Here is a 242456-nt window from a genome sequence, read left to right as displayed (position 1 = left end):
AACTTCATAATTACAATAAACTCACGAGGATTGTGGAAACATCTACACAACTCTAGAGATAAGACAGCAGGCCAGTCAAGATAAGAAACAAAATTCACGTCTGTAGATTCAGTATGCCCAAAAGCTGTGTATTTTGGTCTTTAAAACCATTTTTTTAAAACTAGCAACAGTTTTCTAGAAAGAGCTAGCATGCTCTGGGGGGAGATTTTGTATGGCACAGAAGAGATTTAAGAGCACAAATCACACTAACCTATCAAATGATGCTCCTAAATCCTTAGGTGCTTTTAGGACTCTCTCCTCCTCTAGCCGTACACAAATATCCATGTATAGATTTAGAAAGCAGAGGATAAGCTGAAGGGAGCATAAAAACTATTTGATTCTTAGCAAATGAACTGATAGACTCAACTTGACAATTTACAGCTTCATGACTATAAAGTAGTAGAATATGCAAATTATTGTTGGTATGGTAACTGCCCAAAAATACAACGTATAAGTACCGAGAAAGAATAACTTTGGCTAAAAGTGATCTCTGTCATTACAGATCACAATGCGGATCACCAAGAGACTGGACTTTAAATTAAAAAAAAAAAAAAAAAAAAAAACAACCAACCCACACACCTGGTCTACGCTATGCAACTTGGGACATCTTATACCGTACTACTTGCAATGAAGATGGAAATCTAGAAAAAAGTGACCAAAAACTAAAATAATGTAACCAGGACATATGATAAAGATAAAAGCACAGAACAGTAGTCTTATAAACCTATTAAACAAAATTGGGGGACTGGTTGAAACATTGTTATTTAGGCAAGAAGCTTTGATCTCAAATTAAAATGCATGTATGAAAATATTAGCAACTGTTGGAAATGGGCCACATCCACCCTAATTGAATTGGCCTCATTAGCACTGACCCCCACTTGGTAAGGCAACTCACATCTTTTCACATGCTGTATATTTATACCTGCCTACTTTTTTTTTTACTCCATGCATCCGATGAAAGTGGGTTATAACCCACAAAAGCTTATGCCCAAATAAATTTGTTAGTCTCTAAGATGCCACAAGGACTTCTTTGTTTTAGCTACAGTATTATCCTAAAGAGTGAAGGAATGATTTACCTGGATGAGATCAGCAATGGCTTTGCTAATGATTTTCATCTAGGAGAGCCATAGATAAACTAGATACCTTTTTCTCCCTATAATTATTTCAATAACCCACGCAAACTCCATCATAAATTATTTCTTTGTGCACCATTCCCAATCCTAAAATAGTCATAATAGACAAACTATGAATAGAGAGACAAGGTGGGTGAGATAATATGTTATTAGGCCAACTCCTGTTGGGAAGAGAGACAAACTTTCAAGCCACACAGAGTTCTTCTTCAGGTCTGAGAAAGGTACTCTAAGCATCACAGCTAACTGCAAGTTGGAACACATTGTTTTGCATAAGAAGTTAGCCCATATTCTAAGGGACCACTCAAGGTAGGGTGGCCCACTAACACCTCTGCAGTCATAGGACAAAAAGAGGTGGTTAGTGGCTTGCAGACTATTGTAATAAGCCATAAATCCAGTGGATTTGTTTGGTTCATGATTTTTAGTGTCTAGCAGAGTTATGAATTCAAGTTATGAAGTGAACTCACAGGAAGATAATAAAAGACCAAAAACAAAAAAACAAACAAACCAACAAAAAAAAAAACCCTACCCTGTCACTTGCACAAAATGATCACTCTATATGTGAGATATCAGCCCTCATCCTCAAAGGAAACGTGCACAATGCTTTCAAAAGATGAGCCTAGGAGCTAAAATTCATAACTCTGCTGGGCACTAAAAATCATGGACTAAACAGAGACACTGGATTTATGGTTTATTACAATAGTCTGCAAGCCACTAACCACCTCTTTTTGTCCTATGATTGCAGAGGTGTTAATGAGCCACTCTATCTTGAATGGTCTGTGACAGGGTCCACTCAGCTCACGTGAGCACCTCCTATTGGGTGTTTGTGTACCTGCTCTCTCTCAGCTTTTACTGTGCTCTCTACCAGTAGTGTCCTCTTTTTCAGGTGGGTTTTTGGTGAACCGCCCTCTGGCCAAGTCACACACAATTCACGGGTGAAACAAAACAGACTCCTTCCAGGGTAATCAGTCCAACAGGGCCTATCCCAGTACCCTCGCTGGTCTTCTGCAGCACTCCCTGGGCTAATTCTCAAATAGTTCCTGCTCTGGCATGGAGCAGTGCCCCCAGGACTTCCTCCCTGGAAACTCGTCGCTCTGTAGCGAGCCTCGACTGACCCCAGCTCTTCAGCTGAGTCAATCTTTCTGTTCAGTTCATCCCCATTTTGGGGTCTTCAGCTCCTTAAAGTTCAATATATATTGACCCCTTTGGGGTCTTCAGCCCCTTCCCTGGACCTATGTAAACTCCCTTCTCAGGGCACTTAGCCACTTCGCCTACAGCTAGTGTGGGGCTCACCCACTACAAAGGGTCCCAATCCGGGGACCCTAGAAACACCAGCCACTTGCTGCATCCCTTTAACTAACTTGTTGCTGCTACTGTTCTCTGGGTCACTTCCCTGGGGCCCCAGCACATTCAGCTTCACTCTTACCTCAAACTGAAGTTGTGCTTGAGTCCCAGCAGCCAGCCAGGAGAACCTTCCTTGCTCTCTGGGTCTGTGCCAGCAACTGCTCTGTCCAGACACTGTAACTGCTGCAACCAGCCAAGGGCACTGCCCTTCCTTCTCTGGCTCCAGCCAGCAACTGAATCTGTTCAGGCCCAGCAGCTCCTTTTATATGAGCCTGCTGGGCTCTGATTGGCAGCTTCCCTGAAGCCTCTCTACTCTAATTGGCTGCTTCCCACATAGCCTCTCTCAACAGCTTGGAGAACTCACCTCTTCTGCTCTTTCCTTGGGGTGTGGCGTGGTAGAACTGTGAGGCCTCCAGCAGGGGGCCTGTGGGCCTAGTACACTCTGTCACAGGCCCCTTATATTATGTATTAAATACTTATGCTAAACAATCTGTTCCACCTTGTATGTAGCTGTGATGCTCAGAGTACCTTTCCCAGATCTGAAGAAAAGCTCTGTGTGGCTCGAAAGCTTGTTTCTCTCACCAACAGTAATTGATCCAATAAAAGATATTACCTCACCCACTTTGTCTCTCTAATATCCTAGGAACAACACAGCTACAACTACACTGCATATGAACTATGAATAGTCAGTTAAAAGGGGAAGAAGATTCAGTACTTAAACTTATTAATTTTGCTAACCAGATACCTAGGAGTTCACATTTCATTTTTACTGAACATATTAACCACAAGCACTTAATAGAAAGAAATTTTCCAATATAGACTTAATTAATCTTTATTTAATTTCTCTTAGGTCCACATTTATTATTAATAATTATTTATATTACAGAAGGACTCAGGAGTCCCAATCAAATACAAATTTTTTAAAAAGAAACTTTTTGGTACTTATCCATTATAGACAAAAAAATAAGCACAAGCTTAATTTAAATTAAAACAAAAACCAAAAAAAATTACAGGTAGTTTCTAAATCTGGATTGGTCAAGTTAAATGATTCTCAGCATGTGTCAACATAAAGTTCCACTGCCCCCAGTTACTGCTGAAGTAAGCTGTTGTCTTTGGGCCTTTCCACACCTCAAACAGATATACTGTGTATCACAAACATCCTAAACAACAAATTACTTTTTGTCTATGAGAAAAAAACTCTATAGTACAGTGATCATATAATTCATAATAGCTTGGGATAGCAATGAAGACCATTACTAAAAATGTATTATAGGCCAAACTGCAGAAGTCATTTCTGATTGCCATTAAAAACTTCCTAGTAAAAATCCTAAACAGAATTATAAGGGAAAATGAAATTCAGAACCAATATACAAGTCCTAAAAACACTATCTTAATTTCACCCTAGTGACCAATTGGCCATAAAAAAGAAACTTTATCTATGACATAATACATTGCTTGATCATAGAGACTAATTCTTACTGATTTCAATTGAATCACTAAGGCCTGGTCTACACTAGGACTTTAATTCGAATTTATCAGCGGTGTGGATGCTAATCGAACACACTGCACCACTCTGTTGGCGCTCTGGACAGCAGTCCGAGCTTGGATTCTCTGGCCAGCCACACAGGAAATGAAAATTTGAATTCATTTTCCTGTCTGGCGGTTTGAATCTGACGTTCTGGTTGCACATCTGCAGAGCTCTCCAGCAGAGGAGTCCGGGCAATCCCAGAATAGAAGAGGTCCCCAGCATGGACTGACAGGAAGTCATGGATCTGATCGCTGTGTAAGCCATGAAAGAGAAAGGATACAGCCGGGATGCGATGCAGTGCGCGTGAAAGTGAAGGACCTAAGACAAGGGTATCAAAAAGTCAGAGCAGCAACCCAGACATGGGCACTGCATGCCATTCTAGGTGGGTCTGCCACAACTGCCCCACCAGTGGAATAGTGTGACAGTTCCTCCTCGATGTTCACCGATGGGGAAGATGAGGAAGGGTCTTTTGAGGAGGCGACAGCGAACCCACTCGCTTCCCTGACAGCCAGGATCTCTTCATCACCCTCACAGAGATCCCCTAGAATCAGGGGAAGGATCAAGTGCTACAAACAGGGCAACATTTATTTTTAAGAAACAGGTATATAAAAAATAGAAATACTATATAAAAATTTTAAATATCAAACTATACAAAAAGTAGGTCAACACATATAGGAATCGAGCAATAATCCTCTGGGGACAGTTCAAAAGCTCTCAGAGAGCAGCTGGAAAAGCCTCAGCAGGAGGTTCCTAGGCCATCCTAATGTAAACATGGCAGCATATGGTCCTGGTCTGTGCAGGGCTTCTCTTAGCATCCGCTCTCTCTGAGTCCGAGTGACACGCCTCAGGGTAATGTCGTTCTGGAAGTGCTGCATCTAATTAGGGAATTAGTGTACTGTTACTATTGTGAATGGTAGACTTTTACTTTGCATAAGAATGAACAGCCACGTGTTGGAGGCCACAGAGGAAAAGCATACAGTGATCTTTCCGTGCACTGGCGGCTGCAAAAGGCTCATCCTTTCTGCTTTGCACATTGCCTTTAGCAGGAGAGCACAGCTAACCACTAACTGATAAGCAGTATGTACTGTAAGGCTTACCAGGACTTTGTGCAAGAGGATGCAGCTGTCTTTCCTCGCCTAGCTATCCAGTGCAATGAATCTCGGACTAGTTCTGAGATCTCCTGAGACTTGGTTCCCTCTTTGGTCTTGTTAACTGAAACTGACTAGACTGTGTTTACTGTTGGCAAACATGTATGTGTTCAAATCACCTACTTTTCGCATCACACAGCAAAAGACTAGGGATGACATGTTCCAGGAACTGATGGCCTGCTCCAGGCAGAGCAGAGACAGTGGAGGAGACCCTGTGTCAGCGAGGATAGGTGGCGGCAGGAAGACCAGCAGGTGACTCAAACGCTGCTTGGTCTAATGATGTAGATGTTCTGCAAGACCGCAGACAGGAGGAGAGCCCCCTGCAGTGCATCTGCCCCCTCACCCAAAGTTACAAGAAGGAGAGAACTGTCACTGCAGCGCTAATGTACAAGACACCTCTCGTGCTCTAAATTTGTACAAGCTCTTTCCTTACAGCATCAACCAGTCCCAACTCCAAGTTTAAACCCCCCACTGTGTACTACATTATTAAAAGCGGTTTGGTGTTACTCACTGTTTCTGTCAGAAGACTTTCTGTGGGTGTGTGTGGGGGTAATTGTAATTGCAGTGCATAGCCCACAGTGCCATGGTACAGACTTGGGTGCAGGGTCAACTGCAGGGCACACACAGACTGCAGTCACTAGGCACCAGGGACAGTCTGTGTGGTGTATGCTGCCCGGTCTTTCCTTGATGTGCATGCTTGTCCAGGGTCCTGGTGCCTGCCATCCCGAATGTAAAGGCAGGCTTATCCTCCCGGTGCCCTGAGCCCCAAAAGAGCCCTCATCCACCTGCAAACCCACCCATTCCTGCAACAGGAGGCTGTTGGACAAGCGGTCTGTACATCAGTGCACACCTTACCCAGCACAGAATGCTTCCATGTTTCACAGAAATGCAAAGTCAACGAAAGATTTATTATTAATTACTGAAACATGTCCTTAGCTTTAAAATGTCCTTTGGAAGTGGGGAAACTTGGTTTGTGATCAGGCTCTCTTAAAATCAAGTGGACAGTCACAGGTTACCCTGCTCTCGCTGGGATATTCTCTCGTGTCTGGCTGATCGTAAACAGCAGCCAGGCGATTTGCCTCAACCTCCTGCTCTCACAGAGATTGTGGAGCACACAGCAAGCAGCAATAACTACGGGGATATTCTTTTCGCTGATGTCCGGCGAGTCAGTAAGCTCCGCCATCTGCACACTCCACCACCATTCTGCACTTGCTCAGCCGGTAGTTGAAGAGTTCCTTCTCACTGTCCAAGGCGCCTGTATAGGGCTTCATGAGCCAGGGCATTAGCGGTAGGCCGGGTCCCGAGGATCACTGTAGGCATCTGCACATCCCCAACCGTTATTTTGTGGTCCGGGAAGAAAGTACCTGCCTGGGCGTCTAAACAGACCAGAGTTCCTGAACACCATGAACCTTGCCCGCCCGCCCACCCGGCGTTGATGTTGGTCCTATGGTCCACCACAGCATGCAGCACCATTGAAAAGTAGCCCTTTCGGTTAATGTACTCGCTGGCCTGGTGGGCTGGTGCCAGGATAGGGATGTGAGTCCCATCTATAGCCCCACCGCAGTTTGGGAATCCCATCGCGAAGCCATCTATGATGACCTGGACATTTCAGTCACTACCTTTGAGAGCAGTTGCTCAACGATTGCGTGGGCTACTTGAATGACAGCAATCTGCACACTCAGGGCTGCTCGCATCCTTGTGTCCTGGCGCTTCAGGGCAGAGGACAGCAAGTCACACAGTTCAAGGAAAGTGCCCTTACACATCCTGAAGTTTCGCAGCCACTCTGTGTCATCCCAGACCTGCAGCACTATGCGGTCCCACCAGTCTGTGCTTGTTTCCAGAATCGGACCCATTGCCACCATGATCTCCACTGCCCGGCGTACCCTGGTTTCTGAGAGGTCTGTGCCACTCTCCTCATTCTCAGCAGCTGACTGTGGAAGAGGTGGGGCTCCATGCTCGCAGTGCTGTGGCGTTTTTCCCCAGCAGGCATTGCGAGCTCTACCCAGCATTCCAATGGGCAGCGGAACTGTGGGATAGCTTCCCACAGTGCAAATAGTCCTGTAGTGTAGACAAGGCCTAAGAGGAAGAGACAATGTTCAGGTTTACTGATACTGAGCAATTATTGTACTAGTGATATGTCATAATACCAAACAGATGTTAACAATGTTTTTTATTGCAAGACAGTGTTTTTCCCTTCTCTGCTACAAAGCTTCATAATAGGTAGGATAGAGGTAGAACTTATTATCTAAACATTCCATATCTATGGCCTCTTTCTAGTCCAACAACTATGCAACCCACAAAATCAAGATAATTCAGAGATAAGACTGCCATACATGGCTATATTGTGCCTATGCACTCGCATATGAATGTGGCTCTGTGTCAGAGAAATCCAGAGCACTTAAGCATTACAATTATTTTTAATAAAACAAACTGCAACCAAAATGAAAATCTGTCAGTCAGATTTTTGCCATGTTTTTGTAAGGCGAGCTTAAACCCTAGAAATCTGGATTCATGAAATAGTGGCCATGCTAACTATAGCTCTACAGTCCTTTAAAGAGGATTTTTAATTTCTCAAATATCCAAAAATATTACCCAGATTCCTCTTAAAACAAAGATTATTCTGCTTTAAAATCCCTGACTTAAACCAAATTCTGAGACTTTCCAGGATTGAGATTTCATACTAAAAGCACTTTTCCCACATCTCTACCAGATCACCTGAAGAGTTATAATGCCTACAATAGCCATATTTGTACATCTAGACAAGAAATTGACATTTTAATTTATTGGATGCTTTTGTATTATCTATCTGGCATAACCTCCAACTTCAAAACCAACACAAGCTTTTTTCTTTTAGCACTGGTTCCTAAAAGGAAACAATGTTTAAGTGCAAGAACAAAGGACTGAGGAAGCACCGGGTGGCGGGTTGTTAGGAGTGGGCTGCTGGAAGTTTGAGATTCTCCTGAACTCGAACAAAGGAGTCATAGGGCTCTGAGTTGGCCAAGATGGACCATGTTGTATTTTTCTGGTCTCTATGCTAACCAAGGACTTTCTACACAGTGTTCCAGACATCTAATAAACCTTACTGCTTTTAGAACTCTGGCTGAGAGTCACTGCAGATGCTGAAGGTGAGAGTGTATTGCTCCCTTTGGGTGTACAAGTCTCTCTCAAGCTGACTCACTGAAAGGAGCTCACGACGTGAAGTAGGGGTGCTGAAAGCTACAAGGTTCAGTCTGAGGAGGTGGTGAAGCCAACTGACTTATTCTGGTGAAAGAGCAAGATTCTGAGGGGGGGGAGTGTCTGGCACACTGAAGTGGTCCTCCCAGGTACTGTTCCAGAGTACTTGACCTGGGGATCCATGACAACCTATAATGGAAAAGCCCTTCTCCCAGTGCAAAAATATTGTTTTCTTAAGATAAGCATGTCTATTTAGAGAGTGATAACGGGGAGGAATCTTGGGTGACACATATGACAATTTCCTAAAATATCTTGGACAAACCTTACTGAATTAAGTTAAACTTTATTGAATTAAGATTAAGTATTTTAGGAGTTCATTGTATTAAAAATGCAAATGTTTATTATTATTGAATAGTATGTAAATATCTCTAAGGAGAGAGACCCAACTAATGTAAACCTTGGGAAATGTTATGGGCTTTGAAGCACTCTTTGAAACAATGTGCTACACAAAGTTAAATGGGATTCCTAGGAAATACTTGGGTGGAGGGGAAGACAACTTCTCACCTCCAGAGCCATTCTTTTGAAGCTGCATCCTGAGGAGAAAGCCTTTGACTGTTGATCACCTGTTACATAAAGATCAGACCAGAGGCTCAAATCAGATTCATGGAGGTACTTGTTCTGAGTTAACACTGTTATGAACACTTGCAACCACAGAAAAAACCCTCGATGGCTTTGAAGAACTGCTCATGAGATAGAGCCCTTGCTGGGGGTTAACTCTGGTAAGTTTATTAGCATGCACATAGGTTCTTTTATTATTTTAATATGTTTTCTCTGTAGCACTTCTATCTTAAGAATAAATGTGCTTGCTTAGAAAGAGCTGTGTGGTAACTTAACTGTGGGTAATTATATTGTTTATAGCCTCTGAGGAGAAAAGCAAAGTACAGAAACAAATCTGTTTAAGAAGTCTGCCTTGTTGGGGACAAGGAAATGTGCAACCTGGAAAAACCCTGGTTAGGAGGTGACAGCTGGGGAGCCGGAAGCCTGAGAATGGGTGCCCTCGCTGGACCATGGAAGGGGAATACAGGCAGAGTTGTCCTTAACTGTGACACTTTGCTGTTTTCTGTTATCCTTAGGACCAAATGCACCTGCTCAACCAATCACCTTGTGTGTTAAGAGACTATAGCTAGACTCATAGATATGGCTGGAGACCACCTGCTTTGATGTGGCAGCACATGGTGATCCCTTTCATTAATGAGCACTCTTAGAGCTATTGTATTTGAGACTACAGAAAGTCTGATTTACCTCTTAGCCCCCGGAATGGAAGCATCTATTAAAAAACATTTAAATCTGATGTAATAACAGAAAAAAAGAGTGTGCCTTACCCGAGTCCTTAAAAATTTTGTCCCCAGGGCAGAAGTGTTTTGCTTTCTCATTCTGAGGGCATAGGTGATTTACTAGGAACTGAAGTACTCTTTGATTTGTGCCCAGGAACTTGTTTAGAAGACTTGGTCTTCAAATACTGCCTAGTACCAGAAACTCCTGGAGATGTCATCTGCATCCCAGGCCACCACCTGAAATGTCTCCTACTATACTAGTAGAGTGGAGAAAAGGTTCTGAGCATCTGACTATATGACAGGCTGAATAGTAGACATGGAAGGGCTACATGAAAACATTTGAACTCTGTAAATATGCATTGGCTGGTTAACCTGATTCTGCAATTGAAGAATAAAATTGAAGCCTAAAAATCAGAGTGAATCTCCAGGCAGAAATGCAGAAGCATGAATGAGCTATCAGAAGAAGAAGATCCCATCAATTAAACACAATGCATCCATTCTTAGGGACGGAAAGAAGTAACTATAAGCTGATGAGGCATAGGAAGCAGTACAACATCTTAGAAGCTTATTCCGTTTCAAGGAGAATCTTTTAAGTGTAAGTGCTCCTGGAAAATTAAGGAAATTAATACTCTGCTGAAATAAAAGATAAGTAAGCAAAGAGATTAAATCAAGGGATGAGAAGCTGGAAAGATTAGGTCTCACATGAAAACGTATGGTTTTGCTCCTGACTATAATGATGAACTCGCCTTCGTGTCCTTGAATATGGAGAGCTTACTTCGGTTGGCAGACTATCAAGGACTTCGCAACTTCACTTCCACAGATTTCAAAGGTATGTGGGTCAAAAGTAATCCTAAAAATAGAGGAAGCAGGGAGACTGTCACATAAAAACCTAAGGGCTAGAGGTCAAAAATTCCCCTCTGTAAGATGGCTGCCTGTAGTGATCACAGAACCAGCAAATTGGGGCTGTGACACAGTATCTTAGGGAAGGAGCCTGGAGCATGCCACATCTCTATTAATGGCTGTTTTGGTGGTGACTGTGGTCATGATTACCCAACAGTTGTTTCCCTAGACCAGATGATTCATTGTGAGATCAGCACTAACACGCCTCATCTACACTAGACGTTGACAAAAGTCAGGTTTCATCGACAAAACAGTGCAGGTATATACACAACTATGCTCCTCCCGTCAATTTAACTCTCCTGCTATGATGACGACATAAAACCACCTCAATGAGCAGTGCAGAGCTTTTTGCGACAAAATTAGAGCGATGCCATGTCAGTGTAGACACTGCACTAAGTGGCCTCCAGGAGGTGTCCCAAAATGCCCATCATGACCGCTCTGGTAAGCAATTTCTATTCCGCTGCCCTGCAGCTAGTTACACAGGCATGCATCCTTCCCACATTAAAGCCCCAGGAATTTTTGAAATTCCATTTCCTGTTTGCTCGGTGTGGACAGCTCACATCAGATCTTCCCAGCTGACCATGCAAATGGGCTGCCATATGGAGTAAAATGGAGTGGCTGGATCTGTTGGGTCTCTGGGGAGAGGAGGCTGTGCAGTCACAGCTTTAATCTACCCATAGGAACTTTGACACCTACAAGCAGATTGCTTGTGGCATGGATGAGAAGGGCTATGAAAGGGACATGCAGCAATGCAGTGCTAAGATAAAGGAGCTGAGAAAGGTGTACCAGAAGGCAAAGGAGGCCAACTGTTGCTATGATATTGCATCAAAATCATGCCGTTTCTACAAGGAGCTGCACGCCATCCTTGGTGGCAACCCCACCTCCACGAGCCCCATGGATACTTCGGGAGGGCTGGAGGCAGCAGCCAGGAGAGTCAACTCTGAGGACAAAGTGGTGGATGAGGAGGTCGAGTTGGAAGAGGATGTGGGACAGATGACAGGCTCGTCCAGTGGTGTGGGGAGCCAGGACCTCTTTTTGATTCTGATGGGGTCTAGCCAGTCCCAGCACTCCAGGTCTGGCATGCCTGAAGCAGGAAAGGGGAACTCCGGTAAGTACTTTTTCTTTGATAGTGCATGGTTACATGAGGTAGAGGTGTCACATGGCACATGTGGCAGAAGGGATAGAAATTAACAACACTAGGTACTGTTAGCCTCTGCTTTGCATTCCCAGTGCAGCTATGCAGTGGAGCCATGCAGAAAAGTTTGTTAATGCAAACTGAGATCTCCTGGGAATCCTCCATAGAGATCCCTAGGAAACTTTCCTGCAGATACTCTGCAATCCTCTGCCGAAGGTTCCTTGGCAGAGCTGCTTTGTTTCTTGCCCCATTGTAGAAAACTTTGCCACACCAATCAGCAATTACTTCTGTAGGAACCTAAGCAGCACAGAGGCACGCAGCATACGGACCGTCTGAAGCTGCATGCATGAAGGAAATGTACCCTTGCATCTTCAGTAACCTTCAGTAGTGTGATTTCAGGTTCAATCGCCCCCTGCCTGTGGAAAATGTGCCAGTATTCAGAATACTGTCCTCATGTGCTGTACTGATCCCCTTCTGAAATCACCTAGACCCTGTCGTGTCTTGCACCCCCTGCCCCAACCCAGGCAGAACTCACCATATTTAGCACTCAGGCCGTGCTGCATGCTTGCCAAATGAAAGTGAGAAAGAGGTGTATGTAACTTTTATGATTTAAGACTGTGAGTGCGCACACAATACTGACTCTGTGTATAGTTTCTTTTGCTTTTGCAGATTGTGCTCTTGAAGGCCAGCTTCTACATGCTGGCGGAGTGCCTCCATCACATACGGAGGAAAATGAAGAGGAGTAAGGAGGACACGTTTCAGGAATTGCTGCAATTGTCAGATCAGGCCGATAGTGAGCACAGAGTGTGGACAGAGACAATAAACGAGAAACTACAAATGGACAGCCAATAGAGGAGACAGGGTCAGAAGCAGATAATAAAGTTAATGGAAGATCAAATAGAGATGCTAAGGTCCCTGATTGAGCTGTAGGCAGAACATATGCATGCCTGACTCCCACTAAAGCCCATACAGAACTGCATTCCTAGCCCTCCCCAAACTCCCCACACACATTCCTCTCACGTTCCCGGCCCGTGGCAGTACCCCTTGCACTCCACTCCTAAGGATATTTTCCATAATGATAGCTGGACTTACATGAAGCTGTGAGATCCTCACTTCAGCGAGTGCTGTTCAGTGTCACGTCCTTTGTAAGAAATCATAGAATCACAGGACTGGAAGGGACCTTGAGAAGTCATCTAGTCCAGTCCCTGTACCCATGGCAGGACTAATTATTATCTAGACCAGTGGTCCCCAACGCGGTGCCCACGGGCACCATGGCACCTACCGGGGCATTTATGTGCACCCACCTACTGACAAGGGAGCACCCTGCTGCCGAGCGCGGCTGCCAGACAAGCGACAACGTCAAGAAGCGTCACTGCCTAAACACCGCTGCTCCTCAGCATTTCGGTGGTGATGCTTCTTGGCGTTGCCGCTTCTCGGCGGCATTTTGGCAGCTGTTTGTCCGGCGGCCACGCTCCTTGGCGGTACTTCGGCAGCTGGTCGTACGGCGCCCGCCACACTGAAAAGTTGGGGACCACTGATCTAGACCAGTGGTTCTTAACCTTTAATGCAGCCTGCTCCCCTTTGGTTCTCAAAATATGTTCTTGCACCCCTTATCAAAAATCAAAATATGTTCTTGCACCCCTTAAACCTAAAAAATGTTCTCACACTCCTTAAACCTAGATATATTTTTGTTTGTATATTACAGTAATCATTAAAAAAATTATGTTAATAAATACATAGGTTCGATGAAACAAAGTAGTTGTACTTACATGCCTGTGCTTAATTTGGGTTTTTGATGATTTATCTTATAAAAAAAAATCTAGTATGTCTCACACCCCCAGGGGTGTGTGCACCCCCGGTTAAGAACCACTGACCTAGACCATTCCTAACAGGTGTTTGTCTAACCCGCTCTTAAAAATCTCCAATGGTATTTATCCATAAAGCATATCATGTGAGGTCTCTACTGAAAGTTTGTAACTTATCAATACTCAATCACTGTCAGATGTGTGTAGAGTTGATATTTAAGGAATAATGTAACTATATTGACAATTATGCCCTTGTGGTCTTGGAATGAGTGAGAGTCACCAGGGAATAATATGTCTCGGTGATGGTCCATTCAAGCTGAAGGGAGTTGTCACTCCTCTGCAGCTAGCTGATTATGTAATATATTGCTCAATTGTCTACCTTTGCACCAACCCAGAAAAGTCAATGGAAAACCATCAAAGACAAACTATAAACATTGAAACCACTTGGAAGTGAAATGGAATATATGACTGAGAGGTAATTGCCCTGTGCATGAAAAGACTGATTCACATATGACAGGGTAGAGAAAGACACACTGGATCCATTCACTGAGGAGGTACCTTGATGAATGGGTATGCTTCATGAAAGTCTGAGTCATAGCTCTCTGGGACTAGCAAGTGCTGTGAAAGACTGAACTTTAGGATCAGAATCCACATTATTAGATAGGAAAAGTAATTGTCAATAAGTGTAGGCCCTTGTTCATGTTTTATGATTTCGTTTTATATGTAACCATTGGTATCTATCAGTCACATTTGCTTCTATTTAATCTCTATTCTTTCTTAAATAAATTTCCTTTTGTTTTTCTATAACTGAACTCAAGTGCTGTGTGTGATACAAGAGTGGTGGTAAAGTAAAATTGGTAAACTTTGGAAACAGTGGATCTGGAATTTCTGTGGGTATCCAATGGTCAGGGGCTGGATACCACAGGGAGATCGTTTCCAGGGATTTAAAGGGGGGCGGTATAACCAGGCCAAAACAGGGCTGGTACAGAGCTAACACCTAACTGGCACATGCACAACTTCCTCATGCTGGAGGCAGGTGGCAACAAGATGACTCACAGCCCTGGGTGCCCTGAGAAATGTGACAAACATCTAAAGTAATACTCAAATACAAAGAAGTGTCTGCTGAACAAAATCACTGTTTAGCCTCCTTGCTGGGCTGGACTTGCTTTTATTGCCTCCAAATCGTCATCTCCTGCTCTCTAACCTGCCTCCTCCCTGGAGGTACCACATGTTTTTCAAGCAGCATGGTAGGCCGCTTGCGAGGAAGCTGGGTAGCAGCAGATGCTGCCATGCACATGGCAGAATAGGCGGGTGGACCAACAGTTCCTGCCGCATCCCTTCCCAAGGCAGTCAGCTTGGGGGTGGAGACTGGGAGGCGAGACCCCTACTCTGCAGCATGGTATTTCCCATAACTCTTTGTGCATTGCATTCGATTGGCTTATTGGTGGCATCTGCATGTTCAAACAACTTTATTGGTATGCACAGTGTTAACATATGGTGAAGCACAAGCAACATCTGTTTAAAAAAATGTTATACAAAATTTGATCAATTTTTTCAAGTTTGTTTGTGACTCTTTCATACATTCTTGCAACCCACTTCTGAGTCGTGACCCAAGGGTTGAGAAACACTGCTTTAAATCATCACATACTATTTTTTCCACAAGACCTCTAACTCCCGCTACCGGCTCCACTGGTGACATTGTGACACAAACCATTAGTGCCAATTGGCAAAGGGTTCACTGTTCTTTACAAGCAACTCCTGTCAAACTCATTATACTGGCACTACAAGGTATTTACATCCCAGTTATGCTAAACATTCGTACGCCACTCAATGCTTCAGCCACCATTCCAGAGGACACGCTTCCATACAGATGATCATTAAAAAAATGTGTCAATTAAATTTGTGACTGTACTCCTTGCGGGGAGAATTATATGTCTCCTGCTCTGTTTTACCCACATTCTACATATATTTCATGTTATAGCAGTCTCAGATGATGACCCAGCACATTCGTTTTAAGAACGCCTTCACAACAGATTTGACAAAATGCAAAGAAGGTACTGATGTGAGATTTCTAAAAATAGCTACAGGACTTGACCCAAGGTTAAGAATCTGAAGTGCTGTCCAAAATCAGAGAGGGACAAGGTGTGGAGCATGCTTTCAGAAGTCTTAAAAGAGCAACACTCTGATGCGGAAACTACAGAACCCAAACCACCAGAAATCAACCTTCTGCTCGTGGCATCTGACTCAGATGATGAAAATGAACGTGTCAGTCCACATTGCACTGGATCATTATCAAGCAGAACCCATCATCAACATGGATGCATGTCCTCTGAAATGGTGTTTGAAGCATGAGGGGACATATGAATCTTTAGTGCATCTGGCACATAAATATCTTGCAACACCAGCTATGACTGTGCAATGCGAATGCCTGTTCTCACTTTCAGGTGATGTAAACAAGAAGCAGGCAGCATTATCTCCTGCAAATTGTAACTAACCTTGTTTGTCTGAGTGACTGGCTGACCAAGAAGTAGGACTGAGCGGGTCTGTAGGCTCTAAAGTTTTATATTGTTTTATTTTTGAATGTAGGGTTTGGGTTTTTTTACATAATTCTACATTTGTAAGTTCAACTTTCATGATAAAGAGATTGCACTACAGTACTTGTAGGAGGTGAATTGAAATTTTTTTGTTTTTGTTTTTTACAGTGTAAGTATTTGTAATCAAAAATAAATATAAAGTGAGCACTGTACACTTTGCATTCTGTGTTGTAATTCAAATTAATATATTTGAAAATGTAGTAAACATCCAAAAATATTTAAAATAAATGGTATTCTCTTGTTGTTTAACAATGCGGTTAATCGCAATTAATTTTTTTAATTGTGCGATTAATCACAATTTTAATCACTTGACAGCCCTAGTAAATAGGTTTCTGATGTTAGGGGTGAAGCCATCTTATTTACAAACAAAGTTCCTGCAGGCTCACTACATTTCTTTTGGGTGCCTCACCAGCCAGGAAGAAGGGATGTGGAAAGGGCACTTAGTGCTGTTCATTTTAAGTAGCCCCCCATCATCTGATACACACTAAGGATCATTTGTGATATGTTTAGGTCTTGTCTTGGATACAAGACTTCCAGAAGGGGATTCTTTAACCAGGAAGAGACAGCTAAAACTGATTGCATCCCCTTCCTGACTTGTCTGCAAACTGATAAGATCTGTACTTCTAATTCTATATTGCAAAATTGAGAGGTTCAGGCAATTTGATAGAAAAAATAGGTTTGTGAATCTTATTGCAGGAGCAAAATTTTGATCACTTCACCTGTATGTCTGGTGCAGAGATAAATAGCCTCGAATTCTTGAGGGCATAGTCCAACATACCATCCAAACGTCTGGATACCATAAAGGGAAGAACCATTATTCTTAATTTAAATGAAAAATACTACTAACATCATCCTACTGCAAATGTATCAGTGGTCAGAACCACAAAGCCAAGCAGACTGGGTCAGAACTTCTCTAAAATAGTCACTAAGATTGAGGTATTCCTGATCCCTATTATTTAAATTACTAAAGGGTGGGGAGAATTATATTTATAGTTTACTTTAGATGTAGGTATTTTCTTCACAAATTTCTATCTCTTTGAATGTGTGTCATACATTAGATGACAGCAAAAGACACATATGAACAAGAGTTAATATATATATGAGATGTCAAAATATGTTGTACTGAGAAAACTCTCAATTTTTCCAGTTGATTATTTCTATCTAAAATATCACAAAACAAAGTCTAATGTAGTCTGAACTTTAAATACACTCTTAATATTGGGTCTGTGTAAGGAGAGAAGAAAAAAGTCTCAGAATTGAGTGTGAAATCTTGCACACCAATTCCATTATATTTTTGTACAATTAAATAGAGAGAGAGAACACTTTTGTTCTATTTCCTAAAGGAAAAGGGAAACTATCCTTCCTTTATGCCTCTTTGGGGCTGGACTGGAGAGATTATGGTAATTTGGGGAGATGAAAAAGGTTGTAGAGAAACTCACTAGATTAACTTTTGAGATTCTGATTCTAAAACAATCTTTACTTTCTGCAATGTAACTGCCTAAGAGATTAAATAGTCTGCCAAATCAAACTTTTTCCCATTATTAAAGGGAGTGGTAAGGATGCAAAAAAAAAAAAGAAAAGAAAAAAAGGTTCTGGAGACAAATTGTAACAGATGCTCTAGCACTGGAGGAAGACTAGATGGATTTTTCCTTAGAATTTGTTTTTGACAACATGATTTCTTTTGGGGGAATGCATTGAGCAGTGCACTCAAAGCCATGTGATCACTTTTCACTGTTCAGAAATTCCTCTAGCCTCTTTCCTTTTTTACTTCACCTTAAGAGATATCTTTGTTCTTACTCTCCATTTCTGTGTCTTGTAGAGGCCTGATAAATAAGGAACCAACTGCAGAAGTTTAAACCCATCTCACTTAGGTTCAAGATATGGACAATCAACTGTCTATATGACTGATATAACTGCCAATTCCTCCTTTCCTCACTCGAGCAGTGGGAAGAGCAGGAAGAGTGGTTATTCAGAAAAGGATCAGGCATTGAAAAAGATTAAAGTAATGTATTGTACTGTCAGCTTCCTTCTCTGTTTTTCTGCCCCACTGCAGTATAAGTATAATATAAAGCAGCAACAAGTATATATCCATGCAATATAAAAGTCACATACAAGAAACTTTCATGCCATGTGGTCTCTTGAATGCAAGCAGTAAGAAAACTAGTGCAATGATGAAAAAAGGGAAGGTTCTAACAAAATGGCACCCAAAAAGTCATTAGCTTTCTTTTCTAAAATAAGGTTTCAGAGTGGTAGCCGTGTTAGTCTGAATCCGCAAAAAGAATGAGGAGTACTTTTGGCACCTTAGAGACTAACAAATTTATTTTGGCATAAGCTTTCTTGGGCTAAAACCCACTTCATCGTATGCATGCAGTGGAAAATACAGTAGGAAGATATATATACACACGGAGAACATGAAAAAATGAGTGTTGCCATACCAACTCTAACGAGAGGAATCAATTAAGGTGGGCTATTATCAGCAGGAGAAAAAAAAACTTTTGTAGTGATAATCAGGACGGCCCATTTCCAACAGTTGACAAGAAGGTGTGAGTAACAGTAGGGAAAAATACCATGGGGAAATAGTTTTACTTTGTGTAATGACCCATCCACTCCCAGTCTTTATTCAAGCCTAATTTAATGGTGTCCTTCGCAAATTAATTCCAATTCAGCAGTTTCTCACTGGAGTCTGGTTTTGAAGTTTTTTTTGTTGTGACTTTTAGGTCTGTAATTGAATGACCAGGGAGGTTGAAGTGTTCTCCGAGTGGGTTTTAGCCCACGAAAGCTTATGCCCAAATAAATTTGTTAGTCTCTAAGGTGCCACAGGTACTCGCCATTTTTTTTTAAATAACTTATTTATTTTGCCACCTTTTGACAATACCAGAAAGGAGGAACACACTTCAGCCTGCAATAGCAACAGTCAAATCACAACATAGTAATTTATTATGACTCCATTACTTCAGCGAAGAATAAAATGGAGATGGGTTTCTTGTCTGACAAGAGGGCACTAGAAAGGGCCATCTTAGAAAGGCAAACAAATGCATTAAGAATGCAGCAGAAGTTGCAAGGATTCTCTGCTTGCAAGAAAATTAAGATAAAGGTTATTGTCAAGTAATTTAGGCTCTGAGTTTTAACACATGTAATAAATGTTATAATTTACTAGGTCCAAAGTGTGATCTGGATTCTAATTTTTAAAGCTAAAAGAACTCCATCATTTTCTTACTCAGAAATCTAAACAGCAGCCACTATTTATATCGGACAAATAATGCTTTTCCTATTGCTACTGAACTCAGATTTCAGGAGTTGTGCAGACATTGCTAATATCGTTGTACAAACAAATTTACAAAGTTTAGCCATGGTGGCTTGCTCACCATAAGGAAAAGAAGCCTGTCAAATGGAAAATTAGTGGGAGAAAATTATTTTCAAACTTCTAAAGGTTTTTATAAACAAGTTTTTATATATATAAATAAAATAAACAAGTCAGAGTCTCCATTTAAATTATTTCCAGTTGTTGCAAACTAACAGTGTTGCAATGATAGCAGTTTCGACCAGGGACCAAAGACTGATTCTACCCACAAAGATCAAGATAGTTTTGACAGATATTTGAAGCAGAGTGACACAAAAGGAAGGAAACTATGGAATCTTCTTAAAATGTAGGGAGTCTTTCAAACCATGATTTCCTAACATTTTACCATTTAGTTCTGATGTTCAACTGCTTCAATCTGGCAAGGGGGCATATTGATTAAACTGATCAGTCCTAAGCAAGTCATAAACAATTAATACTGTTGTAAACTACGGCAAGTGACCATATATTAGATTAAAACTGTACAGGCTGAGAAATCAGTCTAATGCTTTTTAATTTTTTTCCTGCATACTTTTTCAAAATAAAATTATCCTGTATACTTTTATATCCAGTCTAAGATCAATTTACACAGGACTCTATGATGTACAAATAAATGTGGATGAGCACTATTCCTCCTCCTTTCCTCATTGTCTTAGATCATATATTTAAAGTGCACCTACCTTAAGGGACAGCTTATAACACTTCAGAATGTCAGTTCAGTTTGACTGCCATATCCGTTCTATATGATCAAGTTACAGTAGAAGATACTACAGACTTGCAAAACTTAATCATGTTCTTACTATAAGCATTTGAGCAGACACATTGACTTCAAAGTGTTGACTATTTAAGATTAAGTACATGCATAACTTGATTTGCAAAATCAAGACCAAAAAGATTCAGTAATCCAGTATGGTCAGAGAGCAGAAACTGAGAAGGTCAGAAGTTGTGGTGCAGTGGAGGAAGGGGGACAAGTGAATGAGGGGGTTGGATTTTTTGTTGTTATTGTTCTTTTTTAAACATCCTTTAGCCTACAACAAATTTATAGTTAAATTTACTTTTCTAGCAAAGAGTCTCAGCCAGCCAACCTGAACAAGTCAACTAAAAAATACACAAGTTTTAAATTTTAAAACACAATAAGGCTTTGTTATTGCAGAGCTATTTGAGATTGAGGAAATACACCATTTGTGCGTATTACTTCATTTTAAAAGTACTTATTGGATTTTTAGAGATAACCCTCCCCAATTTCCAAATCCCACTCTCACAATTTCTCCCTTAAATCAAAGTGTCTAAATTAGGATTAAAAATCCTAATTGCACACACACCATCATTTTACCTGGGCTGTTTGCTAGCGTATCATCAAACCACCAGTGACTGGAAATTTTAAATTTTGGATGCCAGCCCAGTTGCAAATAAAAAAACCTTCAGATGAACCACCACCAAGAAGTCACATGACCTCCATGGGCGGCAAGTATAATAGGCATGGGGAGGTTAAACCTCATCTAACCTAACCTGTGGCCCCACCCATGCTCCACCCCAAGACCCCACCCTCGCTCCCACTGTCTAAGCCAGTGGGGGCTGAGCTTGGGCTGGTGGCCTGGAGTTTGGGGCTTGGGTGGCAGCCTGGGCTGGTGCTCAGGCTGGCCTGTGGCCCAGGGTGGCTCGGGTTGACCCAGGGCTCAGGCCGAGGCTTGGGCTGGTGCTCAGACTTGACCGGGGTTTGGGACAGTTTGGCTCGGTTCCTCCTGCCACGGGGGTGGAGGGTCTCGGGGCTCTGGCAGGCGGGACATCGGGTGGAAGAGGCATGGCCAGGGGGACTAGCCTCCCCAAAGGGATGGCGGTTCACGCATTGCCAATGATAAGTGCATACTAATGAGAAGCCACCAGAGCTTCCCATCCCATGTTGTCAATAAATAATACCTAGCTCTTATATTGCATTTTTCATCAGTAGATTTCAAATACACCTTACAAAGTATCATTATCCCCATTTTACAGAAACCAAAACTGATGTACAGATAAGTGACAAGATTTGCCCAAGTCACTCAACAAGCTAATGACAGAGCCAGGAAAAGAATTCTTGTCTCCTGAATCCCAGTCTATTGCTCTGTTTACTAGGCCATACTGCATCCCATTCGTGACATATGTCAAATATATATACAGTGTTGTTTAAAAATAAAAGATAGTGTAAACTCTGAACAAAACAACATAATGAAATGTGAATTGAAGGTACAAGTGATTATGTATGTCAATTCATTTGAGTACATGATGTATTTGAAATTAATTTTTTACTCCTGAAAGAAATAATCAACTTCTACATAAAACTAGCAACTTTTCTATAAAATAAAAATATGTCAAAATAAATAAATAGGATGCTAAACTAAAAATAACTGATCATTACTATTGCACTATATCACCTGAGGTTTTTTTGGTTTTTTTTACTCCCACTCCTCAAATAAAGAAAAAAACAAAAAAACCCATGTACACACCCACACCATGCAGCGCATAACACAACTAATGGTATTTCTTAAATGCTTTCGTGGAACTGCAATAATTGTGTTAAATATTATTTTTGTATTGTAATACAGTTTCAGCAATGTGACTCACACTAATTTGTAAATATGTTTTAATAATTCTGAGCACTACTCTGAACAACCTTCCAATCTAAGCAGTTCAATTTCATGTGTTTTCACTGAATGCTGTTTCATCGAGATAATTCAGGACTTTCTAATCACAGGTATCATAACAGATACCAGGAGTTGGGAGGAGAAAAAGTGGGATTATGTCTTGACACAGGAGGCTGAGAAAGAGTCCCAATAAAACATTTAAGATGCTTATAAGGTTTGCTACTGATAAAGTCCAGGAGGGACTATGCTGATCTATTAGTTCTACTGTGTACTTTAAAAAGTCAAATCTTCCACCAGTACATTAAAAGTGTGTATCTTTTTATTTTTACAAAAAATATTTTTATTTGTAATAATAACAATGTTTTCCCCAAACTTTATCACAATAGATTAACCATTAAAAGAAAAATGTCCATATTCTTTCCATATTCCACACAGCTAATCAGTAACTAGTATCTCCACTTAGCGTCTCTTCTTTGTCCCATTCCTTCAAGAGTCAGTATGATCAGCAACTTTTCTCCAAACAAATAAGCATAACATTCCTGTCCATATTACCCTATGAAATGATCTGCTTCATCAGCTGAAACACTTTTGCAAAAAGTGTAACATAGCACCTTCACTACTTCTCAGCTGAAGCAGGAGTAGGAACATCGTCAAAGTCTGTTAGGCTGTATTCTTAATTCCCACAATAAAGACTGGCCATAAATCAAATTTCTGGTTTTATTTAAACTTCTTTCACCTCATAGGCCATTTTCCATTAGATACTGTCAACATTTTAGAAAGAATAAAAAATATTTATACAGGAATCATATTAATGTTTTAAAATACAGAAGCCATTCAAAGCTTTATTTTCAGACAATAAACAAAAATGCTTTATTTTAGAAAAACTAAAAAAAAGTGAATACAATGCATAGAATAACAGGCTTTACCCATATTGTTACTTAGTGACAAAAATCTATGCAAAGTTTTTTGTTTTGCTTTTGTTGGGGCAGGAAGGTTCTTTATCGTTATTAAACATATAAAAGACTGATTCGAGTCTCTTATGTGAACACTTATAAAATTGGCTGGTGACCATTCAGAACCAACAAGAAAGATCCATTTCTAGAATTATTACGACTACACACTACAACTAAAATGTTTACCTCAGTCCTGCCCCTCCTTAAAAGCCTCTTCAATGTTAATTCCCAGGGCAAGGCTACAGGTCTTCTGCTAAAAAAATTCTCTACATTCTGTAATCCTTTTCTCTTTAATCTCCAATCTATGAAGAGAAATGATGAGAGCCACATATGCATAGCGGGGGAGGATTTAAGTAACTTTCCATCTCACCATAGGTAACACATTTGATGTAAACAGTAGCGCTGGACATTGAATCATTTTATCCTTTAAAATTTAAAGGTTTTATATTTGTATGTCTTGATATGTTCAACAAGCATGCAATTTTATAAGCAAATTGTTTGTATGTGGTTAATAGACAAATTACCTTTCAATATATCAATATATGTGACATTAAGATTCATCATTCATCTCTGCAGGTTATTTCTGGGGGGAGGGGGCAGAGAGCGAGCGTTTTCCAGGTTCCTCAGTGGCTAAAAGGTTTAAATGTGTTACTACTAATTCTGTTTAAACGATTTTCCCCACTACTACCATTCTATTAATATTTCTAAAGCAATTCCTTGTTAACGTTTTCATTTGTCTGTTTAAACTATTCTATTATACTTTTTTGTTTCTCATGGTAACCAATTTTATTTGACTTAACAGAAGCTGTTCAAATATTTAAAGGCACTCCGAGATGGCAGGAGTTTATCTAGGAGCATACATGTTGTGTCACATATATTCCTTTCCTCGCTCTTATTTTGTATCTTTCCCCCCAGAAATAGTAACAACCAAAAAGGATACTAACTGGACATATTGTATCAGGAACGTGTTCACTTCATCTGCTTATGTTAAAATTCAAGTTACAATGGGCACATTTAGAAATTACAAGCTCGGTAGTTAAAACCGATGCTTCTGACGTTCCTTCATATGTACTGTATCCCTCTGCCAATACCGTCAAGCGCAACGCAAGAACTAAAGTATAAACATCTGCAACACCTCTCTGTTTTGTTAACATTCTTTCACACATTTTACTGCTAACTCCAAAAAAGGAGGCTCGACGGTGTAAAAACAGTGAAATTGGAAACATCTGTGAGATAGCTACGGAAAACGGAATGAAACATGAATAAACAAAAACATGGCGAAAGTGGCCTGGGGTTGTTACACTGTCAGATCATTTTTCCAAGCCCAACATCAAGGCTTTTGTTACAACCAAAGCGGTCATTTGCATGGAGAACCAACAGGGTTTCTTCTTCTTCAGCGTTTCCCAGATCGTAACACACTCGCTCTCTTCCATACACACACAGGCAAATCTTCCCCGTTGCAAACGAACAATACAGCTAAACACCCACATTTTCGCAACTGCGGAATCTACAGATTACAAACAACACTCCGCATACTTAATAGTTTGGTGCTGAGACGTAATTTAGCCATAAAATAACAGACAAACCTTTGGAGCGCTGCCCCAGCCGGAGTTCCTCTCCCTCTCCCTCTGCTCTGCTGTTACTGACAAGATCAGGCTGAGATTAACAAGTCCATGCTGCCGAACAATTTTACTCCTCAGGTTATTCCACGCACTTTGTGTGCTCTAAATAATATCAAACTTCTCAAAAAGTTTAAAAAATAGTGAATTAGAGAGAAACAAAGCACAGTAATAGGAAAGCAGAAAACGCTGTCCGGGCAATTATTACAGCAGCACGAAGGACACTGCTCTATAGTTTAGGCTGTGTCAGCACTTCCATTCTAAACCCCTATTTTCAGGGGGTTATAACTCAAGCCAGCAAAAAATTGCTCTTAGCTAAAAAGAGTGATATTTTTCTTTTATATATTTTTAAAACATCCATTTAGACTATTCAAAAAGTTTTAGGGGCACAAAAGTACACCCATTTTATCAACTCTGGAAGCCTTATTTGCACTTTTCCAACATTCATTTTTAAAAATAAAATTTCACAGACCTTTGATCTACAATGTGAATCTGGTGCTTTACTTTTTATAAAAAACAGAATAATAAATATTAATATTTGAAAACTGGGTAGTCTGAATACACCAGGGGTCGGCAACCTTTCAGAAGTGGTGTGCTGCGTCTTCATTTATTCACTCTAATTTAAGGTTTCGCGTGCCAGTAATATAATTTAACATTTTTAGAAGGTCTCTTTCTATAAGTCTATAATATATAACTAAACTATTGCTGTATGTAAAGTAAATAAGGTTTTTAAACTGTTTAAGAAGCTTAATTTAAAATTAAATTAAAATGCAGAGTCACCTGGACTGGTGGCCAGGACCTGGGCAGTGTGAGTGCCACTGAAAATCAGCTTGAGTGCTGCTGCCTTCGGCACACGTGCCATAGGCCTACCCCTGGAATACACAATAACTTTTAAAGAACTTTTAAGTGAATGTATCGGCTAGTCCTGGAGATATTAAGTTGTCTATTCAAAGAGCTGGTCAGCACAGACAGTGGCCCTTGACAACGTGTGTCATCACTAATCCTCTAAGGCAGCTTTGTAAAATTCTACTCACACCACTTTTGGAAGCAAATACTTTTTCTGACAGACAAGTAAAATGTCATCATCATCATGGTAAGGTGGCTGAACATAATTTTTGTTTACTCTGCAATGGCTCCTTTACAATGCTGCTCTAAGGGGTGACAAGGCAAGCCAATCTGTACTCTTATTCAATCTTTGACCAATTGGAGTCAACGACTGAACTGGTGATCGTTTTATGGCGTGGATAATTGACCCATGAAAACTTGACTAAGATGGACAACTTATTTCATATAGATGACTAAATAGCCAGGACACAGTTGCAACTTCATAGCTTTTGCTTTTAATGCACATCTTTATTAGGATTGTTCATCCTATATACCCATAACCAAGGAACAACAGTCCTTTCATAATTACAAGTCAATTGTCACAACTGCAAAACAAGCACTGAATTCTATTCAAATACTAGTACTTTTTTTTTTTGTAAAATGTAAACATACATGGATTGACAGGGCAAAGTAAAACACCACCTCAGATACAGAAACCAAAGTGTACATTCCGTCATTCCTCAGTTCAATGGAATGGGTGTAAGCCAATATAACCCTCACCTCACTAATGCAGAAACTCAGAATATCACTATTAAGTCATTCAAATTCTGTCATTTTGCTTTCTACCAGTCCCTTATTCTGAAGCATTACTTTTCATTTTAAAATCCCCTTCAAATCAAAAGATACATTACAAAAATAAACATGGCCAAAGGCCACGACAATCCATTTCTTGGGGCTATATTCTCCTATCAATAGGCAGTGTTAGTGGATTCATATCTACTCAAACGCTCCCTGTTAGCAGTCCAAGGAGGAGTGTGGGTCATTATTTCTCCAAAACACTATTCCTCCCAACTTCCCAAAAACATAATGGTTGCTTGAACATCCACCAAGAAGTATTTGAGATCCATATAGTCCATTCTGCTTCTTCTCTGCCACATATAAACACTCTGTCACTACCAAATCATTGTACACTTCTACCCCGATATAATGCTGTCCTCAGGAGCCAAAAAATCTTACTGCATTATAGGTGAAACCGTGTTATATCAAACTTACTTTGATCCGCCGGAGTGTGCAGCCCTGCCCCCCCGGAGCGCTGCTTTACCGTGTTATATCCAAATTCGTGTTATATCAGGTCGCGTTATATCAGGGTAGAGGTGTATATGGCAAGTCACTCTAGTACGCACCATGTCTCCACGTTATGTATAACATTGTGCACGCTGTTAATATTATTATTTGTTCACAATTTCCACCCTAGAAAAAGTTAGATCTCCCATCCTCCCATGTAGCTGAGATTAAGCCAACTGGATGGTCATAATATACACATTAAATATATAATTAACAATATAGTTATTGCCAACAGAGTAAAAGGGAGGCTTCTGTTTTAGTCTACTAGGTAGTATGTAGAGTATTTAACATTTTTAATAGGACTGTCAATTAATCACAGGTTTAATCACACCGTTAAACAGAATACCAAGTGAAATGTATTAAATATTTGTGGATGTTTTTCTACATTTTTAAATATAATTGACTTCAATTACAACACAGTATACAAAGTTGACAGTGGTCACTTTATATTATTAATTTTTATTACAAATATTTGCACTGTAAAATGGCAAACAAAAGAAATAGTATTTTTCAATTCAACTCAAACAAGTACTGTAGTGCAATCTCTTTATCATGTAAGGGCAACTTACAAGTGTAGATTTTTTTTGTTACATAACTGCACTCAAAAACAAAACAATATAAAGCTTTAGAGCCTACAAGTCCACTCAGTCCTACTTTTTCAGCCAATCAATAAGACAAACAAGTTTGTTTACATTTACGAGAGATAATGCTGCCTGCTTCTTATTTACGTCACATGAAAGTGAGAACAGGCATTCACATGGCATTTTTGTAGCCGGCACTGCAAAGTATTTACTTGCCAGTTATGCTAATCATCCGTATGCCCCTTCATGCTTCGACCACCATTCCAGAGGACATGCTTCCAAGCTGATGATGTTCGTTAAAAAAATAATGCATTAATTAAATTTGTGACTGAACTCCTTGGGGGAGAATTGTATGTCTCCTACTCTGTTTTACCTGCATCCTGCCATATATTTCATGTTATAGCAGTCTTAGATGATGACCCAGCACATGTTGTTCATTTTAAGAACACTTTCACTGCAGATTTGACAAAACAAAGAAGGTACTAATGTGAGATTTCTAAAGACAGCTAAATCACTCGACTCAAGGTTTCAGAATCTGAAGTGCCTTCCAAAATCTGAGAAGGATGAGGTGTAGAGCATGCTTTCAGAAGTCTTAAAAGAGCAACACTCTGATGTGGAAACTACAAAACCCAAACCACATGCTGGTGGCATCTGACTCAGGTGATGAAAATGAACATGTGTCAGTCCGCACTGCTTTGGATTGTTATCGAGCAGAACCTGTTATTAGCATGGACGCATGTCCTCTGGAGTGCTGGTTGAAGCATGAGGGGACATATGAATCCTTAGTGCATCTGTCACATAAATATCTTGCAACACCAGCTACGACTGTGCAATGTGAATGCCTGTTCTCACTTTCAGGTGATATTGTAAACAAGAAGCAGGCAGCATTATCTCTTGCAAATGTAAACAAACTTGTTTATCTGAGCAACTGGCTGAACAAGAAGTAGGACTGAGTGGACTTGTAGGCTCTAAAGTTTTACATTGTTTTATTTTTGAATGCAGTATTTTTTGTACATAATTCTACACTTGTAAGTTCAACTTTCATTATAAAAAGAGATTGCACTACAGTACTTATTACAATTAACTGTTCATTCCTATTAATAAACTATTTGAAAAGGATGATCATCAAAACCTGGAAATACAAATTCAAAATAAAATAATGAATCTAATAGTTCTTTTTTTATATCATCTAGCTATAGGACAGAGAGAAACAAACAAGTTATGGACATACACATCCTTCTTAATATACTCCAAATTTACACTCCCTGGCTTTTGTAAGAATTACACAATGATACTATTTAAGAGCTAACCATTGTATACACAGACTTGTTCTGCATTAATCACAACTCTATTAAAATTAAACTTGGGCTCCATAATTTTGGAACGGGGGTAATCAGAGGAAACTTGAAAACAAAGTTTATTATTTTATCATTAAAATCAAAGATCCATTTCTGTATATGAACAACATAATTCATTAATTTTAATTACAGCAGGAACTTACTGACCACTCCATTTTCTTTAACATAAGTTTAAATATTTGAGACATTAATTTAGTTCTAGTCCACACACCCTCTATGCCACTATGTGCATGATGAACTAATAGCTGCAACAACCTTAAATTGAAAACATGCCAACAATGCACATATAGGCTGTATAAATATTTAACCATGCCACCTAGAACATAAATTAGTTGACATTCAACAATTAAAGCTCTCTCTGTGAAGTTGCAATATTTAAAGGTTAAAGATTAGACATGCTCCCTCTTGTGTTAAACTAAGAATTCATGCTGTTTTCTGTGACATGATGGTGGCGCAGCCATCTGTTTCCATTGAGCAAACCTCTTCAATTTTGACTACTAATTTCGACAAACATTCACCAATAGTTCTACAGGACAAAGGTTGTCTCACTTTGCACACATATGCATATAATCACTTTATATTTGTGAAATACTGTCATTTTGCATATTGTTGAAGATCACCATTAAGCATAAAATCACATATCAAAAATATGGTACAATTAAGATTTGTAGACATAACTAAATATACACAGCAAAATAAATTACATGAAAAAAAAAATATATATATATAAAAATGTTCAGTAGCTACATATTTCACACATTAGCCTAATTTACAACAAAATATCCACCGTTTGCTAATTTTTCTTTCCATGTCCTTAGTGATAATTAACTACTGAACTCACATAGTCTAGCATAAAAATTTCTCTTAAAGAATCTTTAAAAAATGTGTATATATTTCATACCTACATGAAGAAGATAGGAAGAACATGATAGTGTGTACACACACCTTTACATAGCACTATCTACCTGCCTAAGACTCCAATCTTTCAGCTTGACCCACTGAAACCCCTGTACCTGCATGGAGCCTCATTAAAGTCAATTGAGGTCCAGCCATGCAGATCCAGATGCAGGATCAGGCCTGTAGGGCAGCGTTTCTCAAATGTGGCCACCAAGGGGTTTCCTGTGGCCAGGATAGCCTCCTGGACAGAGATGGGGGAGAGGGCAAAGCACTGGCCCCTCCCAACAGTGCTGAGGGGCTCCAGGAGAGGGCTTCAGCCAACCCCCCCCCTGTCAGCCATGGGACTCTAAGGGTGGGCTTCAGCCTCCCTTTCCCCACCAATTCAGCCAAGGGGCTTTGGGGGAAGGCTTCAACCCAGGGTGGCAGGGTTTCAGCAGGGCCGGCCTTACCAGGCGCTGTGGTCAAGAGGCAAGAAGTGGGGTGAGCCTGGGGTGGGAGGCTGTGGAAGGAAGCTCAGGGTAATGGGGTGGGGGGGAGGGAAGAGCAGGGTCCTGAGGTCAATGGAGAGTCCCAAGGGGGGCAGTGAGGAGCCAGGGGAGGCATCAGTGGCTAAAGGTGATGGGGGCGGGGGAAAGCAGAGGAGGCAGCAGGGGCCAGAGGGATCAAAATACAACTGTACATTTTTTTTTAAATTAACATAATTATAAACAGGACTTTGCACCTAATGGAGGGAGATAGGGCAAATCATGTTTAAAATCCTGTTGGTTGTGGTCAGTGCTAAGCACCATGGTAAGTTTAACTACAACCAGTCACACATTTTTAATCATCACTTGCCTTGTCTACACAAGGTAAAAAGTCCTGTTTAAAATCATGTTTGTTATAATTTATTAGGTAACATGTTTTAGAACATGCTGTATTTTCTAGCCTTCATTGAAGTATATTTTGAAATTTTAACACTATGAAAGTAAACTGCTCTTTTTCTTGGCAGTATTTGTGGTTTTCATTAAATACAATCCTCTAAAGGTTAACAGAAATAATGCAGCTAAACTTTAACCAGGAAGGGCAGCAAAGTCACTGTCACTATTCATGGACGTTGCATATACATGCACTTTTAAACCTTGGACCATGATGTTAATCAATAAGGTGCACTTCTCCAAAACGTAAGGGTCATACAAGACAGCTTCCTGCACCACTGAAGTCAATAGGAGTTTTGCCATAGACTTCAATGGAGTAAAAACAGCTTATAACAACCTTTCCCGTCACATCCAACTTTTCGATCAGTGGTTCTCCATCTTTTTTTCATTCTGCAGGCTAATTCCTCAGAGCAAGATTTTCCCAGGGTCTCAAGGGGCATTTCTAATCCCAACCCACCAAAGTGCTCAGAAACCACTTATGAGTGTTATGTAAAATCCTAAAAAGGTAGCCTCAAAATGTTTCATTCTGCAGACCATAAAGTCTGCTAGTCCTCAGATCACTACCAGAGAGCCGCTGGTTCAGGTCCTGATTCTGCTAAAACTCTCATGTGACTAGCTACTCCCACAGGAAATCAAGGGGAGTAAAACTGCAGGTTCCAGCCCTTCTTACATGGTAACACACTAGGGTTGCTAAATCTCCAGGATTATTCTGGAGTCTCCAGGAATTAAAGACTAATCTTTAATTAAAGATTACGTCATGTGATGAAACCTACAGGAATATGTCCGATCTAAATTGGCAACCCACTGACAGCCAGGAGCCGAGTGAAGCGGGACAGGGAACTATTTACTGTCTAAGCCTGGAACAAGCACCATTTCCCGTCACAGCTGGGGCAAGAGGCGGGGAGGGTGGCAGACTCTCCCGCTCTCAGGGGTTAGTGCTCCAGGCAGCTCGGAAGGGGGCGTCTCTCCCTGCCAGGCGGCCGGGGGACCCTGCCGGCAGCGCACCGGACTCAGCCAGGCTGTCGACGGAAAGTGAGCGGCGCCGGGCCAGGTCTGCGGCCAGGTGGCTCAGGGATGGGTAGGGGGCACCTTCCGCTAGCCCCGGCAGCGCACGGCCTGACGGAGGCGAGCGGTTCCCCCGGCGCTGGCGCAGCAGCGGGAGGAGCCCTGCCCGCCCCTTCCAGCAGCGGGGCAGGGTGGGGGCGAAGGCGGCCTCCCGAGGGGGCCCCGCTCTCCCCTCCCGGCGCTCCGGCAAGGAAACTGACGCAGCTCGGGGGCAGAGGGCACCACGCCACCAGCGGCCCAGCCGGACTGGAACCTGCAGGGGGGGGGGGGCGAGAACCGCCTCCCTCCCGGCGCCTGGGCACCCACACGCCCCGGACACACGCCCGCCAGCGGCTACCCCGCCGAAGGGACCGGGTCGCGGTAGGGGAGAGGAGAGGGGAGGAGGGAGTCCCCGCTCCGGGATGAGCTGAGGGGAAGAGGACTCACGCTGTCTCCGCTATTTAAACCTCTTCCCGCCGCCTTCGCCTCACTCCGCTCCTCCCTACGCGACTTACTAGGGATCACCCCCTCCCGGCCTCCCCACGCACAAACTCCGGCAACAATCGAGGCGGCTCACAACGACCCGCCCTTCCTAGCCACCCTCGCTTCCCATTCGCTCATCGCTGTGTCCGTCCTCGTGTCTGCTGCGTGCATTGGCCCCTCTGCCTGCCAATCGAAGTGGACACAGCTGGAGAACCCTTCCAGGCTTCGCTGGCGGTGCATCCCGCCCCTCTGGACACTTTGGGGGTAGTTAAAACCTCCTCTTTAACTCACCATAAAAATGTACTTTTACGTCCCGCCCACCCAAACAGAAAGGAGATACTGATTGGGCCGAATGAAAGTCTGGATAGCTTGATTGGAAAATAATACTGTCAATCGTAGATGTAATCCCCGCCTACGAGAATGCGTAGCTCTCCCTGATTTGTCTCTGTGGCTAGTCGCCCAGTCCCATGTATCATCCAATCAAACACGCTTTCACAAGTTAGAGGCGGGACAAAGCTTATGAAGTGATAGATGCGAAAGGGATGCAACGATTGGATGAATACTCTCTCCCTTTCTCTTCCACCGCCACTGTCCAGTGGTTCATACCACCCGGCTTTGAGAGGGGGAGAGGTAATCTGTTGGTTCAGCCCGTCTCCATCAGGGACGAGAGGGGCGGGGGAAAGGAAGGAGGAGGAAGTCCTTTATTGCCCACCATGCAACGCGCGCTGTAGGTAGCTCTTTTGGGCTCTGCGCGGGGAGGGGGCGGGAGGAGGTTGGTGCCCAATCCAAGATGGCGGTGCAGGAATCAGCTGCTCAGCTCTCAATGACTTTGAAGGTGCAGGAGTATCCCACTCTCAAGGTGGGTGCTAGGCATCCTGGGTGCCTGTGAGCAGGGGAGGGGCAGGCAGGGGTTGGGCGAGGTGGTTAATGGCCCAGCTGGGCAGGGCTAAAGGGATCTGGGGGCTTGGCAAGCTGTGGTCCCCCACCCCCTGTGTTATAAACCCTCCGTCCCCCAAGGTGTGTAACGTGGGGACGCCCCAGTTCACCGGACCCCTTTCAGACACCCCCCCGTCTGCCTTGCCCTATACTAATAAGGGCTATTTTCTTTCTTTTGATGTTGAGGAACGTGCCTGGAATACGATGCCCTCCCTGGGCAGTTCCATGCCCTGAAGATGTAGGTGGGGTGGAGTCCCCAGAGCAACAACAAAAATGAAAACGATTGAAGGACTGAAGGGGCTGACTTGGGAGAAGGAAAGAACTGAATATGTCATGGCTAAGATGTGGCAGAAGGGTGCTGTGTGGGGAGGGGTGTGACTGGGACAGACTGGAGGATGCAGAGCAGTGAAAATGATTTAAGAGATCTGGGAGCATTGATTATTTAGGAGGAATGTTTAAAGGAGTTAGAGCTATGTATCATTGTTAAGAGGCGGACGTGTGTTTGTGTTAATATGGTTCCTTGGCATCTTGATTTCCCAAATATGGAGATGAACTGTGGGTATCAGGAGATAAAAATGATTAAAGGGACTGGAGAGCTTATAAGGAAGAAAGAGTTAAATATCTATAACTTGGCTGGATACTAATAAAGGGTTGGGGTGGCTGATGTAGTAACTGAGGGTATCTGAAGGGTGTTAACTCCCCAGGTGGGAGGTGAATTGCATAGGCTGGCCAGACATCATAAAATGAGCAAAGGAAAATCTCTAAACTGACCATTAAGGGTAAATATTGCTGACAATAAGATCTGTTGAACTGGGGAATAGTCTCCCAGAGGAAGTGGTGGATTGATCGTTTAGAATATTTTTTATATATATTAGATCAACCAATTCAACTGCAGTTGAATTTACTGTAGGGAACTAATCCTGCGCTGGCTAAATGGAAGTGAGGAGAGACGAGCTGTTTTGCTTAATAGGCCTTTTCCATCCCTTATATCTGATTTAACTAGAATATATTTTTTCATATAATGTGTATCAAAAATGTTATACAAAGTAAACTTTTGGGCTTAAGTCATGTTTTACTTTCATATAGTGTTTTGTGGTTGGTTTTTTTGTTTTTGTTTTGTTTTTGTGTTGCAGGTTTCTGCCCTTGTTCTTCCCATTTGTCTCTTGCTCTTCCCTTCTTCCTCCTCTTTTACCTCCTCATTTCCCTTTCATCTTTGGGACTATCTTGATTCCCATTTTATATCTGAAGATTTATTTTCCCTGTCATCCTGAAGTACTTAAGGCTTGATAGTATGTGGGTTAAATTTTAAGTCCCCTTAAAAAGGCACTGTTGGCACTTTCCACAGCCAGCAACAATGTTAAGAAATTCATAGACAAAGAAGCCTGTTTCAATGGTTTATTTATTGATATGTTCATATTGTGTTTAGACAATCTTTCATATTCCTCAATATTTACATATACACCTCTACCCCATTATAACGCCACCCTATATAACACTAATTCGGATATAATGCGGTAAAGCAGTGCTCTGGGAGGGGTGGGGCTGCGCACTCTGGTGGATCAAATCAAGTTCGATATAACACGGTTTCACCTATAACGTGGTAAGATTTTTGGCTCCCGAGTCCAGCGTTATATCGAGGTAGAAGTGTAGTGAGAGTCAATGGTTAGCCTTAAATGTTACAAAGGGAGGGGAAAAAAAGCAATCTACTAAGTGTCACCCATTTGAAGAAGAAGGCAGTCATTTTAAATTAGGTTTAAGGCATTTTTTCAAGTCTACTGTTTACTCTTGATGAGGGATTTTTGCAGCATTTTAATGAGAATGAATATTTCATGACAATACAAGAAATATTTCAAACTAAACAGCTTGAGTAAATAGCCTTGAATTAACAGTGTTAAATGTCATAAGAGTGATGTTTAGATGGCACTTAATTCTTTTTGTGTTTTGTGTTCTCCCCCACCCCTCAGTGTTCCAGAAGCTTCCTTTCTCTTTAATATTGGTTCTTATTACCAAAACAAAACAAAAGAACCCTCTTGAAGCAGTCACTATTTAGTTACCACTTGCATTTATCCCCTTACGTTTCCTTGACTGTGGAGATTTCAAACCATTATCCATGCTAGAGAAAACAATTTTTTGGTAGAGATGAAAAGGACAGAGTGAATTTTCATCTCTAGTTGGTTCTTAAGAATTTAAAACAGTCTATAAAACACATGCATATGAACTTATTATGGTAACTGTGGTGGCAGCTATAATATTTTGTTACCCATCTGTGGACACTGGCAATTTTCTCTAATTGCTGCAAGTAAACTATAAAGGAGGTCAGAACTACATTTATATCCTTCCTGTTTCCTCCCTTTAACTTGCTCATGCCCAAATCACTAGATAATAGTAGTTGTGTAATAGCTCTACATTACAGTGTGTTCCATAAGAGTGCCTTTCATGAGAAGGGGAGCTTACGACTCTCTATATAGGGAAAATCCCTCTTATTGCTAAATTGTGGTCATTTCTGGAGTGGAAGTTCATCAACATTCTGCTTCAGCAATTCTGCACAATATTATTTTTCAAGGAAAAGTAAAGTGACTTACTCAGCTGAATCCACAGGAGTAATTTAAGTGTACAGAATTTAACTACTTATGCTGTCTTCCTCCTCAGGACATGAGGGTTACTTGCTATCTTTCCCAAAAAAAGTTCCATTGATCTCTAATAAACCCCACTTTAGGGAATTTTGCTTTACATCTCATCTGAAAGCATAATACAGGAAGCCTCCAATATGCACTGATAAAAGGAAATTAAAGAGTGTCAGCACTCTGAGCATGGTTCAGAGCTGATGTACAAATAAACAAGTGACATCAGAAAATAATGTAGTTCATTTGTATCTTTGGAAACATAAATAAATATTAAAAAGCTGAATTATCAAGATGGATGGAATGAGAAGTGAACCAGAAACTGGTAGAGAGAAGTGTGATGAAGTCAAAATATTTTTACCTGGGCTGCTCAGTGATGGCAGGTTGGGACTCTGGGCTGCAGCTGCTAGCCAGGTATCAATGAAAGTAGCTTTGTTTAGTCTGAAGGGGAGGTTTTAGCCCCTTTTGAAGGCCATTGGTCAACTTCGGCATAAGCAGCTATTGAAAAGCTATTGAGGGGGTCAGCAAGCATGTGGACAAGAGGGATCCAGTGGATATTGTGTACCTAGATTTTCAGAAGGCCTTTGACAAGGTCCCTCACCAAAGTAATCTGTCATAGGATAAGAGGGAAGGTCTGCTCATGGATGAGTAACTGGTTAAAAGATAGGAAACAGGGTAGGAATAAATGGTCAATTTTCAGAATGGAGAGAGGTAAATAGTGGTGTCCCCCAGGGGTCTGTACTGGGACTGGTCTTGTTCAACATATTCATAAATGATCTGGAAAAAGTGATAAACAGTGAGGTGGCAAAATTTGCAGATGATACAAAACTACTTAAGATATTTAAGTTCAAAGCAGACTGTGAAGTATTACAAAGGAATCTCACAAAACTGGGTGACTGGGCAACAAAATGGCAGATGAAATTCAATATTGATAAATGCAAAGTAATCTATATTGGAAAACATAATCCCAACTGTATATATACAGTGATGGGGTCTAAATTAGCTGTTACCATTCAAGAAAGAGATCTTGGCATCATTGTGGATAATTCTCTGAAATCATCCACTCAATGTGCAGTGGCAGTCAAAAAAGCAAACAGATTGTTGGGAATTTTTAGGAAAGGGGTAGACGATAATACAGAAAATATATTGCCTCTATATAAATTCATGGTACGCCCACATCTTGAATATACTGTATACAGATCTGGTCGCCCCATCTCCAAAAAGATATTTTGGAATTGGAAAAGGTACAGAGAAGGGCAACAAAAATGATTAAGTGTATGGAACAGCTTCCATATGAGGAGAAATTAATAAGACTGGGCTTTGGATGAGTATATACGGTAGATATGTTCATAGAGGATAGATCCATCAATGGCTATTAGCTAGGGTGGGCAGAGAGGTAAAATCTGCTCTGAAGTGTTCCTAGGCTCTGTTTGCTGGAAGCTGGGAATGGGCAATAGGATGGATCACTTGATTACCTGTTCTTTTCATTCCCTCTGAAGCACCTGGCATCATCCAATGTTGGAAGACAGCATACTGGGCTAGATGGACCATTTGTCTCACCCAATATGGCCATTCTTCTGTTCCTAAAGTAGTGGAGCTGGACTCAGTGTAGCATTCTCTGCTGGAAGGTACCGAGTTCTTCTGAGCTGTGCAGAGTAGTTTACCAGTACACCTTAAGTGGGACAATGGGAACAACATACAGTATATCTATTCATTTTCTCCCATCTTGCACTTAGGTTAATTTTGACTGTCAAACAAAATTCTGTAAATAAATTAAGGTTCTAATTAGGTCTTGGATTTGCTGAAATGTCCAAGAGCAATATTGAGGTGACTTACAATATCATCAGAAACTTTTGGGGGAATAGCTGCATTATTATTTCAGTGGGTGGGATTTGGAGAGAAGAGGAGAACAGAAGAAAAAAGACTTCATACTCTGTAATATGTACTTGATACCAGGGCTTTGGAGCAGAGCCTGGAGCTGGAGCGCGGAGCAGCTCTGGAGCAGTGGAGGTGCAGGTTTTTGCCTGGAGCTGAAGTGGAGCCAGAGCACAGCTCCAAAGCCCTGCTTTATACAGCATAGATGGTACCACCCCAAAAAAAGAGGATTTGCAGAATAGGAGTATGATTTTGAGGTTACCTGCAAGCAACCTCATCCATTTTACTAAATAAAATATTTACAGAGAAGTGGGTAGTCTGACATACTATTGCTGTTTCTCTGAAGTTGGGCTCTGTGCAAGCATTCTCTAAATTTTCCTATAGCAACCTTTTGAAGTAACTTTGATGTTGAGGAACCATCAGGCTTTGGATCTAATGGGACCCACTCCTTTGCTCTGGCAATAAAGTATATTTGTTTAGTACAACCAAAGTAAGAAAATATACTTATGAGCAGAGACATGCATAATTTTATAAACAAGTATTAGAGTGGTATGGACTGTAGATTTCATTTTCTGACTTCCGGTAAGCTATTGCAGCTGCAGAAAATCATTTTAAGTATGGAATTTCCTTAGTACTTTGTGGAGGAGGGATCTTATTAGCGTTTGCTTGAAAACAGGACATGAATAATTAAGTTACACTTGTAGTATATTTGCTTGTAGTCCTCTTCCCTCCTCAACAACACTTTGTATCACTTTTGTTTCCAGATTATTAACTCTCTGGCATTGGCTTCCTATGTTTGTACAGCACCTAACATATTTGGCATCTCCGGGCACTACTGTAATACTATTATATAATTGTAAAATTATCCGAATGAGTGAAAGCTGCTAGAAAACAGAAGTAAAGGAAACTTATCAAATTCTCTTCATTCTTGCTAAATCATGAATGAAGAGCATTTCAGAGCTTAAGCGTCATGAAATTTAGTATAAAAATACATTCAAGCTTTCTTTGTCCTGCATTCTCTAATCAGTTCTTGCTTCCTCAGTGTATCTCACTTTCTTTTTAAACCCCTCCCTGTGATCCTTTGCTATAGTTATCTATGTATTAATCAGTATGACCCCTTATCTCTAGGCCTATACATTTGGCAAACAACTGTTTTGGCAGACACATATTTGCTGGCAGGGCATGATAGCAAAATCATTCGGTGCCTGTAAACATAAGATGTCGCCTTCATGATATACTTGGCCTTTCTTAGCCCAGGGCCTGAAAATATACTATGTAGAAATACTGTATGCTCATATGCAAGGATTTACATATAAATTAGTGTAGCGTATTTCACAAATTGTGAAATTGTCATGCCTTTATGCGTAAACAAAGCAAGATGCAGGCAGATGCTAGGACACCTAAGTGCCACTCTGAGGCCAGATGGCTTTAACTGGCCCAAACAGCATGAGTTAACTGCTGCATAACATTTCTACTTTAATTATCTTCTTAACTTTCATAAACATACACTGTACAAATGAGCTAACTTTGGTTTTTCACATATCTCCATACAAATTTCCTTCACAAACCAGTATAAACAACTTGTGTGAAGTGCTGTCACTTGAACTACGATAGAGTTGAAGGATATTGTATGATCCATTAGGAGTTGTGGCATTATTTATTTGTATTACAGTAATACCTATGAGGCCCTAACCAAGACTGACTCTATTGTGTTAGGCACTGTCCAAACACATATTGAAGACTGTCTCTTTCCTTGAGGAGTTTGTAATCAAACTATACAAGACAGGCAAAAGATTGGAGAGGGAACAGAGAAACAGATGAAGCAACTTTGGCTTTCTCAACCATGGGATGCAGCTCCGGGAAGGAGGACTGCTGGGAATAGATGTGGTCCATGTGACCAAGAAGGAAAAGACCATCTTTAGATACACTCACCAACCTAATGAGGAGGGCTTTAAACTAGGTAAAAAGGGGGCAAGTGACAAAAGCCCATAGGTAGTTGTTTTTTTTAAAGGCAATTTTAAAATTAGATGTTGTGGGAGGGTAGGAAATGGAAAATTACAATTGGGTCATAGGATTAATTAGGGAGAACAGTGATGGAATTTATACAACACCTTAAGTGTTTGTACACAAACATAAGGGGCATGGCAAATAAAGAGGAAGAACTGGAAATATTAGTACTAGGGTTGTCAAGCAATTAAAAAAAATTAATCCTGATTAATTGTGCTGTTAAACAATAGAATACCATTAATTTAAATATTTTTGGATGTTTTCTACATTTGAAAATGTATTGATTTCAATTACAACACAGAATACAAAGTGTACAGTGCTCACTTTATATTTATTTTTTATTACAAATATTTGCACCGTAAAAAACAAAAGAAATAGTATTTTTCAATTCACCTAGTACAAGTACTGTAGTGCAGTTTCTTTATCATGAAAGTTGAACTTACAAATGTACATTTATGTACAAAAAACCCCTGCCTTCAAAAATAAAACAACGTAAAACTTTGAGCCTACAAGTACTTCTTCAGTCAATCAGTAAGAGAAACAAGTATGTTTACATTTGCAGAAGATAATGTTGCCTGCTTCTTGTTTACAATGTCACCTGAAATTGAGAAGATGCATTTGCATGGCACTGTTGTAGCCGGCATCACAAGATATTTACATGCCAGATGCGCTAAAGATTCATATGTCCCTTCATGCTTCAACCACCATTCCAGAGAATGTGCGTCCACGCTGATGATGGGTTCTGCTCGATAATGATCCAAAGAAGAGTGGACTGATGGATGTTCATTTTCATTATCTGAGTCAGATGCCACCAGCAGAAGGTTGATTTTCTGTTTTGGTGGTTTGGGGTCTGTAGTTTCCGCATCAGAGAGTTGCTCTTTTAAGACTTCTGAAAACATGCTCTACACCTCATCCCTCTCAGATTTTGAAAGTCACTTCAGATTCTTAAATCTTGGGTCAAGTGCTTTAGCTATCTTTAGAAATTTCACATTGGTATCATCTTTGCATTTTGCCAAATTTGCAGTGAAAATATTCTTAAAAAGAACAACATGTGCTGGGTTATCATCCGAGACTTTTATACATGAAATATATGGCAGAGTGCAGGTAAAACAGAGCAGGAGACATAGAATTCTCCCCCAAAGAGTTCAGTCACAAATTTAATTAACATATTTTTTTAACTAGCGTCATCAGCATGGAAGCATGTCCTCTGGAACGAAGGCCGAAGCATAAAGAGACATATGAATCTTTAGCACATCTGGCTCGTAAATAACTTGTGATGCCAGCTACAACAGTACCATGCGAATGCCTGTTCTCACTTTGAGGTGATATTGTAATTAAGAAGCGGGCAGCATTATCTCCTGTAAAAGTAAACAAGCTTGTTTGTCTTAGTGATTAGTTTTACTTTGTTTTTTGAGTGCAGTTATGCAATTAAAAAAACTCTACATTTGTAAGTTGCACTTTCATGATAAAGAGATTGCACTACAGTACTTGTATGAGGTGAATTGAAAAATACTATTATCATTTTTACAGAACAAACACTTGTAATAGAAATAATATAAAGTATGCACTGTACATTTTGTATTCTTTCTAATTGAAATCGATATATTTGAAAATGAAGAAAAACATCCAAAATATTTAGGCTTCAGAGTAGCAGCCGTGTTAGTCTGTATCTGCAAAAAGAACAGGAGTACTTGTAGCACCTTAGAGACTAACAAATTTATTTGAGTATAAGCTTTCGTGTACATTTCAATTGGTATTCCGTTTAAAACTGTGATTAAAAAAACTGCTATTCAAATTGCGATTAATTTTTTTGAGGTAATCACATGAGTTAACTCTTGTGATTAATTGACAGTCCTAATTAGTACATAAGCTAAATTATGACTTGATGTGACAAAGTGGGAACTTTCTGTAATATTTTTATGAATTATGTGCATGGAGTGACTTACTTGACTTGAGGTTGTTAACTAGTGGGTGCAGAAGCGTTATAATGCCCTTGTGGCATTGAAGATGTTCGTATCAAGTAAGTGTCTGGGGTGCTCTCAATGGGTCATTAGGGATTGGCTGAAACTGGTCAATATCAATGGAGGATTTGGAAAGACAATAGGAACCCCAAGGACTGAGCATTGATACTTATCTGTGAGAAACTCAGGCAAGCAGAACATGTGAACTCAGCCTGGGTGTGCAGGAGGAACATAATGGACCACAAGGTGATCAGAGACTGGGACAAGAGCTGGCCTTTGAGAGACATAGCAGCTGTCACCTGGGACTGACAAAGAGTGAGAGGGGGAGAGAGAGAAGGAGACAGAGACAAAATGGATGCTGCAGTAGCGTGATGGGTAAAGCGCTGACTTTTGTCAGCCGGAACTTTCTTCACCTTCGCTTCTCCTTGCTAACCTAAAGACTTCCCGGTTCTGTATTCCAGTTCACTAATAAACCTTACTCTGTTTTGAAAAGGCTACCTGGTATCACTAAAAATAGATTTGGAGGTCTGTTGATACCTCAAGAGGGCAAAAAGTCTCTGAGTGGGAGTCTATCTCAGTTGGACTTACTGGGCAGAGCTCACTTTGTGAAACTGAAGTGCTGGAGGCTAGAGGCTCAATCTAGGAGATGTTGAGGCCGTGTGACCCACTTTTAGGAGAGTGGGACCCTTGGAGGTCTGGTATACTGAAGAGGTCCCTCCAAGGAATTATTTAAAAGATGGAGCATAGTACAGATCCTGTGGAATTGGCATCACTGAGAACTGATGGGATAGATATCATGACTGGAATATTGGTATGGAGGGGTAAAGCTTTTTCAGGAAAAAGGGAAGCTGTTGTGCATTATACATCAAGAATATATACACTTTTTCTTAGGTGAGAGATCAGTTGAAAGTCTCTGGGTGAAGGAAAAAGCGGGGGAAACAGGGTATCATGGTAAATGTACTGTAGTCCACCAAATCAGGAGGCAGTCGATGAAGCATTTCTGGAACAAATAACAGAAATATCCAAAACTCAAGACCTGGTAATAATGGGGGTGGTGGGAGGACTTTAAATACTCAGACATCTGCTGGAAAAATTATAGCGCAAAACACAAAATCTCCAGTATGGTCTTGGACTATCCTGGGGATGACTTTTTTTCCCCCAGAAAGTAGAGGAAGTAACAGAGTGACAGCCATTTTAGCCTTGATTCTGACCAATAGGGAGGAATTTTTTGCGAATCTGAAGACTGAAGGTAATTTGGGAGAAAGTGATCATGAAATAACAGATTTTGTGATTCTACGGAAAATAAGTGAAAGTAGCAGAACAAGGACAATGGACCTCAAAAAAGCAGACTTTAACAAACACAGAAACTGGTAGGTAAGGTCCCTTGGGAAGAAAATCTAAGGAAAAAAAAGTTATGGAGAGCTGGCAATTTTGCATAGACAACATTAAAGGCATAACAGCAAGCTATTTCTGGTTGAAGGAAGAATAATAAGAGGCCAATATCTCTGTATTAGGAGCTGCTTAAGGACCCCCTACCCACAACAAATCATAAAAAGTGGACTCATGGACAAATTGCTAAGGATGAGTATAAATAATCCGTTCAAGCATGTAGGGACAAAATCAGAATGGTTAATGCACCAAATGAGTTACATATGGCAAGGGAATTAAAGGTAAGTAGAAGAGGTCCTATAAATATATTGAGATCAAGAGAGAGACAAAAGTCTAGGTCTACTTACCTAGCAGGGAAAGAGAGCTAATAATGGATAACACCAAGAAGTCTGAGGTGTTTGCCTGTTTTGTTTGTCTTCACTAAAAAGGTTAATTATGTTCAGATGATTAGCATAATAAATATTAAAAAGGGGGAAGGAGCATAAGCCAGAATACAGAAAAAACAGGTTAAAATATTTAGATAACTTATGTGTATTCAAGTTGGTGTAGGGCCTGACAAAATTCATCCAAGAGTATTTAAGGACACACTCTCTGAACAGTTAGCAATTATCTTTGAGAACTCATGGAGGATTGGTGAGGTCCCTGAGGACTGGAGAAGGGCAAACATAGTACCTATCTTTAAAAAGGGGAACAAAGAGGACCCTGGGAATTAGACCAATCCGTCCTGTCTTGACACCTGGAAAGATACTGGATCAAATTATTAAATAATTTGTAAGCACCTAGGTTAGTAGGGTGATATGTTATAGCCAACATGGATTTGTCAAGAATAAATCATACCAAACCAACCTACTATCCTCCTTTGACAGGGGCATTTGTCTAGTGGCTAGGAGGAAAGTAGTAGTTGTGATATATTTTAATTTTTTGAGTAAGGTTTTTGACAATCCCAAACTAGGGAAATATGGTCTAGATCAGGGGTGGCCAACGTGAGCCTGAGAAGGAGCCAGAATTTACCAATGTACATTGCCAAGGAGCCAGAATAATACATCAGCAGTCCCCAAATCAGCTCCACTCCATGCTCCCAGTGCCTCCCACTCACTGGCAGCCCTGCCGATCAGCACCTCCCCGCATCTCCCGATCAGCTGTTTCGTAGCATGCAGCAGGCTCTGGGGGGAGGGGGAGAAGCGAAGGCATGGCAGGTTCAGCGGAGGGGGGGGCAGGAAGGGGTGTAGTGGGGGTAGAGCCTGTGGCAGAGCCAAGGGTTGAGCAGTGAGCACCCCCCAGCACACTGGAAAGTTGGTGCCTGTAGCTCGAGCCCCAGAGTTGGTGCCTACACAAGGAGCCGCATATTAACTTCTAAAAAGCTGCATGTGGCTCTGGAGCTACAGCTTGGCCACCCCTGGTCTAGATGAAACTACAATAAGGTGTCAGGTATCAGAGGGGTAGCCGTGTTAGTCTGGATCTGTAAAAGCAGCAAAGAGTCGTCGGATGCATGCGAAGTGGGTATTCACCCACGAAAGCTCATGCTCCAAAACGTCTGTTAGTCTGTAAGGTGCCACAAGACTCTTTGCTGCCTTTACTATAAGGTGGGTGCACAGAACTGGATGAAAGACCGTACGCAGAGTAGTTCTCAATGATTTGCTGTCAAATTAGGAGGGCCTAACTAGTAAGATCCTGCAAGGGTCAGTTCTAGGCCCAATACTATTCAATATTTTAATTAATAACTTGGATAATGGAGTTGAGAGAGATGCTTATAAAAATTATGGATAACATCAAGGTAAGAGTGGTTGTGAGCACTTTGAAAGAGCGGATTAGAATTTTAAACAAGTTTGGCAAGTTGGAGAATTGGTCTGAAATCAGCAAGATGAAATTCAATAAAAGATGAGTGCAAAATACTACACTTAGGAAGGAGAAATCCAATGCACAGCTACAAAATGGGAATAACTGGCTAGGCAGTAGTACTGCAGAAAAGAATCTGGAGCTTATAGTGGTTCACAAATTCAATGAGAGTTAACAATGTGAAGCAGTTGCTAAAAAGGCTGTTATTCCAGGGTGTAAGACCCGAGAGGTAATTGTCCTCTTCTGTTCAGCACTATTGAGGCCTCACTTGGAATATTGTGTCCAATTCTGGGCACCATGCTTTAGGAAAGATGTGGACAAATCAGAGAGAGTCTAGAGGAGAGCAACACAATTGATAAAAAGTTTAGAAAACTTTATCCATCAGGAAAGGTCTTTTTTTTTTTTTATTTTATTTTATTTTTAAAAAAAGGGCACGTTATCAGGTCCCCCATCAGTCTTCAAATGTGTTAAGGGCTGATCAGTTGTTTTCCATGTCCACTGAAGATAGGACAAGAAGTGATCAGCTTAACCTGCCGCAAGGGAGATTTTAGGTTAAATATTAGGAAAACCTTTCCTACTATAAGGATAGTTAAGGACTGGAATGGGCTTCCAGGGCAGGTTGTGGAATCGTCTTCATTTCAGGTTTTTAAGAACAGTTTAGACAAACACCTGTCAAGGATGATGTAGAGATACTTGGTCTTGCTTCAGTGCAAGGGACTGGATTTGATGACCTCTTGAGGTTCCTTCCAGCCCTACATTTCTATGATTCTGTGACTTGCTTAAGGCCATACAGGAGAACTGTGTTAGAGCCAGGCGTTCTAGGTGACTCTTGACAGCGAGATATCTTTAACATTACTTTTGTGTTCAAATACTTCTCTTAAAAGAAGAACAAAGCTTTAAAAAGTGTCTAGTGGAACTTTGATTTTGGAAGGAGAGTCAAAGATGGCAGCTACAAAAAAGTGTGGTGGGAGTGACAGTTTCCACTACATTTCTAACGTATGCCCCCACACAAACCCCAAGATGGATCACAGTTGGCTTTCAAAAGGATGCAAGAGATCATTGTACAACAGAAAAATGATATAGCAGGATGTTGGCTGAATTTTGTAAATGAGAAACTTGCATGAAACGACATAGGTGACTAAAGGAGATTAATTAAATTTTCTTGTATAATTGTTCCTATGGAAAAGTTTAATCCTCAAAAACATCTATATTTGATTTGCTTCTTTTGTACAAGTTTGTATATTAGTTGAACTATGTCAATTTGTTATCCTAGACACTATCAGTTCATTCTCTTGAAGTGTTGAAATAGGAGACAAAATTCTGAGCTGTATTGAGTGGTGATGTTTTATTTTTTTTATATAGAGATATCTTTCAGTGTCAAGTTTAGAGCAGCTAAAACCCTTGACTAAAAATGGTATTAAAGGGAAATAGTATTATCTTTCTGATGTTATAAAACTGACATGTTTGTAACTGAGGGAGGTTCATGTTTTGCACAACATTTTTTTTTTCCCCACTGAAAAATGCAAATCCTAAATTTTGCTAAGGGTCATAATTTTTGGAAAATCTCACACCCAACACACAGACTTAGAAAATTAACATTACTGTACAGGAAAACTTAGTCCACCTTTGAACGTTGGCTCTTAATTCTTGATATGAACATTTGTGAGAAATAAAAATTTAAACCCAACCACTCATCCTAGGTCTCTTATCCATCTATCATCTAATCAGCCTTTGGTTAAAGGTAGGCCAGCAACTCCAAGAAAAATTATTACTGCTGCAGAGGAAAACAGTGCGTCATGATTATTGGGCTGATAACAGGGCTTGGAATCAGAAGAATTGGGTTCTGTTAATGGTTCTGCAAATTAGTGGCAGTATAAATTACTTTTCTAACCCATATGTAAAATAGAGATAATGCCAGATCAACTCTGTGAAATAATCTGAGATTGACAGATGAAGAGCTATAGTATACAAGTGATAAGTTTATTGTATTATTCTTACACAAAAATGCTTTACCTATTGTTGGTCCACAAAGGAATCTAGTCTCATGTGCAAAGTAAGTTACTCTATCCGAAGAATGATAGATGAGGAGTTGCAGTACAATTTTACATATCCTGTCCAAGTGTGTGGACCTTATTTGGTATAAAAAAAGAGAGCTTGCTGCTCAAAGGTTTGTCCTGGATGGGTTGACCTCTATTTTGATTTAGGGATTTTTTTTTCTTGTTTACAATTAAAGTATTTAGGAGGCATTGCATTCTGCCTCTGCTTCCCTGCTACTGTACCTTTCCTCTTGCACACAACAGTCCTAGCTGACTCTTTCACATTTCTGCTTTTGGGGACTGTCTCATTACTGGCACTGTTTGACTTTGTTTTTCTTTCTTAGTTGCCCAGGAAAATTTAACCTCTGTCTTAATAGACCAAAAAGGGTGTGGTTGTGTGCGTGGCTCTATTTATTTATTTTATTTTATTTTATTTTATTTTATTTGGTTGAATTTCTTACCTTGAATGAAAAGCCTGTAAAGATAGCAGGCTAACACAGAAGCATAGGCCAAAACATGGCCAGCTAACACAGCTCCAGGCACGTTAGCCTGTGTGTTACAGTGCCTTTAATGTGTGTTAAGATAACATAATTGAAAAAAAAAAACTTTGTTTTTTCCTGTCAAAACAGGGTCTTAGATGCAGTGTTCTTTCCTTTTCTTATCCCCTTTGTGTTCACCACCTGACTGGTTTGTGATCATGTGACTGCAGTGGTCGCAGTTTGTAGAATCTCTTAACTTTAATATTACTTCTAATAAAAATAGTATTTGTACTGCACTAGCACCCAAAGGCCTAAATTGGGTTCAAGAACTTTTTTGTTAGGACGCACAAGAAGGCATGATGCCTGGCTCAAAGAAATTAAAATGTATCCAGGATCCGTTTTATGCTAATTCTTTAATCACTGGATAAAATGACCAGGCAAATCTGCTCTGACCCACATTTAGTAAGGGAGCATGTGAAACTGCAACCTACCAGTCAAATTTTTGTTTCTCTCTGCATTTTGTCCAACAGTCATAGAATCATAGACAAGTAGGGCTGGAAGGGACCACAAGAGGTCATCTAGTTCATCCTCCCTGTGCAGAGGCAGGAATAAGTATACCTAGAGTCCTAGACCATCCCTGACAGGTGTTTGTGTAACCTGTTCTTAAAGATCTCCAAGATGGGGATTCCACAACCTTCTTAGGCAACCTGTTCAAGTGCTTAACTATTCTTGTTAGGAAAAAACTAATTTCTAACCTGAATCTCCCTTGCTACAAACTAAGCTGATTACTTCTTTAACTGCCCGTGGTGGATTTGCAGAACAGTTGATTGTTAGCCTCTTTGTAACAACCTTTTACATATTTGATGACTGTTATGTCCTCAGACAGTCTTCTATTCTCTATACTAAACATGCCCAATTCTTTCATTTTTTTTCTTTATAGGTTATATTTTCTAGAAGTCTTATAGTTTTTGTAGCTCTCCTCTGGACTCTCTCCAATTTGTTCACGTATTTTATTGAAGTGTGGCCCCCAAAACGGGGTGCAATATTCCAGCCACTGTCTCGCCAGTACTAAATTGAACAGGAAATTACCTCCCATGTCTTAAGACACTCCTATTAATACATCCCAGAATTACACTTGCCTTTTTTTCTCTCACTATCACACTGCTAGCTCATATTCAATTTGGCATTATAATCTCCCCAGATCGTCCTCTGCAATACTGCTGCCTAGCCAGTTATTCCTGGTTTTGTGTTTGTGCATTTGATTTTTTTCCCCCTTTCTAATTGTAGCACTGTGCACTTCATCTTGTTGATTTCACACCAGTTCTCCAAATTATCAAGATCACTTTTGAATTCTAATCTTGTCCATCGAAGCGCTTGCAACCCCACCCAGATTGGTGTCATGTGCAAGTTTTTACAAACGTACTCTCCTCTTCTTTATTCAGGTTATTAATGAAAATATTGGATAGTACTGAGCCAAGAGAGACTCTTGTGGACCCCACTACATATGCACCCCCCCCAGTTTGACAGCAAATCATTGATAATTACACTTTGAGTATGATCTTTAAATCAGTTTTGCATCCATCTAATATTTCATCTAGATCCTATTTCTGTAGTTCACTTATGAGAATGTCATGTAGTACAGTGTCAGAAGCCTTAGTTACATCCAGATACATCATGTCTACAAATTATCCCCTTTCCATTAAGCCAGTAACCCTGTCAAAGAAGGACGTTGGTTTGGTTTGGCATGACTTGTTCTTGACAAATCCATGTTGGCTGTAACGTATAGCCCTATTATCTGCTAGGTGCATACAAATTGAATGTTTAATAATTTGTTCCAGTATTTTTGAGTACTGAAGTTAAGATGACTGGTTTTATTCTCAATGTCCCCCCCCTCCCTTTTTTTTTTGGAAGATGGATACTATTTTTACTCTTCTCCAGTCTTCTAAAATCCCACCCATCCTCCATGAGTTCTCAAAGATAATCACTGCTGGTTCAGAGATTGCCTTGGCTAGTTCCTTAAGTATGCTAGGATGTTTCTTCAAACGCTGCTGGCTTCAGTAAATCTAACTTATCTAAGTATTTTAACCTATTTTTCCCTATTCTCTCCCCAGATTCTTCTCCCTTGCTAATATTGTGTTAAGCAACTGCCCCATAAACTTACCCATGTGTGTATGTCTCACTTACATGCACTTGTCTGTACACATGTACTTTTATATTAATTAGCATTTGGACCTCTTCCATACCTAGAATCTTGTTCTGGTTTTTATTAGTAACCCTATTAATGTTAAAGAGAGAGCACACATGGAGACATCAGCAAAAGTCATGCTCACCATGATTAAAGGTATTGTGTTCACATCACGCTTGCCCTAGATACAAAAAAATAAGGCAAGAAGCTGGATATTGTACATGTATGAACTCATTCTGGTACTTTTTTGTTTAAAGAAGGGGGAAAAAAAATCTCCTGAGACTTTGTTGTGGTTTTGACATTGCCACGCTGGAAGTTGCAGAATCAGTAACTCATGCCAAGCAGCTTTACTAACAAGGGTGGGAAAGTTCAGATCTCTCTTACAAAACTACAAATGTAAGTGAAGAGTGGTTGCTTCAACTACATGTCCTGATGTTAGGCCAAAACTAGAGATTAGTTAAAACATGCACATGTCTGCGCGCGCGCACACACACACACACACACACACACTTGATAGAGTTGAAAAGGTTCTGTTAAAAAGGACTAACCATAACAGAGAGATTTGTTCCATGTCCTCTGATTTGTGATTGCATGGAGCACGCTCCCTCCCTTTATAACTGCAAAACAGTCCTGTGATTACTTCTTTTATGTATGTGGAAGAGTAAACATTCAAAATGTTTAGCTATCTGATACAGTAACTCCTCACATAAAGTGGTCCCGATTAACGTTGTTTTGTTGTTACATTGCTGATCAATTAGAGAACATGCTTGTTTAAAGTTGCGCAATGCTCCCTTACAATGTTGTTTGGCAGCTGCCTGCTTTGTCCACTGCTTGCAGAAAGAGCAGCCCATTGGAGCTAGCTGGTGGGGGCTTGGAACCAGGGTGGACCAGCAGCCCCCTTATAAGCTCCCTGCTCCCCTAAGTTCCCTGTGCGGCAGCCACCCAGCAGGCAATCAGTTTACATTAATTCTTATGGGAAATTGGATTAGCTTAACATCGTTTCGCTTCAAGTAGCATTTTTCAGGAACATAACTACAATGTTAAGCGAGGAGTTACTGTATTTAATTGCCATGTCTTGTCCTCCCCCGTTTATTGTTTATCTTCTCCACCCCTCAAAAAAAAAATGCTGCTTTGCCTTCTGGTCCCGTTTTATTCCTCTCCTCCTTCATGTGTTTCCCTGGACATTCTTCCCCTCTGCAGCTCCTGTCCCATTGACTCTTACTTCCTCTTCTCTTACCGAGTAGAGTAAGTTAGGCTGACTCTTTATTTCCAGTTGTAGTTACAATTCTCCAGCCTCTCTTCTACAATGGGATTCTACAGACGTAGAAGTGGTAGGAAAAGAGACAGCACCATCTTACATGACTAGCCTGCTTATCCCAGACAATTTGTACTCCACAGGATCAGTTTGGGAACTGCTGTACTGGAGGACTAGTATAAATGTATAATAGCATAAATACTTTCATATCTGTTTCGTGTGTTGTAAGAGGGTGGGGGCATGTCTCTACTGCAGCTCCTAGCTTTCTCTAAGGGTTGTTTTGAGATAAATGGGCACAATTACATGTCATTTTTGTTACATGCTGTCTGGGAAAGCTATGAGCAACAACAGAGACGCTGAACTGTTTTAACTGCTGTTTCAGACAGATAACGATGCATCAATTAACATTTGTAATGCTGCCTTCAACAGTAAAGGGCTAGAAATATAGCACTTATTAAACCTAAATAAAATAAGTTTAAATGCTGCAGACACAACTCCCCTCTACATCCAGCCCACCAACACCAGAAAACTTTCTCCTTGCTACTTGTGAGTGGATTTTTTTTAAGCCCTTCTTAAGTGCTCCAGGAGAGCTTCACAAATGGGGGGAGGAGGGTGGTGCTTTATTGATTTTTTTTTATTTATTTATTTTTTTCCCTTTAAGGCTGGGTTTTTTTTTTTTTAATTAAAGAGCCCTCTAAGACGTGTTTCTATGGTGTGTTAATTTCCCTGATGGATTGGGTGGAGAAAGTTTTCTCACTGTGACTCAATCCAGACATGAGGACTGGGGGAAGAAACTGGAAAAGTTGGCTGAACAGTATATCTGGATGCCTGCCAGAGTGTAAAAGCACCATTTGTAAAACAGAGACACAGCTTGAGGGTAGTGGTAGGTCCTAGGCTGCTACTAGGTGCTCGGGTAGCAGCTGAGGCCAAGCACTTTTTTCCATTTAGGCCTGGCAAGATGGTTGTGACCTTTCTCTCTATGGCAAGGTTCACCTCAATTATCCATGCCTTTCTCTTCTTCAGAATAGACTGTTGTAATGTGCTGTCCATAGCATATTGCCAGAGTTGAGATCAGTAGAAGCATCTGAGCTAGATTTCCCCTCATTATAAATAAGGAAGCAGCTGGCATGGTGTTCCCTTTGAGTGTGTACTGTATTGTGGAACTTGGTTTCCTTACTGGGTGTGGCAGGGTGACATCCCATTCCTGTCCTCTGCTCTCTCTGTGCAGCCTTGGAGACCTTCAGTTGTCAAACACTTCCATGCAATTTATTTACATTTGTTCTTCCCACCACCTGACAGATCCATACACCATAATTATTTAGGCTTTCAATTTCACATCAGTTCTCTGCTGAGGAGAGGGAAGAGATCTCTACCTAGAGATCCTTCCTGGTTCTTGCTCTGCTAGCCTGCCTCTCTCTTCCCTGCACTTCCTTCCTGTGCTGCCTTATACCTCCTTAGACCTGGGCCAATTTGCTTGTTAGTCCTTCTCCAGACCATTCGAATCTAATCCTATCCAGTCCACCCTGGGGGAAATTAATTGGTGTTTAAGTGACCTGAGTGGTGGCTCAGCTCTTGGTTCACAGCACTCTGTCATATTCCCCTAGAGCAGTGTTTCCCAAACTTGGGACACTGCTTGTGTAGGAAAAGCTCCTGGCGGGCCGGGACGGTTTGTACCTGCCGCGTCCACAGGTCCGGCCGATCACGGCTCCCACTGGCCATGGTTCGCTGCTCCAGGCGAATGGGGGCAACAGGAAGCAGCGCGGGCCGAGAGACGTACTGGCCGTCGCTTCCAGCAGCTCCCATTGGCCTGGAGCAGCGAACCGCGGCCAATGGGAGCTGCAATCGGCCGGACCTGCAGATGTGGCAGGTAAACAAACCATCCTGGCCCGCCAGGGGCTTTTGTCCCAAGTTTGGGAAACGCTGCCCTAGAGCTCTGATTTTTTTTTATCTCCTAAGGCATGCTGTAAAGCCCATCCCTTTTCCTCCTCCAAGGCTTCTGGGGAGAGCATGGGCTGAGATGGATATATTTATTGGCAGTCTCTGTTTGTTAATTTTGTGTGTGTTTTAATTTATGGGATATATGCTAGAGCAGTGAATTGGGTGCCTATAGATGTATTTTAAAAAGTCAGAAAAGAGAGAAAAATGGGCTTAGGCCTTGGACTCCTACAAATGGCTGTGAAGGGTGGCTATAGAAATTAAGACTGTCAAATACACTCAAAACAACTTAACTTTCAGTTGTAAATATATTATTTCTCAACTAGACTGAATATCTAAAAAGTGGAGGTGCTGATCTCAACATGATAGAGAAGTAGAATTTCTCCTTATTGTTACTGGTGGTAGGGTGTTTGCACAATTAATAACAATAAAACCTTGCATGCCCCATTAACAGGTTCTGCAACATTTTTCTTCTGAACTTCGTACCCTTCTATATATTCTTGAAATGAAAAAGAAATAAGATGCAGATTTGTAAAAGTCAGCCAGCAGGACAAATTGCTACTAAAGAAGTGTGGGTGGTTTTTTTTTTTCTTAATTCAGATTCACTATTTTATCTCAAAATTCATATTTGATGTCTTCTTGAAGCATTATTCCTGGAGTCAAGTGAGAATCTCAGCTTTTTTAATACGAAAGTTCCAGCCCTCATATTTACAGAGAAAAGTTTGAAAATGTGACTGACGTTCTCCATAGCTCAGAAACCAGAAAGGAACTAACGAGCTTACATTTTATTGTTTTAGAAAGATTTTTTTTTTCTTTTGATGTCACTCATGATTTTTGAATGGTTAGGTTTGGCAACAGTACTTGCTTCTAAAAGATTGTGCTGCAAAAAAGCTCCCAAACAGCATTTTGTACAGACAGGGTGCAAGTAAATCAAAAACAGTTCTGCAGAATTGTTTTGGACTTTTAAAAATAACATGAGTTTTTGATGTGGTATGTATAGATCAGCTGCAGCTGAGTGCACAGCATGACTTAGAGTAGAATTGGGGGAGGGATACTTGCAAAGGATGCTTAGTGCACTCTCCCAATCCAGATCCAGCTCTGAACCCTGAGGTCTGCTTTAATTTGCACAGGCTGCCAGCAGCCCTAAGGGGCTGAAACCATAATCAGTGGGCTGGGAAGCCCTGGGACCTGGCTTCCTTGCCCCCAGCACAGAGCAAGTAGCTGCTTTTTTCAACCACACCTCCACTGTCCCCTAAGTCAGTGGTTCTCAACCGGGGGTCTGTGAGCCATTTGGGGGTGTGGGGGGGGGCATGGGCATGCCTGAAACCTGGTGCCCCAAGCCTGAAGCTGCCCCCCCCATCTGAAGCCTGGTGCGGGGCTGGGAGCCCGCATGGGACTGGAGCCCCCCAGCGTTCTGCGGGCAGAAGCCCTGAGCCTATGGGCAGAGTTGGGGGGTGCAAGTGTTCCCTCCCCGTTCCCCCCAAGTGCAGTGCCTTACCCAGAGTGTGGCAGTCTGGGGGCAGCTCCTCCTTTCCTCCAGTCCCCCTGATGCTCAGCCCTCTGGCCAGGTTGTAGATGGGAAGCCAGAGCCAGTCAGTGTGGGGCAGCTGCTTCTCTGGCTGGTGATGCCATGGAGCAGGCAGCCGTAGCATTCCCCTGTCTCCTGCTGGTGCCTGCTCCTCAGCTCCTGGCCGCCTTTGACTACTCACGCAGCTGGTAAGAGTCACCCGGGTGAGAGGACCTGGCTCTGAGGCCGGCAGAGCTCTCTGGGAGCAGCCACGGCAGGGGGAGCCCTCCTGGCATACAGCGCCTAGCTATCCTCCCTGCAACTTAAGCTACCCCCCGTCCCTGCACACAGCCCCTAGCTACCCCCTGCCTGCACCCCGCGCTACACGCCTCGCTGTACGCAGCCCCTAGCTACCTCCTGCCTGCACCCCGCGCTACACGCCTCGCTGTACGCAGCCCCTAGCTACCCCCTGCCTGCACCCCGCGCTACACGCCTCGCTGTACGCAGCCCCTAGCTACCTCCTGCCTGCACCCCGTGCCACACGCCTCGCTGTACGCAACCCCTAGCTACCTCCTGCCTGCACCCGCGCTACGCCTCGCTGCACGCAGCCCTAGCTACCCCTGCCTGCACCCCCCGCTACACGCCTCGGTGTACGCAGCCCCTAGCTACCTCCTGCCTGCACCTCGCTGTACGCAGCCCCTAGCTACCTCCTGCCTGCACCCCGTGCTACACGCCTCGCTGTACGCAGCCCCTAGCTACCTCCTGCCTGCACCCCGTGCTACACGCCTCGCTGTACGCAGCCCCTAGCTACCTCCTGCCTGCACCCAATTTTTTGAGCTGAGTCTCTCCCCCTCCCCCCTTTTGAGTTACATTTTTGGTTGCGTCCTCCCACAGCCCAGACAGGCTGGGTGGCCTGCTGAGTTGAGTCAGGTGGCGGAGGTGGTGCTCCCTTCCTGGACCCCGCTGTGCAGAGCTGGCCCTTGCCCCTCCGGCCCTTACCCCCTCCTCCCCAGAAGTCAAACTACGCCTATGCCCAAGGGGTCGTCCTCCCACCCCCACCCCCGGCCCCGAGTCTGCCCCACCAGGCCCTGGAGTTTTTATAGCATGTGAGGGGGGCCTCAGCAAGAAAAAAGTGGAGAACCCCTGCCCTAAGTTATACTGTGCTCTTCTTAGCTGCAGCTGGACTATATGGTATATTTAAAAAAAAAAAAGAAAAAGAAAAAACTAATTTTAATGCACATCTTCTCAAGTACAAAAAAGTTCTACAGAATCTAGTGATTTGTTCTAGATTACCTGTGCCATTTGTGCTGGAGTGGTATAGGGAAACTGCCTCACGGGCCCTTCATTACCTATATTGGAGTGATCCACTCACTATATGGGCTTGAAGCCTGCTTTGTGTTGCAAAATATGTCCCCTACTTTTACAGTGATAATTCTCTTGTCAACAAGCTGCTTTGTGTAAGTATTTTATGTTTCTGTTTAAAGGATAAACACATACTCAGTCCTATTCCATTGACGCTTTATTTCGTAACTCATCTCCACTCCGAAGAATCTAACAACCCCTCTGTTCACTTATGCGACTCCCTTTAACAGGAGCTACTTAACTGCAGCTATTTCATCTTTAAGTCTGTTTACAGCTCAGTGTGACACCATCTTAGACTGTAATGATTCTCTAATTTTCCCTAGATTTCAGGGCACTCATCAAATCTTCTAAATCCTTATTACAGCATCTGCCTTCTCAGTAGTGCTGTGTTGTCCAATATGCTGCTGTTGCTTTGTTTTCTCATTCCAGCAGTTCCTCAGTGACTTTTCTGTGATATTAAGAGTCAGACTTACTACCATAACTGTAGTTAACTCCTTCGCTGCCTAATTATTAGTTGGACTTTATTTTGACTTTCTATTTAATTATTAAAATACTTTCTGTAAAGTAAAACTAGTGCCAGGAACCTGATTTCTTCTGGATGCTATCTAAAGAATGCCAGACACAAGATCTGGCACACTTTCCACCTGGTCCAAACTCACTCACCCTTGAATCCAAACTAGATGTGCTCCACATGTGAAACTTCCATTGGAGGAGTTGAGATTTGTGCACATAGGCATTTACAGGATCAGAGCCTTATTTACAAAGTCCATATAAGGCTCTGCATGGATGAAGTTTATAAATATGCATTAAAATTGTAATTTCTTCTAAAACGGATTGAGAACTGTGACCCAAGAACCTCTTGATGCCTAGTGGCAGGGGTACAGGGATTCCCTGGGTTTACACAAAAGGGTTATGTAAGGTCTCTAGGGAAGCTCTGTACCACACTCGTTATCATAATCATTGCAAAATGTATGTATGGAAAATATGTAAAGAGTTGTGTGTGTATATATGCTAAAAAATATGTTCTCTAGGCTTGTAGTTTAAAGGCAGGTAACTCAAAAGGTAACATGCCTTGCGACAAACTTCTCCAGACCAGAGGTGGGAGACATTTATCTCCCTGGTGGACCGTTGTGTATTGTGTGTCTCACAGTAGAAGTTTAGTAGTGTATTCAGTCAAATGCTAATGAAGAGCATGTGAGACTTCAGAAGGAAATTAACAGGAACAGGTAAACAGCAGGTGGAGGGGGAATCCTGTTTTCAAGTGAAGCTCAAAAGGTCTGGTCTGATATATCTGGGGGTGCAGAGAGATCCACTGGTATCCTTTAGCGGGTGAGGAAAAGCTGCCACTGGATGTGATCTCATGAAAAACTGATCTTAGTCATCCTGACTGAAAATGCCGGGGGGGGGGGGGGGGAACATGGGGTAAGCTGTTCTGTAGGATGTCTTATGAGTTAAATTTAGACTCTAGAAAACCTATTTTGTTTATATATTTATTATTACATAATTTTGTTTTATATGTAGCCATTTGTTTCTGATAGTCTTACTTTCTATCACTTGATTCTCTGTTCTTTGATAATAAACATATTTTTGTTTTCACTATAAATATATCTAAATGCTGTGTGTTAAGCAGAGTGGTAATCCTCAGTTGAAACTATGCACTGTTCCTTAGGGAATAAAGCAGTGGTTCTCAAATTTAATTGCATCATGATCCCCTTTTTACTACACGAGGGGATCGAAGACTGAACCTGCCTGAGCCCTGCTGCCCCGGGTGGGGGGAGGCCAAAGCTGAAGCCCAAAGAGGAGCATGTAACCTTAGCCTTGGGCGGTGGGTCTTGGGCTTGGGGTTCAGACTTGCTGGGCCCGGGGCCAACGCAAGCCTTGGCGATCCCATTAAAATGGGGTCACGACCCACTTTGGAGTCATGATCCACATTTTGAGAACCCCTGGAATAGAGGATCTGAGAGTTCTGTGGGCCCTCCAGATGAATGCTGAGGGGACTTGGATTGATGTGTGCCAATTACTAACTTGTACAGAGACAGCGAGGTCTAAGAGGCCTGTGTTGCCAAAGGCTGGTGGAGTCCAGAAGCTGATCCACAGCAGGCACAGACAAGACTCTCTCATGCTAAGGGCAGGTAGTAGAGAGGTGCCTCGCAACTCTGGGTGTCCCCCAGTAAGTGTCATACCAACCCTACAACAAGAACTCAATGTGCACAGAAAATTGTAGAGAAACTTTGGGAAGGAAACAAGCTTGTTTTAGATTATCAGTAGTTTCCTTTTTTTTGTTTTGTTAAGGAAATAGGGAAAGCAACCTAACAATTACATTTAATCTAATCATTTGCTCATTATATGTGCTAATTTCTATACTGAGTGAAATAATAACTTTTAGTTGGCATCTAGCTTCTTTTCTGCTTAGATAATTCACGAACAGATCTCTCCTCACTCTTATCCATTAGTTGAAAAAGATCCAATAGACTTTCATTATATTTTGTATAGTGGCTACACCAGTTGAAACTGGGGGGAGTGGCATTGTGCTAAGTGCTCAATGTACACAATCGTTCCTCCAAAAAGCTTACATGCTATACCGAAAAAAGAGAGAGTGAGTGGGGGAAAGGAACTGTAACTACCATTATGTGGATAGGAACTAAACAGAGATTAAGACCAAAATTTTCAAACTCACTAGTGAATTTGGGTGTGCAGCTTGAGACAGCTAGAAGGGGAATCTGGTTTTCAGAGGGTGGATGCTCAGCGCTTCCTGAAAACATAGGCCCTCAAAGGTGTCTCAAGTTGGGCACAAAAAGGGAGGCACACCACATCAATTGTTTGTGTGTGTTTGTTTTTTGTTTTTTTAACAATTTTGACTCAGCTTGTCCACTGTTGCACAGAAATTCTCTAGCAGAGATGTCTATTTAAGTACATTAATTCTAAAGACTTAACAATTTTTATTTTAGGTACCTTATGAAACACTGAACAAACGGTTTCGAGCTGCACAGAAAAATATTGATCGAGAGACGAGCCACGTTACTATGGTTGTTGCAGAGCTGGAGAAGACCTTGAGTAGCTGTCCTGCTGTGGATTCAGTTGTTAGTCTCCTTGATGGAGTAGTTGAAAAGCTCAGTGTTCTGAAAAGAAAGGTAACTGGTATTTCTACTGTTTATTATATCTTCATTTCTCATTTCAGAAGATTACCTCGGTCACTGTGTTAAGTTACTCCACACTTTTATTCTTGTGGTCCAGAAATAAATATTAATGGCCACTAGAGAGGCTATAGCACTTTAAGGCTATATTGTAAAGCGAATACCAGAAAGTGATTGTATCTTGCTTCACTATGCCTATGAAATTTGACTGTCTCTCATAATTTAGTACACCTCTACCCTGATATAACACAGTCATGGGGGGCCAAAAATCCCTACCATGTTATAGGTGAAACACCGTTATATCGGGGTAGCGGTGGCAGGGCTGCAGCGGTGATTTAAAGAGGCCGGGGCTCCGGCTGCGGGGAGCCCCAGGCCCTTTAAATTGCCAGCAGAGCCCTGCTGCCGCAGCCCCAGAGTAGCAGCGGCAGGGTTCCAGCGGTGATTTAAAGGGCCCGGGTCTTCCTGCAGCAGCCGGAGCCCCACTGCTACTGCGCTATATGCAAACCCATGTTATATCAGGTCACATTATAGTGGGGTAGAGGTGTATCACTAAATCTCTTATAGTAGAAATATGTATATTAAAAATAATCTTTTTTTTTTAATAGCCAATACAAAAGTATTACATAACATCAGAGCCATCGTGATGACTGGATTTTCTCTTGTTTTATCTATCTAAACCAGTAGCTGAGGCTTCTCTATCTGACAGTCCTGGAGACTGAAGTTTTTTAGCCACAGAAGAGGTAGCAGCAGTTAAGTGAGTTGGTTGCATCACTTCACTTCCCAGCAGAGAGGTATCTGCATCACATCACCACTAAAATTGCGGCATTCTGGCGACATGTCCAAAAAGCGTAAGAGGCCAGCTGCGGACAATAGCCCTATTAGTCTAAACTAGAGCAACCATAAATGTCTGCATTATGAATGTCCAGTATATAACATTGGTATTTTGTGTGGAAAGCCTCCATCTTTGCCTAATCTGAGCAACATAGTGTCCATGTTTTGCAACTGTACAGCAGTACAGAGAGGATACAGCTCGAATAGATCCTGAACTTGGCAGTTGTGCTGAGATGATGTTGAGTCTCTCTTTCTCGTAAATGACCCATGGTAGACACTTCAATCTGATGGAGAACCTTTGTGTGAGAGTTGAAGGAACTGGTGAGTATAGAACCCAAATAGCAAAAGCTGAAAAATGCTTTGTCTGTTTCCTTATTCAAAGAGATTGGAGTAGAAAGTGGACCTGATCCTAGCTTTTGAAGCTTTGTCTCTGACTATGAAATATGGAGGTTAACCTTGGCCAACTCCCCTATTTGCTGGAGTGCTATGTGAAACCTGTTTGGGCTCTGTACTAGAAGAACAACATCATCCACGTAGTCAAGGTCTGAGAGCAAGAGATCACTGAACTTAACGCCTGTGGATCTGACAGAATGTTGCATTATGAAATCCATTGCCCAACAAAAGAGTGCAGGGGCCAAGACTCAGCCCTGCCTCACACCAGATACTGATTTTAAATGTGCTGACATCCGATTACCCAGATGTACACAGGCAGTGGTTCCATTATGCAGCTCACTAATCAAGTCCATCAGAGTGGTTGAGACACCCTTTAAGGCCTTCCATAGCATGACTCGGTCAACTGAATCCAATGCAGCCTTAAGATCAATATACGCGACATATTTCTTGAACTCACGATGCATCTGTGACAACAAGCAGAGGGCCAAAATGGCATCTAATATGAACCTGCTCTTTGTAAAGCCTGACTGTTGGAGGTGACGCTTCCAATGTAGCAGGGGCTTTAAATGCGCCAGCAGAACTTGCACAAACAGCTTTCCTAGCATGGACAACAAAATGATTGTTCTTTATCTCTAATGTTCACTGCACAGTCTCTTGCCCTTATAAAGTGAGATTACAATACTGTCCTTCCAGGCGGTTGGAAAGGTTCCAGTTCTCTACATCAGGTGGAAGATGGCCACAAGTGATTCCGCTGCAGGGCCAAAAGTGCATTTTAGCAGCTCCAGCAGGATACCATCAGCGCCAGCTGCACATCCGTTTTTCAGTTTGCAAATGGTGCTCTGGCAATTTTAAAATCAAGACTGGATATTTTTATAACTGACCTGCTCTAGGAATTAGTTTGGGGAAGCCCTATGGCCTGTGTTACGCAGGAAGTCAGACTAGATCAGCGGTTCTCAAACTGTGGCTCAGGACCCCCAAGAGTGTAGCATGGGGTCGCCAGGGCTGCTATTAGACTTGCTTGAGACCAAAGCCCAAGCCCCAGTGCCCAGGGCTGAAGAGCAAGGACTATGCTGCCTCCGCACTCCCCCCTCCCCACATCCCTTGGGGCGGCAGAGTTTGGGTGGGCTCAGGCTTCGGTCTCCTCTCCTAGGGTCATGTAGTCTTTTATTTATTTGTTTGTTTATTTATTTTTTCCAGAAGAGGGGTTATGGTGTGATGAAGTTTGAGAACCCCTGAACTAGATGAATCACAATGGTCCTTTCTGGTCTTGGAATCTATGTATCTATTGATGAAGCTGTAGTAGAGGCTGCAAAAAGAACACACTTTATCCTTGACTAAAGCACTAGGAAAAGATGTGTACTATGGCCTTTTCTGTCTGTAAATTTATTCTGATAACTTTACAGCACATTCTTCCCAAAAAATCTAATTACAAAATAGACACAAGAATCTGGAATGTAATTTGAATAAGTAGCAAGGCTAGACAAGAGCCCAATATCTCATTCTACAAAGAATCACAGCATGACCACTGTTCTCTTTTATATGATAGACAGTAGCCAGGCTGGAGTTTCACTGAGGAATAGCAACATGTATCTTGGGATCTGCCTTCCTGAGACATCACCTTTCTCGTCTGGTCATTCTGTCACAGTTGCAACCAACAGAGATGCTGCAGTTTCCTCATAAAAGAAAAGGGGGTCCTGCCAGGCATCCGCAGCAGCCCCTTGAGTAAAGACTAGCTCAAATTTGACCTTCTTGCGGAGGTGGATTAACTACACTCTAACGGGAGTCGCTTCCCCATTGGCGTAGTAACATCTTCACTGACGCGCCACAGCGGTGCAGCTGCACCGGTGCAGCGTTTTAAGTATAGATCTGCCCTCAAACCTGTGCTTGATACTGAAGATCTTCTTTCCTGGCCTTGTTTATTTCAATAGCAGGAACTGTCAGAACCAGGAGGGTCATTTTGTGCTGATGGTGAAATGAAAACCACCTCAAACTTCAGACCTTGACTCAAGGTCTGACAGGATTTAGTCTCTCACTTTATCCTGAACAAAAATATCCAACGAACTGTGGCATAATGTGGACATAAAGGGCCAGATTCTCAGCTGGTGTAAACCAGTGTAACTCCATCAGCTCTAATAGAGCTATGTAAATTTAAGGCAGCTGAGGCTCTGGCCCAAAGACTGTGTAAGCATTGACGATCTTCAGTAACAATAGCACTGCTGGCTTCAGCTCTTACTGAGGTGGGCTAAAAGCTGCTATAAATCAGTGGACAGGACAGTCTGAATAACACCAAAGAGCTCTAGTCACATTGCACATCCTCAGGGCAGGTTTATTAACCAAGAGAATACACGAAAGGTTCAAAATAATACAGAACACTTAACAGGGCCTTTTCGCACTTTACACATCTAGGAATGGGGAGAACACTGCACTTTCTGACTACTGTCAAGAGCCCCTTCCTGGGTCCTTCCCTGGTGGTCTAACTGCTAAGGGTCTGCAGCTGCTATTTGTCAGGCGCTCCTTGCAACCTGTAGTAACATGAACCACATCATGTGCTCCCTGAACTCTCTCCCCCCAGTTTTAAGGGCTGAGCCTTGGTACAAGGTGGAGGGATGTGTGCATGACAGGTAAACTCTTCTTTCTTCATTGAAGAAAGGTTCTCAGATCCTAAAATGGATCTACAGCTAGTTTGCAGCTTTCACTTGACCTCCCTGTGGCTCTGTTTATCTGTTTGTAAAATGGGATAATGATAGTTACTTTCTTCATAATGTGCTTTGACATCTATGGATGAGAGCTCAGTATTTATTTTGCAGGCAGAACTCAGATATCAATCAGGTCAAGGATACATCCTGTTTGCTTAAGAGCCTGCCAGTTTGGTTCTGCCTCTTCAGATACCTTAGAGCTGCAGATCCTTGGATATAAAACTCTTCAGAACTAAAACCATGAAAGTTAACTTTCTGGTATGATTGGACGTTAAGCTTGATCTGTGTCCAACTTTTGAGCAGGTTTTTGGGCTAATCCACTTAATTCCTGGCTACCTGCACTACTGCCAGATACGTCTCTTGCATCCCTGGCTTGATCCCAGTGTGACAGACAAAGCATATGGGGGAAAACCTGCACTGCTTCCTGGACAGTGTGTCTGTTATATTTTTGTGGTGGGGGGAGAGCCCTCTCACTCTTCAGACCAGCTTGGAGAAGGGCTAGCTAGACTTCCTTTGCTCTGGTTAGCAGAAACCCGTGTAGAGCTGTGATGGTGTACCCCATAAGGCTTCATGGGAATATTCGGGTGGGGGTGTGTGTGTGTGTGTGTGTGTATATGAATTATATGTGGCATAAAACATATTCCAGTTATGTTACATGGCATATCTATGTAAAGGTTATAATCTACTGAATACATTCCTCCTATTTGTATGCATGTATCAGTTTTGTACTTGAAGTTAGGAATATTGGCTGTATACTTGCTTGATTTCTAAGCAGCCTTTGTAAAGCATTTGGTCAGCTTCTTGAGAAAGGAATGTGCAAATTAAGTGCCCAATCAAGAAGCACTTAAGGGACAATGGCTCTTGGGAGGCTCCAATCCACATAAGAAGTCTACATGAGGACATTCAAGGTAGCAGGGAAACAGTGGCTGCTGCCTGTAAAAACTGAGTCTTGCATGGACATCTGGAGTCACATGGGCAAGTCACAACTCCATCTTGGAGCTGGACTTTGCATAGGAGAGAGGAGGAGGTCTCCACCCATAAGAGAGAGTCTACTTATACCCCTGGGAGACCTCTCCATTTTGTCTTCAGCTGACTCAAGAGATAGTCTCTCCACCCCCAAGGATACCTGAAAAAAACTGGAACTAAGGACAGTAACTACAGGGGGTGTGAGTGATTGCTGTACCCAGACTAGAAGGAGACTAGTCTGTAAAAGGAAGCTTATTGGGTGAGGTTTTTATCTGTATTCAGTTTTCTTAGACATAGACTTGCGTGTTCTATTTTATTTTGCTTGGTAATTAACTTTTGTTCTGTGTGTTATTACTTGGAACCACTTAAATCCTACTTTCTGTACAAAGTTTTCTGTATAAAGTTTATACAGGGTAAAACGGATTTATTTGGGGTTTCGACCCCATTGGGAGTTGGGCATCTGAGTGTTAAAGACAGGAACACTTCTGTAAGTTGCTTTCTGTTAAGTCTGCAGCTTTGGGGCACGTGGTTCAGACCCTGGGTCTGTGATGGAGCAGACGGGCGTATCAGGCTCAGCAAGACCAGGTGCTGGAGTCCCAGGCTGGCAGGGAAAGCAGGGGCAGAAGTAGTCTTGGCACATCAGTTGGGAGCCCCAAGGGGGTTTCTGTGATCCAACCCATCACAAGAGCTAGGGAGCACTAGCAAAGAATTGACAAATGGTACCATCCAGCTTTTCGTTTCCCTACACTTACTCATGGTGAAGGTCAAGGCAAGCAGTAGCCTATCACTTGTTGCTACTTGCATTTCCAACAATGGTACCTTTTGGTCTTTCAGTGCAAGGCCATGGACGAAGAACATGTTCAGGCAAAGACCCAGTAAACTACTGAGATGGTGGTAAGGGACCCTCTAGCCCGATTTCCTTAGCTCTCAACAGTCCACATTTTCGATGTCTCTATGGGGATATCTCTGGTGTTCATGTCACTGGTTCTGTTGGGGAAGCCCCAGTCCTGCATTTCTCCCCTGCCTACCCCTTTAACCAGCTGACCACGCTTCCCATCAGTGACTCCCTAAACTCACCTCATCAACAAAATTGCAGCAGAGGGGCCCAGGAAGTATGTGTGTCCTCTTCTAACAATCCTGACAAGGGGATCAAAGTGGCAGCAGCTCTAGTTCCAAAGTGATGCATATATCTTTTCAGGGGAGTTGTATAGAGTTCAGCCTTCATGTTGTTTGCCTCGAAATAATCTTGTTTTTTTCAGATCCATTTCCTCTTCGGAAATTTAATGTCAAGCCAAAACTTTTTTTTCCAGTTTTTGTTTTGTTTTTAATGACAAACATTCTCCTTTGCTAAATAGGAAATGCTCACAACTTATTTACCAAGAGTCTGTTTGGGCTTTTTGTTTTCTAAACTGTCTTGGACCCTAAGCTGAAAAATTCTGTAGTAAAAATGAAACACCCTAGTGAGTTGGAGTTACCTCAGTTACAGTGAACCATTTTCTCTTAAGGAGTAATGAGGATTATTAAAGTTTGGATTGATGTAACAGGTTGAACTAGAACCAGGCTTAGTGTGGACAAGAACTAGGTAAATTGTTTTAGTGGCTCTGTTAATGCACTGCAATTGGGGCCCAAGGCCAGGCTTTCAAAAACTAACCTTCTCATGAATAGTCTGTGAATTCTAGTGGATTTCCATTTGAGAGCATGAAACTCCTCTCTTTAACTTGGGGCCTTTAGGAGAGAGAGACTGGAGAGTTTAAACCAGTGCATCTGCTGCTTTCCCATTCTTATTAATGAGATATGTAATTATAACATATAATAGTAAATAAAACTGATGTTGACTGCTTTCAGTAGGTTGTGCACATTGACTTATTTTGTGGAATCTAAATTGGCTACTGGTGTAATGTGCAGCAGTCATAAGTACCTAGCCTCAAGTTGCAAATGTGGCTATAATTGCTAAGTGAAACATGCAGCATGATTAATCAGCCATCTAATTTGATGGGGGGGGGGAGGAGAAAAGAGTGTGATTGTGTGATAAAAATAGTATTGTTGTGGAAAGAGGCTTTCATTGTGCTGACTCTCTGAGCTAGACGTTCTGTAAGAGTGGCTGGGAAAAACTGCAGAACGTCTGTTAGTCTATAAGGTGCCACAGGATTCTTTATTGCTTTTACAGATCCAGACTAACACAGCTACCCCTCTGATACTGGGAAAAACTTGTCACTCTGGTTTGTTTAAGGTAAAACTAGTAAGTAAAGGTTCCAGCATTAGACCTATATTGCCAGGAGCACTGGAGGCAGGACACAATCTGCAGAAATCCTTCACAAGTGTTGTAGACTAAAAATAATTTCTACTGATTTAACAAAGATGCTGAGACTTGACCATAAACTGATTTGAGATCCTTGATTGAAAGATGCTGTGAGGGCCAAATCCTCTCTAAGTCCATTAGTGCAGGTCCCAATACATAGCTCCACTGCTGTAAGAGGACAAAAAAAAGCAAAAATGGAGAGGATGTACAGGTTGCTCTGCAGTAGCCCCCTGAAGAGTAGCATAGCTCCATGGGGAGGGGGAAATGAGGGCAGATTATAGGTGCAAGACCAGTGGGTTTCAACTGTTGGGATCCATTGGCAACAAACTTGTATGGGACTTGTGGGGTGGGGTGGTATGCATAGTAAGACATGGTGGCAACTGCTGCTAAAGTGGTCACATTTATGTTTCTTGCATTTTGTAGCCCATGGGGCTAGCTTGCTATCTGTTTTTCTTTATTGGTTTGATTTATATTATTTTCTTGGTTTATGTTTTGTATTGAATAATTCCAGTACACATTACTTCATTATACTTGGCTGTAATGCAAGGAACCTACAGGCCTGTATCCGGTATGATTAGCTAGAGCAAAGTAGCATAAGTGTTTGTAACCTTTGGCATAGATAAATGGCCTACCGCAGGGGTTCTCAAACTTCATTGCACCACGATCCCCTTCTGACAACAAAAATTACTACACAACACCAAGAGGGGGGACTGAAGCCTGAGCCCACCCAAGTGCCACTGCCCTGGGTGAGGGAGCCAAAGCCCGAGTTCCACTGCCCCAGGCGGGGAAGGGATCAAGCTGAAGTTCAAAGGCTTCAGCCCCAGCCAGGGGGGGCCTGTAATCTGAGCCCCGCCACCCCGGGCTGACTCCCCCAGGCTTGGTCTTCAGCCCCGAGCCCCTGCAAGTCTAAGCCAGCCCTGGCAACCCCATTAAAATGGGGTTGTGACCCACTTTGGGATCTTGACCCACAGTTTGAGAACCGCTGGCCTACCGTTTATCCCTTTTGACTTTTGGAAACTGAATGTGTTTAGCAAAATTCTGGAACATAGACCGCAGAAAATGAAAGTAATGATGTAGGCCAAAGGTTACAGTTTTGAGGATGAGATAATCAATATGAATATGATATTAACATGTCAGAATATGCTAGCCTATAGCGTAAGTGTACCTGAAGATTTATGTGGGTGGGGATATAAGATTTGGGCATGGAGGGTTGGGCATTAATATGAATATTCAGGACAGTGCCAGGACTACATAAGAGGGCAAACCACTATGCAGAGGGGTTGCTCCTTCTTTGTTATCTTCTGTTAAGCTATCTGCTCAGCTTCTGCAATATAGTTCAGCTACTCAACACTCAAACCTGATCTCTACCAGATTGAGGAGCCTGGACCATTGAACTCATTAGGCATGCCAGAGACGAGGCTCATTCTCTGTCTCTCACTATCAGGTTTCCAAGGAAGGGTCTGAGTATGCTAGTTTAAGTAGCCTTTTAGAAAAGGGATGTTAGCACCAGGGACTATAGAACTGTATTACTTCTTTGGGGCTTTGTGGTTTATAGCTTTGATTACTCTCTCACTTATTTTAATAAAGACCTTGTATCAAGGTTCCTCCCCCACTCTGAACTTTAGAGTACAGATGTGGGGACCTGCATAAATACCTCTAAGCTTAACTACCAGCTTAGATCTGGTTTTGCTGCCACCATCCAGATTTCTGAGTGTCTGGAACACCCTCTTTCCCCCAAAAACCTTCCCCTCCCTGGGTAGCCTTGAGAGACTTCCTCACCAAGTCCCTGGTGAACACCGATCCAATCTCTTGGATCTTAACACAAGGAGAATTTAACCATCCCTCCTCATTTCCCCCACCAATTCCTGGTGAGTCCAGATCCAATCCCCTTGGATCTTAAAATAAGGAAAAATTAATCAGGTTCTTAAAAAGAAGGCTTTTAATTAAAGAAAGAAAGGTAAAAATCATCTCTGTAAAATTAGGATGGAAAATAACTTTACAGGGTAATCAGATTCACAGAGCCCAGAGGAACCCCCTCTAGCCTTAGGTTCACAGTTACAGCAAACAGAGGTAAAATCCTCTCAGCAAAAAGGAACATTTACAAGTTGAGAAAACAAAAATAAATAAAACTAACATGCTGTTAGTTGTCTGGCTGTTACTTACAAGTTTGAAATATGAGAGACTGGCTCAGAAAGATTTGGAGATCCTGGATTGATGTCTGGTACCTCTTAGTCCCAAGAGCGAACAACCCCCCAAAACAAAGAGCACAAACAAAAGACCCCCCCCACACACACAAAGATTAGAAAGTATTTTGTCCCCTTATTGGTCCTTTGGGTCAGGTGTCAGCCAGGTTTCCTGAGCTTCTTAACCCTTTACAGGTAAAAGGATTTTGGTGTCTCTGGCCATGAGGGATTTTATAGTATTGTACACAGGAGGGCTGTTCCCTTCCCTTTATGGTTATGACACCTTGAAAATTTGGTTTTGTTCTCAGTGTGAGTGTCCTTGCCACACGTCCCAAAGGTCCGTACAGGACATTGAACTCCCCATGTTCTCTAATTCTGTAGTCTGAATTTGGGACAAGAACCTAAGTATCTTCTGGTCAGATCATTGGCAAGCCATAATAAAGCAACAAAGAATCCTGTTGCACCTTATAGACGACACACGTTCTTCTGCATGATGCTTCGTGGTGGAATACCCACTTCTTTCTTCAGAGGCACCTGAAGGCCACTTCTGCATCTGAAGAAAAGGTATTCACCACCAGCTCATGCTGCATGCTGCTGTTCTGTCTATTAAGCTATGCCACAGGATTTTTGTTGCTTTTAGAGAGACTACTAACACGCCTCTGATACTTGAAGCCATAATAAAGTAGCCCTATAAATTCAGGTCAACAATTTAGAAAGATTTATATGGCAGTAGCACTTAAAGTCTCAGTGAGGCTGGGCCATACTTTGAAATTTTCTCTACATAAGTAGAAAAATACAACTGAACTGGGAAAATCTGCTTGCATCCGAAGAAGTGGGTATTCACCCACGAAAGCTCATGCTGCAAAACGTCTGTTAGTCTATAAGGTGCCACAGGATTCTTTGCTGCTTCTACAGAACCAGACTAACACGGCTACCCCTCTGATACTATCTTAGTAAAATAACTTTTTGTAACTCAGAGGCTGCTATATGGATTTTTTGTTCTGGGCAATGTGTAATCTTGTTTGTTGGATTCGTACACATTCTACATATTGTACAGTAAAGGTTATATATTGCTTTAAAAGTCACTATTCGCTGCAGCTGAAATTGCTTTAATTTTTAATTGGATAATTCTTTCTTAAATTTAGGCAGTTGAATCGATCCAGGCTGAAGATGAGAGCGCAAAACTTTGTAAACGCAGGATTGAGCACCTTAAAGAACATAGTAGTGACCAGCCAGCTGCTGCAAACATGTGGAAGAAAAAACGTATGGATCGCATGATGGTGGAACATCTCTTGCGCTGTGGCTACTACAATACAGCTGTAAAACTAGCCAGGCAGAGTGGTATTGAGGTTGGTACCAACTTCTGTTCTATATAGATTCTTATACTGTGCTAACCACTATGGTATCTGAGTGTCAGTTTGTATTAAAGAGAGATTAGGGGAAACACAGCAGTTGATCAGTGATATGCTAGTTATTTTGTGCACTAGAGTATGCCTGAATTCTTACGATTTCAGTTAAATTATTCTCTAAGCCAATTCTCTAGAGTCTGTTCTCTCAGTATATGTTTGCATGTTTGTGTGTTAAATGGGAATTAGAATTGAAGTCATAGTGTTGAAGTTATAAAATTAAATTAATTCCTAGACCAAGGCTTCCCCCCCACCTCCATGTCCTCAGATGTACTGTTACATTTTTATTAAAGAATGTCAGATTGCTGACTAATCAGTTAGTGGAGCTTCCCATCTGTCCAGCCATACTTTCATGATTTGTGATGTGATCAGGATGATCACAATAACATACGCTATCTAGAGTTCTATTGTACTATACTATGATTAAACATCTTTTGGGGCATTTTGGATTATAAAATACTTCGGAATTCATTTAATAATTGTCTCAAGGTTTTGTAGTCAGTGTCTTCCTTCCCCTCCCATTTATGGTTTTGCTCCAAAGCAGCAATTTTGTGCATTTTATTTATATTTTCTGGTCATCTTCCACGTTATTTTGTTACCTTCCTCCTACTTACAAGTTTCCATAAAGTTGCTGAATCATGTTGTTGCCTAACAACACTTCGGGGCTTCTATGCTTCGTGTTCCTTTGCATGGCTTATGTATGCAAGGTGCTGAGCTATACTGGATCCTGGAAGGCTTTTGTGCTCCACCAGCAACTGCAATTCAGAGGAAAATGAAATTAATGTTTTGGGAAGAAGCTGGTTGCTATGAGAATTTGGAGTCTTTCTCCTTAGAAACTGACCTATTTTTGTCTTGCTGAGCTGTTGGGGGTAAGTGCCATTGGGACTCAAAAGGGCTCCGGCTCAATACTGTAAGCTATATTGGCACTTCTGACACTAGAAGGACAGTGACTGTTGTAGTAAGATGAGTCCCTGAAACATAAACTCTTGTATCAGAGGCCCAGTCTGAGGCCTGAAACCTGAACCAAAGTACTTCCAGGCATTGCTAAGCAAAAGCTGGGCTGTGAGCCAGAGGCAGGCCCCACTCACAGAAGTTGGCGAGAAGAGGGCCGTGAGAAGCAGGTGCATCCACACATAAGTGCTAATAAGAGGAACTTGTGCCAAGATGGCATCGGAACACTCCACAGAGATAACAAGGAACAGGCAGGTGCATCTTAAAGACAGGGTCAAAAGGACAGCATGATGGATAGAGCTGTTTGAAACAACATAATCAAAGGAGGAGATAGCACCCTAATGAGTCAAGGGGCTGTACTTCAATACGTCAGTAGGGATGAGTAATCTGTCCTGTAACTGTATAAAAGTACGTCCCGGAGTGCACATCTTTGTCTGGCCTAGGGGGCAGTGGAAAGGCCCACCACTGGCTGAGCCGGTCCATTGCCAGGGGGCACAAATTCGTAGTATCTCTTGTAGAGTCTACGGGAAACTATTACTGTGCTTCGTTTGACAATCAACCTGGCTCGGGTTCCTTCATACCTTACTAGAGTCTGTTGTCTTGGGGGTTCTCTCGGGGTCTGCTGTGTCAGCTATCTGTGCAGAACTGGGGCAGCACACAGAGGGAACACGTCCGCAGCCGACTGTTATCATCGAACAAGAGCAGAGCACCACACCGGTAGCTACTGACAACAACTGTTACTGTTAAAAACATATTTCTGAGGAAGGTGGTGGTGGTGGTAGTTTTAGCAGCGTGTGTGGTTTTTCTGGTTTTGTTTTATTTTTGAGGGGAGGGAATATCTTTTTAAACTGGACACAGTTCAAAAAGGGGGAACTTAGTTGCTAGCTATACCAAAAGCTACAGCATTAATGTAATTGTTTGTTTGCTTCCAACTTATTTCTTAGTTCCATGGCTGTTTCAACCAATCTGATCTTGTTTGGCCAGCAATGTCTTCAATAAATATGAAAATGAAATGGGGGGAGGAGGAGAAATAAGGAAGTGAAAAATGAGTAGAAGAATCTTATCTAATAGGAGAACATCAAATCATGTTCATAGGCATCTCTTCGCTCATGAGGTCATTGTCCTTGGTTAAGAAGGGCGATGTAACAAGAAGAAGCCTCAAAAATAAAGTACTATTATTCTTGTATCATGTAGCTGCAACTGCATGATCTGCAATTCCATTGGTCCTCTGCTGACAGAAAGAAGGTTTTCCTCCATTGGAACAGGAACTGTAAGTCTTCTGCTGCATGATCAGGCCTCTATATGTACCAGATATATCTACACAGCAATGAAGAGGTTAAGGAGATTACTTCCCCTCTGTAGCAGCTCCTGTTGAGCATTAATTAAACTGAAAAGGCACAACGCTGGTTTTGAAGTGAGGATGGCTAGAGTGGGACTGTTCTCTAATGCATTGCAGGACTGAGCAGAATACTTTTTTGTGATGCCTCATGACTTTCCACTTCCATCTGCTGCATAGATAACTATTAGCAAATGTGAAAACTATTTTTGGATTAAAATATTTGAGTTCATCAGCACCTGACTGCTGCTTTCAGGTCTCAACACTTTTAATTGCCTAATGTCTGAATTGTTTAACTATTGAAGAAAAACTTAGTAGTTTGAGTAGAGTGAACAAAGAAAGTCTGTGATCCTAAGACCTGCTCCATGCCAGCTGGCAAAGGGTTCATTGCCTTCATCAGCAACTCCTATCAGACCTAACATATTGCTGTTGTAGTATTTGTCTGTAAAGAAGGTTGTATGAGGTGTCAAATGATAGCGTATATTTCACTGGTTATTGTAAATGTTCTGTGATGTGTGTATGGGTGATTAAGAAGTTGTATGCATGTACTACAGATATGTTTTAAATCCTATAATAAGGCAGGGTTGATCAACAAGTTTGTCCTAGACAAAGGAATGTTGATTTTCCTGTCTGTCTAGGTCTCTGATGAGAATCAAGCTTTTGAAAAATCCAAAACACAACGTGAGCTACATTTTCATGTAAGTCAACAGGAAAAGCCAGGTTGACAGAGGGATGTGAGATCAGTGTGGGAAGACACTGGAGACTAAAACCACAGGGCGAGTTGTCTTTTGTGTCTAGGATCAAAACAATGAGTTTGGAGAAAATATAAGTAAAAGCAAAAGGACTTTTTGTTATCTACTTCACTGAGGAACACTCTTGGCAGATGGGGATGATTCATGGAGAAATCTGGATCACGCTTTGACTGAAAATCAGCAAGCTTTGCAGAAAGTCTTTGAGGATGAGAAACCATTTTAGACAAAGGAGTGCCGGCTGCTCAAGTAGTTGCAGCCACGTATTCCATTTATGGTTGTGCATGTCCAGCAGACCAGAGCCAGGGAAATTTGCTTAGTGGTACCCGTAGAGGGGCGGTGCTCGCACATGATGGCTATAGCCCCCTCCCTCCCCTCCGCTTCTGCAGCTCTTCCCTGACTACATGAGAGCACACCCTGACTCTCCCTCAGTTCCTTCTCACCACCCATAACTGGAGTGGGAGCTCTGTGTGTTCTCAACTAGTTTAGTTTTTCTTTTGTTGTGTATAGTTGCTAGTAACCTTGGTGTTAGAGTAGTGTCAGTTGTAGTAATGTTTTTCCCTCGGTGGTGCCCTCACTGGGGTTTAAACACTGTTCTTTGTGTGGGGGAGTGAGATCCCCAACAGCAATCCCCACTCACAGTGCTTGTGAGTGGGGGGGAAAGGGACAAGATGCTAGAATCTCGAACAGGGGACACATCAGAGCCAGTAGGGCTGTATTTAGGTCCCACCAGGGAACTGGCTCTCGGACCAAAGGATGTAGATGAAGAAGTACTTGTTACCATGGCATAGGGGAGACTGATCTTCTGTGAAGAGAGGGAATGAAATGCGAATAGTGCTGCAATTAACTAAGTGCAAGCCCTAACAATTGAAGAAGGTGTAGCAGGTATTCCAAGATGTCCTGGATAGAAGCCAGCATCGGTTGGATTCTGAAGGCTAATGACAAAACCACTTCCATTTTACTGAATAGGCGATTCTGGTACAGGACTTTCTAATGTTGAGCAGGACTTGTTGAGAAGGACTTGATGGACAGCTGCTGAACACTGCTCTTCCTCCTCATTCAACCATATGGCAGCCACGCTGTAAGATGCAGGGAACTGAGCCTAGGATGCAAGGTGCGGCCATGATTCTGAGTGAGTAGGTAGAAATGGAGCGGAAGCAGTATGGGAACCTGAACAGACAGCGCAAGAAGGTTGGAAAACCAACACTGTCTCAGCCATGAGAATGAAGTTGTCCTGATCTGCCTTGATCTTCAGAATGACCTGAGGAATGACTGGGACCACAGGAAAGGCATACAGGAAGCTGACTGCCAGCTGAGGTAGAAAGCATCAGACAAGGAGCCTGTATTGAGGCCCCATTGAGAACAGAACACACAACATTTCTTGTTGGTCACTGTAATGGGGATGCCCCAAGAAGTGAATATGACCCAGTGGACACTTGTCTTCAGGAACCATTTGTGACTTAGGGAAAATAACTGCTGAGATGGTCAGCAAGATGATTCTGAACCTCAGGCAAGTGAATGGCTATTGGAGCAATGTTTTCCTCAATGCAGAACTACGACACCCTAATCTCCTCAAAACAGAGCAACCTAGGCTTCCCCTTGTTTGTTCACATAATACATTGCAGTGGTATTGTCGGTAAGTATGTGAATCACTGAGTCACTGATATGGTGCTGATTAATAATTGGAGATTTATAATTAATAATTGGAGATATACCAATCTCCTAGAACTGGAAGGGACCTTGAAAGGTCATCTAGTCCAGCCCCCTGCCTTCACTAGCAGGACCAATTTTTGCCCCAGATCCGTAAGTGGCCTCCTCAAGGATTGAACTCACAACCCTGGGTTTAGCAGGCCAATGCTCAAACCACTGAGCTATCCCTCCCCCCAAAAAGCATGACATGCATTGTAGATAGCGTGAAGCTCCAGCAAGTCAATATGGTATGAGTCCTCCCACTGCAAGCGCAGTCCCAGTACTTTCAGCAACCCCAGGCATGACCCCCAACCCATCTGTGAGGCATTGGTAACAACTGCCTTGGTTGGTGAGGGCTGGACAAAAGGGAATGTGTTGGCAAATGTTCTCTGGATGTATCCACCACTGCAAGGAGTCCAGGACCAGTGGAGGGAGATGAACAAGTCTGTCTAGAGAATGACAAGCAGGACAGTAGACCATCCTGAGCCACATCTAAAGTGAGCGAAGGCACAACTTTGAAAATTGGACTACTTGCATGCAAGTGGACATGTGGCCCAAGGGCCTCAGATGCCTGAACAGTCGTGGAATGCTGAGACTGCAGACCGAGGCAAAAGTGGCTAATTGTCTAAAAACAGTCATCAGCAGAAACACTCTCAATATTGTGGAATCTAACAGAGCACCAATTAACTTGATTTTTTTGAGTAGGAGCCAAGGTTGACTTTGCGGTGTTTAGGATAAGACCCAGATGGTCAAGCAAGCGCTGACGTGAGCAAGAGCTTCCTTTCTGGATCTGCCCCTCAGTACCAGTCATCCAAATATGGGAAAATATGAATTCCCTCCTTTCTGAGATACACCATAACAATGACTATGCATTTGATAAAAACCTAGAGGGCAGAGGAGGGGCTGAATGGAAGCACTGCATATTGAAAGTGGCGTTCTGCCATGATGAACCGAAGGAACTTTCATGTGGCGATTTTGCCAAGCCACAGAAAGTAAGCATCCTGAATGTCCAAAGCAGCAAACCAGTCATTCTGAGACAATGTGGGGAGGATAGTAAATAGAGTGACCATTCAGAACCTCATGTTCCTGATATATTTGTAGAGTCTGCTAAGGTTAAGAATGGGTCGCAGAGTCATAGATTTTAAGGTCAGAAGGGACCGTTACCATCGTCTAGTCTGACCTCCTGCACAATTCAGACCACATAATCTCACCCACCCACTCCCGCAACAAACCTCTAACATATGTCTGAGCCACTGAAGTCCTCAAATCATGGTTTAAAGACCTCAAGGTGCAGAGAAACCTCCAGCAAATGACCCCTGCTCCATGATGCAGAAGGCGAAAACCCCCCAGGACCTCTGCCAATCTGCCCTGGAGGAAAATTCCTTCCCGACCCCAGACATGGCCATCAGCTAAACTCTGAGCATGTGGGCAAGACTCACCAGCCAGACACCCAGGAAAGAATTCTCTGTAGTAACTCAGATCCCACCCTACCTAACATCCCATCACAGGCCATTGGGCATATTTACTGCTAATAGTCCAAGATCAATTAATTGCCAAAACTGCTTGTCAGAAAACTGCTTTCCTGGTAGTGATAACATCTGCAAGGAGAGTGTTAGTGCAGGTTCTGATGGGAGAGCATCCTTATACACAGGTCTCCAGAGACAAGGTGACTCTGTGACCCACCCAAAATTTTTGTCTAAAGTGGTCTCTGTTTCATTTGTACTAGATGGTATATTTACCTGTGCTTTTTCTAAGCCGCATTCTTCTCTGAAGGATCCGCCTCTCCGTACCTTAGAAGTCAGAGGATGTCTAGCCTTTTATCTGGACAGGACTAAACCATTTTGTGCATTGCCATGTTTGGTTGTGTCACATGCAGACTACATGAAGGGTCATGCGGTCTCTTTGCAGACAATCTCCAAATGGGTAACATTCTGCATAAAGACTGTATATGAAATAGCCTTGGCTAGGCCCCGTCAGTGTATGCAAGCTCATTCTGTGCGAGCACAAGCAATGTCCATAGCATTTCTCATTCCAGTTTCCGTTTTGAACATTTGCAGGTCTGCTTATGTGGTCGTCAATACATACGTTCACAAACCATTACGCCATAACAGCATCTTCCAGAGCGGATGCCAGCTTTGGTAGAGCAGTCCTGCGGTCCTCGTTTAGGTGGATTCCAAGCCCTGCCTCCTTGGTGCGGGGAGGTACTGCTTATGACTCACCTAAGTGGAATACATGGCTGAAGAAGAAATTGTTACTTACTATAATGGTGGTTCTTTGAGATGTGGTGCAGGCCTGTGTTCCATGACCCACCCTCCATCCTCTCTGCATTGGAGTCTCATTTCCAGGCATTCAGTGTAAAGGAATTGGGGGAGGGTTGGGGCAGCGCCGCCTCATATAGCCAGGGGAGGGGCTACAGGCACGAGCACTGCCCCTCAAAGAGTCCTGCTAGACAAATTTATCCAGCTCCAGTGCTCTGGGTGCACACACACCAAAGTGAATACATATCTGCGTCACATCTCAAAGAACGAAAGTTACAGTAGGTAACTGTTTCTGATGTTTAGTCTTAGCATGTTATACTTTTGTTTTATTTGTAACCAATTCTCTTTCCACTATCCTTTCTCAGTATCACTTAAATCTGTTCTTTATTAATACACTTATTCTTGGTTTTATTATAAATTCATCTCAGTGTGGTAATATTAAATGTGAATCCTCAGCTGCACCAAACAGGTTGGTGTGTACACTGTCCCTTTTGGAGATAGTGAACGTGTTAATGTCTGTGAGTGTCCTATGATGGGCTGGATATTACAGGGGAATGCTCTTCAAGGAGGCTCAGGGATTGGGTGCACCAAGCCCCAGCAAAGGCCGGCAGAGCTTCTGAGCAGATTGTTTGGGTGGCTAACAGACTGGTGTGACAGGGAGCTGACGTTCAGTTTAGCACCGTCAAGTCTCTCTCTGTGAGTCAGGTGAGTAACATGGAGACTCAGTCCTGAGTGCCCTCAGGAAGCATCACATAGTCTTTTTTCTTTTTGGCTTTTGTCTGGCCAAACTCTATATGTTAAAAGTTAAGACTGAATTGCATGGAAGCTAAATTTTGACAAAATGGGGCCAGGTTTCCCATGTAGGCAACCTCTCGTTAGAGAAAAGTGAAAACACTAACACAGAGTGTCTATCACATCTGATTCTTTTGAAGAAGATCTACTGCTGTTTATAATTTTAAGAGTTTTGAACAAACTGAATTCTAACTGAAACATAAGACCAGTGCATTCTTAAGTGAACCAGAATTTAATTATAATCAAAGCAAACTGTTGCTCAGCAGAAATACTCTGAAACCTTTTATTGAGGTCTTTCATGTTGTGGTGCAGACTAAGGGAATGTTAATATTCAGTTGTTGCTCAGAATTTCCTGATTTACCAAGCAGATATGGTGGTCTCTAGATAGTTTTATTTTCTGTAGCAGAACAGAGGCTACTGGCTCACAGAACAAAGTAGTGCATGGTTCTCTAGAAGTGATCCTAATGGGATTCTAGCTGAAGATTTGCAGGGAGGGGGAAATAGTACAAAGGCAAGAGAAAACTGAGCTAATTTGAACCAAATAGGTTAACTACTTTCAGTAAAATTTCCCTGAACTGCAAATTTAAATTAGTATTCACCTGCCAAAGAGTAGGCAGATGGACTTCCTTGACCCTACAGAGATGTACGGATCTCCCTCTCTTCTCTCCCCCACCCTTCCCCAATCATACACTTTTCTATACCAAAAATCAGTGGAGTAAATTTTAATGGAAAGATTATGAAGCCCTTCACAAATGAAATGTATTAGAATAACTCCAGTGATCACTAGACCATAGTAGTGAACTTGTAAAGAATAAAATTTCAAAGCTTGATTCCACAGTAGTAGGGTTTTCAATAAAGCCCTAATTAACGGGAGACCCTACCACATATTCTTTTCTCTGGAAGTTTTCCCTTTGCCTTTTTAAATAAGTTGAAAGGCAAGATAAACTCGTACATTAACTTTCCAAGCTTCCCACACATGGATTATTTTTGATATCTTGCTCACACCCTTCCTTAAAATCTTGGGGAAATCCTGATGACCTACCTAAAGCATTGGGGGGAAATTAATACTTTCTTTGGAATTTTGTTGATACAATAGATTTAGTAACCCCCTTTCTCAGACACAATACATAAGCATGTCTTAATTGTAAGGCATGAATATAATGTATTGGACTTGTGCTGCCTCCTGCTTTGGCCTATTTTCCCTGACAAACCTTTGGAAGCTAAAAATGTGTGTTCCCCCTTCATGGTGTTTTCCTTTCTGCTAGAGAGCCCACTAATGTGGACATGTCCCCCATTGTCTAGTTACAGTAACAGGTAGAAAATAGTTGCTAGATTTTGTGTATTTCTTCTTTTCAGTAACCCCCTCTTTTTTTGTCCTATGACTGCAGACTCTACCTCCAATGGTCCCTTACAATATGTGCTAAATACTTGTGCTAAATAATCTGTTCCACCTTGCATTTAGCTGTGATGCTGGGAGTACCTTTCCCAGACCTGAAGAAGAGCTCTGAGGCTTGAAAGCTTGTCTCTCTCACCAACAGAAGTTGGTCCAATAAAAGATATTACCTCACCCACCTTGTCTCTCTTATCTCCAAAGCAGCCCTATTCTGTCTCTAGCCTCTAACTTGTGGCTACGTAAGTGTCTTTGCCACTACCACATTGCTGTAATCTTCAAGAAGCAGCTGCTGTGGGATAGGCATGGTTAATTCTGTAGTAGGCTGTGTCATAGGTCTCACCCCCACTTAGAGCTGTTGGGTTCCAATGTGGGGACCTGCCTTGGTTTCCCTCTAAACTAAAATCCTAGTTTAGATCTAATAAAAGCTGCCACCACCCAATCAGGAAACGTGGATTGGGACATAGTCCTTCCCCAAAATCCTTGGGGATCCCAAGAGCCCCAAATCCATGGATTTCTTACACCCAGGAGAAATAAACCATTCCCCCCTGTTTCCTCCCCCCTCCCTTTTTTCTAGGAGAGACACCGGGATTTAACTACAGAGGGATACCTCCCCCTCCCCTTTCCCTGAGAATCCACCCAAAGAAAGATCAACCAAGTCCTTAATGGAAAAGAATTTATTAAAGAATAAAAAAAGAAAAGTCACTGTCTCTATAATCAAGATGGAACAATACAGGGTCTAAACTTATCAATCTCTGGAGAGAATCCCCCCTCCCCCTTTCTTTCTCAGTAAAAGCAAAGTAACAGCAAACAGGAATAAAGAATCTCCTTTAGCAAACACACAATTGCAAATATAGAAAGCAACTCAAAAGACTAATCCGCCTTTCTAATTAATACTCACTATTAAATAGTAGGAACTACTCCAGGAGAACTTGGAGACATGACTGGCCTCTCTTAGATCCAAAGAGAGCTCTAACAAAGAACACAGACAAAGGCTTCCCTCCACAGAGATTTGAAATTATGTTGTCTCTGATTGGTTCTCTGGTCAGGTGGTCATCAGGTACTGCATGTTAACCCTTTACAGGTAAAAGAGACCTTAACCCTTAACTATCTGTTTGTTTATGACAGGCTGCCACTACCTTGCCTCTCACCAGGATTATTCCCAGGCTATGTCTACACTAGCCCTTGTAGGTATAACATATGCCACTCGGGGGGGTGAGTTATTCACACCCCTGAGTGACATAAGCTACACCGACATAAGCACTCATGTGCATAGTGCTATGCTGGTGGGAGAACTTCTCCAGCTGACATAGTTTCTGCCATTTGCAGAGGTGGTTTTATTATGCTGATGGGAGTGTAATGATCCAACCACTCCCAGTCTTTATTCAGGCCTAATATAATGGTGTCCAGTTTGCAAATTAATTCCAGTTCTGCAGTTTCTCCTGTCAGAACGGTGAGAGTCCCATATCCCTTTCGCCTATTCCCTATCTCTCTTAATTTCTCTGGATGCCTGACTCTGTATCATGTTTACCCATCTTTTAGAAGCAGTTAGACGAGTCCTGGGCAAACAGTTCCTGTGGGGCTAAGGCAGACTCCCTGCCTGCCCTGGCTCTGCACGGCTCCTGGGTGGGCGGGGGCAGGGCCTCAGGAGGGGCAGGGCAAGGGTGTTTGGTTTTCTGCAATCAGAAATTTGGCAACCATAACTGTTGTGGAGAAGGGTGCTGGATGTAAAGAACCTAGAAAACCTTAAAGGCTTCAGAGCTATGCAGAAGCTCAATTTAAGGGGAAAAAATTAAAATATTCTTCTGGCATGCAAAATGTTTAAATACAGATTATCTTGAAAATGGGAAATAAAATAACACTGAACATTTAATGTGTAGCACTAGATTCCTTTCTCTTTTTAAAAAAAATAAATTTAAAAAAACCCCATAATTTTTAGTTGACTTTCCCAAGTGATATCAAAATACAGTCAAGGACAGAAAATGTCTGTGTCACCAAATAATGTTGGTGGAAAAATATGGGCTGCTCACATTTGTTCATTTTATAGAGATCATTGGGGTTTTTTTTTTTTTTTGGTTCTTTTTCTGGCTCCCTAATGAGCTGATAAATAGTTCAGGTGGAGGAATAAAAGCTAGATTGTTAAGAATTTTTTTATATAATGGCATATAAATGAAGTTCATCAGTATTAGTTTGTTAGACTGAGTAATAATCTTATTGTGATTCTGTTATGACCTTGGACTGCAAAGCCAGCATCAGAAATGCATAGTTTTATTTGCAAATTCATATACAGATTGAACTTGCTGGCAGAGGTGTCTGTTAATTTAGGCGTTGTATTTCCATGTTCTGCAACATTACATATTATAATTACACTTTTGTCATTCATCAACAGTCAAATCCAATTTTAGTGAAACTGTCTTCTAGTAAGTAATCTGTAGAACAATCAGTAGCAGTCACTTTCAGAGAAATGTGATCCTTTGTCTTTTGTTTTAAATAAAATATTTGTATAATATGTCAAGAATTTTTTAAATGATGAAATGGTCCCTTATTTTTGGATTCACCATAGTTGTGAGTACAAATGTGCAATATGTAACATAGGGTGCTATTCAGCAGTGAGCTTTCTGTGGGTGTTGACCATATGACTTGGTGTTTCATCTTTCATTATGTGTTAAGATTAATGCTGCTGATTCTAGAGGCACTCAAATTTTTTATCCTATTCTGATCATTCTTTTCATTTTGGTTTAATCTCTTGAGAAGGGTGAATAAATGTTTTTCCCCTAATGCCCTTACTATGTAAAATGTACAACAGGTGGGATTTGTTTGCCAAAAATAGAATCTAAAGTTAGGCTCAAATCCAGAGCCCTGCAAATCAGCGGATATCCACTTTATATCCATGGACCATTTTTGTGGATCAGATGTGGATGCAAATTTTGTATCTGCACAGGGATCTACTCAAATCCATTTCGGTGCACCTTACTGATTCTACACCCCCTGGCCTTCCCTTCCCCCATCTCAAACCTTTGCACAAGATTGTCTCTCCTGTTGAAATACTTTCAGAATGGATACCTTTCAAAGCACCATGGGAACTATTATGAGAAGCTGCTGTAGCAAGAGCCTGAAAATGGGAGTCGCTGTATGAAAAGGTCTGAAGTCTCCCGTCTAGTTCATCTTATCTCCCTTCCCTGTTGCATCATGACAGTGTTGATTCCCTTATTCAGAAACCATTCCTAATGGAAAAGTATACAGTGGCCTGACCTTGAATATCTCAAAAGATACTTTCTGCAAACACTGGTGATAGTCTATTCCACTGTCTAATTTTAATTAAATTGTCATTCAACTATTTTAACTCTTTACTTGCTCCTGGTTTTTGAATGCTGTTGATTTGTCTTAACTTAATTTTACCTACCTTTGGTCAATTGCCAGGTCTTCCCTAGGCCACTTTCTTTCTTTAGAGGGAACATTCTTGTGGTCAACTTTTCATATATCTCTTATTTTTTCCATATATTACCCTATTTGTTTCCTTGTTCTAAGCTCCTTTATTCTTTCTTATTAAATATGGTTCCCCAAAACTGAAGGCTGTTTTGTCAATTGAAGACAAAATGGAGAAGAACTAAATAGTCACTTTGCATGAATCACATGCAAGACCCTTTTTGTGTTCACCACTTTTGAAAGTTAGCCTTTGCCTGGGTTGCCTTGCTCCAATCTTATTGTGGTTTTCCTCCCAAATGGGAGACTTGAGACAGGTTTTGAAGTTGACTTAAAGCCACACTTGAGTGCCCAGCTGATTTCTTGAGTTAATTAAGAGTGAACAGTATTTATCCTGTCCTTCAAAGTATGATATTGATGAAACCTCCCCAGTTTGTAACATTCATGAATTTTATCTCTCTGGTTTCTTTTAAGAACAGCTCAGCATTTAATGAAGCTAATGGGTTCTCTGGGTTTCCCCACTGGCTGAGCTGAAGGTACATTTTCCCTGTAAAAGCATAATTCACACTATTGAGGCACATATTCAGGATAAAGGCATTCGCTGATGGCTTAATGCTTACAATTGCCAATGATGTGATCCCTTGTAATGAACCTTGTGACCTTAATTTGCCATTGTTTGCCAGCAGGAGGATCTGGCAGATAAGTTGTCACTTCTATTTTCTAAAGGCTGTCATCTTCTTCTTTGGCATCTTTCCCTGCTAAATATGGTGTACCATGTTATAGTGGCACTCTGCTCATCCACAACAGATCGGCAGCAGTACCAGCATGTCCAGAAACATGTATGTGCCCCAAGTTTGAGCACTATTAGGTCTACTAAATCTCCTCGCACAAAGGGTGAACTGGCAATTCATGCTTACGCTGCATGCCTAAGGTGAAGCAGGCATTTTAATCGTTTTAGTTGAATGAATTTTAAAATCTGCAGCCACACAACAGAATTTATGGGGGGGAGGGGAGGGCTCTCTGGTGAATCAGGAATAGTATTCTGTGAAGAAGGAAGGTATTGTAATAAATGACTAGATGTAAAATTAATATTAAATGATTGCTTCAGTAGGCTATAAGTACAGAATAATTAGGAAAACTTACCTAAGTAAAAACCCAGAAAAATACCTCACATTTCAATGGTGGTGGTGGGGTGCGGGGAGTGTTACTTCTGAATGTTACAGGTTTGTATATATCTGTAAATATTTTGTGTATTGTGACGGACTCAGGTCAGAAAGGCATAAGAGGGTAGTGGAAGGCAGGTACATCAGCCTCAGAATGAGCAGGTCCCTGTTCCCTGGATAGCCAAACAAGGGCTTCTCCAGGCCAGTCAAGACACCTGACACCAATTTAACCAGTTACGGTCGTTAGGCTAATGCTGACATCTGACCTCAACTGGCAAAGGGTCAGTTAAGGCTGTTAGGCTAATGGAGACAGCTGGAACCAATTAAGGTCCCACTTATACTGCTTTAAAAGCTCTCCTTTCCAGTTCTCTTGAGAGGAGCTCAGGTGAAAGGAGCTGGAGGAGAGGAAGCATTACTGAGCTCTGAGGTAAGGGTGAAGCTTGGAAAAGGGGACCATGGGGAAGTGGCCCAGGGAATCAAAGCAGCATCAGTGGAGGAGGGAAGCCACCAACAGCTGCTATCATTAGGGTCTCTGGGCTGGAACCCGGAGTAGAGGGCGGCCCGGGTTCCCTGCTTTCCCCCTCCCATGATCTACAGAGATCCCTTTGAGAGGGGAAACAGACTTTGGTCCAGGCAGGAGACCAAACTGTGCCTATTGAGCTCTAAGGAGCAACAAACCGTGGGTATTCCACTTCCCATACTGGCCTGTGATGAAAGTAGCTCAATAAGTTGTAACCTTTGCCGCCATACTGGGAAAGGGAGGTCATATTGAGGGCCTTAGTGAGCTTCTGAGGCCACTGAATCCGCCAGGAAGCGCAGAACCCACCAGTACAGGCTCGGCGCTTTGTCACTGTGTGTGTGTGTGTGTGACACACACACACACACACACACACACACAAAAATTTAGATATGAAGATGTACCAACTCTTAACATCTCATTCACACAGAATAACTTGTAAACACACAGGTATATTTTATTAAACAAAAAGGTAATGTGTTAAATGTACATGAAGACAGTAGGTGAGAAGTTCATATTCAGTGCTGAAACTTTTCTTGAAGCCTATTTAATATATATATATTATGCAGAATAGACAAGTGCAGAGCTGTCTTGCATTCTTTCCAATAACATGCAGAAATGAAGACTTTAGCATTGCCTTTGTGAGGTTTTTTGTCTTTAGAACCCCTTCATGAAATTACTGTATTATGTGTATTATTCTTAACTTAATGAAGACTCCACCCACAATTCTGTTCTCTGTAGGAAACCTCCACTGATCTCTTATTGCTGAATAGCTCTGTGGGAAGTGAATCAATAATGTATACTGAATATAGAAGATAATTTAAGTGTCACAAGACTCAAAAGTCCACTTTTGCCAACATATTAAATAGAAACCAAGAGAGAGGATAAGCGGGAACCTTGAAATGGGATGTCCTTGCACAAAGGCTGATGTGCAAGAGAGGACCAGTCTGGCATCAGTAGTAGTTACATGTAGTCTACTGATTCAGTATTTTTATTTTTTATGAACGTCCCATTTTAATTAGTAAGCTTCTTCCCTCATCTAGTGATTGGGGGTGGGCCGGCTGATTTTGTCTGTCTTCAGATAAATTGTCATGAGAGATGGCTACCTAGTGTGAGGGAATCATTCTTTTAATTTTTGTAAAAAGGGGAAAAGTTCCAAGAGGAAAAATGTGGAAATAGGCTAGGACGCTGCACGAGCTATGTGGTATCAGTTTATCGAGATTCATTTTCTTTATTTTGCTCTCTTTCTGTGTCTGACATTACAATAACAGCTTCTCTGAAAAATGTCTTCTGTGGGGGCAAGAAAGCAGGACTTTTTGATCAACAATAATTTTTCCTTCAGTTAATCTTCTGTTTTGCTGTCCTTACCAGCATGTTGCAGCCTCTTGTGCAATGACTGACTAGAAGCTGTACAGTAGATAAGTGAATATTTTGGTATTGGACTGGTTAGCTTCATTCTTCTTTATAAAATAACTTGGGGAGACAAAGTGGGTCACCTGACTGTGAGTGGTATACAGTAGCAGAGGGTGCACAAAACTTTCAAATTAGTTCATAATTTTGATTGCAGCACTTCCTGACTGAACATATTCTTCTGCTTCCAATCAAGGCCTGGTGAATCAGCCTGGCTTAGAATTTTGTTTTTTTTCTTCAGGCATAGTAAGAGGGAAAGGGGACCGTAAGTAATAGTCAGGGACACTTGCTAGAAATATTGTATTTTTGGTAGATTTTGTCATTTGGATGTTTGCTATTTAAAATGAGGAAATATCCAGATATTGAACAGGATGTGTGGTTTGAATGTAACTCTGGAAGTGGGGAAACAAGAACACTTGGCCTACAAGTTTGACCAAGAAGTTTTGTCAGTTATGCTTCTGTGAGGTTTCTGTCTTTATCCACACACCACTCCATAAGAATCTTCCTATTTTCCCCCTTGTCCTCAACAGACCTGCCTCACAGTGGGGTGGATGAGTTGGACTTGATTGGCTGCCAAAAGTGGGTTGGCAGTTACATTTGTTACTAGAGGCCCTGTTGTTCTAAGCACTGTAAAATAAGTTAATTAAGCTCTTTGGGGCATGGGCCATCTCTTCATTATTATTAAAGTCTAAATATATTAATGTCTTCTCTATCAGCTGTTTTTCCCAAGTTCTCCCCCTAGCCTGGTTAGTCATTCTGCTGTCAGGATATAGTTGTTGGCACAAAGCCTTGGCAAGCAGCTGGCAAAGGTGTTGAGAGAAGGGTTCCAGTTGCTGAGCTCCTGCCCAGCCAGCAGGGGCATATCTTCCTCTGGTAGCAGGGAGAAGACCACTAAAGAAAGCAGCCAATGCAGAAGTGAGAGGGAGAAGCTGAAAACCGGGAAGTAAGAATAAGCTTTTTTTCCGCCTCCTGAAGCCCTCTTATGAGCCCCAGAGGCTTCATCACACTGTGCTTGCTTGACAGTTAGGCCTGGTCTACACTGGGGGCAGGATCGATCTAAGATGTGCAACTTCAGCTATGAGAATAGCGTCGCTGAAGTCAACGTATTTAGATCGAATTAAAATTACTTCGTGTCCTCGCGGCATGCTGTGGCTCCCCCTTCAACTTCGCTTCTGCCTCTCACCAAGCTGGAGTTCGGCAGTCGACAGGGATCGATTTATCATGTTTACTCTACACGCAATAAATCGATCCCAATAGATCGATCGCTACCTGCCAATTGGGCAGTTAGTGTAGACGTACCCTTAGCTGTTTGCTTTTGTGTGTCTACATGTTACATGCTACTGTGTGGGGTGTGGCCAGTTACTGATATGTAGAAGTAGCTGAGTCAGGAAGAGGGCGATTTTGATAAGACAACTGCTAATGTCCAGATTAACCATGAGTTCCCTGAGCAAGGCTGGCAAAAAAGGGCTAATGCGATCTTTGGACATATAAACAGAGAAGTAGGAGTAGTGAGGTGATTTTCCATCTGTATGTGGCATTGACAAGATGAATACTGGAATACAGGACACAGTTCTGTTATCTGAATTTTATAAAGAATATTGCAAAATTGGAGAGGATGCAGAAAAGAGCCAGAAAATAATTCACAGTCTGGAGAAAATGCCTTACAGTGGGACTTAAATACCTCAATCTCTTAATTCAGCAAAAAGAAGATTAAGAGGTGACTTGATTACTGTTGTTAGTACTTTCACAGGGAGAAAATACCATGTACTCTAAAAGGGTTCTTCAGTCTAGTGGAAAAATGCACAACAAGATCCAATGCCTGGAAGCTGTCACCAGACAAATTCAAGTGAGAAATATGTCACACATTTTTAACAATGAGAGTGACTTAACCATTGGAACAAACTACCAAGGGAGGTAGTGGATTCTCCGTCTCTTGATGTCTTCAAATAAAGACTGCATTCTTCTCTGAAAGACTTGCTTTAGTCAGACACAAGTTATTAGGCTCAATGCAGTTGTAACTAAGTGACATTTAATGGCCTATGTCATACAAGAGGTCAGACTAGATAATTCTGGCTTTAAAAAAATCTGAATCTCATGTATTAATTATTTGCTAATGAACAAATAATAGTTGCACAGCCCAAAACTAATAGTATGCATAATCTATTTGAAAATTATTTTATCCTAAAAATATGAATTTTCTGTGTGTATTTGCAATTTAAACAGAGGCAAAAAATTTAAATGATTACTCACTTGCAAATTATTAGAGCATCAAGCAAACGTTTTAATTTTTCATCAAGACTATTTGCTGACAGGCAAATCTATACCTTCTATGTACAAAAGTGCCGACGTGTACACTGCAGTACTGCAGAATTTTAAACAAAAATTGTTCTGGTCTCTTGACCAGTCTATGGTTTGGCTATTCTATATGTTTGCTTTCAATAACTTACTGTGCAAATGGCTTTGGAGCAGGACATTCATTGAGTTTATATTTTTCTCTATAGTCCTTTTAATATGCAGTGTAATAGCTTTCTGAACACCATTGTTTCCTGAGCATAAAGTGAATGAGAAGGAGGGAGGTCATCTATTGATCAATTTGTGCTTTGTTTTGACTATCCTTCTCTGTGTGGCCCAATCATACCTTGATGTCCCCCAACCATTTCTGCCTCTACTGTGAACTCTTCTTCTGCCATAGTTCTCTTGATATCTTGTACTTCCCTTACACTCTATCTATGTTGAGATGAATTATGTTCATTGTTCTTTATGATCACTATGAAACCAGCTCAAGGGAGTGATTCTTTACCAGCAGGATTCTATCCACTCCTCTTAGTTGGGTCAGTAGGCATAGGAGCGCCTGTTGAAATGTCTGCCTTCCCCTCTGTGATGACATTCTTCTCTCTCAACCCCTCTTCTTTCTCCCAGCCCTATCCCCATGGGCAATATTCTTTGGCACATGTTTGTTTTCCCTGCCTCTGCTGGCCAATTCCATTTTATTGTTTCCCTCCATGTGGGAATGTATATAACTACCTGGCTCCTTTCATCCACTTCCCTGCTACGACGTGTAGCAACTTGTAGTGGTGTAGCATTAGTCAAGGTATGCGAGACAGTCCTTGACTCTTCCCACGTGAAAAGTACACCGTAAACTTAATATTTACAAGCAGGGTTCAATGACAAACTTAGCCTAACTTTAAAAGCAGCAAAGAGTCCTGTGGCACCTTATAGACTAACAGACGTATTGGAGCATGAGCGTTCGTGGGTGAATACCCACTTCGTTGGATGCACGAAAGCTCATGCTCCAATACGTCTGTTAGTCTATAAGGTGCCACAGGACTCTTAGTCTGGATCTGTAAAAGCAGCAAACACGGCTACCCCTCTGATACTTAGCCTAAGTTTGTAGTTTGCTGTCTCATCCCCCAAATTGTACCTAATGCTGGGTTGCTAATTAAAAAGCAGTTGTATAGGATGTGGCTGACTTAAAGCTTAAAAATAAGATCTAAAATACGTATGGTAAGAAGTCCATTAATCTTTGATTTAAACTTATGATATCACAACATGGTATTAGACTCCTCCATTGTATACATACTGTGTATATTAGCTAGAGATAGGTGAGCACTTGATTTTGGTCCTTTCTTGAGGAGCACGGGAAAAGCTTTTGTAGTATCTTCATGGAATTTTTTGTTTTGTTTGTTTGTTTTAAACCGATAGTACATATGGTACCATGGTACATATACGTACGTACCTTTATATGCATGTTAAATATAATCAGACTTGAAATTCACACTCCTCGTGATTTACTACACACAACTCAGTGTTTACTAGCATATTTTCAGCACTTTTGCAGTGCCAGCAATCCATGCTTAATGTATTAAGAGTCACAATAACATAAATTACTATGTAAGTATGATTTTGATAAATTGAACTCTTAATCCTTTCTGAATATGCTAACATGCCACAAATGAGCTGTTTCACAACAATTAGTGGGTCTCTTCTATAGAAAGTCTCTCTTGTTTATCTCTTTACAAAATCTGTGACCTCTTCCTATTTGAACTGCATATTGCACCTTTGTTTTGCTGTGAAAAAACTTTTTAATTTTGCACTAAGCATGATCTTTTGAGATGAAGCATCTTGTTTTATGAAAGGCTGTGGTGCAGGAGCTGCACTGTTACAAATAATCCTACAAACCACCAATTAAACAGAACATATCACAGTAAATGTTACCTGTAAAATAAACTTGTTCAGTAAAATTGAATTTGGTTTTAAGAGCCTCCGTAAGGATTAGTACTTGAAATATGAAATATATACTGACTTTTGTCTCGTACAAGTAAATACTCAGGCAAATTATTTTAGGATTTTTCAGCACCAGGGTTTTTCCTGGCTTTTTCAAAACTTGGTATGAGGGAAATGTAGTCCAGTTGAAGCAGGATACTTTGGGGAGATTATTTGACCCTATCCCTCCAACTCTTAAAATACATCTCAAATTAAATCTCCCTGTTTCCTTTAGTTTTAAACTAAAAACCCTTAAATCATGTGGACCGTACAAAAACTAAAAATCAAAAGTCTATTCTTGCTTTCTCTTATGGAGAAAATGCATCTTCTGCTGGTTTGAGTAGTCTAAAACCATTTTGGGTCATTCTGAACACACTGTCCCTGTTTTATCCAAGTAGTGTGTGTCCTATTTTTGACATAATCACAAAAAAGATCTTGCCATTAAAAGGAATTTGGTATTTAAAAGGTTGGCTGACAGTGTTTATCTTTAATCAGAAATGCCTAATTTACTGGCCAATTCAAAGTGCTTTTACTAGGCCTAAAATTGCAAAATGATATTTTTTTATATTAATAACTCAGGAGCACAATAATCTTCGTTAGTCACCAAAACATGACTACTTGTTGCAGACAGTGACACCATAGAGCAGGGGTCGGCAACCTACGGCACACATGCCACCTTTGGCACGCGAGCCGATTTTGCCTGGCACGCGGCGGGGTCCCGGACGCTGGCCCTGCTCAGCACACACGGCCGGCTGAGTGAAGCCGGATAAGTGAAGCAGGACCGGTGGCCAGTACCCCAGACCGGCGGCAGGCGCGCCCCCCCAACTCTCCCCCGGCTTCCCCCTCACCATGCTCGTTCTGCGGCTCCCAGGAGTGTGAGCTGCCGGGGCACGGGGCCCTGAGCCTGCTGGGCAGCGGCAGCCGCTCATGCTCTGGGGGGCAGCGGCAGCTCACGCTCCTGGGAGCTGCAGAGCCTGAGTGCGGCGAGTGAGGAACCGGGGGGCGCATGGGGCCCGCTGCCAGCATGCATCCACTTCAGGAGATCCCCCCCCCCGGGGGGGGGCACCGGGGCACAGCCTGGATAGGCGCACCCCCCGGCTCCTCCCTCACCGCACTCGGGTTCTGCGGCTCCTGGAAGTGTGAGCCGCCGCCACTGTCCCTCGCACAGCTCTCCCCTTCCTGCTGCCTCAGCACTCCACATGGAGCAAAACTCCATGTGGAGCCATGTCTCACCGGCATGGGCATGGTAAGGGGAGTCTCAGGGGGCAGTCAGGGAGCAGGGGGAGGGTTGGATGGGTTGGGAGTTCTGGGGGTCCTGTCGGGGCGGGGAGTGGTTGGATGGGGCATGGGAGTCCCCCGGGGGTCTGTCTGGCCGCAGCGGTGTTCATAAGGGTTGGGGTGGTCAGGGGACAGGTAGGAGGTAGGGTCCTACGGGCGGCAGTTAGGGTGGGACGGTCTCAGGAGGGGGCAGTCAGGGAACAAGGAGCAGGGAGGCTTAGGTAGGGGGTGAGGTTCTGGGGGGGCAGTTAGGGGCAGGGGTTCCAGGAGGGGGCAGTCAGGGGACAAGGAGTGGGGGTGGGGGTTGGGGCTTCTGACTGGGGCAATCGGGGTGGGAAGTGGGAGGGAGTGGATGGGAGCTAGGGGAGGGCTCTCCCCTCTTTTTGATGGTTGAAATATGGTAACCCTAGACGGGGCAGGGGACCCAGGGGGCGCATGGGGGCTGGCGCCCACATACATCCACTGCAGCCTGCAGGAGGGGCTGGGGGGGGCTCAGTCGCTCTCCGCTAGCGGTGCTGCCACCGCCTTTGCAGGGCTTCTGCCCACCTGCACCATGCCGGCTTCGCCATGGCTGGGGCTTGCTGCTGCTGCAAGCGGGACGCTCTGGCTCTCTGGTGCCTCCGGAAGGCGGCTCCTCCTGCCGAGCTGCTGCAGTGGCCCAAGCCTGGCAAAGCCAGTGTGTGGACTTGGGGCGGGGGGCCACCTGGGTTGGGTTGGGAGGGCTCGCAGGGGGGGCTGTGCACCCTCCAGGGGAGTTCAGAGGGCGGGGAGGGGGGAACCTGGTCTGGGGAGTAGCCCCATGGCAGGCTGGCCCCTGGGGTCTATAAAGGCTCATTGGGGATTTGCTCCTCAATGAACTGATATGCAAGGTGGAACTTTCACCTAGGGCGCAAAATATCCCTGCCCCGGCCCTGCCCCAGGGGGTGTGTGCACCCCAGGTTAAGAATCACTGCACTAAACTGATAAGATCTGCATTTTAATTTAATTTTAAATGAACCTTCTTAAACATTTTAAAAAACTTGTTTACTTTACATACAACAATAGTTTAGACTTAGAGAGAGAGACCTAATAAAAATGTTAAAATGTATTACCGGCACGCGAAACCTTAAATTAGAGTGAATAAATAAAGACTCGGCACACCACTCTGAAAGGTTGCCAACCCCTGCCATAGAGCAAGAAGATGATTTTTATTTTAAAGTTATCTTTAAAGTGAGCCATTTAATCAATGATGGGGTTTCTTAGTGGTGTCGGCTTTTTAAGGATTGTAAGTGCTTCAGGACAAGGGCAGAAGTTTTATGTATACATTGGCATATTTTGTGTGCTACCTTATTTTAATTATAATGCAGTTCACAGTTAATACTGAAAGCATTAACTTGCTAGACCAACTTGCTTGACAGGTAGTTTCACACTAGAGACATTTTTGTCATTTAAAAAAAAAAAACTAGCTGAAACTCCAGAATAAAATGGAAAAACACAAGGTACACTCATGTTAAATTTCTATCAGTAAATGCAAGAGTGAGAACCCCTGGAGTGAATCACAGTGATATTGATGATACTGTCATACTAAAAAGATGGCTTTTTAAATACAAATTATTTAAGGGTAAAAACCATAGAGACCTAAGACTGACATCTCTTGAGTAATGTTACCGAGTTATGTTAAACTGCTGTTTTAGCCTACAAAGAGGCTGTATCTCAGTAGCAAGTGAAATGTATATACAGTATTTTATATTTCTTGAATAATGTAAAGCAAATTTAAGAAACTTCAGGAAAAAAAACACCTATAAATACAAGTACTTTTGGTTGGATATATGACTACTGATTGTGTTCATTATTGGAAGTTTTTTAAAACAGGTTGGACAAACACTGGTCAGGAATGGTCTAGGTTCACTTGGTCCTGCCACAGTTCAAGGAGCTGGACATGATGACTTTTCAAGGTCCCTTCCAGCCCTACGTTACTATGATTCTATGATAATGCAGAAAAGCATTTGGCCTTTGGATTCAGAGCGGTAACCATGTTAGTCTGTATCAGCAAAAACAACAAGGAGTCCTTGTGGCACCTTAGAGACTAATAAATTTATTTGAGCATAAGCTTCCATGGGCTAAAACCTACTTCATCAGAAGCATGGAGTGAAAAATACAGTAAGCAGTACTTTGCTAATGTGTGACACCCAGAATTGGACATAATACTCCTGCTGAGGCCTCGCCAGTGCCAACTAGAGCTGGACAGTTACCTCCCATGTCTTACATATGACCAATGGTTCTCAACCCACAGCCTGCGGGCCGCTTGTGGCCCAGTCAGCACACAGCCGCGGCACATGTGACATGCTCAGGGCTATACAGGTGGTATGTATATAGTTTGGATGTGGCCCACATAACACATAGCTGCATATGCAGCCCACCATGGTAAATAGGTTGAGAGCCACTGCATATGATAATCATGTTAATATACCGCAAAATGACATTAGCCTTTTTTTGCAGCTGCATCACATTATTGACTCATATTCAGTATGGTGATCCACTATAACCCCCAGATACGTTTCAGCGGTACTTTCACTTAGGCAGCAGTTCCCCATTTTGTAGTTACGCATTTGATTTTTTTTCTTAAGTGAAGTATTTTGCATTTGTCTTTATTTAACTTCATGTTGTTGATTTCAGATTCTCAAATTCTCAGATTTGTCAAGCTCCTTTTGAATTCTAATCCTGTCCCCAAAAGTGCTTGCTACCCCTCCCAGCTTGATGTCATCTGCAAATTTTATAAGCATACTCTTCACTCCATTATCCAAATTACTAATGAAAATACTGAATCACACCAGACCCAGGACTGACCCCTGCAGGACCCCATTAGATATGTCCCCCCAGTTTAACAGCAAACCATTGAAAGCTATTCTGAGTATGGTTTTTCAACCAGATGTGCACCCGTCTTACAGTAATTTCATATAGACTACATTTCCCTAGTTTGCTTATGAGAATGTCATGTAATACAATGTCCAAAAACCCTTACTAAAATCAAGATATATCATATCTAGTGCTTCCCCCTGCACAAGGCAAATAACCAAATTAGGTTCATTTGACATTATTTCTTCTTGACAAATCTATGCTGGCTATTCCATATAACCCTATTGTCCTCCAGGTGCTTACAAACTGATAGTTTAAAGATAGGTACTAAGTTTATCCTTCTCCAGTCCTCTGGGTCCTCACCCATCCTCCAGGAGTTCTCAAAGATAATTGCTAAGGGTTCTGAGATTGCTTCAGTTAGTTCCTTATGTACTTTAGGATGAATTTCATCAGGCTCTGCAGATTTGAATACAGCTAACTTACCTAAATATTCTTTAACTGAGTGGTTTTCAAACTTTTTGTATTGGTGACCCCTTTCACACAGCAAGCCTCTGAGTCTGACACCCGCCCCCCCCCCCATAAATTAAAAATGTGTGTGTGGGGGGGGGGTGTCCGGGAACTCAGGGCTTGCAACCCCCATGTAACCAGCTTGAGAACCCCTGCTTTAACCTGTTCTTCCTTATTTTGGCTTACGTTCCTTCCCCTTGTTGTTTAATGTTAATTGTGTCCAGTATCTGGTGGTCGTTAATCTTTTCAGTGAAGTCTGAAGCAAAATAGGCATGTGACATCTCAGCCTTCTTAATAGTATCAATTATTCGCTCTCCTTCCCCACTAAGAGGGGACCTACACTCCTCTGCATCTTTCTCTGGTTCCTAATATATTTATAGAACCTCTTATTGCCTGTTATGTCCCTTGCTAGATGTAACGTATTTTGTGCCTTATCCTTTCTGATTTTTGTCCCTACATGCTTCTATCGTTTGTACTCCTCCTTAGCAATTTATCCATGTTTCCATTTTTGTGCAATTCCTTTTTGATTTTTTTCAGATCACTAAAGAGCTCCTGATAGAACTATATTGGCCTCTTCCTATCTTTCCTTTGCATCAGGAATGTTTGTAGTCAGTTGTGCCTTTAGTCTTGTCTCCTTGAGAAACTGCCAGCTCTACTGAACTCCTTTTTCCCTTAGGTTTTCTTCCCTTGGGATCTTACTTACCATTTTTCTGAGTCTGTTTAAAGTCTGCTTTTTGAGGTCCATTGTCCTTATTCTGCTGCTTTCACTCCTTCATATCATTAAATCTATCATTTTCATGATCAAATTTCATCCAAATTGCCATCAGTCTTCAGATTCTCTACCAATTCTTCCCTGCTAGTCAGAATCAAGTCCAAAGAGGCTGTCTCCCTGGCTACTTCCTCCACTGTCTGGAACAAAAAGTCCCCAGTATATTCCACGAACTTATCGGATTTTGTGTTTTGCCCTATTCCTTTTCTAACAGATGTCTGTATAGTCAGTCTCCCATTAGTACCAGAGCTTGTGTTTTGGATTTTTCTGTTTGTTCTAGAAATGCCTCATCCATCTCTTCTTCCTGATCTGGTGGCCTATAGCAGACCCCCATCCTGACATCATCCCTATTTTTACCCTGTTTATCTTTACCCAGAGACTCTCAATTGGTCTGCCTCTTACCTCCTTGTGGGCCTCAGTACAAGTGTATATATTCTTGATGTATAATGCAATACCTCCCTTTTACCCTGCCTTTCCTTCCTAAACAAGCGATACCCCTTTATACCAGTATTCCAGTCATGAGGCTTATCCATCCAAGTCTCCGTGATGCCAATTAAGTCATAATTTAGCTTAAGTAATAATACTTCTAGTTCTTCCTGTTTATTCCCCACACTCCTTGCATTTGTGTATAGACATCTAAGATCTTGAGCAGATTCCCCCTTTAGTTCTACTTAATTAATAAAAGGGAATATAAAATATAAGTTAAGAATTCTTTTAAAAAAGAGACAAGGAAAGCAAAAGGGGAAATTTATGGCCATCAGAGTTAAGGATAAGAAAGAGTTCTTAAAATATTGTGAACAAAAAGAATTCTAACAATGGTATTAGACCATTAGTAGATGGAAATGGTAAAACTGTCAATAGTGTAGACAAGGCAGAAGTAGTCAAATATTTGTTTGGGAAAAACATATAGTAGTCTTATATGGTGATTAATCACTTTTCCATTCTAATTGTAACTCAGGAGTATGTTAAACAACAGTTACTAAAGTTAGACATTCTTAAATCAACAGGTTTGGATAAATTGCATCCAGGAATTTTAAAAAGCTGGCTGAGAAGAGTGCTGGGCCATTCATGTTGATCTTCAATAATTCTTGGAACACTGGGGAAGTTCTGGAAGAAAGCTAATGTTGTGCTAATATTTAAAATGGCTAAATGGGACTACTTGGGTAATTAATTATAGGCTTGCAGCCTGATGTCGATCCCCAGGCAAAATAATGGAACAGCTGATATAGGGACTTAATTAGTAAAGAATTAAAGGAGGGTGATATAATTAATACCAGTCAACACAATTTCATGGAAAATAGCTCTTGCCAAACTAACTTAATTTTTTTTGATGAAATGATTAGTCTGGGTGATAAAGGTAATAGTATTGGTGTAATGTACTTCTTTACGGTATCTGACTTTTGTTACCTTACAATATTTAGATTTAAAAAACTAGATAAGTTAGAACAAAACAAAATTAACATGGAAAACACTAAATGGATTAAAAATGGGCTGGCAGGTCGCAAAATGCATTTGGAAATACCCAATTGATGATGATTTCCCAAGTTTCTAGTGTTGTCCCATGGGGATTGGTTCGTGGCCCTGCACTATTTAACATGTGTTTTGTTGTTGTTTTTAATCAGTGACTTGGAGGAAAATATAAAAGTGTTACTGATAAGGTTTGCAAATGAGAGAAAGATTTTGAAGGAGTGTTAGCTTAGAAATGTGGTGTGTTTAAAAAAAAAAAAAGAAAATGCTACACAGGCAAAAGTTTCTAGTGTGGACATGGCCCCAGTGTGCAAGTTTGCATTTGTTTTCTACATAAAATATAAAGTTAATGTGCTGGACAAATGAACTTGAAAAAGACTTCTTGAAAATATTTACATTTATATTCTTGATTAGGTAAAATGTTGGCCTCCTAATCCTATCGTTTTGTTTGACAATCTGTTCACTGTAGGGACTAAAAAACCCCCAAACAAACAAAAATTCCTGAAAATGAAGCACTCAGGACAGCTCTGAATGAGATGTGAGGAAGAATAATATGGGATGGTTTTGAAGAATATCATGCAAGTGTGTGTGGGAGGGTTTTGACAGCTGGTAAATGAATATGCATGATAGGAGAGGTAAGTGGCAGAGTTCACTGGGAGCTCTCAGACCTGGTTGAAGGCAAATTACTTCCTCTATTGACAGGTCATAGGGGTGGGGGATTGTCTTTCAGTTGGGTTAGCTTAAACACAATTGGAAAACTACACAATTTTTGCACCTCAAGACAGAAGCATTGACCTGGTCTTTACACCTTTTTTTCCTAGTGTTCTTACTATGAGTTAGTTAATATAATAATTAAGATGCGATAAAATTCTAGTGAAGACAACAGTGGTAAGCAAACACCTCTTTTCCTCATGTGGGCACATCTAGAGTCCCTGTTAATTTCATTAGCATAGTTGGCCAGTAGCTCCTTCAGTATTGCATTTTATAAACTGTTGTTAGGGACATGGTCATCTACTGCATGGAGCTATAGAGCAGCACTAAGGAAGATGCCTTCTCTCTCTCTCTCTCCTTATCCTTAGCCCTAAAATAAAAAATACAATGCAAACTACAAACACTTTTTTATAATATGTCTGCATAGGTTATGTTTGTGTGTTTAGAGAAACAAGGAGTTTCAGAGCTGGATGTCCAGCCTCTCTCACATTGTTTGGTAGGGTATGTTTTTTTTAAATAAAAACACAAGGATGAAAAAATGAAAGGAAATTTGGAGATGGGTTAAATCTGATCATTAAATTGCATGTTAATGCATATTACATTTGACACATACTGTACTTGAGCTTGTGCTGAGGAAGGATGGCCAAATGGAAGGGCATTAGTCTAGGACTTGGGAGACCTGTGTTCAAATCGCTGCAACACACTGTGACTCTGGGTAAATCACTTAATTTCTCTCTGCTTCAGTTTCCCATTTGTAAAATGGGTATACCACTTCCCCACTGTATTGTAAGCAGACATATATATATTAAAGACTGTGAAGCACTTTGAGATCTACTGATGAATATTGTTATATAAGAGGTAGCTGGTATTATTTTCTATCCATTGACATAGGGTGATCAAAGTAAATCATCTGTTGTAGGTTTTATCCTTAGCACTATGCCTAAGATGTCCACCAGTGACCCAGGAATGCATCTTTTCTTATGGTTTACTGCTTAATTAAATGTCGTCGTCTTCTATAATTTAGAAGTTTTACCTAGTAATTTAATTTACATGACATCTAGTACAGTAATTGTACAGTTCTTTCCTTTGGAAATTGACCTTTTACTGCTGTAGTATCTTGTTCCTTAGCATTTTACCCAGTCACTGAGCAAGACAGACTTATGTTTATTGATAAAATTAAATAAAATCCTCTTTAATTAGATGCCACTTCAGTCCTGGATGTGTTTCCTCTCATAGAGGTTGCTCATTCTTCTTGTGCAAAAGAAGGCAAAAATTTACAAAATCTTTTTCCTTTAAAAGACCATGTTCAATAGGAGAAACAATTATGTGCTTATTATGAGCTTTTTACTGGAAATGTACTTTTCAACAAGAACATAGTATTTGTATGCAATACTTTGATTCATGTAAACTGAAGAAGTGTAAACACAGAGGTTGTTGCTGAGTATAATTTTAAATCCATTTTTGGTTAAATGAGCTTTAGAAAAATGAAATCTTACACATTCTATGTCTGCAACTCCTTTTACCCCTTGACGTTTCTTTCAGAGTTGGGGGTGGTTGGTTGGGTTTTTTTTGTTTTTTTTTTAGAATGGACACAATTTACTATGCTCCATATCCATGAAACTTTAAGCCACCATTGATGATAGTGAATGATCACTTTTTGAAAATCAACTATTTGTTACAATTAGGAATAAAATGTTTGGGAAACTGAATCTTTTTTTGTAATGCCATCTCCACTTGAAATTCATCCATACTGATGTATAAATTGGAGAGTACTACAAATTTGAGATGTGTTTCAAAACTAACATAAATACTCTATTTGGTAGAGATAGGGGGAATGCGGAGGTCAAGCAGGCCCCAAACTGTGGTAAGATCTGTTGTAAGTATTGGAATAGCTTCTGATTTTGTGGGGGCCCTTTTGTCTGGAAAAGCAGTGAACCAAACTACCCAATCAAGTAGGGCAGCTGCAGGCATGAAACTCATTTTTCACATTTTTTAAAGAGCGAAAAAGAATTCAGTGCTTTGAAATTGAAGATTTGCTTATGCATTCTTAATAGTAATTAAAGTAAGCATTTGTTGGTTTTTTTAACGTTTAAGTATACAATCTGATGCAGTTTTTATAAATGCACATGTATTGCATTCTAACTGTAGATAAGTTGTAGTGAAGCTTTACTATCACTTCACCAAAGCCAGCCTTTAAACATTTTTTAGAAATTTAAAAATTGAGATACTTTGGCCTGACACTACTTTAGTTTTACAGAAGGGGAGATATGTATGTATTCCACCTGGGTAAACAAAGAGCCTTATCTGCAAATTCTTCCATGGACAGGGGCCACCACTCTTAATTTGAGAAGAGACCATTTCTTTGGAAGTAAACTCTAGGACAGTAATAACAGGGAACATTTGCAGAACTAACATGAGCAATATATTTTCTGGTTGTGGTGCCTGCAGGTATTGTCTGGCCTTGGTAACTTTCAACACTCATTTGTGCCATTTTCTGCCTAAAATAAGTTTGTTTTTTCTTAATAAAAGGCATCTGTAATCACATTTGATAGCAGTTGAAGAAGTTTGCTAAACTACCGCTTTCCTGATAATACGTATAATACAAGATATTTTTTCATCAGCAAAGCAATTTAAATCTCAAATGCTAATCTTATGTTACTTTAAGGAAGCTTAACTTAATTATTGGCTATAATAAGTTGAAGGACAAGATAAAACAAAGTGATTTCTTTTCTGCTTAGCATACCACAGAGCTCTTTAAACATACAGAGAAAGAAGCTACTGTTTGTACTGTACCAATAGCAAATGGTGAACATTAAGAAAATAGCAAGCATGTTTGAATCATGTCATCATTACAGTGTCATCATTACATATTTTAAGACATACTATATGTGCCAGTTTTTTAGCTATTTTTTTTATTTTTTGACCAATGGCAAAACCTCATAGCAGAATAAGCCAGTTTTATTTCTACATTCATTGACTACTTCTTGCTTCATGGTGGTCTATGTCTAAACATCATTGGTTGCACTTTGCTAGTGATTGGCTAAGGGAAAAGGATAATTATGGTATCTAAGTTGCAGGGGGTGGTTATAATGGTAACAGTGGATAACATTGAAACTGTAATTCAGTAATTGTTGACTAGGATCTCTTTGGCTGTTGAATATTTATTGCTTTTAAAATATGTATGGAATAAACATAATCAGTACAAATATGTATCGTGTCCTATAATGAAACACCATACATTTTCAATCTGACATGTTTACTGAGCATTAGTAAAAGTACAGATGCAATCATAACAGAAATCAAAAGGAGAATTTGTCACCCGATTCATTTATAATCCAGTTATGCACACGCAGTATATTTTATTGCTAAATGCTGATGGCAACTGTCACATTCCAGGGTGCAATCCAGACCAGTGAGAGGTTGTCACCACCTGCCCTGCAATCTTGGGTGCCTCACAATGCTTTGCTGTTGTAACTCCCAACCTGAGCTGCTCACAAACAGCCAGAAGTATGCGGGTCACTCCCTGAGTTTGTGTATAGTTACAGCCCTGGCCCAGCAGATCTGACCCCAGCAGCCTGTCAGCAAGACTTCAGTCACACTCTGACTTCCAGCAGCCTTGGTTACTGCCTGCAGGGTGACCCCAACACACTCCTAGTCCAAAATTTTACCAAAAAGTGTGTGTTCTTCACTGTTGAGCCTTTCCAGGGCAGTTCTGATAATGGAGCTCCGTTGCCCCACAAGGGGTCAGTATTCAACAGTTTGCTACTGTGACAGGGTCAGGCCAGATGGCTACACGAGAGTGTTAGAAGGCAGATATATTAGTCCCAGATTAAGTAGATCCCTTTTTCCTGGTTAAGGTACCAGGGGCAGTTCCAGAACAAGCAGGAACCAACTAAGGCAGGCAGGCTAATTAGGACCCCTGGAGCCAATTAAGAAGAAATTACTAGAATCAATTAGAACAGGCTGGCTAATCAGGGCACCCGAGTTAAAAAGGACCTCACTTCAGTTTGTAGCATGCATGCGAGGAGCTGGGAGCAAGAGGCATGAGGAGCTGAGAGTGAGAAGACATATTGCTGGATGACTGAGGAGTACAAGCATTATCAGACACCAGGAGAAAGGTCCTGTGGTGAGGACAAAGAATATGTTGGGAGGAGGCCATGGGGAAGTAGCCCAGGGAGTTGTAGCTGTCGCACAGCTGTACCAGGAGGCACTCTAGACAGCTGCAGTCCACAGGGCCCTGTGCTGGAACCCGGAGTAGAGGGCAGGCCTGGGTTCCCCCCAAACCTCCCTACCCCTGATCAGACACAGGAGAAATTGACCTGGACTGTGGTTTCTACCAGAGGGGAAGGTCTCTGGGCTGTTTCCTGACCCACATGGTGAATCTCTGAGGCGAGCAAATCCGCCAATAAGCGAAGGACCCACCAAGGTAGAGGAGGAACTTTGTCACACTACTTTAAATGGAGTTACCAAGCAGTTCAGCTTATATTAAAAAAATAAAACAAGTTTATTTAACTACAAAGAGAGAGATTTTAAGTGAGTACAAGTACACGGTATTAAAATCAGAAATGGTTACAAGAGAAAATGCTTTCTAGTAGTGCAAATTTAGCAAGTTAAATTTGGTTCAAGGTAAAATCCTTAGCACATATTCCTAGTGATATTGCAGCCCAAATTCTCAGGACAGGATTCCCCCCAGAATCAAAGGGCTGGTTCCTTTGTCTTAGCTGAAAGAGAGAGATCAGGAGACAGAGCTTAGTAGTTTTTTGCCCCTCACTTTTATAGTCCAGTCACCCTTTGAAATGCATTTGCCTGAGGGTTACCCCTAGATAATGTTCATTCCAGCCGTGAGGACAGAGATGTGGAGTCTCATGGTGAAAGAGGTACCCTGTTCTTGTTTAAAATGTAGATTGATCTATTCCTGTCCCTCTTCATTATCAAAGAATGGCCACTTGAGAGGTGATTGGCAGTCAACGTTGATGACATCTGTCTAGAGCTATCAGCTTGTCCTTTGTCTTTGAGAAACTGGTTTATCCATTTTCCAGATTTGCCTGGTAAAACACATTGTAGTAATAATTTCAGCTTATGTTCATAACTTTAATACATATTTCATACAGCCATTACATAAGACTATTGATTTGTTTCATTAATTTTTAAATACCACCTCACAAGGCATATTTTGCACAGAGATTATTACAATACTGTGTAGGGTTTGATTACAGGGGTGCTCTTGGTCACAACATTATGAAGTGAATAGATTTCCCTTGATGAAACTCATTGTTGATTTATATGGAAAAAATACTTGAACGTAAGATCATGGGTCTGGTTTTATTATGGGCCAGTCAGTTTTTCCCAATCTTACCCTAGTACTCTGTTAACATAAGGGTCTGCCATTAGGTCACCTTACTGCCGCACAGTTCTTTTTGAGGCCTCTGTCAAGGTCACTTTGAATTACCGGCAGGGATGCTGACCACACCTACAAAACTTCATCTCATGAATAGTAGTGGTAGTCTTCAGTGACACCCTAATTTGGCATCACTTCAGCTTTCATCAGTGCAGAGGTCAACAAAAGTCTCATGCTACACCTGATTCTGATTTCACCCTGGTGTAAATCAGGAATAACTTCTGTATGTCCACAGACATCACATGAGGGTAAACTAGCAGAATCTGGCCCTTTAATTTATTCCATTATACTGTAATTAATTTGATAAATGATAGTTGAAATTTTAAATTATGTAGTTGTATTGAAAACTTTCTTTGTGGATGTTTTACCAAGTCTTGGCTTAAATTATAGACATCTTGCAGGAATGGGGAAAGTTTTAGAAAAAGGTTATACTTGCATATAATTTGCTTAGAAATAGTAACTGTGTAAACAGGCCTGTGGCCATGACAACCTCCACTGCAGTTCTGGTTCTTTTTTTCTTAGGTAGTGTCAGTTTTTAAAATATCATAAATCTACAAGAAAAAATCTACATGATAAATGACATGTAGGATATAAACACAAACCGGATAGCTGTATCATTTGTATAAAATCTCAGAACGTTCCCAGCAGGAAGACTGAGCTCACATACTTTCAGCTGTTATGTTTAAACAGGTGAAAATGCCATTTTCTTCTCTGACAATGTCTTTATTCACTCGAGCTATTCTGAATATCTGTCATATTCAGCATATTTCAATTGTACGGTTTGCAGCACATTGCTTTGGAAAGTACATACGCTTAAATTTGGTGGAACAAGTTCATTTTATGTTAATACAAACATTCCTAGCACTGGATTATTGTGTTAGCAATACACAGAATTGTACAGTTCCCTACAGAGTGTTTTCTTCCTCTAAGTATGAGCTGTCACAGCATGACATATTTATGCAGCTCAGAATAATCTCCGAGAATGCGAGTTCAAAATGGACCCAGTTCATCCCAGTTTGAAAATACCCTCCTAAACCCTTTTACCACAGATGCATGAAGAAATCCTTTAATAGCATATGTCTTAAAAATACACACATTCAGTTGCATTTGATTAGGTCTGTTTGAGTGAATAAAGCTGATATTTAACTGTTACTGTACAGCTGTACACTGTCTGCCCTATGCAGGTTAATAATAGGTTGTGCTTACCACAAGCAGTGTTTTTTCCCCACTTCCTGTAAGATGTTTCATGTCACTCAACAGAATGGAATTTTAATATTGTAATTCGTACTTCTTGTTTAGTCACTGGGATCAGTAGGATGTTGCAGCCTGAATAATTGTAGCGCCAATGCAACTGGAAGGCAAAGTTTCTAAATGTTAAGGAACTAAAAGAAGCATATAATTGGAGATATACCAATCTCCTAGAACTGGAAGGGACCTTGAAAAGGTCATTGAGTCCAGCCCCCTGCCTTCACTAGCAGGACCAATTTTTGCCCCAGAGCCCTAAGTGGCCCCCTCAAGGATTGAACTCACAACCCTGGGTGTGTCAAAACTTTAGATTGAAATTACACTAGTTGTAGGTAGCTGTTTGGAACTAGAAAGGCCCAGAGTTTTTTCCTTGTATGTAATTTTGCTAATTAAAGGGTGGGAATCAGATGAGAAAATATTAATACAAACATCTCTTATAATTGTTCACATCATTTTAATGACACATTGCAAAGCTGAATCACATTGAATGGGATTGTATACAACTGAGCAACTTAATATTTTGAAAAATTAACTGAAGGAAAAGGAATACTCCTAGAAGTCTTAACATTGTACTGTGGATTAGTTCCACTTCTTATCAGCAGGGTCTTTTATTCAGCAAAACTGTAGTGTCACTTCCTGCAGCATGTTCTAGTCTAGATTTTTTGTGCATTTTTCTATGTCTGCAACCTGAAAACTCCCTGGTCTTTGTAAGTACATGGACTGTTTATAGAGAATTAATCCTTAAACTAGAATTACCAAGTATATATCAGTGGAAGGTTGGAGTGACTTTAAAAGTGAATTTAATGCTTACAAAAAGTAATGGTTTAATAATACTGGAATCTGCAGACCTCTGTCCACAAAACAGGTACAAATACGGAAACTTCATTAAAAACATCCCATCTCACACTGTCCTACTCACAACTTCACTGAGGCTGCCAAAATGGGAGCCATTTGTGATGCTAGTTCTTCAGATATGGACATCGGTGGAAAACGGTCTGTATCCACCAAACTTGTAGCACACATACTGCTAAAAGTAGGTTGAAATATGACTTTGAAACTGTCCTTTCCCCTCTCTCTTCCCCCTCTCTTCTGTGTACCCCCCCCCCATCCCCAGACATAGGTTTTAAGGAAGCTTTTCCTGGCAGTTCTCAGTTTAAGTAAAGCTTAAGTTTAAAAACTAGCTAACTGGAAAATATGGCTGACTTAAGTGTAAAGGCTGAAAGCTTCTGTCTGCTTTGCAGACAGAAGGCGGCACGTGAGCTGGTTTTCAGTGGCACTCACACTGCCCGGGTCCTGGTCACCGGTCTGGGGGGTCTCTGCATTTTAATTTAATTTTAAATGAAGCTTCTCAAACATTTAAAAAAACTTATTTACTTAACATACAACAATAGTTTAGTTATATATTACAGACTTATAGAATGAGACCTTCTAAAACATTAACATGTATTATTGGCACGCGAAACCTTAAATTAGAGCGAATAAATGAAGACTCGGCACACCACTTCTGAAAGGTTGCTGACCCCTGGTGTAGAAAATAATTTTAAGGGGTTAAATTTTGCTGCTATTATATTTTCATCTGTTTCTTTCCTTATACCTAAAGAGTGACAGAGACCTTTTGCCTCCTAGCTTTCTGTGGTTGTTTTGCGCATGCAAGTGCGTAAATATGTACATGCCTCCTCCTTAAGGAGGTGTGCAATGTGGATCTAGTGCAAAATTCAAACCTTGTTTGCTCCAGAGACAGGCCTTAGCCCCAGAGTTTTGAGGGGTTTTCTATAAAATTCAACACTGGCTTGAATTCTGAAACTGATCTCCCTCTCTTTGCCCTACCAGACAAGTTTGGGCCCATCGTATTTTTCCATTCTTTCTGTTAGGCCTAGTAGATCTCCTTGGTGTGGCTTTTACTTTCTCTGAATCAGACAAAAGGGACCAGTCAGGAGCCTGTGCAGAAAAGGATGCAGGGAGAGTTGGGTTGAGGGGACAAAGGTACATGAAAAGAAATGGAGGGAGAGAAGGATTGTTGGCAAACATGTTAATCTGTAAGAAGTATTAACACTGTTTACAGAGCAGGAAGGCATCAAACTTAAGACAGTTTTAAAATTTGCTCTCTACTTTGACAGTCGTACATCAGTGAATAGGGGATCACAGTTTTTCAGAAGACACGTAACTACTTTATTTGTAAAGGAAAATGCTTCAAAGGGCAAGATGTTTTTAAAATTATGTACATTTTAACATGCATATTACAAATTAGCTCCTAGCTGTAGCTATGAAGAATGAGATTTTTATGGAGCAACCTTATTTTGTAAACAAAGCTCAACTGGTCTTGCCCTCTCTTTTTCCTTAAGGACTTGGTAAACATTGAGATGTTCTTGACGGCTAAAGAAGTGGAAGAATCTTTGGAAAGGCAAGAAACTATGACTTGCTTGGCTTGGTGTCATGATAACAAATCCAGGCTCAGGAAAATGAAGGTATGGAAATGTAATGCACAAAGCTTTAACTTAATGTACATTGTCATGGTTGTATGAACTCCTTGAATATTTGATTTAGCCAGTTGAATTTAAATGTTGGGTCTGAATGATGACTTAGCATGTACTAAACTAAAGATCCTAAGTACAGAATAAATCCCTTTAGTATGCCTAAATCAGGGCAGTTGTACCCACTTACACCAAGGTTAAATTTAACCTTGAACCTAGGTCCTTTAGATGCAAGATTTTCCTTGTCAGATTACAGTGAAATAACATAACAATATGACCTTGCTTTTTAATGTGATTTGCAGAAACTTAAATGCAAAGGAGTGTAGTCTCATCTCGATGCATGAGGACTTATGTGCATAACTCCTTTGCATCCTGCTGAGAACATACTTCACAGGGTGTATATGAAGTTGTCTTTAAAAAGCGTGGAGAGCAATTGAAATGCTAAACATATATCCTCGAGCTTAACACAGTGGGAGAAATTTACTTTATTAAAAAAGTTTTATCCAGCTATGATGACTTAAAGAAAAGAGAGCTAACTTGAAATAGAAGATGCAATAATGCTAAGTTAGAATGTAGTTTTCTCAAAAAAAGCTGCATGTAATCTAGTAATGAGCAAAGGACATTTCTTTCCAGCCCTTGTACACCATGAACTGAAGATAAGGAGTCACTCCGTGTTTATCCATATATAGTTAGTTTAAATTCCCTTGTCTTTAAAGTTGCTTTTAAAAGTATGCTGTAATCTTTTATAGGGCTTGCAGAAATCTGTTTTAACTGATATTAACCAAAACCCCTGCCTCCCTCAGAAAGGTGTTTTGTGTCTTTTTTGTTTTTTTTAAACTAAGCGCTTTCTTTAACCAAAAATGTCTGAGTGCACTTAATGACAAGCAAAGAGTGACGTTCTCTGTCACTCAGGGGCGCCAAAATGAGAACGAACCGAAGATGGGACGCAAAAGTAAATCGGCCTGTGATTACTCTAAAGAAAATGATGATCTTGTTATGGAAACCATTAAAGGAAAACCAGAATTGGTATGTAAACACTGTTGCATAATTATACTGCTCAAGAAAACCTTGTGTGATGTTAATATGTTAAGTAACGTAAGGAATTAAATCCGAAGTACTCTTAATTTTTTTCATCAGCAATATTCAATGTAAAAATAAAAACTGGGAATAAAACAACTTCCACATTCCCCCCCAAAAATCTATTTCTGCAAGCCCTACTTTACGTAAAAGCTAAGGCTGTGAGAGATCAGAGTTGGAGGAAATCACTATGCTTCTTTTTGAAACACACAGGAATAAATTTCTGTCCAGTGTAAGGCAGCTTAGCTGCTTATGAGTGTTAACTTGTTAAATCCTTGCCCACCTTCCTGCAAGTCTAACCAAAAGCTAAACTGGAGAAGAAAGAGTGGGGGCGGGGAAGAAGTCCTGCAGTCCCATTGAGTTACCACTCTTGTGAGTAAGACTGTAAGATTGTGCCAAAATTTGTGCTATATTGTAATGAGTCTCAAATCTACTGACTACATAGGGCTTTTTAAGTTCTGACAGTCTATAAAATCCAATTTAGCTATTGGCTTGCAGTTCATTGGAGGATATCTACACTTCTGAAGACTTTTTTTTTCCCATGTATCTTAAAGAATATATTATCTGTATGGGGATGATTACTAGAGTGGATCTTTTTTAAAAGATACAAAAAGTACTCGTCTAAAATCCCGAATGAGTGATGATGTGCAGAGTTAAGTAACTGGCTATTTTAAAACAAAACATCTGAAAATCAGCTCCTCTGTTTTGTCTGCCGATTCAAATTTGAAGAGTTTTGCCTCTAGCAAAGGTTAAGAGTACAGGACAATGTAGCTCTTAAAATCTTGTGGAGTCCTTGCTTCTCTCTGGACAGTCAGCCTTGAGAGTGTAAAAAGAACCTATTTTCAAACAGTGAGTTTTCAACAATTACACTTTAAAACTATGTATTCCATCAATGTGATGTTTGAGTTTAAATTTCTTTACAAGTTTCTAATTGTTTTAAAAAAAAATGGCTGTCATAATTGTGTGCTGCACCGCAAACTGACCCAAATTTGGTGCAGGTCAAATTCTTGCTGATGTCAGTGAGAAATTTCGATATTTCTGTGCAGATAAACAATAAACAAAAGGCAACCATTCACTAGAAACATGTGGAAGGAAAATGTTCGCTGAATGAAGCAGACAAATTTGAGGAATACATATTTATTTTCAATCTTCAGAGTGTGTGTGTTTAAAGATAATAAAGTAGTTGACTGTGTCCCTATAACGAAGCATAGTGAATTGATCTTTTCAGAGAGAGAGACTTTTAAAAATTCTACATGTTCAAAGTTTTGCTATAGATTTTTGTGAACCTGTGCTGAATTTGATTTAAAGGGACACGGTCAGCTTACTTACCTTTTCCAAAAGCAGGTAAATGCAACTTGGTTTTAATGCGACTAAGATGGTCTTTAGTATGGCTTTTAATACACTGTTCTGGGTTCTTTTGGGGCAGGAAAAAAGGGCCCTCAGTGACCTAAAATAATGTGCTGTTTTCATGCTAACATGAATGTTCAAGTAAACATTTAGAGACCCCCTTTGCCCCAACAATCCTGCACAATTCCATTGCCTCTCATAACTAAGAGGATTCCTCTGCCTTAATTATTGCTTCATCTCAGAAATTTCTACAGTATCTGCTGTCTTACAGTTAGAATGTAGTACAAATCAACACCACTGGTCCATTCACACCCATGAGGATTGTGGCATCCTTCAGTCATCAGGACACAACTGGTCCCAGTTACGACAATTTATTTTGGAGGAGGGCGGGGAGTAGGAGGCTTTTGTTTGCTCTTAGGGAATTATATGCCAGCATTAAACTATTTTACCTGCATGAATACCTAAAAGCAAGCAAAGTTGCATGCCATTAACATTATTTTGTGGCATACCGAGTACGTTGTGCAATGCTGCTTTGGCCCCATCTTAAACCTTGTCTTGTCTTTAATCTCAGAGCTGTCTGGAGTTCAGCCTAAGGATTCAGGAGTTCATTGAACTCATTCGACAGAACAAGAGACTGGATGCTGTGAGGTATGAAATTAGGATGTTTACCAAACGGTTTTCTTAATAAGACCATATTATACTTCATAAGAAACGTGACTATTATTGCACACCCAGAAGCTCCATTGCAACAAATGGTCTTCTCAGTATTGCGTCTGATGAAGTGGGTATTATAGACTACTACTGTTAGTCTATAAGGTGCCACAGAACCCTTTGTCGTTTTTTACAGATCCAGACTAACACGGCTATCCCTCTGATACTCAGCATTGTTATTATCAAACACTCTCTTGGGATTTAATAGACTAAGGTTCATATTGGATTATGTGGCATTTTAAGCACAGGCTATCATTCTAGATGCACAATTAAAAACTTTAAAATAGTTACTGAAAAGAGAACTTTCTGGCTTTGCAAAACTTCAAAATTCAAGCAATTATCAAAAGAATACTTTTTTTTACACTGTTGGTTTCTTGGCGTAGACCGGGGTCGGCAACCTTTCAGAAGTGGTGTGCCGAGTCTTCATTTATTCACTCTAATTTAAGTTTTCGCGTGTCAGTAATACAATTTAATGTTTTTAGAAGGTCTCTTTCTATAAGTCCATAATATGTAACTAAGCTATTGTTGTATGTAAGTAAATAAGGTTTTAAAAATGTTTAAGAAGCTTAATTTAAAAACTAAATTAAAATGCAGAGTCCCTCAGACTAGTGGCCAGGATCTGGGCAGTGTGAGTGCCACTGAAAATCAGCTCACGTGCCGCCTTTCCATAGGTTGCCTACCCATGGTGTAGACAAATGCTTCTTATAACGCACAGTTCAGTTTGCAATTACTATAGTAATCTCGAGTACAAACTAAAAGAGGGTAGATGGGATTGGCTCACACAGCCAAACTTTCTGTGTCTCAAGGAAAGAAGTTTCTCTTTTTATGTGGACTGGTCGGAATCTGATTTAACTTGAATATTTTTTAACTTGAATAAATGTTCACGTGTTTAAAACTGGATATAGACTGTTTCAGCTCTGAAGCGTTTTTCATTATGCAATCTTTATTAAACCCCATTAAACTTTAGGATTTATTTGAATTATTTTAGTTCCTTATTAAATAGATTATATTAATACTTTGCAGCTCTACAGTGTCTGTTATAAGAGGGTCTCTACTATGTTACAAAAAATAAGACTCTCCTCACTTCTGTGAAGTATTTAACTATCATACGTATTTTATGTAGGAAAAGACAGTTCATGCTTGCCCAAGATCTTATGAGTCAGTGACTGAGCTGGAAATAAAACCGAGAATTCATGACTTGTTGTCCACTATTCTAACCACAAGACAACTTTCTTGTCTCTGGGTAAATACTTCTTATTTTATTGGGTCAGGAAGTAATTTGAAATGAATAAGCTTTTGAGTCAGTGGTCTCAATCTAAGGTGTTGGAATAATGTTTCAGAACATGAAACTGATTCTGTTAAAATCAATGGGATGCCTGTGCTGGGACCTCGTAGTATGCAGATAATATGTGATAATATTTTGTATTATTCTATTACTAAGTTACTGCATAATAACAAAGAGTGTGTGTTTCTGATGAGTTTAGAGTGGTACAGTTATAATTACATGACCGCTTCTACTGCATTTTGTTTACCTACTGTTGCTTTATAAAATCTTGTTGAAACCAACAGGATATTTGCAGGATACTTGCATCATTTGCTGCCATAAAGTTTTTTATGGTAGAGATGGTGCAGTCATACTGTATACATGATGCATCATAGAAACAAATAAAAATTCTCAGTGTTTTTAATCAGAACCTCAATTTTTAGATACAGAACACTTTTTTTTTATTATTAGATCCAAATGAAATACTGTATTGTCTTCAAAAGGGAGGAAAAAGCCAAGTGGATTCTTAATTCTGGGCTAGCTGTGTCTCACTGTGATATTCTAGACCAGTGATCCCCAACCTTTTCATCTGACAGGCGCCAGACGAAGGACTGTGGCGGCGGTCGAGCATCCACCGAAATGCCACCGAATTTTGGCGGCATTTCGACGGATGCTCGACCGCCGGCCAGGACGTGGGCGCATTTAGGGTTAGGGGACCCCTGTTCTAGACTGATGCCCTATTGTAACATTGTGACACTGCCATTGCTATTTTGTCCTGTGTTAACATGTCTGAAATGTGACAAATTATGCTTTCTGCATTAGCCAGTTGTTGCATAGTCAATTTGCTCTTTGCATAACCGCCAGCTTCCTGTATCAATGTGCAGCAAGCACTGGAAGAGAGCAAACAAAGCAATTTTGGAATGTGTTTTATTAAGAATACCATAGCAATATTCCAATGAAATATACCATATGAATATCATCACAGCTGTTCATCTACAGCTGTGTGTACTGGAGAGAACAGAGTATGTGCACTGAGCACAGAGTATTTCTCAACATGCTTGTCCTCTAGTTCCTGCTGTGCTTTCGCTTGTTTAGTATTGCAAACCCCAAATGTTCAAAAATCATGCCTTTGGTGGAGCAGCTCCTTCCTTTATTAAAAAATAAACATTGTTTTGGTGTTTAAGCTTTTGGGTATAATTGGGTCATGCTTTCAAGTATTTCTCCAACTATGAGGGCTAAACTTTTTTTTTTCTTTTCATGAAAACTAAGATTCTCACAATCACTGGATTCCAGGATCTGGGCCTTTAAAAAAAACAAAATGAAACATACCAAATAACATCAGACTTATGATAAACTAGTGAGAGTTGGCAACGCTGCTAGTCACCCATCTCTTTGAGATGGCAGCTGTGAGACTTTTAAAGGAATTGGGGACCTATTGAGACAATCTGGGACTCTCCAACCATGGCCTGTCACTGGAGTGATGGTTGGAGGGGATCCCTGCCTGAAGGGGGAAGGTCATGGGTCTCCTTTCCTTCTCCTTTGTCACCCAGGAGGGGTGGGAGTTCAGGGGCCCAGTGTTGGCTTCAGCATTTGGGGTATCTACTTTTGTAGATGGGCCATAGCTGCTACATTCTTCTCCTGCCACACACACATCACTCTGGTGGTGGTGTTGGTAGGGCCTCTGGAGCAATGGGTGAGTCAATACCCCATTGAGATGCATGAGGCACTTGACATCTTTGAGGTCTTTTTTTCAAGCTATCTGCACTCTCAAACAGACATCACTGCTTCAGGGCTTGTCTATGTAGGGAAATTTACCAGTATAATTATCCCCCTAAATTTCCCTGCGTAGACAAGCCATCACTTATGCTTGGGTCACTTTTGCATCTTTCAGGGCTACGGGTGTAAATCTTTCAAAAATGACTGAAGGGGGGGTGAGTACTTAATTCCCTTAGGTTGGGATTTCCAAAGAATGCCTAGATTTATTTTATTTATTCATGTCTTTATTTATGTATAAAAGCTGAGGTTCTAATATAAGCACATTACTCTAGGAGCTGGAGCTCTAGGGATGAGCCTATGGTGTTTGAGACTTAATTAGGACCTGACTAGGATTTCATTTTCTAAAAGATTTTTATGGAGCTCTGGGGATAGGGTTTCAAATTCAAAAGTTGTGTGAGATGTAGTGTGACTTAATCTACTTACACTCTTACTTGTCAGTAGAATGGTTGTATCTGCTGTTGTGAATTGCATGTGAAGAATGCAAGAAAAAGTTAAAATAGCCCTTAGTAAGTTTGTGCTGGCTTCTCTAAGTCCTGTCTACCTTCTGTTTTCAGCCAGGCACAGCAGGTGGCTAGTTCCCAGGGTACATGGGAGCTGCAGACTTCACCTCAAAGCATTATGAGTATATAGGCAGTGTCATCCCTTTTATAAAGCTGAGACCTGGAGGGAGAAGGAGCTGCTCCACCAAAGGACTACAAAAGAAGCCTTGTAAGGAATTGGGCAACCAGTAGGAAGAGCCCATTGGGGAGAGGAAAGTAGGTCTGTATTGGGACTTTAAGAGCTCTTGAGTGCGGCAAAGATGAAGGAAGAGACCTTGGGTGAAGAAGCAGTGTGGACTTGAGGTCACAAGTAGATACCTGCTTCATTCCAGGTGCCCAACAACAGATCTTTCGATGGAAGGCAGGTAGAAGCTCCCCTTCACCCACCCATATGTCATACAGTGTGGGTGAGAGAAATTGGTTTAATTCTTTTAGAGGAGTGTTGAAGCTAATTCAGTCTTAATTTAGTCTCAGGTTGTTTCCAACAGGACCGAGGTCATTCTGTCTGCTACATGAGTATAAGAAAGCTGTGCAGAAATCAAAGACTTGCAGAAGTTTAGACAGACTTTTTAAGTTACAATTGGACATAATGAAGGGAAGCCTATGAAAGAAAGTGGCACTTTATGGGTATGTAAAAAATTACTGCAGTATTGGTAGGTCTCCTCTTCTCAATGAAAATCTCTTTGGGGTAGACTTCAGTATTAAAGCTCTGTTCTTTGGTACTTCAGGCATAGTTCTAACTCAATTCAGATATGCTGCTTATTTTAAACTTCCACATCATTTTTTTCCTGCTCAGTCCTATCTCTGCCAAAATCTTCATCTCTCTTTTTCCCACTCAACCCAATATCACTGCTCAACTTCCTAAAAAGCAGCTTTATGTAATTTGTAGAATGTTTTTATCTTTTTAAACAGTTCTTTACAAGCATGGATACTCCATGTGCTGTCATTTAGATACCAGCACCTACAAGGTGCTTTGATATAGCTCTCAAATGTATGAAATAATGTATGACCTTTGTGGGGAAGCATGAAGGGCTCTCAGATAGTCTTGATCTTTTCTTCTAAAGCATATGCCCTCCAGATCTGTTGAGTATAGTGGTATCTTTATGCTGTATGGCTTTATTGCCTACTTCTGAATTGCTTCTATGCCAAGCTGGCTGTCCTGCACCCTGACAATGGATAGTTCTGCTCTAAAAGCACTATTTTCATTGTTGGGAGTGCAGCTTCCTTATGTTACTCAGAAACCAGACATGGCAGTGGTGTAAGCATAGATAAAGTGGTGATGGGACCAGAACAGGGGCAAAATGGAGAAGGTGTTTTTATTGTGGGTCTGTGAAAATGTCTTCTTCCTGGCACTGCATTAGGGCTTGTACTTGTGGCTAAATCGGCACGGCTGTGATCGATGCAGTGGTGTCAATATAGCGGGTCTGATGAAGACAAACTAAGTCGATAGCAGAGTGCTCTCCCATCAACCTCTGTTCTCCGCCTCCCCGATGGAAGGTAAGTCGGCGGAGGAGTGTGTCCTGCTGATACAGCTGATACAGTAACTGAAGTCAACTTCAGTTACTTAACTCACATAACGGAAGTAGCGTAACTTAGGTCTACTCAGCGCTTTAGTGTAGACCAGCCCTTAGAAAAGCTTCTTCAGGTTACCCCAGGGTTGGTGGAAGGAGGTTGATTGAGATATATAAGATGTATATTCTGTTGTTATCAGAGCAAAGGTGCAAGTTTCGAACATAAACTGATCTCTTGTGTGACGGCACAGTATATTGTCAACACTAAATAAGCCAGGCTGGTGTGCACTAGAAAATTAGGTTGGTTTAACTACATTCGCCAGGGATGTTTTTAAAAAAAAAAAAAAAAATCCACACCCGTAAGCAGTATTAAGCTGACTGAAGTCCCCATGTAGACAGTGCTAGGTCGACAGAAAAATTGTTCCTCTGACCTAGCTGCCGCTTCTTGGGGCAGTGGATTACCTGCACTGATGGGAGAATCCCTTCCTCAGCTTAGGTAGTGTCTACTCTGAAGCGCTACAGCGGCACAGCTCAGCTGCTGTAGCATTTTAAGTGTACACAAGCCCGTAATTCATGATTTGCTGTACTGCCAAACCAAACAAACTACATGTAGCTGTGTCTTTAAACTGCATTAAGTTGGCTTTGATTTGGTTGCAATTTCAGCAGAATGTTTCATGGAGGTCAGGGCTAGACCTTTTCTAAAAACTCCCTCTTTGTGCGTGCTGTTGTGTAGAACAAAGAAAATAAATGTTAGCACCAAAGGCTAAAATTCTGTGCAACTTGCTAGTGAGTCCCTTCCCACGCTTTCTAGCAGAGAGGAAGTTTAGGTGTGCTGGGTCAACCCAGCCACGGGGATGTGCAAAATCACCCACCCATACATCTTTAGCTAGTGACCTATGAAAGACTTGTGTTGCATCTCTTTCTGGAAGGAGAAGAGTGACAGCAGGGAACCACATTGACATCGCAAACTGTTCTTTGGGGCTCTCTTGCTAAAGGGGTCTTGATTGTTTGACGGTGGGGAGGATGGTAGTAATTAGTCAGGGGAAAATGGAGTGAAACAGGAATTGATTATAATGAAACAATTCAATAAAAATACAATACACTAACACTATAAAGAGTATGTACTGTATGTAAGTGCGCAAAAAATATTTGAGGTGAGTTACCTTGAAATTTCTGTAGTCATATTACTAAGCTATGGAGCCTAAAGCATTTGTAACAGTGCCCTTTTGTAAAACTCCTATAAAATAAATCTAAATGATTAGAACATACATTGAAAATCTTAAAAATAGGCTCCCCAAAATTCTAAACATATGGAAAATAAGAGGAGTGTGTGTTAGGGAGGGGGAAATTAATGAGATTAAATAAATAAAAGCTAAATGTTACTGGAAAGCAAGCTGTCAAAGGCAAATGACCATGAGCATAAAACCTAACTGCTAAGGCTCGAAACAATAACTGTGTATAGTGGGGAAATTGGCAATGGCAAGGAACTGTATAACAAACCTTCCTTTCTTCCATAGAACTAAGAAGACACTTGCCAGTTGTTACCCTAATCATTTTTGGCCCTGATCTGCAATGTGCTCCGTTCTTCATTCAGACTCCAAGCAGGCATGGAATAATTTAAAGGATCAGTGCTTTTGCTTGTCTATTGTGTCCTTTTCCCCTCTTTCCTCATTTTGTGCCCTGTCAGAAAGCGCTCACAATCAAGAAAAGAAAAGATGCAAAGTGTGTGTGTGTGCGCGCGCGCACAGCACGCAGCATACTGTGGGCACCACACCAGTATGAATAGTATCTAATAATTAAAACAACTTCATTTACATATCAGGGAGCTATTTAGATATCCACCTGTCTTACAGTGAGCACGTAAGATTTTCACTAGTCTTTCAGAAGAATGTCCTATATTGGAAAAGGAAATGTCCAATATAGTAAAGGGAATTGTTCCCCTTTTTTTTCCCAATTGCCCAACAGTTGCCCACACCTACACTAGAAAGTCAGTGTATGAATGGTCACTTATTTGAAATACTACTTGTGTGGGGTGGGAAGAGGTTCTGTCCTTTTATTTGAAGTTTGCGTTTGAATTAATATTTCCTAAGTTGTATAGTAAGTCTATAAATTGAGTTATCACCTTAACTTGTTCTGCAAATGCATATTTTAAATCATTATACTGGATTTTTAAGGGCAAAGTATATATGTATTCTATATAAAGATATTTAATTGATCCCGAATTGCAACAGATGCAACTGACGATTAAAACTTTTCCAGTTGTAATAATTCTGTCTGAATTGTTTTAGTTTTTTTATTCTGACATAAGAAAAAGGGGAACTGCAGAATGTCTTTGTCTAATTCAATGCTTTTGACAGCACTGATTCACTCCTAGCACTGTGCATTCTGTGTTCAATATCTCACTGAAAGCTCTAAAGAAACTTGCTTTAGAAAATACTGTTAACTAGTGGATATTTTGAACATTTCCTGTCTGGTTTGTTAACTTTAAAACAAATATATTTTCATGAATAACAAAGAAAATTTGAAAACTAACTTATTTTGGAAGGTGTAGCATAAAAATTCTGATTGCTTTTAGCAAACCACTGCCACTTCTGTTTTTATTAGCTTGCTTCTGTTAAGTGCCTGCAGCAGGATTCTTTCAGTATTGTGTCCATGATGCAATAAATAGGTCAGGCATCCATTAGAAAGCAGAGAAAGAGGCTGTTTACCAAGTAGTTTCCTGTATGAGTGGAACTCGGAGAGCTGACATTTTGTTGAAACGCAGCTGGTGTTTAAATAAGTTTGAAAGCTTTGCTTACTGCCTGCTGAGAACCTCTAAAGTGACATATTGCTTTTAGGATACAATTGATGTGAGCTTTAAAAATATATATCTTATTTAATAACAATGTTTGAATTTCTAAAGCTTTTTAGAGTATAATGTGTGCACATTGAGTTGCTCCAAGGTTGTTCGTCAGAGTGCTCTTGAAAGAGCAAGTTTCAAGAATATATAAAAACTGTTTAATGCTAAGGCTGTGACACGAAGGTAGAAAATTCAAAGTTCAGTTAATACTCTGTGCTTAATTCATGCAGCCTTTTAAAAAAAAAAAAAGGCAAAACCTTTTACAAAATATGTTAGGGATATATTGATGCTAACTTCCCTCTTTCTGGCTGTTGGCAGACTTCTACACCTATACGTAATTAAATATGCAAAATTTCCATTCCAGGGATTTTCAACACTGTCAGGATGCAAGAGATATAATGTAGTCACTAGTGATGGGTAATCATGAGAGGCTTTATTCAGATGCTGACAAAGGCTTTTTGTAACTCAACTAGATCTTAGCTGGGGGCAGGGGGAAATAGTGCTTTGTAAAGAGGAGAAAAGGGGGATCCATTTTTGCGATGAGACTAGGGTTGGCCAGAGTCTTGGTTTTCTTTTTTTCTGTTTTTGTTTTCTGAACAGGTGGATAAGTGGAATAACTTCATGGTGCTTTTTCAGTACAAACTTACTTGACTGCTAATAAAGGGGTTCGAGATAAGAAAGCTGTTCTAACATGGTACATTGAGCAGAATAAAGAACATGTCCTCCCTGATAACACTTTACGGTCTGTGTTCAGTTATTGCCACTGCCTGATTAATATATTCAGTTATGTAGTGCGTAGAGATCCATGTGCCTTGTATATCTTGTAACTGAGTGTTCTTCAGCTGTAGTTGGAGTATTGACTGAAATGTGAGTTTTCATTTTCTCTTTGATTTTCTCAGTCAAATTTGCTCTGGTTTCTGGTTTTGTGTCAAAGTACGCACACGCACATGCTATGATGGCATAGAAGTTATTATTATATATAATTACTTCTATGCCATGATAGGTATGTCAGCTTCACAGACAAATCAAATAAAAAACCAAGGTTCTTGCCCCCAAAGTTGACAAACTCCTCCTGGGATTTGAGCAAACTGCTCTTTCTGCCTATAACACCATGATCTGCAATGAGAATTTAGCTAGCAATTTTGATGATGTATTGGGCAGAATAAATTTATAGTGCATTCTATCATAGTTGTATTGATTCACCTGTGTGAATGATAGTAAAAACTTGGTCTATCAGAAGAGTAAAAGAATGCGGTGTTCAAGCCACACTGTGCCATTTTTACAGTTACTTTCTTGACTGTAGCAGCCCTTTAAAAATTTGAACTCACCAGAATAGCCCTAAGAGATACTATAAACATTTCAAGATGATGTCTTCACTGAGTTCTTGGGAAAGGAACGAGTTTCACTTGGCTAGGTTCAGTTAGGAATCTGAGCTTTCATGTGATGAGTTAGTTCAGTATTCTTATCTGCCTGCAGTGTCAATTTAAGAATTTAAAGGAGTAGCCAGTATATAATCTTTGGGGTTTTTACTTTAATAGTATAGATGCTCGGTGAAGCTCTGATCTCATTGAAATCAGTGGCAAAACCACCACTGATTTCAGTGAGGCCAGAATTTCACTTGCTGACTGTAATTGTCTTCTGTAGCTAAAAGAATTGTTGTCAGTATGGTGTGATAGGATACGGCCTTTCCTTGAGTGGTAATTATTGATGGTACTTGGTCAGGCTGCTGACAATAGACCTGACTAATCAAAATTACTTTCTTTTGGATAGAAGTTTAAATATTGTACAACACTCTTCCACCATCCACACTATTAAATTATCTCTATATGAGAATCCATCATGTTTGTCTTCTGCTCGAATAACAGTTACAGAAATTCAGTTAATCAAATCTCATGCTTTATCTTTTCATGGCATGGTATGTATGGGAGCATAAGAGACGAAGTAAGACACCAATGGAAGAGGATAGACAAAGTTGACAGAGGGATGGAGGAGATAGCCTGCATGCTATTTGTCCCTCTGGTTTATCTAATGCTGTTATATCCTTGTATGGGAGGACTGCCCCTTACTTCACAGCAGGGGCTTTGGAGAGTCATTGGGCAACAAACCTCCCTTTTCTCAAGAGCTATTTTGCATCTGTTTTTAGTCTTCCTTTTTGCCTGGCTGAGTAATGAGTTCAGCCCTTAATTGGAGGTGGGGGGCCTTAGGAGAGGAGGCTTTGGGAAAGGAAAGTTTTAAAAAGCGGGGAGTGGGGAATTTGAGAAGAAACTTACCAGCTGGCAAGTATAGAAACAGGACAGCCTTCGTCTTATCCCAGTGTGAGGAAATGTTTGAGATTTTTGTATTGGTTTCTGTGTACTTGCTCCAGTCTTCTGCAATATGGAGTAGTCAATTTAAATATATAAATATAAGAAACAAATAAGCTTTTCTTGCTGGCTTATGCAGATGTACTGAATTGGGAACACTACTTGATTCATGGTTCCCTGAAAAAGACCCTGCATACTCAGCATTAATTCTGGCTTGTTTTTGCATGTGCCGTGAACTTCGCACAGTACTTGATATCCCTATCAGTTTGCCTGGTACGTGTAATAGTGAGGGATATTTGATTGGAACGCTCCCACTAAAAGTGAACTATCAAGAAGGAAAAAGTCATAATGGCCAGTTTTATAGACTGCTGCTGAACTGAGGTGCCATTTGCCCTTTGGATCCATAACTAATAACAATAATTCTCAGCTCTTCAAGTGCTGGTCCCTATGTGCGCACCACTGGCTGTACATGCACTTCATGTGCCTGAGACCAGAAGACTCTTGCTAGTAGTGTCTGTTGATCCTCAGCACTCTCTCTCCTTGTGCTCTGATCCCAGGGTATAAGACATGGTGTGGACAGATTCCACCTCTCCATTTCCTTCTTATCACCACATGGTCTGAGACAGAACACTCCAGTGTCCATGGTCTGACCCTTCAGAGTCATTCCTATAAATTTTAAACTGTAACTATTGTAAACTCTTCTCAGTTTTGTTAATTTTAGATAGTTAGATTTTGGGGGGAGCACCACCCTCTCCACCTTCCTGGCATGATACACTGATTAGGCCTGGGATTCACATCTCCTGCCCCTGTTCTTTCCCAATCAGTGATGACCACCAGAGGTACCTCTGCTACGTTAGAGAAGCTCATATCTCCACTAAGTGCAGTATCCGCCAGTCCTTCCCAAACCCATCAAGTGTGGGAGTTTAGGAAGCAACTTATGGAGCAGGCTGTCAGGCCTTAGTCATATCTGAGCTGTGCAGTCTCATCTGTATTGTGGGCTGAGATGTACCAAATGGCAGGCTTCAGTGATTAAACATCTCCACTTCAGCACCATCAGTAGGAGCAGGACTCAGGATCATTGATACTGAGTAAAGAGAGGCATGAGCATCAGTCAGTACAGTCTTTGGTACTGATGGACAAATGATTACCCCATACATCATCGGTGCCAATTCCAAAGGTTCATAGAGACAGAATTTATCATGTTGACAAATGTACCACTTTGCAGGACATCACCATTCTGCCAGATCTGGAATCCTCCCCTCTTATCTGAACTGATTCTTCCAAGGGAGATTCTGACACTATCTAGCCACAAATATTATGGAAGAGACTGTTCTTCTATTTCCTCTACCAGCTGGTATCATTCCTCAAACAGTTCTGACAGCAATGGGCTTGGAGATGGAGCCCACCGTTTCTTCATCGGGTGAATCTGGCATGGGAGAAAGAATCTCAACACGTCCTCCAAGGGATGTGAGCCTGAATAGAGGCGCCAGAATCTCTGGGGGCCCATCATGAACACACAAAATGGGATGGCCCACACACACACAAACACCTCTGGGACTTGTGGTACTTTATGCCTTTAGGTCCACTCCCACCCATGATAGATCCTTCTCCCTGGCCTTAGCAGGGACTGCGGAACCTGTACGTGCATTATCCTGAATCCGTCTGGTCCCATAAAGACCATCACATCCCTCGCCTCTGAGTAACCGGCCTGAACTATCCCCGGAACCCCTGGAGGAAGAAGAACCGGACCCAGTGTTACAGTCAGGTACATAGTCTTCCTCTTCTGACAGCATCCTCTTCCTCCCTGCTCCAGCATCAGTCTTCACCAGACAATCACAAGCAATTTCAGGAGTTCTTATGAAGGATTGATGATGTCCTCCAGATCTCCTTGGAAGAAGTCAGTCATCCCACAAATTCATGGACATTTTGCAAAGTACAGAATGTACTAGTCTTGCTGACTGGGAGTGCAACCCTATCCTAGACCCGGCCAAAGATCCATGGGACACCCCAGCAACATGTGCACTCATGTTTAATAGGGCAGAGGAGAGATACTTTGTTTCTCCCATGGGACCAGAATTTCTCTTGACTCATCCTGCCCAAAACTCCCTGGTGATTCAGGCTGATACAGAGAGAAGTAGAAAACCACCTGTCAAATCTGTCCCTATAGACCAGAAAGCCAAATGCTTGGACCTCCTAGGGAGGAAAGCATTCATATCTACCAGCATCCAATTCTGTATAGCCAACTATCAGTCCACACCAGCCTTTATAATCTCTGATCAGAGCATGAGGAGAAAGAGAGCAGAGGGGTGGACCAACGGACAATACTGGCAAGAATCTTCTGTGCTTGGCCACAGGGAGTGCATGTGTGCCCACTGTGGAATACAGATAAGGGTCACACATCTCAAAAAGCTCCGCTTACAGAAAGTAGGTAACCTTTCTTTTTTTATTAATAGCTTCTTTTAAAAAGCAGCCCGCTCCGTCTCCTCTCCCCCTAATACGCAAAATCCTTTTTTATTTTCTATAGGGTATATGGTGAGTTTGATTTTTGTGCTTTGTATAATCAATCCCTTTAAAAAGTTACTTCTTTGGTACAGCAGTGCAGCTGCATACTCTTGGCCTTCTAGTTTTCTTTTAATACATTGAGGCTTGTCCCCTTTTCCAAGTTATCAAAGTATATTGCTGCTACCGTAATAGAGTCAGTACTCGGAGAACAATATTTGCCTTCTAGAAATTACTCACCCAAAATAGGGAGCTGTGTAGAGTAGAGACGGTCTGTCCTATATGATTTCCATTATATTGTGGTTTGGGCCAGAAGAGGAAGTGGGTATACTGAAATATTGCTAAAGAGTGTTCTCATGGTATTGATGACCCAGCCAAAACCAGGGTAATGTGTAGAGTCTTATAAAATTCTTTTTGAATATAACTTTCCAAACCTCAGTTTGAATTCAGCCAAAAGATGGGCAGTGGCAGAATGCTTTCAATTTACAATAGTATTTTGAAACTAGTTAGCTTTTTTCTTTTTGCATTTTTAAAAAACTTTACTCCTGAGGGAATTCTGCGCCAAAAAATTAAAAATTCTGTGCACAATATTTTAAAATTCTGCACATTTTGTCATAACACAATATAATCACTCAATTTTCAATTATTTCCTGACAAGTATTTTGAAATAAATGACCAAAATAACTGAAAATGGTGTCATTATATTGTGTTATTTTGACAATTAAAATATTCATAACTTTGGAGAATTTAAATTTTTAGCACAGAATTCCCTCAAGAGTACCAGGGTTCTGGGTGCAGGCAGCTTGGTGGGGGGTCTGGGTGCAGGGGGGAATCTAAAGGCACAGGGGTTCGGTGCAGGGTTCTGGGTGCAGGAGGAATGGGACTCTGCAGGGGAGTCCAGGTTAAGGTGATTAGGGCTCAGGGGGTAGGGGCTGGAGGAGTGGGGCTTGGTGGGTGGAGGTTCAGGGTACAGCTGGTTGGGGCTTAGTGGGATGGAAGTCCAGGTGTGGGGGGCTCCTGATGCAGGGGGTGAGACTTGGCAAAGTGGGGGATTGGGGGGCTTGGGGGAGTTGGGAGCTCCTGATGTGGGAGGGGCTCAGTTGGGAGGTTCCAGGTGTGTGGGTGGGGGAAGGGGTCACTGTATGGGGAGTTGATCCCCCTGTCCAGCCGAACCCCCCAAGCATCCAAACCCCCCAACCCCTCCCATTTAGCCTTACCACCACCCCACACACCCAGAACCCTCACTCCGAGCCTCACTCCCTCACACACCCAGACCCCCCACCACCACCAAGTCCCACCCCATGGAGCTTCAACACTGGCTGCTCTGTGCAGGGGAGGGGAAACTCCATCTCCGTCCTCCTTCTCCGGCCACCTAGCTGGGACTAACTTCCCTGGGTGGCCCAGGCATCCCCAGACCCCCATCCCTCCAGTGATTTACCTGTCCTCCAGCTGCCGGGGTAGGGTGAGCGAGCACTAGTGCAGCTTCTCTTTGCTTTCCCGCAGAAATCATTTTCTGCAAGGAAGCAAAGAAAATTTGGGGCGGGGGAGGGAGGGGCATTTTTCTGCTGCGCCGCAGTGGTCTAGAATTTCCCCAGGAGTATAAAATGGACAGAATTATTGCAGCCTAGAGCAAACATAATACCTTGCACTAACATAACATTTCTGAGCAAAAGACCTCAAAACACTTTACAAAGATGTTTTTATCCTGTCCATGTTACAGATGGCAAAACCAAGGCACAGAAGTGCCTTGCCCATAGTCAATGTGAGATGACAGGAGTCGATTCCAAGGCCAGAAAGAACCATTGTGATCATCTAGTTTCACTTCCTATAAAACACAGGCCATAAAACTTACCCAAAATAATTCCTAGGGCATATCTTTTGGGAAAACATCCAGCCTCTGTTTAAAAATTGTCAGCATTGGAGAATCTATGACGACACACGGAAAATTGTTCCAATAATTAATTACTCTCAGTGTTTTAAAAGTTTATACCTTATTTCCAGTCTGAATTTGTTTAGATTCAGCTTGTAGCCATTGGATCATGTTATGCCTTTCTCTCCTAGATTCAAGAGCCCATTATTAAATATTTATTCCCCACGTAGGTACTTATAGACTGTAATCAGGTCACCCCTTAACCACAGATCTCCTGATTCTGTCACATGGCCGTCAGTCCACTAGACCAATCAGGACCCTACTGAAAATAAGGGTGTATAGTGGAAGTGCTGAACTAGCTCTGTTAAAGGTTAGCAGATACTATTGTTACTCACTCACAAATATACTGCTTTGTTTCTTAATTGATTGGTTTTTAAAATTTCAGCTCTTGGAAAAAACTGGGCATTCATAAGATGATTACTTTATTTCAATAAGTTATTTTGGTTTGTTCTCTAGTCTTAGTAGACAAAATTTGTTTGACACACAAGGTGGGTGAGGCAATTGTTGCATTTGGACCAAGCAGTGAAGGAGACACACACAGGGAAGCTGATTTAAACACCGATATCTACTGTGGTGACTGTATTGTCTGATGACAAAGAGATAGGCACTCTGTACTCAGAGCAGAGCTTCACAAGCATTTAAAAGAGCAGGACATGACATTCCTCCACCCTGTTTTAAAATACTTCCCAACTATATATACATTGTCATTTATGTGGCTAACATAAAACACTATATAACCTAACTAAAAGTTGTGGGTGGACTACCACAGACTTTCAAGTTGGAAGGGATTATTCTGCCCTGGACTTGCAGTTCACTTGCTAAACAACTTATAAATTCAGGCACATCACTGATTTTCACGCACTCTTGGTGATGTGGTGGTGGTATGGTATTGTTCTATACAAAAGGAACAGTTGGTGGTAAAGAATCAACTGGCTCTGGTACCAGAGTTCTGTCCAACAAGTCATTAACATTAGGAGTTGTAACAGGAGAAGATTCAATTGCAGGAACAGAAAATCCTACTGGAACATCCCTGGACTCTGGTACTTGTCAAGGCTGCAACTAGCCCATATGTCGTTTCCTTTAAAGTACTATTGGATAGTTTTACCACAAACAACAAATGTTCTGTACATTTTACAAGTTCTCCAAGTATCCATTTCACTCCACAACCATAGCTGAAAGTCCACATTAAGTCTCCTACTTGAAAAGAACAGTGGCAGGTCTCACATCATCGATCAGTTTGCCTAGCTCGGGATCTGGTAACATCAGGATGTAGCCGGTCCAAACAGGTACACAAAGATTGCTTCAAAAAAGAGTTGCAGGTGATTCCTGGGTAGAACATGTGGTGCGTTCCTGAAGACAAGCAAGAAATTGTCCAATCTCTGCTGATGATTCAAAATAGATTTGTTGGTTCTTAAGCATGTCTTAAGTGTCTCTAGACAAAGTGTTCCACTAGACTTTGTATACCGTCCTGCTACACAATGTGCTGAATTCCATTTGAATGGAATTATTCTGAACAGAATTGAGGTCCATTGTCATTCACCAACTGTAACAGTCGACCATATAGGCTAAACAAGATACAAAGCTGTGCAGTGATCTTGGTAGCTGTAGTAAATGGGTATTCACTGTGACCAAAAACATACAACCTTCGAATGGTCCAGCAAAGTCCACCTGAATATGTGATCAAGGAGTCTCAGGCCATGACCAAAGGTGTAGACAAGCTGAGCCAGGATCTTGCTGACACACAGTACAGCACTTTGCCTTCCTCTCAATGTCTTTGTCAATCTCTGGCCACAGGACTCTGGGCTTTGGCTTTCATCCATACATTAGAATGATCATTCTGAAATCACTTAAGCCCTGTAAATGCAACCGTGATTCACAGATAATTCACATGACTATGAATTATGATCAACACTGTACCCTGTAGTACCATTTCTTTCATAAAAGAAATCATACTGAGATAAAACACTTTCAGAGTAGCAGCCATCTTAGTCTGTATCCGCAAAAAGAACAGGAGTACTTGTGGCATCTTAAAGACTAAAAAATTTATTTGAGCATAAGCTTTCGTGGGCTACAGCCCACTTCATCGGATGCATGCAATGGAAAATACAGTAGAGACAGAGAGAGAGATGTGTGCACGCGCGCACACACACACACACACACACACACAATGAAACAATGGGTGTTACCATACACACTCTAATGAGAGTGATCAGTTAAGGTGAGCTATTACCAGCAGGAGAGGGAGAACTTTTTGTAGTAGTAATCAAAATGGTCCATTTGCAGCAGTTGACAAGAAGTTGTGGGGAACTTTCTTTGGGTTGACAGAAGCTTGGATATAGTAGATGTAACAGCCCATCGGCATTGCTGTGTTGAGTCCTTTTATGGACTTGAATAGTCTAGGAATGAGCTAAAAATAGCAATGCCCTGCATTGTATGCAAGCAGCAGCTAATGACAGAATTCCATGTTTTGGTCCAAAAATTGAAGTTAATGAGTAGTGGTCCATCAGCAAGGTAAAATGTCTGCTATGCAGATAGGTATGGAACTTACACATTTTGAAGATAATGCTGAGAAAATTATGGATGGGCAGTTCTTGCTGGATTTGTTTATAGTTCTTCAGGTGACGAAGGCACCTTTGTGACGAAGGCAATTACTTTTTCTCTGCCATCAGGAAAAATGTGAGGGGGAAAAAATGCACCCAATCCATGGTGAAGCATCATAAGCTAATTGCAATGGTAGCAGGGTATCAAAGTACATAAGAACTTTGGCTGATGTCAGTTCTTTTGCTTCCTTAAATGCACATTCACATTCTTTAGTCCCTTCCCCCCCCCCTTTTTTTTTTTTTGGCATGTAACAATTCATGTAAAAGTGCCAATACTGTTGCCAAATTATAATGTCAGAAGTTTACTGTAGTAGTTAATCAGTCCTAAGAATGAATATAACTGTGACATGTTCTCTGGTGGAAGTGCTTGAAGAATCCCGTCTCTTTCTCTGTTGACTTCCTTAAGCCTATGGTATCAATTACATGTCCAGTGGATTCAGCAATATTGCAATATTTTGCAAATATTTTGGCTGGCTGTCAGACATAGCAATGAGCTTCACAGCCACATTGCATATCTGTCCAAGTCTTTTTTTGAAAAATGTTGGCATGTTTGTCCAGTGTTTCTTGAAGGTTTTGAGGTGCTTTTGTGATTGCCTTGATCTTGGTCCAATTCACCTTGTGCTTCTTAGGCCGAGTTCTGCCAAATAATGGTGGATACTTTTCAACCACATACAAGGGTAAAACAACTGATCTAGTTGAACTTTCACCTGGAGTATCTGTTTTGGGACTAACTTTTCTGTGGTATACGTTTTCAAAAGCGTGGAGGTTTCTTCCAGAGGAACTTATGACAAAGTCTGGTGATAGGTAGATGCAGAAGTCAATGAAACGGCAGCTTCCATATCAAGCTCCATTCTTGTAGGAACTCCTTCGATCGAGGATGTGATGCAGATGCCATGCTTATGCCAACTTCTGATAACACGTGCAGTGCTAAGTTTTGGTTAGTGTCACTAGAGCTTTTGCCTTTTTCCATATTATGAATCTCCAACTTTCGTTCATTCTCAGGTTCAGTCAACATAGGTGTCTTCTTGGATGCACAGTTACTAACTGATTATTGAACTGTGCGACAGGTCATGGCAATGCGTCCTTTTTTCCTTGCACTTCCTGCAAATGACCTAGTGTGCAATCCTTCTTGCATGCATTATTCTGTCTGCCTATTCAGGTGGTCATCTTTGCGGTTCACACTAAATTGTTAGAGAATTCTTCCATGTGGTTTCCATGATAATAGCTGCTTAAACAGCCTTCTTGAATGTAAGTGCTGATACAATCAGTAACTTTTTCCGGATCTGGTCATTGTGTAATCCAAAGACACATTTGGTCACGCAGGGCATCGCTTAATGTTTGTCTGAATTGATAATGCTCTGATTACCTTTCCCAGACTGGAAGAAGGTTCTTGTAGCTCAAAAACGTCTCTTTCACCAAGAGAAGTTGGTCTAATAAAAGATATTGCTTCACTCTCTCTTATCCTGAGACCAACATGGCTACAACAACACTGCAAACAGAATTTTGTTTAGGCATACAGTAGTTCAGACTTTATTTTGCTCCTCCAAATACTCAGACACTTAGGCATGTGTGTGTTTATAATTAATCCCCTGTATGAACTTCTGTGTTTAAAATGTGTACTTACATATATCTGCATGGAACAACTGTTCCCATTGAAGGTTTACTAATTTTACAGTATTATATATTAACATGTGATTTGTAATAGTCTTCATGGGAAGTGATTTTTTTTCTGAAGACACTGTAGTTCAAAACTAAATAAATGCTCTCATGTTATGGGTGCTTCGTTTTCTTGATGGCTTTTGTAATGGTCTTGTCACAGCAAGCCACATGCTAGTATTACCAATTTGTTTTTTTAAACATTTTTATAACATGAAATGCTTGGTTCATACTTTTCTCCCCTCATTCCTCTCATGCACACTGTGTGTACAAACCATTAAACATATATCTAGACTCTGATAGAATCGAGAGCAATATAAGGAATTCCTGAGTTTGTATAACTGATATTTATAGTGTGTGATAAGTATTACTGTAATAGAATACATGCTGCGATGAAATAAATTCATGGGGGGCCTAGAAAGTTATGGGATAAATTCTTGGAGATTAAAATCATTCTTGCATTCAAATCTGCGGGATGTATTTTCAAGCACTTTAAACACATTGTCATCTTTGGATTTTGTGTACTGAGTGCATAATCTACAGTTAAACCCTCTCTATTTTTTGTGGAGAGCCTTTGTACAGATTACGTAAATGCATTTATCTTTCAATAAGAAATCAGTTCAAGTGAGTTTATATTTATCCAAGTGTTCTAAATTTGATATTTCAGACACGCAAGAAAGCATTTCAGTCAGGCTGAAGGAAGTCAGCTGGATGAGGTCCGACAAGTGATGGGAATGTTGGCCTTTCCTTCAGACACTCATATTTCCCCCTATAAGGTAATTTTTCTATATATATGGATATATATACAGGTTGAAAATTGCAAGGTAAGCATTGGGACAATGTATTGATAAATTGTATGTGAAATATTCTTGTGTGTTTAATTTTCACTGCTTAGTATCCATCCTATTAAATATCCACTATAGTCCTTAATTTTAATAATTTTTGCTTGTAAAAATCAATCCAACTAAATTCATTTTATTAATTGCATTTTTAAATCCAATTACTTTGTTGGAAAGATGATGATGACAGGAAGTATCTAAACACACAATATTTGTCTAGTATTAAAACTAGGTGTATAGATATAGTAATTACTGGTAGTAACCACACCCAGATTTGAATTGACACTGACCAACAAACTTCCTGCAAATCATAAATACTTTTTACATTACATTCCTATTTATAAATAAGTTTGATTATCTCCTTTGCATGCAGCAAGGAAAACCTGCTAAATAGTATTTCTTAACATTAGAGACAAGAAAATAGAAAATGATAAAACAATTTATTTTACATAAGTGAATATAGCTGTACCGTTGGACATTTTGTATAAATCTTGGCTGAACAGACAAAGCAAAACACTTGGTAATTTTTTATTTAGTAAATAAATGCATTAAATTAGTAATAAAACTTACGGTGTTGGTAACAGTATTTTAAAAAAAAAAACAACCCTTGTTAATTTCAAAGGCCTGAGAGAGAATAGATTGGATCATATTCCAAAAGTCTCTCTTGAACCATACTACAGGGTAGAAAGTGTAAAGCACTTATTTTTTAAGATGACCTTTTTATTTACCAGAAGGAGAATGCATGTGCGTCTTCATGAAACTCTGCTTAGCTGAATAAGCAGAGAGTTTAGACCTTCGTGGAGCCTGTGTTTTGCTGCAAATCTCAGTTTGGAGAAATGCAGAATTTGAATGAGATGGTACAAGAAAAGAAACTACTATGATTTATATAGGGTCATATTATACTATCAGAACAAAAGACACTGCAAATGTTATGGTACAGGCTTTTTTTCTGGAAATTATAAGAAGTTTTTGTGCTAGTTCGTTAATGATCATTTTCACAAATTGAGAGCCAGGAAGAGCAGACATGCACTGAAACTCCACACGTAACAAAATTTCACCCTAGTTTAGCCTTCAGTATTTTAAGACTTAGGCTATCATACAAGTCTTCCAATGATTCATTGAGGAAGAACATTCCAGTGCTAAGGGGTATATACTGAAAACCGAGTCTGATGAAGATTTAAGATTCATTTCATAGGCCTCTTAACGTGCTATTTTGGAAGGTTTACTAAACTAAATGCTAAGTAGATCAACCTTTTTTTTTTCCTCTTTCAGTGAAATCAATTTCCTATATCCTTGCTGCTCTTATCAATATTACAGGAAAATAGGTCTGTTTTACTAATGATCTCTTTATTAGCCAAATCTCAATTTGCTTTCTAATATCTTGTGGGCATTATAGAAATACTCTAACCCCAGAGTGGATTGTTTTAACTCAAAGTGATTTACATAATGATTAAAATCCATGATTTAAAACTAGGTTTCTAACTTGATTTAACGCACCGATTTTAATCTTGTTTGGCTTTTGTACTTTTATTTTTCTAAAGAAAAGTTGATACTCATTGGATGATGACTGTTAAAACTCATTGATTTGCAACTAAATATAACCTTTACACTAAATTTGGTGCTTCTTTTTGCTAACCAGGAGGATAGACAATAACTATACATATTTAAGCAATTATATAGATTAACATACATGTTAAGTTTTACATTTTTAATTAGAAAATGGTGAATGCCATTTCTTATGTACTAAATTCACTTTTTACTTGTAATTTGAGTTGAGCTGCATTTGGATGGAAACTGAAATTCAACTCCTAGTTTCTCAACTTCGAGTGAATAGTGACTGATTTGAACTGGTTGAATAAACTGAACTGGTGAAAATACTCTCTGCAACGGCAGAAGAGGCTACTGCTGTCCAAAGGTGGTTTAGCACTTTAACAAAAACTGGTTCCAGGTGCTTAGCCAGTGATTCTACCAGTTCAGTTGTTTGACTTTCTTTGAAACTTGACAGCACCCATGCAGTGCTTATTATAATTATTATTTAAATTCAGTACAAATAATACTATGTTTAGGGCTTAACACAGGTTGTCATTATTTCAAATTTAATTTTAAATAGATTTATTTTTAAAAAGCTGTTTAAATAAAAATCCAAAAAAAATTAAATTTGCTTTTGTCCACACTGACTCTAACCAGCGCCTACATTCCTGATTTATGTAAGAGATGCTCTTAGCTCTATAAGTGTGTGTTCAGCCAGATTGTTGTACTGAACAAATACTACTTCAAGGATTATTTTTATATAAAAATCTATATTAAGTTGTGATGGGGCAGGAATCACTACCTCAGTGCCTCCTGCTGGCCGTGCTGGGAATTAACTCTTGGTTGCCAATGCACCTTCCTCTAGTGGTGTCTCACCGCTGTCACTTCTGCTCCACCTCTAAGACCCGCATGGCTCCCCGGATCGCGGCGTCCTCTTCTGGACACAGCCCTGAGGCTGTGCTCCACTCTGCTTTCTCCCCCCTTCTGGGGGAACCAGCTGTCTGTAGTCCATCAGCTTGCCACTGTGGCCTACGGCAGCCTTCAGTCTAGCCCCTCACCTCAAGAGGTAAACTGCAGTCTGAATACTGGCCACCTCCCCTGTGGCAAGTGGGGGGGAAAAGATGTGGGGGGGGTGTCCAGGCCCACCCACTACTCCGGGCCCCGACTCAGGGACCCCATAGCCAGCAGCTATGTGCTGCTGCTCCTCTAACTCCCACTGCCTATTTCCCTGGGCCACTGCCACACAGCCCTAGCCCCTTCCTGGCCCTTTGTATCAGGGGCTTCAGTCTCGCAGTCCTCAGACTGGAGCTCCCTATTGTTCCCCTGACCCTGCCCAGCACTGCTCTATCCAGGATACTCCTCTAAGACAACCAGTCCTTCTCCCTTGCACTCCAGGGAGAGACTGCCTCTGCTCTATTGAGCAGCCCTTCTTATATGGCCCTCCCTGGCCCTGATTGGCTGTTCCAACAAGCCTTCTCCTGATTGGCTCTCTACAAGCCCTCCTCTCATTGTCTGGGTTTTGCGCAGCATTCCTGAGAGCTGTTTTAACCCTCCATCTATCTGTGTGGGGCAACCTCCCCACCAAGATATTGACAAGAATGTTGGGTTGTTTTTTGGCTTTTGGTATAGATCTCAGTGGCTGCTGCCTACACTGGGGCCTCTTGATGGTTTTTCATTGTTGTTGACTTTATAAGTGCCTAGAATTAATCCTGATTAAACATCTTTGGAATTTGACTTGTATCCAAGAAATAATATTCAGATCATCTTTTAACTCAGTAGGACTTTTTTCTTTAGCCTCTTTGACATCTTAAAATGCTTTTCTAGATTATAGTCACATTGATGCAGACTATAAAGGATATTTAAAGAATCTAGAAAATCTGTGGACGCTTACTGAATCCACTATCAAAATGTATATCAATCATTAAATATAAAGTGGGGCAAGGGATATCAAATTGGGGAGGGGGGTAGGAGACCATTTTTATACATTATTTGTTTTCCCTAAGTAGCAGATTACTTTGGAAATGGTCTCAGACATTATTTAGAGGTGACACTGCCAACCACAGAAAAGCTTCACAGTCTCCTGGTAACAACACATCAGAAGTCTCAAGTCTTCGCCACTGATTTGTTGACTATGTTAACAAGGGGTAAAAAGAGTAATTTCCCCCTTTTTAACCAGTAATAAGCCATGTACCAAGGTTCATGTACTCTCAGAGAAGGAGGAACCGGGGAAAGCTATTTAAACAAAACTGTTTTCTCATAGCAATAACCAAGGAAGAGGGCAAAATCACTGGGCATGCAGTTTGCTGGAAATGTTTGATCTTCCTGCCTAAATATATGCAGAGAAGATTTTCAAAGGCACAAAGAGAAGTTAGGCTCCCACTGACTTTTTGAAAATCTCCCTATGTTGCTTTGTAACTCAGTCATCAATCTGGTACAGAAATAAGGATATATTTTTTTTTAAATATTGAATGCCCAACACAATCTCACGCACCTTCCAAAAGCAATTTTTTTTTAAACTCTTCAGAGGTATATTTGAGCCCCAGAAACAAGTAATTGCTTGGAGAGATGATTTTTTGAATTTCCAGAGGGGATAAAGTTATCAGAAGTAGAGAACTCAGCCCAACCATTCCTGCAATAAGATGGCAGAATCTTATCACTGGGCTAAAGGGCTCCCAAGAGTGTCTTCTAGTTTAGCTGTGGAATTCTGTATTCAGGCATTACAAAAGGATATCAGGGTACAACATAAGTAAAGGGCAAGCCTCTGTCTGCCCTCCTTCCTTGTCCTTACTTTGGCAGCAAACTGTAGCCTTCCATAGCTTTCCCAATGTCAAGGGTGATCTACAAGTTGATGCCCAAACTAAATTGCAGTAGATTATCAAGTCTGCTAAACTATTTGGCAGAGTACTGAGTATTTCATCATCTTCCAGTATCATCCTGAGTCTCTGTTCTTGGCAGAAAAACTGTAGAAAGATTAACTTTACATTGGCTGGCTATAATACAAAGGAAGCAGTTTTTGATATGTAAGCATTGTTGCCCAGCAATTATTGTCATTACATATCCTTCAAGTTGCATATAGCAAAACTTGTTCAGAGACCATTTAATAAAGTTGGGGACAGATCTTTTTTTGGCTTTTCTCCTGGTAATGGAGCTAATAATCTTTAGTGAGAAATTTTTTGTGAACTATTAAAATGGTGAGGTAGTCACAATCTATTGCTTAAGCAATAAACTATCTAGTGGCAGTGTCTTCTAGCTGGTGATGTCGTCATCCTTACCTTGTAGTGGTTTATTTCTACATTCCATTTCCATTGATACCAAATTTCTTCATTTCTAAATGATGCGTAGTGTATACAGGTGTGATATTTTATGTGCTTAGTTGATTTCTAAAATGTGACCACTGTAGAAGAGACTTCATGTGACAACTTTGGTTACACATACAAAGAGGGAAGGCGTGTTTAAAAAAAGACTATAGAAGATGAACTCCTTAGCTTTGTGTGACATACATAAACTCGTGGAGAGAAACTAATAAGCAATATGTTTTCATTTTGCTGCAGAACTTTTCTAGCCAGAATCTTGGAGTACAAAATAAACTTTATTTTTGTGAGCAATGTACAGTTCTGCAAATGCTGGTCATTATGTGTATTCTACTATGGGTACACATGCACTTCATGCACCTGAGAATGGAGAATTCTAGCAAATAATGTACCTTGGTCTGCACCTGTGCTCTTGCTCTGTGCGAAGGGTACAAGGGACGGTGTGGACCAACACCTCTCTGGTTCCTTCTTACTGCTGTATGGCCTGGCTTGGAATCTCCAGTGTCCAGAATTGACACTTTGAAATATTTGCATGAAAAAATTGTCAAAGGTTTTATAGGTTTTTTTTTTTTGTAAGTTTGGTTAATAATTTAGTTAGAATTCCTACTTTGGGAAATCCAGCATGGGACTTTTCTTAAAGCCTGGGCATAATCTTTGTGTCTCCTGCCCCTGCATATTTTCAGTCAGCGATGATCACCAGTACTGCCTCTACTGCCTCAGAGAAACTTGTATCTCCGCTAAGTGCGGTATCTGACACTTCTTTCCCAGTCAAACATGGCAGGCAGGAAAACTCTGGCTTCAGAAGCACCTAATGGAACTCACCATGAGGCTCCAGGCTGGATAGACCTCCCTGTACTTCAGTCTGAGACACACAGAAGTGCACCTCTTAGCTTGGTGTCTGACTGAGGAGTGGGAATGACTAGAGTGAAGGATCATTTGTCTCGGCCTTCTTGTGCGAGTAAGGGGCACTCTCCTAATCATAGATTTACTAGGAGAAGGGATCCATTCCCAACCTCAGACAAGTCCTCGCACACGGGACACAAGGACTTAAGTCATCCTGAGCCGTGTGGCTGTGATCCGAAGGCATATAGGACAAAAGCTCCTTTAATACCATTCACTGCATCGTCATCAAACATCAACCATGGCACCAACTAAGACACAGCACTGGGCAATGAAATTGGCATTTTACCTTCAGAGAATAAAACAGATCAGAAAGTCACCTAGACTGTTTTTTGCCATAGTGGAACAAGCCAGATGACAAGCTGTTTCCTCCCAGAGGATATCCAAGTGGATCCCTGGTTATATCCTATTTTATCAGCTGCCATATCTTCCTCCCCCATGGAGTGTACATGTTCTCTCTACAAGAGCACAGGCAGCCTCAGTAACCTCACTTTCAGAAGTACAGCTGCTTGATATTTGCAAGGCAGCAGCGTAGATTTTCATCCACACATTCATGAGGCATCATGCCTTGGACCAAGCCTCTTCCACTGACTCATCCTTTAGGACAGTGGTTCTACAAGAAGCCATGTCCATTGAAGGCAGGACAAGAAATAATGTGCTTAATCTGAGCCAGGGGAGATTTAGGTTAGATATGAGGAAAATTTTTCTAACTACAAAGGTAGTTAAACTCTGGAACAGACTTACAAGGGATGGTCTAGGTTTACTTGGTCATGTCTCAGCACAGGGGGCTGGACTTGACCTCTTGAGGTTTCTTCCAGCCCTGCATTTCTGTGATTCTGTACCACCTGTATCCTCACACCTCCTCTGCTGGGTAATGCTTGTCATTCACTCACAGTGGAACACACACAAGGACCAGCATTCAAAGAAGAAAGTGAAGTTACTTAACCTTTGTAACTGGAGTTCTTCAGGATGTGTGGGCCTTATCTGTATTCCACTACCTGCCCTCCCTCCCTCCCCTCTGCTTCAAATCATCTCTGATTTGCAGTAAAAGGAAGAAATGGAGAGGCATCGGTCCACACTGCTCCTTTATATACCCTCAGAATGGAGCTTGAGGAGAGCAAGGACTCAAACCAACAGACACCATTTGCTAGAATTCTCTGGTCTCAGGGACATGGAGCACACGCATACCCACAGCGGAATACGGATAGAGACCACACATGTCAAAGAACTCCAGTTACAAAGTGTAACATCCCTATCTTATTTTCATGAAAATGAACGACTTTGTAATTACCATTCTTTTTTTAATTTTTAATATACTCCACGGGGTTACAATGTACTTGTAAGGATGCCGAGGGGAGGGTATTCTTTAACAGAAACAAACTCATACCATACATTTTCTCTAAACCAACATTATGCTAAGCTTTCAAATTAACAAAGGCTTTTCTCTGAAACTAAACATCCTTTCTGTTGAATTTTAATGTTTAAAAAAAGACTGAGCTGTATGCCCTGCATTAGACTGTTTATTACCATCCATGTAGTCCTGTCTTGCAAACAAGTATCAGCAGGGTTAGCCTGACTTGAAATGGAAAAGTTCATGCCTTTTCAACAGACATTTGTTCAGTGGCTTTAAAATAGACATTCCAGAGCATTAATTTTGTTTCAGAAATGGGCCAACATTCCAGAAAATTAAATACTAACAATGGTAGCAGGCATTAAAGAGCCTACAAAAACTCGTGGGTTTGTAAATCTCCTTTAATAGAAAAGGAGTCGAAAATATCTAGAACCACCCAAAGATCATTGGTTTTGGTGGGGACAAGGATGAGCGTATATACTGTGTGCACAAATACAAAGCATTTTCTTTGAGCCAAGGTGTCATATTTATATGTATAAAGTGGAAAGCGTGTTTTAAAACGGAGACTTTTTTTGTAAAACATTTTTACTTTTTGCTAATACACCAGCGCTATAAGGTGTTATCTCTTCATTTTATGTTAATTTCAGTCATGGGAGTGTGGTATGTACTTTGCTACTTTGAAACCGTTTTCTGCAAGAACTATATTGAAAATGCTTACTGCTTTGTTTTTTCTACCAGGATCTCTTGGACCCTGCACGATGGAGAATGCTGATTCAGCAGTTTAGATATGATAATTACAGACTACATCAGCTGGGGAACAATTCTGTTTTTACTATAACACTTCAGGCAGGCCTTTCAGCTATAAAAACACCGTATCCTTTAATGCAGAATACCAATGTGAAAAGCATTAAAAAAAAATTTCTTGTAGAAAAATTCTTTGAGGAATATGTGTGAAATTTGAATACTTTCACTTTTCATTTGTAAAATGTGAGTATAAATGGGCATATCTCTGCTAAAACAAAAACGTTAGTAAAAACAAATGGAGGCAATTAAACAAAACATGCCAAAAAAACCCCAACCCCGAAATACAATAGATACAACATACAATGTATACACATTATACTTGGCCTGCAGTCTGGTGGTTTGACCTAGGAATAATACATTTGCGGTGGATGTTGATTAGAATCAGAATTTAAAAAGAATTCCTTTATTATCATAAAATACTCTCTACCCTAATGCATCGTATGTGAATATACAAGGAAGTGTGCTAAATCTTTGCATTTCTTAACCAGGCACTCCTGCAGAACGTTTAAAATGAGAATTTTGACCATGGTATTCATACTCACAATAGACAAGATTCTTGCAGATCCCTCTCCCACATCAGAAGCTCTACCCCCTACTAAGTGCCAGACACTTGCTGCTCACTCTTGGTTGTTTTTTTGTTTGTTTGTTTTGAAATGTACAAAATCAGCTACGCTTTATGTGCTTGTGAAGTTGAAACAAAGAAACTCATTGGTCACTGAAGTTCTGTAAATTGCTTAAGAATATGTACCTCACCTGTACAGCAGAGATGTTATGGCACAGAGTGAAAATGGCTGATAAATTAACTCTTGACTCATTCAGTGACTATTGTTCTTTGACTTGCTGTTATACAGACAGTGTTATAAAGAGGATGGCAGTTCAAAAAACCCAGACTGCCCCGTGTGTAGCAAATCTCTGAACAAGCTGGCTCAGCCTCTGCCTATGGCACATTGTGCCAACTCCCGACTAGTCTGCAAGATTTCAGGGGATGTAATGAATGAAAATAATCCTCCCATGATGTTGCCAAATGGATATGTCTATGGATACAATGTAAGTGTTTCATGTAGGGACTCCTGGAAGTCTGAGCTGCAGGTGGGTGTACTTCCTGTAGCATATGAGTGCTCTTGAATTTGTCGGAAGGCAAACTTGAGGCATCTTGTATGTTTAAAGGATGGGGTGAACTATTGATTCTCATAACATTGTTTTAAGAGACTTTATTTTTAATATTTGATCAGCAAATTATTAAATATGAATTTAAATGAAACCAAATGGGGTTGGGATGAATCTTTAAATCTTAAACACGAAAAGTTACTGAGCAAGGTTTTTGTGAAAAATCTTTATGCTACAAAGTAGCTACTACAAACATACATTTTGTTCACTAACTGTTGAAAATTAATGTATTGACTAGTTACATTTACTGTTCAAAATCTGATCACTTTTTTCATGGCTCTTTTTTCAGTCCTTGCTTTCTATTCGTCAAGATGACAAAGTAATTTGCCCAAGAACCAAAGAAGTCTTCAACTTCTCACAAGCTGAGAAAGTCTATATCATGTAGGTCCATACAATACATGATGAAGTGCCGCTGGAATTTTGACACAGGATTTATTGGCATGCCCTGGAGAACAGGGCCTTATGTGTGGCAAAGAAGCAAAATCTGCCACCTTGGGGATCAGACCTGTCGGTGGCATTATTGTTTCTTGCGACCAAAGATCAATGAGCAACAGTACACACTCTTAAAAAGAGAGGAAATATGACTTAAGTTTGTACTTGGGGAGGTGGAGGGGAAACCACACAAATTTTGATTGTTAGCGTTTTGTAACACAAGGTAAAAAATTGGATTCATCTCAAAAATACTTTCATCTTTCAAAGGAGAATTTTCTTTAAAGATGGACATTTGCACTTGGGGAAAATGTTACAATAGATTTGAAACTAAATCCATTTTTCTTCCCTCCATTTTTCACAATTGTCCAAGGCCCTTTTGTTAATTATTGAAGATTTCAGTTAATACAAGTGTGTTCTCCTTTAAGCTGCTCTTTGCCTTCTTTTCTGATCCTCTTGTGAAGTAATAAACCTGAATTGGGTCGTTGTAATTAGTTTCATGGGAAGATACTGATGTCATTGATGCAAGACTGGCTTCACTGGAGGATCAATGAGAGACTGGTTTGAAGGAGTATGAAATCTTTTTTTCCCCAAACCCAAATATTTTAAGGAGGTTGCATAAATATCAAGAGGAATGGAGAACATTTCAGGCAAAATACACGACTTGTTTGGATGTTCTTTTTCCAGTTTACCATAGTGTTAAAGTCCTTCTAAAGTTATTAGTTATGTGCATAGGGTTCAATATCAAATCATTAGTGCTACTGCCTTATTTCTTGCTTTGAGAATGTACTCACATGAAAATCAGCTGGTATCCTTAAGTGTTGGGCGAAGTTTTGGAAGATGCCTTGCAGGATGATTACATAATTTTAGGGTCTAAATAGTATTAATTACTGAAACTAATAGTTCAGTTTTAATTACTACAGAACACATCCTTATGACTTTCCAAGAGAATAAACCATTGTAGTTTAAACAAAACCATATTGTAGAGGTTTGTATTTAGCGCTTATTTTTGCATGTTGATGTTGATTAGCTAATAAAAGATTGTACATGTAAAACCTGTTAATAAAAATTGTTTTCCATTTCTTAATGATACAAAACTAGAAAGCTGCTTTGTATTTATAATGCAAACAAGTTTCTTTCCTGTTATATAAGGACATGTCTGAAAATGGAAGTTCCCCTTCTTTAGCAGTCATCTTGTGGAAAAAAATTAAGGAAAAATCTTTGGTCATAACAAATTTTCTTCAAGCTTCTAAAACTGAGCAACCTGACCAGATCACCACCATTAGTTTAAAATTATCACTCTGTATATGATTTAAAAAAAAAAAAAAGTATTACAGTTCACAGCCTTATTCAAACACCATTCAGCATTTCCTCGAATAGGGTTATCTGACATTCTGGTGGTCTGCTAGTCTAGACATTCTGGTTTTAGAGGATATATCATCACAATAGTTCCGTAAGCGCTTCTGAACAGAACCTCCTTCCAAGAACATGCAGTTGTGTGGCATCTGCAGTGTTTCACAGTTACGGATTCTAATCCGTATGTGGCATCCAGTCTGTGGAAGTGGATAGATAGAGAGGGAACCTCTAGAGAGGTGCTGAGAATGGAGTGTTTAAACACACACATTATTGATGCACATGAGCTAGTGCAATTATTGTATCACATAGGTGTAAATTTGGCAGTGACTCCTATTTTTGCCCTCTTGTTGGAAATATTTTCAGTTTCATTCAGTGTCTGCTGAGGAAGTATTTCTGGAAGTAGCAGAGAGATGCACTCTTGTGGGAGGCAGAGGGAAACGGACAAAGAAGGTGCTGCATGGGTAATTCATAGATACATATAAGTATCACTGTGTTTGTTAGGGCTGTCGATTAATCGCAGTTAATTTACGCGATTTAACTCAAAAATTTATCCTGATTAAAAAAAATTAATTGTGATTAATTGCTTTGTTAAACAATGGAATACTAATTGAAATTTATTAAATATTTTTGGAAGTTTTTCTACATTTTCAAATGTATATCCATTTCAATTACAACACAGTATACAAAGTGTACAGTACTCACTTTATGTTATTTTTATTACGAATATTTGCACTGTAAAAATGATAAAAGAAATAGTAATTTTCAATTCATCTCATACAAGTATTGTAATGCAATCTATTTATCATGAAAGTGCAACTTACAAATGTAGTTTGTTTGTTTTTTTTTACATAGCACTCAAAACCAAAACAGTGTAAAATTAAATATCTTGCGATGCTGGCTACAACAGTGCCAAGCAAATGCCTGTTCTCATTTTCAGATGTCATTGTAAATAAGATGTAGGCAGCATTATTTCCTGCAAATGTAAACAAACTTGTTTGTTTGAGTGATTGGCTGAAGAAAAAGTAGGACTGATTGGATTTGTAGGCTCTAAAGTTTTACCTTGTTTTATTTTTGAATGCAGGGTTTTTTTTGCACATAATTCTACATTTGTAAGTTCAACTTTCATAATAAAGAGAGTGCACTACAGTACTTATTAGGTGAATTGAAAAATACTATTTTTGTTTTTCACAGTGCAAATATTTGTAATAAATAAAGTGAGCACTGTGCACTTTGTATTCTGTGTTGTAATTGAAATCAATACATTTGAAAATGTAGAAAACATCCAAAAATATTTAAATAAATGGCATTCTCTTATTATTTAACAGTGCAACTAACAGTGAAATTAATCGCAATTAATTTTTTTAATCATGTGACAGCCCTAATGTTAGTGTGAATCTAGGGTTGCCAATTCTGAGGCACAGAAAAACCAGCTGCTCTCTGGGTGGGGCCAGGCCCCAGGGCTGGGGGAAACGATGGGAAGGGATTGAGCTCTTGGAAAGCTACTTGAGATTTGGAGGCATTTGGGGGCGGGACAAGGGTGCTAGTTCTCCCAGGGGCTGGTGTCTGCCTCAGGCAAGCTGCCCATCCAGCTACACATGTCCTGCTCTGTTAGTTGAGATTGTGCCAGGCATAGCTCAGCAAAATAACTAGCACATTACTTATGACTGGCAACCAGCAAGGTAGTAGAAAAACCAGCCAGGCTTGTCAAAAAAAAACAGCCAGGTGGCAACCCGTTGAAGCAGGAACTGAAACACTGAGCTCAGTGCTTTCTGCCCTTTGGAGCATTAGCACATTATTCACTAAAAGTCCTCTCTGAAGAGCAGTATTGCTGAGATCTAAATGGAGCGGTGCTCTGTTGTCTTTGACTGATTACTGCTGTATGCTACTATAGGTGAGTGTGGAGGAGGAAAGGTGTTGTTTTTTTTTAAAATGAGTCCAAAGCAATTTCAGACTTCTTCCTCCCCAAATAAATAAATGCAAAAAATCCCAAAGTGTATACATTGAAATGGGAATTAGGCACCTAACCTGCTCAGGTGCCTAGTGGGATTTTCAAAAGTACCTGTCTGCATATTTAGGCACTTAAATGTTTGAGAATCAGGCCTCACATCCTTCAAGTTTTTAGATTTAGATCCCATCCTTTCCCACCTGGTTCTTATTCATACACTGGAAGAGTGAACACAAGCTTTCCTACCTCTTTCAATTCCCCATTGGTTTGTCAACCTTGAATAAACTAGTCCAAATGAAAGAAATACTCTTCACCTGCTAGCTAAATTGAAATCAAAACTCATTAAGGCAAAAGCTTTTCTTCACTACAGAAACAATTTTGGGAAATGTAAATACCAATATTTTGCTCCATTGTAAACACTGAAAATAACAGATACTACAGCTGCACTATTTGACAGTGTGACCTATCTATAAAGCTTGAGTTGACCTCAAAAAATAGATGTTTACACCACTGCTACCTAGCCATTCAGTCCCTAATCTGTAGCAGTGCATGGGATTCTTCCATCCTAAGTGCAGGACTCTTGCATTTGTCCTTATTGAACCTCCTCAGGTTTCTTTTGGCCCAATCCTCTAATTTGTCTAGGTCCCACTGTATCCTATCCCTATCCTCCAGTGTATCTGCTCTCATCCCAGTTTAGTGTCATCTGCAAACTTGCTGAGGCTGCAGTCCACGCGATCCTCCAGATGATTAATGAAGATATTGAACAAAACCAGCCCCAGGACTGACCCTTGGGGCACTCCACTTGAAACCGGCTGCCAACTAGACATGAAGCCGTTGATCACTACCTTTTGAGCCCGACAATCTAGGCAGCTTTCTATCAACCTTATAGTCCATCCAACCCATACTTCTTTAACTTGCTGGCAAGAATACTGTGGGAGACCATATCAAAAGCTTTGCTAAAGTCAAGGAATAACACACCCACTGCTTTCCCCTCATCCACAGAGCCAGTTATCTCATCATACAAGGCAATTAGATTAGTCAGGCATGTCTTGCCCTTGGTGAATCCATGCTGACTGTTCCTGATCACTTTCCTCTCCTCCAAGAGCTTCAGAATTTATTCCTTGAAGACCTGCTCCATGATTTTTCCAGGGACTGAAGTGAGGCTGACTGGCCTGTAGTTCCCCGGATCCTCCTCCTTCCCTCTTTTTTAAAAGATGGGCACTACATTAGCCTTTTTCCAGTCATCTGAGACCTCCCCCGCTTGCCATGAATTTTCAAAGATAATGGCCAATGGCTCTGCAATCATGTCCACTAACTCCTTTAGCACCCTTGGATGCAGCGCATCCGGCCCAATGGACTTGTGCTCGTCCAGGTTTTCTAAATAGTCCTGAACCATTTCTTTCTCCACAGAGAGCTGTTCATCTCCTCCCCATGCTGTGCTGCCCAGTGCAGAAGTCTGGGAGCTGACCTTGTTTGTTAAGACAGGGGCAAAATAGCATTGAGTACATTAGTTTTTCCACATCCTCTGTCTCTAGGTTGCCTCTCTCATTCAGTAAGGGGCCCACACTTTCCTTGACCACTTTCTTGTTGCTAACATATCTGAAGAAACCCTTCTTGTTATTCTTAACATCTCTTGCTAGCTGCAACTCCAAGTGTGATTTGGCCTTCCTGATTTCACTCCTGCATGCCTGAGCAATATTTTTATACTCCTCCCTGGTCATTTGTCCAATCTTCCACTTCTTGGAAGCTTCTTTTTTGTGTTTAAGATCAGCAAGGATTTCACTGTTAAGCCAAACTGGTCGCCTGCCATATTTACTATTCTTTCTACACACCGGGATGGTTTGTTCCTGCAACCTCAATAAGGATTCTTTAAAATACAGCCAGCTCTCCTGGACTCCATTGCCCCTCACGTTATTCTCCCAGGGGATCCTGCCCATCAGTTCCCTGAGGGAGTCAAAGTCTACTTTTCTGAAGTCCAGGGTCCGTATTCTGCTGCTCTTCTGAACTCGACTATCTCATGGTCACTGCCTCTCAGGATAGATAGACACTAGACTGAAACTTATCCTCATCGAGGCAGCATTAAGACCACACCCATGAAGCTAAGGCTTCGGCTTCGGCCTTGGTTAGCAGGGCTCAGGGCCCTGGGCTTCAGCCCTATGTGGTGTGGCTTTGGCTTCTGCCCTGGGCCTCAGCAAGTCTAATGCCGGCCCTGCTTGGCAGGGCCCCTGGAACCTGCTTGCAGCCCCACCAGGGGGTCCCGTACCTCTGGTTGAGAACCATTGGCCTAAAGGATTCCAGGGCTACCTTAAAGTCCTAAGGACTTTATACACCAGCACCCACAAGGAAACATTATAAGCCTAAACTGGCCTCTCAATTCTTCCCGTCACTTGCCTGGCAGGACGATCACAGGAAGAGAAGTAGGGGCTTTAGGGGCAGACCTCCTTCCCCATCTTCATGTCTATGCCTGCTTCCCACAGACACTCTGGTGTGTCTAAGCAGGCCTTTTGATGGGACGCTTGGGAACGATGTACCAGTATGGAAATTGGATTTAACGTCCCCAATATTTGCAGACAGTTTATCCCATTTCTGTCAGGCGTGGGCCCATATTACAACAGACCGATGGATGCTAAGCACGATAGTAGTGGGATATACTCTTCAATTCAGTTTTTCCCCCCTCACACCTCCCCTCCCCATCTCTCTTCATGGACCCTTCTCAGGAGCAAGTTCTAGCCTAAGAGGGGCAGTCTTTCTTAAGGGTGGAAGCTCTGGAAGAGGTTCCTCCAGAGTTAAGGGACTGAGGGTTCTGCTCCTGATATTTCCTAATCCCGAAAGCTAATGGCAGTTTCAGACTGATTCTGGACCTGTGAAAGCTCAACAGATACATGAAGAAGCTAAAGTTCTGCATGGTCTCCTTTGCTTCCATCATCCCCTCCCTGGATCCGATGGACCTTGCCCTTGATTTGGAGGATGCTTACTTGATTTTTCAGGGACACAGAAGGTTCCTCAGGTTCATTGTAAACCATGTGCACTACCAATTTGCGGTTTTCCCGTTTGGCCTGTCAACAGCTCAAGTGTTCACAAAGTGCATGTGGTTGTCACAGCCTTCCTGAGGAGATGAGGAGTTCAGATCTACCCTTACCTCGACTGGCTGGTCAAAAGGACCAAGTGGAGTCAGATATAAAGTTAATCCAGTCAACATTCCAGGACTTAGATCTGCTGATAAATGCACAGAAGTCTACCCTCTCCCCGGTTCAAAGGATAGAGTTATTGGGGCAATCCTCGACTCTGTCCAAGCCAGAGCCTTCTTCCAAGAAGCACAGTTCCAAGCAATAATGATGTTTACAGAGAGCCGCAAAGATCAGCCCATCATAACAGTGAGGAACTGCTTGACGCTCCTGGGCCCCCTGGCCTTCTGCACCTCTGTGGTGCAGTATGCAAAACTTAGACCTCTCCTGGCGTGGCTGGCATCTGTATACTCGCCAAAACAACACCATTTGGACACAGTTATCACAGTTTCCCATCGGTGATCACCTCCCTCAACTGTTGGCTAGACCCACTAGCAGTTCGCATGGGAGTCCTGTTCTCAAGATCCCAACCATCAGTGTCTCTCGTTACAGGTGCTTCAGCGATGGGCTGGCGTGCTCATTTGGGTTTCCTCAGAACTCAGGGCCTCTGGTCTCTGGAAGAGCTCTTACTGCACATCAACATCAGGGAGTTCAGGGCAGTTCACTTGGCTTGCCAAACATTCCAGCCCCATGTGACAGCAAGAAAGTGTCAGTTCTCATAGATAATATGGCAGTGATGTTTTATAACAAGCAGGGAGGAGTGCATTTCTCTCACCTGTGCCAGAAAGCACTTTGCTTGTGGGAGTTTTGCATAGCCCACTCAATCCATCTCGAGGCCTCCTGTCTTCTGGGATCACAGAACGAGCTAGCAGATCACTTCAGCAGATCCTTCTCCAACCACCATGAATAGTCCATTTGTCCAGATGTCGTGAACACCATTTTCCAGAGGTGTGGATCTCCCCAGAGAGTCCTGTTCACAACAGGAAGTGTCTCCAACTCTGCTCCCTCCTGGGTCACAGCCCTGGATCTCTTGCAGACACCTTCCTCCTCCCTTGGATGGGTCATCTCTTCTATACATTTCCTTTCATTCCTCTCATACACAAGGTCTTGCTGAGCATCAGATCTGATCTCTCAGGACCACAGCTGCCTGCATCACCTGAACCTTGAGTACCTTCATCTGACAGCCTTGAAGCTCCATGACTGAACCCCTCAGAGCTAGCATGCTCAGGGCAGGTCCATGAGGTCCTATTAGGGAGCAGGAGGCTGTCCTCCTGCTCCCTAATGGAAGAGGTTCTTGATCTGGTCTATGCAGAAGGGTGTCTCACCTACGCAATCATCAATACCATTCATTCTGAACTACTTACTACATTTGAAACAACAAGGTCTAACCATGTCCTCTATTAGGGACTATCTGGTCACAATCTCAGCTTTTCACTCATAGGTGAATGGCTGTTCCATGTTTTCAAACAGCATCTGTAATCAGGTTCTTAATAGCCTTGAGAGATTGTACCCTCAGGTATGTCAACCAATTCCTCCCTGGGACTTCAACCTGGTATTATCAAAACTGACAGGACCCCCATTTGAGCTGCTAGTAACCTGCTCTCTGCTCTACCTGTCCTGAAAGGTGATCTTAGTAGCCATTACTTTTGTCAGAAGGGTCTCAGAGATCTGTGCCCTCACTTCAGAACCACCATAGATGGTATTTTTCAAGCACAAGGTCCAATTGCGTCCTCATCCAGATTTCCTTCCAAAGATGGTTTCATAGTTGCATAGTCACCAGAATATCTTCCTGCCGGTGTTCTATCCCAAACTACATACCAACAAGGAAGAGCAGAGGCTCCACTCGCTAGACATCAGATGTGCACTGGCTTTCTACATAGGAAGGACTAAGCTGTTTCCTAAAATTACTCAGCTATTCATAGCCATTGCACACAGGATGAAAGATCTTCCCGTCTCATCCCAGAGAATTTCATCATGGATCATATCCTGCATCCACACATGCTACGACCTGGCAAAGGTTCATGCCCCACCTGCCCTGACAGCACATTTCACAAGAGCCCAAGTATCGTCAGCATCATTCATCGCACAAGTTCCTATCCAGGACATTATAGATCAACAACGTGGTTGTCAGTTTACACTTTTGTGTCTCATTACACTATCATCCAACAGGCTAGAGATGATACTGGATTTAGCTGAGCGGTGTTCCAATCAGCATGTCAATAAACTCCGAACCCTCCTCCTGCACAACTGCTTGAGAGTCACCTATATTGGAATGGACATGAGCAAGCACTCGAAGAGGAAGAAGAAGAAATGGTTAATAACTTCTCCGTAACTGTTGTTCTTCAAGATGTGTTGCACATGTCCATTCCAAGACCCTCCCTCCTACTCCTCTGTCAGAGTTTGCTGACAAGAAGGAACTGAGGGGGCTATGAGCACACAACTCCAGGGGGCACCAGAGCCAACCCAGTGGATACTATTGAGGGAAAAATTTCCAGTGGCTGTGCTCAGGGCGAGCACACAACTACGTTGCAATGGACATGTGCAACGCATCTCAAAGAACAAGTTACTGGTGACCCTCATGCTCCAAGCTGAGGGCATAAAAGGCAGAGCCATCCCACCCATTCTTCAGCTCTTCTTACCATCCATTGCCAGTGGTCAAAGTATACTGTGTGTGAGATCATTCCTCTTGTGAATGTGCCTTTAAAGCTAGTTGTTAGCTTTGTTGTAGTTAGCAGTACTAGTTTTGGTCCCTTGGACCCCTTTTTCTTTCTTGTCAATAGTCAGTGGACTCCAGGCTCTGCCTTGTACTGGTGGAATCTATGTCAAGGTTCCCTGATTTCAAGCCATGCTCCCAGTGTCACAAACAGATGCCCATGAGGGAGCCTCACTCTTGCTGTAGAAGTGCGTGGTTGAGGGTCACATCAGGGACAGGTATCCGATCCTCCAGGGCTTCAAGACTAGAACAAACAAGCAAATAGAAGAGCATCTCAGATACATTCTAATGGAGGCAGTTCTTTAACTGGCATCAGAACTGGCTAAACTGGGTTGAGGGAGCTCCTCAACGACTTCTTCTGGGAGTTCTCCCCTGAGCTTACCTGCAGACAGAAGCAGAAGAATATCTCCCCCATTGGGGCAATCCTCAAAGAAGCATAAGCACTGGGAGCACCCTCGGTCTCCAAAGCCTAAGAAGACGATGGTTTCAACTTCCTCAAAGTCCTCAATACAGTACGCCTCGGTGCAGAGGTTAGCTACTCTGGTTAGCTGCATACTTAGGATGTTTGCTGAGCCCTGGCTTTTTCCTGGATGGAACAAAACCCTTTGGGGTTTCTTCCCAAGTGTTTGACTCCTATGCAGAACAAATGTGAGTACCTCCTGCTGCCACATGGCTTTCCAAGATCACCAGCTGCTGCATGCTCATCATGTGCTGCAAGGCAAGGCCAATGATCCATGACCCCAGCTGCGCTGTGTCTGCAGCACCAGCACACTCAGGTGCCTGTGGTGTGTTTGTGACACCATCCTGTTGTGGAGCAGCACAGCAGTCCATATATCTTCAGTCCACACATTTGCTAGACATTACACAATTACTACTGTATGAAGGGAAGATGCAAATGTGGGGAAAGTGATCCTACAGTCCCTCTTCCAATGAGACTCCTAGACCCACTCCATCAAAAACAGCTTGGAACTCATAATGCATGTGTACAATCATCAATTGCTTAATGCGTCCACTACCCACCCGGGTCGTACTGTAGCGTTTTGCGGGATGGAGTTCGATATCTCGTCATCTATATCTCATCTCATATATCAAACTCCGAACTCCACGTCGACTCTCACCGCTCCACCGACAGCGGGCGGCAGAGAGCCGAGGGGCAGGGCTTCGGCGACGATGGCGCGCGCCGTGAGGGGTAGTGTGAGGATGGGTAGGTACTTCAAACTAATCGCTTACGCGCTATTTTGAAACTTCGAACTTTTGAACGAACGCCCCGCCCCAAACCCCAGAAGAAGAAAGAGAAAGAAGAATTTTTATTTCTTGTAACTGTTGTTCTTCAAGATGTTGTGTATATGCCCCAGCCATCTTCCCCCCCAGCCTCCCCAGTGGTGCATTGTCATTTTTTCATTTAAGTACAGAAAGAGTGAAGAGGATGTGGGGGGGATTATGATGGGGGCTTGCTTGGGCAGGAGCATCAGGAGGGAGGTCTGGCCACCCCCCCACCCCCAGCCAGGAAACTCCTCTGGTATACAAGACATGCCACAAGACAGCACACACATACATATAATACACATCTTGAACATCAGCAGAGAAAAGTAATTTTTTTTCATAATTTTTTTCATGTCTGAAGTCATTTGTTCATGATAAAGAAAAAAAAATCTGATCAGCTCTCAAAATTAAAATTCTGATCTGTTCTGGAGATTCTGTAAATTTCAAATGCACTGCTTCTCTCAACCTTCAGAGCCAAGACCAAAGACACATGACAAGTGAGAAGTGAGAGTAGTTGCTGGTTTGGGAAAAATTTTTTTGCTCATAATCTATTCATCTTTGATCAATTTAAATTTTTTTGGAAACACTAAATAAAGTGCCCTGCAGCCTCTCGCTTTGTCAGGACCTGGGATGTGAGGTGGTGAATGACCTTTTGCAAAGCTGGGCAAGGTCTCTGTTATATGTCATCCCACCATTTCCACTGCTCCCTAGGGTCATACAAAAGATAGGAATGAGACATTGGCAGTGATAGTGTTTATGCCTTGCTGACTGAAGAAGCAATGGCTCTCAGGCCTGGTTAACCTAGCATTGCATCTTCAGATATGTCTCTTTCACAGAGGTGGTCTACTGTTGTAAGACCAGTCGTTCATTGGCCCAGACAGATTTAAAACGAATACTTGGATGAAGTAATCATTGCTCCCATGGACCCCAAAAGAGAAGCCAACAAACAGGACTTATTCCACTGGCTGGTGCAAAGTCCATAACCATGTTAAAACAAGTGAAATATAACCTTTCCTTCAGGAGATCTTTATTGAGGGTGAGTAAGGGTGTCCAAGCAAAAAGGTCAAGTCTCCACAGTATATATTCTCAGCATGTTCAAGAAAAGGACGTTTGTACAAATCCAAATATCAAATGCTTCCTTAGGGCACCATCCTTATTTCAACCCCATAAGGTCTCATTCTGCTTCTTACAGCACCACCCAGATTGAACCCCTGCAGGAGGTGTTACAGATTAGACCTCCTGATGACTACTTTCACTAATCAGCTGAGGTTATTTTATTTGAAATTGGGAGCTCTCTCCAATGAAACCCAATACTGTATTTTGAATTCAGACAGTTATTACCGAAATATTTGAATTGAATTATATTAAATCAATGATGTTATCTAAAATAATGCCTTTTATTTTAAACCTTTTCTTTTTAACTATCTAAACTGGTAACCAAGTTTGTGTACCGCCCTAAAAGAATTGCCAGGGAAAGCTGCACTATCTTGCTTTCTCTTGAAAGGACACTGATACAGCCCTCTGATCGAAAATAGACAAGTAAGCAGTAAATCTTTGAAAACAAAAATAATATTTTATTTAGGAATGAGTGGTTACAGTAAAAGAATAGACATAGATATAAGTAGGAACAAATACAATAAAGGTTACAGTTACAAGAGTGAAGCTGTGCCGCAAATAGACACAACTCTACAATAACACTGTCAATTATCATTATAACATAACAATATAGCAATGTAATTCACTTAATACTCTATACCGTAAACAGTTTTAACAATTAAGCGTATAACAATATATCAGTTAATCCTTCAATACTTAATACTTAAAACTAAACATCCAGTAAGTGCTGGCCAGGCGGTTTCTAGATGGGTAGAGGAAGATCGCACTCAGACCTCACGCACGCAGCTTTATTTACAGTCGAAACCCATATGCTCTAGGACATTAAGGAAAAGGAAATTACACTTACAAAAAGCTTCTTTCAATTCCCTTGGAGACCATCTCAAAATATCCTTCTGCTCTGTCTCTAATTTGGGAACATTATCGTCTGCTGTTGGTGAATGGCCGTTGAATAGCTGCTGCCGCTGCTTCTGAGGTAAAAAGCCCTGTGTGGTGGCAGAGACAGAAGCCTGCTTGGTAGCTGCTGCGGTGGCCTCCTGCTGGGTAGGTAACAGAAGTGTCCATTGCCCAGGGCAACCTCGGAACCCTGGGTGGGCTGCTGCTATTGCTGCTGCAATAGCTGCTTTTCAAGCAGATTTCTGCTTTGCAGGGTTCCGCTGATGTTTCTCAGGTGGCTTCTTCTGCGCAAGTGTTTTCTTCCTTGCAGGTGCCTTGTATCTTCTCCTCTCTTCTAGATCCCTGATCCCACTACAGGGTTTGGCCTGTTGGCTGTCGGTCTTGCATACTATTTGTTTTCCCAAGCTCAGCCGATCAGCTTCCAACTTTTCTTAGCTCTGCTCTTGATAGGTAGCTCCTCCTCCTCCGTGACTTCTATGGAGCTACAATGTATCTTTGTGGGACTTTGCTGATGCAACCCCGTGCCTCTGTTGTATCACCCGGTAATGGTGCAATCCTACCTCCTGACTGCATTATCTCTATATATCCCTATTGGCTCCCATGTATTCCTATGGGGTTTTTCTTAGCTGACCTTTGGATGAACCCTAGCTAAAGTCCCATGATTTCCTATGGGCTACAGTGTATCTCTGTAGGCTTTTGCTGAGTCATTCCCCACAGGAGGAGGATACAATACCATCTCCTGATTGCATCATCCCTATACATTCTTATGGGCCTCTATGCGTACCTATGGCAGCGCTTCCCAAACATTTTTGGCCATGGAACACTTTTTAGCATATTATGGAACACTCATAATATTATTTTGTAGTTGTTTGGTTTTCAAATAAAAAATTGTGTTATTTATGCTCAAATATATTTTATTTTCTAAAAGCAAAAATACAAATTTAAAATAACTTGAACTAACAATTTCTAACTGGAAAGTGCGTATAAAGTAGTACAAAAATCAAGTGTAAGAGTCTTTCACATTGTGCGGAACACCCAGGGCCGGCTCCAGATCCCAGCGCACCAAGCGCGCGCTTGGGGCGGCGTGCCTGCGGGAGGGCCACCGGAGCCGCGGGACCAGCGGACCCTCCACAGGCACGTCTGCAGGAGGTCCACTGGAGCCGCGGGACTGGCGACTGCCAGAGCATCCCCTGCGGCGTGCTGCCCTTCTTGGGGCGGCGCAATTCCTAGAGCCGCCCCTGGGAACACCAGTGTTTGGGAAACGCTGACCTATGGAGTCTTTCACTGCATCACCTTATAGCCACCATTACAGGATTTTCTTAATTTAAACTACTATTAATTTCTATTTAGTTAAAACCCTATTCTTAAAACTAATTACTAGTCTAAGCATGCCAAAGGGTCCTGACACCACCACCACCAACCTTTTTATGTCCAATTATGCAAGTTGTAATTTTTCCAAAATTTAAACCCTTTCTGAGGTCTTTCTGCAAACCTTCAATTTAAAGTGATATAAAGCTTTTCAGGCAACTGTGGCAAAATCTCTTGTCACATAGGTAGTCCTCATCCTTGTCATAGCATTCAATCCCTTAATAAATTTAAGAAATATTTCTCCTTCATATAAGCATCAGAGTCTAGTTCTTAGGAGCACTGACAATTTCAGGGCATAGTCATGTCTCCAGCATTAAGATCTTATAGAAGTCTATTACGTCACCAAGTTCTGCATACTGGTCATCCAGTCTTAGCCAATGCCTTTCTTTTCTTTCTTAAGTCTTCTTCACACTTGAGAGAAGAGAGATTCTATATACAATCTACCTCACTTTGAATTTACCTATGTTAAGGCTGATTTTGCCACTCTGGCACTTCGAGAGCAGAAGGTGGGGGCTCGCAAGGATTAAAAAAATTAATACTGGCCATTCCAGGCTCGTATTAAACTCCCAAGGTCACAGCTTCTCTCTGACCTTGGATGAGTAGATGCTGCCACCTCCCAACTGCAACTACCCACACTTTTGAGAACCCAGGAAGGAACACTTGGGAATTCCTTCCTGTGGGGTATCCTCAAGCCCTTTCACCCCCCTTCCCTCGAATAGCTGAGAAAAAAACAAAGGAAATCAGCTGTTGCCACCAGCTAATTAAACAACATATGCACAAATCTCTTAGGGACACAAAAATCCAATCCAGTTCTTAAAAAAGGTAAATGTTATTAAACCCAAAAAGAAAGGAAATACATTTGGAAATTAAGCTTTTTGCTAGATCTTAAAAGAAACAATTACAAAAATTGAGCATCAAGATAGCTCTCTTGAGGTTCAGCTTAGAGGTTACAAGCAAAACAAAAGCAGCTGGGATTAGTACAGAGGAGTCCACAAGCCAATAAATAAAAGAAATAACCCTAATCGCATCTTCCTAGACATTCCCTAATTTATTTTCATTTCTGGGGTTCCAGATAAGCAATATTTAGGTATGATCTGATGGTTTTTCATACCTGGCTTAAAGCTTCTCACAGCATAACTGCTCCCTGTTCCCCTCTTTCCCAGAGACCAACAACAACACAGACCATGGGAAGTTTTTCCCAATTTTAAAAAGTTCTAGCCCTCCCATTGGCTCTTTTGGTCAGGTGCTCACTTCTTTCCTTTTACCTGTGGCTTGTTAACCCTTTACAGGTAAAGCAAGTAGAGAACAACCCCCAAGAGGGATTCCATAGCCAACTGGCTGGCTGGGTGTCCATAAAAAGGAGCTACACCCCACCCCCTTCATTTATCACAACCTAGTTAAAGGATGAATTTGCTTCCTACCCTGGAGGCACACTGCTATGAAAATTCCATGGTAATGGGTCTGTGGACATCCACAGAAAGAAGAAAAGGAAAATGTATCTGAGCTTTTCCAAGAATGTCCTTTCTAATAAGATCCCCAGATCCAGTCCCCCTGGGAGACAAGCAGTTCTTCCAGAAATAGAGAGAGAAACTGACATCCACTTGGAATTTACCATGCTCTGCAGTAGGACAAATTTATGTTTTTATCTCAAAGTTATATTTAGCATAATCTGTAATTTGGGAAAGTAGGTTTGAATTATCCTGGTTGTGGAAGTTATTTCAACTGGAGGTAGGATTGCCAACTTTCTAATCCCTGAAAACCGAACACCCCTTCCCCGCAGCCCCACCCCATGCCCCACCTTTTCCTCTGAGACCATGCCCCTGGCCCCACCTGTGCCCCCCCACACACACACACTCGCTGTCCCATCCCCCGGGGCTCATCTGCCGCCTGCAGAGCCGGGCTGGGAGGAGCTAACGTGGACTCTGCCCAATCAGGGCACAGCAAGGGTCTGTTCCTGGGGCACAGCAGGGCGGGGGGGTCCATTCTTGGAGTGAGGGGCTGGGTGGGGAAATTGAGGCACAGCAGGGCGTGGGGTCCCCAGAGTGAGGGGCTGGGTAAATTGGGGCACAATGGGGGGTGCAGACAGGTTACCCCCCGGGCAGCACTGGTACCTGCTTTGGAGCCGGTGCGGGAGCCAGCCAGTTCTCTCTGTCAGGCGCGGGGGTGGAATGGGGTGGGAAGAGCAGCAGCTGCTAAGCAGAGCCATGCTCCTCCAGGCCCCAGCAGCAGCTGCTGCTCTTCCCACCCCACTGTGGCAGAGGCTGGTTATTGCAGGTAACTGCTGACCAGACTGGACATTCCGGTCGAAAACTGGACACCTGGCAACCCTAAGGAGGGAATCTCAAGAGGCAGGGCATTCCCCTTCTGCCAGTGGCTGGCAGGTCTGGTTCTGCTCCCAAGCTGCAAGCAGACTGATGTACTCATTGTAACAGATCTGTGGACCTTATTACTCAAAGAACGGAAATGTTCAGGTAACGTGGATACATTTTCCTAAAGGAAACAGAATAAAATAAAACATGGACACAGCCTGATTCATCGTGATGAAATTCTAGTTAATTTCTAATGCCATTTCTCTTAATTTCTTAGGGTCTCCTCCTGTGAGGGTCCATGTAAGTCATTAACAGGGAGGGGAACTATGAGAATGTACTGAAGGGAGAAAATACAATACCAATTGCAATTTTTGGTAAGAGAAATAGTCTCTTACTACACATGCCACTGGTTTTCCTATAGTGCCATCTGCTGGTTAACATGAAGAACCGCTCAAATAATCCAGTTTGAAACATTACATAGCAAGAAATTACTATGAAAAATACACTCCAGGATGTCACCTCAATAAGATTTGTGGAGATGTTCTAGGTTTTATTCAGTCTTGCTCAATGAATCCACAGATGTATAGAAAATATATAGTATTAAATTTGATTTGTAAAAATACAATGTGCTTCTTCCCCTGGAAAGAGAAATATAATTTGTGCCTATAGCTTATTATGAATATTTTTTCTGGAGGAGGGGGAGGGAAGTCAAGGGCTCTGAGTATAGTGCCTTTCCTCTGATTTTCCAAAGTACTTTATTTTCCCCAAACCGTTGTGAAGTAAGTATTAATTATACTCATTTGTCCAGATAGGGTATCAGTGACTTACCCAAGACCATGTAAGAAACTGGTGGCAGACTGAAAGATAGAACCTTTTCTATAACTTTAAGGTGTGAGAAGGTTTGGGGTTGTTTTTTTGTCATTATCTAGATCATCCCCCTGTATCAACCATGAAGTTCCTACACTACCGCCATACATTTACCTTGTCTTGTTTTCAACTACTCGAAAAGCTCTGCCATTTTCTTGTTTAGCATAGAAGGGTGTTTCAAACTGTATCATCTTATGTTGAGTACTCAGTGCCTTGCAGGACTGATCCCTTTGTCAGGTGCTATTGCATAGTAATTCCCAGTCAGACATGTGCACATCCCCAGAACACCGTTTGATCACAAAGTAGGATGTTCTGCTTGAAATATCTCACCTCTGATATTTACTTTAAAAATGCATGGATAATTTTTTTTTGCATTGATGAAAGTAATTAGGTATTGCAAAAAAGGTAGTTTGTCTTTTGATATCTTAATATCTTTTTTCTTGCAGAAAGGTTGATCCTGCTCTTGGGAATAGAAAACCTTAGAAATCTTTATCCTTTGGGGTCCTATTAACTGAGGTAGTCTTCTAGATCTCAGTCCCCAAGAACTTCTGAATGTCTATCTGCTGAATTACTGACGCAAAGCCCTGCATACTGGAGAAAAGTATTCATGCTTTACCCCTTTGAAGAGGGAAGAGGCCATTTACTGCTTTTATCAAAAAATGAGTTTAAATTAAGATTATGCCGGTTGCAGGAGTAGGATTGCTAATCTCAATTTGTGGGTAAAGGACCGTTGCTGAGAGGCACTGTAGCTAGGGACTAGGAGTCAGAACACCTAAATTCCCCCACTCTGCCACGTACTCCTTGCATGACCTCCTGTAAGTCACCTAACCTCACTCTATGCCTCAATGTATCTCTCTGTAATATGGTTATAACACCTGCTTAACAAGGATGTTGAGGGTTAATTCCTGAAATGTTGTGAAGTCTTTTGAGATTCTTTGAAGTATACATTAGATATGAATAGTGGTACGTTATTTAGGAGAAATGTAATGATAGTATTATCTGTATCCTTTCACACTATATAGTATCCCTTTTAACACTTCTTGGAAGTATCCTAACAAACAGTTATTATTATATTCTTTAACACCAGTATTCCTTTAAGAATTACTTTTCAGAATTATTTCAGGAAGTGGTAGCTTCAGGATTAGTTAAATTTAGCAGATGTCTTCTACCCTATCACATATCTTAATAACGTAGTTTGATGAGGTGCTGCTTATGTCAGGAAGAGACAGGTGTAATATTATCTTGCCTTGGTTTGTGGAAGAAGTTCTACTTGTTATAACTAAAATCACTCTTGAATTCTTAAGAAGCTTGATCAATCTGAGGACATGTCAAGTTTTAATGACCTTAAGTCCCAGTTCTATCTTTCCACATAAATTATGATGGATCACTATGAAAACAAAGATAATAGCATACAGAAGATCTAGTCCACTGATCCTTTAGTTGTGGTCTTTTTCTCTTCTCTCTCTCTACTCTTTTCCTGGGGCAGAGGATGATGTGAAAAGAGACACTCTTTCTCCTCAAAACTTGAAGCCCTCAGTTAACAGTCTACCACCGAGATGCTGATGCTCTGCTTAAGGGAGCCATATTGGTACCTAAATCAACATTATTTTCCATTCCATTGCATCATTGTCTGATGATAAATTTGTGAAAAATAAAAACCATTTTTTAAAAAATCCATAAATTAATGCCTCAAGACAGCTCAAGCCATTTGCCATCTAGCTCTCCCTACAGTTATTCCCCTTTCACTTTTATTTTTTTGGTCACCTCACTATGCCCTCATCCCTTTGTTCCTTGACATCTGTTCCTGTCTCAACTAGTTTGTATCTCCTCAAACCAGGGACTTTGCCTTCTAGCTGTAAAGTGCCATCACACCTGTGTAAATGGTCTATCCTTAAACAGGGAATGATTTCCTACATGCTAAAGACAAGATGTTAATTTACAATGATAATAAGACATGTTCATTTGATAAGCTGGTTCCTACAGTCATCAGTTTCTTACCCACTGCCCTTGTTCACTCTCCCTGAGGATCACCCAAATGCTCTGCTGAATTGTTGTTTGATTGCTGCAGTCTCCTCCCAACTACTCTGTGCTGCAAATTGGGAGAAAGCATTTCAAAATGGATCATAGATTTGACGCAGTTCAATAATACTTTGGCAACACTTGCATAGGTCATATCTGTGAAGCCAAAATGCAACATTTTATAGCAGCAGTATTGTTTGCAACACACAGATCACTGATTTGGTGATTTAAAACACAGCCACTGTTCACATACCTGTCATTAACTGGCTGACCCCAGGCAAGCACACATGAGCCACAAGATTCCCACAATGGTGAGTAGCCGCAAGGGCAGGGGGAAATCAGTGTTCCAGGACCATACTGTACACTGGGCCTGTGGCTCTTGGGGAGAGCCAGCTCTCTAGGGGGGGCCTTATAGTCATTACTGTCCCCACATTTTCCACAGACTGTGTTCATTATGGAAGCTATCTCGTGGCTGAGGGTGAGCAGGGAATCAAGGGAGGGTCTTCTCCAAGACTGTGGCTTCCGCCCTGGCCCTTATGCAGCTCGCCTGTGTGCAGAAATGGTCCCCCGCCAGTGATGGCAGAGTGGCGTGGGAAAGTTACCCTTAACGGGGCAAGAAACAAAGCAGCTCTGCCAAAGAACCTGCAGCAGCGGATTGTCCAGTATCTCCATGAGGGTTTCCTGGAGATCTCTGATGGAGATTCCCATGAAGTGAGGGAGTTGGTCAACACCCCGTTCCACTGCTCAGACTAGGCATGTGGTGGTATGCGCATCATACAGACACAAGCCTGCTTTCTGCAACCCTCCTGCCCCCAACAACTTGCTTCAGCGATTCCCAAAATCAAAGCCACTTACCAAGTGCCTCCTCTCCCGTTTGCACTTCGCCAAGCTCTGACAGCTGTGACTGGCTAGCCTCCTCCGGGGTAGAGAAGAGCTCCTGGCTGCATGCATCTCTGACCTCCGAGTCATCCTCTGCCTCTGGGTTCCCCTCCCCATCCACATCCTTGTCCAAGATTTCCTCCTCCTCCTGCTCAGTCCACTTTCGACTGGCACGCAAGCCACCGAAGTATCCACAGTGGCCTTTGCAGTGGAGGTGGGATCACCACCGAGTATCACATCCAGCTCTTTGTAGAACTGCCAGCTCGTGGGCTCAGCACCGGAGCGGCGGTTTGCCTCCCACGCCTTGTGGTAGGTGTTCCACAGCTCCTTCACTTTGACCCTGCACTGCGGTGTGTCCCAGTCATGGCCCCTTTCTGTAATGCATTGTGAAATCTGTCCATGAAATCATCATTCCTACGGCTGGAGCGCAGCTGGGACTGGACAGCCTCCTCTCCCCAAATGCTGATGAGGTCCAGCAGTTCGGCATTGCTCCAAGTGAGGAATCACCTGGTGCCTGGAGCAGGCATCGTCACCTGGAAAGATGTGCTGAGACCACTGCACGCGTCAGGAAGGGGCCTTTCAAAATTCCCAAGGAATTTAGGAGGTGGGGCTTACAATTGGTCACCTGAGGGCAGGGCACTAGAGCTCAACCGATGACCAGAAAGGCGAGAATAGGCATTGTGGGACACTTCCCGGAGGCCAGTCGTAGTGCTGTAATCGACCAGGGTGTCTACACTGGCACCATGGCACTGTAGCCCCGGCGCAGAAATCTCGTCAAGGTAGTTTTTTTTAGAGCACTGCAACTGTGCAGTTTCTGCACACTAAGTGACTTGGCAGTGTGTACACCTCAGGAGTTACACCACAGAAAGCTGCTTTACTGTGCAGAAATTTGCCAGTGTAGACAAGGCCTTAGACAGAGCTCTTCTTCAGGTCTTGGAAATGTACTCAGAGTGTCACAGATAAGTACTAGGTGAAACAGATTATTGAGCATAAGTAGTTAACACACATTTCAAAGGATCATTCAAGGTGAAGTGGCCCATTAACACCTCCTCCAGTCAAAGGAAAGGCAGGGCAAGTGTGTGTGGGGTGTGATTAGTGGGTTATAGATTGTTGTAATTAAGCCATAAATCCAGTGTCTCTGTTCAGTCCATGATTTTTAGTGTCTAGCAAAGTTATGAATATAAGCTCTCAGGCTCATCTTTTGAAAGTGTTGTGCAGGTTTCCTTTAAGGATGAGGACTGATAGGTGAGATATAGCGTGCTCATTTGTGAAAAGTGTTCACCCACGAGTGATAGGGTGTTTTTGTCCTTTATAATTTTCCTCTGTGAGTTAATTAGACAGCACAGTAAGAAAGGTTGTCTGGTCAGACCACATAGTCCATGTGGGCAGTATCTGTTCACAGTGGCCAATGCCAGGTACCCCTGATGGAGTTGAACCTAACAGGCAATGATCAAGTGATCTCTCTCCTGCCATCCATCTTGATCAAGACATGTTGAGGCTAGGGACACTCAGGTAAGTTCACAGTTCCACAAGTTGTAGCGCTGTGAAGATCTGTCTGGAGGTTTGGCATCTGTTGCCTATTAAATTAGACTGGCAGTGATTGTCTGGTTTCACCCACATAGTTGTTATGTGGGCATTTAGTTCACTGGATAAGGTACATCGCATATGGTGATAGGCATGTGTAGGATCCCTGGATCTTGAAAGACATGTTGGGGGAGAGGGGGTGTTGTTCCTTGTAGCGGTGGAGATCTGTCTGGAGGTTTTGCATCTGTTGTTCTGGCAGGGTCTGGTGCCACTTTGAACGGGTTGATGTGTTGTCTGATACTTGCTCCTGATGATGAGGTTGCAGTGTGGAGTTGTAGGTGACAACTAGGGGTGTGTGGTTGGAGTGGGATTTATTTCTGTATTGAAGCAGTTTTGGGGGGGTATTTGGATGGTCCATTCCATTATGTGATCTACTTCTCTGGTGGAGTGTCCCTGCTTGGTGAAGGTGGTTTTGAGTATAGGTGTTGTGATGGAGCAAGGCCGGATGGCTACAGGAAAGTATTGAGGAGCAGGTATGTTAGCTCCAGGCTAAGCAAATCCCTAGTACCATGGGAAAAAAAAAAAATGCTCCTCCTAGGCAAATCAAGGCACTGGGGGCAAGAAAGAACTTTCTAGAAGGCAGCAGAGGAGATTGATTGATTTGCACCTGCAATCAATCAGACAGGACAGGGCCTGGCACCTACCTGGTATAAGGGGACTCCAGTCAGGGAGAGGAGAGAGAGAGAAGAAGAAGAAGAGCAGGAGCTGGGAGCAAGAGACACAAACTAAGAAGAAGAGAGGACTACTGGAGGAGGATTGAGGAAAACACACAATCACAATCAAAGCAGCATCAGGAGGGGATGTGGTGTGGTGATGAGGAGGTGTTTGAGGGAGGCTAGGAGGGGGGGGGGAAGGCAGGAGCGAGCAAGCAGCGTCAAGCAGCAAGTAGCACTACTGCTCTGCTTGCAATTCACCTTGGCTGGGCCTGGAGGGGGAGTAGGTAGAGGGCCCCGTTCCCCCCCCCTACCTAATCAGATCAGAGTAGTTAGTGGAGTAGTTGATGGGTTTCATCCATTTCAAGAAAAAAAGGGAGGGGAATAAAAATACCAATCAGGACGCAGGAGAGAGGAGGAACTTTGCCACAGTGTATATCCCATTACTATTCCAACCAGTTTACAAGTATTTAATTATCTAGATTGTGCAGACCCAGATTCCTTCATCTTCACATATCTAAAAGTATAAACTGTTGTGACAGAGCGAACAGTTGTCACAGCCCAGGCATTTCACATCAATCAGAACAGGTTGCCAAATATATTGATGGGTTAATGAACAGACGATGTTTCTGTTTGTTTAAATATAGCACTTATTCCTTATGGGGTAGTTTTGAGCTTTCAAATAACTGCCATTCTTTTGCTAGAATCAAACCTATGGTTAAGAATCTATTCATCCCATAGAGAAGGTCAGTATTTTCTTTGTAACCCAGCTGGCAAAAACTCAGTGACAACTTAATACCAGTATTTATCATGTTTCAGAAGAGATCCAACTTGTATCTTTAACCTCTGAAACCGTTACCGCAACTCTAGATCATCTGCAGGGAAGATTTCCTGTGCTTTGCTCCATTTCTATTTTGGCAGGAAAGAAAGCCCTCCTTTTTAATTTCATGTCATTAAGCTGGATAAAGTGATTTCAAGAAAAGTTCAGCAGGATTTACTTCTGTCTAGCATGTTATAACACGTTTTTTTAAGCTGAGAAAATTGCTTAGACAATGAATCATTTAATTAAATAGTGGAACTGTCTCCTACTTGGATTTTTCTCTTTATTGACCCTCCCATAAATTTTAATACCACATAAAAGTTTGAAATGATCCTTTCAAGATCTGTCTGTTGCAGTGCAGCTTTCTTGATCAATGATAATCGTGCATCAGCACAACTCTTGCAAGCTGACACAGGTACATGTTTTATAAATGTCTAATAAACTAAATAATGTAGAGAATGTGTATTGTTTCATTAAATCTGTAGTAGGAAGTCTGGCATGAGGGCCTGGGCCAGACAAGAACTCAGCTGTGAACCACAGACATTGTATCATTACAGATAATATCATTTTCCTTGTTCTAATAAAGTTTCTTGCTCAGTGATAGAAGAAAATGTTCATTTTATATTTAAAATTTTGGTGGAGTCCATTATACAGAGCAATTACAAGAAGTGCAAATTGACAAGTTTTCCAACACTAGTTTATTATTGCTGTTAATCTTTAAGGCCCAGGGCTACCAATCTATCAATTTTTAACCCATTGTCATCAAGTTTATCAATACGAGTTGCAGCATTAAACATTTAGAATACTGAACTTTACACAGTCTGATTACACTGCTGATGTCGTACTGATGAGAGAATGCAAGTAAAGTTTTTCTATCTGAATACCTCTTGTGTTGTGCTGCTTATCAAACATTCCAAGAGATCAATTGAAGATCAATTGAAATGTAAATATTGAATAGCTCATCTCCAATAAGTGTTCCACATCACTTAATCAATTTGAGTGCACATGGTCAGCTAAAATTAAGCACAAGGGAAGCTGAGATCTTGGTCATCTCCAAGTTTTTATTTATATATATAAATCATTATTATTAGTTTCTCCAAGTGCTGACAATTTATTAAGCATGCACCTTCTCTTTTCTTTTATCAAAACTTGCTTAGGTTTGTAAAGAATCACGTGTGAACCCAAAGGGGGAAAAATCTGTTAGGTAGAACTGGACTGTTAATAATCTGGCTCCATTTCTAAACAAACAACCAAAATCTCACCAAACTAATCTTTATGAATGAAAGGAATAAGTCTAAAAGTCCATTTTTATTTTGACATCATTGGTGGCTATTTTGATCTTCAAACACACTGTTTATTTTGAATGTAATTCTTTTGAAAGTTCACAATGGTCCAATACTCTGAAGTCAATGGCAAAAATTCCATTCCATTGTTTGGGGGTTGGGCACCCTGTTTTTCTGCCTGTATTCAGAGAAAGGGGGACTACAGTAAAAGATCCCACGAGAGCTCTGGAACCTGATGAGCAGTTGTCTAGTACTAATCTTTGACTTAACTCAGAATAGAAGAATATGAAAGAGAGAAAATGTAAAGACTCAAAAATTTCTTCTCCCTCAAGGCATCTTACCTTCACTTGCATCTTCTCCAAGCTCTCTCCTTCTTTCTTCTTTCTTTAAACTCTCTCTCTCTCCCCATCCCAAGACTCCCTGCACTTCTTCTCAATCTCTCACTTACCAATGGGCCCCACTATACTTTGCAGTGTTGACATGTACCCACAATATATTCCTGGGCAAATACTCCTTACCACCAATGGATGGTACAGATCATCATAGGTAGATTCCTGACAGGGCAGTTCCCTCATGGATCCTCTATGATACTGTGGAGTGTCACTGTGCCAACACCAAACCAACAGTTTGCTTAGGAGAGGAGACTGAAGAATGTGATTGTGCTGGTCTGTCTGTTTTCTGGACACTGCTGATCTCACAACACAACAACAACCAAACATGAAGTAGCAGAATTGCACCTTACTGACACTATTAGTAGTTACCCAGCAAAACTGAGACTTTGTATGCTTGGGGGAGTAGTGTTCATCCTTGCCTCAGCATATCAACCTGATAGTGCTTGATTCCAGGTTATGTTAAAGTACCAAGAACAGGTTAAATTGACATATTAATGGAAAATGAATACAGATACTTAGTGGCTGGGCCCTTTGCAGCAAAGAAAATTATGCAGGAGTGCTGGCTGCTTTTCAGCCTTTTATCATGCCTGCACACATGAAGGAAGTATGAAAATATTTGACTGGCAGGCACTTACCCCTCTTGATTTTTCTTACTTATATAGGCGTTTTTTTAAATGACTCCGCTGTAGCTGGGATTTGCCCAAGAGACAACCGTGAATGAGTTACTCAATTGAACATTTATTCATTGACTGAAGATTTGCAAAACCTTATGGCTCCTTGTGGGAATTTTTTTTAAACTTCATGCACAGACAGGAAATTGGTGCCTTTTTAGATGTTAACTATGCTGCTTGCAGCTCAGTTTGAAATATTGTTTATGGATAGCAAAACCAATGTTAATTCTCCAGCAATAAACTTATAGGAAGCAGTTGTTAAGGTATCATTAATCAAATTAAGAAAAGATGTGTAAAACAAGGAGGGAAATCTTGAAAGATTAAACTAATTGAGATTAATTCTGCAGCATTTTGTATACATTCCATATGGAAATTTACTGGGTGTGGGATGGCAATGAATGGAAAGGAGAAATATTATATAAAGCAAGATGTCACTGGTTTCATATGTCAAATCAGGAATAACAGAACCATCTGCAGTAATTTAATTAATATATTCATTTTGCTCTGTGTGTATATGAGAGAGAGAGAGAGAATTTATTACTTGGGAAGGGTGCTGGGCAGGGAGCTCTATTTCTCAAAAAACACTACAGGCAGAAGCAGTGTAAACTCACTTATGCTGCTGTGACAATGTGTCTCAGCCCTGGCCTAGTAAGAACATCAAGGAACAAGAGTAATTTAAGATAAAATTTTCAAGTGACTAGTGATTTCAGATGTCTCAATTTCAGTGAATAGATGCTCAGACTTTTCTGAAAATTGAGCACATTTAAAGCATCACAAATTGGGCATCCGAAAATTAAAGCACCCAAAATGACAAGCTTGAAAATCTTGGCCTCAGTTTCTGTGGCCTGTTTGTCGACTGAGAGAAATACCAAGGAGTCCAGCTGTGATTGTGGTTCTTGTGATGCAGATACTAGTTTAAATTACTATACTTTTCACACCAAAAGAGCAACTCTACTCTGAAAAGTGACTCTAATCCAAGTCACTTCTGCTGATTTTGGTGGGAGAAAAATATTTTTTGTGCTAGTTTTTAATTTTGTTGGCCTTGAAGGCCTTCTTTGTGAAGGAGCTGGATTCTTGTCCATCTTGTGCACCATCCACAGAATTGTTTACTAACCACTTATACCTTTGCAATCCCACTGGAGGTCTTGGGGTTGCCCAGATGTCAATGACATCAGTTGGCCAGTATTCCTTTTATGATCTGTGAAGTATGAAAAGAAAGGATGCAGCTTGACTTTCAGAGGCCAGTCTGTATCTGCTGAGCTGGCAATTAGAAAAAAATCTTCTTACTTGTAAACTGAGCACATTTGATCTGAAAATCATCGAGGGAAATTCATGGAGCCCCTTGCTACCTTATAAAAAGTAGCTAATTTGAAATATGGCGTGAAAAATCCACAAAATATTCACCTAACACTTTTAACATGCAGCACTTTCAATACTGCAAAAGCAATCTATTTATATGGAAAGGAAATGTAAATTAGAATTATGGGGATTAAAACACAGTTAAAATACTGTGGAAAATATCATTTCAGCATTGTTCAATTGTTACCAAAATCATTTTTCAATAAGTATTGATATGGATTTTCCAGTTCTTCTAGGTTGCCCTAGTGCCAGCATGCATAAAATAGATAAATATAGTTGTAGACACAGGAGCTTGATCCTGTAGGACATCAATCCCAGGCAAGATAATGGAATGACTGATACAGGACTCAATTAATAAAGAATAAAGGAAGGTAATATAATTAATGCCAAGCAATATGGGTTTATAGGTCCTGGCAAACTTTTTATAAGGTAATCGTGTTGATGTAATAGACTTAGACTTCTGTAAGGCATTTGACTTGGTACTGCATGACATTTTGGTTAAAAAACTAGAATGATATAAGTTAACATGAGAGAGACAGGGTAGCATAAGTAATATCTTTTATTGACTCAACTGCTGTTGGTGGAAGGGACAAGCTTTGAGCTTTGCAGAGCTCTTCCTCTGTGGTAACCAGAATGCCCCAGATAAATACAAAGTGAGACAGATAGTTAAGCATAAAGGATTTGCACATATTGCACTTAATAACTCTGCAGGCATAGGAGGGTTAGCAGGCAGTAGGGTTTGTTACAAATTGTTGTAATGAGCCATAAAACCATTGTCTCTGTTAAGTCCATGGTTTTTAGTGTCCAGCAGAGTTATAAATTTAAACTTCCAGGCTTGTCTTTTGAAGGTGTGTGCACGTTTCCCTGAAGGTGAGGACTGAGTGGTGAGATATGGAATGAGTGCTCTGTGAACAGTGTTTGACCATCGGTGACAGAGTGTTAACCCTTCATTGTCCCGTGACTACAGTGTTATTAACTCTCCACTTCTTTTTAAGTGGTCTCCCACAACATGTGTGAACCCCTTGTGCTTAACTCTCTGTTCCACCTTGTATTTAGCTTGGACATTCTGGTTACCTTCTCCAGACCTCAGGAAGAGCTCTGTGAAGTTCAAAAGCTTGTCTCTTCCACCAACAGTAGTTGGTCCAACATAAGACATTACCTACCCTACCTTGTCTCTATTGTATCGTGAGACCAATACAGCTATACAAACACTGCAAACATAAAATTAATATGGCACATATTAAATGGATTAAAAACTGGCTAACAGAGGTCTCAGTGTAGTTGTAAATGGGGCATCATCATCAAACGGGTGTGTTTCTAGTGTGGTCCCATAGGTATTCATTTGGGGCTCTACTCTATTTAACATTTTTATCAATAATCTGGAAGAAAACATAAAATCATCCTTGAGAAAGTTTGCAGATGAGCCAAAGATTGGGGGAGTGGTAAGTAATGAAGAGGATGGGTCACTGATATAGAGTAATGTGGATCGCTTGGTAATCTGGGTGCAAGCAAACACTATGTGTTTTAATATGATTACATGTAAATGTATACACCTAGGAACAAATATGTAGGCCATACTTCCAGGATGGGGAACTCTATGCTGGGAAGCAGTGACACTGAAAAAAAATTGGGAGTCATGGTGGATAATTAGCTGAACATGTGTTCCTAGTGCAACGCTGTGGCCAAAATGGCTAATGCAGTCCTTGGATGTATAAAGATGGGAATCTTGGGTAGGCGTAGAGAGGTTTATTTACCTCTGTATTTGGTACCGGTGTGACTGCTGGTGGAATACTGTGTCCACTTCCGGTATGCACAAGTCATGAGAATGATGAAAGGACTAGAAAACGTGGCTTATAGCAAGAGACTCTATTTATGTTAAAAAAGAGAAGTTAAGGGATGAATTGATCACAGTACCTACAGGGGGTGTTCCCCGTTTGCTCTCTGAACTCAAAGCTGTGGTAACTAATCTCTGTTTTCCAGGCAGTGTCAGGAAATAAATCATAGGGGCACACAGCACCTCTGTCTGATATGAGAATGCCAGAATGCTTTCACTCAAAAATCCTTATTTTATTGAGTACAAAGCACACATCAAAACTAGCAATAGTCTAGAAGCACCCCAAATATAGTTACCCAAAGTCTAAACTGGTATCAATAGATTCAGCAGCAGAGTTCTGGGGGCCAGCCTTTCTTTTAGCTATTGGAGAGTTTGATGCCAGTTTCCTGGCTTGTAGAAATCCTCTCAAACTTCTCTCCCAAGCTTCTCCAGAGCACACTGTAACTAAACTGTTTTATATGTAACTCAAAACAAAGCATAATAACTAATAGGCTGGGATATCCCTAACAGCAGCATAAAAACTCAGATTTTCTACTTATAAGAAAAGCAGTTTCCAGTAAGAAATTTACAAACACAGGCACCCAGAATCAAGTTTACAAATACAGGCACCCAGAATTCACATACCTCCCCCTTCTCATGAATCTGTCCTTGCTAGTAACATATTGCAACTGTGTAGTTGTTTTTGTCTGCCTAAGCATAGCCAGATTTTCCAGATGTTGTGATGTCCTCACTTCCAGTTTATGGGGACTAAGTGCACAAGATAGCTGTGAATTAGATAAATCCAGTTCTCTCGTAACAGGGGACAAACATTTGATAACAGGCGCTTCAGTTTATGAGACAAAGAGATGCTAAATTCCAATGCCTGGAAGCTGGAGCTAGGGAAATTCAGTTGAGAAATAAGGTGTAAATTTTAAGTGAGAGTAATTAACCATTGGAATAATTTATGATGTGTCAAGGTAGATTCTCCTTCACTGGCAACATTTAAATCATGATTGCATGCTTTACCGCTAATTCAAAAGGAATTATTTTGGGGAAGTTCTAGTACCTGTGTTAATAGTAGGTCAAACCAGATGATCACAATGGTCCCTTCTGGTCTTGGAATCTATAAGCAGATACCACTGCTTTTCTTTAGTTAGCACTAGGGCCCTATCAAATTCACGGTTGATTTTGGTCAACTTCATGGTCATAGGATTTTAAAAAGAGTGAATTTCACAGTTTCAGACACTTAAATCTGAAATTTCACAGTGTGGCTCCCAACCCAAAAGGAGGGCGATGGGGGGGTGGTGGTGGTATTGCCACCCTTACTTCTGCGCTGCTGCTGGCGACAGTGCTGCCCTCAGGGTTGAGCCGCTGGAGAGTAGCGGCTGCTGACCAGGCACCCAGCTCCGAAGGTAGCATCACTGCCAGCAGCAGCAGCACCGAAGTGAGGATGGCATTGTATGGGGGGGTCCTCACTTTTTTTGGGGGGAAGGGCTGGCCTTCAGGGTGGGCAACATAGATGACCGGCCAGGGTGCCATGTTTGTGTGCGGGGGGAGGAGGTTTCCGTGGTCATCCCAACACACACACACACAGAGCGCCAGCCCAAGGCCCTTTTAAATCCTGACTGCTGGGCCCAGAGCTAGGGAGGGGCAGGGCCAGGGGCACCCTGGCCGAGGGCTCCTACCGTATGCAGGGCTCCACTGTTGGTCCTGGCCAGGCTGGTGAGGGATGGGACTTCCTCTTCTTCTGCAGGGGCCACTGCCACCCCTCGGAACCTATCCTGGCTGCAGGAAGCTCTGCAGCTGCTGGCTGGGAGCCCAGCTCTGAAGGCAGTGCCACCGCCAGTAGCAGTGCAGAAATAAGGGTGCCATGATATTGCCACCTTTACTTTTGTGCTGCTGCTGGATGCAGCGCTGCCTTCAGAGCTGGGCTCCCAGCCAGCATCCACTGCTCTCCAGCCAGGTAAAAGCACACAAAGGACCAGATTTCACAGTCCCTGATGTGTTTTTCACGGCCATGATTTGGAAGGGCTCTAGTTATAATCACACATCTCCCATTCAGCTCTTAAGTAATTGTTCTTACTTGTTGTTTGCATTACAGAAGTGCCTAGTGCTCCCCCCCAACCTCCACCTATAGCACTGAGGCGTCATTGTGCAGGGTGCTGTATGTTCACAGAGTAAAAGAGATGGTCCCTATCTAAGGAACGTCTAATCTGCATATGGACAAGCTGTAACAGGTGGGTGGTGCACAAATTAAGGAAAAATAAGAATAGCCATTTTTTTAACCATACTGCTGGCTCATGTAGTCCAGTATGCGATCTGACACTGGCTAGTATCAGCTGCTTCAGAGGAAGGTGCAAGAAACAGTTATGGAATAATCTGTCCATACGGAAAGATTTTTTTTTTAACTTCCTCAGTTAGAAATTGGCGTATACTCTGAAGCATGAGTTTACAGCCCTTCCATTTTTTTGTCTTAGTAAGTACCTCTGGATGTTCTTTAAGAGGGCAAATCAAAGGTAACAATGACAGGAACCTGAGGAAATGCAGTGAGTGTTATGGGCATAATTTGCAAGTTTAATTTTTTTTCTTAATATAAATGAATTAATCTTTAACTGACCACTAGCCATTAAGTGATTTGGTCAACAGCGGTAGTAGAATTAATGTCTTTCACTTATACAAGAGAGAAATGTGTGCTATATCCTCAGTGTGTACTGTAACTTGGAGAGATGCAACTGCCTAATGGTAACTAATGGTGACAATCTGTGTAACAAATAAGGGGGGAAAGGCAAGGTTATGGAACATGTGTGGAATGAGACAGGAATAAAGAAAAGTAAATCAGTCAAGTTCTGTTAGGGTGTAAGCAGATGTACTCCACACCCCAGACACCCTTAGTAACCAAATCCTGGCATGTGTGTTTTTTTAGAATTTCTGTAAGATTTAATAGCCACATACAGTATGAGCTATCCAGCTGCCCTGGATTCTAACAGCCAACAACCTCAATAGTTTTTACACTTGCATTACATTTTACTGGTTGGGAAACTGAGACACAGAAAGGTTAAATGACTGTCTTTATTCCACACGAGCTAGTGCCAGAGCCAGGATCAGAATTTATTTTCCCCAGGCCTATACTCAGTCCAATGGATCAAACCTTTGTAAATTTACAAACAAGCAATGCAGAAAATAACAGATTACAGTGGGTGAGTGCATGGCTCTATAAAGTTCAGACCGTAGTGCTTAGACCTGGGAGTCAAACATTCTGCTTTCCATTCCCACTCCGCCACTAATCACCTGGTGTAACCTTTAGACAGGTTGCTTATTAGAGACGTGATTTTCAGAAGTGATAAAACTGCTGTCTCAACAGCTCCCATTGACTTGAGTTGGACATGTGTATGCTAAGACCCATTAGCCCAGTGGTTCTCAAACTGGGGATCGTAACCCCTCAGGGGATCACAAGGTGGTTGTGAGCTGTCAGCTCCATGGGGCTGACATCCCCGAGCCGCCATTAAATTACTCCCATTTTTAATTTATAAGGGGGGTCACAGTCAGAGGCTTGCTGTGTGAAAGAGGTCACCAATGCAAAAAGTTTGAGAACTACTGTGTAGCCTCTCTATACTTCATTTTTATTATTTGATTAAATGGGGATATCAAATTCTCTCTGTGGGCTGAGGCTTATAGTGATGGTCATAAGGTCTTTTTAGATCTTCAGCTGAAAGGCATTGTATAAGGGCAGTTAAATGCAGACTTTAATGTGAAAAATCTGAAAACTACTTTTTATAAACTATCCTTTTCTTTCTTTGATCAGGATACATAACTCACTTTATATATAAACTGTACTAGTCTCCAAAGGCCACACAGCAACAACCCTTTCATCACAAAAATCCTAAAATGCCAACAGTCTTCAAATTGATTTATAAAAGTCTCCTGAACTGTGGAACAGCTTCCCAAAGGAAGTAATAGAAGCCCCATTATTTTGATCACAGCATGGCAGACTGGACTAAGCACTACAGAAAGTATGGTAGGGAACAGCCCTGAAGTGGCAGGGAGATTGACTAGATTGGATCCAACTGTTTATTCCCAGTTCTAACTTGACAGTTGATAACAGCTCTAAAGGCCCATTTGAGACTGCCTTTCAATTTACTGGACATGCAACAGCCCTACGGGCCACATCTTTTCATTGCAGTCTGCACAAGAAAATTCACCTTACAATGCAAAAGTGAGATGGGGTTGGGCTGGGTACAGAACTGTGAACATGCACTTGTTTTTCTCCTCCTTGCTTCAACTCCTCTGCATTAGCTTTCTTAGGGGGCTGGGGTTTGCACCACAGTCAGACTACTTTACATTGCTGTATGTCTAACATTATTCAGCAAATCTTTAACATAAAAATTACCGTGCTTGGGCCCCAGATTCAGTATTTAATACTGTTGTCATCTAAATTAAACTAATGGTGGAGCTAAATGAATCACAGCAAAGAACATCACAGAAGATAACGTGTCAGTCACAATATGCAGATTGTAGGCAGCAGATTGTAAGTTAATGCAGAGCGATTTAAAGATCTATTGAACTGTATGGAATATGGAGCGGGAATAACTGAGGCTGGAGTCACATATGGTGGAAGGGTATCAGACACCAGAAGGATTAATGGTTTTAATTTCTTTTTTGTAAATCCAAAGACCTTGAAGTTTTTCAACCTGAAGTTGTGCAAGAAAATCCCCCTATATGATCCCTGTTGCAAAGAAATTCATCCTCTGACCCTGGCAGAATTTCCCCCTCGAAGGAATTTAGTCTCTGCTAAAGACACTCACAGGGCCCCAAACCCCAGCAAGGCCTGTGAAATATACTGCTGTAATTACTTTTGGACCTGGCCTGCTCTGACACCAGGGTGGCAGTGTCACAAAACCCTAGGGCATCCCGTGTTTGCTGAGGGTCGCCGCAGTCAGCTTTGCCATCTCTGCGGTCATGGCCCCTGCCTGCCCCATACTCTCACCACCCTGAGCAGTGGCATCTCTGGGCCATTGGGCCATAGGCAGCTGCGTGTCCCCTACACCCCTCGCCCCAGCATCTCTGGGCCCTTGGACCACGGGCGGCTGCGTGCCCCCTACAACCCTCGCCCCAATGTCTCTGGTCCCTTAGCCAACGGGCGGCTGCGTGCCCCCTACACCCCTCAGTCTCTGGGCTCCTGGCACACGGGCAGCTGCGCGCCCACTATACACCTCGCCCCAACGTCTCTGGGCCCTGGGCCTAACCCTAGCTCCAAATGCCTTACCCATAGGAACCCTAACCCAAGCTCCAAAAGCCCTACCCACAGGAACCCTAACCCTAGCTCCACAGGCCCTACCCATAGGAACCTTTACCCTATGGCGGGCAGCGCTACCCATAGGTACCATAACCCTAGGGCGGGAAGCCCTACCCATAGGAACCCTAACCCTAGCTCCAAGTGCCCTACCCCTAGGAACTGTAAACCTAGGTCCCTGTGACCTACCCCTAGGAAGCCAAACCCTAGCTCCAAGTGCTCTACCCAGAGGAACCGTAACCCTAGCTCAAAGTGTCCTACCCATAGGAACCGTAACCCTATGGCAGGAAGCCCTAACCATAGGAACCCTAACCCTAGGGCGGGAAGCCCTACCTATAGGAACCCTAACGCTAGCTCCAACTGCCCTACCCATAGGAACCCTAACCCTAGGGCAGGAAGCCCTAAACATAGGAACCCGAGCCCTAGTTCCAAGTGCCCTACCCATAGGAACCCGAGCCCTAGTTCCAAGTGCCCTACCCATAGGAACCCTAACCCTAAATCCAAGTGCCCTACCATAGGAATCCTAACCCTAGCTCCACGTGCCATACCCATAGGAACCCTAACCCTAGCTCCAAGTGCCCTACCCACAGGAACTCTAACCCTTGGGTGGGAAGCCCAACCCATAGGAACCCTAACCCTAGCTGCAAGTGCCCTACCCATAGGAACCCTAACCCTACGGCGGGAAGCCCTACCCATAGGAACCCTAACCCTAGCTCCACGTGCCCTACCCATAGGAACCCTAACCCTAGCTCCAAGTACCCTACCCATAGGAACCCTAACCCTAGCTCCAAGTGCCCTACCCATAGGAACCCTAACCCTAGCTGCAAATGCCCTACCCATAGGAACCCTAACCCTACGGTGGGAAGCCCTACCCATAGGAACCCTAACCCTAGCTCCACGTGCCCTAACCATAGGAACCCTAACCCTAGCTGCACGTGCCCTAACCACAGGAACCCTAACCCTAGCCCCACGTGCCCTAACCATAGGAACCCTAACACTAGCTACACGTGCCCTACCCATAGGAACCCTAACCCTACCTCCAGAAGCCCTACCCATAGGAACCCTAACCCTAGCTCCACGTGCCCTACCCATAGGAAGCCTAACCCTAGCTCCACGTGCCCTACCCATAGGAACTCTAAGCCTAGCTCCACGTGCCCTACTCATAGGAACCCCAACCCTAGCTCCACGTGCCCTACCCATAGGAACTCTAACCCTTGGGTGGGAAGCCCTACCCATAGGAACCCTAACCCTAGCTGCAAGTGCCCTACCCATAGGAACCCTAACCCTAGCTCCACGTGCCCTAACCATAGGAACCCTAACCCTACGGCGGGAAGCCCTACCCATAGGAACCCTAACCCTAGCTCCACGTGCCCTACCCATAGGAACCCTAACCCTAGCTCCACGTGTCCTACCCACAGGAACCCTAACCCTAGCTCCAAGTTCCCTACCCATAGGAACCGAAAACCTAGCTCCACGTGCCCTACCCATAGGAACCCTAACCCTAGCTCCACGTGCCCTACCCATAGGAACCCTAACCCTTGGGTGGGAAGCCCTACCCATAGGAACCCTAACCCTAGCTGCAAGTGCCCTACCCATAGGAACCCTAACCCTACGGCGGGAAGACCTACCCATAGGAACCCTATCCCTAGCTCCAAGTGCCCTACCCATAGGAACCCTAACCCTAGCTCCACGTGCCCTACCCATAGGAACCCTAACCCTAGCTCCACGTGCCCTACCCATAGGAACCCTAACCCTAGCTCCAAGTGCCCTACCCATAGGAACCCTAACCCTAGCTCCAAGTGCCCTACCCATAGGAACCCTATCCCTACAGCAGGAAGCCCTACCCATAGGAACCCTAACCCTAGCTCCACGTGCCCTACCTATAGGAACCCTAACCCTAGCTCCACGTGCCCTACCCATAGGAACTCTAACCCTTGGGTGGGAAGCGCTACCCATAGGAACCCTAACCCTAGCTGCAAGTGCCCTACCAATAGGAACCCTAACCCTACGGCGGGAAGCCCTACCCATAGGAACCCTAACCCTAGCTCCACGTGCCCTAACCATAGGAACCCTAACCCTAGCTCCACGTGCCCTAACCATAGGAACCCTAACCCTAGCTCCACGTGCCCTAACCATAGGAACCCTAACCCTTGGGTGGGAAGCCCTACCCATAGGAACCCTAACCCTAGCTGCAAGTGCCCTACCCATAGGAACCCTAACCCTAGCTCCAAGTGCCCTAACAATAGGAACCCTAACCCTAGCTCCAAGTGCCCTACCCATAGGAACCCTAACCCTACGGCGGGAAGCCCTAACCATAGGAACCCGATCCCTAGCTCCAAGTGCCCTACCCATAGGAACCCTAACGCTAGCTCCACGTGTCCTACCCACAGGAACCCTAACCCTAGCTCCACGTGCCCTACCCATAGGAACCCAAACCCTAGCTCCACGTGCCCTACACATAGGAACCCTAACCTTAGCTCCACGTGCCCTACCCATAGGAACCCTAACCCTTGGGTGGGAAGCCCTACCCATAGGAACCCTAACCCTAGCTGCAAGTGCCCTACCCATAGGAACCCTAACCCTACGGCGGGAAGTCGTACCCATAGGAACCCAAACCCTAGCTCCAAGTGCCCTAACAATAGGAACCCTAACCCTAGCTCCAAGTGCCCTACCCATAGGAACCCTAACCCTACGGCGGGAAGCCCTAACCATAGGAACCCGATCCCTAGCTCCAAGTGCCCTACCCATAGGAACCCTAACCCTAGCTCCACGTGCCCTACCCATAGGAACCCTAACCCTAGCTCCACGTGCAATACCCATAGGAACCCTAACCCTAGCACCAAGTGCCCTAACCATAGGAACCCTAATCCTAGCTCCACGTGCCCTACCCATAGGAACCCTAACCCTAGCTGCAAGTGCCCTACCCATAGGAACCCTAACCCTAGCTCCACGTGCCCTAACCATAGGAACCCTAACCCTAGCTCCACGTGCCCTACCCATAGGAACCCTAACCCTAGCTCCACGTGCCCTACCCATAGGAACCCTAACCCTAGCTGCAAGTGCCCTACCCATAGGAACCCTAACCCTAGCTGCAAGTGCTCTACCCATAGGAACCGTAACCCTAGCTGCAAGTGCCCTACCCATAGGAACCCTAACCGTATGGCGGGAAGCCCTACCCCGAGGAAGCCCTAACCCTAGCTCCAAGTGCCATACCAATAGGAACCCTAATCCTAGGGCGGGAAGACCTACCCATAAAAACCCTAACCCTAGCTCCAAGTGCCCTACCAATAGAAACCCTGACCCTAGCTCCAAGTACCCTTCCCATATGAACCCTAACTATAGCTCCATGTGCCCTACCCGTAGGAACCCTAACCCTAGGGCGGGAAGCCCTACCCATAGGAACCCTATCCCTAGCTCCAAGTGCCCTACCCATAGGAACCCTAACCCTAGGGCGGGAAGCCCTACCCATAGGAACCCTAACCCTAGCTCCACGTGCCCTACCCATAGGAACCCTCACCCTAGACTGGGAAGCCCTACCCATAGGAACCCTAACCCTAGCTCCAAGTGCCCTACCCATAGGAACCCTAAAGCTAGCTACAAGTGCCATACCCATAGGAACCTTAACCCTAGATCCACGTGCCCTACCTATAGGAACCCTAACTCTAGCTCCAAGTGCCATACCAATAGGAACCCTAATCCTAGGGCGGGAAACCCTACCCATAAAAACACTAACCCTAGCTCCAAGTGCCCTACCAATAGGAACCCTACCACTTGGGCGGGAAGCCCTACCCATAGGAACCCTAACCCTAGCTCCAAGTGCCCTACCCATAGGAACCCTAACCCTAGCTCCACGTGCCCTACCCATAGGAACCCTAACCCTAGCTCCACGTGCAATACCCATAGGAACCCTAACCCTAGCACCAAGTGCCCTAACCATAGGAACCCTAATCCTAGCTCCACGTGCCCTAACCATAGGAACCCTAACCCTAGCTGCAAGTGCCCTACCCATAGGAACCCTAACCCTAGCTCCACGTGCCCTAACCATAGGAACCCTAACCCTAGCTCCACGTGCCCTACCCATAGGAACCCTAACCCTAGCTCCACGTGCCCTACCCATAGGAACTCTAACCCTTGGGTGGGAAGCCCTACCCATAGGAACCCTAACCCTAGCTGCAAGTGCCCTACCCATAGGAACCCTAACCCTAGCTGCAAGTGCTCTACCCATAGGAACCGTAACCCTAGCTGCAAGTGCCCTACCCATAGGAACCCTAACCGTATGGCGGGAAGACCTACCCATAAAAACCCTAACCCTAGCTCCAAGTGCCCTACCAATAGAAACCCTGACCCTAGCTCGGGAAGACCTACCCATAAAACCCCTAACCCTAGCTCCAAGTGCCCTACCAATAGTAACCCTCACCCTAGCTCCAAGTACCCTTCCCATATGAACCCTAACTATAGCTCCATGTGCCCTACCCGTAGGAACCCTAACCCTAGGGCGGGAAGCCCTACCCATAGGAACCCTATCCCTAGCTCCAAGTGCCCTACCCATAGGAACCCTAACCCTAGGGCGGGAAGCCCTACCCATAGGAACCCTAACCCTAGCTCCACGTGCCCTACCCATAGGAACCCTCACCCTAGACTGGGAAGCCCTACCCATAGGAACCCTAACCCTAGCTCCAAGTGCCCTACCCATAGGAACCCTAAAGCTAGCTACAAGTGCCATACCCATAGGAACCTTAACCCTAGATCCACGTGCCCTACCTATAGGAACCCTAACTCTAGCTCCAAGTGCCATACCAATAGGAACCCTAATCCTAGGGCGGGAAACCCTACCCATAAAAACACTAACCCTAGCTCCAAGTGCCCTACCAATAGGAACCCTAACACTTGGGTGGGAAGCCCTACCCATAGGAACCCTAACCCTAGCTCCAAGTGCCCTACCCATAGGAACCCTAACCCTAGCTCCAAGTGCCCTACCCATAGGAACCCTAACCCTACAGCGGGAAGCCCTACCCATAGGAACCCTAACCCTAGCTCCACGTGACCTACCCATAGGAACCCTAACCCTAGCTCCACGTGCCCTATCCATAGGAACCCTAACCCTAGCTCCACGTGCCCTACCCATAGGAACTCTAACCCTTGTTTGGGAAGCCCTACCCATAGGAACCCTAACCCTAGCTGCAAGTGCCCTACCCATAGGAACCCTAACCCTACGGCGGGAAGCCCTACCCATAGGAACCCTAATCCTAGCTCCACGTGCCCTAACCATAGGAACCCTAACCCTACGGCGGGAAGCCCTACCCATAGGAACCCTAACCCTAGCTCCACGTGCCCTACCCATAGGAACCCTAACCCTAGCTCCACGTGCCCTACCCATAGGAACCCTAACCCTAGCTCCACGTGCCCTACCCATAGGAACGCTAACCCTAGCTCCACGTGTCCTACCCATAGGAACCCTAACCCTAGCTCCACGTGCCCTACCCATAGGAACCCTAACCCTAGCTCCACGTGCCCTACCCATAGGAACCCTAACCCTAGCTCCACGTGCCCTACCCATAGGAACTCTAACCCTTGGGTGGGAAGCCCTACCCATAGGAACCCTAACCCTAGCTGCAAGTGCCCTACCCATAGGAACCCTAACCCTACGGCAGGAAGCCCTACTCATAGGAACCCTAACCCTAGCTCTACGTGCCCTACCCATAGGAACCCTAACCCTAGCTCCACGTGCCCTACCCATAGGAACTCTAACCCTTGGGTGGGAAGCCCTACCCATAGGAACCCTAACCCTAGCTGCAAGTGCCCTACCCATAGGAACCCTAACCCTAGCTGCAAGTGCTCTACCCATAGGAACCCTAACCCTACAGCGGGAAGCCCTACCCATAGAAACCCTAACCCTAGCTCCACGTGCCCTACCCATAGGAACCCTAACCCTAGCTACAAGTGCCATAAGGGTAGGAACCCTAACCCTAGGGTGGGAAGCCATGCCCATAGGAACCATTTCCCTAGGGTAGGAAGCCCTACCCGTAGGAACCCTAACCCTTTGGCTTGAAGGCATACCCATAGGAACCCTAACCCTAGCTCCAAGTATCCTACCCATAGGTACCCTAACCCTAGCTCCAAATGCCCTACACATAGGACCCATAACCCTAGCTCCAAGTGTCCTACCCATAGGTACCCTAACCCTAGCTCCACATGCCCTACCCATAGGAACCCTAACCCTAGCTCCAAGTGCCCTACCCATAGTAACTCTAACCCTTGGGTGGGAAGCCCTACCCATAGGAACCCGAACCCTAGCTCCAAGTGCCCTACCCATAGGAACCGTAACCCTAGCTGCAAGTACCCTTCCCATATGAACCCTAACTATAGCTCCATGTGCCCTACCCGTAGGAACCCTAACCCTAGGGCGGGAAGCCCTACCCATAGGAACCCTATCCCTAGCTCCAAGTGCCCTACCCATAGGAACCGTAACCCTAGGGCGGGAAGCCCTACCCATAGGAACCCTAACCCTAGCTCCACGTGCCCTAACCATAGGAACCCTAACCCTAGCTGCAAGTGCCCTACCCATAGGAACCCTAACCCTAGCTCCACGTGCCCCACCCATAGGAACCCTAACCCTAGCTCCACGTGCCCTACCGATAGGAACCCTAAACCTAGCTCCACGTGCCCTACCCATAGGAAGCCTAACCCTAGCTCCACGTGCCCTACCCATAGAAACTCTAACCCTTGGGTGGGAAGCCCTACCCATAGGAACCCTAACCCTAGCTGCAAGTGCCCTACCCATAGGAACCCTAACCCTACGGCGGGAAGCCCTATCCATAGGAACCCTAACCCTAGCTCCACGTGCCCTACCCATAGGAACCCTAACCCTAGCTCCACGTGTCCTACCCATAGGAACCCTAACCCTAGCTCCACGTGCCCTACCCATAGGAACCCTAACCCTAGCTCCAAGTGCCCTACCCATAGGAACCCTAACCCTACAGCGGGAAGCCCTACCCATAGGAACCCTAACCCTAGCTCCACGTGCCCTACCTATAGGAACCCTAACCCTAGCTCCACGTGCCCTACCCATAGGAACTCTAACCCTTGGGTGGGAAGCGCTACCCATAGGAACCCTAACCCTAGCTTCAAGTGCCCTACCCATAGGAACCCTAACCCTACGGCGGGAAGCCCTACCCATAGGAACCCTAACCCTAGCTCCACGTGCCCTAACCATAGGAACCCTAACCCTAGCTCCACGTGCCCTAACCATAGGAACCCTAACCCTAGCTCCACGTGCCCTAACCATAGGAACCCTAACCCTACGGCGGGAAGCCCTACCCATAGGAACCCTAACCCTAGCTCCACGTGCCCTACCCATAGGAACCCTAACCCTAGCTCCACGTGCCCTACCCATAGGAACCCTAACCCTAGCTCCACGTGCCCTACCCATAGGAACCCTAACCCTAGCTGCAAGTGCTCTACCCATAGGAACCCTAACCCTACAGCGGGAAGCCCTACCCATAGAAACCCTAACCCTAGCTCCACGTGCCCTACCCATAGGAACCCTAACCCTAGCTTCAAGTGCCATAAGGGTAGGAACCCTAACCCTAGGGTGGGAAGCCCTGCCCATAGGAACCATTTCCCTAGGGCAGGAAGCCCTACCCGTAGGAACCCTAACCCTTTGGCTTGAAGCCATACCCATAGGAACCCTAACCCTAGCTCCAAGTATCCTACCCATAGGTACCCTAACCCTAGCTCCAAATGCCCTACACATAGGACCCATAACCCTAGCTCCAAGTGTCCTACCCATAGGTACCCTAACCCGAGCTCCACATGCCCTACCCATAGGAACCCTAACCCTAGCTCCAAGTGCCCTACCCATAGTAACTCTAACCATTGGGTGGGAAGCCCTACCCATAGGAACCCTAACCCTAGCTCCAAGTGCCCTACCCATAGGAACCGTAACCCTACGGCGGGAAGCCCTACCCATAGGAACCCTAACCCTAGCTCCAAGTGCCCTACCAATAGAAACCCTGACCCTAGCTCCAAGTACCCTTCCCATATGAACCCTAACTATAGCTCCATGTGCCCTACCCGTAGGAACCCTAACCCTAGGGCGGGAAGCCCTACCCATAGGAACCCTATCCCTAGCTCCACGTGCCCTACCCATAGGAACCCTAACCCTAGACTGGGAAGCCCTACCCATACGAACCCTAACCCTAGCTCCAAGTGCCCTACCCATAGGAACCCTAACCCTAGGGCGGGCAGCCCTACCCACAGGAACCCTAACCCTAGCTACAAGTGCCATACCCATAGGAACCTTAAGCCTAGCTCCACGTGCCCTACCTATAGGAACCCTAACCCTAGCTCCAAGTGCCATACCAATAGGAACCCTAATCCTAGGGCGGGAAACCCTACCCATAAAAACACTAACCCTAGCTCCAAGTGCCCTACCAATAGGAACCGTAACCCTTGGGCGGGAAGCCCTACCCATAGGAACCCTAACCCTAGCTCCAAGTGCCCTACCCATAGGAACCCTAACCCTAGCTCCAAGTGCCATACCCATAGGTACCCTAACCCTACAGCGGGAAGCCCTACCCATAGGAACCCTAACCCTAGCTCCACGTGCCCTACCCATAGGAACCCTAACCCTAGCTCCACGTGCCCTACCCATAGGAACCCTAACCCTAGCTCCACGTGCCCTACCCATAGGAACTCTAACCCTTGGGTGGGAAGCCCTACCCATAGGAACCCTAACCCTAGCTGCAAGTGCCCTACCCATAGGAACCCTAACCCTACGGCGGGAAGCCCTACCCACAGGAACCCTAATCGTAGCTCCACGTGCCCTAACCATAGGAACCCTAACCCTAGCTACACGTGCCCTAACCATAGGAACCCTAACACTAGCTCCACGTGCCCTACCCATAGGAACCCTGACCCTACCTCGGCAAGCCCTACCCATAGGAACCTAACCCTAGCTCCACGTGCCCTACCCATAGGAACCTAACCCCTAGCTCCACGTGTCCTACCCATAGGAACCCTAACCCTAGCTCCACGTGCCCTACCCATAGGAACCCTAACCCTAGCTCCACGTGCCCTACCCATAGGAAGCCTAACCCTAGCTCCACGTGCCCTACCCATAGGAACTCTAACCCTTGGGTGGGAAGCCCTACCCATAGGAACCCTAACCCTAGCTGCAAGTGCCCTACCCATAGGAACCCTAACCCTACGGCGGGAAGACCTACCCATAGGAACCCTAACCCTAGCTCCACGTGCCCTACCCATAGGAACCCTAACCCTAGCTCCACGTGTCCTACCCATAGGAACCCTAACCCTAGCTCCACGTGCCCTACCCATAGGAACCCTAACCCTAGCTCCACGTGCCCTACCCATAGGAACCCTAACCCTACGGCGGGAAGACCTACCCATAGGAACCCTAACCCTAGCTCCACGTGCCCTACCCATAGGAACCCTAACCCTAGCTCCACGTGTCCTACCCATAGGAACCCTAACCCTAGCTCCACGTGCCCTACCCATAGGAACCCTAACCCTAGCTCCACCTGACCTACCCATAGGAACCCTAACCCTAGCTCCATGTGCCCTACCCATAGGAACCCTAACCCTAGCTCCACGTGCTCTACCCATAGGAACCCTAACCCTACAGCGGGAAGCCCTACCCATAGAAACCCTAACCCTAGCTCCACGTGCCCTACCCATAGGAACCCTAACCCTAGCTACAAGTGCCATAAGGGTAGGAACCCTAACCCTAGGGTGGGAAGCCCTGCCCATAGGAACCATTTCCCTAGGGCAGGAAGCCCTACCCGTAGGAACCCTAACCCTTTGGCTTGAAGCCATACCCATAGGAACCCTAACCCTAGCTCCAAGTATCCTACCCATAGGTTGCTTAAACCTAGCTCCAAATGCCCTATACATAGGACCCATAACCCTAGCTCCAAGTGTCCTACCCATAGGTACCCTAACCCTAGCTCCACATGCCCTACCCATAGGAACCCTAACCCTAGCTCCAAGTGCCCTACCCATAGTAACTCTAACCATTGGGTGGGAAGCCCTACCCATAGGAACCCTAACCCTAGCTCCAAGTGCCCTACCCATAGGAACCGTAACCCTAGCTGCAAGTGCCCTACCCATAGGAACCCTAACCGTATGGCGGGAAGCCCTACCCCTAGGAAGCCCTAACCCTAGCTCCAAGTGCCATACCAATAGGAACCCTTTCCCTAGGGCAGGAAGCCCTACCCATAGGAACCTTTACCCTACGGCGGGAAGCCCTACCCAGAGGAAACCTAACCCTAGCTCCAAGTGCCCTACCAATAGAAACCCTGACCCTAGCTCCAAGTACCCTTCCCATATGAACCCTAACTATAGCTCCATGTGCCCTACCCGTAGGAACCCTAACCCTAGGGCGGGAAGCCCTACCCATAGGAACCCTATCCCTAGCTCCACGTGCCCTACCCATAGGAACCCTAACCCTAGGGCGGGCAGCCCTACCCACAGGAACCCTAACCCTAGCTCCAAGTGCCATACCAATAGGAACCCTAATCCTAGGGCGGGAAACCCTACCCATAAAAACACTAACCCTAGCTCCAAGTGCCCTACCAATAGGAACCGTAACCCTTGGGCGGGAAGCCCTACCCATAGGAACCCTAACCCTAGCTCCAAGTGCCCTACCCATAGGAACCCTAATCCTAGCTCCAAGTGCCATACCTATAGGAACCCTAACCCTAAGGTGGGAAGTCCTACCCATAGGAACCCAAACCCTAGCTCCACGTGCCCTACCCATAGGAACCCTAACCCTAGCTCCACGTGCCCTACCCATAGGAACCCTAACCCTAGCTCCATGTGCCCTACCCATAGGAACTCTAACCCTTGGGTGGGAAGCCCTACCCATAGGAACCCTAACCCTAGCTCCACGTGCCCTACCCATAGGAACCCTAACCCTAGCTCCACGTGCCCTAACCATAGGAACCCTAACCCTAGCTCCACGTGCCTAACCATATGAACCCTAACCCTACGGCGTGTAGCCCTACCCATAGGAACCCTAACCCTAGCTCCACGTGCCCTACCCATAGGAACCCTAACCCTAGCTCCACGTGTCCTACCCACAGGAACCCTAACCCTAGCTCCACGTGCCCTACCCATAGGAACCCTAACCCTAGCTCCACGTGCCCTACCCATAGGAACCCTAACCCTAGCTCCACGTGCCCTACCCATAGGAACCCTAACCCTAGCTCCACGTGCCCTACCCATAGGAACCCTAACCCTTGGGTGGGAAGCCCTACCCATAGGAACCCTAACCCTAGCTGCAAGTGCCCTACCCATAGGAACCCTAACCCTACGGCGGGAAGTCCTACCCATAGGAACCCTAACCCTAGCTCCAAGTGCCCTAACAATAGGAACCCTAACCCTAGCTCCAAGTGCCCTACCCATAGGAACCCTTACCCTACGGCGGGAAGCCCTACCCATAGGAACCCTATCCCTAGCTTCAAGTGCCATAAGGGTAGGAACCCTAACCCTAGGGTGGGAAGCCCTGCCCATAGGAACCATTTCCCTAGGGCAGGAAGCCCTACCCGTAGGAACCCTAACCCTTTGGCTTGAAGCCATACCCATAGGAACCCTAACCCTAGCTCCAAGTATCCTACCCATAGGTACCCTAACCCTAGCTCCAAATGCCCTACACATAGGACCCATAACCCTAGCTCCAAGTGTCCTACCCATAGGTACCCTAACCCTAGCTCCACATGCCCTACCCATAGGAACCCTAACCCTAGCTCCAAGTGCCCTACCCATAGTAACTCTAACCATTGGGTGGGAAGCCCTACCCATAGGAACCCTAACCCTAGCTCCAAGTGCCCTACCCATAGGAACCCTGACCCTAGCTCCAAGTACCCTTCCCATATGAACCCTAACTATAGCTCCATGTGCCCTACCCGTAGGAACCCTAACCCTAGGGCGGGAAGCCCTACCCATAGGAACCCTATCCCTAGCTCCACGTGCCCTACCCATAGGAACCCTAACCCTAGACTGGGAAGCCCTACCCATACGAACCCTAACCCTAGCTCCAAGTGCCCTACCCATAGGAACCCTAACCCTAGGGCGGGCAGCCCTACCCACAGGAACCCTAACCCTAGCTCCAAGTGCCCTACCCATAGGAACCCTAAAGCTAGCTACAAGTGCCATACCCATAGGAACCTTAAGCCTAGCTCCACGTGCCCTACCTATAGGAACCCTAACCCTAGCTCCAAGTGCCATACCAATAGGAACCCTAATCCTAGGGCGGGAAACCCTACCCATAAAAACACTAACCCTAGCTCCAAGTGCCCTACCAATAGGAACCGTAACCCTTGGGCGGGAAGCCCTACCCATAGGAACCCTAACCCTAGCTCCAAGTGCCCTACCCATAGGAACCCTAACCCTAGCTCCAAGTGCCATACCCATAGGTACCCTAACCCTACAGCGGGAAGCCCTACCCATAGGAACCCTAACCCTAGCTGCAAGTGCCCTACCCATAGGAACCCTAACCCTAGCTCCACGTGCCCTACCCATAGGAACCCTAACCCTAGCTCCACGTGCCCTAACCATAGGAACCCTAACCCTACGGCGGGAAGCCCTACCCATAGGAACCCTAACCCTAGCTCCACGTGCCCTACCCATAGGAACCCTAACCCTAGCTCCACGTGTCCTACCCACAGGAACCCTAACCCTAGCTCCAAGTGCCCTACCCATAGGAACCGAAAACCTAGCTCCACGTGCCCTACCCATAGGAACCCTAACCCTAGCTCCACGTGCCCTACCCATAGGAACCCTAACCCTTGGGTGGGAAGCCCTACCCATAGGAACCCTAACCCTAGCTGCAAGTGCCCTACCCATAGGAACCCTAACCCTACGGCGGGAAGTCCTACCCATAGGAACCCTAACCCTAGCTCCAAGTGCCCTACCCATAGGAACCCTAACCCTAGCTCCACGTGCCCTACCCATAGGAACCCTAACCCTAGCTCCACGTGCCCTACCCATAGGAACCCTAACCCTACGGCGGGAAGCCCTACCCATAGGAACCCTAACCCTAGGTCCAAGTGCCCTACCCATAGGAACCCTAACACTATCTCCAAGTGCCCTACCCATGGGAACCCTAACCCTACAGCAGGAAGCCCTACCCATAGCAACCCTAACCCTAGGGCGGAAAACCCTACCCATAAGAACCTTAACCCTAGCCCCAAGTGCCCTACTCATCGGAACTCTAACCCTTGGGTGGGAAGCCCTACCATAGGAACCCTAACCCTAGCTGCAAGTGCCCTACCCATAGGAACCCAAACCCTACGGCCGCAAGCCCTAACCAAAGGAACCCTAAACGTAGCTCCACGTGCCCTAACCATAGGAACCCTAACCCTAGCTCCACGTGCCCTAACCAAAGGAACCCTAACCCTTGGGAGGGAAGCCCTACCCATAGGAACCCTAACACTAGCTGCAAGTGCCCTACCCACAGGAACCTAACCCTAGCTCCACGTGGAAGTCCTACCCATAGGAACCTGAACCCTAACTCCAAGTGCCCTACCGATAGGAACCCTAACCCTAGCTCCAACTGCCCTACCCATAGGAACCCTAACCTTACGGTGGGAAGCCCTACCCATAGGAACCCTATCCCTAGCTACAAGTGCCCTACCCATAGGAACCCTAACCCTAGCTCCACGTGCCCTACCCATAGGAACCCTAACCCTAGCTCCAAGTGCCCTACCCATAGGAACCCTAAAGCTAGCTACAAGTGCCATACCCATAGGAACCTTAAGCCTAGCTCCACGTGCCCTACCCATAGGAACCCTAACCCTTGGGTGGGAAGCCCTACCCATAGGAACCCTAACCCTAGCTGCAAGTGCCCTACCCATAGGAACCCTAACCCTACGGCGGGAAGCCCTACCCATAGGAACCCTAACCCTAGCTCCAAGTGCCCTACCCATAGGAACCCTAACCCTAGCTCCAAGTGCCCTACCCATAGGAACCCTAACCCTAGCGCCGCAAGCCCTACCCATAGGAACCCTAACCCTAGCTCCAAGTGCCCTACCCATAGGAACCCTAACCCTAGCTCCACGTGCCCTAACCATAGGAACCCTAACCCTAGCTCCACGTGCAATACCCATAGGAACCCTAACCATAGCTCCACGTGCCCTACCCATAGGAACCCTAACCCTAGCTGCAAGTGCCCTACCCATAGGAACCCTAACCCTAGCTGCAAGTGCCCTACCCATAGGAACCCTAACCCTAGCTCCACGTGCCCTACCCATAGGAACCCTAACCCTAGCTCCAAGTGCCCTACCAATAGAAACCCTGACCCTAGCTCCAAGTACCCTTCCCATATGAACCCTAACCATAGCTCCACGTGCCCTACCCATAGGAACTCTAACCCTAGGGCGGGAAGCCCTACCCATAGGAACCCTAACCCTAGCTACATGTGCCCTACCCATAGGAACCCTAACCCTAGACTCGGAAGCCCTACCCATAGGAACCCTAACCCTAGCTCCAAGTGCCCTACCCATAGGAACCCTAACCCTAGGGCGGGCAGCCCTACCCACAGGAACCCTAACCCTAGCTCCAAGTGCCCTACCCATAGGAACCCTAAAGCTAGCTACAAGTGCCATACCCATAGGAACCTTAAGCCTAGCTCCACGTGCCCTACCTATAGGAACCCTAACCCTAGCTCCAAGTGCCATACCAATAGGAACCCTAATCCTAGGGCGGGAAACCCTACCCATAAAAACACTAACCCTAGCTCCAAGTGCCCTACCAATAGGAACCGTAACCCTTGGGCGGGAAGCCCTACCCATAGGAACCCTAACCCTAGCTCCAAGTGCCCTACCCATAGGAACCCTAACCCTAGCTCCAAGTGCCATACCCATAGGCACCCTAACCCTACAGCGGGAAGCCCTACCCATAGGAACCCTAACCCTAGCTGCAAGTGCCCTACCCATAGGAACCCTAACCCTAGCTCCATGTGCCCTAACGCTAGGAACCCTAACCCTAGCTCCACGTGCCCTAACCATAGGAACCCTAACCCTACGGCGGGAAGCCCTACCCATAGGAAACCTAACCCTAGCTCCACGTGCCCTACCCATAGGAACCCTAACCCTAGCTCCACGTGTCCTACCCACAGGAACCCTAACCCTAGCTCCAAGTTCCCTACCCATAGGAACCGAAAACCTAGCTCCACGTGCCCTACCCATAGGAAACCTAACCCTAGCTCCACGTGCCCTACCCATAGGAACCCTAACCCTTGGGTGGGAAGCCCTACCCATAGGAACCCTAACCCTAGCTGCAAGTGCCCTACCCATAGGAACCCTAACCCTACGGCGGGAAGTCCTACCCATAGGAACCCTATCCCTAGCTCCAAGTGCCCTACCCATAGGAACCCTAACCCTAGCTCCACGTGCCCTACCCATAGGGACCCTAACCCTAGCTCCACGTGCCCTACCCATAGGAACCCTAACCCTACGGCGGGAAGCCCTACCCATAGGAACCCTAACCCTAGCTCCAAGTGCCCTACCCATAGGAACCCTAACCCTAGCTCCAAGTGCCCTACCCATAGGAACCCTATCCCTACAGCAGGAAGCCCTACCCATAGGAACCCTAACCCTAGCTCCAAGTGCCCTACCCATAGGAACCCTAACCCTAGCTCCACGTGCCCTACCCATAGGAACTCTAACCCTTGGGTGGGAAGCCCTACCCATAGGAACCCTAACCCTAGCTGCAAGTGCCCTACCCATAGGAACCCTAACCCTACGGCGGGAAGCCCTACCCATAGGAACCCTAACCCTAGCTCCACGTGCCCTACCCATAGGAACCCTAACCCTAGCTCCACGTGCCCTAACCATAGGAACCCTAACCCTTGGGTGGGAAGCCCTACCCATAGGAACCCTAACCCTAGCTGCAAGTGCCCTACCCATAGGAACCCTAACCCTACGGCGGGAAGTCCTACCCATAGGAACCCTAACCCTAGCTCCAAGTGCCCTAACCATAGGAACCCTAACCCTAGCTCCAAGTGCCCTACCCATAGGACCCCTAACCCTACGTGGAAGCCCTAACCATAGGAACCCTAACCCTAGCTCCAAGTGCCCTACCCATAGGAACCTAACCCTAGCTCCACGTGTCCTACCCACAGGAACCCTAACCCTAGCTCCACGTGCCCTACCCATAGGAACCCAAACCCTAGCTCCACGTGCCCTACACATAGGAACCCTAACCTTAGCTCCACGTGCCCTACCCATAGGAACCCTAACCCTTGGGTGGGAAGCCCTACCCATAGGAACCCTAACCCTAGCTGCAAGTGCCCTACCCATAGGAACCCTAACCCTACGGCGGGAAGTCCTACCCATAGGAACCCTAACCCTAGCTCCAAGTGCCCTACCCATAGGAACCCTAACCCTAGCTCCAAGTGCCCTACCCATAGGAACCCTAACCCTACGGCGGGAAGCCCTAACCATAGGAACCCGATCCCTAGCTCCAAGTGCCCTACCCATAGGAACCCTAACCCTAGCTCCACGTGCCCTACCCATAGGAACCCTAACCCTAGCTCCACGTGCAATACCCATAGGAACCCTAACCCTAGCACCAAGTGCCCTAACCATAGGAACCCTAATCCTAGCTCCACGTGCCCTACCCATAGGAACCCTAACCCTAGCTGCAAGTGCCCTACCCATAGGAACCCTAACCCTAGCTCCACGTGCCCTACCCATAGGAACCCTAACCCTAGCTCCACGTGCCCTACCCATAGGAACCCTAACCCTAGCTCCACGTGCCCTACCCATAGGAACTCTAACCCTTGGGTGGGAAGCCCTACCCATAGGAACCCTAACCCTAGCTGCAAGTGCCCTACCCATAGGAACCCTAACCCTAGCTGCAAGTGCTCTACCCATAGGAACCGTAACCCTAGCTGCAAGTGCCCTACCCATAGGAACCCTAACCGTATGGCGGGAAGCCCTACCCCGAGGAAGCCCTAACCCTAGCTCCAAGTGCCATACCAATAGGAACCCTAATCCTAGGGCGGGAAGACCTACCCATAAAAACCCTAACCCTAGCTCCAAGTGCCCTACCAATAGAAACCCTGACCCTAGCTCCAAGTACCCTTCCCATATGAACCCTAACTATAGCTCCATGTGCCCTACCCATAGGAACCCTAACCCTAGGGCGGGAAGCCCTACCCATAGGAACCCTATCCCTAGCTCCAAGTGCCCTACCCATAGGAACCCTAACCCTAGGGCGGGAAGCCCTACCCATAGGAACCCTAACCCTAGCTCCACGTGCCCTACCCATAGGAACCCTCACCCTAGACTGGGAAGCCCTACCCATAGGAACCCTAACCCTAGCTCCAAGTGCCCTACCCATAGGAACCCTAAAGCTAGCTACAAGTGCCATACCCATAGGAACCTTAACCCTAGATCCACGTGCCCTACCTATAGGAACCCTAACTCTAGCTCCAAGTGCCATACCAATAGGAACCCTAATCCTAGGGCGGGAAACCCTACCCATAAAAACACTAACCCTAGCTCCAAGTGCCCTACCAATAGGAACCCTAACACTTGGGCGGGAAGCCCTACCCATAGGAACCCTAACCCTAGCTCCAAGTGCCCTACCCATAGGAACCCTAACCCTAGCTCCAAGTGCCCTACCCATAGGAACCCTAACCCTACAGCGGGAAGCCCTACCCATAGGAACCCTAACCCTAGCTCCACGTGACCTACCCATAGGAACCCTAACCCTAGCTCCACGTGCCCTACCCATAGGAACCCTAACCCTAGCTCCACGTGCCCTACCCATAGGAACTCTAACCCTTGTTTGGGAAGCCCTACCCATAGGAACCCTAACCCTAGCTGCAAGTGCCCTACCCATAGGAACCCTAACCCTACGGCGGGAAGCCCTACCCATAGGAACCCTAATCCTAGCTCCACGTGCCCTAACCATAGGAACCCTAACCCTACGTCGTGAATCCCTACCCATAGGAACCCTAACCCTAGCTCCACGTGCCCTACCCATAGGAACCCTAACCCTAGCTCCACATGCCCTACCCATAGGAACCCTAACCCTAGCTCCACGTGCCCTACCCATAGGAACCCTAACCCTAGCTCCACGTGTCCTACCCATAGGAACCCTAACCCTAGCTCCACGTGCCCTACCCATAGGAACCCTAACCCTAGCTCCACGTGCCCTACCCATAGGAACCCTAACCCTAGCTCCACGTGCCCTACCCATAGGAACTCTAACCCTTGGGTGGGAAGCCCTACCCATAGGAACCCTAACCCTAGCTGCAAGTGCCCTACCCATAGGAACCCTAACCCTATGGCAGGAAGCCCTACCCATAGGAACCCTAACCCTAGCTCTACGTGCCCTACCCATAGGAACCCTAACCCTAGCTCCACGTGCCCTACCCATAGGAACTCTAACCCTTGGGTGGGAAGCCCTACCCATAGGAACCCTAACCCTAGCTCCACGTGCCCTACCCATAGGAACTCTAACCCTTGGGTGGGAAGCCCTACCCATAGGAACCCTAACCCTAGCTGCAAGTGCCCTACCCATAGGAACCCTAACCCTAGCTGCAAGTGCTCTACCCATAGGAACCCTAACCCTACAGCGGGAAGCCCTACCCATAGAAACCCTAACCCTAGCTCCACGTGCCCTACCCATAGGAACCCTAACCCTAGCTACAAGTGCCATAAGGGTAGGAACCCTAACCCTAGGGTGGGAAGCCCTGCCCATAGGAACCATTTCCCTAGGGCAGGAAGCCCTACCCGTAGGAACCCTAACCCTTTGGCTTGAAGCCATACCCATAGGAACCCTAACCCTAGCTCCAAGTATCCTACCCATAGGTACCCTAACCCTAGCTCCAAATGCCCTACACATAGGACCCATAACCCTAGCTCCAAGTGTCCTACCCATAGGTACCCTAACCCTAGCTCCACATGCCCTACCCATAGGAACCCTAACCCTAGCTCCAAGTGCCCTACCCATAGTAACTCTAACCCTTGGGTGGGAAGCCCTACCCATAGGAACCCTAACCCTAGCTCCAAGTGCCCTACCCATAGGAACCGTAACCCTAGCTGCAAGTGCCCTACCCATAGGAACCCTAACCGTATGGCGGGAAGCCCTACCCCTAGGAAGCCCTAACCCTAGCTCCAAGTGCCATACCAATAGGAACCCTTTCCCTAGGGCAGGAAGCCCTACCCATAGGAACCTTTACCCTACGGCGGGAAGCCCTACCCATAGGAACCCTAACCCTAGCTCCAAGTGCCCTACCAATAGAAACCCTGACCCTAGCTCCAAGTACCCTTCCCATATGAACCCTAACTATAGCTCCATGTGCCCTACCCGTAGGAACCCTAACCCTAGGGCGGGAAGCCCTACCCATAGGAACCCTATCCCTAGCTCCAAGTGCCCTACCCATAGGAACCCTAACCCTAGGGCGGGAAGCCCTACCCATAGGAACCCTAACCCTAGCTCCACGTGCCCTACCCATAGGAACCCTAACCCTAGCTGCAAGTGCCCTACCCATAGGAACCCTAACCCTAGCTCCACGTGCCCTACCCATAGGAACCCTAACCCTAGCTCCACGTGCCCTACCCATAGGAACCCTAACCCTAGCTCCACGTGCCCTACCCATAGGAACCCTAACCCTAGCTCCACGTGCCCTACCCATAGGAACCCTAAACCTAGCTCCACGTGCCCTACCCATAGGAACCCTAACCCTAGCTCCACGTGCCCTACCCATAGGAACTCTAACCCTTGGGTGGGAAGCCCTACCCATAGGAACCCTAACCCTAGCTGCAAGTGCCCTACCCATAGGAACCCTAACCCTACGGCGGGAAGCCCTACCCATAGGAACCCTAACCCTAGCTCCACGTGCCCTACCCATAGGAACCCTAACCCTAGCTCCACGTGTCCTACCCATAGGAACCCTAACCCTAGCTCCACGTGCCCTACCCATAGGAACCCTAACCCTAGCTCCAAGTGCCCTACCCATAGGAACCCTAACCCTACCTCCGCAAGACCTACCCATAGGAACCCTAACCCTAGCTCCACGTGCCCTACCCATAGGAACCCTAACCCTAGCTCCACGTGCCCTACCCATAGGAACTCTAACCCTTGGGTGGGAAGCCCTACCCATAGGAACCCTAACCCTAGCTCCAAGTGCCCTACCCATAGGAACCCTAACCCTACGGCGGGAAGCCCTACCCATAGGAACCCTAACCCTAGCTCCACGTGCCCTAACCATAGGAACCCTAACCCTAGCTCCACGTGCCCTAACCATAGGAACCCTAACCCTAGCTCCACGTGCCCTACCCATAGGAACCCTAACCCTAGCTGCAAGTGCCCTACCCATAGGAACCCTAACCCTAGCTCCACGTGCCCTACCCATAGGAACCCTAACCCTAGCTCCACGTGCCCTACCCATAGGAACCCTAAACCTAGCTCCACGTGCCCTACCCATAGGAAGCCTAACCCTAGCTCCACGTGCCCTACCCATAGGAACTCTAACCCTTGGGTGGGAAGCCCTACCCATAGGAACCCTAACCCTAGCTGCAAGTGCCCTACCCATAGGAACCCTAACCCCCAGTGGAAGCCCTACCCATAGGAACCCTAACCCTAGCTCCACGTGCCCTACCCATATGAACCCTAACCCTAGCTCCACGTGTCCTACCCATAGGAACCCTAACCCTAGCTCCACGTGCCCTACCCATAGGAACCCTAACCCTAGCTCCAAGTGCCCTACCCATAGGAACCCTAACCCTAGAGCGGGAAGCCCTACCCATAGGAACCTAACCCTAGCTCTACGTGCCCTACCCATAGGAACCCTAACCCTAGCTCCACGTGCCCTACCCATAGGAACTCTAACCCTTGGGTGGGAAGCCCTACCCATAGGAACCCTAACCCTAGCTCCAAGTGCCCTACCCATAGGAACCCTAACCCTAGGGCGGGAAGCCCTACCCATAGGAACCCTAACCCTAGCTCCACGTGCCCTACCCATAGGAACCCTAACCCTAGCTCCACGTGCCCTACCCATAGGAACCCTAACCCTAGCTCCACGTGCCCTACCCATAGGAACCCTAACCCTACGTAGTTAAGCCCTACCCATAGGAACCCTAACCCTAGCTCCACGTGCCCTACCCATAGGAACCCTAACCCTAGCTCCACGTGCCCTACCCATAGGAACCCTAACCCTAGCTCCACGTGCCCTACCCAAAGGAACCCTAACCCTAGCTCCACGTGCCCTACCCATAGGAACCCTAACCCTAGCTCCACGTGCTCTACCCATAGGAACCCTAACCCTACAGCGGGAAGCCCTACCCATAGAAACCCTAACCCTAGCTCCACGTGCCCTACCCATAGGAACCCTAACCCTAGCTTCAAGTGCCATAAGGGTAGGAACCCTAACCCTAGGGTGGGAAGCCCTGCCCATAGGAACCATTTCCCTAGGGCAGGAAGCCCTACCCGTAGGAACCCTAACCCTTTGGCTTGAAGCCATACCCATAGGAACCCTAACCCTAGCTCCAAGTATCCTACCCATAGGTACCCTAACCCTAGCTCCAAATGCCCTACACATAGGACCCATAACCCTAGCTCCAAGTGTCCTACCCATAGGTACCCTAACCCTAGCTCCACATGCCCTACCCATAGGAACCCTAACCCTAGCTCCAAGTGCCCTACCCATAGTAACTCTAACCATTGGGTGGGAAGCCCTACCCATAGGAACCCTAACCCTAGCTCCAAGTGCCCTACCCATAGGAACCGTAACCCTACGGCGGGAAGCCCTACCCATAGGAACCCTAACCCTAGCTCCAAGTGCCCTACCAATAGAAACCCTGACCCTAGCTCCAAGTACCCTTCCCATATGAACCCTAACTATAGCTCCATGTGCCCTACCCATAGGAACCCTAACCCTAGGGCGGGAAGCCCTACCCATAGGAACCCTATCCCTAGCTCCACGTGCCCTACCCATAGGAACCCTAACCCTAGACTGGGAAGCCCTACCCATACGAACCCTAACCCTAGCTCCAAGTGCCCTACCCATAGGAACCCTAACCCTAGGGCGGGCAGCCCTACCCACAGGAACCCTAACCCTAGCTCCAAGTGCCATACCCATAGGAACCTTAAGCCTAGCTCCACGTGCCCTACCTATAGGAACCCTAACCCTAGCTCCAAGTGCCATACCAATAGGAACCCTAATCCTAGGGCGGGAAACCCTACCCATAAAAACACTAACCCTAGCTCCAAGTGCCCTACCAATAGGAACCGTAACCCTTGGGCGGGAAGCCCTACCCATAGGAACCCTAACCCTAGCTCCAAGTGCCCTACCCATAGGAACCCTAACCCTAGCTCCAAGTGCCATACCCATAGGTACCCTAACCCTACAGCGGGAAGCCCTACCCATAGGAACCCTAACCCTAGCTCCACGTGCCCTACCCATAGGAACCCTAACCCTAGCTCCACGTGCCCTACCCATAGGAACCCTAACCCTAGCTCCACGTGCCCTACCCATAGGAACTCTAACCCTTGGGTGGGAAGCCCTACCCATAGGAACCCTAACCCTAGCTGCAAGTGCCCTACCCATAGGAACCCTAACCCTACGGCGGGAAGCCCTACCCACAGGAACCCTAATCGTAGCTCCATGTGCCCTAACCATAGGAACCCTAACCCTAGCTCCACGTGCCCTAACCATAGGAACCCTAACACTAGCTCCACGTGCCCTACCCATAGGAACCCTAACCCTAGCTACGCGAGCCCTACCCATAGGAACCCTAACACTAGCTCCACGTGCCCTACCCATAGGAACCCTAACCTAGCTCCACGTGTCCTACCCATAGGAACCTAACCCTAGCTCCACGTGCCCTACCCATAGGAACCCTAACCCTAGCTCCACGTGCCCTACCCATAGGAACCTAACCCTAGGTCCACGTGCCCTACCCATAGGAACCCTAACCCTAGCTCCACGTGCCCTACCCATAGGAACCCTAACCCTAGCTCCACGTGCCCTACCCATAGGAACCCTAACCCTAGCTCCACGTGCCCTACCCATAGGAACCCTAACCCTAGCTCCACGTGCCCTACCCATAGGAACCCTAACCCTAGCTCCACGTGCCCTACCCATAGGAACTCTAACCCTTGAGTGGGAAGCCCTACCCATAGGAACCCTAACCCTAGCTGCAAGTGCCCTACCCATAGGAACCCTAACCCTACGGATGGAAGCCCAACCCATAGGAACCCTAACCCTAGCTCCACGTGCCCTACCCATAGGAACCCTAACCCTAGCTCCACGTGCCCTACCCATAGGAACCCTAACCCTAGCTCCACGTGCCCTACCCATAGGAACCCTAACCCTACGGCGGGAAGACCTACCCATAGGAACCCTAACCCTAGCTCCACGTGCCCTACCCATAGGAACCCTAACCCTAGCTCCACGTGTCCTACCCATAGGAACCCTAACCCTAGCTCCACGTGCCCTACCCATAGGAACCCTAACCCTAGCTCCACGTGCCCTACCCATAGGAACCCTAACCCTAGCTCCACGTGCCCTACCCATAGGAACCCTAACCCTAGCTCCACGTGCTCTACCCATAGGAACCCTAACCCTACAGCGGGAAGCCCTACCCATAGAAACCCTAACCCTAGCTCCACGTGCCCTACCCATAGGAACCCTAACCCTAGCTACAAGTGCCATAAGGGTAGGAACCCTAACCCTAGGGTGGGAAGCCCTGCCCATAGGAACCATTTCCCTAGGGCAGGAAGCCCTACCCGTAGGAACCCTAACCCTTTGGCTTGAAGCCATACCCATAGGAACCCTAACCCTAGCTCCAAGTATCCTACCCATAGGTTGCTTAACCCTAGCTCCAAATGCCCTACACATAGGACCCATAACCCTAGCTCCAAGTGTCCTACCCATAGGTACCCTAACCCTAGCTCCACATGCCCTACCCATAGGAACCCTAACCCTAGCTCCAAGTGCCCTACCCATAGTAACTCTAACCATTGGGTGGGAAGCCCTACCCATAGGAACCCTAACCCTAGCTCCAAGTGCCCTACCCATAGGAACCGTAACCCTAGCTGCAAGTGCCCTAACCATAGGAACCCTAACACTAGCTCCACGTGCCCTACCCATAGGAACCCTAACCCTACGGCGGGAAGCCCTACCCATAGGAACCCTAACCCTAGCTCCACGTGCCCTACCCATAGGAACCCTAACCCTAGCTCCACGTGTCCTACCCATAGGAACCCTAACCCTAGCTCCACGTGCCCTACCCTTAGGAACCCTAACCCTTGGTGGTTTTGCCCTAACCATAGGAACCCTAATCCTAGCTCCACGTGCCCTAACCATAGGAACCCTAACCCTAGCTGCAAGTGCCCTACCCATAGGAACCCTAACCCTAGCTCCACGTGCCCTACCCATAGGAACCCTAACCCTAGCTCCACGTGCCCTACCCATAGGAACCCTAACCCTAGCTCCACGTGCCCTACCCATAGGAACTCTAACCCTTGGGTGGGAAGCCCTACCCATAGGAACCCTAACCCTAGCTGCAAGTGCCCTACCCATAGGAACCCTAACCCTAGCTGCAAGTGCTCTACCCATAGGAACCGTAACCCTAGCTGCAAGTGCCCTACCCATAGGAACCCTAACCGTATGGCGGGAAGCCCTACCCCGAGGAAGCCCTAACCCTAGCTCCAAGTGCCATACCAATAGGAACCCTAATCCTAGGGCGGGAAGACCTACCCATAAAAACCCTAACCCTAGCTCCAAGTGCCCTACCAATAGAAACCCTGACCCTAGCTCCAAGTACCCTTCCCATATGAACCCTAACTATAGCTCCATGTGCCCTACCCGTAGGAACCCTAACCCTAGGGCGGGAAGCCCTACCCATAGGAACCCTATCCCTAGCTCCAAGTGCCCTACCCATAGGAACCCTAACCCTAGGGCGGGAAGCCCTACCCATAGGAACCCTAACCCTAGCTCCACGTGCCCTACCCATAGGAACCCTCACCCTAGACTGGGAAGCCCTACCCATAGGAACCCTAACCCTAGCTCCAAGTGCCCTACCCATAGGAACCCTAAAGCTAGCTACAAGTGCCATACCCATAGGAACCTTAACCCTAGATCCACGTGCCCTACCTATAGGAACCCTAACTCTAGCTCCAAGTGCCATACCAATAGGAACCCTAATCCTAGGGCGGGAAACCCTACCCATAAAAACACTAACCCTAGCTCCAAGTGCCCTACCAATAGGAACCCTAACCCTTGGGCGGGAAGCCCTACCCATAGGAACCCTAACCCTAGCTCCAAGTGCCCTACCCATAGGAACCCTAACCCTAGCTCCAAGTGCCCTACCCATAGGAACCCTAACCCTACAGCGGGAAGCCCTACCCATAGGAACCCTAACCCTAGCTCCACGTGCCCTACCCATAGGAACCCTAACCCTAGCTCCACGTGCCCTACCCATAGGAACCCTAACCCTAGCTCCACGTGCCCTACCCATAGGAACTCTAACCCTTGTTTGGGAAGCCCTACCCATAGGAACCCTAACCCTAGCTGCAAGTGCCCTACCCATAGGAACCCTAACCCTACGGCGGGAAGCCCTACCCATAGGAACCCTAATCCTAGCTCCACGTGCCCTAACCATAGGAACCCTAACCCTACGGCGGGAAGCCCTACCCATAGGAACCCTAACCCTAGCTCCACGTGCCCTACCCATAGGAACCCTAACACTACGTCCTCTTGCCCTACCCATAGGAACCCTAACCCTAGCTCCACGTGCCCTACCCATAGGAACCCTAACCCTAGCTCCACGTGTCCTACCCATAGGAACCCTAACCCTAGCTCCACGTGCCCTACCCATAGGAACCCTAACCCTAGCTCCACGTGCCCTACCCATAGGAACCCTAACCCTAGCTCCACGTGCCCTACCCATAGGAACTCTAACCCTTGGGTGGGAAGCCCTACCCATAGGAACCCTAACCCTAGCTGCAAGTGCCCTACCCATAGGAACCCTAACCCTACGGCGGGAAGCCCTACCCATAGGAACCCTAACCCTAGCTCCACGTGCCCTACCCATAGGAACCCTAACCCTAGCTCCACGTGCCCTACCCATAGGAACCCTAACCCTAGCTCCACGTGCCCTACCCATAGGAACCCTAACCCTTGGGTGGGAAGCCCTACCCATAGGAACCCTAACCCTAGCTCCAAGTGCCCTACCCATATGAACCTAACCCTAGCTGCAAGTGCTCTACCCATAGGAACCCTAACCCTACAGCGGGAAGCCCTACCCATAGAAACCCTAACCCTAGCTCCACGTGCCCTACCCATAGGAACCCTAACCCTAGCTACAAGTGCCATAAGGGTAGGAACCCTAACCCTAGGGTGGGAAGCCATGCCCATAGGAACCATTTCCCTAGGGTAGGAAGCCCTAACCATAGGAACCCTAACCCTACGGCGGGAAGCCCTACCCATAGGAACCCTAACCCTAGCTCCAAGTATCCTACCCATAGGTACCCTAACCCTAGCTCCAAATGCCCTACACATAGGACCCATAACCCTAGCTCCAAGTGTCCTACCCATAGGTACCCTAACCCTAGCTCCACATGCCCTACCCATAGGAACCCTAACCCTAGCTCCAAGTGCCCTACCCATAGTAACTCTAACCCTTGGGTGGGAAGCCCTACCCATAGGAACCCTAACCCTAGCTCCAAGTGCCCTACCCATAGGAACCGTAACCCTAGCTGCAAGTGCCCTACCCATAGGAACCCTAACCGTATGGCGGGAAGCCCTACCCCTAGGAAGCCCTAACCCTAGCTCCAAGTGCCATACCAATAGGAACCCTTTCCCTAGGGCAGGAAGCCCTACCCATAGGAACCTTTACCCTACGGCGGGAAGCCCTACCCATAGGAACCCTAACCCTAGCTCCAAGTGCCCTACCAATAGAAACCCTGACCCTAGCTCCAAGTACCCTTCCCATATGAACCCTAACCATAGCTCCACGTGCCCTACCCATAGGAACTCTAACCCTAGGGCGGGAAGCCCTACCCATAGGAACCCTATCCCTAGCTCCACGTGCCCTACCCATAGGAACCCTAACCCTAGACTGGGAAGCCCTACCCATAGGAACCCTAACCCTAGCTCCAAGTGCCCTACCCATAGGAACCCTAACCCTAGCTGCAAGTGCCCTACCCATAGGAACCCTAACCCTAGCTCCAAGTGCCCTACCCATAGGAACCCTAACCCTAGCTCCACGTGCCTACCTCTAGGAACCCTAACCCTAGCTCCACGTGCCCTACCCATAGGAACCCTAACCCTAGCTCCACGTGCCCTACCCATAGGAACCCTAACCCTAGCTCCACGTGCCCTACCCATAGGAACCCTAACCCTTGGGTGGGAAGCCCTACCCATAGGAACCCTAACCCTAGCTGCAAGTGCCCTACCCGTAGGAACCCTAACCCTTGGGTGGGAAGCCCTACCCATAGGAACCCTAACCCTAGCTCCATGTGCCCTACCCGTAGGAACCCTAACCCTAGCTCCAAGTGCCCTACCCATAGGAACCCTAACCCTAGCTCCACGTGCCCTACCCATAGGAACCCTAACCCTAGCTCCAAGTGCCCTACCCATAGGAACCCTAACCCTACGGCGGGAAGCCCTACCCATAGGAACCCTAACCCTAGCTCCACGTGCCCTACCCATAGGAACCCTAACCCTAGCTCCACGTGCCCTACCCATAGGAACTCTAACCCTTGAGTGGGAAGCCCTACCCATAGGAACCCTAACCCTAGCTCCAAGTGCCCTACCCATAGGAACCCTAACCCTAGCTCCAAGTGCCCTACCCATAGGAACCCTAACCCTAGCTCCACGTGCCCTACCCATAGGAACCCTAACCCTAGCTCCACGTGCCCTACCCATAGGAACCCTAACCCTAGCTCCACGTGCCCTACCCATAGGAACCCTAACCCTAGCGAGGGAAGCCCTACCCATAGGAACCCTAACCCTAGCTCCAAGTGCCCTACCCATAGGAACCCTAACCCTAGCTCCACGTGCCCTACCCATAGGAACCCTAACCCTAGCTCCACGTGCCCTACCCATAGGAACCCTAACCCTAGCTCCACGTGCCCTACCCATAGGAACCCTAACCCTAGCTCCACGTGCCCTACCCATAGGAACCCTAACCCTAGCTCCAAGTGCCCTACCCATAGGAACCCTAACCTCACGTGGGAAGCCCTACCCATAGGAACCCTAACCCTAGCTCCGGGGGGCCTACCCATAGGAAACCTAACCCTAGCTCCACGTGCCCTACCCATAGGAACCCTAACCCTAGCTCCACGTGCCCTACCCATAGGAACCCTAACCCTAGCTCCAAGTGCCCTACCCATAGGAACCCTAACCCTAGCTCCACGTGCCCTACCCATAGGAACCCTAACCCTAGCTCCACGTGCCCTACCCATAGGAACCCTAACCCTAGCTGGGGCAGCCCTACCCATAGGAACCCTAACCCTAGCTCCAAGTGCCCTACCCATAGGAACCCTAACCCTAGCTCCACGTGCCCTACCCATAGGAACCCTAACCCTAGCTCCAAGTGCCCTACCCATAGGAACCCTAACCCTAGCTCCACGTGCCCTACCCATAGGAACCCTAACCCTAGCTCCACGTGCCCTACCCATAGGAACCCTAACCCTAGCTCCAAGTGCCCTACCCATAGGAACCCTAACCCTAGGGAGGGAAGCCCTACCCATAGGAACCCTAACCCTAGCTCCAAGTGCCCTACCCATAGGAACCCTAACCCTAGGGCGGGAAGCCCTACCCATAGGAACCCTAACCCTAGCTCCAAGTGCCCTACCCATAGGAACCCTAACCCTAGCTCCACGTGCCCTACCCATAGGAACCCTAACCCTAGCTCCAAGAGCCCTACCCATAGGAACCCTAACCCTAGCGCGGGAAGCCCTACCCATAGGAACCCTAACCCTAGCTCCAAATGCCCTACCCATACGAACCCTAACCCTAGCTCAAAGTGGCCTACCCATAGGAACCCTAACCCTAGCTCCAAATGCCCTACCCATAGGAACCCTAACCCTAGGGCGGGAAGCCCTACCCATAGGAACGCTAACCTAGCTCCAAGTATCCTACCCATAGGAACCCTAACCCTAGCTCCACGTGCCCTACCCATAGGAACCCTAACCCTAGCTCCAAGTGCCCTACCCATAGGAACCCTAACCCTAGAGCGGGAAGCCCTACCCATAGGAACCCTAACCCTAGCTCCAAGTGCCCTACCCATAGGAACCCTAACCCTAGCTCCAAGTGCCCTACCCATAGGAACCCTAACCCTAGCTCCATGTGCCCTACCCATAGGAACCCTAACCCTAGGGCGGGAAGCCCTACCCATAGGAACCCTAACCCTAGCTCCACGTGCCCTACCCATAGGAACCCTAACCCTAGACTGGGAAGCCCTACCCATAGGAACCCTAACCCTAGCTCCAAGTGCCCTACCCATAGGAACCCTAACCCTAGGGCGGGAAGCCCTACCCATAGGAACCCTAACCCTAGCTCCAAGTGCCCTACCCATAGGAACCCTAACCCTAGCTCCAAGTGCCATACCCATAGGAACCATAACCCTAGATACAAGTGCTCTACCTATAGGAACCCTAACCCTAGCTCCAAGTGCCATACCTATAGGAAACCTAACCCTAGGGTGGGAAGCCCTACCCATAGGAACCCTAACCCTAGCTCCAAGTGCCCTACCCATAGGAACCCTAACCCTTGGGCGGGAAGCCCTACCCATAGGAACCCTAACCCTAGCTCCAAGTGCCCTACCCATAGGAACCCTAACCCTAGCTCCAAGTGCCCTACCCATAGGAACCCTAACCCTACAGCGGGAAGCCCTACCCATAGGAACCCTAACCCTAGCTCCACGTGCCCTACCCATAGGAACCCTAACCCTAGCTCCACGTGCCCTACCCATAGGAACCCTAACCCTAGCTCCACGTGCCCTACCCATAGGAACCCTAACCCTAGCTACGCAAGCCCTACCCATAGGAACCCTAACCCTAGCTCCAAGTGCCCTACCCATAGGAACCCTAACCCTAGCTCCACGTGCCCTACCCATAGGAACCCTAACCCTACAGCGGGAAGCCCTACCCATAGGAACCCTAACCCTAGCTCCACGTGCCCTACCCATAGGAACCCTAACCCTACGGCGGGAAGCCCTACCCATAGGAACCCTAACCCTAGCTCCACGTGCCCTACCCATAGGAACCCTAACCCTAGCTCCACGTGTCCTACCCATAGGAACCCTAACCCTAGCTCCACGTGCCCTACCCATAGGAACCCTAACCCTAGCTCCACGTGCCCTACCCATAGGAACCCTAACCCTAGCTCCACGTGCCCTACCCATAGGAACCCTAACCCTAGCTCCACGTGCCCTACCCATAGGAACCCTAACCCTAGAGACTGGAGCCCTACCCATAGGAACCCTAACCCTAGCTCCAAGTGCCCTACCCATAGGAACCCTAACCCTAGCTCCAAGTGCCCTACCCATAGGAACCCTAACCCTACAGCGGGAAGCCCTACCCATAGGAACCCTAACCCTAGCTCCACGTGCCCTACCCATAGGAACCCTAACCCTAGCTCCACGTGCCCTACCCATCGGAACCCTAACCCTAGCTCCACGTGCCCTACCCATAGGAACCCTAACCCTAGGTCGTGTTGCCCTACCCATAGGAACCCTAACCCTAGCTCCACGTGCCCTACCCATAGGAACCCTAACCCTAGCTCCACGTGCCCTACCCATAGGAACACTAACCCTAGAGAGGGAAGCCCTACCCATAGGAACCCTAACCCTAGCTCCACGTGCCCTACCCATAGGAACCCTAACCCTAGCTCCACGTGCCCTACCCATAGGAACCCTAACCCTAGCTCCACGTGCCCTACCCATAGGAACCCTAACCCTAGCTCCACGTGCCCTACCCATAGGAAGCCTAACCCTAGCTCCACGTGCCCTACCCATAGGAACTCTAACCCTTGAGTGGGAAGCCCTACCCATAGGAACCCTAACCCTAGCTGCAAGTGCCCTACCCATAGGAACCCTAACCCTACGTCGGGAAGACCTACCCATAGGAACCCTAACCCTAGCTCCACGTGCCCTACCCATAGGAACCCTAACCCTAGCTCCACGTGTCCTACCCATAGGAACCCTAACCCTAGCTCCACGTGCCCTACCCATAGGAACCCTAACCCTAGCTCCACGTGCCCTACCCATAGGAACCCTAACCCTAGCTCCACGTGCCCTACCCATAGGAACCCTAACCCTAGCTCCACGTGCTCTACCCATAGGAACCCTAACCCTACAGCGGGAAGCCCTACCCATAGAAACCCTAACCCTAGCTCCACGTGCCCTACCCATAGGAACCCTAACCCTAGCTACAAGTGCCATAAGGGTAGGAACCCTAACCCTAGGGTGGGAAGCCCTGCCCATAGGAACCATTTCCCTAGGGTAGGAAGCCCTACCCGTAGGAACCCTAACCCTTTGGCTTGAAGCCATACCCATAGGAACCCTAACCCTAGCTCCAAGTATCCTACCCATAGGTACCCTAACCCTAGCTCCAAATGCCCTACACATAGGACCCATAACCCTAGCTCCAAGTGTCCTACCCATAGGTACCCTAACCCTAGCTCCACATGCCCTACCCATAGGAACCCTAACCCTAGCTCCAAGTGCCCTACCCATAGTAACTCTAACCATTGGGTGGGAAGCCCTACCCATAGGAACCCTAACCCTAGCTCCAAGTGCCCTACCCATAGGAACCGTAACCCTAGCTGCAAGTGCCCTACCCATAGGAACCCTAACCGTATGGCGGGAAGCCCTACCCCTAGGAAGCCCTAACCCTAGCTCCAAGTGCCATACCAATAGGAACCCTTTCCCTAGGGCAGGAAGCCCTACCCATAGGAACCTTTACCCTACGGCGGGAAGCCCTACCCATAGGAACCCTAACCCTAGCTCCAAGTGCCCTACCAATAGAAACCCTGACCCTAGCTCCAAGTACCCTTCCCATATGAACCCTAACTATAGCTCCATGTGCCCTACCCGTAGGAACCCTAACCCTAGGGCGGGAAGCCCTACCCATAGGAACCCTATCCCTAGCTCCACGTGCCCTACCCATAGGAACCCTAACCCTAGACTGGGAAGCCCTACCCATACGAACCCTAACCCTAGCTCCAAGTGCCCTACCCATAGGAACCCTAACCCTAGCTCCACGTGCCCTACCCATAGGAACCCTAACCCTAGCTCCAAGTGCCATACCAATAGGAACCCTAATCCTAGGGCGGGAAACCCTACCCATAAAAACACTAACCCTAGCTCCAAGTGCCCTACCCATAGGAACCCTAACCCTAGGGCGGGAAGCCCTACCCATAGGAACCCTAACCCTAGCTCCAAGTGCCCTACCCATAGGAACCCTAACCCTAGCTCCAAGTGCCATACCCATAGGAACCCTAACCCTACAGCGGGAAGCCCTACCCATAGGAACCCTAACCCTAGCTCCACGTGCCCTACCCATAGGAACCCTAACCCTAGCTCCACGTGCCCTACCCATAGGAACCCTAACCCTTGGGTGGGAAGCCCTACCCATAGGAACCCTAACCCTAGCTGCAAGTGCCCTACCCATAGGAACCCTAACCCTACGGCGGGAAGCCCTACCCATAGGAACCCTAACCCTAGCTCCACGTGCCCTACCCATAGGAACCCTAACCCTAGCTCCACGTGCCCTAACCATAGGAACCCTAACCCTAGCTCCACGTGCCCTACCCATAGGAACCCTAACCCTACGGCGGGAAGCCCTACCCATAGGAACCCTAACCCTAGCTCCACGTGCCCTACCCATAGGAACCCTAACCCTAGCTCCACGTGTCCTACCCATAGGAACCCTAACCCTAGCTCCACGTGCCCTACCCATAGGAACCCTAACCCTAGCTCCACGTGCCCTACCCATAGGAACCCTAACCCTAGCTCCACGTGCCCTACCCATAGGAACCCTAACCCTAGCTCCAAGTGCCCTACCCATAGGAACCCTAACCCTAGCTCCACGTGCCCTACCCATAGGAACCCTAACCCTAGCTCCACGTGCCCTACCCATAGGAACCCTAACCCTAGCTCCACGTGCCCTACCCATAGGAACCCTAACCCTTGGGTGGGAAGCCCTACCCATAGGAACCCTAACCCTAGCTGCAAGTGCCCTACCCATAGGAACCCTAACCCTAGCGAGGGAAGCCCTACCCATAGGAACCCTAACCCTAGCTCCACGTGCCCTACCCATAGGAACCCTAACCCTAGCTCCACGTGTCCTACCCATAGGAACCCTAACCCTAGCTCCACGTGCCCTACCCATAGGAACCCTAACCCTAGCTCCACGTGCCCTACCCATAGGAACCCTAACCCTAGCTCCACGTGCCCTACCCATAGGAACCCTAACCCTAGCTCCACGTGCCCTACCCATAGGAACCCTAACCCTAGCTCCAAGTGCCCTACCCATAGGAACCCTAACCCTAGCTCCAAGTGCCCTACCCATAGGAACCCTAACCCTACAGCGGGAAGCCCTACCCATAGGAACCCTAACCCTAGCTCCACGTGCCCTACCCATAGGAACCCTAACCCTAGCTCCACGTGCCCTACCCATAGGAACCTTAACCCTTGGGCGGGAAGCCCTACCCATAGGAACCCTAACCCTAGCTCCACGTGCCCTACCCAACGCAACCCAAACCCTAGCACGCCAAGCCCTACCCATAGGAACCCTAACCCTAGCTCCACGTGCCCTACCCATAGGAACCCTAACCCTAGCTCCACGTGCCCTACCCATAGGAACCCTAACCCTAGCTCCACGTGCCCTACCCATAGGAACCCTAACCCTACGGCGGGAAGCCCTACCCATAGGAACCCTAACCCTAGCTCCACGTGCCCTACCCATAGGAACCCCACCCCTAGCTCCACGTGCCCGCCCGCTAGGAACCCTAACCCTAGCTCCAAGTGCCTTACCCATAGGAACCCTAACCCTAGGTTAGGAAGCCCGACCCACAGGAACCCTAACCCTAGCTCCAAATGCCCTACCCATAGGAACCTTAACCCTTAGGCGGGAAGCCTTACCTATAGGGACCCGTAACCCTAGCACCAAGTGCCATACCCCTAGGAACCCTAACCCTAGGGCTTAAAGCCCTACCCATAGGAACCCTAACCCTAGCTCCACGTGCCCTACTCATAGGAAGACTAACCCTAGCTCCACATGCCCTACCCATAGAAACCCTAACCCTGGGCGGGAAGCCCTACCCACAGGATCCCTAACCCTAGCTCCAAGAGCCCTACCCATAGGAACCCTAACCCTAGGGCGGGAAGCCCTACCCATAGGAACCCTAACCCTAGCTCCACGTGCCCTACCCATAGGAACCCTAACCCTAGCTCCACGTGCCCTACCCATAGGAACCCTAACCCTAGCTCCACGTGCCCTACCCATAGGAACCCTAACCCTAGCTCCACGTGCCCTACCCATAGGAACCCTAACCCTAGCTCCACGTGCCCTACCCATAGGAACCCTAACCCTAGCTCCACGTGCCCTACCCATAGGAACCCTAACCCTAGCTCCACGTGCCCTACCCATAGGAACCCTAACCCTAGCTCCACGTGCCCTACCCATAGGAACCCTAACCCTAGCTCCACGTGCCCTACCCATAGGAACCCTAACCCTAGCTCCACGTGCCCTACCCATAGGAACCCTAACCCTAGCTCCACGTGCCCTACCCATAGGAACCCTAACCCTAGCTCCACGTGCCCTACCCATAGGAACCGTAACCCTAGCTGCAAGTGCCCTACCCATAGGAACCCTAACCCTAGACTGGGAAGCCCTACCCATACGAACCCTAACCCTAGCTCCAAGTGCCCTACCCATAGGAACCCTAACCCTACGGTGGGAAGCCCTACCCATAGGAACCCTAACCCTAGCTCCACGTGCCCTACCCATAGGAACCCTAACCCTAGCTCCACGTGCCCTACCCATAGGAACCCTAACCCTAGCTCCACGTGCCCTACCCATAGGAACCCTAACCCTAGCTCCACGTGCCCTACCCATAGGAACCCTAACCCTAGCTCCACGTGCCCTACCCATAGGAACCCTAACCCTAGCGCGTGAAGCCCTACCCATAGGAACCCTAACCCTAGCTCCAAGTGCCCTACCCATAGGAACCCTAACCCTAGCTCCAAGTGCCCTACCCATAGGAACCCTAACCCTAGCTCCTGTAGCCCTACCCATAGGAACCCTAACCCTAGCTCCACGTGCCCTACCCATAGGAACCCTAACCCTAGCTCCACGTGCCCTACCCATAGGAACTCTAACCCTTGGGTGGGAAGCCCTACCCATAGGAACCCTAACCCTAGCTCCAAGTGCCCTACCCATAGGAACCCTAACCCTAGCTGGAAGCCCTACCCATAGGAACCCTAACCCTAGCTCCACGTGCCCTACCCATAGGAACCCTAACCCTAGCTCCACGTGCCCTACCCATAGGAACCCTAACCCTAGCTCCACGTGCCCTACCCATAGGAACCCTAACCCTAGGTCGTGAAGCCCTACCCATAGGAACCCTAACCCTAGCTCCACGTGCCCTACCCATAGGAACCCTAACCCTAGCTCCACGTGCCCTACCCATAGGAACCCTAACCCTAGCTCCACGTGCCCTACCCATAGGAACCCTAACCCTTGGGTGGGAAGCCCTACCCATAGGAACCCTAACCCTAGCTCCACGTGCCCTACCCATAGGAACCCTAACCCTTGGGTGGGAAGCCCTACCCATAGGAACCCTAACCCTAGCTCCAAGTGCCCTACCCATAGGAACCCTAACCCTACGGCGGGAAGCCCTACCCATAGGAACCCTAACCCTAGCTCCAAGTGCCCTACCCATAGGAACCCTAACCCTAGCTCCACGTGCCCTACCCATAGGAACCCTAACCCTAGCTCCACGTGCCCTACCCATCGGAACTCTGACCCTAGCACCAAGTGCCCTACCCATAGGAACCCTAACCCTAGCTCCACGTGCCCTACCCATAGGAACCCTAACCCTAGCTGCAAGTGCCCTACCCATAGGAACCCTAACCCTAGCTCCACGTGCCCTACCCATAGGAACCCTAACCCTAGCTCCACGTGCCCTACCCATAGGAACCCTAACCCTAGCTCCACGTGCCCTACCCATAGGAACTTAACCCTGGGAAGCCCTACCCATAGGAACCCTAACCCTAGCTCCAAGTGCCCTACCCATAGGAACCCTAACCCTAGCTCCAAGTGCCCTACCCATAGGAACCCTAACCCTAGCTCCACGTGCCCTACCCATAGGAACCCTAACCCTAGCTCCACGTGCCCTACCCATAGGAACCCTAACCCTAGCTCCACGTGCCCTACCCATAGGAACTCTAACCCTTGGGTGGGAAGCCCTACCCATAGGAACCCTAACCCTAGCTGCAAGTGCCCTACCCATAGGAACCCTAACCCTACGGCGGGAAGCCCTACCCATAGGAACCCTAACCCTAGCTCCACGTGCCCTACCCATAGGAACCCTAACCCTAGCTCCACGTGTCCTACCCATAGGAACCCTAACCCTAGCTCCACGTGCCCTACCCATAGGAACCCTAACCCTAGCTCCACGTGCCCTACCCATAGGAACCCTAACCCTAGCTCCACGTGCCCTACCCATAGGAACCCTAACCCTAGCTGGGAAGCCCTACGCATAGGAACCCTAACCCTAAGGCACGAAGCCCTACCCATAGGAACCCTAACCCTAGCTCCAAGTGCCCTACCCATAGGAACCCTAACCCTAGCTCCAAGTGCCCTACCCATAGGAACCCTAACCCTAGCTCCACGTGCCCTACCCATAGGAACCCTAACCCTAGCTCCACGTGCCCTACCCATAGGAACCCTAACCCTAGCTCCACGTGCCCTACCCATAGGAACCCTAACCCTAGCTCCACGTGCCCTACCCATAGGAACCCTAACCCTAGCTCCACGTGCCCTACCCATAGGAACCCTAACCCTAGCTCCACGTGCCCTACCCATAGGAACCCTAACCCTAGCTCCACGTGCCCTACCCATAGGAACCCTAACCCTAGCTCCACGTGCCCTACCCATAGGAACCCTAACCCTAGGGTGGGAAGCCCTACCCATAGGAACCCTAACCCTAGCTCCAAGTGCCCTACCCATAGGAACCCTAACCCTAGGGTGGGAAGCCCTACCCATAGGAACCCTAACCCTAGCTCCACGTGCCCTACCCATAGGAACCCTAACCCTAGCTCCACGTGCCCTACCCATAGGAACCCTAACCCTAGCTCCACGTGCCCTACCCATAGGAACCCTAACCCTAGCTCCACGTGCCCTACCCATAGGAACCCTAACCCTAGCTCCACGTGCCCTACCCATAGGAACCCTAACCCTACGGCGGGAAGCCCTACCCATAGGAACCCTAACCCTAGCTCCAAGTGCCCTACCCATAGGAACCCTAACCCTAGCTCCAAGTGCCCTACCCATAGGAACCCTAACCCTACAGCGGGAAGCCCTACCCATAGGAACCCTAACCCTAGCTCCACGTGCCCTACCCATAGGAACCCTAACCCTAGCTCCACGTGCCCTACCCATAGGAACTCTAACCCTTGGGTGGGAAGCCCTACCCATAGGAACCCTAACCCTAGCTCCAAGTGCCCTACCCATAGGAACCCTAACCCTACGGCGGGAAGCCCTACCCATAGGAACCCTAACCCTAGCTCCACGTGCCCTACCCATAGGAACCCTAACCCTAGCTCCACGTGCCCTACCCATAGGAACCCTAACCCTAGCTCCACGTGCCCTACCCATAGGAACCCTAACCCTAGCTCCACGTGCCCTACCCATAGGAACCCTAACCCTAGCGCCGCAAGCCCTACCCATAGGAACCCTAACCCTAGCTCCACGTGCCCTACCCATAGGAACCCTAACCCTAGCTCCACGTGCCCTACCCATAGGAACTCTAACCCTTGGGTGGGAAGCCCTACCCATAGGAACCCTAACCCTAGCTGCAAGTGCCCTACCCATAGGAACCCTAACCCTAGCTGCAAGTGCTCTACCCATAGGAACCCTAACCCTACAGCGGGAAGCCCTACCCATAGAAACCCTAACCCTAGCTCCACGTGCCCTACCCATAGGAACCCTAACCCTAGCTCCAAGTGCCATAAGGGTAGGAACCCTAACCCTAGGGGGGGAAGCCCTCCCCATAGGAACCATTTCCTAGGGCAGGAAGCCCTACCCGTAGGAACCCTAACCCTTGGGCTTGAAGCCTTACCCATAGGAACCCTAACCCTAGCTCCAAGTATCCTACCCCTAGCTACCCTCACCCTCGCTCCAACTGCCCTACCCATAGGAACCCTAACCCTAGCTCCCCCTGCCCTACCCATAGGAACCCTAACCCTAGCTCCACATGCCCTACCCATAGGAACCCTAACCCTAGCTCCAAGTGCCCTACCCATAGGAACTCTAACCCTTGGGTGGGAAGCCCTACCCATAGGAACCCTAACCCTAGCTCCAAGTGCCCTACCCATAGGAACCCTAACCCTAGCTGCAAGTGCCCTACCCATAGGAACCCTAACCCTAGCTCCAAGTATCCTACCCATAGGAACCCTAACCCTAGCTCCAAGTGCCATACCAATAGGAACCCTTTCCCTAGGGCAGGAAGCCCTACCCATAGGAACCTTTACCCTACGGCGGGAAGCCCTACCCATAGGAACCCTAACCCTAGCTCCAAGTGCCCTACCCATAGGAACCCTAACCCTAGCTCCAAGTGCCCTACCCATAGGAACCCTAACTCTAACTCCAGGTGCCCTACCCATAGGAACCCTAACCCTAGACTGGGAAGCCCTACCCATACGAACCCTAACCCTAGCTCCAAGTGCCCTACCCATAGGAACCCTAACCCTAGACTGGGAAGCCCTACCCATACGAACACTAACCCTAGCTCCACGTGCCCTACCCATAGGAACCCAAACCCTAGCTCCACGTGCCCTACCCATAGGAACCCTAACCCTAGCTCCACGTGCCCTACCCATAGGAACCCAAACCCGAGCTCCACGTGCCCTACCCATAGGAACCCTAACCCTAGCTCCACGTGCCCTACCCATAGGAACCCTAACCCTAGCTCCAAGTGCCCTACCCATAGGAACCCTAACCCTAGGGTGGGAAGCCCTACCCATAGGAACCCTAACCCTAGCTCCAAGTGCCCTACCCATAGGAACCCTAACCCTAGCTCCACGTGCCCTACCCATAGGAACCCTAACCCTAGCTCCACGTGCCCTACCGATAGGAACCCTAACCCTAGCTCCAGCAGCCCTACCCATAGGAACCCTAACCCTAGCTCCAAGTGCCCTACCCATAGGAACCCTAACCCTCGCGCGGGAAGCCCTACCCATAGGAACCCTAACCCTAGCTCCACGTGCCCTACCCATAGGAACCCTAACCCTAGCTCCACGTGCCCTAACCATAGGAACCCTAACCCTAGCTCCACGTGCCCTACCCATAGGAACCCTAACCCTACGGTGGGAAGCCCTACCCATAGGAACCCTAACCCTAGCTCCACGTGCCCTACCCATAGGAACCCTAACCCTAGCTCCACGTGTCCTACCCATAGGAACCCTAACCCTAGCTCCACGTGCCCTACCCATAGGAACCCTAACCCTAGCTCCACGTGCCCTACCCATAGGAACCCTAACCCTAGCTCCACGTGCCCTACCCATAGGAACCCTAACCCTAGCTCCACGTGCCCTACCCATAGGAACCCTAACCCTAGCTCCACGTGCCCTACCCATAGGAACCCTAACCCTAGCTCCACGTGCCCTACCCATAGGAACCCTAACCCTAGAGTGGGAAGCCCTACCCATAGGAACCCTAACCCTAGCTCCAAGTGCCCTACCCATAGGAACCCTAACCCTACCTCGGGAAGCCCTACCCATAGGAACCCTAACCCTAGCTCCACGTGCCCTACCCATAGGAACCCTAACCCTAGCTCCACGTGCCCTACCCATAGGAACCCTAACCCTAGCTCCACGTGCCCTACCCATAGGAACCCTAACCCTAGCTCCACGTGCCCTACCCATAGGAACCCTAACCCTAGCTCCAAGTGCCATACCAATAGGAACCCTAACCCTACAGCGGGAAGCCCTACCCATAGAAACCCTAACCCTAGCTCCACGTGCCCTACCCATAGGAACCCTAACCCTAGCTACAAGTGCCATAAGGGTAGGAACCCTAACCCTAGGGTGGGAAGCCCTGCCCATAGGAACCATTTCCCTAGGGCAGGAAGCCCTACCCGTAGGAACCCTAACCCTTTGGCTTGAAGCCATACCCATAGGAACCCTAACCCTAGCTCCAAGTATCCTACCCATAGGTACCCTAACCCTAGCTCCAAATGCCCTACACATAGGACCCATAACCCTAGCTCCAAGTGTCCTACCCATAGGTACCCTAACCCTAGCTCCACATGCCCTACCCATAGGAACCCTAACCCTAGCTCCAAGTGCCCTACCCATAGTAACTCTAACCATTGGGTGGGAAGCCCTACCCATAGGAACCCTAACCCTAGCTCCAAGTGCCCTACCCATAGGAACCGTAACCCTAGCTGCAAGTGCCCTACCCATAGGAACCCTAACCCTAGCTCCAAGTGCCCTACCCATAGGAACCCTAACCCTAGCTCCAAGTGGCCTACCCATAGGAACCCTAACCCTAGCTCCACGTGCCCTACCCATAGGAACCCTAACCCTAGCTCCACGTGCCCTACCCATAGGAACCCTAACCCTAGCTCCAAGTGCCCTACCCATAGGAACCCTAACCCTAGCTCCAAGTGCCCTACCCATAGGAACCTAACCCTAGCTCCACGTGCCCTACCCATAGGAACCTAACCCTAGCTCGGAAGCCCTACCCATAGGAACCTAACCTAGCTCCACGTGCCCTACCCATAGGAACCCTAACCCTAGACTGGGAAGCCCTACCCATAGGAACCCTAACCCTAGCTCCACGTGCCCTACCCATAGGAACCCTAACCCTAGCTCCACGTGCCCTACCCATAGGAACCCTAACCCTAGCTCCAAGTGCCCTACCCATAGGAACCCTAACCCTAGCTCCAAGTGCCCTACCCATAGGAACCCTAACCCTAGCTCCAAGTGCCCTACCCATAGGAACCCTAACCCTAGTGCGCGAAGCCCAACCCATAGAAACCCTAACCTAGTTCCAAGTGCCCTACCCATAGGAACCTAACCCTAGCTCCACGTGTCCTACCCATAGGAACCCTAACCCTCGCTCCACGTGCCCTACCCATAGGAACCCTAACCCTAGCTCCACGTGCCCTACCCATAGGAACCTAGCTCCACGTGCCCTACCCATAGGAACCTTACCCTAGCTCCACGTGCCCTACCCATAGGAACCCTAACCCTAGCTCCAAGTGCCCTACCCATAGGAACCCCTAACCCTACACATGAAGCCCTACCCATAGGAACCTAACCCTAGCTCCACGTGCCTACCATAGGAACCTAACCCTAGCCCCACGTGCCCTACCCATATGAACCCTAACCCTAGCACCAAGTGCCCTACCCCTAGGAACCCTAACCCTAGCTCCAAGTGCCCTAGCCATAGGAACCTAACCTACGGCGGAAGCCCTACCCATAGGAACCCTAACCCTAGCTCCAAGTGCCCTACCCATAGGAACCCTAACCTAGGGCAGGAAGCCCTACCCATAGGAACCTAGGAACCGTAACCCTAGCACCAAGGGCCCTCCCAATAGGAACCCTAACCCTAGCTCCAAAGCCCTACCCATAGGAACCCTAACTATACCTCCATGTGCCCTACCCATAGAAACCATAACGCTAGCGCTGGAAGCCCTACGCATAGGAACCCTAACCCTAGCTCCAAGTGTCCAACCCATAGGAATCCTAATCCTAGACTGGGAAGCCCTACCCATAGGAACCTAACCCTAGCTCCAAGTGCCCTACCCATAGGAACCTAACCCTAGGGCGGGCAGCCCTACCCACAGGAACCTAACCCTAGCTCCAAGTGCCCTACCCATAGGAACCCTAACCCTAGCTCCACGTGCCCTACCCATAGGAACCTAACCCTAGCTCCACGTGCCCTACCCATAGGACCCTAACCCTAGCTCCAAGTGCCCTACCCATAGGAACCCTAACCCTAGGGCGGGAACCCTACCCATAAAAACCTAACCCTAGCTCCAAGTGCCCTACCCATAGGAACCTAACCCTAGCTGGGAAGCCCTACCCATAGGAACCTAACCCTAGCTCCAAGTGCCCTACCCATAGGAACCCTAACCCTAGCTCCAAGTGCCTACCCATAGGAACCCTAACCCTACAGTGGAAGCCCTACCCATAGGAACCTAACCCTAGCTCCACGTGCCCTACCCATAGGAACCTAACCCTAGCTCCACGTGCCCTACCCATAGGAACCTAACCCTAGCTCCACGTGCCCTACCCATAGGAACTCTAACCCTTGGTTGGGAAGCCCTACCCATAGGAACCTAACCCTAGCTCCAAGTGCCCTACCCATAGGAACCCTAACCCTAGCTGGAAGCCCTACCCATAGGAACCTAACCCTAGCTCCACGTGCCCTACCCATAGGAACCTAACCTAGCTCCGTGCCTACCCATAGGAACCTAACCCTAGCTCCACGTGCCCTACCCATAGGAACCTAACCCTAGCTCCAGTGCCCATACCCTAACCCCTAGCTCCACCTGCCCTACCCATAGGAACCCTAACCCTAGCTCCACGTGCCCTACCAATAGGAACCCTAACCCTAGCTCCACGTGCCCTACCCATAGGAACCTAACCCTAGATCCACGTGCCCTATCCATAGGAACCCTAACCCTAGCTCCACGTGCCCTACCCATAGGAACCTAACCCTAGCTCCACGTGCCCTACCCATAGGAACCCTAACCTAGCTCCACGTGCCCTACCCATAGGAACTCTAACCCTTGAGTGGGAAGCCCTACCCATAGGAACCCTACCCATAGGAACCCTAACCCTACGGCGGAAGCCCTACCCATAGGAACCTAACCCTAGCTCCACGTGCCCTACCCATAGGAACCTAACCTAGCTCCACGTGTCCTACCATAGGAACCTAACCCTAGCTCCACGTGCCCTACCCATAGGAACCCTAACCCTAGCTCCACGTGCCCTACCCATAGGAACCCTAACCCTAGCTCCACGTGCCCTACCCATAGGAACCCTAACCCTAGCTCCACGTGCCCTACCCATAGGAACCCTAACCCTTGGGTGGAAGCCCTACCCATAGGAACCTAACCTAGCTCCAAGTGCCCTACCCATAGGAACCCTAACCCTAGCTCCAAGTGCCCTACCCATAGGATCCCTAACCCTAGCTCCACGTGCCCTACCCATAGGAACCTAACCCTAGCTCCACGTGCCCTACCCATAGGAACCCTAACCCTAGCTCCACGTGCCCTACCCATAGGAACCTAACCCTAGCTGGAAGCCCTACCCATAGGAACCTAACCCTAGCTCAAGTGCCCTACCCATAGGAACCCTAACCCTAGCTCCACGTGCCCTACCCATAGGAACCTAACCTAGCTCCACGTGCCCTACCCATAGGAACCCTAACCCTAGCTCCACGTGCCTACCCATAGGAACCCTAACCCTAGGCGGGAAGCCCTACCCATAGGAACCCTAACCCTAGCTCCACGTGCCCTACCCATAGGAACCCTAACCCTAGCTCCACGTGCCCTACCCATAGGAACCTAACCCTAGCTCCACGTGCCCTACCCATAGGAACCCTAACCCTAGCTCCACGTGCCCTACCCATAGGAACCTAACCCTAGCTCCACGTGCCCTACCCATAGGAACCTAACCCTAGCTCCACGTGCCCTACCATAGGAACCTAACCCTTGGGTGGGAAGCCCTACCCATAGGAACCTAACCCTAGCTGCAAGTGCCCTACCCATAGGAACCCTAACCCTAGCTCCGTGCCCTACCCATAGGAACCTAACCCTAGCTCCAAGTGCCCTACCCATAGGACCCTAACCCTAGCGCCAAGTGCCCGAACCATAGGAACCCTAACCCTAGCTCCAGTGCCCTACCCATAGGAACCTAACCCTAGCTCCGTGCCCTACCCATAGGAACCTAACCCTAGCTCCACGTGCCCTACCCATAGGAACCTAACCCTAGCTCCACGTGCCCTACCCATAGGAACCCTAACCTAGCTCCACGTGCCCTACCCATAGGAACCTAACCCTAGCTCCACGTGCCCTACCCATAGGAACCTAACCTAGCTCCACGTGCCCTACCCATAGGAACCCTAACCCTAGCTCCACGTGCCCTACCCATAGGAACCCTAAACCTAGCTCCACGTGCCCTACCCATAGGAACCCTAACCCTAGCTCCACGTGCCCTACCCATAGGAAACCTAACCCTACAGTGGAAGCCCTACCCATAGGAACCCTAACCCTAGCTTCAAGTGCCCTACCCATAGGTACCCTAACCCTAGCTCCAAGTGCCCTACCCATAGGAACCCTCACCCTAGGGCGGGAAGACCTACTCATAGGAACCCTAAGCCTAGCTCCAAGTGCTCTACCCATAGGAACCCCAACCCTAGCTCCACGTGCCCTACCCATAGGAACTCTAACCCTTGGGTGGGAAGCCTAACCCTAGCTCCAAGTGCCCTACCCATAGGAACCCTAACCCTACGTGGAAGCCCTACCCATAGGAACCTAACCTAGCTCCACGTGCCCTACCCATAGGAACCTAACCCTAGCTCCACGTGCCCTACCCATAGGAGCCCTAACCCTAGCTCCACGTTCCCTACCCATAGGAACCCTAACCCTAGCTCCACGTGCCCTTCCCATAGGAACCCTAACCCTAGCTCCACTTGCCCTACTCATAGGAACCCTAACCCTAGCTCTACGTGCCCTACCCATCGGAACCCTAACCCTCGCTGCAAGTGCCCTACCCATAGGACCTCTAACCCTCGCTGCACGTGCTCTACCCATAGGACGCCTAACCCTAGCTCCACGTGCCCTACCCATAGGAACCTAACCCTGGCTCCACGTGCCCTACCCATAGAACCCTAACCCTAGCTCCACGTGCCCTACCCATAGGAACCCTAACCCTAGCTACAAGTACCATAAGGGTAGGAACCTAACCTAGGGTGGGAAGCCCTACCCATAGGAACTCTAACCCTAGGGTAGGAAGCCCTACCCGTAGGAACCCTAACCCTTTGGCTTGAAGGCATACCCATAGGAACCTTAACCCTAGCTCCAAATGCCCTACACATAGGACCCATAACCCTAGCTCCAAGTGTCCTACCCATAGGTACCCTAACCCTAGCTCCACATGCCCTACCCATAGGAACCCTAACCCTAGCTCCAAGTGCCCTACCCATAGTAACTCTAACCCTTGGGTGGGAAGCCCTACCCATAGGAACCCTAACCCTAGCTCCAAGTGCCCTACCCATAGGAACCGTAACCCTAGCTGCAAGTGCCCTACCCATAGGAACCCTAACCGTATGGCGGGAAGCCCTACCCCTAGGAAGCCCTAACCCTAGCTCCAATGCCATACCAATAGGAATCCTTTCCCTAGGGCAGGAAGCCCTACCCATAGGAACCCTAACCCTAGCTCCAAGTGCCCTACCCATAGCAACCATCACCCTAGACCCATCTGCCCTACCCATAGTAACCCTCACCCAAGCTCCAAGTGCCCTACCCATAGGAACCCTAACCCTAGCTCCACGTGCCCTACCCATAGGAACTCTAACCCTAGCACCAAGTGCCCTAACCATAGGAACCCTAAACCTAGCTCCACGTGCCCTACCCATAGGAACCCTAACCCTAGCTGCAAGTGCTCTACCCATAGGAACCCTAACCCTAGCTCCACGTGCCCTACCCATAGGAAGCCTAACCCTAGCTCCACGTGCCCTACCCATAGGAACTCTAACCCTTGGGTGGGAAGCCCTACCCATAGGAACCCTAACCCTAGCTGCAAGTGCCCTACCCATAGGAACCCTAACCCTAGCTGCAAGTGCTCTACCCATAGGAACCCTAACCCTAGCTCCACGTGCCCTACCCATAGGAAGCCTAACCCTAGCTCCACGTGCCCTACCCATAGGAAGCCTAACCCTAGCTCCACGTGCCCTACCCATAGGAACTCTAACCCTTGGGTGGGAAGCCCTACCCATAGGAACCCTAACCCTAGCTGCAAGTGCCCTACCCATAGGAACCTAACCCCTACGGGAAGCCCTACCCATAGGAACCCTAACCCTAGCTCCACGTGCCCTACCCATAGGAACCCTAACCCTAGCTCCACGTGCCCTACCCATAGGAACCCTAACCCTAGCTCCACGTGACCTACCCATAGGAACCCTAACCCTAGCTCCACGTGCCCTACCCATAGGAACCCTAACCCTAGCTCCACGTGCCCTACCCATAGGAACGCTAACCCTAGCTCCACGTGCCCTACCCATAGGAACCCTAACCCTAGCTCCACGTGCCCTACCCATAGGAACCCTAACCCTAGGGTGTGTTGCCCTACCCATAGGAACCCTAACCCTAGCTCCAAGTGCCCTACCCATAGGAACCCTAACCCTAGCTCCAAGTGCCCTACCCATAGGAACCCTAACCCTAGCACGGGAAGCCCTACCCATAGGAACCCTAACCCTAGCTCCACGTGGCCTACCCAAAGGAACCTAACCCTAGCTCCACGTGCCCTACCCATAGGAACACTAACCCTTGGGAGGGAAGCGCTACCCATAGTAACCCTAACCCTAGCTGCAAGTGCCATACCCATAGGAACCCTAACCCTAGCTAGGGAAGCCCTAACCATAGGAACCATAACCCTAGCTCCACGTGCCCTAACAATAGGAACCCTAACCCTAGCTACACGTGACCTACCCCTAGGAACCCTAACCCTAGCTCCAAGTGCCCTACCCATAGGAACTCTAAACCTAGCTCAAAGTGCTCTACCCATAGGAACCCTAACCCTAGCTCCACGTGCCCTACCCATAGGAACCCTAACCCTAGCTCCACGTGCCCTACCCATAGGAACCCTAACCCTAGCTCCACGTGCCCTAACCATAGGAACCCTAACCCTAGCTCCACGTGCCCTACCCATAGGAACCCTAACCCTAGCTCCACGTGCCCTACCCATAGGAACCCTAACCCTAGCGTGTGAAGCCCTACCCATAGAAACCCTAACCCTAGCTCCACGTGCCCTACCCATAGGAACCCTAACCCTAGCTTCAAGTGCCATAAGGGTAGGAACCCTAACCCTAGGGTGGGAAGCCCTGCCCATAGGAACCATTTCCCTAGGGCAGGAAGCCCTACCCGTAGGAACCCTAACCCTTTGGCTTGAAGCCATTCCGATAGGAACCTAACCCTAGCTCCACGTGACCTACCCATAGGTAGCGTAACCCTAGCTCCACTTGCCCTAGACATAGGACCCATAACCCTAGCTCCAAGTGTCCTACCCATAGGTACCCTAACCCTAGCTCCACATGCCCTACCCATAGGAACCCTAACCCTAGCTCCAAGTGCCCTACCCATAGTAACTCTAACCCTTGGGTGGGAAGCCCTACCATAGGAACCTAACCCTAGCTCCAAGTGCCCTACCCATAGGAACCCTAACCCTAGCTGCAAGTGCCCTACCCATAGGAACCTAACCGTATGGCGGGAAGCCCTACCCCTAGGAAGCCCTAACCCTAGCTCCAAGTGCCATACCAATAGGAACCCTAATCCTAGGCGGAAGACCTACCCATAAAAACCTAACCCTAGCTCCAAGTGCCCTACCCATAGGAACCCTAACCCTAGATCCAAGTGCCCTACCCATGGGAACCCTTTCCTAGGGCAGGAAGCCCTACCCATAGGAACCTTTACCCCTATGGCGGGAAGCCCTACCCATAGGAACCCTAACCCTAGCTCCAAGTGCCCTACCAATAGAAACCCTGACCCTAGCTCCAAGTACCCTTCCCATATGAACCTAACTATAGCTCCACGTGCCCTTCCCATAGGAAACCTAACCCTAGGATGGGAATACCTACCCATAGGAACCCTATTCCTAGCTCCACAAGCCCTGCCCATAGGAACCCTAACCCTAGGGTGGAAAGCCGTACCCATAGGAACCCTAACCCTCGCTCCACGTGCCCTACCCATAGGAACCCTAACCATAGAGTGGGAAACCCTACCCATAGGAACACTAACCCTAGCTCCAAATGCCCTACCCATCGGAACCCTAACCCTAGGGCAGGCAGTGCCCTACCACAGGAACCTAACCCTAGCTCCAAGTGCCCTACCCATAGGAACCTAAAGCTAGCTCCAAGTGCCATACCCATAGGAACCTAACCCTAGCTCCACGTGCCCTACCTACAGGAACCCTAACCCTAGCTCCAAGTGCCATACCCATAGGAACCCTAATCCTAGGGCTGGAAACCCTACCCATGAAAACACTAACCCTAGCTCCAAGTGCCCTACCAATAGGAACACTAACCCTACCCATAGGAACCCTAACCCTAGCTCCACGTGCCCTACCCATAGGAACTCTAACCCTTGGGTGGGAAGCGCTACCCATAGGAACCCTAACCCTAGCTCCAAGTGCCCTACCCATAGGAACCCTAACCCTAGCTCCACGTGCCCTACCCATAGGAACCCTAACCCTAGCTCCACGTGCACTACCCATAGGAACCCTAACCCTACGGCGGGGAGCCCTACCCATAGGAACCTAACCCTAGCTCCTCGTGCCCTACATATAGGAACCCTAACCCTAGCTGCTCGTGCCCTACCCATAGGAACCCTAACCCTAGCTCCACGTGCCCTACCCATAGGAACCCTAACCCTAGCTCCACGTGCCCTACCCATAGGAACTCTAACCCTTGGGTGGGAAGCCCTACCCATAGGAACCCTAACCCTAGCTGAAAGTGCCCTACCCATAGGAACCCTAACCCTACCTCCGGAAGCCCTACCCATAGGAACCCTAACCCTAGCTCCACGTGCCCTACCCATAGGAACCCTAACCCTAGCTCCACGTGTCCTACCCATAGGAACCCTAACCCTAGCTCCACGTGCCCTACCCATAGGAACCCTAACCCTAGCTCCACGTGCCCTAACCATAGGAACCCTAAACCTAGCTCCACGTGCCCTACCCATAGGAACCCTAACCCTAGCTCCACGTGCCCTACCCATAGGAACCCTAACCCTACGGCGGGAAGCCCTACCCATAGGAACCCTAACCCTAGCTCCAAGTGCCCTACCCATAGGAACCCTAACCCTAGCTCCAAGTGCCCTACCCATAGGAACCCTAACCCTACAGCGGGAAGCCCTACCCATAGGAACCCTAACCCTAGCTCCACGTGCCCTACCTATAGGAACCCTAACCCTAGCTCCACGTGCCCTACCCATAGGAACTCTAACCCTTGGGTGGGAAGCGCTACCCATAGGAACCCTAACCCTAGCTGCAAGTGCCCTACCCATAGGAACCCTAACCCTACGGCGGGAAGCCCTACCCATAGGAACCCTAACCCTAGCTCCACGTGCCCTAACCATAGGAACCCTAACCCTAGCTCCACGGGCCCTAACCATAGGAACCCTAACCTAGGAACCTAACCCCTAGCTCCACGTGCCCTACCCATAGGAACCCTAACCCTAGCTCCAAGTGCCCTACCCATAGGAACCCTAACCCTACAGCGGGAAGCCCTACCCATAGGAACCCTAACCCTAGCTCCACGTGCCCTACCTATAGGAACCCTAACCCTAGCTCCACGTGCCCTACCCATAGGAATTCTAACCCTTGGGTTGGAAGCGCTACCCATAGGAACCCTAACCCTAGCTCCAAGTGCCCTACCCATAGGAACCCTAACCCTAGCTCCAAGTGCCCTACCCATAGGAACCCTAACCCTACAGCGGGAAGCCCTACCCATAGGAACCCTAACCCTAGCTCCACGTGCCCTACCCATAGGAACCCTAACCCTAGCTCCACGTGCCCTACCCATAGGAATTCTAACCCTGGGTGGGAAGCCCTACCCATAGGAACCTAACCCTAGCTGCAAGTGCCCTACCCATAGGAACCCTAACCCTACCTATAGGAACCCTAACCCTAGCTCCACGTGCCCTAACCATAGGAACCCTAACCCTAGCTCCACGTGCCCTAACCATAGGAACCCTAACCCTAGCTCCACGTGCCCTACCCATAGGAACCCTAACCCTAGCTCCACGTGTCCTACCCATAGGAACCCTAACCCTAGCTCCACGTGCCCTACCCATAGGAACCCAAACCCTAGCTCCACGTGCCCTACCCATAGGAACCCTAACCCTAGCTCCACGTGCCCTACCCATAGGAACCCTAACCCTAGCTCCACGTGCCCTACCCATAGGAACCCTAACCCTTGGGTGGGAAGCCCTACCCATAGGAACCCTAACCCTAGCTGCAAGTGCCCTACCCATAGGAACCCTAACCCTACGGCGGGAAGTCCTACCCATAGGAACCCTAACCCTAGCTCCAAGTGCCCTAACAATAGGAACACTAACCCTAGCTCCAAGTGCCCTACCCATAGGAACCCTAACCCTAGCTCCAAGTGCCCTACCCATAGGAACCCTTACCCTACGGCGGGAAGCCCTACCCATAGGAACCCTATCCCTAGCTCCACGTGCCCTACCCATAGGAACCCTAACCCTAGCTCCACGTGCCCTACCCATAGGAACTCTGACCCTAGCACCAAGTGCCCTAACCATAGGAACCCTAATCCTAGCTCCACGTGCCCTACCCATAGGAACCCTAACCCTAGCTCCACGTGCCCTACCGATAGGAACCCTAACCCTAGCTCCACGTGCCCTACCCATAGGAACCCTAACCCTAGCTCCAAGTGCCCTACCCATAGGAACCCTAACCCTACAGCGGGAAGCCCTACCCATAGGAACCCTAACCCTAGCTCCACGTGCCCTACCCATAGGAACCCTAACCCTAGCTCCAAGTGCCCTACCCATAGGAACCCTAACCCTAGCTCCACATGCCCTACCCATAGGAACCCTAACCCTAGCTCCAAGTGCCCTACCCATAGTAACTCTAACCATTGGGTGGGAAGCCCTACCCATAGGAACCCTAACCCTAGCTCCAAGTGCCCTACCCATAGGAACCGTAACCCTAGCTGCAAGTGCCCTACCCATAGGAACCCTAACCGTATGGCGGGAAGCCCTACCCCTAGGAAGCCCTAACCCTAGCTCCAAGTGCCCTGCCCATAGAAACCCTTTCCTAGCAGGAAGCCCTACCGATAGGAACCCTAACCCTACCGCGGGAAGCCCTACCCATAGGAACCCTAACCCTAGCTCCAAGTGCCCTACCAATAGAAACCCTGACCCTAGCTCCAAGTACCCTTCCCATATGAACCTAACTATAGCTCCATGTGCCCTACCCGTAGGAACCTAACCCTAGGCGGGAAGCCCTACCCATAGGAACCCTATCCCTAGCTCCACGTGCCCTACCCATAGGAACCCTAACCCTAGACTGGGAAGCCCTACCCATACGAACCCTAACCCTAGCTCCAAGTGCCCTACCCATAGGAACCCTAACCCTAGGGCGGGCAGCCCTACCCACAGGAACCCTAACCCTAGCTCCAAGTGCCCTACCCATAGGAACCCTAAAGCTAGCTACAAGTGCCATACCCATAGGAACCTTAAGCCTAGCTCCACGTGCCCTACCTATAGGGACCCTAACCCTAGCTCCAAGTGCCATACCAATAGGAACCCTAATCCTAGGGCGGGAACCCTACCCATAAAAACACTAACCCTAGCTCCAAGTGCCCTACCAATAGGAACCGTAACCCTTAGGCGGGAAGCCCTACCCATAGGAACCCTAACCCTAGCTCCAAGTGCCCTACCCATAGGAACCCTAACCCTAGCTCCAAGTGCCATACCCATAGGTACCCTAACCCTACAGCGGGAAGCCCTACCCATAGGAACCCTAACCCTAGCTCCACGTGCCCTACCCATAGGAACCCTAACCCTAGCTCCACGTGCCCTACCCATAGGAACCCTAACCCTAGCTCCACGTGCCCTACCCATAGGAACTCTAACCCTTGGGTGGGAAGCCCTACCCATAGGAACCCTAACCCTAGCTGCAAGTGCCCTACCCATAGCAACCCTAACCCTACGGCGGGAAGCCCTACCCACAGGAACCCTAATCGTAGCTCCACGTGCCCTAACCATAGGAACCCTAACACTAGCTCCACGTGCCCTACCCATAGGAACCCTAACCCTAGCTCCACGTGCCCTACCCATAGGAACCCTAACCCTAGCTCCACGTGCCCTACCCATATGAACCCTAACCCTAGCTCCACGTGTCCTACCCATAGGAACCCTAACCCTAGCTCCACGTGCCCTACCCATAGGAACCCTAACCCTAGCTCCACGTGCCCTACCCATAGGAACCCAAACCCTAGCTCCACGTGCCCTACCGATAGGAACCCTAACCCTAGCTCCACGTGCCCTACCCATAGGAACCCTAACCCTAGCTCCACGTGCCCTACCCATAGGAACCCTAACCCTAGCTCCACGTGCCCTACCCATAGGAAGCCTAACCCTAGCTCCACGTGCCCTACCCATAGGAACTCTAACCCTTGGGTGGGAAGCCCTACCCATAGGAACCCTAACCCTAGCTGCAAGTGCCCTACCCATAGGAACCCTAACCCTACGGCGGGAAGACCTACCCATAGGAACCCTAACCCTAGCTCCACGTGCCCTACCCATAGGAACCCTAACCCTAGCTCCACGTGTCCTACCAATAGGAACCCTAACCCTAGCTCCACGTGCCCTACCCATAGGAACCCTAACCCTAGCTCCACGTGCCCTAACCATAGGAACCCTAACCCTAGCTCCACGTGCCCTACCCATAGGAACCCTAACCCTAGCTCCACGTGCCCTACCCATAGGAACCCTAACCCTACGGCGGGAAGCCCTACCCATAGGAACCCTAACCCTAGCTCCAAGTGCCCTACCCATAGGAACCCTAACCCTAGCTCCAAGTGCCCTACCCATAGGAACCCTAACCCTACAGCGGGAAGCCCTACCCATAGGAACCCTAACCCTAGCTCCACGTGCCCTACCTATAGGAACCCTAACCCTAGCTCCACGTGCCCTACCCATAGGAATTCTAACCCTTGGGTTGGAAGCGCTACCCATAGGAACCCTAACCCTAGCTGCAATAGCCCTACCCATAGGAACCCTAACCCTACCGCCCCAAGACCTAACCATAGGAACCCTAACCCTAGCTCCACGTGCCCTAACCATAGGAACCCTAACCCTAGCTCCACGTGCCCTAACCATAGGAACCCTAACCCTAGCTCCACGTGCCCTAACCATAGGAACCCTAACCCTACGGCGGGAAGCCCTACCCATAGGAACCCTAACCCTAGCTCCACGTGCCCTACCCATAGGAACCCTAACCCTAGCTCCACGTGACCTACCCAAAGGAACCCTAACCCTAGCTCCACGTGCCCTACCCATAGGAACCCTAACCCTAGCTCCACGTGCCCTACCCATAGGAACCCTAACCCTAGCTCCACGTGCCCTACCTATAGGAACCCTAACCCTTGGGTGGGAAGCCCTACCCATAGGAACCCTAACCCTAGCTGCAAGTGCCCTACCCATAGGAACCCTAACCCTACGGCGGGAAGTCCTACCCATAGGAACCCTAACCCTAGCTCCAAGTGCCCTAACAATAGGAACACTAACCCTAGCTCCAAGTGCCCTACCCATAGGAACCCTAACCCTAGCTCCAAGTGCCCTACCCATAGGAACCCTTACCCTACGGCGGGAAGCCCTACCCATAGGAACCCTATCCCTAGCTCCAAGTGCCATACCCATAGGAACCCTAACCCTAGCTCCACGTGCCCTACCCATAGGAACCCTAATCCTAGCTCCACGTGCCCTACCCATAGGAACCCTAACCCTAGCTCCACGTGCCCTACCCATAGGAACTCTGACCCTAGCACCAAGTGCCCTACCCATAGGAACCCTAACCCTTGTTCCATGTGCCCTACTCATAGGACACCGAACCCTAGCTCCACGTGCCTACCCATAGGAACCCTAACCCTAGCTCCACGTGCCCTACCCATAGGAACCCTAACCCTAGCTCCACGTGCCCTACCCATAGGAACCCTAACCCTAGCTCCACGTGCCCTACCCATAGGAACCCTAACCCTAGCTCCACGTGCCCTACCCATAGGAACCCTAACCCTAGGGCGGGAAGCCCTACCCATAGGAACCCAAACCCTAGCTCCAAGTGCCCTACCCAAAGGAACCCTAACCCTAGCTCCAAGTGCCCAACCCATAGGAACCTAACCCTACAGCGGAAGCCCTACCCATAGGAACCCTAACCCTAGCTCCAAGTGCCCTACCATAGGAACCCTAACCCTAGCTCCACGTGCCCTACCCTTAGGAACTCTAACCCTTGGGTGGGAAGCGCTACCCATAGGAACCCTAACCCTAGCTCCAAGTGCCCTACCCATAGGAACCCTAACCCTACGGCGGGAAGCCCTACCCATAGGAACCCTAACCCTAGCTCAACGTGCCCTACCCATATGAACCCTAACCCTAGCTCCACGTGTCCTACCCATAGGAACCCTAACCCTAGCTCCACGTGCCCTACCCATAGGAACCCTAACCCTAGCTCCACGTGCCCTACCCATAGGAACGCAAACCCTAGCTCCACGTGCCCTACCGATAGGAACCCTAACCCTAGCTCCACGTGCCCTACCCATAGGAACCCTAACCCTATCTCCAAGTGCCCTACCGATAGGAACCCTAACCCTACAGCGGGAAGCCCTACCCATAGGAACCCTAACCCTAGCTCCACGTGCCCTACCTATAGGAACCCTAACCCTAGCTCCACGTGTCCTACCCATAGGAACCCTAACCCTAGCTCCACATGCCCTACCCATAGGAACCCTAACCCTAGTTCCAAGTGCCCTACCCATAGTAACTCTAACCATTGGGTGGGAAGCCCTACCCATAGGAACCCTAACCCTAGCTCCAAGTGCCCTACCCATAGGAACCGTAACCCTAGCTGCAAGTGCCCTACCCATAGGAACCCTAACCGTATGGCGGGAAGCCCTACCCCTAGGAAGCCCTAACCCTAGCTCCAAGTGCCATACCAATAGGAACCCTTTCCCTAGGGCAGGAAGCCCTACCCATAGGAACCTTTACCCTACGGCGGGAAGCCCTACCCATAGGAACCCTAACCCTAGCTCCAAGTGCCCTACCAATAGAAACCCTGACCCTAGCTCCAAGTACCCTTCCCATATGAACCCTAACTATAGCTCCATGTGCCCTACCCGTAGGAACCCTAACCCTAGGGCGGGAAGCCCTACCCATAGGAACCCTATCCCTAGCTCCACGTGCCCTACCCATAGGAACCCTAACCCTAGACTGGGAAGCCCTACCCATACGAACCCTAACCCTAGCTCCAAGTGCCCTACCCATAGGAACCCTAACCCTAGGGCGGGCAGCCCTACCCACAGGAACCCTAACCCTAGCTCCAAGTGCCCTACCCATAGGAACCCTAAAGCTAGCTACAAGTGCCATACCCATAGGAACCTTAAGCCTAGCTCCACGTGCCCTACCTATAGGGACCCTAACCCTAGCTCCAAGTGCCATACCAATAGGAACCCTAATCCTAGGGCGGGAACCCTACCCATAAAAACACTAACCCTAGCTCCAAGTGCCCTACCAATAGGAACCGTAACCCTTAGGCGGGAAGCCCTACCCATAGGAACCCTAACCCTAGCTCCAAGTGCCCTACCCATAGGAACCCTAACCCTAGCTCCAAGTGCCATACCCATAGGTACCCTAACCCTACAGCGGGAAGCCCTACCCATAGGAACCCTAACCCTAGCTCCACGTGCCCTACCCATAGGAACCCTAACCCTAGCTCCACGTGCCCTACCCATAGGAACCCTAACCCTAGCTCCACGTGCCCTACCCATAGGAACTCTAACCCTTGGTTGGGAAGCCCTACCCATAGGAACCCTAACCCTAGCTGCAAGTGCCCTACCCATAGCAACCCTAACCCTACGGCGGGAAGCCCTACCCACAGGAACCCTAATCGTAGCTCCACGTGCCCTAACCATAGGAACCCTAACCCTAGCTACACGTGCCCTAACCATAGGAACCCTAACACTAGCTCCACGTGCCCTACCCATAGGAACCCTAACCCTACGGCGGGAAGCCCTACCCATAGGAACCCTAACCCTAGCTCCACGTGCCCTACCCATATGAACCCTAACCCTAGCTCCACGTGTCCTACCCATAGGAACCCTAACCCTAGCTCCACGTGCCCTACCCATAGGAACCCTAACCCTAGCTCCACGTGCCCTACCCATAGGAACCCAAACCCTAGCTCCACGTGCCCTACCGATAGGAACCCTAACCCTAGCTCCACGTGCCCTACCCATAGGAACCCTAACCCTAGCTCCACGTGCCCTACCCATAGGAACCCTAACCCTAGCTCCACGTGCCCTACCCATAGGAAGCCTAACCCTAGCTCCACGTGCCCTACCCATAGGAACTCTAACCCTTGAGTGGGAAGCCCTACCCATAGGAACCCTAACCCTAGCTGCAAGTGCCCTACCCATAGGAACCCTAACCCTACGGCGGGAAGACCTACCCATAGGAACCCTAACCCTAGCTCCACGTGCCCTACCCATAGGAACCATAACCCTAGCTCCACGTGTCCTACCAATAGGAACCCTAACCCTAGCTCCACGTGCCCTACCCATAGGAACCCTAACCCTAGCTCCACGTGCCCTAACCATAGGAACCCTAACCCTAGCTCCACGTGCCCTACCCATAGGAACCCTAACCCTAGCTCCACGTGCCCTACCCATAGGAACCCTAACCCTAGGGGAGGAAGCCCTACCCATAGGAACCCTAACCCTAGCTCCAAGTGCCCTACCCATAGGAACCCTAACCCTAGCTCCAAGTGCCCTACCCATAGGAACCCTAACCCTACAGCGGGTAGCCCTACCCATAGGAACCCTAACCCTAGCTCCACGTGCCCTACCTATAGGAACCCTAACCCTAGCTCCACGTGCCCTACCCATAGGAACTCTAACCCTTGGGTTGGAAGCGCTACCCATAGGAACCCTAACCCTAGCTGCAAGTGCCCTACCCATAGGAACCCTAACCCTACGGCGGGAAGCCCTACCCATAGGAACCCTAACCCTAGCTCCACGTGCCCTAACCATAGGAACCCTAACCCTAGCTCCACGTGCCCTAACCATAGGAACCCTAACCCTAGCTCCACGTGCCCTAACCATAGGAACCCTAACCCTACGGCGGGAAGCCCTACCCATAGGAACCCTAACCCTAGCTCCACGTGCCCTACCCATAGGAACCCTAACCCTAGCTCCACGTGTCCTACCCACAGGAACCCTAACCCTAGCTCCACGTGCCCTACCCATAGGAACCCAAACCCTAGCTCCACGTGCCCTACCCATAGGAACCCTAACCCTAGCTCCACGTGCCCTACCCATAGGAACCCTAACCCTAGCTCCACGTGCCCTACCCATAGGAACCCTAACCCTTGGGTGGGAAGCCCTACCCATAGGAACCCTAACCCTAGCTGCAAGTGCCCTACCCATAGGAACCCTAACCCTACGGCGGGAAGTCCTACCCATAGGAACCCTAACCCTAGCTCCAAGTGCCCTAACAATAGGAACACTAACCCTAGCTCCAAGTGCCCTACCCATAGGAACCCTAACCCTAGCTCCAAGTGCCCTACCCATAGGAACCCTTACCCTACGGCGGGAAGCCCTACCCATAGGAACCCTATCCCTAGCTCCAAGTGCCATACCCATAGGAACCCTAACCCTAGCTCCACGTGCCCTACCCATAGGAACCCTAACCCTAGCTCCACGTGCCCTACCCATAGGAACCCTAACCCTAGCTCCACGTGCCCTACCCATAGGAACTCTGACCCTAGCACCAAGTGCCCTACCCATAGGAACCCTAACCCTAGCTCCACGTGCCCTACCCATAGGAACCCTAACCCTAGCTCCACGTGTCCTACCCATAGGAACCCTAACCCTAGCTCCACGTGCCCTACCCATAGGAACCCTAACCCTAGCTCCACGTGCCCTACCCATAGGAACCCTAACCCTAGCTCCACGTGCCCTACCCATAGGAACCCTAACCCTAGCTCCACGTGCCCTACCCATAGGAACCCTAACCCTACGGCGGGAAGCCCTACCCATAGGAACCCTAACCCTAGCTCCAAGTGCCCTACCCATAGGAACCCTAACCCTAGCTCCAAGTGCCCTACCCATAGGAACCCTAACCCTACAGCGGGAAGCCCTACCCATAGGAACCCTAACCCTAGCTCCACGTGCCCTACCTATAGGAACCCTAACCCTAGCTCCACGTGCCCTACCCTTAGGAACTCTAACCCTTGGGTGGGAAGCGCTACCCATAGGAACCCTAACCCTAGCTGCAAGTGCCCTACCCATAGGAACCCTAACCCTACGGCGGGAAGCCCTACCCATAGGAACCCTAACCCTAGCTACACGTGCCCTAATCATAGGAACCCTAACCCTAGCTCCACGTGTCCTACCCATAGGAACCCTAACCCTAGCTCCACGTGCCCTACCCATAGGAACTCTAACCCTAGCACCAAGTGCCCTAACCATAGGAACCCTAATCCTAGCTCCACGTGCCCTACCCATTAGAACCCTAACCCTAGCTGCAAGTGCCCTAACCATAGGAACCCTAACCCTAGCTCCACGTGCCCTAACCATAGGAACCCTAACCCTAGCTCCTCGTGCCCTACCCATAGGAACCCTAACCCTAGCTCCACGTGCCGTACCCATAGGAACTCTAACCCTTGGGTGGGAAGCCCTACCCATAGAAACCCTAACCCTAGCTCCACGTGCCCTACCCATAGGAACCCTAACCCTAGCTCCAAGTGCCATAAGGGTAGGAACCCTAAACCTAGGGTGGGAAGCCCTGCCCATAGGAACCATTTCCCTAGGGCAGGAAGCCCTACCCGTAGGAACCCTAACGCTTTGGCTTGAAGCCATTCCCATAGGAACCCTAACCCTAGCTCCAAGTATCCTACCCATAGGAACCCTAACCCTAGCTGGAAGTGCTCTACGCATAGGAACCCTAACCCTAGCTCCAAATGCCCTACACATAGGACCCATAACCCTAGCTCCAAGTGTCCTACCCATAGGTACCCTAACCCTAGCTCCACATGCCCTACCCATAGGAACCCTAACCCTAGCTCCAAGTGCCCTACCCATAGTAACTCTAACCCTTGGGTGGGAAGCCCTACCCATAGGAACCCTAACCCTAGCTCCAAGTGCCCTACCCATAGGAACCCTAACCCTAGCTGCAAGTGCCCTACCCATAGGAACCCTAACCGTATGGCGGGAAGCCCTACCCCTAGGAAGCCCTAACCCTAGCTCCAAGTGCCATACCAATAGGAACCCTAATCCTAGGGCGGGAAGACCTACCCATAAAAACCCTAACCCTAGCTCCAAGTGCCATACCCATAGGAACCCTAACCCTAGCTCCACGTGCCCTACCCATAGGAACCCTAACCCTAGCTCCACGTGCCCTACCCATAGGAACCCTAACCCTAGCTCCACGTGCCCTACCCATAGGAACTCTGACCCTAGCACCAAGTGCCCTAACCATAGGAACCCTAATCCTAGCTCCACGTGCCCTACCCATAGGAACCCTAACCCTAGCTGCAAGTGCCCTACCCATAGGAACCCTAACCCTAGCTCCACGTGCCCTAACCATAGGAACCCTAACCCTAGCTCCACGTGCCCTACCCATAGGAACTCTAACCCTTGGGTGGGAAGCCCTACCCATAGGAACCCTAACCCTAGCTGCAAGTGCCCTACCCATAGGAACCCTAACCCTAGCTGGAAGTGCTCTACGCATAGGAACCCTAACCCTAGCTCCACGTGCCCTACCCATAGGAACCCTAACCCTAGCTCCACATGCCCTACCCATAGGAAGCCTAACCCTAGCTCCACGTGCCCTACCCATAGGAACTCTAACCCTTGGGTTGGAAGCCCTACCCATAGGAACCCTAACCCTAGCTGCAAGTGCCCTACCCATAGGAACCCTAACCCTACGGCGGGAAGCCCTACCCATAGGAACCCTAACCCTAGCTCCACGTGCCCTACCCATAGGAACCCTAACCCTAGCTCCACGTGCCCTACCCATAGGAACCCTAACCCTAGCTCCACGTGACCTACCCATAGGAACCCTAACCCTAGCTCCACGTGCCCTACCCATAGGAACACTAACCCTAGCTCCACGTGCCCTACCCATAGGAACCCTAACCCTAGCTCCACGTGCCCTACCCATAGGAACCCTAACCCTAGCTCCACGTGCCCTACCCATAGGAACCCTAACCCTACGGCGGGAAGCCCTACCCATAGGAACCCTAACCCTAGCTCCAAGTGCCCTACCCATAGGAACCCTAACCCTAGCTCCAAGTGCCCTACCCATAGGAACCCTAACCCTACAGCGGGAAGCCCTACCCATAGGAACCCTAACCCTAGCTCCACGTGCCCTACCCATAGGAACCCTAACCCTAGCTCCACGTGCCCTACCCATAGGAACTCTAACCCTTGGGTGGGAAGCGCTACCCATAGGAACCCTAACCCTAGCTGCAAGTGCCCTACCCATAGGAACCCTAACCCTACGGCGGGAAGCCCTACCCATAGGAACCCTAACCCTAGCTACACGTGCCCTAATCATAGGAACCCTAACCCTAGCTCCACGTGTCCTACCCATAGGAACCCTAACCCTAGCTCCACGTGCCCTACCCATAGGAACTCTAACCCTAGCACCAAGTGCCCTAACCATAGGAACCCTAATCCTAGCTCCACGTGCCCTACCCATAGGAACCCTAACCCTAGCTGCAAGTGCCCTACCCATAGGAACCCTAACCCTAGCTCCACGTGCCCTAACCATAGGAACCCTAACCCTAGCTCCACGTGCCCTACCCATAGGAACCCTAACCCTAGCTCCACGTGCCCTACCCATAGGAACTCTAACCCTTGGGTGGGAAGCCCTACCCATAGAAACCCTAACCCTAGCTCCACGTGCCCTATCCATAGGAACCCTAACCCTAGCTCCAAGTGCCATAAGGGTAGGAACCCTAAACCTAGGGTGGGAAGCCCTGCCCATAGGAACCATTTCCCTAGGGCAGGAAGCCCTACCCGTAGGAACCCTAACGCTTTGGCTTGAAGCCATTCCCATAGGAACCCTAACCCTAGCTCAAAGTATCCTACCCATAGGTACCCTAACCCTAGCTCCAAATGCCCTACACATAGGACCCATAACCCTAGCTCCAAGTGTCCTACCCATAGGTACCCTAACCCTAGCTCCACATGCCCTACCCATAGGAACCCTAACCCTAGCTCCAAGTGCCCTACCCATAGTAACTCTAACCCTTGGGTGGGAAGCCCTACCCATAGGAACCCTAACCCTAGCTCCAAGTGCCCTACCCATAGGAACCCTAACCCTAGCTGCAAGTGCCCTACCCATAGGAACCCTAACCGTATGGCGGGAAGCCCTACCCATAGGAACCCTAACCCTAGCTCCAAGTGCCATACCAATAGGAACCCTAATCCTAGGGCGGGAAGACCTACCCATAAGAACCCTAACCCTAGCTCCAAGTGCCCTACCCGTTGGAACCCTAACCCTAGCTCCACATGTCCTACCCATGGGAACCCTTCCCTAGGTCAGGAAGCCCTACCCATAGGAACCTTTACCCTATGGCGGGAAGCCCTACCCATAGGAACCCTAACCCTAGCTCCAAGTGCCCTACCAATAGAAACCCTGACCCTAGCTCCAAGTACCCTTCCCATATGAACCCTAACCATAGCTCCACGTGCCCTACCCATAGGAACTCTAACCCTAGGGCGGGAAGCCCTACCCATAGGAACCCTATCCCTAGCTCCAAGTGCCCTACCCATAGGAACCCTAACCCTAGGGCGGGAAGCCCTACCCATAGGAACCCTAACCCTAGCTACATGTGCCCTACCCATAGGAACCCTAACCCTAGACTGGGAAGCCCTACCCATAGGAACCCTAACCCTAGCTCCAAGTGCCCTACCCATAAGAACCCTAACCCTAGGGCGGGCAGCCCTACCCACAGGAACCCTAACCCTAGCTCCAAGTGACCTACCCATAGGAACCCTAAAGCTAGCTACAAGTGCCATACCCATAGGAACCTTAACCCTAGCTCCACTTGCCCTACCTATAGGAACCCTAACCCTAGCTCCAACTGCCATACCAATAGGAACCCTAATCCTAGGGCGGGAAACCCTACCCATAAAAACACTAACCCTAACTCCAAGTGCCCTACCAATAGGAACCCTAACCCTTGGGCGGGAAGCCCTACCCATAGGAACCCTAACCCTAGCTCCAAGTGCCCTACCCTTAGAAACCCTAACCCTTGGGTGGGAAGCCCTACCCATAGGAACCCTAACCCTAGCTGCAAGTGCCCTAACCATAGGAACCCTAACCCTAGCTCCACGTGCCCTAACCATAGGAACCCTAACACTAGCTCCACGTGCTCTACCCATAGGAACCCTAACCCTACGGCGGGAAGCCCTACCCATAGGAACCCTAACCCTAGCTCCACGTGCCCTACCCATAGGAACCCTAACCCTAGCTCCACGTGCCCTACCCATAGGAACCCTAACCCTAGCTCCACGTGCCCTACCCATAGGAACCCTAACCCTAGCTCCACGTGCCCTACCCATAGGAACCCTAACCCTAGCTCCACGTGCCCTACCCATAGGAACTCTAACCCTTGGGTGGGAAGCCCTACCCATAGGAACCCTAACCCTAGCTGCAAGTGCCCTACCCATAGGAACCCTAACCCTACGTCGGGAAGCCCTACCCATAGGAACCCTAACCCTAGCTCCACGTGCCCTACCCATAGGAAGCCTAACCCTAGCTCCACGTGTCCTACCCATAGGAACCCTAACCCTAGCTCCATGTGCCCTACCCATAGGAACCCTAACCCTAGCTCCACGTGCCCTACCCATAGGAACCCTAACCCTAGCTCCACGTGCCCTACCCATAGGAACCCTAACCCTAGCTCCACGTGCCCTACCCATAGGAACCCTAACCCTAGGGCGGGAAGCCCTACCCATAGGAACCCTAACCCTAGCTCCACGTGCCCTACCCATAGGAACCCTAACCCTAGCTCCACATGCCCTACCCATAGGAACTCTAACCCTACGGCGGGAAGCCCTACCCATAGGAACCCTAACCCTAGCTCCACGTGCCCTAACCATAGGAACCCTAACCCTAGCTCCACCTGCCCTAACCATAGGAACCCTAACACTAGCTCCACGTGCCCTACCCATAGGAACCCTATCCCTACGGCGGGAAGCCCAACCCATAGGAACCCTAACCCTAGCTCCACGTGCCCTACCCATAGGAACCCTAACCCTAGCTCCACGTGCCCTACCCATCGGAACCCTAACCCGAGCTCCACGTGCCCTGCCCATAGGAACCATAGCCCAAGTTCCACTTGCCCTACCCATAAGAAGTCTAACCCTAGCCGCACGTGCCCTAACCATAGTAACCCCGACCCTAGTTCCACGTGCCCTACCCATAGGAAGCCTAACCCTAGCTCCACGTGCCCTACCCATAGGAACCCTAACCCTAGCTCCACGTGCCCTACCCATAGGAACCCTAACCCTAGCTCCACGTGCCCTACCCATAGGAACCCTAACCCTAGCTCCACGTGCCCTACCCATAGGAACTCTAACCCTTGGGTGGGAAGCCCTACCCATAGGAACCCTAACCCTAGCTGAAAGTGCCCTACCCATAGGAACCCTAACCCTACGGCGGGAAGCCCTACCCATAGGAACCCTAACCCTACCTCCACGTGCCCTACCCATAGGAACCCTAACCCTAGCTCCACGTGTCCTACCCATAGGAACCCTAACCCTAGCTCCACGTGCGCTACCCATAGGAACCCTAACCCTAGCTCCACGTGCCCTACCCATAGGAACCCTAACCCTAGCTCCACGTGCCCTACCCATAGGAACCCTAACCCTAGCTCCAAGTGCCCTACCCATAGGAACCCTAACCCTAGGGCGGGAAGCCCTACCCATAGGAACCCTAACCCTAGCTCCAAATGCCCTACCCATAGGAACCCTAACACTAGCTGCAAGTGCCCTACCCATAGGAACCCTAACCCTAGCTCCAAATGCCCTACCCATAGAAACCCTAACCCTAGCTCCAAGTGCCCTACCCATAGGAACCCTAACCCTAGCTCCACGTGCCTTACCCATAGGAACCCTAACCCTAGGGCGGGAAGCCCTACCCATAGGAACCCTAACCCTAGCTCCAAATGCCCTACCCATAGGAACCCTAACCCTAGCTCCAAGTGCCCTACCCATAGGAACCCTAACCCTACAGCGGGAAGCCCTACCCATAGGAACCCTAACCCTAGCTCCACGTGCCCTACCTATAGGAACCCTAACCCTAGCTCCACGTGCCCTACCCATAGGAACTCTAACCCTTGGGTGGGAAGCGCTACCCATAGGAACCCTAACCCTAGCTGCAAGTGCCCTAACCATAGGAACCCTAACCCTACGGCGGGAAGCCCTACCCATAGGAACCCTAACCCTAGCTCCACGTGCCCTAACCATAGGAACCCTAACCCTAGCTCCACGTGCCCTAACCATAGGAACCCTAACCCTACGGCGGGAAGCCCTACCCATAGGAACCCTAACCCTAGCTCCACGTGCCCTACCCATAGGAACCCTAACCCTAGCTCCACGTGTCCTACCCACAAGAACCCTAACCCTAGCTCCACGTGCCCTACCCATAGGAACCCAAACCCTAGCTCCACGTGCCCTACCCATAGGAACCCTAACCCTAGCTCCACGTGCCCTACCCATAGGAACCCTAACCCTAGCTCCACGTGCCCTACCCATAGGAACCCTAACCCTTGGGTGGGAAGCCCTACCCATAGGAACCCTAACCCTAGCTGCAAGTGCCCTACCCATAGGAACCCTAACCCTAGCTCCGGAAGCCCTACCCATAGGAACCCTAACCCTAGCTCCACGTGCCCTACCCATAGGAACCCTAACCCTAGCTCCACGTGTCCTACCCATAGGAACCCTAACCCTAGCTCCACGTGCCCTACCCATAGGAACTCTAACCCTTGGGTGGGAAGCGCTACCCATAGGAACCCTAACCCTAGCTGCAAGTGCCCTACCCATAGGAACCCTAACCCTACGGCGGGAAGCCCTACCCATAGGAACCCTCACCCTAGCTACACGTGCCCTAATCATAGGAACCCTAACCCTAGCTCCACGTGCCCTGCCCATAGGAACCCTAATCCTAGCTCCACGTGCCCTACCCATAGGAACTCTAACCCTAGCACCAAGTGCCCTAACCATAGGAACCCTAATCCTAGCTCCACGTGCCCTACCCATAGGAACCCTAACCCTAGCTGCAAGTGCCCTACCCATAGGAACCCTAACCCTAGCTCCACGTGCCCTAACCATAGGAACCCTAACCCTAGCTCCTCGTGCCCTACCCATAGGAACCCTAACCCTAGCTCCACGTGCCCTACCCATAGGAACTCTAACCCTTGGGTGCAAGTGCTCTACCCATAGTAACCCTAACCCTAGGCCGTGAAGCCCTATCCATAGGAACCCTAACCCTAGCTCCAAGTGCCATAAGGGTAGGAACCCTAAACCTAGGGTGGGAAGCCCTGCCCATAGGAACCATTTCCCTAGGGCAGGAAGCCCTACCCGTAGGAACCCTAACGCTTTGGCTTGAAGCCATTCCCATAGGAACCCTAACCCTAGCTCAAAGTATCCTACCCATAGGTACCCTAACCCTAGCTCCAAATGCCCTACACATAGGACCCATAACCCTAGCTCCAAGTGTCCTACCCATAGGTACCCTAACCCTAGCTCCACATGCCCTACCCATAGGAACCCTAACCCTAGCTCCAAGTGCCCTACCCATAGTAACTCTAACCCTTGGGTGGGAAGCCCTACCCATAGGAACCCTAACCCTAGCTCCAAGTGCCCTACCCATAGGAACCCTAACCCTAGCTGCAAGTGCCCTACCCATAGGAACCCTAACCGTATGGCGGGAAGCCCTACCCCTAGGAAGCCCTAACCCTAGCTCCAAGTGCCATACCAATAGGAACCCTAATCCTAGGGCGGGAAGACCTACCCATAAAAACCCTAACCCTAGCTCCAAGTGCCCTACCCATAGGAACCCTAACCCTAGATCCAAGTGCCCTACCCATGGGAACCCTTTCCCTAGGGCAGGAAGCCCTACCCATAGGAACCTTTACCCTATGGCGGGAAGCCCTACCCATAGGAACCCTAACCCTAGGTCCAAGTGCCCTACCAATAGAAACCCTGACCCTAGCTCCAAGTACCCTTCCCATATGAACCCTAACTATAGCTCCATGTGCCCTACCCGTAGGAACCCTAACCCTAGGACGGGAAGACCTACCCATAGGAACCCTATCCCTATCTCCAAGTGCCCTACCCATAGGAACCCTAACCCTAGGGCGGGAAGCCCTACCCATAGGAACCCTAACCCTAGCTCCACATGCCCTACCCATAGGAACCCTAACCATAGACTGGGAAGCCCTACCCATAGGAACCCTAACCCTAGCTCCAAGTGCCCTACCCATAGGAACCCCAACCCTAGGGCAGGCAGCCCTACCCACAGGAACCCTAACCGTAGCTCCAAGTGCCCTACCCATAGGAACCCTAAAGCTAGCTACAAGTGCCATACCCATAGGAACCTTAACCCTAGCTCCACGTACCCTACCTACAGGAACCCTAACCCTACCTCCAAGTGCCATACCAATAGGAACCCTAATCCTAGGGCTGGAAACCCTACCCATGAAAACACTAACCCTAGCTCCAAGTGCCCTACCAATAGGAACCCTAACCCTTGGGCGGGAATCCCTACCCATAGGAACCCTAACCCTAGCTCCACGTGCCCTACCCATAGGAACTCTAACCCTTTGGTGGGAAGCTCTACCCATAGGATCCCTAACCCTAGCTGCAAGTGCCCTAACCATAGGAACCCTAACCCTAGCTCCACGTGCCCTAACCATAGGAACCCTAACACTAGCTCCACGTGCTCTACCCATAGGAACCCTAACCCTAGGGCGTGAAGCCCTACCCATAGGAACCCTAACCCTAGCTCCACGTGCCCTACCCATAGGAACCCTAACCCTAGCTCCACGTGCCCTACCCATAGGAACCCTAAACCTAGCTCCACGTGGCCTACCCATAGGAACCCTAACCCTAGCTCCACGTGCCCTACCCATAGGAACCCTAACCCTAGCTCCACGTGCCCTACCCATAGGAACACTAACCCTAGCTGAAAGTGCCCTACCCATAGGAACCTACCCATAGGAACCTAACCCTAGCTCCACGTGCCCTACCCCTAGGAACCCTAACCCTAGCTCCACGTGGCCTACCCATAGGAACCCTAACTCTAGCTCCACGTGCCCTACCCATAGGAACCCTAACCCTAGCTCCACATGCCCTACCCATAGGAACCCTAACCCTAGCTCACCGTTCCCTACCCATAGTAAACCTTACCCTAGCTCCACGATCACTACCCCTAGTAAACCTAACCCTTCGTCGGGAAGCCCTACCCATAGGAACCCTAACCCTAGCTCCACGTGCCCTACCCATAGGAACCTAACCCTAGCTCCACATGCCCTACCCATAGGAACTCTAACCCTACGGGAAGCCCTACCCATAGGAACCTAACCCTAGCTCCACGTGCCCTAACCATAGGAACCCTAACCCTAGCTCCACCTGCCCTAACCATAGGAACCTAACACTAGCTCACCCATAGGAACCCTAACCCTAGCTCCACGTGTCCTACCCATAGGAACCCTAACCCTAGCTCCACGTGCCCTACCCATAGGAACCCTAACCCTAGCTCCACGTGCCCTACCCATAGGAACACTAACCCTAGCTCCACGTGCCCTACCCATAGGAACCCTAACCCTAGCTCCTCGTGACCTACACATCTGAACCATAACCCTAGCTCCACGTGCCCTACCCATAGGAACCCTAACCCTAGCTCCACGTGCCCTACCCATAGGAACCCTAACCCTAGCTCCACGTGCCCTACCCATAGGAACTCTAACCCTTGGGTGGGAAGCCCTACCCATAGGAACCCTAACCCTAGCTGAAAGTGCCCTACCCATAGGAACCCTAACCCTACGACGGGAAGCCCTACCCATAGGAACCCTAACCCTAGCTCCACGTGCCCTACCCATAGGAACCCTAACCCTAGCTCCACGTGTCCTACCCATAGGAACCCTAACCCTAGCTCCACGTGCCATACCCATAGGAACCCTAACCCTAGCTCCACGTGCCCTACCCATAGGAACCCTAACCCTAGCTCACGTGCCCTACCCATAGGAACCCTAACCCTAGCTCCACGTGCCTACCCATAGGAACCCTAACCCATAGGAACCCTAACCCTAGCTCCAAATGCCCTACCCATAGGAACCTAACACTAGCTCCAAGTGCCCTACCCATAGGAACCCTAACCCTAGCTCCACGTGCCCTACCCATAGGAACCCTAACCCTAGCTCCACGTGCCCTACCCATAGGAACCCTAACCCTAGCTCCACGTGCCTTACCCATAGGAACCCTAACGCAAGGGCGGGAAGCCCTACCCATAGGAACCCTAAACCTATCTCCAAATGCCCTACCCATAGGAACCCTAACCCTCGCTCCACGTGCCCTACCCATAGGAACCCTAACCCTAGAGCGGGAAACCCTACCCATAGGAACCATAACCCTAGCTCCAAGTGCCCAACCCATAGGAACCCTAACCCTAGCTCCACGTGCCCTACCCATAGGAACTCTAACCCCCTACCCATAGGAACCCTAACCCTAGCTCCACGTGCCCTAACCATAGGAACCCTAACCCTAGCGCCACGTGCCTAACCATAGGAACCCTAACCCTACGGCGGGAAGCCCTACCCATAGGAACCCTAACCCTAGCTCCACGTGCCCTACCCATAGGAACCCTAACCCTAGCTCCACGTGTCCTACCCACAGGAACCCTAACCCTAGCTCCACGTGCCCTACCCATAGGAACCCAAACCCTAGCTCCACGTGCCCTACACATAGGAACCCTAATCCTAGCTCCACGTGCCCTACCCATAGGAACCCTAACCCTAGCTCCACGTGCCCTACCCATAGGAACCCTAACCCTTGGGTGGGAAGCCCTACCCATAGGAACCCTAACCCTAGCTCCAAGTGCCCTATCCATAGGAACCCTAACCCTAGGGCGGGAAGCCCTACCCATAGGAACCCTAACCCTCGCTCCACGTGCCCTACCCATAGGAACCCTAACCCTCGCTCCACGTGCCCTACCCATAGGAACCCTAACCCTAGCTCCACGTGCCCTACCCATAGGAACCCTAACCCTAGCTCCACGTGCCCTACCCATAGGAACCGTAACCCTAGCTCCACGTGCCCTACCCATAGGAACCCTAAACCTAGCTCCACGTGCCCTACCCATAGGAAGCCTAACCCTAGCTCCACGTGCCCTACCCATAGGAACTCTAACCCTTGGGTGGGAAGCCCTACCCATAGGAACCCTAACCCTAGCTGCAAGTGCCCTACCCATAGGAACCCTAACCCTAGGGCTGGAAGCCCTACCCATATGAACCCTAACCCTAGCTCCAAGTACCCAAGAGGAACCCTAAGCCTAGCTCAAAGTGCCCCCTACACCCCTCGCCCCACCGTCTCTGGGTCCTTGGTGTACAGCCAGCCGTGTGTTCCCTTCACCCCTCACCCCAGTGTCTCTTGGCGCATGGGTGGCTGCGTGCCCCTACGCCCCGCACTGATGTCTCTGGGCCCTTGGCGCACAGGTGACTCTATGCCCCGCACTCCTCCGCTGGTGTCTCTGGGCCCTTGGGCGGCGCTATGTCCCGCACTCCCCCCGCTGGGGTCTCTGGGCCCTTGGGCGGCGCTATGCCTCGCCTCCCCGCTGGTGTCTCTGGGCCCTTGGGCGGCGCTATGTCCCGCACTCCCCCCGCTGGGGTCTCTGGGCCCTTGGGCGGCGCTATGCCCCGCACTCCCCCCGCTGGTGTCTCTGGGCCCTTGGGCGGCGCTATGCCCCGCACTCCCCCCGCTGGTGTCTCTGGGCCCTTGGGCGGCGCTATGCCCCGCACTCCCCCCGCTGGTGTCTCTGGGCCCTTGGGCGGCGCTATGCCCCGCACTCCCCCCGCTGGTGTCTCTGGGTCCTTGGGCGGCGCTATGCCCCGCACTCCCCCCGCTGGTGTCTCTGGGCCCT

At 45.8% G+C, this 242456-nt stretch overlaps 1 protein-coding gene and 1 long non-coding RNA gene across 6 annotated transcripts; one reads left to right on the top strand and one right to left on the bottom strand.

Moving 5' to 3' along the window:
• Positions 1-22459: 22459 nt before the first annotated feature.
• LOC120406405 lies at positions 22460-32194 on the bottom strand. Its single transcript, XR_005599253.1, has 4 exons — positions 32072-32194; positions 23567-24781; positions 23229-23344; positions 22460-22850 (listed from the first exon to the last, which is right to left on the bottom strand). It is a non-coding gene; the product is annotated as an uncharacterized LOC120406405 (long non-coding RNA).
• A 404-nt stretch (positions 32195-32598) lies between these two features.
• MAEA (macrophage erythroblast attacher, E3 ubiquitin ligase) lies at positions 32599-139460 on the top strand. 5 transcript variants are annotated; one of them, XM_039541240.1, is made up of 10 exons: positions 32601-32737; positions 58440-58622; positions 69139-69342; positions 105893-106015; positions 106934-107047; positions 109017-109093; positions 128741-128849; positions 136743-136876; positions 137660-137855; positions 138265-139457. In XM_039541240.1, the coding sequence occupies exons 1-10, from the start codon at positions 32639-32641 to the stop codon at positions 138358-138360; spliced, it is 1335 nt and encodes a 444-aa protein (XP_039397174.1). In that variant the 5' UTR covers positions 32601-32638; the 3' UTR covers positions 138361-139457. The 5 variants fall into 5 exon arrangements, with proteins under 5 accessions (XP_039397175.1, XP_039397174.1, XP_039397177.1 ...); XM_039541243.1 differs by having other exon boundaries at positions 32705-32834; XM_039541244.1 differs by lacking the exon at positions 32601-32737 and adding an exon at positions 32835-32966.
• Positions 139461-242456: the final 102996 nt, after the last annotated feature.

This window comes from Mauremys reevesii, linkage group 5 (assembly GCF_016161935.1).
Source record: "Mauremys reevesii isolate NIE-2019 linkage group 5, ASM1616193v1, whole genome shotgun sequence".
In the NCBI taxonomy this organism is placed as follows: Eukaryota; Metazoa; Chordata; order Testudines; family Geoemydidae; genus Mauremys; species Mauremys reevesii.
This window is presented reverse-complemented; position numbering and strand designations above follow the sequence as displayed.

Coding starts and splice junctions, on each gene's coding strand:
- MAEA (XM_039541240.1), top strand. CDS start 32,639: ATGCGAAAGGGATGCAACGATTGGATGAATACTCTCTCCCTTTCTCTT. Junction 32,738..58,439: donor CGGCTTTGAGAGGGGGAGAG/GTAATCTGTTGG, acceptor TTTTTATTTTAG/GTACCTTATGAAACACTGAA. Junction 106,016..106,933: donor CCAGGCTCAGGAAAATGAAG/GTATGGAAATGT, acceptor TCTGTCACTCAG/GGGCGCCAAAATGAGAACGA.